Genomic DNA, 288,358 nt, shown 5'->3' on the forward strand with positions numbered 1-288,358 from the left:
AATAAAGGACCTGTACTAAAATAGTTGGCAAAATGTACATAACTGTTCTTTCCTACATTAGGAAGAGTTGGCAGAACATAGACAACATGATTAAGATGAAAAGTATTTAGGTGGGGTTGGAGATGTGGCTCAGCGGTAGCGCGCTCGCCTGGCATGTGTGCGGCCCGGGTTCGATCCTCAGCACCACATACCAACAAAGATGTTGTGTCCGCGGAGAACTAAAAAATAAATATTAAAAATTCTCTCTCTCTCTCTCTCTCTCTCTCCTTTCTCACTCTCTCTTTAAAAAAAAGTATTTAGGTAATGAAAAGCAAAGCAATGATTTGGGGACAAGTATCTCTACTAGACTAACAACAAAAAGGTAAAGAACAAGAGAAAATTAAAACTCAAGTTGTAACAAAATACTGTTTCCTAAGATTGATGCATATTTCCAGGCCTCTTGGAAGTTAGTAATTGCTAGTTTCATCCCTATAAATTTTATGTATTCTTTTTATATTCATCCAATTTAATCTACATCCCAGAGAGTGACATTTTCTAGTTTCACAACTACCACTTATTGAATAGCTATGCCCTCCTGCATTTTCTTTTAAACACATAAAAAGGGATATCATGTACATATTTTTACATAAGTTTGTAAAACTTCAAAATCTTACATAAATTTTTTATGTTGTGGATTACTAGTAATTAAGAGATGTGAACATTGACATCAGTTATGTTTAATTCCATAGGGTTGAAGGTTGATTTATATTATTACTGTTTCATTAGAGAGAATAGAAACCAAATGGTGTATGGCAATAAATCAAGATTATGTAATTTCAGGTAGGATGATAACGAAGACCAAATGAAATACCAATAATAGTAAATTTTCACAAACTATAGCAAAGCACAGAAAATCGGCCATACTCTCAATTATAGTGCATTATTATAGCAGTACTACTTCTAACATGTACCCTTGTCCAATTCTTATTTTTCTAAGCAACTATGTTCCCATACTAATTTTACTAATATTAATATACATGCTATACATGTAAAAGGAATATATTGTTTTGTTTTTTATTTTTAAAATGCAAGAAAGGTCTTGTGTAAGATAAAGGGCCTTTGAAAGTTTTAGAAGCAAGTATTGATTACATAAGGACTGTCTAGTTTCTAAAAGAGTTTAACAGCTTGTGTAAATCTTTAGAGTCAGGATACAAACTATCCTTCATTTATTTTAGAGAGAGAGAGAGAGAGAGAGAGAGAGAGAGAGAGAGTTTTTTAATATTTTTTTTTTTTTTTTTAGTTTTTGGCGGACACAACATCTTTGTTTGTATGTGGTGCTGAGGCTCTAACCCGGGCAGAACACATGCCAGGCAAGCGTGCTACCACTTGAGCCACATCCCCAGCCCCTATCCTTCATTTTTAAATTATTAAATGAACTCTTTGATTCACTTACTACATCTGAAATTGAGTTTCATCCTTCCCTTTACACCCCACATCCAATTGGTCACTGCATCATACAGTATTTATTACATGTCTTTCATGTAAATCTGACCTCTGCATATGCAATGCCACTGGATGAAATCCTATCCTTATAATCTCTTGAGTTAGTATAATGAAGCTCCTCTTGGCATCTCCTTTATAGCCTTTCTATTAACAATTTTCCACATTGCTGAAAGTAGCTCTTATTTCCTTCCTTAATTCTTCAGTGGTCACTGTTCTCAAGAAAATGGTGGAAACATTACTTAGCATGATATGCAACGCCATTCATTGCCTCTCACTAATAGCGTTCTCCATTCCCAGAATAACCATTTTTCTCAAATTAAAACAAATCTAACAGGGTTGGGACTGTAGCTCACTGGTGGAGCACTTTGTCTTGCACATGTGAGGCATTGGGTTCAATCCTCAGCACCATATGAAAATGAACAAATAAAATAAAGGCATGCTGTCCATCTACAACTACAAAAAAAATCGAGTCTAACAGAATAACTCCTTGCCGTCCATTAGGATTCAATTTGTGACACTTATCCTATGAGAGCTTTGCAAACACTTATTCTTCTATTTAGGAAAAACTGAAAACTCTTCATGTCATATCAACATAACAGATTAATATTTTTATTTTTCTCATAAACCATGAATTCCAGATATGCATGTAACACACACTGTAACACACAGAGCTTAGAAAATTAAATGCAATATACGATGCATGCATAACATATGTTGAGGTGATATTTGTTAAAAGATTAAAAAAGAGTTTGAATTTTCCATTTTTTTACAGTAGAAAGATCCAGTGAGTGTATAGGTTTTGATAATGATTCATATAGTATCCCTAGTGAATATTGTATCCTAAACCTACCAAACTCTCATTCTTCAAACACAGATACAAAATATTATATTCTACTTATTTTTTGAGATTTTGAAATTATAAAAATGAATCATGCATATTAAAATATATATATGATGATAAATGTGATTATAAAATGAATAAATTACTTTGTCAACATATTATTCCACAATGCTGATGTGCACATAGAACATTGTGTAATCTGATAAACTCTAACTTTCCTTTAATCATGGAACCCAAAGAACTTTTAATTAAATAAGTCTGTATGCATTTGATTTCATATCCTTTTAAGATTTAAAGCTTAAAAATGATTTGATTGTAATTATGAGCTTCATGGTAAAAGAAATCAAGATTAGTTGAGTACCAAGGAAATCTGAATTTGAGAGTCAGAATTAAAATACAAACTTATTTATTTTTCTGCTATGAGGTTCTACTTATGAATGAGGTATTTCACTTCATATGATATACAAACATAAATAAGTACATACATATATAAATACATATGTGTGCATGAGTGCACATACACATACTGAGTTTTACAAGTTTACTTACTGAAATCAAGCAAGTAGACAGTTTCAAAGTTTGTATTCAAATTTCTGTCTACCTAACTCTAAATTCTAAGGTCATTCTATTACATAAATTTGCTTCTAAATATGCCTTCTAAATCAACCACTTTAAAACTATTTCTATCCCTGCAGCCAATATAGTTCAATAGATTTATAAATTTTTGCTCACAGCACTCATTTAGAGCTTTAGAAGCCTCAATAATAAAGAGTACACAATATGAGGTATCACCTGTCCTCTAGAAGCTTACTTTCTGGTGGATTGTTGAAACAAGCTTGAAAATGATCTCCTTCTCTGTCCCAAGGTCAATTAAATATGCATGAAAATATTCTTCCTAAAATGTATCCTTGATCCTGTAGCTGCTTGAAGAGGTAATGCCATGAGTTGTTATGGAGACATGAGCTCTATAGTCTGATGAAGATATTTTGCACAGCATCTTCATAATTTACCTGTTGGTGTAAATTATGCATGCTATGTATTTTGTGCTTCCTTAGCATCACATGTTAAATGAGGACAATATTACAACCTAATTTATAGGAAGTTTCTGGAAATTTCAGCAGAAGAGAGAACGCACAGTTTCTGTTCAATATGTATTACCTATTATTTTATTACTGAGATCCTTGCCCCTGGAGCTCCAGTTTCTGTCTTTTCCTTCCTTAGTTTTCACAACATTCAGCTGGATGTCCTTTCCTTACTTAATCTGTTTCATCCTTGTATCTAAATTCTTATTTCTGTCCGATACTGAAAGAAAATATCTACAGCTTTGTGCCTTTCCAGCCACACATGTGTCACCTGGTTGAACTTGGAAATGAAATTGAGTCTGGAATTCTCAAACTGGACTCCAATGAGACAATCACATAAGTCAATTTCTTTTACTGTCAGTATAGATGATTTCCTGTGTTGTGTGGGCAAATTCTGAGAATTCCTGACTTCTCATACACATACTTCTTTGATAGCTTAGTTCTGTGAATTGGAAATTGTGCCTTAATTCATCAATTGCAAATCTGCCCCAGTTACCTTTAAGGACCACTGACTTCCTGATGTCTGAGATCTTTCTCAATTAGCTTTCCTCTATTCAACAGGATCCTGCTTTCTGCAACCATTGATAAGTCTATTGTTTTGTACACATGCATATTTCTCAAGGTAAATCTGAAATAGCTAATGCCCAGCACCCACTCATAGGCTGGATTTGAATGACATTTGAGCTTTATATGGTTTCAGATATTAGATTGGCCCACATTTTTGTGACAGATTCTTTTCCTAGAGAAAGGTTTCAGTTAGTACAAATGATATATTAGTCTCTTTTAAAGATTAAATAAGAGAATATTAAAATAACTTCATCTGGATTACATACTGCACTTTAAAAAATATCTTTATTTATTTTTATGTGGTGCTGAGGATTGAACCCAGTGCCTCACATGTGCAAGGCAAGCGATCTACCACTAAGCTATAACCCCAGCCTTATATTGCACTTTTTATATAGAAAAAATTCACAGACTTAAAAAAGCAAGAAGAAATTAAATTATCACTATTTGCAGATGACATGATTCTATACCTAGAAGACCCAAAAGGGTCTACAAAGAAACTCCTAGAACTAATAAATGAATTCAGCAAAGTGGCAGGATATAAAATCAACACACATAAATCAAAGGCATTTCTGTATATCAGCGACAAAACTTCTGAAATGGAAATGAGGAAAAACACTCCATTCACAATATCCTCCAAAAAATAAAATACTTGGGAATCAACCTAACAAAAGAGGTGAAAGATTTATACAATGAAAACTACAGAACCCTAAAGAGAGAAGTAGAAGAAGATCTTAGAAGATAGGCATGGATAGGCAGAACTAACATTATCAAAATGGCGATATTACCAAAAGTTCTCTATAGGTTTAATGCAATGCCAATCAAAATCCCAACGGCATTTCTTGTAGAAATAGATAAAGCAATCATGAAATTCATATGGAAAAATAAAAGACCCAGAATAGCAAAAGAAATTCTAAGCAGGAAGTGTGAATCAGGCGGTATAGCGATACCAGATTTCAAACTATATTACAGAGCAATAGTGACAAAAACAGCATGGTACTGGTACCAAAACAGGTGGGTGGACCAATGGTATAGAATAGAGGACACAGAGACTAATCCACAAAGTTACAACTATCTTATATTTGATAAAGGGGCCAAAAGCATGCAATGGAGAATGGATAGCATCTTCAACAAATGGTGTTGGGAAAACTGGAAATCCATATGCAACAAAATGAAACTGAATCCCTTTCTCTCGCCATGCACAAAAGTTAACTCAAAATGGATCAAGGAGCTTGATATCAAATCAGAGACTCTGCATCTGATAGAAGAAAAAGTTGGCTCCCATCTACATATTGTGGGGTCAGGCTCCAAATTCCTTAATAGGACACCCATAGCACAAGAGTTAATAACAAGAATCAACAAATGGGACTTACTTAAACTAAAAAGTTTTTTCTCAGCAAGAGAAACAATAAGAGAGGTAAATAGGGAGCCTACATCCTGGGAACAAATTTTTACTCCTCACACTTCAGATAGAGCCCTAATATCCAGAGTATACAAAGAACTCAAAAAATTAGACAATAAGATAACAAATAACCCAATCAACAAATGGGCCAAGGACCTGAACAGACACTTCTCAGAGGAGGATATACAATCAATCAACAAGTACATGAAAAAATGCTCATCATCTCTAGCAGTCAGAGAAATGCAAATCAAAACCATCCTAAGATACCATCTCACTCCAGTAAGATTGGCAGCCACTATGAAGTCAAACAACAACAAGTGCTGGCGAGGATGTGGAGAAAAGGGTACTCTTATACATTGCTGGTGGGACTGCAAATTGGTGCGGCCAATTTGGAAAGCAGTTTGGAGATTCCTGGGAAACATGGGAATGGAACCACCATTTGACCCTGCTATTGCCCTTCTCGGACTATTCCCTGAAGACCTTAAAAGAGCATGCTACAGGGATGCTGCCACATCGATGTTCATAGAAGCACAATTCACAATAGCTAGACTGTGGAACCAACCCAGATGCCCTTCAATAGATGAATGGATAAAAAAAAATGTGGTATCTATACACAATGGAGTACTATGCAGCAATAAAAAATGTCAAAATCATTGAATTTGCAGGGAAATGGATGGCACTAGAGCAGATTATGCTTAGTGAAGCTAGTCAATCCCTAAAAAACAAATACCAAATGTCTTCTTTGATATAATGAGAGCAACTATGAACAGAGCAAGGAGGAAGAGCAGGAAGAAAAGATTAACATTAAACAGAGACATGAGATGGGAGGGAAAGGGAGAGAAAAGGGAAATTGCATGGAAATGAAGGGAGACCCTCATTGCTATACAAAATTACATATAAGTGGTTGTGAGGGGAATGGGAAAATAAACAAGGAGAGAAATGAATTACAGTAGATGGAGTAGAGAGAGAAGATGGGAAGGGAGGGGGGATAGTAGGGGATAGGAAAGGTAGCAGAATACAACAATTACTAATTGGGCATTATGTAAAATTGTGGATGTGTAACTGACGTGATTCTGCAATCTGCATTTGGGGTAAAATTGGGAGTTTATAACCCACTTTAATCTAATGTATGAAACATGATATGTCAAGAGCTTTGTAATGTTGTGAACAACCAATAAAAAAATAAAATTTAAAAAAATGGATTACATAAAGAGTTCAAAATTTATACTGGCTATAAAACTGTAGAATATTACAAATAATAAAAATATTTTGATTTAAGAATAGATGAAAATGATTAATATGTAAATTTTAAATGATAATTTAGTCTTTCTTCTGACTATTTTACATTGCTTCTCCAAGTTCCATGTGTTCTTCTTGCTTTTCACATGGAGACTTCATTTCTGTAGACTGCTCTGTTTTCAGTTTATTCATTACACTTTGCTTTCTTTCATTTCTCTCATTTACTAAGAACTTCCCATTGACATTTAATTCTTTGGAAAGAGGTGACTTACTTTTCATTTTTCTCTCCTATTATATTCTTTCCTGAAAAATTCACTGGGCAAATGTATTCTCATATGAATATACTGTCACAAGAGAGAGCTACAAGGATGGTGATATCTGTCATTTTCAATGGCTTATTTCTTCCCTCCTGCTGGCTCTGGGGCTCCCTAATGTTTCATGTGCTCCTGCCCACAGATTGGTAGCTTAAAAATATTCATCCGGGAACCACTTGATCCTCTGTGAATTTTTCACTATAAATTTAAATTAAGGCAGTTGTCATAAGTCACAACTGAAAATAAATAGCTTATACACTTGGGATCCAAAAAACTAAAGGTAAAATAGCAAATCATTTTCCCCATTTCACCTGCTTTTAATTATAAGCAATTTACAAGTTCCAAATTCTTTCAGCTGGGAGCAATGATAGATAAACCATTTTTTTAAATTTAATTTTACTTTGGTTTCCTTTCAAAATGCCTATTTAAAGCTATACAAAACAATATTAAAATAGGAAAGTTAAGAAATGAGTTAATGTAATACTAAAAGAAAGATTGCATTAGATTAACTAGTAAATCCTGTCTTTGCATGGTCAAACTTAATGAAATATCTTAAATTCATCTTGATATTTATGAAACATAATCAACAATTTCAATTGTCTTAACAAAATGCTCTAAATCAGTAAATTATTTGCCCATTTTGACTCTTTCTGATTTCTCTAGAACTATTTCTCACTTTTGTTCATTCACATTGTACTGTCTTTCATGCTGTCATTTCAAGCTCCTTCTGGCTTCATACTCTTTGAAAACATGCAGTTGGCACTCCCTTAAATTGCCTGCATGCCCTCTCCAAAGAATATACAGACCATGGGGCTGGGTTTGTGGCTTAGTGGTAGAGTGCTTGCCTAACTCATGAGGCACTGGGTTCAATCCTAAGCACAACATAAAATTATAAATACATAAAATAAAGTTATTATAAATAAAAGAATATTCAGACCTACATCTCCTCAATTACAATGGCTCTTTACAGAACCAGCCACCCTTGACCTACAGATGGGTAGGTCTATGTTTTCAGAACTCCTTTTATTTTGTGTTTGTAGCATTTATCATCACTGGATCCAAGTTCATGATGGTATAATGAATTACCCGTGTCTTCTGTTTTTGAATGCCAAGTTCCATATAAATTCTGTTGTTCATTGATATCATCCCAGTTTTTAGCACTTAGAATAGCCCCATTTGGGCACATATTCAGTGATAGATGAGTACTTTACGAGTTAATTAATACATGAATAAATAATAGGCAGGTTAAAGTATAAATAATAACAAACTGATAATTTATAGTTCTTCATCTGTATATGTAATCATGTGTTTATTTTGCAAATTTAAAGATAATGTATAAAAATTATGTTTATGATGACAATATCACATAAGAAATTTAATATATGGTTAACCTTATTAAATGTTTCTCAGTGATCCTTCTTTCTCCACTGGTGGTCAGCTTCTAAGACTTTTAATAACCTGGACCTCTTGACTGTTTTGAGCTGCTTCCCAAGGGATAGGAGGTGCTATTTATTCTTTTCTTTTTATCCAGCTGCAGTGGCTCTATATAAGTTTCTTCCTCAGCAATTTAAGACTTTATTCCTTAGAGGATAAGGTCTGGGTCATATTGTGCCATAGTCACTTCTGTCCTGCCTGATAAGAGAGGCTTTGTGTGGTCCCATCACATCATTACAGTTTTTATTTTTTTATCTTTTGATGGAGGCCCACAGATAACCTCTGGGTGCATCCTCTCCTGTGCCTGAGGTTCCCATGGATTCCATGGTCTATGTTAGTCAGCTTTGGCTGACATAATAAAACACCTTGGTATGGATAGTCTAATTGACAGAAATTGATCTCACAGTCCTGGAGGCAGGAAGCCAAAGAGGAATGCAGTGCTTGTGTGGTTTCTTCTCAGGCTGCTCTCCTTGGTTGAAGATGGCTGCCTTTTTGCTGTGTATTGTGTTGTTGGCTCAGGGCATACACATGTCTGAGTCTCTTTCTGTGTTTAGTGTGTTCAAGTTTCCTCTTCATATAAGGACACCAGCTATATCAGCTTAGGACTTACTTTAAAGTCTATACTTTACCATAAACACCTATTTACAAACCTTATTTCCAAATCTGATTTTGAAAGACACAGTTCAGCCCATTACACTCTCAAACTGAGAGGCAGCTTTTAGCAACTGATGAAATGTTTTCCTTGAATAATCACTATCTTCTTGCAGGAGCAATACTCACATATACTTTCCCCTTGCAGGTGCTATATTAGATTTCAGGCTTGCTGTTATCCTTCACTATCAGTTTTTTATAGTTTCAAGAGAAGTCAGTCTTTGAAGATTATCACTTTTTGTCAGTCAGATAATGATAATAACTTTTAATATCCTGGAAAACAAGAAAATACACTGTTTAAAATTTAAAAATCTGTGAGCTCTTGTTCCATTTATCTCATTTTGTTTACTTCTGAATGTGAATACTTTCATGAATAAGTCATATAGACTGCATTTGTACACTAGCCACCAAATAATCTGATTCATTATCGTGATTCAAACCATCTAAACCTGGATAGATCCCCACATCTCTCCTCTGAACTCCATATGTGTATATGCCCACTAGATATCTCTACTTGATTACCTAAGGAGCACTGCAAAACTTAGCATGTTTAAGTATGAGGTCACTCAAGAAAGCAGTTTAGTTAGTCTTTCCCTTACCACCACATTTAAACTTCCTATAACTCTATCACCTTTCTCTTTTGCATTTTTCTTATTCACATTTGTCATTATCTGACCTATCTTGTTCATTTCTCATCTTCCTTTCAGGATGTCAGTTCCATTAATGTGGGAATTTTTGTCATTATTGTTAAATCTTCAGCACACAAAAAGAGAGAGACACCTGGTAGGCACTAAACTAAGAACAGCAAAGAAAGAAAATTGTGAAGATAAAGGGTAAGACTCTCCTAAGTGCATCATAAAAACACTGAGGTCATAACAGAGAAAAGAAAAAACAATAATTTTCTTTTCAAAAATTGGGTGCTTCAGAAAAAGAAACAAAAGAGAAAATAAATGAGGAAAATAAAGTACTAAAGAAACATAAAGTAAATATCCAAAAACCTTTGGATATAACTTATAAAATAGAAAAGGCATATTAATTTGTAAAGAAGCTGAGAAAAATGGATTAAAAATTCACACAGGGCATTTATTCATAATATTAGTATTTAAAATATTTAATATTTAATTTTAGAATATTAAAATGTTTATCCAATGATTTTAAACCAAAAAATTTAATCAGCCAAATCTCAATCATGTGTGAGAATAGAGAGAATTCTTCATGTATGCAATACTGTATTTGCTTATTTATATATGTCCTTTATTAGGAAGGTGTTAGATGATCAAAACAGATAAATAGGGAGAAACCAAAAAATTAATGAAGACACATCCAGGAACTAGGATCTTTAACTCAAAGGAATGGCAAACAAATGTAGCTAGGAAACAGCACTGCACCAACCCTAGAGAGAAGGAGCATGGAGAATTGTGGAAGAAGTCTTCAGAGAAATAAAGTGAGCATGTGTAATAATTAGAACGTTTGGAAGTCTGTAGCAGGCAGATGTGTTGCTTATTGCCATGTAAAGAGTCTGTTAGGGAACTTGTAAAATGTATATTAGATATTCAAAGACATTTTGGTTAAAAAAAGAAATAAACATAGATACTAAATGAAGCATTGAAAAAATGGAAGAAAGTGTTTGAGAAAATGTGTTAAAGATATTAAATGACACAAATGGAAACTAAACACAATAGCAACATGATTAGATAAGATGCTATTGGAAAATTATTTGGAAATACTGAAATACATGTCACAAGAGATAAATTTGTTCATTGTTTCCCTTAATGTGTAAAGAAAGGTTAAGTCAGGAGTCTTCTACTTTCATATGGTAATTTCAGTGTTGTTTAATACACACACACACACACACACACACACACACACGTGTGTATATCAGTAGATTGGAGGATGGCATGTATAGAAATACGCTACCTTGAATCTCCTCAAGAAAGTAGTTCTGCAGCAGTTTTTTTTTCTTCCCAGTCTTCCTGGGCTGCAGAGAGCTGCCTTGCTCAAGGATGTGCCCATCTTGATGTAGCCTGCATCTGGTGACAGGGCAAGATGGGGTGGGACAGTTGGGCACTTTTTTTCTGACAGGAAACAGCTTCTATAGACACTACATGCTCTGAGCTCCCTGCCTGATGAAGGCTTTTGAGGACCTCTGCACTTTGCCTAGACCCACTTTCTGCCTTCCTTGCACTGATAATGATTTCTAGTAAATGTTTTGCTCTCTGCTCTTGTCTTTGTTTGTTCAGCTGGTTCCTGAGTAGTCTGAGACAAGAAAGATAGGGGATTTTTTTTTCAGTGGATCACTCAGTTGCCTGCTGTCCATGAAGACACTACTGGTGGTTGTGGGACATTTAGTGCACGCCATACTGTTAAAGCACTGAGCCCACATAGGTAATTTAATTTCCATAGCCATTTTATAAGTTCTTATAATATTTGTATTCCCATTTTGCTGGTGTTGAAACTGAGATAAAGAATGCTATGATTGGGGATGTGGTTGTAGCTCATTGGTAGAGCAATTGCCTAGCATGTGTGAGGCACTGGATTTGATCCTCAGCACCATATAAAAGTAAATAAAGATCTAAAATAAAAATAATAACTAAAAATAAAATAAATAAAGATATAAAAATAACATTATAAAATATTTTTAAATATTATGATCCTTTTTCAAGGTCATGCATACAGTAAGGATTAGAAAGAGTATTCAAACCACAGAAGTTTATTTACCCTATTCAGAGTCAGTGGTTTGAATGACTAGAGTATAAAACTATAGATATATAAATGATGGTGCTCAACCATTGCTAAATATATATATCTGGAGAAAAGATCAAATGACTTTCAGAAAAAAAGGTATTTTTATGAATAAGCCAAGCAATACATTGAAAAGGGAAACATTTTTATTTTTTTCTCTGTGCCATTGCTCATGCCTACTAAGGTTGACATCTATATTTCTGGTCCTCGGTTAATTTTACTTCAGTGCAATAAATGTGCAAATTGTAACTTTGACTTTCCAAATGACATTGTGTGATATTTTGTTTTCAATTATGTTTTCAATTATGAACACAGTCTACCTCCTGAGGTTTCCAGTTAAGATAAAAGGATATGTCACAGGAGTATTCTACTTTCATATGGTAATTTCAGTGTTGTTTAATACACACACACACACACACACACACACACGTGTGTATATCAGTAGATATACACAGTCAATTCATCAAGAGTCATGGTGTGAAGTGGTTCCTATGAATCCCTGCCAGATGGAATTATTTGTAATGATGAATGATCTCAATTTATGTATAAGTAATTTAAAACTCTCAGTTGTGAGTGAATTTTGTATCATATAACCAAGAATTAATTGTATAAGATTTTTTAAAAATAAAACACTTTGGCATTTGTTACACACACACACACACCTGTGCTAAAATATTTAATCTAACAAAAACATAATCTCTAGTAGATAGAGAGTAACAAATGTGAGCCATTTGAGTATCACCACTGAACGTATTATTTGGAATGTCAGCATTTCTATGAAGGAACTTTATTTTTTAGATAACTAGGTTATGTATGATGGAAAAATGATTTATGGAGGATACACAAAGCAAGATCAGTTAAGACTATATTGTTCTCCTTTTCTGTCCTTATATCTTATATAGTATCAAAGATCTTCAAGCCAAAATGGCTTTTGAGACATTTTTATTGTCCAATTACCTGTACTAAGTAAGGGAAAGTTTTAAAAGCTTTTATTTTATTCTTTTAGGAGAATGTCCTTTAGAGTCTAAAGGAAGTTACACAAAAAGGAAAATGACTGGAATGTAAATAGAAAGAGAGAGGTATCAGCAGATGCTCTGAGAGTAAACAGGAGAAAGAAATGATTCTCTTGTAGTAAATAGGAGGAAGAAAAGAATTTCATGTGCATAGGGGAGAGGATACTAATTATCATGGTTGGAAAAAAAAGTTTTTCATAATAGAAGTGGCTTTTAACATAACAGAAGTGGCTTTTAAAATTTGGACTTAAAGAAAAGACAGTATTGCCTCTTAAAATCTTAATTTATTAGTTTTTTTTTAAAGAGAGAGTGAGAGAGGAGAGAGAGAGAGAGAATTTTTTTTTTAATATTTATTTTTTAGTTCTCGGCAGACACAACATCTTTGTTGGTATGTGGTGCTGAGGATCGAACCCGGGCCGCACGCATGCCAGGTGAGCGCGCTACCGCTTGAGCCACAACCCCAGCCCAATTTTATTAGCTTTAATTAAAGAATCTCTAATTAAAGAAGTTATTTGTATTAGATTTGATTAAGTACTTTCTTTGGCAACTGATAGAGCTTTTCGTGAGAAGAATTCTTTTATTTCTACAGTTAACAAAACAGTAGTTCTAAAAGTAATTTTTAAAAAAGCGATTATTTGATTAAGTGCATGAATTGGAAATCACTCAATAGAGAATTGGCCAGAAATTATGTGAATCCTAAGAAAGTGTTCAAAACGGAGAAGACCTTGTTTTCCACAGCCCTGATGCCAGTTTTCCATCTAAGTGCAAGAAAGTTCCAGCTCTGCTGCAGTCCCCTAGAGTTGAGGAGCTGTGAGGAGGCAGCTTAGAGCTGTTCCTGCTGTGCAAACGTTTCCTCTACCCACCTCTTTCTTCAAGGTGTTCTTTATTACCATCAAAAATACACTAAAATGAGTAAGTAAAAATAGGAAATAATGAAAAGAAAGTAAAATTGGTGTAGGAAGATGCAATTCCTTAATTCATGAATACTAGAAGGTTATGATCAGAAAAATAATTTTTAAATTATGCACAGGGAGAAGATAACTCAAAAGACATGAATGATGATTAATGTTTACATTCATTATTGACATGCAAAGTAGTCTCCTCATTACATAGACATCAAAATGAAGAAAATACAGCATATTATAAAATCAAAATGCAATACTTTGGTTCTGGATCATTCCCCCAAAAGCCCATGTTAATTTAAAATTTTGATGCCTGGCTTGGGAGATGATGGAAATTTAAGAGGTAGGGCCCATTGAGAAGTGTTCAGGTCATTGGTAGCATGTTCCCCAAAGGGGATTGTGGGACTCCCAGTCTCTTCCTCTTTTATTACTTCATGATTATGAGATGAGCAGTTTTGCTCTACTATATGCTTCTGCCATAATGTGTCACAACAGGACCAAAGCAACTGGGTCAATCGGACATAGACTGAAACCTCCAAAATTATAAGTCCAATTTTTTTTAATTTGATTACCTCGGGTATTTGTTATAGTGATGCAAAATTGATTAGAACACAAAGTAAATAAGAAAAATGGTAACTAAAACCTGTTAAATTAAAAAAAAAAACAACAGTTGGACATATTAACAAGTATCTGTAATCACAGCTACTGAGGGAGGATGAGGCAGGAGGATTGCAAGTGCAGAGCCAGTCTCAGAAACTTAGCAAGACCCTATTTCAAAACAAAAATTGTAAAAGGGAAATGCAGATGAAGCTCAAAGAAAGAGCACCCATGATTTCAATCCCCAGTACTGAAAAAAATCAAAATGGGTTTTAGGCCTTTCTTATATTCATTGTAAAAAAATTTAATGTTCTACTTTAGCTGAATTTCATAGATTTGATGGGTCATTTTAAATTTTATTCAATTCAGTGTGGTTTAAATTTGTTATGTAGTTTTTTTTTTTTTTTAATTTAGAAACATGTACCATAGTTTGCAAGCACTTGGAACATTTCTAGCTATCTTTCCACAACTTCTACTTTCGCTTTTTTAAAGAAAGATAATATAATTGCTATGATTATAATTCTTTAAAATTTGCATAATTATTTCCCTAATTACTTTTTACTATCCATTTAATGCCTGTGGGGTCCATGGCCAGGTCTCTTTTTTCCAAATAAGCTTGTATTTTTCTTTTTTCTTAATCAGTTTTACAGATTTGCTTAATTTTATTAATTTCCTCAAAGGGCATATATTAGGCTTTGTTGATTTCCTCATACTTACTTTTGGTAATAATTTTACTGCTGTGCATTATTTTCTTTTATGTACCTTCCTTGAATTTAATTTTCTACCTACTTGATTTTGAAGATTATATATGCCACTATTCTTCAGTTAAAGCTATCCATTTTTCTCTTAAGAACAGCTTTAGCTAAAAGTTTTGCTATGGCATACCTTTATTATTATTATTCTACTAAACTTTTATAAATTTTATGACGGGGGAGCAGACAAAACTACAAATAAGATTCTACAGTTATTAAATGAATGATAATAATTTTATGTTCATGTATTTGATAACTTAATTGAATTGGAAATATTCTTTGCAAGATGAAAACTACAAAGTTTACTTCATATGGATAATTGGATTTCTCCACAGTTGTTCAAGAAATTCAGCCTTTCTTATTAAAAAAAACCTTCCAGTTTGGAAAACTATGGGGTCAAACAATTTCAATGGTAAATTCTAATATGTGTTCAATGAAAAAGAAGTACCAAGTTTTTAAACTCTTCCAGAAAATATCGGAGGAGGAAGCAATTACCCACTTACTTTACAAGTTCAGAATTGTCCTGCTGAAGGATGTACACAGGGGTATTATAAGAAAAAGAAAACCAACAAAAATATTACCAAAATTATTTTCATCTACGTATTATAGTGGTAAAATCATTTTTAAAGTCTTATCAAATTAAATTAGCAATATATAAAACGAATAATGCATTATAACCAAAGGGAAGTTGTCCCAAGAATGCTGGTTTGACTTCATTTTGAAAATCATCAATGTGAGTCACCACTTTGAGCATCTTAGTAGATGTAGTCAATAGCATTGACAAAATTCAACATAATTTATGATAAAAATGTAAAAAATTAGTAGGAATAGAAGCAACCACACTCAACATGATAGAAAACATTGTGTAACATATTCTTCATGTCTTTGTTCATGATGAGAGTCTGAATGTTTGTGTCCAAGATAAGAAAGGCACATGGATTCCCAGCTCACATGTATATCTAATGCAGTGCTAAAATCTTAGCAGATTTAATGCACTTGAGAAATGTGAGAATGCATTTGAACTGGAAAAGTAAAAAAGTAAAGTTTTGAATTAAGAGTTTCAAGTCACTTGTCTTTAATGAAACAGGATAACAACATAGTCATTTCCATTTTCTCATTAAGTAATTTCTTCTTTACATAATATCGAAGTCTTTGACACTGGGTTTAGGTGTAATTAAACATACATCTATTTTCTGGTTCTCTCTTCATCTATTCCTTCTTCTATTATTTACTCCATATTCTAAGTATTTTCATGCTACTCTCAAAGTTGGTTTTCAATTCTGATGAATCTTATGGGCCCAACAAACTTCCACTGAGCTACTCTGTTTCAATTCTAGTGTATCTCAGACTTGTCTTTATTTTCATGCTGAAAACTTATCTGTTCCTCAAAGCTCTTCAAAATCCCATTTCTATCTAATATTTTCATATAAAACTCTAGCTTTTAAGGAAATAATATCATGTTGCAAAATTTTAAGACCATTAATGGGCATTTCAGTTAATTTGAAATCTCTGTACAAGAAACATTTGGAATTAGTCAGGCATCTGAGGGCATATTGCTTAAAATTAGCCATACTTGAAGCCTATATTTTTTAATACTTGGGGTATAGTTTTGAGCTTCACTTGGAAACAGAAAGGTGAAGAACAGGCCTGAAATTGTATCATGAAGCAAAACCAAGAAAAGAATTTACTTAACATTTGTTTCAAGAGCATTATCCCTATGATAGAGTTGACTATGTTAATATTTTAGACTTATCTATTGTATAAGTGTTGTCTTACAGAGAAAAGTTGTATTAGATATCTAATATTAAGTATTGAAAATAACCAACTTATTATCTGCCAGGGAAAGTTAACAGGACAGGAAAATGTATTTAATTAACGTATCTATCCATTTTTCAGAAGTGGCATCTCATATCATCTCTTTCACATTCATTTCATAAGGAAATTATGAATATTTGTAAAATGGAAAGTTCTTCTTTTCTACTTACAAATTTATTAAAGTCAAATTTTATTGAAGCTGATTAGAGCACTAGAGGATTTAGAGAGGGAAAAGCAGAACTGAGTTCTTTCAATAAGCCTTCCTGAGTTTCTAATAAAAAAAGTTTTGATAATTATAATAGTAATGATTCCAGTAAAAGTAACTACTATTAATTAAGCACACAGTGTGACTTGTGTGACTTGAGTGTTTTAAATTTTATGGTTAAATTTACAATTATCTTAAGAGATTAGTAAATTATTATGCTTATTTTTTATATAGGCATTAAAAAGATACTTTGCTCATTTACATAGTTCCTATGGGCCATATCTGTTTGCCTGAATTTAAAATCAAATTTTTAAAATTTGTTTTAATTATTTATACATGATAGCAGAATGTATTTTGACATATTGTACATATAGGGAGTATAATTTCTCATTCTTTTGGTTGTACATGATGTAGAATTACATTGGTTGTATAATCATATATGCATATAGGACAGTATGTCTGATTCATTCTACTATCTTTCTTATTCCTATTTCCCTTCTCTTCCCTTCATTCCCCTTTGTCTAATCCAAAGTACTTCTATCTTCCCTCACCCGACCCTTATTGTGAATTAACATCCACATATCAGAGAAAACATTTGGCCTCTCATTTGGAGGGGGATTGGCTTATTGCACTTAGCATGATAGTCTTCAATTCCATTCATTTACTGGCAAATGCCATAATTTCGTTCTTTTTTAGATAAGTAATATTTCATTGTGTATATATACTACATTTTCCTTATGCATTCATATCTTAAAGGGCACCTACTTTGGTTCCATAGCTTAGCTATTGTGAATTGTGCTGCTATAAACACTGATGTGGCTGTGTCACTGTTAGTATGCTCATATTAGGTTCTCTAGGCATAAAGTGAGGAGTGGGATAACTGGGTCAAATAGTGATTCCATTTCTTTCAAGTTTCATGAAGAATCTCCATACTGTTTTCCAGAGTGGCTGCACTAATTTTCAGTCCTACCAGCAAAGGATGTGTGTACCTTTTCCCCCACATCCTCACCAACATTTATTGTTACTTGTATTCTTTTTTTTATTGGTTGTTCAAAACATTACATAGTTCTTGATATATCATATTTCACACTTTGATTCAAGTGGGTTATGAACTCCCATTTTTTACCCCGTATACTTGATAATTACCATTTTTGATTGAAGTGAGCTGAAACCTCAGTGAAGGTTTAATTTCCATTTCTCTAATTGCTAGTGATGTTGAACAATTTTTCATGTATTTGTTGTCTGATGTTATTTCTTTTTCTGCGAAGTGTCTGTTCAGTTTCTTAGTCCAGTTATTGATTGGGTTATTTGTGGGTTTTTTTTTTTTGTTATTTGTTTTTTTGTGTGTGTTAAGTTTTTTGAGTTCTTTATATATTCTGGAGATTAATGCTTTATCTGAGATGCAGGTGGCAAAGATTTTCTCCCATTCTGCAGGATCTCTCTTCACATTATTAGTTGTTTCCTTTGCTGTGAAGAAGCTTTTTAGTTTGATTTCATGCCATTTATTGTTACCTGATTTTATTTCTTGTGCTTTAGGAGCTCTTGTTAAGGAAGCCAGCTCCTAAGCTTACATGATGTAGATTTGGGCCTCATTTTTCTTCTATTAAGTGCAGGATCTCTGGTCTAATGCCTAAATCCTTGATCCACTTTGAGTGGAGTTTTGTGCAGGGTTAGAGATTGGGGCTTAATTCAATTTTGCCTCATATGGATTTCCATTGTTACCAGCAACATTTGTTGAAGAGGTTATTTTTTTCTCCAATGCATGTTTTTGGAGTCTTTGTCTAGTATGAGATAACTATATTTATGTGGGTTTGTCTCTGTCTTATATTCTGTACCATCAGTTTATATATCTGTTTTGGTGCCAATACTATGCTGTTATTGTTACAATAGTATAGTTTACGTTTTCTTTAATATAGTTTAAGTTCTGGTATGGTGATGCCTCCTGCTTCACTCTTCTTACTCAGGATTGCTTTGGCTATTCTGGGTCTCTTATTTTTCCAAATGAATTTCACGGCTGTTTTTACTACTTCTATGAAAAATGTTATTGGAATTTTAGTAAGAATTACATTAAATCTGTATAGTACTTTTGGTAGTATGGCCAAAAGTTTTGACAATGTTAATTTTGTCAATCCAAGAGCATGGGAGATCTTTCCATTTTCTAAGGTCTTCTTCAGTTTCTTTCTTTAGTGTTCTGTAGATTTCATTGTAGAGATCTTTCACATCTTTTGTTAAGTTGATTCCCAAATATTTTATTTTTATTTTTGGGGGTAGTTTTACGATTTATCTTTTGGTAGATTCATCACTGATGTATAGAAATGCATTGGATTTATGAATGTTAATTTTATATTCCGCTACTTGCTGAATTCATTAATTAATTCTAGAAGTTTTCTGGTGGAATTTTTTGGCTCTTCTAAATACAGAATCTTGTCATCAGCAAATAGGCATAGTTTGAATTCTTCTTTTCCTATTTGTATCACTTTAATTTCTTTTGTCTTTCTGATTGCTCTAGCTAGAATTTCAAGGACTATATTGAATAGAAATGGTGAAAGAGGGGATCTTTGTCTTGTTCTAGTTCTTAGAGAGAATGCTTTCAATTGTTCTTCATTTAGAATGATGTTGGCCTTGGGTTTAGCATACATAGGTTTTACAATGTTGAGGTATGTTCCTACTATCCCTGGTTCAAAACCAATTTAATAAAAATAACATACACTTGTCATTATTTCCATTCCAATTGAGAGCATTAAGTTGTAAGTTTCACAAAGAGGATTGGATGCAATGTGTGCTATCTGTTTCAAACCTGGCTACAACACAAAAGCATCTGAGAGATTAAGAAATGCATGCTTTTATCTCTATTTTGTAGCATAAGTCTTTTGAAAGAAACCTCTGTTCTTTTTATATTTGGGGAGAGGGAAGGGTACTGGGGATTGAACTCAGAGGCATTTGAATACTAAGCCACATCCCCAGCCCTATTTCTATTTTATTTACTTGCAATCCTCCTGCCTCAGCCTCCTCAGCCACTGGGATTAAGTCAGATTTAATATTATTAGATTTTTTAAAAGTGTCAAACTTTTGTAAAATCCAAAAACTGGGTCCAACTTGCACAATTGACTGAAATTATGTGTGTTAAAAAAGATAGGGTAGGGACTTAGAAATATGCAGAATAACCTCACCAAACATGCACTATCAGGAAATGAAATTTCAGTACTTATACACTCATAAACCAAAATAATTCATAGAAGGCTGTTGAATATTCTAGTTTATCAGAAACCTTATCTTTGGCTTAAAATTGGTAAGAGCTGAAAGACTTCAAAATTCATCTAATTTAGCAGATAGTAAGATGATGGGTTAAACTACTTATGCAAATCTCCCAAGAAAGTTGTTGACCCAGCATTAGAAACTGTGCTCTATGACAATGACTGCTGTCTTGCTTAGTGTTTAGAAACCGCACTCTCACTGTAGCAGAATTGGTTTATGCCCAGCTCCCATCCTCCCCCCTCCACTGAAAGCCATTATTCTTGCACATCTTTTACTTGGGAAGGCTCCATATCATCACTGATAGGAAATAATTGTTATTCTCAGCAGAAACACAGAGGAGTGCACAGGGTTGATATTCTTGTCCTCAAAAGAATTTTTTTTTTCCTGAAATCAGAGTTAAGTCACATTGATTAACAGGCATGAGCTTCAATGTGATATTGCCATTGATTGCCCTGCACTTGCCTGTGCTTTAGTAAAGGATTTCAATTTCCAGAATCTGTGCTTCACTTTTCACAAGTTGAAAACTTACTCCAACTGGAGAAATAAAAATGACAACAATGACTTTCCTCATTTCAATCCCCCGATGTGACCCTGCATCTACCACTTGCTTTCTTAAATATTCAGTTACCTCATCTCAATTTTAATGGCCATCTAGTCCTCCTGAAAGTCTCACTCGATCCTTATGCAAATCTCCCATACTTCCAATCTGAAAGTATTGCAGTTCTCCACTGTGGTTTTGCCTTATTCATTCTAACATTTCTTAAATAATATTTTTCTTTTGCTTAAGCATGAGTCCAAGAAAAACTGTATGCCTCAACTATTCCCATAGAATCAACAACCATTTATTGAATAACAGAAAATTATGGGCATATAAGGTGATCAGAAATTAAAATTTTATGTGTGCTTATGAGTCAAAGTTTTTTTTCATATTATTATCTAGCTTATGTACCTACTTGAGATCATGATGCTTCAGTTAAACAAAAGGTAAAAGTTATTTTGAGTTTTCTTAGGCTGTTAGTCAAACATTTATCCAGTCCCCACTGAAAGCAAGATAACCAGTTAATTTATATTTTTGTTCCATTTCAAATCTCCTTTTAGAAGAGTAGACAGACATAGCAAATAAAATGTAAGGCAAGTAAATTAAATTTGAATTTCAGATAAACAACAAGTATCATTTCTTAATAAAAATATGTCCCAAACATTGCACAGGATACACTTATTTCAAGTAATTTATGGAATATACTTACATTAAAACTTATTTGTTGTAGAGTAATTTAAAGTTGTTAAAATTATTTTAAGCATACAATTTATGGTATGATGAAAATTCAATACATTTATAGTGTGTAATGGTCAAATCAGGATATTGCAATTTTCCATCTCCTCAAACACTCCTGGGTGTTAATAAAAAATTTGCAATTCAAATTTAGCTGGGGTCCTGCATTTATCTCTAGCAACCCTGCTTTCTAGGTAAATATTAATGAAAAACATGCCAACGGTGAAGTTACTACTTTTCATTCTACCCTTTGATCATCATCTATAATAGTGATCTAAGTTAATTCACAAACCTGAATTCTCTTTAATTCAGAATACATTTTCTCTTGGGACTTTTGGAAGTTCATCTTTTTTTGGGGGGGACAGGTATTGGAGATTGAACTCAGGGCCACTTGACCACTGAACCACATACCCAGCCCTATTTTGTATTGTATTTAGAGACAAGGTCTCATTGAGTTGCTTAGTGCCTCAATTTTGCTGAGGCTGGCCTTAAGCTCAGGATCCTCCTGCCTCAGGCTCCCAAGCTTCGGGGATTGCAGGCATGTACCACCATGCTAGGCTTGGAAGTTAATCTAACTGGACCCTTGCTTACATATTTTTGTGTGGATTCCTGAGGAGATTGGTTGCAGTACTATCTTTCAAAAGACTCAGAAGACAGGCAGTACTGTTGCTGTCTCCTAGAATGCAAAATGCCCAAATTAAAAAAAAAATGTGAGCATTTTTTATAAAAGGAGTGTCTATAAACTTGGATTTTATATCTATGTCCTTGACTATTCAGGAAGATTACCAAATTAAGTTTCTAAAAAGTAGAAAAGATTATCTTCAGTAATTTTCAAGGCCTAATAGTGGTGTTCTCTTGTTTCTGACAGGGAGACTTCATTTTAAAATTATTGAGAGAAAAGCATTGTATGAAAAAAGAAAAGCCTTGAAATTTGCAGTTGCTAAGCTACTGTGTAGAAAAGAAGTGTGAATGACATTTGCCTGAGCATGTAGGAGAGAATTAAAGCAATCAAAAGGCTTTTAAAACAGCAGGATAAAATTCTTAATTTGCATCCGCAAGAACTAGCATTAATAATGATTTTTATGAATTAAGAAAACAGACATATCTATGAAAGCTAGGTTTTTATCATTTTTATGGACATAGGCACTTTAAGAAATTTGCAAATTAGTATTGATTTTAGACCAGAATGAGCATAAGATGAAACCACAAGACATTTTTTTTCTTCTAATTTTTCTATCTCCCTCTAAAATGGTATAATACACAAACTTCATTGGCTCTTGTTACAACTGAATTGCAACATATTTTAAGTGCAGCAAGCTAAAAGTAAGATGTGTTAGAGAACAAAATGTATCTTTCATGGAAAAAAAGGTGGGGATAAGTCAAAGTATAATCTTTTAACCTTATTTTCTGCTACATTTTTTGATGACTCAAGTTTGTTTATATGTTCCAATCCCTTACTAATGTTTTATTGCTACCTTCATAAGGCTGCATTGAACACTATTTCCCTAGACATTTATCTGCCATTCTGATAAATCTGGCAATTCCCTTCAACAATCCATGGTTCAAGTTTTCAATTACATTCCTTGGCAATAATGTTGTCTTAAAGCAATTCTAAATTTGGAGATATTGATGGCTTGGACCATGTTCTTGGTCACATTATTTTTTCATCTAAAGCACAGTCACTGTTAAAAATTTAGATGTTATACCATTTTTAACAGAGTTAAATTATCTGTACAAATTACATCAAAGTACTCAGTCCATCATTAGAATTTCTACTTCTGATCTTTCTTCAAATATGTACAGTCACATAACTAATTTGATACTTTTTCCATGAGTGGTCTATAATAGTTTAGTTCCTGGTGAAAGGCGAGTGACTCACCTGAGACTCAACCAAGAGATTTTATTGGGGGACTGCCTGAAGGAGAGGCAGAGGGCAGAGAGAGGAGAGGAGGAGGGCAGAGAGAAAGAGAAAGAGAGAGAGAGAGCAGAGAGAAAGAGAAGAGAAAGAGGGCAGAGAGGAAGAGAGGAAGAGGGCAGAGAGAGGAGACTGAAGAGAGCATGTGCTTACAAGCTTCAGCTTAATAAGGGTTGTGTAGGGGACTTGGTGGGTGCTGATTGGCAGGGTGACTCAGGAACAGTGAGCAGACTCTGTGTACTATGGGGATTGGTTGAGAAAACCTTTGAATTTGGCGCTTTTCCTTGGATGCCCTTTGGAGAGGAGGGGGGGGGGGTGTAAGGGATTCCCTGATGTTCTCCCAAGAAGGGAGAATCTCCCACACACCCAACACCTGGGATCCATTAATCCTGATGGAACTTTGTGGCCTTTTATATGTTGTTGTAGGATGAATGTTTGTGTCCCCCTCCCCAAAATCTTGTGTTGAAACTCTAAACCTCAATGTGACTACCTCTGGAGAGAGGACCTTGGAAGAGGAGATAAAGGTTAAAGGAAGTCATACAAGTGGGACACTAATCCAATAAAGCTGGAGTATTATAAGAAGTAGAGGAGATAACAGAGCTGCCAGTCTTTTCACCATGTGAGAAGACAGCCATCTATAAGTCATTGACATCTGTCACCAGAAACTTACTTTGGTGATACACTGACTTTGGTGGGAAATGATTTTCTCTTATTTAAAACACCCAGTCTTTGGTAGTTTGTCATGCCAACCTGAGCTAACTAAAACTGATTAGAACTTTAATTTTCTAATTGGAATTGTAATAAATATCTTCTGAGAGATTTTCTAAAATATTCTAAGATTGCTATTGTGATATGCTTCTCCTGGTATATTACAAAGAGTTCTGCTATTGTTCTCCAAACCTCATATTCTTCCCATTCATCCCCCTACACATATTCTTATGATGAGTATGTTTGAAATATAATTGAACTCTGATTTTTTGAACATTAAGCACCCTGCCTGAGAAATTTCAACTATAAAAGAATTACTGGAATTACTAGATTCAGATGCCATTTAGTATAAGTACAGTCTAAATGTTTTAACAGAAACAATTGTTCTTGCTTAATTCTTAGAAAAGTTTGTTATTGGCAGAAAGAAAAAAATGGATTGGTATACAGAAATTGGTGACTCTAGGGCCATTTGTGCACAGAACTTGATTGTGGCAGTTTGAGGCAAGACGTGGTCAGATAAGAAGTGCTCTTGAGTGTGGGATCTTGAGAGAAGCACATGTCTTTTATTCTTCAAAGCATCTAGCTCAACACCTCACACAGAATAGGTGGTCAATTTAATTCTTTCTGAATTATATTAAGTGAATCAATGTGCCAAATTAGGCCCATAATAGAAAACAGGACTCCCAGTGAAATTTTTATTACAATGGTAACTGGAATATCTGCTGCTTTGTTTTCACACACCTGTGTCTTCTCCACTGAGTCAATCCTGTTCAAAAAGTAGGGAGTATTATGCCTGGAGCATTGGGTTAAAGACAGTGTTTCCATCTGTCCAGGAAACAACCAAAGATGTTCTGCTTTTATTGTTGACCATGGTAATTTATGCTTTAATTAAGGATTGTTGGTTATTTCAGTTGTAGAAAAATCCTTTAATGTACCTGGCACTGTTATATTGAGAAGTGCCTTCTACTGGATCTGCCTCTATCTTTAGCAGAAATGAAAATAGCCCTATGATTGGGGACCTTTTCAGTGGGTCACTGAATAGCTTGTTTAAACATGTAAGCCCTGTTAATTGCAATGCCAGCATTTGTCCATGAGTATTAAAACAAGGCCAAGTATAATCACAAGAAGACCAATCAGGTTACCTCAAATCATATTCATTTCAATTTCAGATTGGCACCAATGATTATAGATGCTAAATATGGCAGTGCCCAAACAATTGAAACAAAAAATGGTGAGGAGTAGCATGTTTATAGCTAGGTTCATGGGTTGAATCCACCAAATTTGAGTTCTATGATATTACACAAGTTTTTGAATAGCTGTGCCTTGTTTTCTGTATATGCAAAAAGTGATAATTTTAGTATCAAGGATTGTGATTAAGTTATATGAGGTAATATCTACATAATGTTTTTAATTGGGTATAAACAAGAAATGAATTTGAAGTATTTGTTATATAAATTCTGTGTGTATAGCCTTAACCTAAATGGAATATAAAGGGCACTTAACTTCTGAGTGATATCTACAACATATCTATCTATCTATCTATCTATCTATCTATATATATATATATATATATATATATATGCCAAATGCCAATGTCTCGGCTTGGCACAAGATCACGAGCCACCACACAGCTTTGCAGGTTCAAACAGCAATTCTTTATTCCCGATCTCACACCAGCCTCTACACACGCTCAGGGGAAATTCTCAATCTCCCCCACAATACACGTCCTAAATACTTTTTCTCCACGAGAACTCAGCGGGAACTCAGGCAGCAGGCACGCCCTACTCCCAGCAGCAATAATCTTCAACCTCCCACTTCCCTTAAACTCCTTTTGTCTTAAACCAGGAACACCATAAGGAGCGGGATACTTCCTCAAACCTGATCAGCTCTAAACCCGGATCCGCCTTGGTCCTTGAGCAAGGTCACCTTACATGCAATGTCAACAGCGAAATCCATTTAACATGGGGTACGCTGGCAAGGAAATTTTGAAGCGTCATTCCTACTTGACAATGGCCGTCAGTATATATATATATTTCAAGACAGCTATCACTTAGTTACTTTCTAAGTTGTTGAGGCTGGATTTGAACTTGTGATCATTCTGCCTCAGCCTTTTCAGTTGTTGGGATTACAGGCATGCACCATGTACCACTAAACCTTAAGTGCATTTCCTTAATTTTAAATTTTAAAATATAAAAAATTATTATACATTGATTGCAATTTTTTAAAAAATAGAGTTTTTATGCTTTACAAAACAACAATAAGTAAATTGTTTTCTCTTCTTGGGTGAATGTATAATAATGACTGCTATTTATCATTTGATATACTTGAGATATCACAATGCTTTTCTAGAAAAGTAAAAACATCCAGGATAGTATGTAGAATAGGAAACTACTGTATTGGATCTACTATTTCCACTGAAAAGAAAATTTCTGGTCATATGATGTTCCCTAGGAGGGTTATATAACTTAAAAATTGTGTACAATATATACTGAGTCTGAGAGAATAGGACTATTTTTATTCTCCCTACTGTAGAATTTTAAGAGATTTGATCACATATAAACTGGAAAATATTTACTGAATGCATTAGTGGTAGCACTTATTTAAACTAAATTAATAATCCTTTGAACTTAAAATGTTTCGAGATTGCTAAAGTATGAAGTCAATTTCAAAGCTGAAAAGGGTCATTGTTTTATGTTTTTAAGATATGATATCATATTTTATGAAAGTAACTATTTGTGAAGAATGAATATTTATGATTTTTAAATATAAAATAGATCTCATGTTCCAAGCTCATATTATAATTGCTAAATTTTTTTAAATGAGAAAACATTTTAGAACTAGTTAAAGCACCAGTGTTGTCACATGCTTTTCTTCCCTAATTAAGCCTGTTTTTTCTCTCTATTTTTTTACATTTTTTTAGTTGTAGATGGACACAATACCTTTATTTATTTATTTATTTTTATGTGGTGCTTAGGATTGAATACAGTGCCTCACACATGCTACACAAGCATTCTACCACTGAGCCACAACCCAGCCCCTCTCTCTAAAATTTTGGTTGTATATATTTTGATCAATGTACCCTAAAATATATAAAATCATTCTGTGTGTTTATGAAATTTACACATTGCTATTATACTGCAAATTTATTTTGCAGTTTTCTGTTTTTACTCAACATGTTTTTGAGATTACCTATCTTAATGTTTTTAGATTGAGCGCATTCTTAACTGCTTTACACAGTGCTACTATCTGAATATATCAGAGTTTATGACTTTACTGAAAGATATCTAAGGTTTTCTCCAAGTTTTTTCCATTAGAAACAGTACAATGAAAGATGTGTACCCAGGGCCAGAGCTGTAGCTCAGTGGTAGAACACTTGCCTTGCATGTGTGAGGCACTGGGTTCAATCCTCAGGACCACATAAAAAATAAATTAATAAACAAAGATATTGAATGTCCATCAACAACTTTAAAAAAAGATGTGTACCTGCATGTTGTATACCTGTGTGAAAGTTTCTCTAATATGTAGGACTAAAATCTTTTGGATAACCAAAACATTTAACTCTTTTGAATACTGATTTTCCAAATGGAATTCTCTTTTCTTACAGCTTCCCTTATGGCTAATATAAATGAACTTCTAGGTTTGTCTGTCAGATGTGAAGTGAAATGGCAACTCCTTGGCTAAATTCTGTATTTACATGTATTGATTATATTTACTTATTATATTAATTGGTCATTATAGCTTCTGCTTTTATAAATTATTCCACTTTCCACTGATTGTTTGTCTTTACCCATTGAGTTGTGGGAATTTTGTTTAATATTTGATAGATGAATTTAAACAAATACTACATAGACATCCATTACAAAACATTCTCTTTATTACAAAATGTTAATTTTAATATTTTGAAATACATGAGTGTTTTTCTTTCTTATTTACAAGTTTAGTCCTTGGTTAAGAAATTCTTCCTTCCTAAAGATCAAAAATATCTTGTAATATTATATTGTGAGTTTTTAAAGTGTTATTTTTCACATTTTCATCTTTAGCCCATTTGGACATTATTTTTAGATCAAGATAGGAAATCCATTTTCTTTTTCCAGATGGTATCTACTTTTACCAAGTACCATTTAGTGAGGGGTCAATCTTTCTCATTGATTTTCTGTAATATCCCTGTTGCACTGCACTTAATGTTCATTCCAAACAAAGAGGTCTAGTCTTATGCTGGCCAGAATCATTCTGACCTATTATAGTGTGTGGTCTACATGGTATTGATTCTTTGCTTTTATTGAAATGTGACCTAACATAGAATGTGGTGAAGTATTAATACTACTTCATTTTAACTTGAAATAATATTTATTATATAAATATTTTATACAAGATTTTATAGCCAGGGATGGTGGAACATGTCTATAATCCCAACTACTCAGGAGGCTGAGGTAGGAGGATTACAAATTCAAACAAACAGCCTCAACAACTTAGTGAACACAAAATAAAAACATAAAATGTGCTGGAAGATGGCTCAGTGGCATACCAGGTTCAATCCCTGGTACCAAAAATAAATAAATAAATAAAAAGATTTTCACATGCATCTATAAATCTAAGATACAGTTAGATATTGTTTATTATATTTCTTTTTTTCTCTTTTTTTGGGGAGTATCAAGAATTGAACTCAGGGGCATTCAACCACTGAACCACATATGCATATGCAGCCTTAATTATTTGTTGATATTTTATTTTGAGACAGGTCTCACTACACTGCTTAGGGCATCACTAAGTTGCAGAGGCTGAGTTTGAGCATGTGATTCTCCTGCCTCAGCCTTCCAAACTGGGATCATAATAGTATGCCAATGCACCCAGATTATTTCTTTTTTTAAAAAAGTGAAGATTTAGAGACATTGTTACAATATTTTTCATTTTTTCCTTATTTTATAATCCGAATCCTGTTAAAGTCTATTTAAGTCATATTTATTAAATCTTACACTAATTACAATATTCAAGGAATTTTTTTTTCACCTGAGCTTGATTAGTCATACAATGGCCCTTGAGAACCTGAAGGCATAAAATTTGGAGCATCTAAAATAAAATGGTCATTGTGATTCTTTAAAAACTCTTGAAATATAAGGCTTTGTAGCAGATGTTAAGTACACAATATGAAGAATAGACCTTAAGCTCAAAATGATGTCAACTCACTACTCAGAAAAAGAAAATCTATATACAAATATAAAATATGTATGGAAACTGTGGAAAGAAGAAGAAATGTATAGCAAATACTTGGTGAAACATGAACACACAACTAGTTTGTGTTAATCTCAGTGTTTTATGTATACTGTAGATTAGTATAAAGGCATATTTTCATAAGGCAGCTTATGTAAAGCCTTACAGTCAAAGTTTTTTGTGGCAGGAGCAAAAATTATTGAATATGAAGATGACAAGCAAGGTTTTTTCTTCACAAATATAAATCTGGAGGTTGAGCACAGGATTGAGACAGGAAAAAAAAAATGTACATTTTAATTAATTTTACTTAAACACTTCATAGTGATTGCCAGCTCTTCAACACTGCTATAAGTACTATACACATGTTAGCTCACTAAACATTTGTCATATGAACCCATGAGATAAAATTACTCTTCCAGTTTATTAGATGAGAAAATAAAGATTATAAAATTGATTACTAGATTCACATTTGTACCCTGATAAATACTGTTTTCTTGTAGTGTTCATCATCAACCCAGGAATATGTCAACATCTTAGTCTTTGAATTTTCATTTTTCAAACAGTATGAGATACAGAGGTATAATACCAACTTGTGAATTTGAAAATAATTTTAAATCATAAGATCAATTAGTAGTGTTCAAGCGGTAGAACCAAAACTATTTTTCTACCTATAATATTAGCATCTTATGTAAAAAGGGAACAGGAAATTTCAGAAGGAAATGTATGTCTTGCTGAGATTTTTTAAAATTATATTTAGTGGCAGTGTTCATTAAACGTCAATGATGCATATACAATCCATGATTTTTTCTATTGCTGTTTTCCATCATTACTACCATGTACCTGATATTTATTTTTATATTTAAATTTAAAATATAAATTTAAATAACAAACTTTATTTTAGTAAAAAAATAGAAAAATAGTATATTTTGTCCTTAGCAAAGAGCTCTTCAAAGGTCAGTAGGTTATCTATTCTATACTATCTCCTGCTGTTTTCACCCATATCAGCTTTTTCCACTTCATGGCAGGGTCCTCACCGGCTCTTCTCCAATCACACCATGAAGCAATGCAGTGAAGAATTTGCAGTACTTCAGGTTGTCACTTACCAACAGGGTTGAGACTCCCGTGTACAGGGGAGGGTACAAGTATTATGACCAGATGCTGAGGTTGTGTATTAGAAGACAATCAGTCATGTCCTCCTACAGAAGATCTTCAGCCATATCTCTTCTCTTCACAGCAGTAGTAGAGCCTGTTGTCATCCTTCTGGAAGCTGGGGAACAGTGACATAAATGACTCTGCAGTCTGGATTCAGATTTCAAACAATTCCATGAGGAATTTGTCTCTTTGCTGAATTTTTCTGCTAATCTCCTCTATGTGATTGCTTCATTCTCATGTGGATTCTTCCTGATTTTTGCATGTTGTGGGAAGGTCAGATAGCGCTTGATTAGGGGTAGGGAATGTATACCCCATACTTCTTCTCTCTGCATAGGATAAAAAATGCTTCCCAACTCCAGTGAGGTGCCACCTAGGAGGAACACCCCCTGGTTATCTCCATGCCCCATTAAATTTTTTCCCAGGCGAGTAGAATTTTGTTTAATGAATGTCTCAGGAAGTAGGAATTGCACATGCCAAACTCAGTAACCTTTCTTTGACATCTGTCTACCACAGGAAATTTCATTATATTTTGCTTTTCTGTATCGTTATTATCTCACAGTTGTCAGTCTCTGCTCTTTTATGGGAGACCTGCTGTTTATTTGTACAGAAGTGCCAATGTATAGACAGCTAAATCTATCTAATTGTAGGACAGTACCAGCAAGTCCATTTGGCTATAGTGCAAACATCACATTTTCTAAGTACATTTATCAGTAATAAATTTGGAATATTGATCGGTACTTATGTGTCCTCTTTGTCTTGTTGCTCATTTAGTTCTGCAATATAAACTAAGAAAATATATTTTATTTATTTGTTCTTAACATTCTCACAGTTCAAGAGTTTGATTACCCTATTTACTGGTGATCCTTATCACAAAAACCTGTTTGAATAGGTTTTAACCATTTTAATAAAAATAATCTGTTTTGAATAGTTTCCCTGAAACAGGGAAGATGTGGTAAACATTTACATTTACATAACAAGAACCAAATTATTTATCCAATTTGATAAAGTATTATGGTAGGCGCTGTCTAAATCTGATTAGCAGTGAGTGGAGTATCACCTTCTATCCTAGCTGGTGACCTATGCTGGGTTCACAAATCTGACTATTCCAATAACTTAAGAAAATGGCAAAGAAAGCATGCAAACACACAGAAATACCTTTTCAAAATCCTAGATTTAGGGTTTGTGGAAAGAGAGAGAGCTACTGAAATTCTTTATTTTTATATAGGGGACACAAAAGGGGAGGTTCCATGGAACATTCTATCCCAAAAAGGGCAAATGGGGTAGGATTACAAAGGAACAGGTAAATGGAACCCAACCCCAGTGGGTGACTCCTACTCCTGGAGCCACGCCTTGTTATCCCAGCAGGGGTAAAGCCCAAGTTACTGCCACCTGGCACTACAAAGCCAGATTGAATGCAATAATCATTCAGAATCCTATGCATCAGGAATTAAAGGCAGCTACATCCAAGGCAGCTCCCAACAGTAGAGGTCAATTTTATATGAACCAACTGAGTGGGTCACAGTATTATTAGAAGAAAAAAATGAAGATAGAATTTGACACATCTGGAAAATAGATGGTATAGATGTAATGGTTTAACAATTGCACATGAATTGAAAGCAAGAATAGAGTTAGAGCTTATTGCAGACAAAATATTTATATCTTCACAAAATTCACATATTGGAATCTTACAGAATTGAGTCCATATAAAAAAAAAAGACATAGGCTCATTGCAGTGGCACATGCTTGTAATCCCAGCGGCTCAAGAGGCTGAGGGAGGAGGATGGTGAGTTCAAAACCAGCCTCAGCAAAAGTGAGTTGCTAAGCATCTCAGGGAGACCCTGTCTCTAAATAAAATACAAAGTAGGACTGGGAATGACGCTCAGTAATTGAGGGCCCTGGAGTTTAATCCCAGATGCCCCCCCCAAAAAAAAGACATAGAAGCTTATTCTCTCTCTTGTTTATGCAACATGAGTGTACAAAAGAAGATGGACATGTGCAAAAGAGCAGCCCCTCACCCGTTAATGAATGTTCCAGCACCTTTACTTTGGGTTTCTCAACTTCCTTAACTGGGGTAAATAAATATTTGTTGTTTTTGCCAAAATCCATGGTATATCTGTTATAGTAGTCTGAACTAATTAAGACTGTGATAAATGAACTACAGGCTATACAGTAGGTCACAAGAGATTGTGGGCTCCTTGTCAGATTAGTACAGAAAAATAAAAATACTTTGATGAAAGAGAAGCAGAGACAGGACAGATAAAATGCCAATTAGTTAAATTCTGGTCACCTTCATTGATATATAATAACATGCAATGACAGTTAATTATTTTAAAAGCAGCATCAAAGGTAGTTCAACATTAACATGCAGCCATGTAACTAACACCACAATTGAAGTATAGAATATTTATTTGTGTCCATTTACTCAATTTCACCAGGTGTCCAGCTTTGCATAATCACTAAACTGAACTCCATTCTGTCATTATAAAATTTCTAATAAATAGAATATGCAGTATGTATTACTTGTGTCTACCTTTTTTCTTAACATAATATCTTTAACATTTTATCATAATTTCTGATGTATCAATTGCATATTTATTTTTTAGTACTGAGAAGTATTCCATAGTATAGTTACATCATAAATTGATTATGCACTTACCTATTGATGTTTTTATTGAGTTGCTTTAAGCTCTTATTTATTGAAAGTAAAGCTACTTTGGACACTCATGTATAAAACTTTGAGTGGAAATGTGCAATAGGATAAATAGAAGAGAAATTTCCAAGTCATTTTATTAGTATGTTTATATTTTTTATATACTTCCAAAAGTTTTCCAAAATGGTGGTGGCATTTTATATTTCCGCCAGCAGACTATGAAAGTCACAGCTGCTCATCATCTACCAAAGCATAATGCTATTAATGTTTTTAATTTTTTAATGCATTGTATTAAAATCAATGCATTTGAAGAACACATAAGATAGAGCTAGATACCCAATTATAGAGAGAAGTATGTTCCGAGATCATAAATTTAGAAATAAAATGTGTATGAAAAAAACTAAATTTATAAGACTATATGAAGAGATTCCTGCTATGGATTTAGAATAGACATATGGAAAATATGTCTTTTATTCAACAGAAAATCAGACGTCCAACAGAAAAGTAAAGAACATAATTATTGCAAGGAAATCCAAGAGTACACAGAAAAATCAATAGCATATATGACAGTGTGATTCAATAAATAACCAAAATGTCCCCCATTTAATTTGACAACTAGGAAGTTGTTTAATCTTCAACAAAATTAATCATGTTTGTTTTATGCTTAAGTTGGCAGTCAGATCACAGTGAATTAAGTGTGACTGGCTGAGATGAAGAGGTTCAAAGGAAGGTGATTCCATTTGGAATTTTGTTGAGAAGTGGAAGACAGTAACAAAATAAGTTACCCCACTGAATACCCATTCAATATAATGACTGGTGTGTAGAAGGAAATCAACAACTATCATATTATAAATTTTTACAGTGGAAACAAAAGAGTTTGATATTTTCTTTAAAGATCTCTCCAGATGTCAGAAACTAAGTTGCCACTACAATTTGAAGAGTCTGTGCCATCCAGACTCTCAACTTTGTTGCCTTGAATATGTTCCAGAGCTCACAGATTTTATGAAGGTAAACTTATCTGAATATTTGCAGCAAGAAGAGTCATTAAGGAGAAAATGGGAATGGAAGCACATAAATTTTTATAGGTGCATGTAACAATCTGGAAACATCTCTTTGGTGACAATGCGGAAGACTGGAAGGCTCATGAATTAATAGTTCAACAGGAACGTAGGTCTCTAGGGTATTGGGTTTTGTGGTTTGGGGAATTTATTTTGGTTTATAAAGTTTGCTTTTCAGAAACTACTTGCAGAAACTTCTCCTTCTAGAACACATAGTGACTATTTGCATATTTTTTTTCCAGTTCAGACTCAAAAAAAAAAACTTTTCAGGTTAAAATATTCATCAGTAAGCTCATGATGAACCCAAATGTTATGAGTCTGATAAAAATATTTGGCATTGAAAGAAAAATTAGTTCAAGGATTTTTGCAAACTCTTTGCTACTTTCTTTCATAGTCTTTTATTATAAAGCTAGGAAAATGAACAAAAAATGCAAGTTCTAAATTTACAAAAGAATAAAATTCAAAGATACCTTTCAAAGTATTTTTCACATGAGATTATTTAAACATTAATCTCAAATGTTTAAAATATATTTCTTTTTCTAAATTTTAGTGTGTACTAGCGTTCAATCTGCTAATGTTATTTATTTGCACTGTGAAGCTCACATATGTTTATAATTGTCATCATTAAGAATTAAGATACTCTTCAGATATGATGACTAGGGTACTTATTTCTTTTTTAAAAATATTTATTTTTTAGTTGTACACAATAACTTTATTTTGTTTATTTATTTTTATGTGGTGCTGAGGATTGAACCCAGGGCCTTGCACATGCTCTACTGCTGAGCCACAACCCCAGCCCAGGGTACTTATTTCTAAAACCATATCAAAAACTTCAAAAATACTTTAAAGGTGTAAGCAAGGAATTATGTTGATAGAATAAATCTCATTAAATTATATATTTAAAAATTTTTAATTTAATGACAATATCTGGATAACATTGAATCTGATCATAGTATTAATATTCATGTTTTCAATATATATTCTAGCTTAAAAATGTTGATGGAAATTTTATACATGGAAAAGAGAGATAGCTAAATATTTTAACATCTTACCTAATCTTCAAAAATAAGTAAAATATGATTATAATCAAATGTATGTGCATACACATGTATAAGTAAAAAAAATAACAAAGTGAGATTGAATGTATGGTCTATTTAATTAAGGTACTTCCTTTTTTGTTTTCTTTGTTAGCAATGTGTCAATAAAATTCTTAATTTGATTATTCTTTTCCAGGAATAATTTAGTCCATTATCTGCAATGGTTGTATTAAAACCAGTACTACACATTTTTCAGGATGGGAGATAGATTTGAAAGTGTCCTTATTTTATTTTATTTTATTTTAGACAGGCTCTTACATTTTTTTCCTAAAACCTAGTCTTGATTTCCTAAACTCAAAGGATCTGCTCACCTCAGCCTCCTGAGTTCTGTGACTATGGGCACATACTACCATATTCAGTTTGAAAAAGTCTTACATAAAGAACAGAAGAGAAGAAAACATACACATAAGAAAGATGTGAATTTATTTAGACAGACATGCATGAACACACACTTTTAGTAATTGACAATGAAGAAGATGGCTGTTAAAATATCCTGTATTGGATTGTTCGTTTGTGAACAGATGCTATGCTAAGTTATTCTTAAGTTTTTCCCATTTTTTATTCATGCCAATGTCATCAAGTTCATTGTGGTAGCCCAACATTTAGGCTTTCTTCCTCCATATTAATATCCTAATAATTGGTTGTAAAGATGGTTTACCATGGTGCAAAAACTTCATTTTTCAACCTCATTTACAGCTAAGGTATGAACAAGTGAAAAAATTTGGAACAATGTAATGAAACAGAAATATTGTGTGAATCTTCCTCATATAATAGCCAGCATAGGTTTTGTGCCTTCCTCTTTGTCTCTTCCCATCTCCATTGGAAGAATATGTTTATGATGGTTTGATTTGTAGGTTCAGACCATAAAGTGATATTGGGACTAAAAGTCCAGCATGGTATAAGAATGCACAGTTATAAATAAGCAAAGTGAAATGCATTACTACTAAATATTAAAAATACTTATGCCAAAAAAGATGAAGAAAAGGGAAAGTCAACTGAAAATCAAATGAATTAAAGGTAAACTACATTTTGGATTATAGTTACATGGTTCATATGCATTAAATAATGAACAGAATGTTAAACAACTCTGGGCTTTGTCGTAAAAAGTAATAATCTTTATTTGCACCTAATCTATAATTACTAGTTCATTTTGTACAAAATGACTACTGGATTTTGAAAGAAGAGTATTTTTTTCTCCTTGTTGAAAACCTACATTTACTTTCAAAAATGATAGTCATCATGTATGTATTTCATTATCACTAAAAAAAATTAACTTCAACTGTGAAATTGGTTCTTAGCAATGTGATTCTGCTGAAGTGCCCCACATACCACTTATATTTGAATTGAATTCACAGCATGAGGCCTATTCTTATAAGGATGGAAAATAGAAATTCATTGTGACACAATTTATTTATAGTCTGCTTTTTATGTCATATGAGGAATTCTGGAACTTGTGAAACATTTTACTTTGGGGAGAATATTGTATTAATCCTCCACTTATGCCCACTCCAAACAAACAGAAGAGAAGGTTGAGAATTTCTGGTTTTTATTTTAACTCATTCACTTATACTTTGAAGGACATAGAATGTCATTAAATTACTGAAATGTATCATTTTATTTCATCTGATTATACAACTCAACAAATAGTTTAACTTTTTGAAGGTATTTTTTTACCCTATGAATATATGTCAGGAACCTTGAAAAGGAAAATGATTCACTTTGGTGATAGAAGTAGCACATGTACTCTGAACATCAAATAAATCTGATAAAACATGTCCCTAAGGAGGGAGCATAGAGTACCAACCAGGCCCCACACACAAAAGGGTTACTTTTGTTTTGTATTTCCATATTCTCACCTCCTGTGCTTTCGTTTTGTTCTGTCTTTGCATGTTCTTTCTTCTTACATGTTGGTTGGACAATTCTCCATGGGCTTTTTGTTTTACTGTGTATTTTGGAACAGAGGCATTGAGTGTCTTTGTTTGATATTATCTTTCCACAGACCGTAGGGAATAAATTTCAAAAACATGAATAGTGTCTGTCTCTAGAACAAAGAGACAGGATGCTTATTGCCCATTACAAATGATGTGGGTTTCCTAAGCTTAAGGTTCCTTTCCTATATCCTTACTGGGTATGCAGGTATCCCTCTGGTCCTCATGCCTAATCTTAGTTGGACATGGAAATTTACAAAGAACTGAATCAAATACGCTAGAGCTCATAATGGTGGCTGTCCTGTGAATAATATGGTCTTTGTCTCTTATTTTGGAATTTCATTTTTTTTCTAGTAGCATACATGAAATTGAGGCTTTTTTAAATTCTGTAAATATTTTTTCTTTTAAAATTAAATTGTTATTTCTATACCTTAATTATTAAATGCTTACTGTCATTTACAATCTACTATTGAGTTATGTATTAGCATTTTTAAAACATTTCAAATATTGTAGTTTTTCTAATGCTAAAATTGATGTTTCTTGTCTTATTTCTTTATTCATTTCAAGCATGTATATTGTTATTTCATGGAACATATCAAAATAGTTGCTCTGAAATCTCAGATAATCCCAAAGTCTGAGTTATTCCAGAAAAATAAATATTGATTGATTATCTTCTCCTCTTCAGAATTGGTCACATTTTTATTGTTTTTAATATGTGAACTAATTTTGAATTGTATTCAAAGCATTTTGAATACGAGGTTGCATATACTTTGAGTCATGTGTAAATATTCAGAGGAATGTTTTACTTTACAGACAGTAAAACTGGTATGGTTCACACTATCAGGATGGTATACATTTGTAAGTGTCTTGATTCTAAGAGGACAGATTAGCTTTTAGAAGCCTTGCCATGATTCTTTGAGTCTGCCCTAAGTTTATGCCACAGAGGAACAGCTTTGGATCTTGAGTTAAGTTGTAATTATTTTATTGAAGTATTAGTTAAATTGCTACTACTTAAGCAAACCCTTAGAGATTACCTGGAAATTAGTCAAAGGTGAACAATATTGAAGAATGTCATGACAAAGAATGATCTCTGTGATGCTCATGGGAAATGTTCCTGTTGAAGTGGATTTTCTAATTTCAAACAGTTGTGATAAGATCTAATCAAGTAAGGGCTTATCTATCAGAAATTACATATAGGTAACTGTTTAACAGGTGAATAGGCTCAGAATTGTAATAAAAATGGGCTGTCCATAAATGTCTTATTTGAGTTCCATAACCAAAAAGGGAATAATTACTGTTTGGGAGCAAGAGCTGCTTAATTTGATTTATCAAAATGGAAAGTTCTGGTCTTCTCAACTGGTTCCAGAATGAATTCAGTTTATACATCTGAATATTGTAGAAACCATAAAGCTTTACCAGAGTAATTTCTAATTCTTCTTATTGCTTTCTCAAGAGATGTAAACAGCTATTTATTAAAATTATTATCTCCCATGGATAGGCAAATCCACAGATATATGAAAGTTGTATCTGCATTCAATTATTTACTGGTATTTAGAATACCACTGAAGAAACTGCATGGGCAGAGATTCAAAAGAGGGTAGAATTTTGACAAAGATATCTCTGAACAAACATGTACATATGACACTTATTCCTGTAGTATGTCTGTAGTATGCCCAGAATCAGAAAATAGTAGGTTTTCATAAAAAATAACAAAAGTTCAGTGTTATATAAGGATAATTAATAATCAGATGGAAATGATGTCCCACTTTGCATATAATTGAAATTATACCACATTCATTAAGGGACTGAGTCAATGGTTTTTTGTGTATTTATGACTACGATAGTACCTATGGAGGCAAATTCTGGGTTCATCAATATGAACTTCACAGAGACTAATATGGTTATCATTACTGTAAAATGCCTAATATCATTAACAACGATCAATCTGAATCACCTCATATAGCAATATGCATACAAGTGACTATGTAATATAATAGCTTAGAAGGCAGGGTTTTATTTTTGCTCAAAGTCTAGGTTAAATTTGTTTTCTTTTACTAATATTTCTACACAAACCATAAAGTGTTATTAATAAGTTCATCATATGAATATCTGTGCCATAGGAAAAAAGCTTTTGTTTCTGTAAAAAGGAAACTAACTTGAAGCAATAGGAAAGAAACAAAAGATGAATATGGAATTCACTGTGTATTAACACACACTGCATTGTCTCAGATCACCAAGCTGGTATTACAGAAGAAAATAACTGCTTATAAAAGTTATCTTTTTTTACATAATGTGGTCAATTAAGTATTTTAATATGATCTCTGATATAAAACAGGATAAGTACAAAATTCTCTTATATGTATAGCTGAACTCACAAGAAATTAAGGCATATACCCAGTAGCTTCCCCATCCCTTCAACAAAGGTAATTCTAAACCAAAATGATTAGCTGAAATCACTATATAGCAGCTCTGAGTAGAGTTGACACTCTTGGTAATCAAGATACTTGTGTTTCAATTGCATTAACAAACAAGTCCCTAGAAATGTGAAAAATGAAAAGTTAAAATTGAGAAATCATACAAGGTTACAGACCCTGGTAGGACTGTCTCAGTGAAACGTGGACAACAAAGAAACTCTCACTCCTCCAACAACAGATCACAATAGAACAACAGATTCCAAAGACTGGAATTCCCCCCCACACACACACTTCTCAAAATTACCCAGCATACTGAAAAGTGTACACATAGCTTGGAGACATAAGGCCTTATTCAGCCTTAAGTTGGCATAAGAGAAGAGAGGTTGGGGACATAAAACAATGTATGACTGTGCTTCAATAAGCAAAGCGGCTTGTGCTTCAATCAAACAAACTCTAGCATTTTAAGTTTTCCTGCTGCCTATCTTAGGTGTGAAGCACATTTATTTTAGCCTTGAGAGCCCCTTACCTTGGCAGCCACAGCCACAACTGCTTTCTGGTGGAGATAAGGGCATGTGACATCTGGTTGATTCCAGCTTGACTCTTAGAGCAGCAATGTTTTTCGTGAGTGAATTTTAAAATAAGACATTTGCTGCCACATTGTCTTAAAATCTTAAGTACTCAACAATTTTTTTCTTTTTCTTTGTTTTCAGTTATTTTTTAAAATTAATACACTATAATTATACATAAAATCAGGTTTCATTTTGATGTAATCGTACAAGCATGAAATATAATTTGCTCCACTCCAGTCTCAGTACTTTTCTTTTTCTCCTCTGCTCCCTCCCCCTGTTCCCTTTCTCTATTCTACATGTCTTCTATTTATTTATAGTTTGGTTTTAAAATTGATGACTTATGGATATGCATAAATGTGAAATTCACTTTGATATGTACATTACTGTACATAGCATAGTTTGGTCAATTTCATACCCCAGATTCTGCCTCTTCCTGTCCTCCTTTAACCCCTTCTTCCACTCCAGGAATCCCCCTTCAATTCTCATTAACTTCTCACCTCCCATACCTTGTTTTTCTTATTTTTGTATAGCTTCCAATTTGATCCTTGACATTCTGAGTCTGGCTTATTTCACTCAGCATGATGGTCTCCTGTTCCAACCATTTACCAGCAAAAGACATAATTTCATTTTTTAAGTCTGAGTAAAACGGTGGTGGGTATATATACCACATTTTCTTTATATTTTCATCTGTTGACAGGAGACAGAGCTGGTTCCATAACTTGGCCACTGTGAATTGTGTTGCTATAAACATTGATATTTCTGTGCCATGATGGTGTGCTGATATTAGTTTTTTGTAGTCTTGAAGTCAATTTCTCATGTTTAAATACAGAAGTGAATAATGTATAGCCTGTAGTCTGGCCAATTGATCACTTGTACATAAAGTTTCATTGAAACACGTCCTTGAGCATTAATTTATGTATTGTCTGTGCTTGCTTTTGCAATATAAAAGTAGAGTTGAGTAATTGTCTTGGACAATAAGTAGTCTAAAACATACACTTTATACACCTCTCAAAAACATTTGCTATACATGGCTCTAGGTAAGTTACCTTCACTGGCATTGTAAACTCAATCTAGATATAAGAACCTGAAAACTACTGAAAGTATCAGCTATGGTTTGTCAGAGGAGTCTATCTCAGGAAAACATCAACAGAGCTAAGTATTTCTCATTGAAATTAATACCCATTGCAAAATGCTCAGAATGGATCTAAGGTTAACATTATTGATTACAAATCAAGTGTGATCTTAAGATTTTAACTGTGTGTGTGTGTGTGTGTGTGTGTGTACACACACCAGGGATTGGACCCAGGGATGATTAACCACTGAAAACAACCCAGCCCTTTTTTATATTTTAAGGAAATAGGTTCTCATTGAGTTTCTTAGGGCCTTGCTAAGTTGCTGAGGCTGGCTTTGAACTCATGATCTTCCTTCCTTGGTCTCCCAAGTCATTGGGATCACAGGCGCCCAGCCGATTTTATCATTCTATTTAGTAAGCAATTCATGCTATTCCCTCTCATCTTCCAAGGAAACCAGTCAAAATTCTAATGATTCAACTTGCTGCTAGCTATAATCAGGACTTTCCTTTAGTTCAGCATAGGTACATGTTACTATAGATACTGTCTGAAAGTTGACTGAAACTTCTATAGGCCCATGTTTTACTCAGCGTTTTTTTTTTTGTTTTTTTTTTTGTTTTTTTTTTTTGCTTCTGTTACTAAAAGAACCCAACCAGAACAACTGTAGAGGAGGAAAAGTTTATTTGTGGGCTCATGGTTTCAGAGGTCTTAATTCATAGACAGCACGCTCCATTCTTCGGGGCTCAAGGTGAGGCAGGACATAACAGAAGAGGGAGGGAAGCAAGCAGAGGAAGGAAATGGCTTATGCCATGGTCAGGAAAGGAGAGAGAGAGAGAGAGAGAGAGAGAGAGAGAAGAAGAAGAAGAAGAAGAAGAAGAAGAAGAAGAAGAAGAAGAGAAGAGAAGAAAGTGAGAGAACTCTCTAGATACGAAATGCACAACCCATAGCCATACACCAACTCCCACTCCTCCAGCCATACCCTACCACTTCAAATACCACTCAGTGAATTCCTATCAAGGGATTAATTCACTGATTGGATTAAGACTCTTACAATCCAATCATTTTCCTCTGAACCTTCTTTCATTGTCTCACATGCAAGATTTTGGGGAACACCTCACCTCCAAACCATTGACAAAAAAGCCCTCCCGGGATAGTTATCAACTTCTAATGCACAATTTAGACATTGTTCAAATTATTTTCAATTAAGTAGTGTACAAGTCAATCCATAGTTTCTCATTACATGTAAGACAATGGAGATACTCTCATTATCCTGTTGATGAAAAATTTGGTGAGAACATCTTCTACCAATTGTATCAACTTCTCTCTAAACACATTAATCAGCTAATGAGATCATCATATTTATTTTTCCCTATTACGGTTTCAATATTGGTAGCCCCCACAAAAGCTCATGTGTTCAACAATGCAAGAAACTTTAGATGATTGGATCAGGAGTGCCTTGATCTAATATGTGCGTTAATCCCCTGATAAGGATTACTGGGTGGTAACTGTAAACAAATAGGGTGTGGCTGGAGGAGGTGGGTCGCTGAAAGCATGACATAGGGTTTCTATTTTGTCCATTGTGAGAGATGTCCTGAGCTGCTTTCCTCTGACATGGCTTTCTACCATGATGTTCATCCTCATCTCTGGCCCAGAACAATGGATTTGGTCATCTATGGACTGAGAGCTCTGAAACTGTGAACACCCAATAAACTTTTCCTCCTCTAAATTTTTTCTTCTCAGGTCTTTTGGTCATAGTAGCAAAAAGAATGACTATAATATTCTTAAAACCAAGACTCCTTCGCCTTATAACTCTTATCACCACTGTTAGGAACTGTGAAAGTTCTGAGATTTTTATCATACTTTCAAGTTACCCTGTCACATTCATGGATGAAACAGAAAATGAGAGACTTCAAGATGAGAAACAAAGGATTATATTATTCATGATATAGCTAGCAGCTGTCATTTTGTACTTTATCTTGAGGGAATACATTAAATATGGCCCATACATCATCAGGGAAGAACGGGAAGTGACAAAATGCCTCATTCTTATGTATCTCCATCTTTCTTCCCCAGTTCTATCAGATCTCTCTCAGCCTCTGTATCTTTATAACATGAGGGGTAAAGGGATGTTTGAAAAGGAATGTTTTATTTTCATAGTCACTCCATTGTTTTTCCATAGCATCACAAAACCTATGATAGTGAGTAAGAGAGTATCAAAAATGCTGATTTTTTTTCATTAGATTCTCAGAAACAAAAATCAAATAGTTTGATTCAGGAAAACATTTGAAGAAACGTTGGCCAAAACATCCAAAATTTGGTAAATGACACAATAAAGTAGTAAACATAAATGAAATAATTTGTCAAAAAAAATTTAAATGAGTGTTTATTTGCAATATCCTTTAGACAAACACATGAAGAAATTATTAGAAACATATTTTCTTTGTTTAAGAAGGTTATGAACGATTGAGGTGTTAAGGGAAGATGTAAACTAATAGATACTTAAATGTAAGTTTACAATAAAATATGCAATCTATTTTAATAGACTAAGAAAATGTTAGTACAATTTAATAAGGAATAATACATTTATAAAAATGAAACAGAAATAGTTTTGAAAACAAAGATTGCAACGGAGCAGGTGGTGCATACTTATAAACCCAGCTGCTTAGGAGGCTGAGGCAGGAGAATTGCAAGTTCAAAACCAGCCTCAGTAACTCAGCGAGGCCATAAAGCAACTCAATGGGGACCTCTCTTTAAATAAAACAGAAATTGGTTGGCAATGTGACTCTGGTAAATTGCCCATGGTACAAAATCATCATCATCATCATCATCATTATTTCAGCAGTGAGTTGTGAAACTACTTCAATGTTGAGAGCCACAACCAAGTCAAGATAGCACCTGGCACTTTGCTAGGAGGAGTGGTTTGAGAAGTAATGCCAGCGAGCCATTAAGATGATGGAGATTCCTTAATGACTGACTGCTGTATCTAGATGATAATTAAGTTAAGCTGTGTGTAATTATTAAGATGATGAGGATTCCTTAATGACTAATTGATGTATCAGATGATGTTAATTGAAACAAGCTGTGTATAATGAGTTAGGTATAAATACCTCTGCTGTCCTACAATAAAGCGGCTCCCACTGTATCAATCTTCACAAGTTGCTTGTCAGCCCCTGGTTATTTTGCCCAGCCAGACTGCAGCACTTCAAAAACCCTAATATATGTGTAATTGGAGCTTCCAAATAAAGAAGAGGATTTTAGGGCAAACTTTTGAAGATATAAACCAAGATATCTAAGTTCAAATTAATTCCTAGCACAAGAAACATGGACAAAGCTACACCAAGGCATATCTTGGTCAAATTACTTAAGTTTGCTGATAAAGAGATAATCTTAAAAGTATCAGTAGAGAAACAAAAGAGAGAAGAACAAAAATGACATTATACCTCAACAGAAACAATTTAAGTCAAAGGACAATAAGTGGCTCACCCCCTCCAGTCACACCCTATACAGTCACCACCCAGTTGATCCTTATAGGATATTCATTCAGTGATTAGGTTCAGGCTCCCAGAACCCAATCATTTCACCTCTAAACTTCCTTGTATTGTCTCAGGCATGGAGCTTTTGGGGGACACCTCCCATCTAAACCCTGGCAATCATGATTCTGAGTTCCTGGCTCCTGCAATCAAGGAGGGGAACAGAGGATCGATCAGGGCTGCAGAAGAGTCCATGGGACATGGTGCATTCTAGGCCCTCTGAGTTGTTCTGTTTCCGTGTCTGGAAGATGCCTCCATAACGTTAGGAACTGTTTGGGCTCTTCTTCTGATGCTGCCCCATAAGGACAGGGTCTTGTATGGGACGTGGCTGTTTCAATTGCAGTGAAGCAATGTGCACTAGAGCCAGCTATGGAAAGGAACGGGAGGAAGCCACTGAAGGGTGCAGCAATGGCCGACAGAAATCCAGCACCAGTGACTGAACAGGGGCAGGCTTCACATGAACCAGTGTAAGAAAGATGCCAGGAATTGAGAGCACTCTGTCCCTCCTGCTCCAGAATTTAGGGTTTTCTGCAGTTCCAACACCCTACAAGAAATTTAGTGAGCGGCCTAACAATGAAAATCTCTAGTGCTCCGTAGTTTAGTTGCAACCCAGGACACGAGTATTGCTCATCAGCTCTCTGGCCTCTTTCTCCCTGTCTCTCTGGCCAGGGAAACAGCCCTGCTTGGGCCCATGCAGGTCACGCCCTACACAACCCCAGAGGGCTGCATTCCCACAGAGATTTAGTCTTGCCTATTAGGACATTTTCTTCATTCTTTCTTATTATTGAAAGTTGAAAAGGTGGCACACGCCTGTAATCCCAGCGGCTGGGGAGACTGAGGCAGGAGGATCGTGAGTTCAAAACCAGCCTCAACTAAAGTGAGGTGCTAAGCAACTCAGTGAAACCCTGTCTCTAAATAAAATACAGAATAGGCATGGGGATGGGGCTCAGTGGTCGAGTGCCCCTGAGTTCAATCCCCAGTACCCCTCCAAAAGTCAGAAACTTACCAAAATTATATAATAAATACTACTGAAATAACAATATTTGTTTGCTTTTTTAAAAGCTTCTTTAAAAATATGTGAAAAAGAAATAGGATAGTACTGATAAAGTTGAAATCCTCCTTGTTTTCCTCTTCAGTCTTATTCTCCTCCCTCTGTGTCTTGAGTTCATCAAAACTCATTAATTTGGTCAATTTCCTTCCTGTTCATGGGTTTTTAACTTTTACTGCACATATCCAAGTCCATAAACATAACATAGCCTTGTTTTGTGTGTTTTTATTTAACATAAATAGCATCATTCAGGTTGTGATGGTTTGCAATTTGCTTTATTTTTCACTTGATTTTGTTTTCAAGATCCAATTCTATACATTCACATAGATCTGGTCTCTTTAATTGGTGTATAATATTCCACTTTAGGAATATATGCCACCATTTACTTATCAGTTCTCCTACTGAAAGGCATTTGCATTGCTTCCAAATTTTGTCATTACACGCAATGAACACTTGCAATGAATATCCTTTTAGAAGCTTTATTGCATGCATTTACCTAAGTTTCTCCAGGGTGAATTAAGTATGTATTAAGTGTGTAGGTAGAGATGGCATTGCTGTGAATTGGGAATTGAGTGAGAGAGTCCGTTTAAAATTGTTGAAGATATTTCCAGACATCCTCGGGTGGGAGGAGGGGTGAAGGAGCCCATGGAAAAATTACATTCAAATACGTCACCCACCCAGAAATTTGTACGTATTTTGTAGAGCAGGCACTTCTCCCCTCTAGGAAGATGTGGGTCCCCCACCCCATGAGAACCACTGCGTAAGTGAGACATAACTGTTTTCAGGGAATGTGTCCCTGGTTCAGATATATTTAAGGAGAAAAGGAATGGAGAATAACTGACTTTAAGATTAAAACAAACAAACAAAAAAAAACAAAAAAAAAATAAAAAGACATAACTGATTTGCTTGGATGTCTTTACCTTAGTTACCAAATCTCCCAAAGTCTTGTTTGGGAGAAATATTGTCCAGAAATATTGTGCAGATCTCAAGGGATTACAGAGGACCAAAGTGTAAAGTGCTTTGCTCCTAATAATCCCTTGATCAAGTTTTGGGGTGAGGATGCTCCTGTAGCTGGTCTACTTAGAGGCACCAGGGAGCAAGTAACCCAGATCCTTCTGGTGCCAAGTTCGGGCTTAGGAACAATAAGGGTCAAAAGGGGAGTACAAATACGTCCAGAGCCAGGGAACGGAAGGAAGAGAATGAGAAGCTGTGTTAGGCAGCTGTCCTAGGTTAGAGAGTGTCCTCCCCATACCTGAATCCATGTCCACCTGGAACCTGTGGCAAGGGGTCCTATTTGGAAATAGTGTCTGCAGGTGTGATCAGGTAAGGAATCAAACGGGACCAGGGTAGGTCCTAGATCCATTGTTACCGGTGTCCTGATGAGAGGAGAGAAATTTGGACAGAGACACACACACCAAGGAGAACATCATGTAAAGATGGACTCAGAGGAGGAGAAGACTGTGTGGTGGTGACGGAGAGGTTGGACCCCTATCACTGCAAGCTCAGAAATGCCAGGGGTTGCTGGGAGTCACCAGATGGTAAGAAGAACCCAAGAAGCATCCTACCTGGGAGCTTGCAGAGAGAGCATGGACCTGCTGAAACTGGGAAACTGACAGAGCCGCCTTCCAAGGTGGTCCCCAGCGACCAGCCTCCTGGTATTCACAGCGCCATGCAGTCCCCTCCCATCTCATGTGGACTGGACCTTGTGACCTGCTCCTAGCTAGTTCAGCAAACGCAATGGGGTGTCACTTTCAAATCATATCGGAACCACAGTTCCTTTGCTTCTGCTGATGGGAGGGGTCTGTGTAAGCTGCAGGCCTTTGGCATCAACTCTGAGGGTCACAGCAGGCAAAGCCTGATTCTTCTCTACTAGTATCCAGAGGCATGTTGTAGCTCTCAAAGTTGGGCTATGCCTGCCAGTGTGGCAGCAGATCCCAGAAGCTCACTGCCAATTTCTTTCTGGGTTCTTGTCTCACAAATCTGAAGAATGAAATCTGTGGACATGGAAGGTAAGAGTGAAAGAAGGAGGGTGTATTCAATTGTGAAGAATAGAGGTAGGGCAATTGGGAGACACTGCAAAGGTTGCTGCCTCGGTATGCTAGTCTCGGGATTTATATAGCTCTTGGGTCAATGGATATTGGTCCAGATTTATGCTGATCAGTTTTCAGAAAAGTAGCCACACTATTGGTGCAAATGTATGATAATCACATCTTGGAAAATATCAAGGTGACTGTTCAGCCCGTAAGTAACTTTCCTGCAATCTCCATTCATTCCTGCCCCCACTTCCATTTTTTCCAATGCTCATCAGGCAGGCAGAGCCACTGGCAGGAGAGGCGACAGGTTGGGTGACCTAGGTCGCCTTGACCCTGTCTTGCCTTGGCCCTGGCTGGCTGTGCCTCAGGCCCACATTACATGGCAGGCTCCATGTGGCTGTGGCCCATGCACATCACCTAGGCTGGCCTCCCGGGCTTCAGCCAACCATGCCACCACACTGGTGCTCAGGGACTTGGCTTCATGGCTTGGCTTCAATATTATACAAGACAATCAAATTCTTTTTGGTTTTTCTTACCATTTTTCTTGCTCTCTGATAACTGGTAAAAAGGCATCACACTATGACTTAATGGACAGGTCCATATGATAAGAACTGAGGAAGGGCTTCAGCCAAGGAGGAACTGAATCCTTCCAACAATGACGTGACTTGTGATGATCACAGTCCTAGTTGTCACCCTATGTACTGTGTGAGATCCAAGAGGCTGAGAACCTGCCAAACCATGCCTGGATTCTTCACTGGCAAGACACTATGAAATAACACGTTTTTTTACTTTAAGCCACCAAGTTTTGAGAGTGATATGTTTGCACAGCTGGTATAGAAGCACATTATAGACCAACGTGGGTGGCATATGTGGCCAGATGGTTCAGAAGGGAGAGGGGTGGGCTCAGGGTGCATCGCGCTCCTGAGAGCTCAGGCTGGACTTCAGATGCCGCAGAGGTGCACCTGCCCCAAGGGACCTTGAAATCCTTGCCCAAGCTCAACACGACTCTCCCAGTTCAAAGAAGCCTCATGCCTAGCTTGAAACCAATGCTTAAAAAAAAAAAGCATGTTACATATAATCCAGGGTCCATAGTCGGCAACTAATTTGGAGAACAATTTGGTGAACTGAGAGGGGGGGAAGGCTCATCATTTTTGCTAGAAACACCAAAATCATTCAAGTAGGATTTCCCCAAATATTCCTACCAATATGCTTAACCAGTTCATAATCTTCCTTCTGCCTCGGTTTCCATATTTGCAAAATCAAGAGATTAGCTTTTTTATCATCCTTACAGGCTTCTTCAGCATTTATATGTAATCATTCCTTATAAAATAATCAGAAGACCTGGAAATAATGTAGAAGCAAATGGACATTCATGTGAATCACTTCTCATTCTTCAAAACTTAGACCTGACCTCCTCTGGGAAGCAGTCCATAACCTCACCAGATAAAAAAACCCAACTGGGTTCTCCTGTTGGTGACACCACTCAGGGACACATCTGCCAATCATGATGTACATGGTGCTTGCTGACTTTTCCAGATCTTCTTCCTCCACTAGCCAGGCAACGACTTGGGACATTTTGAGACTGATTTATGTCAAATTCTTCTTTGTATGCACAGGACCTGGCAGGCTGCTTGGTACATAATATCTATCCAGTAACTATTTGCTGAGTGAGTGAGTGACTAGACAGATTCATGGAGCTCCTTGGCCCATGGTGAGAACTTTGATTCCTGGGGAAGCAGCCTAGGAAGCTGTGTGTGTCTCTCTTGCCACATGGCTTGCTGGTGATTGTGGCACAAGGTGGTGAGCCAAGGGCACACACGTTTGTGCAGAAAGTCTAATCCCAGGATCCAGCAGACTCAAGAAGTTGGGTAGAAATTCCTCTCCTTTCTGCTCCAACCATGTATGGAGCTTGGAGCAGAGATAATTAATTCACAGCATATGGGGAGACAGATGTTAGGGAAATGTGACAAAGATAACAAGGTCAATACAAGAGAAAGAGGGGGTACAGATGCTGCAGTGATGGAGTGAGTTGTCTCATCGAGTCCTGAGCACCCATGTAATGAGATTTCCTAACAGAGGAGCCACACCAAACAGAAATAAATAGCTGTTTGGAAAGTTACGTAGTTTGTCCAAGGGCACAGAGAAGGTGACTTGAACTTATTCTGTCTCTTTGCATATCCAGGGTACTTTATTACCCCGGATCTACCCATGAGAACATCAGTTTCCCCCCAGTGCAGAGGCTATTTCAAAAGCAATCCCTTAGTGGGGAATCCTGGGTTCTAAGCCATTGTTCAGACCAGAAGTAAAGACATGACCTCACCAGTCCTGCTCTCTTCAAAAGGTTATGACAAAGTACCAGGGACTGGGTGACGTATACACAACAAAAACTTATTTTTCAGTGTCTGGAGACTGGAAGTCCAAGGTCAGGGCATCATGGTTGGGTTCTGGTAAGGACTCTTTTCAGGGTCGCAGACTGCTGACTTTCACTATCTTCCCATGGTGGAGGAATGAGCTAGCTCTCTGACTTCATCTCTTTGAAGAGAGCTCCGTCCCCATGACCTAATTACCTCCCAAAGGCTCCTTCTACAAAATGCCATCATATTGGGGATGAGATTCCAACATGAATTTTGGAGGAGACACAGACATTCAGTCCATAACAACAACCAAGGTAGGTCAGGCAATGGGCTTTGGTGGTGGTAAAACTGCCAAGGTTCGGAAAAGTCAAGAGTAGTAAATACTGAGTGTGGATGAAAAGAATCTCATGCATTTGTATCCTGTGTATATATATACCACTGATTTGGGCTTATCTGCTGACCACAGAATATGGATGCATCACCTTTGACAGTCCGTTTCTTTATCCATGACATGGTGAAAATAACCCCTACCCTATAGAACTGCCACCAAATATTTTTTAAAAAGTGTGTGTGTAGAAGCATCTAGTAAATGAATGGGGTCCAAGTTCTGTTTACAGGGCTGGATCAGTCAGGTGAAATGCCTCAGCCACAGAAGCTGATCCAGGTAGGAGATTTCAGAAGAGCTGGAGCAAGGTCGACACAGGAGGAGGTCTGAGGGAGAAGGGGCAGGTGTCAACTTCTTCTCATGAATATTTTTCTGCTGTGGAAAGTCCCCCCTGAAGCCCCAGCTGACTTCGCTCCTGATCTCATTGGCCAGGTTTACCTCTCATGCCCCTGGGTCATCCCTAGCAAGGAAGAAGGGACTCCAGTGACTGCTTTACACGATGAGACCACTGTGACTTGCCGCAGTCTGGCTGGGCACAATTCAGGAGCCACTTGTCAAAAGAAACGAACTTTATTTTTAGAACACACACACCGCACCACACAGCTCCTCAGGAAAAACCTTCAGAGCCCAACTGCCACCACCGGCTTCCCACAAGCCTCTCAACCTTCCACACTCCTCCTGCTCTTGAGACCGATTGGCTGGGTCATGTGGGTGGAGCCAAAAGAGTCCCCCATTGAGCAGCTCCGTGGTCTGAAAGGGCGGGGAAACAGCCCAATGAGCATCACCGCAGAGGAGCCAATCAGTTGGCAGCTAGAAGTTTGCTGGGGCCGCTGTGAACCAATCGTCAGCTGGCACTGGAAGTTTGCTGGCAGCTGGAAGTTTGCTAGGGCCCCTTCGGCTGTGGCTCTCAACAGTGACTGGGATGGGGCACTGCCTCCCATGGGTGCAGGCCTCATTTGCCAAATACCAAGATCTGATAGCTAGCCAGTCAGGGAGGAATGACCTGGGTGGACAGATAGAACCAAAGTCACACAGAGATCCATGAGTTTCCGGTTGCTGTTCTATAACTAACGCATCACCACAAGCACCGTCTTCAAACAGCACTCCTTTATTGACTTACGGTTCTGGAGACCTGAAGTCCAAAGGGCGTCCCATGGGGCTAACATCAAGGCCTTGACGGGGCTGGTTCCTTCCGGAGGCTCTGAAGGGAGAATATTTTCTTGACTTTCATCTTCAGGAGGCGACCTGCCTTTGTTGAATGGTGGGATCTTCTTATCACATAACTCCAGCATTTTGATTCCCTATTATTCTTTCATCTCTGACCCACCAGCCTCCCTCTTATAAGTACCCTCACGATTACATCGGGTCTACCTGGATAATCCAGGATCACCTTCCCTTTCAAGGTACTTGACAATCGAAAAGTCCCATCAATTCCTGGGAATTGGAGGTTTAAAACTTGCAGGGGGACGGGGGCTGTTATTTTTAGCTTACATGAAAGACACATGGAACTTCATCTTCCAATTCAAGATGGTGAGGCAAAAGTGGAAGTAAGAGAACCTGGCAGTGGGAGTAGATACTGGGAAGATGAAGGTCTGGGAAAGCTATGGTTTAAGGCATGATTCCATGAAGAGCCAGAAGGATGTGGTGTCTACCTTTCAGAAGGTATGGAATTATGTTGTTTTTATCCATGCTGGATACCTCCCCCGCACCCCACCCACCCTCACATACAAAGAGAAGTCGGTCATGAGGCTTAAATTTTTTTTTCTCATTTCAAAAGCTGAGGCATCAGGCAGGAAGCCAAAAATTGGACGTCAGACATTGTAATTATGGAATGATGGAGAATTGGCCCAACTAGATATATCTAAAACAGGTCTCCTGCTTGGTCCAGGAAGGAAGCTGGGGGCATATGTAAAAGATCATTAACTAGAATCTTGAAGATGTGGGGGAAAGGAGTTTCTCTGACCAAAATCACCAAGGAGACTGTGAGCCAGGAGGAGGAGAGGGAAGGGTGGGATGCAGAATGGCAGGATGGGGCGGTGCAGAATAATGAGACGTTTCTTTGCTGCACAGCCAATAGGGAACAGAAGTGGGAGCCACCTACCTGCACTTGGAAAGAAGTTTGGGGGCCACCAATTCAAACAAGGAGATACTGGCTTCGGCGTTAGAATAGTGGAAGAAAGAAAGAGTCAGATTCTTTTAAAATGTGGGCCATAGGCATCAGTTGTTTCCTCTGCTCTGATCCAAGACCCCAGTAAAATAAGTGTCATGAGATTTTTAAAAAGACACACACTCATGAAAACAAAGACCAAGTATGCAAAAAAAAAACACACAGAGGAATATCAAGAGAACTTCAGATGTTAGTAAACAGATGGATAATTAAATTTTAACTTTGCGTGCCAGATAAATATAATGCCCATAAGGTTGCTGAGTAGAACAAGAAGCCAACCAATTTCTATTATGGAATTCTGTAAACACTCTGGAATTTAAAGCAATAGATGTCTTAAAAGGAAGGTATCCTTGAAGCTGAGAAGTCAAGGATTGGTTGAAACTCTGTGAGAGAAGCAGTCAGACGCGGTGCATTCCCCACTCCATCCAGAGCAACCAGCATTCCCACTCCCCTCCCTAACGGGAGGCTGGAGGTGTGCTAAGCCTTGGAAGAGCTATACCGGAGGAACTTAGGAGTCAAGAACACCAAGATCAGCTTGGGAAGAGTGGGAGGTGCAGTTAGTAACTATTGGGATTTAGGGAGTAGAAAGATGTTAGCCCTTTGACAGGAGATTGGAAGGAGTCACACTGGCCCATAGGAGCAGAGTCTTACAGATACCAAGAGAGGAGCCTTGGTTAACAAAATATCTTGATGCTTCCAGGAGCATCCCACTGGAAGTCACTAATGCACAAAAACATCACATGTGCATGGAGCTTCTGTTCCTCCCTTTGGAATGTGAGAGGAGACCAGACTCTGAAACATTTGAATGATGCCTCTAACTGAAAAGAGAAGAATAAAGAAAACTGACACCAGGCAGAAAGAAAAGAAGGAAAAATCTATGAGTGGAAACTTCCAATTTATATGCTCAGAGAGATAAGAAAATACATTAATGTCGCGACCCCTTGCCCGCAAGGAAGACGCAACTCAGGAATCTTCTTCCAGCAGTTTATTCAGGCCTTTGATATTTCTTCTACTACTCCTCTTGCATGCCCCTCCCAGCCTTAATAAAGCATCTCAAGCCCCAATGCAAAGCCGCCACGTGGAACTTTCTCATAGGGTGTTGAAAAACCATGTGCCAACTCTCCCAAATAAGGAGTTGTTTATCACAAACCACAGCAGAGCCAGCGCCATCTTGTAATGGCGACCATAGTCTGCAAAAGCGGCAGAAGCGGCTCACCACACATTAAATCCATGAAACCAGCATTGCCTGATTTTTTAAATGGAGCTTTAAAATAACAAAATTTGTCTTGAAAATTAAAATCATGAGAGACAAATTACAAAGATAGAGGGATCTATAGATACAAATATAAATGTAGATATATAGATTATCAAGACAGAATGGAAACATAATGAAAAAGAACAGGGAAAGATAAGTGTCTTAGAAAGTTAATTCATTCAGAAGGTTAAAAATTGAACTGAGAAAAGTTTCAGAAAATGAATATATTAGAGTAGAAAAAATGTTCCATGATTAAAGACTGTCGGTGTTCAGATTCAAAAGACTCACTTTGTGCCAGCACAATAGATACATCATTATGAATTTCAGAGTAATGATGTTAAATGAAAATCTCAAAAACTCTCAGGAAAAAAAGATATCTATCACATACACACAGATGATCAGAAATCAAGCAATCATTAAAATTATTAGCTGCAATATCAGTAGCTGGAAGACAATAGAAATACCTTCAAAACTTGGAGGAAAATATTTGCCTAGATTTCTTTGTATAGCTAAGATAGAGATATGCAATAAATCAAAGTATTCTACATCATGCATCTTTTCTTTGGAAGCTACTATAACTTCAAATCTTCATTTTGATGAGGTAAAAAGAAGAGAGAGATAAAAATGCACAAAATGGCAATTCAAAAAGAAAGAGAAGGATGTCAAGAATGACAGACAGGTTACAAATCTAGAAACCAACCACTTTTTATTGGATCAGGAAAATGGAGAGGTCTAGGAAGGGTGTTTTCAAGATGGAGGTGGGATGAAAATCATAGATTTTCTCCTATGTTTGAACATATTGAGAGCCACTTTTTATTTCTGGAATAGAGTTTGGGGATGCAGGTGATTATGTATATGAAGGGAGTGGAAAATTTTTGAAATATTGAGGCAATTATTAACTCCAGGAAAAAAAAAGGTAGTTCAAGAAGGGAAATATAAACATTATAGTGCTGTGCACTGAACAGCTGGGAATACAATTTGAACATAACAAATCATACAAAATTATTTAGCCAAGAATTACATTACAGTTATTTGGGAAGATAAGTTCATGATAAAGAAAAGGGTACTTGTGTGCATACATATGTGAATATCACATATTAAGAAGGCATAAGAATTTAAAATTCTTTTTTTAAGGGGGGACTGGGGACTGAGCTCAGGAGCACTTGGCCACTGAGCCACATCTTCAGCACTATTTTGTATTTTATTTAGAGAAAGGGACTCACTGAGTTGCTGCTGACTTTTGCTGAGGCTGACTTTGCACTCAAGATCCTCCTGCCTCAGCCTCCTGAGCTGCTGGGATTATAGGTGTGTGCCACTGTGCCTGACTTAAATCCTTTTTTAAAACAAAAATATCAACTCAGCAATTAGGCATAAAAAGAAAAGTTTTCACAGAAACTACTCCAAGATTTAAAATATTCACCTCTGGGGAGCAAAACGAAGGGTTTGTAAGGAGTGGGATAGTGAATCTCTGTTTTCCATTTCAACCCTTGAACACTTATTAGTTTTCTGTGACTTCTGTAATAAATTACCATAAAGCTGCTGGTTTTAAACAGCAGAACGTTATTCTCCCACAGTCCTGTGGTTAGAATGCCAAAATGGATTTCCCTGGGCCAAACCCAAGGTGTTGGGAGGGCTGTGGTCTGTCTGGAGGTCCTAGGGGAGAATTTGTTCCCTGCCTCTTCTGAGTTCAGGTGGCTACTGGCACTACCTGGTTTGTGGCTATGTCACTCCAATCTTTAAATCTCTCTCCACTCCATCATCACAAGGCTTTCTCTCTGGGTATAAAATCTCCCTCTCCCTTCATCTTATAAAGATACATTTAGAGCTCACCTGGACACCTCTTTAATCATGATCCTTAATTTAATCACGTCTGCAAAGACCCCTATCCCAAGTAAGATGACATGCACAGGTTCCATAGATGGGGCTGTGGGGATTATTCCTTAGCTAACTATGAACATTTTAGAAACATGTCAGTACATCTCTATATGATATATTAATTAATTAAAGGAAAGAAGGTATTTCAACATTTTTACTGTGATTATCCTTGGAAAGTTCTGAGAGGTTTTCCGTGGCCTCTCTAACGTGGTCTTGCATTTCCAGCATACATGAGTCGTGTAAAATGTTAATTTGTGAGTGGGGAAAAAAAGAGGCAAGGAGAAATATTTCATGCTTTGGCCAATCTGCATTTGCAGCTAACTGGTTCCAAGTTTTCCGTTTCAAATACAAACCCCAGGCAATTCTCCAGTGAAGTGACACTGACATTCACGTTGTTCTCTGGAAGACATATGTGTGTTGCAAACACACGCCTCCTGGAAGCCAAGACCTCAGGGGCTAGAGGGAGATTTTGTGGGGTTTCAAAACTGAAAAGAGTACTTTTAAACCCAATCTAGAGAGTCCTTTGCTCTCAGACGCACAGCCTATCTGCTTCCCAGCATTTAGCTTTTATCTATTTTTCTCCGACTGGCTGAACCCCCACATGAGAACGTGAAAGTTGAAAGGGACTTGAAAGATGGTTGGGTCTAACAGGATACAGCTGAGTCCAGAGGATTCCAGCGACGAACGGATGATTTCCCAGGCAATGGAGACAGGACGTGGACCTGGGGCTCCTGATTCTGGATGCCCAGAGCACCTAGGCTCTTCTTTAGTCCATGAATCTCTACCCTTTGCTTCTCTGTAATTTAGGAAGTCCTGGCACCTGCAAAGAACAGGAAGATGAGAAGACGGAGTGACTTGGGCTCAGGGGAAAAATAGAAAAGTGTGCTGGAGAGTTGGTAGTACTAAAAAGCCAGGTCTGGATGAAATCTAGGATTTTTATCCAAGTCAAAAACCTGAGGCCAAGAGGACCAATGGAGCTGTGGGGTGAAGATCTGAGCCTAGAGCTTTGACCTGGCCCCTCTAGCTCGGGAGAAGAACAGAAGCAGGACTTCCCAGGAATCGTGGGCTCTGAGGGGCACCCTGAGTCTAAAACAGAACAGTGAATAACACTGAGGGGTAGGCTCAAGGCTCAGATCCCTATCATGCCCTCCCCTGCCTAAAGCCTTCCATAAGTTTTCATTTCAGTTAATTAAAGTCAACACACATTGTCATGATGCACCAAATGGCTCCCGTCTCTCCAGCCTCAGCTCCTCTCACTCTGGGAGGCATCTGGCTCCCGCTGTCCCTCAGCGGTCAGCCCCCACCTCCACCCATACTTCCCCGCTGTCCCTCAGCGGCCAGCCCCCAACTCCTCCCATAGTTCCCGGCTGTCCCTCAACTGCCAGCCCCCACCTCAATCCATAGTGCCCTGCTGTCCCTCAGCGGTCAGCCCCACCTCCACCCATAGTTCCCCGCTGTCCCTCAACAATCAGCCCCACCTCCATCCATAGTTCCCCGCTGTCCCTCAGCGGTCAGCCTCCACCTCCATCCATAGTTCCCCCCTGTCCCTCAGCGGTCAGCCTCACCTCCATGCATAGTTCCCTGCTGTCCCTCAACGGTCAGCCCCACCTCGACCCATAGTTCCCCGCTGTCCCTCAACAATCAGTCCCCACCTCCACCCATACTTCCCCGCGGTCCCCCAGCCCTCAGCCCCACCTCCAACCATAGTTCCCCTCTGTCCCTTGGTGCTCAGTCCCCACCTCCACCCATAGTTCCCCGCTGTCCCTCAGCGGTCATCCCCACCTCCACCTATAGTTCCCGCTGTCCCTCAGCTGCCAGCCCCCACATCCACCCATAGTTCCCCGCTGTCACTCAGCGCTCAGCCCCACCTCCACCTAAAGTTCCCCGCTGTCCCTCAGCGACCAGCCCCCACCTCCACCCATAGTTCCCAGCTGACCCTCAGCGGTCAGCCCCAGATCCCCCCATAGTTCCCCCCATAGTTCACCCCTGTCCCTCGGTGCTCAGCCCCCACCTCCACCCATAGTTGCCCTCTGTTCCTCAGCGGCCAGCCCCCACCACCTCCCATAGTTCCCCGCTGTCCCTCAGCGGCCAGCCCCCACCTCCACCCATAGTTCCCCGCTGTCCCTCAGCGGCCAGCCCCACCTCCACCCATAGTTCCCCGCTGTCCCTCGTCGCTCAGCCCCCACTTCCAACCATAGTTCTCTGCTGTCCCTCAGGCGCCAGCCCCCACCTCACCCATAGTTCCCTGCTGTCTCTCAGCGGTCAGCCTCACCTCCACCCATAGTTCCCCGCTGTCCCTTGGTACTCAGCTCCAACCTCCTCCCATAGTTCCCCGCTGTCCCTCAGCTGCCAGCCACCACCTACACCCATAGTTCCCAGCTGTCCCTCAGAGGTCAGCCCCACCTCCACCCATACTTTCCCGCTGTCCCTCGGCGCTCAGCCCCCACTTCAACCCATAGTTCTCCACTGTCCTTCGGCCTCAGCCCCCACCTCCACCCATAGTTCCCCGCTGTCCCTCAGCGCTCAGCCCCACCTCCATCCATAGTTCCCCGCTCTCCCTCAGTTGTCAGCCCCACCTCCAAACATAGTTCCCCGCTGTCACTCAGCCATCACCCCCACCTCCACCCATAGTTCCCGCTGTCCCTCAGCAGCCAGCCTCACCTCCACCCATAGTTCCCCGCTGTCCCTCAGCAGCCAGCACCCACCTCGAAACATAGTTCCCCGCTGTCCCTCAGTGGTCAGCCCCACCTCCACCTAATGTTCCCCGCTGTCCCTCAGCGGTCAACCCCCACTTTCTCCATAGTTCTCCGCTGTCCCTCAGCACTCATCCCCCACTTCCTCAATAGTTCCCCGCTGTCCCTCAGCGCTCATCCCCCACCTGCACACATAGTTCCCCGCTGTCCCTCAACGGTCAGACTCACCTCCACCCATAGTTCCCCGCTGTCCCTCAGCGGTCATACACACCTGCACCCACAGTTCCCCGCTGTCCTTTGATGCTCAGTCCTCACCTCAACCCATAGTTCCCCGCTGTCCCTCAGCGGTCAGCCCCACCTCCACCTATAGTTCCCGCTGTCCCTCAGCGATCAGCACCACGTCCAACTATAGTTCCCCGCTGTCCCTCAGCTGCCAGCCCCCACCTCCACCCATAGTTCCCTGCTGTCCCTCAGTGGTCAGCCCCACTTCCACCCATAGTTCCCCACTGGCCCTCGGTGCTCAGCCCCCACATCCACCCATAGTTCCCCGCTGTCCCTCAGCTGCCAGCCGCCACCTCCACCCATAGGTCCCCGCTGTCCCTCAGCGGTCAGCCTCACCTCCACCCATAGTTCCCCGCTGTCCCTCGGTGCTTAACCCCCACCTCCACCCATAGTTGCCGGCTGTCCCTCAGCGGCGAGCCCCTACCTCCTCCCATAGTTCCGAGCTGTCCCGCAGCTGCTAGCCCCCACCTAAACCCATAGTTCCCCGCTGCCCCTCATTGACCTGCCCCCACCTCCACCCATAGTTCCCCGCTGTCCCTCAGCGGTCACCCTGCACCTACTACCATATTTCCCCGCTGTCCTCAGCGGTCAGCACCCATCTCCACCCATAGTTCCCCGCTGTTCATCAAGGCCAGCCCCCACATCCACACTTAGTTCCCCGCTGTCCCTCAGCGGCCAGCCACCACCTCCACCCATACTTCCCCACTGTCCCTCAGCTGCCAGCCCCCACCTCCACCCATAGTTCCCTGCTGTCCCTCGGCAGTCATCACCACCTCCACCCATAGTTCCCCGCTGTCCCTCAGCAGTCAGCACCTCCTCCACCTATAGTTCCCCACTATCCCTCAACAACCAGCCCCACCTCCACACATAGTTCCCCGCAGTCCCTCAGCGGCCAGCCTCCACCTCCAACCATAGTTCCCCACTGTTGCTCAGCGGTCAGCCTGAACTCCACGCATAGTTCCCCACTGTCTCTCAGCGGTCAGCCCCACCTCCACCCATCCTTCCCCGCTGTCCCTCAGCAGCCAGTCCCTACCTCCACCCATAGTTCCCCACTATCCCTCAGCGGTCAGCCCCACCTCCACCCATAGTTCCCCGCTGTCCCTCGGTGCTTAACCCCCACCTCCACCAATAGTTCCCCACTGTCCCTCAGCGGTCAGCACATCCTCCACCTATAGTTCCCCCGCAGTCCCTCAGCGATCAGCCCCACCTCCACTGAATGTTCCCCGCTGTCCCTCAGCTGTCAGCCCCCACCTACACCCATAGTTCCCGCTGTCCCTCAGCGACCAGCCCCCACCTCCACCCATAGTTCCCAGCTGTCCCTCAGCGGTGAGCCCCACCTCCACCCATAGTTCCCCTCTGTCCCTCGGTGTTCAGCCCACACTTCCTCCCATAGTTCTCCGCTGTCCTTCAGCGCTCAGCCCCACCTCCACACATAGTTCCCCACTGACCCTCAGCCATCACCCCCACCTCCACCCATAGTTCCCGCTGTCCCTCAGCAGCCAGCCTCACCTCCACCCATAGTTCCCTGCTGTCCCTCAGCAGTTAGAACCCACTTCCTCCCATAGTTCTCCGCTGTCCCTCAGCGTTCAGCCCCAACTCCACCCATAGTTTCCCGCTGTCCCTCAGCGTTCAGCCCCACCTCCACCTAAGGGTCCCTGCTGTCCCTCAGCGGCCAGCCCCCACTTCCACCCATAATTCGCCGCTGTCCCTCTGTGCTCAGCCCACACCTCCACCCATAGTTGCCCGCTCTCCCTCAGGCGCCAGCCCCCACCTCCACCCATAGTTCCCCGCTGTGTCTCAGCGGTCAGCCTCACCTCCACCCATAGTTCCCCGCTCTCCCTCAGCCGTCACCCCCACCTCCACCCATAGTTCCCGCTGTCCCTCAGCGGCCAGCCTCACCTCCACCCATAGTTACACGCTGTCCCTCAACAGCCAGCCCCCACTTCCGTACATAGTTTCCCGCTGTCCCTCAGCGTTCAGCCCCATCTCCACCTAATGTTCCTTGCTGTCCCTCAGCGGTCATCCCCCCCACTTCCTCCCATAGTTCCCCGCTGTCCCTCAGCGCTCATCCTCCACCTGCACCCATACTTTCTCGCTGTCCCTCCGTAGTCAGCCTCACCTCCACCTATAGTTCCCCCTGTCCCTCAGCTTTCAGCCCCAGCTCCACCCTTAGCTCCCCGCTGTCCCTCAGCGGCCAGCCCCCACCTCCACCCATAGTTCCCGGTGGTCCCTCAGCGGTCAGCCTCACCTCCACCAATGGTTCCCCGCTGTCCCTCAGCAGTCAGCTCCACCTCCACCCATAGTTCCCGGCTGTCGCTCAGCTGCCAGGCACCACCTCCACTCATAGTTCGCCGCTGTCCCTCAGCGGTCACCCTCACCTCCACCCATAGTTCCCCGCTGTCCCCCGGTGCTCAGCCCACAACTCCACCAATAGTTCCCCGCTGTCCCTCAGCGGGCAGGCCCCACCTCCTCCCATAATTCCCTGCTATCCCTCAGCGACCAGCCCCAACCTCCACCCATAGTTCCCCGCTGTCCCTCAGGGGTCAGCCCCACCTCCACCTACAGTTTCCCGCTGTCTGTCGGCGCTCAGCCCCACTTCCACACATAGTTCCCCGCTGTCCCTCGGCGCTCAGCCCCCACCTCCACTCATAGTTTCCCGATGTCCCTCAGAGCACAGCCCAACTCCACACAAAGTTCGCTGTCCCTCAGTGACCAGACCCCACCTCCACCAATACTTCCCGGCTATCCCTCATCGGTCACCCCGCACCTCTTCCCATATTTCCCCGCTGTCCCTCAGCAGTCAGCTTCACCTCCACCCATAGTTCCCGGCTGTCCCTCAACGGCCAGCCCATACCTCCTCCCATAGTTCTCCCCTGTCCCTCAGCTGCCAGCCCCCACCTCCACCATAGTTCCCCGCTGTCCCACGGTGCTCAGTCCCCAGCTCCACCCATAGTTCCCCGTTGTCCGTCAGCAGTCATCCCCACCTCCACCTATACTTCCCCGCTGTCCCTCAGCGGCCAGCCCCCACCTCCTCCTATAGTTCCCCGCTGTCCCTCAGCGGCCAGCCCCCACCTCCTCCTATAGTTCCCCGCTGTCCCTCAGCGGCCAGCCCCCACCTCCTCCTATAGTTCCCCGCTGTCCCTCAGCGGCCAGCCCCCACCACCTCCCATAGTTCCCCGCTGTCCCTCATCAGTCAGCCCCACCTCCACCCATAGTTCCCCACTGTCTCTCGGTGCTTAGCCCCCACATTCACCCATAGTTCCCTGATGTCCCTTAGCTGCCAGCCCCCACCTCCACCAATAGTTCCCCGCTGTCCCTCAGCAGTCAGCCTCACGTCCACCTATAGTTCCCCGATGTCCCTCAGCGGTCAGCCTCACCTCCACCCATAGTTCCCCGCTGTCCCTCAGCGGTGAGCCCCATCTCCACCCATAGTTTCCCGCTGTCCCTCAGCCATCTCCCCCACCACCACCCATAGATCCCGCTGTCCCTCAGCGGCCAGCCCCCACGTCCACCCATAGTGCCCCACTGTCCCTCTGTGCTCAGCCCGCACATCCACACATCGTTCTCCGGTGTCCATCAGCAGCCAGCCCCCACATCCACCCATAGATCCCCGCTGTCCCTCAGCGGTCAGCCTCACCTCCAAACATGGTTCTCCGCTGTCCCTCAGTGGACAGCCCCCACCTCCACCCATAGATCCCCGCTGTCCCTCAGAGGTCAGCCCCACCTCCACCCATAGTACCCGCTGTCCCTCAGCGGCCATCCCCCACCTCCACCCATAGTACCCGCTGTCCGTCAGCGGTCAGTCTCACCTCCAACCATAGTTCCCTGCTATCCCTCAGCGACCAACCCCCACTTCCAACCATAGTCCCCCACTGTCCCTGGGTACTCAGCCCCCACATACACCCATAGTTCTCCGCTGTCCCTCAGCTGCCAGCCCCCACCACCAACCAGAGTTCCCCGCAGTCCCTCAGCGGTCAGCCTCACCTCCACACATAGTTCCCCACTGTCCCTCAGCGGTCAGCCCCACCTCCACCCATAGTTCCCCTCTGTCCCTCGGTGCACAGCTCCCACGTCCACCCATAGTTCCCCGCTGTCCCTCAGCTGCCAGCACCCACCTCCACGCATAGTTCCCCGCTGTCCCTCAGCGGTGAGCCTCACCTCCACCCATAGTTCCCCCCTGTCCCTCAGCGGTCATCCCCACCTCCAACTATAGTTCCTCGGTATCCCTCAGTGGTCATCCCCACCTCCACCTATAGTTCCCCGCTGTCGCTCAGCGTTCAACCACACCTCCACCCATAGTTCCACACTGTCCCTGGGTACACAGCCCCCACCTCCACCCATGGTACCCCGCTGTCCCTCAGCGACCAGCCCCCACCTCAACGCTTAGTTCCCCCCTGTCCCTCAGCATCCAGCCCCACCTACACCCATAGTTCCCCGCTGTCCCTCAGCGACCAGCCCCCACCTCAACCCATAGTTCCCCGCTGTCCCTCAGCAGTCACCACCCAACTCCTCCCATTTTTCCCCGCTGTCCCTCAGCTGTCAGGCTCACCTCCACCCATAGTTACCCGCTGTCCCTCATTGGTCAGGCCCACCTCCACCCATACTTTCCCGCCGTCCCTCAGCAGTCAGCCTCACCTCCACCCATAGTTCTCCGCTGTCCCTCAGGTGCCAGCCCCCACCTCCAGCCATAGTTCTCCGCTGTCCCTCAGGTGCCAGCCCCCACCTCCAGCCATAGTTCTCCGCTGTCCCTCAGGTGCCAGCCCCCACCTCCAGCCATAGTTCTCCGCTGTCCCTCAGGTGCCAGCCCCCACCTCCAGCCATAGTTCCCCGCTGTCCCTCAGTGGCCAGCCCCACCTCCACTCATACTTCCCCGGTGTCCCTCAGCGGTCAGCCCCAGATCCCCCCATAGTTCCGCACTATCCCTCGGTGCTCAGTCCACACATCCACCCATAATTCTCCGCTTTCCCTCAGCTGCCAGCCCCAACCTCCACCCATAGTTCCCCGCTGTCCCTCAGCCATCACCCCCAGCTCCACCCATAGTTCCCGCTCTCCCTCAGAGGCCATCCCCCACCTCCACCCATAGTACCCCGCTGTCCCTCAGGGGTCAGCCTAACCTCCACCCATAGTTCCCCGCTGTCCCTTGGTGCTCAGCCCCCACCTTCACCCATAGTTCCATGCTGTCCCTCAGCGGTCAGCCACACCTCCACCCATAGTTCCCCGCTGTCCATCGGTGCTCAGTCCCCACCTCCACCCATAGTTCCCCGCTGTCCCTCAGTGGTCATCCCCACCTCCAACTATAGTTCCCCGCTGTCCCTCAGTGGTCATCCCCACCTCCACCTATAGTTCCCCTCTGTCCCTCAGCGGTCAGCCCCAACTCCACCCATAGTTCCCCACTGTCCCTCGGTGCACAGCACCCACCTCCACCCATAGTTCCCCGCTGTACCTCGGTGCTCAGCCCCCACCTCCACCCATAGTTCCCCCCTGTCCCTCAGCGGTCATCCCCTCCTCCAACTATAGTTCCCCGCTATCCCTCAGTGGTCATCCCCACCACCACCTATAATTCCCCGCTGTCCCTCAGCGTTCAACCACACCTCCACCCATAGTTCCCCACTGTCCCTGGGTACACAGCCCCCACCTCCACCTATAGTACCCCGCTGTTTCTCAGGTGCCAGCCCCCACCTCCACCATAGTTCCCCGCTGTCCCTTGGTGCTCAGCCCCCACATCCACCCATAGTTCCCCGCTGTCCCTCGGTGCTCAGCCCCAACTCCACCCATAGTTCCCCGCTGTCCCTCAGCAGCCAGCCCCCACCTCCACCCTTAGTTCCCCCCTGTCCCTCAGCGGCCAGCCCCCAACTCTTCCCATAGTTCCCCGCTGTCCCTCAGCTTCCAGCACCCGCCTACACCTATAGTTCCCCGCTGTCCCTCAGCAGTCATCACCCATCTCCTCCCATTGTTCCCCGCTGTCCCTCAGAGGTCAGGCTCATCTCCACCCATAGTTACCCGCTGTCCCTGAGCGGTCAGTCCCACCTCCACCGATAGTTCGCCTATGAACCTCAGCGGTCAGCCTCACCTCCACCCATACTTCCCCGCTATCCCTCAATGGTCAGGCCCACCTCCACCCCTACTTTACCGCTGTCCCTCAGCAGTCAGCCTCACCTCCACCCATAGTTCCCTGCTGTCCCGCAGCGCCCAGCCCCCACCTCCACCCATAGTCCCCCACTGTTCCTCGGTGCTCAGCCCCCACATCCACCCATAGTTCTCCGCTGTCCCTCAGCTGCCAGCCCCCACCTCCAGCCATAGTTCCCCGCTGTCCCTCAGCGGCCAGCCCCCACCACCACACATACTTCCCCGGTGTCCCTCAGCGGTCAGCCACAGATCCCCCCATAGTTCCCCACTGTCCTTCAGTGCTCAGCCCCCACCTCCACCCATAGTTCCCCGCTGTCCCTCGGTGCTCAGTCCCCACCTCCACCCATAATTCCCCGCTGTCCCTCAGCGGTGAGCCCCAGCTCCACCTATAGTTCCCCGCTGTCCCTCAGCTGCCAGCCCCCACCTACACCCATAGTTCCCCGCTGTCCCTCGGCGGTCAGCCTCACTTCCACGCATAGTTCGCCGCTGTCCCTTGGTGCTCAGCCCCCACCTTCACCCATAGTTCCCCGCTGTCCCTCAGCTGCCAGCCCCCACCACCACACATACTTCCCCGGTGTCCCTCAGCGGTCAGCCGCAGATCCCCCCATAGTTCCCCACTGTCCTTCGGTGCTCAGTCCCCACATCTACCCATAATTCTCCGCTGTCCCTCAGCTGCCAGCCCCAACCTCTACCCATAGTTCCCCGCTGTCCCTCAGCCATCACCCCCAGCTCCACCCATAGTTCCCGCTCTCCCTCAGAGGCCATCCCACACCTCCACCCATAGTTCCCCGCTGTCCCTCAGCGGTCAGCCTAACCTCCACCCATAGTTCCCCGCTGTCCATTGGTGCTCAGTCCCCACCTCCACCCATAGTTCCCGGCTGTCCCTAAGCGGTCAACCCCCCAATTCCTCCCATAGTCCCCCGCTGTCCCTCAGCGCTCAGCCCCCACCTCCACCCATAGTTCCCTGCTGTCCCAAAGCGCTCAGCCCCCACCTCCACCCATAGTTCCCCACTGTCCCTTAGCGGTCGGCCTCACCTCCACCCATAGTTCCCCGCTGTCCCTCGGTGCTCAGTTCCCACCTCCACCCATAATTCCCCGCTGTCCCTCAGCGGTGAGCCCCAGCTCCACCTATAGTTCCCCCCTGTCCCTCAGCTGCCAGCCCCCACCTACACCCATAGTTCCCCGCTGTCCCTCGGCGGTCAGCCTCACTTCCACGCATAGTTCGCCGCTGTCCCTTGGTGCTCAGCCCCCACCTTCACCCATAGTTCCCCGCTTTCCCTCAGCTGCCAACCCTCTCCTCCACCCATAGTTCCCCGCTGTTCCTCAGCGGTCAGCCTCACCTCCACCCATAGTTCCCCACTGTCCCTCGTGCTCAGCCCCCACATCCACCCATAGTCACCCGCTGTCCCTCAGCTGCCAGACCCACCTCCACACATAGTTACCCGCTGTGCCTCAGTGGTCAGCCTCATCTCCACTCATAGTTCCCCGCTGTCCCTCCATGCTCAGCCCCCACCTCCACCCATAGTTCCCCGCTGTCCCTCAGCGGCCAACCCCCTCCTCCACCCATAGTTCCTCGCTGTCCCTCAGCGGCCAGCCCCCATGTCCTCCTATAGTTCCCCGCTGTCCCTCAGCTGCCAGCCCCCACCTCCACCCATAGTTTCCCGCTGTCCCTCTGAGGTCAGCCTCACCTCCACCCATCGTTCCCTGCTGTCTCTCATAGGTCAGCCCCACCTCCACCCATAGTTCCCCACTGTTTCTATGTGCTTAGCCCCCACCTCCACCCATAGTTCCACGCTGTCCCTCAGCGGTCAGCCTCACATCCACCCTTAGTTCCCCGCTGTCCCTCAGTGGTCAGCCTCACCTCCACCCATAGTTCCCCGCTGTCGCTCGGTGCTCTGTCCCAACCTCCACTCATAGTTCAGTTAACATTTATCAAGTGACTACTTAGGTCAGCCTTGCATTGATTTGTCACTTTGGCCCTGCTAAGAACACACTGATGTCAGGATTACTAAACTCATTTTACATGTGGAAACTGAGGCACATAAATTTTAAGTAACTTACCTAAGGATGTACAGTGAGTGTAAGAACAAGGATTTGGCCCCAGGCCTAACTGACTTCAAAGTCTGCACTCAACTCATGGGAATAGAAAAGTAGCCAACCTGGAAAAACTATTCTAATGAGCCAACAACAGGAAGACATGTACACCAAGGGTCAAGTTTAAACAAAATCAAGTATATTATCTAACTTTTGTCAACCAAAATCATAATTGCATGATGGTTGCCTGAGGAAGCATGTAGCGTGGTCACAAAATGGAATTTTTCTCTAGATGAATAAACTGGCCCAATCAGGAACACAAGTACTCATCCCTTTGCTGGAAATAGAAGATATGAGTTTGGGGAATGGATGGGGAGGAAAGAGAAAAGTTCTCTATTCTGTCTTCTTTTTCATTAAAACTTTGCAGAGAAAGTACATCAAATCATTTCCTCCCTCCTCAGTAACAAACATGGGGCAGAGACCACAAAATAATCAAATCCATCCAGAAAATACTTTCCAAGGGAAATAATAATCTCAAATCACAGAACTTTGGCAGGCAAGAGAGATTTGGAGGAACATCAAGATAATGATATTGGTCAGCAAATTAGATACAGCACTGCAATCCAATAAGAAAGCAAAATCCAATGCTAATGTGACTGGCAAAGTTTCCCAAGCCAAGGTATCTGCTGCACTGTAGGTCGGGAGGCAGGGAAATTCCTGCTCACAACCCAGGTGGGTCCCACATGTAACACAGCACTTGGTTTAAACCTCAGTGCTGCCGAGTCCTCAACCTCAAAGACCCTGGGAGGAAGAGAGATGCAGTGGGGAACAACTTGAGGAGAAGAGATGAGATCAGAGAGTCAGCCACCCTGAACATGGCCATGAACAGGGGTAGACAGGTCCTGGGTGAGGTGGACCAAGGAAAGGAGGCTGAACATTAAGGACACAATAGAAACGGCGACACGATTCTCTGAACTATAGAAAGGATAAGGCAAATAGGCGACGAATGGCCAAGATGCACTGGGAGCTTGCAATGTCACTCTGCCCAATCCCTGCTCCTGTTTCGAGGTTGTACCCATGTCCTCCTAGACAGAGGAATACCATTTCACTTCCTTAAAGGTTTTCTTTGAAAGCAATTTTGTACCTTTGCTCAGGGACTTAAATGAATTTCTTATCATGCTTAAATACAGAGAAAAGCTTTCTTGGATCAAACTCAAATCCTTCCTTCTCAACTTAAACTTTTCTACAGACTTGCAAAGAGAATTGTAGATCCTTAGCATCTTTCATGTAAAACAAACAAACAAACAAACAAACAAAAACTCCATTCTTGGGCTGGGAATGTGGCTCAAGCGGTAGCGCGCTCGCCTGGCATGCGTGCGGCCCGGGTTCGATCCTCAGCACCACATACCAACAAAGATGTTGTGTCCGCCGAGAAATAAATATTAAAAATTCTCTCTCTCTCTCTCTCTCTCTCCTCTCTCACTCTCTCTTAAAAAAAAAACTCCATTCTTAATTAAGCGACCATTTCATTTGTGCTCTCTCAAATGAAACAATCTTTGTTTCTCAACTTTCTTTCATGCCCCTGGCTTTCCAACTCTCTGAATATTTTTTTTTTGCTTTGTTGAAGAAGAAAAAAAAAATTTTTGAAAACTTCAAAAAAATAAAGAAATAAAGGAACTTAAAAAGTTGTATAGCTCTGCCATTAAGGACCAAAACATGTGTCCAAAAAATGAACCATGACATCCTTCTATACCACAGTTTCTTAGCCTACATACTGTTTACACTTTGGACCAGATAACTCTTGAGTGTGTGGGGGATAGAGGATCATTGTAGAATGTGTAGCACCTCAAGCCACCAGGTGCCAAGGGCACTCCACCCAGTTGTTACAACCAAACAGATCTTGAGATAATGTTAAATACCTCCTGAGGTGGGTGGGGGGTAAAGTCAGAGTCAAGACTATCTAGTGCAATCTGACTCTTTCCCCTGATGGTGAAGCCTCCGGTATGTCCCAGGGCCTAGCAGGGCAAGATCCAGAGGGACTTGTCCTCCAATTCCAGCACAGAGCACTTCCAAGAGAGGTGGAAAGAGCCACACTCCTTCCATTCACAAGCCTGGCTGGAGGCTGACTGGGCAGGCCAGTGCTCTGCAAAGTGCAGATGAGAGAACCAACGGAGCTCTTCTTCTTTCCTGCCTCTGTAACAATATGGGGCCAGATTGACCTTTCTCTTTCAGGGGGCTTGTATTCTCTAGCAAGCTCACTTGGGGAGTATGGATGTCAACGTCAGGAGGAAAACCCTCCCCACCAGGCCTGGGGCTTGGCCCCTCAGTCCCTGCAGCACCTCACTGCCATCACTGGTCCAGCCCGGCTCCTCAGGCAATTACTAATGAAGGTGATGCTGGTGCCATGGAGCACTCCTGTAATCCCAGTGGTTCAGGAGGCTGAGGCAGGAGGATGGCAAGTTCAAAACCAGCCTCAGCAAAAATGAGGTGCTAAGCAACTCAGTGAGACCCTATCTCTAAATAAGGGTCTGAAGGTGCTAAGCATCCAACACTTGCCACAATTAAATTGTTCAAAATAGCATGCGGGCATTCTCAATGCCATAAATTAATTTCCATCAGTGTCCACAGGCTGTGTGGCACTAAACTCACTACAAAAAGCTCTGGCGCTGGTGGCTCTGCCTGAGCTGTCACAGGACCAGTTTCTTGCTCTAGAAAGGCTCAGAGTCTTGCTAGATGGCACACCAAGAAAACAACAAAAACCAATCAGTCGGGCACGGCAGAACCACACGGGGACTGTCATCACCGACGCCAGGAGTGGAAAAGGGAACTCTGGCCTCTGCCTCTCACTCACTAGGTCACCTACAAGCCTGACAGTTAAGAACACCACATCTCAGCAGAAACCTAAGACTTGACATTCAAATGCAGCCAAGTACCACCAACCCCCGTCAAATACGAAGAAAATTCACATTTTACTGTTGCTATTAATAATGATGTATCTGATTAGTAAGGTGCTTTTTACTCTCAATAACCTTTTCAATTTCCCACCCAGGTTATTCATCTAAACAGAGTAGAGAAAACCTGGGTTAATCATCATTTCATAATTTGAGGCAATTACTAATGAAGGTGATGCAGGTACCATGGTCACGCCTGTAATCCCAGTGGCTCAGGAGGCTGAGGCAGGAGGATCGAAAGTTCAAAGCCAGCCTCAGCAAAAGTGAGGTGCTAAGCAACTCAGTGAGACCCTGTCTCTGAAGAAAATACAGGGCTGTGGATGTGGCTCAATTGGTGGAGTACTTGCCTTGCCTGCATAAGGCCCTAGGTTCAATCCCCAGCACCACCAAAAACAAAAAAAAAAAAAGAAAAGAAAAGAAAAGAAAATACAAAATAGGGCTGGGGATGTGGCTTAGTGGTCAAGTGCCCCTGAGTTCAATCCCCAGTACACTCCCCTAGGAAAAAAAAAAAGAAAAGAAAGAAGAAAGAAGGTAGTTACCTCTTCAGGATTATAAGTGAGTCTTTGGTCTGGATGTCTCACATTTGGTTACTCCAGTGAGGACCTACTGTTTGTAGTACATGTTCACACACAGTAAATGAACACACCCTTGTGATTTCCAGCGAGAAATCATTATCAGACATGAACACACAACACAGCAAGGTCAAGAGCAAACCCTAGTTTTAGATGAATTCCTTTACAGTCCCAGATCTTTCAGCACTGTATTTAAGAAGCTTTTATTCAGTGTGTAGGAAATAATTTCTACAGACACATTATTTTCACCAAAATATAAAATGGATTTCAAGTCACTTTCCTGGTGGGAAAAATTAATCCATATGTCTTTGCTTCATTGACAATTTAATCACTGGCGAGTGTTTTATAAACCATCATTTGGAGATGATGAGCCTGTTCAGTCTTAAAGAGCTTGGGGAAAACTTAAGGCTTTCCTTTTTTAATATGGTAATTTCTGTTTGGAAGTAATGTAACCACCATTTATTAAGGTTTAGAAAAAAAGAGAAAAACACACATAATCCCATAATCCTAACAAAACATTTGGGGTTATCCCCTTCCAGTAGTGGATGGGCATTTTTAATAAGAAATGCTTAGTAGAAGCTGAAGAAAGTTAATCTAATCAGAATTTCAGGAAAAGGACTAAGTGCTTAAGTCGCCACAGAAAATCAAAGCATGAAATAGCCCAATTTGGAAGGAACATTTTGAAATTTAGGAAAACCCCACTGGCATCCCATCTTTTCTGCCCATAGCATAGTAAAGAAAGTCTCCCCCACCTCTGTTACGTACTCTAGCTCCCTCTTCTCTCTTCTTTGGCCTGACTTTTTCTTCCTTTTCCTCCAACCTGTCCCATTTTGACTGTATACAATCACAAGACCCACAGTAGGTGTTTGAGCACACCCAGGGGTCCCTCTACCCTGCCTTCTGCTGCCACCACCATTGCTAATATTGAGAAAGTGCAAGTTCCCGGGCCCTGCCAGGGTTTAGCTTTCCCCCAAGGCAGGATGCAGAATAAGCCTTGCAGAAGTCTCTTCTACACAGTACAAAAATTAAGTCACCAGTTGGCCACTGAATTCACTATAAACAACTATTATAATAACTGAATCATCTGGAATGAAAGCCCAAAAGATAAGGATGAGCTAGGGATAATCCATCAAAACAATCCAAACCTGTCCTTCCGCACAAAACCAACACTGATGTCCCCCAAGTCCCTTTTCAATCCTGTATGCCAACATGAACTGGCTGAGTAATGCCCCCATGTCCATCCAGGTCTCCACCCTCCATCTTAGCAAAAAACAACCTCAGACATGAATTTCCTTTCTTCTTCATTCCAGGATCTTCTGTGCACCATGCTTCATTCCACAAAACAAGAAGATAATAATATATGGCAGAAGAAATTAGAACAGTCAGACCTTTCTAGAATGTGTTTTAGATCCAAGAATGTCTTGTTACACATGCTACCATTATTCCAGCCACTGCTACAAACGAAGTCTGAATCCCCAGATATGTTGGGGGTGATTGTGTCAGGCTGATTGCCTGTCTAGACTTAATCTACTTCTCTCCCTCTCCTCTCCTCTCCTTTCCTCTCCTCACCTGTCTCCCTCTTTCCAAAACCCCTCCAAACATATTTTTTTTAAAATAGAGTGGAAATGCCAATGTGTAAATAAGTACAACATATGCCTAAAAATACTCAGGGATTTAAATTACAGAAAGGAGTATGTAATCTGATATTCCAATAAGTGAAATACCACAATTCAGCTCTCTGAAAAGAACAAACATCACATTGTATTGAGGTTTTCATGACCTTAATTCTTCAAAAAATGTTATCAGATATATCTCCCTTGACTCTGTCATCTCTGAGTATATTCCCCAAGCCCTTCTATCTGTACACTCTTCCTCCAAAAATATCGCAGACCCTATATTCTTGGAGTGCCCATAAATTGCCTCTTCTGGTTCCTGACTAATCACTCAATCACAATATTCTCACTTGCGGCAGGTGTTGGGTGCGGGGAGACAGAGGGAGGGAACCACAGAGAGTTTTACACTTTTCTACAGTTTTATATCATTTCTATTAATCTTTTAATCTTGTGGCTACGAGGCAGTGTGCACAGACCAAGAATCTCTAAGAGGTCCAGTCTCATGCTCCATTTTCAGATGAGAAAACATTCTACAGAGCAAGTGCCCTGTCCACGGTCACATCTACACGTCCCTCCTAACTTTCATTCTCCCCAGCCCCAATGTACCCTCACCTTGCTTAATTAATCAGCCATAAAAAAAAACCATGAAAGAAATCTGATCACTCACAGAGACATGGATGAACCTGAAGGACATTACATTAAAGTGAAACAAGCCGGATACAGAAAGGTTAGTGCCACGTGATCTCCCTCATGTGAAATCTCACTCACAGCTGATCTTGTGGAAGTAGAGAGTAGAAGGTGGGGAAGGGTGGGGAGAGGGCATGGAAGAGGGTAGTCAACAAGCACAAAGTCACAGGTAGGAAGAACAAGATACTGTGGTTTTTTGCATAGGAGGATGAGTTACAATAATGTATAGAATATTTCAAAATAGCTAGAAGAAAGGATTTTAGATGTTCTTATCACAAAGGAATTATAAATATTTAAGGCAATAGGTATGCTAATTACCCTGATTCAGTCATTACACAATATATATGTGAATTGAAACATCACCTTGTATCCCAGAAATATATACCATTATTATGTGTCAATCATAAATAAGAAACTGGAAAAATGAATTCAAACCCCACAGCTGCAGAGCTGAGATGCTTAGATTGTATTTGCAGGACTGTCAGTCCTAAGGAGAACTGGACAGGAGGTCCCCTGGTTCATTAACCCAGAAGTCTCAGCTGAAAAAAGGAGAAAATAAATAGCAACCAGAGCAGATTTTCAAAACCTTTCCCTGTGCACAGGATTTGCAGTAAGTAGGCAGCTGGGCTCATCCACTTGGAGAGTCCCACAGCAGGTGCGCTGGGTGCTTTTTCTCAGGAATCTGAATCAGCAGACTTTTGGGGAAATATACATTAAATGGAATCAATGTACCCCGTCACTCTGACAGTTCAGAGATCAGGGAAACCCAGGTCCTGGAAGCAGGGACTAGCACTCCACAGGCTGGTCCTCCACTTTAAAGGCTGAGTTATTGATCCTTAATTTTAAAAAAAAGACAACTCTGCAGTCCAGAGCTGTGACAGCAGAGCTGCAGAAGGGCCGAGCTGCCTTTCTTTCTGCTGTGTTTGCATTAAGCATGGCGAGGAGTTTTTCCCAAAGGCCTGGTTGATAGGAACAAGGATGAGGAGACGCTCTGGTTAGGAAGTGATGTTAAAAACTATGAGCTGAGGAACTCAAAAGAATCAATGGCTGGCAGAAAACTCTTCCCAGTGAAGAACCTGGAAGAGAAGCAGCTGAGGGCCCGGCTCTGTGCATTTCAGCGTGAGAATATTCCCAGGTGATCACAGTTCCCATTTCCGGCCCCAGTCCCATTCTTTTTCCAGTTCATGCCTGCACTGGAGCATCTATGGCAGGTCACTCTGGAAGGTCATGTGTCCTGCATTGGTACATCTATGGCAGGTCACTTCCTCACCCACAAAACACTCCCCCAGGTACAAATAAGGGACCTTAAACCCTGGGAAGATAAGGGGTTCCAGAGTCCTCTGAACTTCCAGGCCTCCTTAGTGTAGTCACTCTCTTCCCAGTCCTCTCAGGTCAGGCAACAGGAAACTGCCCCTACCGAAGGGACCACTACCAAACCAAAGCTTCCTTCTCTATGGGAACCCCAGATGCAGGGGAAAATTTCATCAGAAGCCACAGTAATAGTGGCTCCCACCCACTGAGGACTGACAATGGACCTAAAGTGTGTTAAGTGCTGTGTATCTTTTTGCTCATTCCATCCACACAAGGGCCCCCCAAGAAGTGGGAATTAGCCCTCGTTGGGGGAATGAGGGGAAAGATGTTCATAACAATTAAATAATGGATCCAAGCTCAAATGCAAAATAAAACTTGAAGGAAAATAAGTGTTGGCAAGGATACACAGAAGATTGAACTATGTCACCAACAATGCAGCTACTTTGGAAATCAGTTTAGCATTTCCTCAAAAAATCAAACATGAAGTTATCATATAATTCAGCAATTCCACTTCTATGTACATACAGAAACAGAAAAAGTTCATTCACACAAAAATATATACACAAATGCTCATAGCATGGTCATTGATAATACCAAAATGTGGGACCAACCTGAAAGCCCAATCTTCCATTGAGGAATGGATAAGCAAAATTATATATATATAATCCCTACAATGGAATATTATTCAAATTTGAAAAGGAATGAAGAAGTATTGATACACACACCAAGTTACCAAATACAAACTCTGGAGAAGTCATGCTAAGTCAAAGATGTCACACACAAAAGGCCACATATCAGATGATGCTATTTATATGGAAACTCCAGAATAGGCAAAGACATAGAAACAGAAAGTAGGTTAGTGTTTGCTTAGGCCTGAGGGAAGGGGGAATAGGAAGTGCCTGCTAGTAGACACAGGATTTGTTTGGCGGGTAATCAAAATGTTTGGGAATTAAACAGTAGGGATAGTTGTACAACCTTGTTAATTTACTGAATACCACCAGCTGGATGCCTTAAAGAGTGAACTTTATATTATGTGAATTTCATTTTTGTTATGATTTGGATGTGAGATGTCCTCCCAAAACTCAAGTGTGAGATATTGCAAGAAAGTTCAGAGGGGAAATGATTAGGCTGTGAAAGCCTTAACCTAATCAGTGAATTAATACCCTGATAGAAATTAGCTGAGTGGTAGGGTGTGGCAGGAGGAGGTAAAAATTGGGGGCGTGGCTTTGGGGTATACATTTGTATCTGGTGAGTAGAGACCTCTTTGCTTCCTGATCAACATGTGAGCCACTTCCCTTTGCCACACTCCTTCTCCATGTTGTTCTGCCTCACCTTGAGCTCCGAGCAACAGAGCCAGCTGTCTGTGGATTGAGACCTCTGAAACCGTCAGCCCTTAAGTAAACTTTTCCTCCTCTGCAGTTGTGCTGGTCAGGTCCTTAGTCACAGCAGCAAAAAAAAAAGCTGGCTAAAATAATTTTGGTAGACAACATTTAAATGAAAAAGAGTAAGGTGGTACCAAAAAAAGTGTGGGCAGGAGTTATGTCCAGGTCCCTCTCAATCTAAAAACATAAAAAAGCAATGTAAAACAACACTCTAATAGGCTGTGAAATCACTTTCTGAGTCAATAACTATTCAATGAGTGTCTACTGTGTGCCAAACTAAGAGCTCGGGTGACAGACATGATCTAAACAGACGTGATCCCGAAGCTCTCAGCACTTAGGGTCTGGTGATGAGTGCAAAGAGAACTGTTTGAAAGTGCAAAGAGAATAGACCCTTAGAGTGCTATAAGAATGCAAACAGGGGCATCAACCCTCGTGGGGAAGGGGATCAAGAAAGGTTTGGGTAGAAGGTGATGATCTCTGTGTCTCCTCAGGATGAATCCTAGGTAACTGGGCCAAGATGCCAGAGGAGTAGAGTTAGACTGATCCCTGGTACGTAGCAGGAGCTCAGCGGAATGTCTCAACCAGGTGAAAGCCCAGCCGGGCACACACTATCTGGTAAGAGCAGAACACAGAAGAACGTCCAAGTAGAGTTTCTGTGACTGAATCCAAAGATGTCGGGTCCTAGGTAAGTAGACAAGTTGAGGCTCCTGGGGTAAGGGGCATTGGTAAGCCTGTCAAAAGGAGTTTGGACTTCACCATAAGGCTATGGGGAATCACCAAAGGGTCTTGGCTGCTTGTTTCTGTTAGGGGTTTCTGAAAGACCAGATATAATCAAAGAAGATCAAATAAAGTCTCTTTGGAACATTCAGGTGGGCTCAGGAACAATCCGGAGCTGGCTGAAAAAAGGAAGTGACAAATACTTATGGCTTCTAAGATGAGCAGCCTATCCTTTCCCTAGGCGGGGAGCAAGGGTGTATAATCCAGAATACCAGGCTACAGACAACCCAGGGCATTTCCCAGGACCTAGGGAAACTAGCACTGCTTTACCCACTCTAATCTGACCGATCATGGAAGCCCAGCCTTGCAATGTGTCTCTTCTGGTGTCTGACTCAGGACAGCATATGTCCTTCCAACAGGCTGGCTCAGTGATGGGCAGCTGTGCCCACTGACGGACATGGTCACAGAGTGTCAACTGGTAGGATCTGTGGACCCATCAAGAAGAGAGATCCTAGCCAGGCGCAGTGGTGCATGCCTGTAACCCCAGTGACTCAGGAGGCTGAGGCAGGAGGATCGAAAGTTCAAAGCCAGCCTTAGCAAAGCGAGGCGCTAAGCAACTCAGTGAGACCCTGTCTCTAAACAAATACAGAATAGGGCTGGGGATGTGGCTTACTGGTACCCCTGAGTACCCCTGAGTTCAATCCTTGGTCCCCCCACTAAAAAAAAAGAAGAGAGATCTGGGGGCACAGAGCTCTGGGCAGGAAGAAGGAACCTGGTGTCTCCTGTGCAGCTACTGAGGGCCAGGCATGCTGCTTCCATCTTCTCAGCCACTTTCTGGAAAGCTATTTATTGTTCTCTGGAAAGCTATTTATTATTTTCATTTCACAAATGAAAAGGCTGAGACTTGACAATAAGTCATTGTGTCAGAGTCAGGGACCAGGCTCAGATGGAAACTGTCAGCCCGCTGACTTTGACTCTTGGGGCTCTCATGGCTTGCCTTTCTTTTTCTGTTTTCAGATTTGGGGTCCGAAGAGTAGAATACATATAACACATGTCTCCATTCAATGCATTCTACTGTCAAAAGTCACTGCAAGACAATTCTATTGTACTGTTATGTGTGTGTGTGTGTGTGTGTTCTCATCTTCATCCTTGATCTGACTTCCATTTCTCTATTTTTACCTCCCCGATAGAACCCATTCTAATGTGATGGATATATTTGCTTGGATAACTAGAGGTCCTGACTGGTGTGGAGGGCTGGGGTTACTTACTTTACATTAATAAGCAGCACATATAGAGCTTGTGTTTAAGGCAAGGGGGTGCTGTTAAGAACCACGTGCACTACTGCAGGACAAGTGGGATACCCGGATTCCTGCTTGGGGGAATAAGCTAGGTGACACTGCTCATTGCTCCACAACTACTGGGAGTCAAATTGGCAGGACAGTAGGTTTTGTTCAAAGCCAGCTTTGAAGGAAGATAGAGGAAATTTTTTGTTTCTAAATTTCCATCTTCCTGGCTTTGAGGTGAGGAAAGCTTTAAAAAGAGAAGAGAAGGAAAAATGGGACAAAAGGCAGAAAATACACACATGCAGATTTCTTTAGCCTGAGCTAGACAGGCCAGCAGGAGGTGATCTCCACTCAGCTCCCTTGGCATCTGTCAGGGCAGGGTGGGAAGAGGGCGTCATGGTTAAAGCCTCTATCTCAGCAGGAGGAAGTTGTCCTGGATTTCAGAGGGGCCCTTAATTTCAGTCTGTTTCACATGCACCAAGTGCCACTTGTTTGTTCCCACAGCAGTGACATCTAGGCAGCAAACTATCACAAACAACACTGCGATGGACATCTTCATCCACATCTCCAGACGGACCTATGCAAGAACTCTTCTGGGGTGGGAACACAGGTGTGAGACCGCTGGTTGTGGTGAGTCTACTGTACTTAAATTATTACTCAAGCAGCCTGCACCCATTAAGCATGCGTGTTCCTACTTCCCTTCATCCTTACAAACACTAAATACTCTCTAAAAAGATAGGTCTAAAGCAACCTGTCATTTAAATTTTCTTTTCACTTTCCACATTTTTATTAGTGCTTTATAGTTGTTCATATTGATGGGATTTGTTGTTATATATTCACACATGCACACAATGTGGCAACATAGTTTGAACATTATCACTCCCCAGCACATCCCCCTCCCTCCCCTTCCCTTACCCCTTGGTCCCTTTCCTCAACTGACCTCCGTTTGATTTTCATGAGATCCCCACCCTTTCACACACACCTTTCTTTTCCTTTTTCCTCCCTAAGCTTCCACATAGGAGACAAGACATATGGCCCTTGACCTTCTGACTTTGGCTTATTTTGCTTAATGTAATGGTCTCAAGGCCCATCTATTTTCCTGCAATTGCCATCATTTTATTTTTCTTTATGGCTGAATAAAACTTCATTGTGTATGTTGATGGGCACCCAGGCTGGCCCCATAATTTGGCTATTGTGAATGGTGCTGCTAACATCATGGCTATGCACATATCACTGTAGTATAATGAGCTGAATTTTTTAGGATAAATACCCAGAAGTGGGCCATACACAGTTCCATGCCTAGTCTTTTGAGGAACCTCCATACTGATTTCCATAGTGGTTGGGCTGATTTACAATCCCACCCACAGTGGAGAAGTGTTCCTTTTTTCTCCATACCCCTTTGGAATTCTCTCATTTTTAAAATCTGCATTTCTTTGATTACAATTAGTAGATTTTGACAAACATTTGCTAGCCGTTAACCTGTTTTCCACTTGCTATTTCTTCCTCTTGACTTTGTGTGTGTGTGTGTGTGTGTGTGTGTGTGGTGCTGGATGGAACATGCTAGGCCAGTGCTTCACCACTGAGCTACATCCCCAGTTCCCTCTTGAGTTCTTAACTTTTTTTCTGGATCAATCCCCTCCTTGATTTTTGCTGTTCAAAATATCGTCTCCCTATCTTTCAGTGGCCTGTTAACTAGTCCGTGGAGTACGCTGATCTTGTTCTTTCCCTGTAAGCCATAAAACAATTTAGTTCAGAAGCCAGTTATCACAAGTCTTGATCCTTTGGATTTTGAGAATAAAGTGAGAAGTTAGGCAAATGTTGGCCTGTGGGTCTTCTGTTGCCTTCAGCAGGTCAGTGTCAATAGCCTGGCTGTCTTTATGTTCCCACAACCCCTTTCAGTAGAGAACCAGGACATGAAGAGCAAGTGTGGACACAGGCTGCAGTGCTGAGCTCTGGATTCAGTCTCTGCAATCCAGGATGTTCCCCGCCCTGCTCAGCATACACCCAGCAGGGCAGCAGGCCGGCTGGACAAATGACCAGGTGATGTGGTACTTGAATGGAAGGCTTTCCTGAAAAGTTACCATCAAAAACTGGGTCAGGTGGACAAGTGCTGAGGGAATATTGGCAATGACCACCTGTGAGTAACGAATGTCATGACCTAAGATTGCTCCACACAGAGGGGACCTTGAGACAGAATGTTTAGACACAATCCTGTTGCTCAAAACATTTGCATACCCTTAGTGTCAAACATTCCTTACAATGTCCTGGGAACATCCTACTTATTCTCACCATCCTACTTATTCTCACCTTTCTTCCTCCCAGGAGTCTGCTCATCCTGCCATTGGCCTCATCATCAACACCTGACCTGATGGATACTCAAATCAACTGTCCTTTCCTGTCCACTCACACAGTCCATGTTCTATGACTGGCCCTCACATTCATTGTCTGGGGATGAGCAATTCCATGAAACTAATTCAGAGGAACCATGACAACCTGGAGAGAGGTGGCATCATTGAGAGACTGTTAAGTATTAATATTAATGAGGTCTATAAAGACCTCATACCAATGTGGCCCTCTTGAATGGGTGCTCATGACTTTATGCCCCAGGAATTTTTATCACCTGGCTTAATTTCACCATGAGGCCTCTTTTAGGGGGCTGGGAACACAAAACTTGTCACATTCCTTTATTTGCTTAAGAAAAACAGCACAGTCCTGCTGTCATCTCAAAGTTCAAGTATCAGCAGCCACCTTTTCATAACTTAATAATCAATGATAGTTGTGTGTGGGGATGTGTGTGGGGAGTGGTTCTGAGTAGTTTAAGATCTTCACATTTTGAGGTTTTGGGGTTTTTTTTCAAAAACACATTCTGGTATCTCTGTATTTGACCCAGGGCAGCAAGAAAAAAAAAAAAAAAACATGGTTTGTTCAATTCAGTAGTATTCACTGAAAATTTTCCATGAGCCTGGCACTGTTGGGTGTGTTTTAGTCAGCTATTTTGCTGCTGTGACTAAAAGGACCCAACTAGAACAATTATAGAGAAGGAAAAGTTTATTTGAGGGCTCATGGTTTCAGAGATCTCTGTCCATAGAAGGCTGGCTCCATTCCTCGTGGCTCAGGGTGAGGCAGAACATCATGGCAGAAGAGTGTGGCAGAGGGAAGCAGCTCACATGGTGATCAGGAAGCAGAGAGGAGACTCCATTCACCAGATACAAATATATACCCCAAAGCCACACCCCGATTCCCACCTCCTCCAGCCACACCTTATCACTTCAGTTACTGCTCCATGAATCCCTATTAGGGGATTAAATCACTGATTGGGTTAAGACTCTGATAACCCAGTCATTTCTCCTTTGAACCTTCCTGTACTGTCTTACACGTAAGTCTTGGGGGGACACCACATCTAAACCATAACAGGGTGCTGGGAATTTAAAGTAACAAAGACAAGATCATGGTGTTTGATGAACTTACAATCCAGTGGTGGAGAGAAGCATGTAAATAAGTCACCAAACAGGGAAGGGACTGATGCTATCTAGGGGGAATGAACAATTATATCTTCTGCAAAGAGTGATGATTAGGGAAGGGTTCCCAGGGAAAGAGATGTTTCAAGCTGGCATAAAAGCACACTGGAGTCCTGCAGGTAGAGAAGAGAAGGAAGTTGCTCTAGGCAATGGCAGCCACACAGACAAAGACAAAGAGGTGTGAGAATGTAAAGTATGTTCTTTGAGGACACAGATGAGCTGAGGCCACCTCCCACTGCTGCACCAGCTGTGCACTGCCCAACTGCAGGGGAGGACAGTAAGGCAGGACGGGGATATGAACGATGCAGCCAGGAGTCAGACAACATGGTGGCCTGAGAGAAGGGTGGGATAGAAGTGGAGAGACAAATCATCAGAAATTCCTCATTCATTTCATTTGTTGCTATAGTCATCAATGTGCAATTGCTCAGCAAATATTGACTGAACAACCATTGGGAATTTGGGGGTTTACCTTACTTCTGCCATTTTTGCCTTCTTCACACACAAAGACCTATTGAGGACCCTCTAGCAAAAAGGTCAGCACTCTTCAAACCTGAGAGACACCACTCACCTACATTTCATTGCCATGTGGATTAGTCAGTGGAACGGAGCCAGCCCCCTGGCTCATCTTCATGCATGGCCAGTTCAACACTCTTATCCTATAAATTAGGAACTGAGGGTCCAAATAAGACTCCCTCAAAATTAACAGCTGGTAAGTTCTAGAGCCTGAACTAGGAGCTAAGTCTCTCAACTTAGATCTCAGTACTCTTTGCACTAAAAGGATAAAGAGTAGTAACTGAGGACTCTGTATTTATTCTTCCAAGAAGGGAGGGTTGTGCCTATACCAGCCAGCTAAGTAACCCCAGTTGCTATTGATAGGTAACTTTGAAATCCTGGTGTCAAGAAAAATTCAGGTCTGACCCTCATCACAACCCAATGTGGGCTGGGGAGCACAGAGGTCTAGCAGTTACACAGGGGAGCAGTGGGATTTTTCTTGTGATAGGAAGGATGGAGAACAGACACCCACTCTTAGGTGCTTCACCTGGAAGGACTCACATCATTGCTGCTCCCGTCCCAGTGGCGACAACAACCATAGAGTGCACTTAGAAGCAAGGGTGCTGAGAAAAGCAGTTTAGCTTCATACTAGGAAGTTGAGATGGGCTCAGTGAGCATCCAACCAACCCATGCCACAGTTAACGTAGGGCAAGTCCACGTCGTGGCTGTTATCCCAATGAGAGCAGCCTAACAGCAGTCAACTGAATGCCTACTTGGTGTCTACCCCAGAGCCATCGCTTCCTTCCCCTGGGCCTTCCCCATTGCCCATTGCACAGGTAGGAACTGAGACCCAGAGACCTGTCCAGGGTCTTAGCCAACCATGCAGCTCCAGAACCTAGGAGGTCTAGACTCCAAGAAGCACTGTGGATAGCAGAAGGTGTTGACAGCAGCACACCTCAGCACTAGTTGTTCGCAGTGGCAAAAGATGGCAGACAGGCCTCTGGGGAGGAGAAGGGACAGGAGAGGGGGAGAGTCCCAGCTGTCTTTTCTCTGTTGCTCCCCTGCCTGCCAGTCATGCTTTCCTCTGACTCCGTCATGGAATTGTTTATTTTTATTGGCACAAGCACCACCACTCAGAATATTTGTCTGCAAGGAGAGAGCAGCAGGGGCGGATTCTGGAGCCCGGGGGTGAGTGGGCCTGTGTGTGCGCTGCCTTAGGTACGCATCTGCTCTTTGGTTTAAACTTAGCTTTCTCCAAAGTGGAGAACACAAACCAGTGCTTCTTTCCACCTCCAAGCACTGTGGATCTCCAGCTGGAGAGGCACGATTGGGAAAGAGATTCAAACATTCAGCTTCTCCCCCAGGTCCAAGCTCCTAAGGCCCCTGAAACAACCTGATGCCTTCAAGCCCTTCCCTGGTGTCAGGTTGGGCTCTCCTGGGGTTGCTCTGTCCCCACAGCAAATCTCCCAAAGCTCTTTCATGTCACCACCATATCCTCCAAACATTCCTATAGTATGTCTGCCTCTTCATCAATCTACCTTTAGTGTTTCTTTTCTTTTTTCTTTTTTTTTTTTTTTGCGAGGGGGAGGGAACCGCTGAGCCACATCCCCAGCCCTATTTTGAATTTTATTTAGAAACGGTCTCTGAGTTGCTTAGCGCTTTGCTTTTGCTGAGGCTGGCTTTAAACTGGTGATCCTCCTGCCTCAGCCTCCCAAGCCACTGGGATTAATGGGCATGTGCCACCATGCTCAGCTACATTTAGTGTTTCTGTAGGTGACATGAACTCCTAGCTATGGAGGATTTGATTCAAATCAGAAAACTATAGCTATACAGCTGGGATTGACTCAATCAATCAACCCACTGTTTATAAAGTTAATGCCTCTTTAGAAATCACATTAGTTCCTGGGATTCCCCAACCCCTAAACTTTAAGCATTTTTAAACTAGTATCCTTGATTTAGGTTGTTGAACTACAGTTCAATGGAGATAGGCAGGCAGGCAGAGAGGAAGGCAGATAGATTGACGGATGATTTTTTTGAGAAAAAAGAGTAAATTTCATAGCTCCTTGGTGAGAGCTAAATAGCACAGTGGGGGGAGCATTGTGCTAGCTGCTTTCATTTACCTTATTATCTCATTTAATCTTCATAGTATGATGTTGTCACTTACTATAAGAAAGGCATCTCATTAGACACTGCAAGGGTCAAAGTGATTTAAAAATGTTTCTGTCCCTCCTGGAGCTCAGACTGGTGGCCATCATGGTTTATCACCATTACAGTCACTAACATTAGTAGCAACATGGCGGGATGGTCCTCGTGATTGGCTGAGCTCACGTTTATGCCAGTACACAAAGTACTTGGCAGACATCATCTCATTTATTTCTCTACCACATCTAAGGGACAGGCATTATTACTGTTAAACCCATTTTCTGGTCAAATAACTCAAGTCTCAGAGAGATTAAGTCACCTGCTGAGGCATCACACTTGTAAGGAATGAGCTCAGGAGTAATAATAACTGGGACAAAGAATGCAAACAGAGGCCAGAACCCTGGAAAGGGCTACACCAGAGTCACGAATGAAGTTCCCAGGAAGGCAAAGTGTCATTCTTATGGAAGAGCCTGGGAGAGTTATCTGGATGAGTCTGAAGATGAGCTGGTCCCTAAAACTATAGCAAGGCCCCCACAGGTAGATGCAGGAGGGAGGAACTCTGGAGAATGTGACTTTGTGAAGGTGAAGACTCTGCTTGAGATGGAACCTTAAGCAGCCCACCTGGGCTGTGGGAGGAACCCATTCATGTTTCCCCTCACTGATCTTGTCAGCTCTTTTAGGTAGGGTTTCCCCAAAGATATTCATGTTATTATAAAGAGCAGAGTTATTTCTTCCCATTTTGCCGATGGGAATTATTAAGCCCTGCTCAGAATTGGTAAGGTCTAGAGAAAACTCCCAGGCATGGAGCCCAGAGCCCACAGGAGAACTTAGCCACATGTCCTCAGAGGGATTTGCCTGCAACAAACTGGAGAACCCTGGAGCATCCTGTGTCTGCTCACTCCCTGGAGGGAGGGGAAAAGGGGGCATGTCCAGGAAAAGATTCCAGAGCTTTCTCCTGCCAGCTTACTTTCCGTCCACCCTCCATTTCTCCTTGAGCTGTTGGCTCCTCCATATGACACAGAATCTTCATATTGTAATCTCAAATGCACTTGAACCACTGTTCTAGATTCCAAAGTGTCTTCTCTGAAAGCAGGTATAGGACCAGATGTGGAGATGCAAGGTCCTGGCATCCTGTCCCTCACCTTTTCTACAAATCGACTTTGATTCTCTGACAGCTCTGTGCCTGGTTGTGTGCCTAGGACCAGCCTCCTGCCATCCTACAGCAAAGCGGCTCAGGGCTCCTCTCTGAATATGACCAGAAATGAGCCATAAAACAGCCAGTGAACTCACTGTCATTAAGCAGATGAAGTGTTTTTGAAGTAGTGAGGCACTGAGGATGAAGCAAGCATAATTTAGCAGAAATTATTTGTAGGAGAGATGGAGGGTGGGCCACAGGGAGGCCTACCTGGCCGGTGGGACTATGAGGCTGTTGGTACAAGCTGACACGGCGGTAGAGATATCTTCTCCAGTGACCATTTATGACCAGGACAGACAGACTTGTCAGGTTACAGGAGGTGAGGGTGGTAAATCCAGAAGGCATATTCTTCATGGTCCAGTGTCTTGGGGACACTATTCTGGGCTTCTAGGGACATACCCTCAGGTCTCACTGGGCACCCAGTCACTGGGGATCTTGTTCAAATGCAGACTGTGGTTCAGATACTCTGTGAGGCCTAAGGTTGCAGGATTGTGTCTAACCAACCCTCAGGAATGGTGGTGGCTGCTTCTGGGCTGAAGGCTATACATGGGGGATGAGGTGACAGGGAGGCCTCCTCAGGGTTCCCTTGGAAGCAGGAAGGTTTACTTCTCAGGTGTGACTTTTCAAATTTGTATTTCATACAAATATCTTGAGGTGTCTCTCTGGGAGTAGAAGAGGTGAGGACCAGGCCTGGAAGTGTAGATTCTGCCTGTGTGAGGGGATTCCAGGGTTGCCTAAGGGCTTGGTTCAACAGATGAGCCCTGGTGACCAGCCATTCCCCAGCAGGAACCCTCTGACTGTTGGTCAGTCACGGCTGTCCATAAGGAGTCAGGTTGGCCTCAACTCCAGAGGACCCAAGGCATGACCTCATGGAGTGGGGCCAGGGGCAAATAGTTCTTGTTTTACTTCCTGGGGACATGAATTTCCTGCTTCACTTACAAAGGTCAGTGGGGTCTGGGAAGAGCTGGTATTCGGAACTCATGAGAAATTAGATTACAGAGCTTGTCAATAACTCTCCTTTGGAGACATCCAAGAGGTGTGTTCCTGATAGCCCCCAAGACATCTGTTCTCATAGATATCATTCATCTGCAGCCAGCAGACAAGTGAGCCAAGGAAGTACATGTGTCAAGTGCTTGGCGGCAGGGTGAAGATCACTCCTGGGGCCATCTTGTTTATTTCTAACACTCATCACAAAGCTAGCCCCCTTCAGCTGAGGAAAAGAGTAAATTTCACCCCAGCTGGGCCTGTTTGTCAACCAGTGCCAAATCATGAGGGCCCAAACAACAAAACACCCAGAAAATGGAAAAGGTCCACTCCATTGATTTCCAACCCATTTCTCAGGGTGGGGGGCTGGAAAGTTATTCTGGGAAGATGGCACTCAGGCTGAAGGGCTGGGAATCGGTCACTGACCTGGCTCCTTGAAATCCCCTTACAGTCGGTATGCTTCTCTGGGCCAAACCATGTGCCCTGCAATAGTGATCTAGCAACCTCCATGGACCCTTGACAGCCTCTGCTTATGGACTCCCATGCTCTGTGGTGTTCCCCCATGCCCTGGACTGGTGGTTCTCAACCTGGTGGATTTCTCAAGGTCTACAGACATCTTTGGCTGTCACAGCTGGGGCAGGCGTGGTTGGCATCTAGTGGGCTTTGGCCAGAGATCCTGACCAATATCCTACACTGCACAGGACAGCCCCTAAAAGAAAGGAAGATCCAGCAAATGCTGGAGAAAGCCTGCTCTAGGCAAATACTCAGGGGTCTGGAGCTGTCCTGGGAGAGCCAGAGAGGCAGGAAGCCAGGATGAGACTTATTGAAGTCCTTGCCTTAGGGCGAGACACGCCGGCTTCATTCTTCCCCTTAAATCCAGGATGCTCCACACCAGGCTCTCTCAGCCACCTGTCTCTGTTATTTGCCTTTCAAGTTATCATCAGGTGCTCTTTCTGGTACTGCGGCGCGAGGAACCATGAGCAGCAAAGTCTCTCGCGACACCCTGTACGAGGCGGTGCGGGAAGTCCTGCACGGGAACCAGCGCAAGTGCCGCAAGTTTCTGGAAACGGTGGAGCTGCAGATCAGCTTGAAGAACTATGATCCCCAGAAGGACAAGCGCTTCTCGGGCACCGTCAGGCTTAAGTCCACTCCCCGCCCTAAGTTCTCTGTGTGCGTCCTGGGGGACCAGCAACACTGTGACGAGGCCAAGGCTGTGGATATCCCCCACATGGACATCGAGGCATTGAAGAAGCTCAACAAGAATAAGAAGTTGGTCAAGAAGCTAGCCAAGAAGTATGATGCCTTTTTGGCCTCAGAGTCCTTGATAAAGCAGATTCCACGAATCCTGGGTCCAGGCTTATATAAGGCTGGCAAATTCCCTTCCCTGCTGACACACAATGAAAACATGGTGGCCAAAGTTGATGAGGTGAAATCCACAATCAAGTTTCAGATGAAGAAGGTGCTATATCTGGCTGTTGCTGTTGGTCATGTGAAGATGACAGATGATGAGCTTGTGTATAACATCCACCTGGCTGTCAACTTCCTGGTGTCATTGCTCAAGAAGAATTGGCAGAATGTCCGGGCTTTATACATCAAGTGCACCATGGGCAAGCCCCAGCGCCTGTATTAAGGCACATCCTAATAAATCCTAGTGCTACCATCCCTTAAAAAAAAAAAAAAAAGTTATCATCAGGTCTTTCTTCCCACATCTACATGTTTTTGGCGGGTACTGGTAATTGAAATCAGGGGCACTCGACCACTGAGCCACATCCCCAGCCCTATTTTGAATTTTATTTAGAGACAGGGTCTCACTGAATTACTTAGTGTCTTGCTTTTGCTGAGGCTGGCTTTGAATCCGCCATCCTCCTGCCTTAGCCTCCCAAGCTGCTGGGATTACTGGCATGCACTACCACACCAGGCTCAAGATGGTTTTAAAATGTGGATGCGGTACAGCAGGAGAAGCAGGGGAAAGCCAGGGTCTTCCTTGTGATACTTTCCATACTCACTGAAGATGGCAATAATCACAGGTAGAGAGAGAGAGTCAGGATTGAAACTAAACAGAACCAGTTAGATCTTGACTGCATGTAGGTAAATCATCTGCTCATCTACCTACATGCTGGGTCTTGGATTAAGGTCTGAGCCAGAGAATGTTGAGTGAGGATGAGGGTGCAGTGCGGGTGAGTGGGCTCACAGTGAGTGTGCCTCACTGGATAGTATGGGCACCATGGTGGATGCACGTGTTCATGGCTGGGTGTGCAAGACCAATCAGTCAAATGAATTTGATTCCCAGAGCCTACACAAGTGCTTTGAAGATAAGTCTTGTTTTGTTTTTCATTCATCTTAGTCTGCATTAGAAATAAACATGCTGGGGGCTGGTGATGTGGCTCAAGTGGTAGCGCGCTCACCTGGCATGCGTGCGGCCCGGGTTCGATCCTCAACACCACATACAAAGATGTTGTGTCCGCCGAAAACTAAAAAATAAACATTAAAAAATAAAAGAAAAGAAATAAACATGCTGGCATTACATAAACACTATATTTTTATTCATTTATTTTTCTTATCTGAGACAGGCAAAACTAAGGTTTTACATGATGTAGTTAAAGGTATAGGCCTAAGTAAGAGTAAATATATTTGTTTATTGGGACTGAAAGTTGTGTATTGCTGTAGGCCAATCTATTCACTATGATTGATCATCTTGTTTGACACTGAGCTTCTTACCAGCCAAGATAAAACAGGAAAGAGGATAAAAGTTACATAACAAAAATGTTCATAGCTGTCTTTGAATAACAAAGTGGACAATTTTCTCAACCATAATTTTACAGCACGTGCAGAACTAACTTTGTCACACAACAAATCTTGATTAAAGCTGAAGTCTAGCATTAAGACACAGTTTAGGGTGACAGTTCTGTGAAGATCCTGAAGGGCCATTGGTTTTAACATTCACTTGGATATGGCATCATAACATCCAGAGGAGTACATATGTCCCTGTTCCTTATGTTCTCTTCCCTAAGTACAATTTCTTTGGCTAGGTTTTTCAGCAGGAGTTCTTTAACAAGTCATCTAAGATAATACTTCCATACAAGGGCCCAGATGCTGGTCTTCGATACCATAAGCAGATGGATAGCTTGAGAGAAGTGCTCATTCATGCTCCATGTTTATATGCACATTTCTTTATTTACTCATTTATTTTTTCCCATTTGTTCTTCTTTCCATCCACCCATTTGTAAAACCCTCTCCTAATTTGGGGAAGCAGAATGAGAGGACATAGTAGTTGACAAATTACTTGTTTAGAAGGGTTTAGATGACTGCTAGTTAGAGTCTTCCATCCTCCATCCCCATAAATGTCAGTGTCCAAACCTGGAGGTGAGTGGACGGGCCTCATTGTTCAGCAGGAAAGGTGTCAGTGACACATGGACAGGTGAGGTGTGGGAAAGAAATCGGAAAGGCCACCTAGGGTGTGCCCAATTAGCTAAATGGGTTTACAAACTGAGAGCCATGCTGAAAAAAAAAAGAAAGGTGTATGGAGCCCCTTTCATAAAGGACAACAATCCACCCCATGTTTCATTCTCAGTTACCCATTTGTATTCATGACCATGCCTGTTTGCACAACCAGTAAATGGGCACAAGTCAATTTATTTTTGTTTTTGGCACCATGCTTTTCAGTTGCCAAAATAGTTTTTGATTTGGGGCAAGGGTTGTAACTCAGTGGTAGAGCACTTGCCTGGCATGCTTGAGGCCCTGGGTTTGATCCTCATCACTACATAAAAATAAATAAATTGAATAAAGGTATTGTGTCCAACTACAACTAAAAAATAAATATTTTTTAAAACTATTTTTTTTTAGTTGTAGATGGACACAATGTTTTTATTTATTTTTATGTGGTGCTCAGGATTGAACTCAGAGCCTTGCACATGCTAGGTGAGCACTCTACTACTGAGCTACAACCCCAGCGCCCCAGAAATAGTTTTGATTTAAGAAAGTTTGCAAAAATATTAGAGTTCTTGAATACACTCACCTGGTTTTCCTTACTGTTGACAAATTATTATGTCCATTTGTCACAATCAGAAACCAACATTGACTTGTTATTATGGACCATAATGCTACTTTACTTACTCCCCAAGTTTTACTTACTACCCTCTCTTCATTCCAGAACACTCCATTCCATTTAGATGACAGGCCTCCTTAGGCTCCTCTATACTGTGCTCAAAACTGTCTTGTTTTTGATGAGCTTGACAGTTTTGAGGTGGTCAGGAAGTATGTAGAATTTTCTCAACTTGAGATTGTTGGTACTTTTCTCATGGTTAAGCTGGGCTATGGTTTAGGGGTGAGTGCCACAGAGGTAAGGGACCTTTCCGTCCTATCACAAGGGTACCTATGGTCAGTAGGACTTATGGCTGTCGATGTTGACCTTGGTCACCTGGCTGAAGTGGTACCTGTTGAATTTTTCCACTGCAGTCACTCTCCCCCCTTTCCATGCTGTAAATTTTGAAAGGAAGTCGATCTATACCACCCACTTAGACAGTCGTGCTCTGTCTCCTTGAGAATAGAGTGTCTGTATGAATTATTTGGAATTCTTTTGTAGAGGAGAGTTCTGTTCCATCTCATTTATTAATTTATTCAATCATTTGTTTATATCACTATGGACTTGTGATTTTTTATGTCTTTTGTTCTAATAGTAGGTTATTTATTTTATTGCTCAAATTTGTCCACTATTTGATGGCTCCTGTGTCCCCTTGACACATGCTTATTCAGAGAGCACTTCCTTACTCTCTGGAATTACAAGAATGCATTTTTATTTGGTAACCAGATTTAATATAATTGGAGAATTTTTATATAAATATATATACACATATACATGATCTTAATACAAAGAGCAAAATATATAAGTAGAATATATAAATAGAATATTAGCAAATATTCATCAATACTAAAGATTTGCATCTTGAGTTGTTTTGAGTGCAATATCCTATTCACATCTTGCATTCAGCTTGGTTTAGAATTCAAGCGATGATTTTTTTTTGGTTACCTTACATATTATATGTAGAATGAGAGAATCAAATCAATTTAAAAATACACACTTTAAAGAGGAAACTGGGGTGTTATTAGTGATAATTAGGGGATTATTAATTCAATACATTTACATCCTAAAAGAGGCAAGTTTATATTATAAAAGGAGAAAACTTAAGAAGCAAGAGACCTTCAATTTACCTTTTAAAAAATAACTTTATTTTATTTATTTAATTTAATGTGCTGTTGAGAATGGAACCCAGGGCCTCATTCACCTAAGACAGCATTCCACCACTGAGCCACAACCACAGCCTTCAATTTACTTGTTTTTTTTTGGGGGGGGTTGGGTACAGGGGATTGAACTCAGGGTCACTCAACCACTGAGCCACCCCCAGCCCTATTTTGTATTTTATTTAGAGACAGGCTCTCACTGAGTTGCTTAGTGTCTTACTGTTGCTGGGCTGGTTTTGAACTCGTGATCCTCCTGTCTCAGCCTCCCTAGCCACTGGATTATAGGCATGTACCACTATGCCCAGCTTCAATTTACTTTTGAACAAGAATAATCTGTAGATTAAAAAATTCTAGATCTGGGGCTGGGGCTGGGGCTCAGTGGTAATGCACTTGCCTGGCATGTGTGAGGCACTGGGTTTGATTCTCAGCACTGTGTATAAATAAATAAAATAAAGGTATATCAATAACTAAGAAAAGATTTTAAAAGTACTAGATCTACTTTAATAGATAACAAATCCCCTAAATCCTAAGGATTAGAGAAGGAAAAGACATAATACCAACTTTCAGTTCTCTAGTTCCGGAAAAGTAAATTAGGTGAAATGATAGGCAGCTGTCCAAATAGCTATGTGATCAAGGAGTTTTAACTCTCAAATTTCTAATTCTCTTATGTGTATTTATATTAGTTGGATGTGCTTTTACTTGTTCAAATTTATCCTGTAGTTAACAAATTGGCAGCAATCCAAACTTAAAACCATTGCACAGCAGCTATTTGTGACTATACCCTTGACTGTTACTCCAGTACCTTTCCCCACTGGAGTTCAGGGTGCTAGACAGTGACAGTTTCTCATGAAACAAGAATAGCAAAACTTCAGCAGATGAGAAGACAGAATCGCCAGCAGCTCTGGGATGTAAACCCAAGTTCCTGCTTTCTATTTCTTTGCTCTGTTTTTCAGAACTACATAAGAAAAAGTGGTATTAGAATATTCCTACATTTTAGACAAAACCTCTTTGAATTCTTACTACTAGATTCTACTTGAAGAAATGGGAGAAAGAGTAAGAGGAGACAAAACACATTACACTTGTAGACTTCACTACCATAGTTGGCAGCTACTTTTTTCCTAAACTAAAAATCTGATTAGATCCAATCTAGGAACTAAGAGATCAAAATAGATAGGACAGCTTCTTTAAAAAAATCCCAGTTTTCTCAACCAAGTAGAACCCATGGGTAGATGTTAAATTATTAAAACAACCTATGAGCTTAGAAAATTGAAAGTAACTTCTTTATTAAGAAAATAAAGACATGTTGCTTAGGGTAAGGAGCAAAAATGACCAGTTATTAGGATAGTGAGTAAAAAAAGATGTCTTATGTATCTGTATGTCTATCACAGACAAACGACTATTTCTCTTCTCTCTCAGAAAATGTATAGTTTTAACATTAAAAACAAAAATTGAGCTTGTTAAATAGAAAATCAAATCCTATCAGAAGAATTACATGAAGTCAGTCATTTTTTAAACTTTTTTTTTAGTTGTAGGTGGACCGGAGACCTTTATTTATTTATTTTTATTTGGTGCTGAGGATTGCACCCAGTGCCTCACATGTGCCAGGTGAGCGCTGTTCCACTGAGCCACAACCTCAGCCTGAAGTCAGCCATTTTTTTAGATGCTGATTTAGGATCCCCACCATAATATTTGATGATCAACAAGGCCACATGTCTGCTAAGGACATCATATAAAGATGACTAAAGAGTGCCTGAGCTCACAGTCCAGGAATTATTGGAAGGAAAGAGTGACAGATTACAAGAGGAAGGAGCATGAACCAACACAAATGAGAAGTCAGGATTTCATTGTAGGAAAAGGTGAAAAGAGGATCAATGCTTCTGAAAGAGAAATAAAGGTAGGTTTCTGAGCAACAGGGGAGTGAGAGTGCTCAGTTTTGTTAGGTCTGGAAGCCATCTCTACCTGGAGCTTCCCAGCGGAAGCCAGGGCACTGACAATGGGACATCTAAAAATAAGCCATGATCACCACAAAGAGAATGACGGCCAGCATGAACCTGTCCACAGTCACTGCCGAAGCTGCGGAATAACTCTTCTCCATCACCCTTGTCTTCATGGGCTTCCTGATATGGTAATCTGTGGAAAGGATGGTTTTTCGAGCCCCATCCCACTTTCCAGGGCCCTGTAGATGAAACTGGGCTGGAGTACAAGGTCCCAAAAGTAACTGTAATGCTAGCTTGGAGTCAGTGAAGGCCAGAGACAGTAGACTAGGCCTGACTCCCACCAAATCAGCAATCTCTTCCATGCTATCAATGTAGTCTCCCTGAATGGTATGGCGTTGGCTTTCCATGTACCTAAATCAGAGAAGACAGAAGCCATGGCCTATCAAAAAGGCGATTAACTAGTCAATCAATCAACATACATATTGTATTGATTTTATACTGGGCACATTGTACTGATTTAAAAAAATTTGTTTTACTTGTTGATGAACCTTTATTCATTTATTTATATGTGGTGCTGAGATTTGAACCCAGTGCCTCATACATGCTTGGCAAGTGCTGTACCACTGAGCCACAGCCTCAGCTTGTATTGATTTTAAATTAGGCTACAAACTGTAGTAAATAGTGAAAAAAGATATTTGTCACCATTCTTAGAGATCTGATAATACACCAGAAGAGATAAGATTGTTGTATACATAACAGAACATACAAGGGTTTTGCTAAATATTGTGGGTTTGACTGTTAAATAGAAATTTTAAAAAGGGTAGTTAAAAAAGGGCTACAGGGCTGGGGATGTGGTTCAAGCAGTAGCACACTCGCCTGGCATGCGTGTGGCCCGGGTTTGATCCTCAGCACCACATACAAACAAAGATGTTGTGTCTGCCGAAAACTAAAAAAAATAAATAAATATTTTCAAAAAATTCTTAAAAAAAAGAGGGCTATAATAGGTCATTGAAGATTTGAAAGATATAGATGAGAAAACAGCCAGGTGAAGGAATAAAGCAGGAATGGGCATAAACGTCTGTGGTTGTTGCCTAAGTCAGCAGAAAACAAGAATGGACCACAGCACTCCAGACACAGAGGACTCTGACGAGAAGGAGGGAGTTCACCCCAAATCCTCAAGCATGGGGTTCTCTATTTTGTGAGGCCAGGGTGGTGAGATGGGTAGGGGTTGTCCACAGATCAGGGCTTCCCAGCGAAAATGTTAATTTGGATCCTGAAAGGACCAGGGAGGGTGACTTATCTCACAAGAAGAAGTGGCCCTCCCAGTGGAGCCAGATGGAGTGATGGTACCAAGTGCAGATTTGGAGAGATAAAAAGACTTCTTAGTGAAAAAATAGTTGACAGTAAAATATGTGGAAGAAGTGTGACTAGGAGACTTTCACTTTTTATTTTCTATAATGAAAAGAAAGAAAAATGGAACACAAAGCAAATAAGAGGAAAGTCTTTAAGCTAATTGAGGAATCAAAAAACCAAGACAGGAAACAAGGATTAGAAAATGAATTTTTGGTAGAATTCTTGAGGTGGAATTCTGGAGGAACTGATAGGTGGTCAAGTAGTACCTTATCAAAATGGAGCTGGAATTTTGAGGAGATGAAATAGGAAAGAACCTGAGAGCTCTCCTTCCTGGAGATTATATTAACTCGGGCGTCAGCACATGTGCATTTACATATCTTATAATAGTAGGTCAAGTATTGGAGTTTTCATGAGGTTTCATAGCCTGTGGGATGGTTAAGAGGATTAAATAGACCCCATGCCCATGAAATGCTGAATGTGAGCAAACTGTCAACCCTCAGGAAAGTTCAGACTATGTCCTGGGGGACTACTCACAATCAGAAGGTGGTTGGACAAGCTTAAGTGAAAAGAAAGAGAGCAGGAAAGTCCAAATAAGAGAGTTTGGTGCCAGAAAAGAAGGGAAAGAAAGCCTTCAGGAAGGGAAGATGCTTAGAAGTGCCAGCTCAGGAGTGAGAGCAAGGCACCTGGTCATGGATGACCTTCAGGGGAATGATGTGGAGAGTAAGGAGGAAGTTGGGAACACAGGGACTCGGGGAAGCAGAGGAGAGGCCTAGAGCAGAGGATGTAGGAACTTTGCCATAGACGTGCAACAATGAAAGGGGAGGAAAATAGGAGAGCACCGGTAAGGACAAGAAGATGGAATGAAAAGTCACCTTCTCTCCTCCAAGACAGGCCAGAGCCATGCTTTATAGTCAGTGGCTGAAACCACCATTTGGGGCCTGCAACAATCGATTTCCACATAAAAACAACCTGGGATTTGAGCTCAAGTTCTGAGATCCAGACTGCCACATCATTGTATCCACAGAAGCAAAGCAGCCAGGGGATGTTACTGCTTTACCAGATCATACTGTGACCTGCGTGTGCGGTGCACCTGATGACAGCCAGCAAAGCAGCCACGTCAGGTCTGTAAGTCTACTTAGAACTTGAAATCACCATTGATTCACCACACCCCTCCTTCCTTTGCAGACCTGTTAATACTTCAAGTAACCCTCCCCCAAATAACATACCTGATTGTTTTCTCAAGGAGCTTTTTCCTGACTTTTAAGTCCTAAACATAGCCTTTATAGCGCCTTTATACACTTCCTTGAGTTTTCTCTCCTTTCCCATCCACATTAAACTGCTAGTGCTATTTCCCCATTCTGTTGTCACCACTATCATTCCCCTCCTATCACAATATAACCAGGATTCTCAAATTAACAAGATGAAACTAAATGTAGGATAATATTGTTCTTATCAAGAATAAGTAGAAAAAGTTACATACATCTTCTTGGGAGAATTTCTTACCTTTTTGCCATTTCCTCTTGAGTCCTAGATATATCTGCCATCATTTCACTTTGTGAGGGCAATTTCTTTAGCCCTAAAGAGAAAAATTTTAAATTTAAGTGTAAATTACCTCAATAGAAACAATGATCCTATTAACAATTACTGTGCTATGGAGAATTCAAAGAAATATAGGATGATTTTCTATACTCAAAGAGATAACAGTTTGCTTGATCATTTGATCTTGCCATGACCAAAATATAAGTTGAGCATACCTCATCACAAAAACAGATATCTTAAATGCTCCAACATTTTGTCCATGTTCAACACTCTTTGAACATGGACAAAATGCCCCAAGTAGAAAATTCTACACATGACCTCATGATAGGTCATATCAAAACACAGGCACAATTTTATTGTATAAAATTACCCTCTGGCTGTATTGTGTAAGGTGTATATAAAAACTAAGTGAATTTCCTTTTTATACTTGGGTTTCATCTCCAAGATAGGTCATTATGTATATGCAGATATTCCAAAAATCTAAAAATATATTAAGTTCAAAATACCTCTAGTCCTAAGGAATATTCACCGGTATCAGTACATGTAGTTTATTCTGTTTTGTCTTTGGAACATATTTACTGTACTCTGCCTTCCAACAAATACCTGCCTCCTCCCTAACATAGTCTTTGAATTGGTAAATTAAATTTGGACACAAGGAAATGACAAATGGCCTTAAAAGCAAATGAAAAGTGAGGTACAAGGTCAAAAGGCAAGTCAGGTGTAGTGATGCATGCCTGTAATTCCAGCACTTGGGAGGCTGAAATTGGAGGATAACGTGGATCTAAAAGTTCAATCAGCTTGAGTGATATAGTAAAACCCCAACTCAAAAAAGGGAGGGGTCTAGAGGAACACCTGCACAGGTATCTTAATAACAAAGGTATTTTATACAAGAGAGAATAAAGGAAGTAAACATAAACTCTAATCACATTTTATGCTAAAATCCTATGGAAAATAACCTTCACCTTATAACCTCTTTTATTTGATAAGAGTTTTGTGTGTCTGTGTGTGCGGGGGAGGTAAGGCCAAAGGAACTCATATACCCAATCTTGACAAATAAAATTTAAGTATTAATATAAAACAGTTTCTGTACTATGATTTAAAACCAAGGACATGACTAGACAAAGGCAGAATCACATTTAAGTCCATATAAACAACTCTAGCTCAAACAATTAGCCTTTTGCCCAGATATATAGCCTTATGCCCAACCAGATATGTAGGCACTGTGCCATGTACAAAATTGAGCCACAATTCTAAAATGTTACTCTATAAAATTCTGGAATATAGAATTTCAGAATGGGAATGTGTCTTAGTACAATCCTTCTCTTTACAATACAATATCAAGTGGTCATCTAATTCTTCCTTAAAAGTATCTGGCCTTGCAGCTATTATGAAGACAAGCACAATAAGTGTTGGCAAGGATGTGGGAGAAAAGGCACACTCACACACTGCTGGTGGACTGCAAATTGGTGCAGCCAGTATATAAAGCAGTATGAAATTCCTTGGAAAACTTGGAATGGAACCACCATTTGAACCAGCTATCCCACTCCTCATTTTATACTCAAAGGACTTAAAAACAGCATACTACAGGGACATAACCACATCGATGTTTATAGCAGCACAATTCACAATAGCTAAACTGTGGAGCCAACCTAGAAGACCTTCAGTGGATGAATGGATTAAAAAATGTGGCACATACACACAATGGAATATTACTCAGAAATAAAAGAGAATAAAATTATGGCATTTGCAGGTAAATGGATGCAATTGGAGAAGATAATGCTAAGTGAAGTTAGCCAATCCCAAAAACACAAATGCCAAATGTTTTCTCTGATATAATGAGGCTGATTCATAGTGGGGTAGGGAGAGGGAGCATGGGAGGAACAGACAAACTTTAGACAGGGCAGAGGGATGGGAGGGGAAGGGAGGGGACAGGGGATTAGCAAGGACAGTGGAATGTGATAGACATCATTATCCAAAGTACATGTATGAAGACATGAATTGCTGTGAACATACTTTATATACAGAGATATGAAATATTGTTCTATATGTGTAATAAGAATTGTGATGCATTCCGCTGTCATGTATTTTAAAAGAAAAAAAGATCTCTGGCCTTAGAGATCTCACTACCTGCTAAGGAGATGATATAACTGACTGATGTGGTTGTTGGAACATTATTTTTTGAACTGACCCCCAAATATACTTCTATGCAACTTTTATCATTGGAACTAGTTCTTCCTTCTGGAGCCACACAACTAAGTTAAAATGTGAAAAGCACCTGTCATGACTACTTTAAGTCTTCTCATTATCAGGCTGACCAGCACGGGGTCCTACTATAACAGGTGTCATGTTCTCTGCCATTCTGGTGGCCCTTTTCTGTGCACACCTGATACGCCTCTGAAACACAGAAGTCAGAAATTCAACACTCAGAGCCTACTATGTTTTTTTAATGTGTTTTCTTAATTTATGGGAATTATGACTTACAAATCAACAAGGAAGCATGGGAATGTTTCCTTTGAAATTAATCACAGGTCTTTAGGATGCTCAAGAAGTACATTTGAAAGCTGATTTCCAATGACTTCTTACAGGGTACAGCCACCAGTCTGCAGTTATTAGCTGAAACTGTATGGAGGAGGAGGAGGCGGAGGTCTATTTCTTGGTGGTTAGAGGCAGTCAGTTCATGAACTATTAAATTTGATGGGCAGATACAGATATTTACAACATTCTGTGATGAAGTTCTCTTTGAATTTATTAGATTTCAGCGTTACCTTGTTTAGACACATATTGTATCAGATTTCTTATCTCCCTCCTTCAAATCATGCTCCCTTTATATGGACCAAAAAAAAAAGTCTTGTCTTTTTTTTTTTTAATGTTAAGCTGATATTATGCAACCTTCAAGATTTCATTCCTTGGTTCTAGTTTGACTCTTTGCTCTAGTAAGTAAGTCTAATTCTTATCCCATATGTATCTCTTCAAATATTTGAAGGGAACTCTTAGATCTCCCCCAGATCTTAACTTCTTTAGCCTAAACTTCTCCAGTAACTTCATTTGTATTTCAAATGATATGTTTTCACGTTCCTTAAACCATTTTCTCTCTCCTTATTCAGTGAATTCCAGGTTAACTCTATAATGTCTTTAGGTGGTAGTCTGACCATTTAGAGAACTGTCACGAGGTTCTGAGATGGTGCTGGATTGAATGAAGCCTTTTGGAACCCTCCTCACCCGCTGGCTCCTACTGAGCCTACTATCCCAAAGCTCAAAGTTGTTTTCCCTCAGGTGCTCCTGGTCAAAACTCTAAGGGGGGACATGCAGGGACGCAGAATAGTAGGGATGTGAGGATTTGAAAGTTGAATATTTTATATTCTGGATTATCTCCTACCAGGTGTTAACTTATTGTATGAATTAAGTCGCACCATTTCTATATTTGACATTCTCTGTAATGAAAGATGAAATTCTTTTACTTCACAAATACATACCAGTTGCCTAAAATTCAGATGAGTGGATTGTAATCTGAAGTACACACTGGAATCTTCTGGGGAACAATTTTGTGCCTGCCCCTCCCAGATTTACTGAATAAGTATCACCATGAATGAGATCAAAGCATGCCTAAACTGGGAAATACCCAGGTGATTCTAAGGTATGTCCATGGTTATATTACTACTTAGATTCACTTAAAAATAAGTTTTCTGGTACTAAGTCTGTGCCAGATATTATGCAACCCTCAAGATTTTGGTCAAACATACTGCTATTTAAAAGCAAGCACAGAAACATAGTCAAACATCACCAAGTAATTAAGGAGTGAATTTTTATTGTCACTTACCTTTAAATACTTGAGAGGCCCAGCATCCTTGGAGCTCTGCAATCGGCATAATGGCTCCTAAGGGCTGAATCAAGCCTCTGATTGCAAGAGTTGGCTTTTCTAGGTTGGGAGGGAAGACCTTTTTATATAGGGATATCATATTTTTGACCACTTTGATAGAATCTTCCAGAAAAGGAAAGGCAAAGCTGTAGCCTGTGGCAAAGATAACAGCATCAATGTCATCCTCCCTAGAGCCATCCTCAAATATGGCAGCTGTCTCTGAGAATTCCTTCACGTTTCCCTTCACCTTCACGTTTCCCTTCACCTTCACCAAACCAGAGATTATGCGATTGGGCAGATCGTCATTTACTGTTGGATGCTGGCTCAGAGCTCTGTGAGTGGCCATGAAGATTAAGAGAAGGAGAAATGAGAGGGACCGAGAGAGGCAAAGAAGGGGAGAGAGAAATAAACCCTGTAAGTAAATTTTTACTTTGGTGGAGGTGGTTAGACAATAATATGTCAACGGTGTCCCCTCGGTTTACCCATGAAATTTGGAAAGTCCCACTTTACACCAGTTTTACTTTATATCAGCTTTTCAGGGCTCAAGGCTGAATGGGCTGGACCCTGCAAGTCACTGAAGGGGAAGGTATTGGAGAAGTGAAGGATAAGAGTTTTTTGGAGGAGTGCATATGTGGTTGTTCATGTGATAGTAATGCTCCGTGGTGTCACAAGGCCACAGGACAGTCGTTCCTGTCCACATATCAATCAGTCTGACAAAACTTGACTATTAATGTCCTGATCCATTTCTAATTCCAAAGAGGTAGACTTAGACTTTCATTTTCCAAACTGTGGAATAAATTACACATGTACAGCAAGTTAGAGTTCAAATTACATTTCCATGCATTAAGTTATTTGGCAGTCACATAATCTCTATGAAGGGTAGGTGTCATTATCCAGGTTGTATAGATGAAGAAACTGAGGTCTAGAGAAGATAAGTGACTTGACCAATGTTCTACAGCCTAGGATTTTAGAATTTCTGTAAAAATAGTTTTCTATACTCTCTTGGGATACTTTGGACCTAGAGACGGCATGGAATAAGGGTATCAAAATAAATAAGTCAGGTTTCCAGTATCTTGGGTCTGTAAAAACAAGTCTTGATTCCTGAACCTTGGGTCAGCAGGCTCCGAGACCCCTCTCCCCACATCTTCCTGGCCTAGCCTCAGGAGTGTCATGTGTCTTACGACTACACCCAACTACACCCGAGCTGTGGAAGTCAATTTGCTTGGATTTGAACCTTCAGGAAGACGGTATTCTGCATTCCAGCCGCATGGCTTCATCTTTCTCTCTAACCTACTGCTTTTCACTAGCGCGCCTCCATCCACACAGTTGCCTAAGCCACAGAATTGTCTCCTGTCTGCTCACCAAGCCTGTGTTCTTCCTCTCTTAAAAAAGAAGTCTGCCTAGAATAGTTTTGTCTACTAACTGTCTCACCTGAACAACACAGTTGTCTTTAGGGCTCCCCCATCTCCCCTCTATACCATTTGCCTTACAATAAGAAGGGCAAATAAACATGATTTTAGGATCCTTGATTTAGAAAAGAAAAAAAAAGGTATAAAGAATATTGTTGGGTCAGTTGCAGTGACACATGCCTGGTCATTCTAAAATAGAATTATTATAGACTTATTATTACACCACTCACTTGCTTAAATTTAACAAGTCATTCACTTGAATGGATTTGCTGTCTTCATTCCAAACTTTTTGGTTTTCCCCCTGCCAGGGCTGAGGGCCGAACTCAGGGCCTCGTGCATTCTAGGCAAGCACTCTGCCACCGAGCTAAATCCTCAGCCCCCTATACTTTTTATTTAGCAGAGCATACAAAAGGTTTCATGCCTGATAGACCTAGAGATGTATTCAACTACTCTTCTAGCTTTGCCATATAGTCTAGCTATACCAGGCTATATGCAGGTCTTGGGGCATAATGTGCCTTTTGCTATTCTAACATATTACAATTAGAATGCTACATGCTGACCCGATTTGCCTACCTTTTATTATTCAATAAAACCTCAATTTGTTTTGCAACTACAAAACATATTCATGCTTAAATAATTCAATGAAAAGTTGTTGGGGAACACGGTGTCCAGGTACCATCCCACTAATTAATTTCAAGGGGAAAACTATCTTTGTACTGGAGAAACCTGGTACATGCCACTTTTTACCCACAATCAAATTTAGCATCATTAATATGAAATAAACTGACATCATGTGGGTCCTGATGGGATTCTCCAAGAAGATAACATCCCTTAATGTAGTATATATGCCAAGATACAATGCAACTCAAAATTTAGAGATAGTCTACAAAAACCATGCCTTAGAAAGAAGAAAGAGGAGGAGGAAGAGGAAATAGGGAGAGGAGAGGAGGAGGAAGAAAGGAGGAGAAAGAGGAGGAGGAGAATAAAAGTCCATGTTTAAAAAAAATGAATGGCCAGGCATGGTGGTGCATGTCTATAATCCCAGTGACTCTAGAGGCTGAGGCAGAAGGGCCACAAGTTAGAGGACGCCTCAGCAACTTACTGAGACCTGTCTCAAAAAAATTAAAAGAATTAGGGATGTAGCTGAATAGTAAAGCACTCCTGGGTTCAATTCCTAGTATGCAAAAAAAAAGGGAATAGAGAATTAGTATTTCAGATTAAAAAAGACATGACAACTAATGAAATGATGTGATTAACATTTTTTAGAATAGAAAAAAACTTATTATAAAGAAGACTATTAGGTTGGTTGCAGTGATGTACACCTGTAATCCCTTGGGAGGCTGAGACAGGAGGATTTCAAGATCTAGGCCAGCCTCAGCAATTTAGCAAGGCCCTAGGCAACTTAGTGAGACCCTGTATCAAAATAATAATAATAATAATAATAATAATAATAATAATAATAATAAAAAGGGCTGGGAAAAACTCAGTGATAAAGTGACCCTGGGTTCAATTAAAAATTAAAAAAGAAAATATTATTGGGATATATGTAGAAATTTGAATATGCCAACATTTTAGAAAATTATTTTATCAATGTTAAATTTCCCAAATGTGATCATTGTATTATGGCATGTAGGGGAATACCCTTTTCTTGGGTATGTTTTAATGATTTTTACTTACTTTCAGAAAAAAAGATATGTCCTTAAGTATGTGTATATACTACATATTGTTTGGATCTATCTTCCATGAGGGAAGAGATAAAAAGCAAATATAGCAAACTCAATGACAGGTGAATCTAGGTAAAAGATATGACTTTTCTGTAGATGTGAACATTTTCAAAAATAAAAGGCTGGAGAGAAAAGTCACATAGAGTCAGTACACAGGAGGCTTTCACATGCCCTCCTCTGTACGAGAGCCCACCCTCTTCTCCCACTACATCTGTGCATCTCTCTGTCATGTTCTCTTGTCTGTCTTCTGACTAACCATTTTACAATGTTAACACAACAACCCCTTGAGGAAGCCAATATCATCCTCATTTTATGGGTGAGGGACATCAGGAAGATGAAAAATTTGCCGAAGATCATATAGCTATTAACAGGCAAACTGACGTTTCAATGCACATCTGACCAATTATAAATCCTGTTAAGAGATGTTCTATTGATTATTGAATAGGAGAAAATAAAGATTGCTAGTAGAACTACAGGAGATTGTTCAGTACTTCTTTGTTCTTTCCTGGCTAAATGTACATATTCAGAATGGATTAAGGCTGATATTCAGTTACCTGGCAGAGGTATCAGGACATTTTCAACTTTACACAACCCTGGAAGAAGTTTCTGGTAAATAAGTTTTTACGGTAAATAAGTATATTGTTTCATAGTCTTTATCTAAGCTCTCATGTAAAAAGACGCCTGTCTACAAAGTGTGATTCTTTACTTCACACATATATCCTCATAGAGAGGAACCTTCAGCACTATCAGAGTTAGGTGCTTTTACCTGTCACAGTGAAACTACCTACATGGTCTTGGGATCCACATGATTAAGGTGAAGCTTATAGCCTTGATTAAAAGGTTCCCTATCGATGAGATAGTTACAACACATCTATCCCAAGACCGCTGTGATGATTTTTATAGAAAAGTGTGGCATACCATTAACACTGAATAAATGCTTAATGGCTGTCATATTTATTTTAGCTTTTCCATCGATGCCTCACACATACTAGGCAAGCACTCTACCACTTATTTTAAGCAAACAATATATTTATAAATCTGGCTTATAAGAAAAACATAAGAAAAATGGTTAGTCAATATAATCGTGTATGAAATCAACCTGACAAGAAAGGGATGCTTTCACAAAATCATCCTACCACAAGGGTCATACCAAAATTTCCTTATGCACTGAGATCAATAGATCCACTTGCAAATTTTGACTCCCAAATTTTCTCTTTAATACGTAAAGCAAAAAGCTAGAACTCAGCAATTAAATCTCTTCAGTTTGCATTAGTGCTGTGAGGGTCACCCCCCTATGCAGATGTGATTTTGCTGTTTTCCCAGGGCTTTCTCACAAACATGGCTGCCTTATCTCCACACCCTGAATATTTTGTTCCTGTCAGTGTTGCATTCTCATCAATGGCATGACAAGTTTTTTTTTTTTTTTTTTTTTTTTTTTTTTTTTTAAGATGGACACAACACAATGCCTTTATTTATTTATTTATTTATTTAATGTGGTGCTGAGAATCGAACCCTGGTCCTGCCGGTGCAAAGCGGGCGCTCTACCTCTGAGACACAATCCTAGCCCCACATGACAAGTTTTAATCCTTATCTTTTTTGTGCAATCAAAAATTTAATAAGAGGGATGTGGATGTTGCTTTGTGGAACAGTGCTTGCCTGGCATGCATGAAACCGTGGGTTCAATCCCTGCTTAAAAAAGAAAAATTACTAGCAAAAATACTATTTTTTTAAAATGTGTACTGTAGATGGATCCTAGCGGTGCTTTACCACTGAGCCACATCCCCAGCTCTTTTTATTTATAATTTATTTATTTATTTATTAAAATAAATGATACAGGCTTTGTGCCACCTGAGTTTTTTTTTTAATATTTATTTTTTAGTTTTTCGGCGGACACAACATCTCTGTTTGTATGTGGTGCTGAGGATAGAACCTGGGCCGCACCCATGCCAGGGGAGTGCGCTACCGCTTGAGCCACATCCCCAGCCCTCTTTTTATTTTTTATTTTGAGACAGGGTCTCACTAACTTGCCCAGGCTGGCCTTGAACCTGCTATCCTCCTGGCTCAGCCTCCCAAATTGCTGGGATGATAGGCTTGTGCCACTGTGCCAGACCAGCAAACTACTCTTTTTACTATTTTTTACTATTTACTTATTTTAACTAGATTAACTTCTTGCTTCATGAAGCCCCATAGTATGGAAGAAAACTAAGTCCAGTATTTAAAATAGTTTCACTTGATTCTAGATGTAAAGATAATTTAAAATTAAAAAGAATTTCTGAAAAATCAGTCTGTTTCGAATCATAAAAAATTGAACACATGTATATGGAACACATTTAAATGAGCATGTAAATAATTAAATTATTATTAAGTTTAATTTTTTTTTTCTTTTGGGTACTAGGGATTGAACTCAGGGGCACTCGACCACTGAGCCACATCCCCAGTCCTGTTTTGTATTTTATTAGAGACAGGGTCTTACTGAGTTGTTTAGTGCTAAATTGCTGAGGCTGGCTTTGAACTTGCATTCTTCCAGAATGCTAGGCAAGCATTCTAGAACTGAGCCACACCCCGGGTCCACCTCCCTGTCTGTACCTGTGTTTTGGGGACTGTGATTGGCCCTCTCCCAGCCCATTTCTTGAGGAGAATTCCCATTTTAAGCTGCCCTCCTTTGTGAATGGTGCTCAGAGGATAGGGGAAAATTTTTTATTTCTCACTTATTTCTCGATTTCTCTTTTTCTTTCTTTTTTTGGTGATTCTGGGGGTTGAATCCAGCACCTTCAGCATGCTAGGCAGGTGCTCTATCACTGAGCTGCACCCCGTTCCCTGTGGTACCTTGGTTTATAAAAGAATGAAATTTCGGTATTGCCAAATGTGTTTATCTTCTAATCTTTTTGTGGTTTTTAAAAGGTGGCTTTGCTGGTATGAGGTTGTGGCTCAGTGGTACAGCGCTTGCCTAGCTCATGTGAGGCTCTGGGTTCCATCCTCAGCACCACATGAAAGAAATAAAGGGGAACTGGTGTTGTGGCTCAGGGGTGGAGCACTCGCCTAGCATGTGCAAGGCCCGGGTTCAATTCTCAGCACCATATAAAAATTAAAAAAAATTAAAAATAAAGGTATTTTAATTAAAAAAAGAAAAAGAAATACAGGTATTGTGTGTCCAATTACAGTAAAAATAAATGCTAAAAAAAGGTGGCTTTGCTAATCCAAAGTTATAAACAGATTGTTATATTTTATCTAATACATTTATAATTTTAGTCTGTTTAGGTTTCTAATGCATAGAGAACTTACTGATGTACACAGTAGGAAGGAATTCCATCTAAATTCAGTTTTTCTCAAATGGATCCCCCAACACCATTTATTAAATGGTTCATTTCTCCACTCACGAAGTGCTTCCTCTATCTTCCACTAATTCCTATATATGTGCAGGGTTGTCTCTGGCTTCTGTTCTATTCCAGTTTGGTACCTGTTCCTAACCTACAGCAGCTCTCATTTACCATTGCTTTATAAATATTTACATATGGAATATAGCTCCTTCGTTGTTTCAATTTTTTTTTTTCAGAATTGTCCTGATTGTGCTTTTTCCCTTTCATGTGAAGCAGCTCGGCAAATTCTATGCAAAATGATCTTGGGGTTTTGGCTGAGAGTATGTTGAAATCACACATTAATTTGGGGAGAGCTGGCATTGAATGTTACACTGGACTTTTCCGCCCACCGCCCACCGGCAGGGTGCTCAAGGGCATTCTCTGACGGTATTTGGTAAAGTTTCTCAGTTTTCTCTTCTGAGATTTTTCAAGTTCTGGTTGGGCTCTTCAGTGGGCCAAACTCTTTACAAGTTTAAAGTCTGTCCTAACCCCCTGCTCCCTCACCCTTTCAGAGGCCTCTGCAGGCCCTTCTGCTTACACGATTGTTACAGATTGCTTACTTTTTCCAGCTGTTCCCAAGTTACATCCTGTGTGTTTCCACATGTGTCGGGTGAAGTCTGAAGGGCCAGGCTGGGGTTTCAAGTCCTGTTTGGGGGGAGAACAAGGTTGGGTGAGGGTCTAGGAAGATGGGGACGGCAAGGGGCACTGGGACCCCAGCAGGGGGAGGAAGGAGCCTGTCCTTAGTCCCTGGGAGGTGGCCTGTCTGGAGGGAGGGCATCTGCAGGCCCAGGGCTGGGGGAAGGGTGGCTAAAAGCTCCCTTCTTGGGAAAAGGGTGGGCAGCAGCCAGCTCCTCCATCCTGTGCCTTCATGAGTGTGTGTGTGTGTGTGTGTGTGTGTGTGTGTGTACGCACATGCGTGTTCTGCACACGTGGCATCCCTGGGGCATTCTGTTTCTAGCGGCTTCTCACATTTTCCAAGTGGGCGGCCTGGGTTCAGAACCCAGCTCAGCCACTTCCTGCCCTGCAACCCAGTGTCCCCGAATGACACCTCCTCTGAGCATCAGGGCTGAGAAATTCTCTGTCCCACAGACTGTGAGCTCCAGGGGAGGCGGGTGAGAACTCTTGCACATGGCTGCACTCCAATAGGCATGTGACTCATGGCAGGTCTAAACAGAATTCACGCATCCATCCTGCTGGGGAGGGGTGTGCCCTCTGTGCAGAGAACATTCCAGCCTGAAGGATAAAAGGGACCCAGAGCCTCAGTAGGAAAGGGCTTGGCCTGTTTGGGCTCCAGAAAGAAGCTGGAGGCCTGGGGTGTGGCTCAGTGGGGCACTTGCAGCCTGAGGCCTGGTTAATCCCGGCACTGCCCCAGACAAAACAGGACACAACAGGGTCAAACACAAGAGGTGGGAGCCAGTGACAGAGAGGGACCTGCTCTTTTAACAGGCTGCTCTCCTGAGGACAAGAGGTGGAGGGGAGGGGGCTCTCCCAGCTGCCCTGAAGAGAGACACTGGGGCCTATGGGCCTCGCAGGCCCCTTCGCACCTCATGGGGACAATCTGAGCTCAAAGCATATCACTGTCTCTGGCATCCTCACTGTCGCCCATACCTGATGGTTACCAAGACAGAAGAAGAGAGAGTACATTGTAGGTCTTATAGACAGAGAAACAGAGAAATGACCTACTCCTTTTAAAGACAGGTAGAGTCAGGCTGGGCTTGGTGACCCACACCCCAGAGACTTGGGAGGCCAACACCTCAATTGTCGTGTAGGCCACCGTGTTTGTGGTACCTAGTTACAACAGTCCTAGTAAACTAATACCCTCTGGAAGGAGAGGAAAGCCTGTGTGAGCACCCCCATGCAGACCTGAAGCTTCCTAGAGGAGGTGATGGTGAGTGGAGCACTGAAAGATGGTAGGAGTTCACCAGGTGGGGAAGTCAGAACATTCTAGGCAGCAGGAAGAACGCATGTAAAAGCCAGGGGAGGCTGTTTTTCGGACCTCTTTGAATTTCCTGCCTGCCCTGCCCAAGCATCGGAGATCCAGAAACTCTTTTGCTCTGAGATAATGGAAAGATGACGTTGACCAGGGAGCCCCTTGGGCCCAGGCCATGAGATGCATCATTCTCACGGGTAGGGGGTGCACACAAGCCTGTCCATGAAGCCCGGCTGGCTGGGGGGGGGGTGCCGGCTGGGTGGGTGCAGGCAGGAGGAAGCTCCAGCTGTTCCTCAGGGTCCAAAGCCTCTTCCTAGTGAGGCTAGGGTGGGCCGCTCTGGGCTGGCTGGGGCTTTCTTGTGGTTCCAAAGGATGCACAGCACCCTGGAAGGACACTCAGACACAAGTGGCTCTCGATACAAGTACTTTATTTTAATTACAATAGTGCCACACAAAACTACAGTAGCACGAAACATAATACAAAAAATAGATTCCCACCTCCAAACCCCACATCCATGTGCCCACATAGAAGCAAGCCCGAGGCTCCCCTGGTCTTGGGAGTGCAGCTGCCCATCTCCCCTTGGCCTTGACACTGTGGAGGGGCAATGGGAGTGGGGACGCTGCCTCTGCGTGGGCCTGGACTTCTCCCCCTGTCCCGCACATCCTGACTGGGAGTGCCATCTCCATTCCCTCTGGCTAGACTCCAGGCCAAGACACTTGTGTCTGGCTGGTAGTGCTGACAGTTTCCTGGACCACCCTTCCCTGGGGAAGGCAGGAGGGTGGGGCAGCGGAGGCACAGGGATGGAAAAGGCCCAACTCCCAGGTGGCTGGCTCTAGCTCCTTCCCTGGTTCCTTCTTCTCTTTCTCCCAAAGAGCTCCCAGGCCTTGAACTTGTTTGTGAGGAACAGGGGCCTCACCTGGAGCCCACTCACAAGCCTCCTGCTGACCCAAGCTGTCTGTGCCTCTTGGACAAGGCTTCCTAGGTAAGGGGCGCGCCATGGGCAGGGCCTGGTCTCTCACAGGAGCTGCTGTGCAGCTGCAGTTGGTTCCACCTACCTGGTGGAGCCTGAGCATCCACTGTTGGGAGGAGCTGTGGCCTCTAGGAAGGGGTGACCTTCTTGGTCTCTTGACTCCACGGGCCAGACTGCGCTGAGGAACCCTTCCCTTAGCCTCCTGTCTAAGGAGGGGAGCCTGTCCAGCTGCAGGGGACGTCCTGATCTAAACCAGTGGGCCTTGATGGCTGGAGCCCAGGGCGAGGGCAGCAGCATCTACCTTCTACTACCCAGAGCACAGCCCTGCAGGCCAGAGCTCCTGGGGGCTGAGACATGGCCCTGTGAGCATCAGGAGTGGGAGTATGGCCTTGGGTTCCAATCAGGGCACTTGGGGGCTCCACTGAGGAGGCCAGGGGCCACTGGGGCAGGGGTCATCTCCTCAGCACGGCCCAGGCCGCAGCCTCAGATAAGGCACTAGAGAACTGGTCTGGAAGCTGACCAGGCTGGGGGCTGAGGACGGAGCTCAGGGGAGGATCTGGACCCTTCTGCAGACAAGAACGACAGTCTCTTTCTTCCTTCCCTTGGGGGAGAGAGATCCTGCAAGGCAGAGCCCAGAATGGCTGGGGTGGGGAGTTGCTACAGAGAAGCAACAGGTCCCGCGGGGTGACCCGAAGAGGAAGGGCCAAAAGAGAAGGTCTATGGGCAGCTGCATGTATCTGGTGCTGGAGGGCCCTGTGCTCCAGATCCAGGGCCCTCAGAATATGCTGGGGACCCTGACCTGGCTTCATCTGCCATAGCCATCAGTCCTCTGCTGTGACTGTGGGGATGAGATCTTCCTTGCTGGGGTTTCCATGGTTGAACTCTGGGGGCAGGGGCAGCAAGCTGAGAGCAGCAGGCCATGAACTGGGCCTCTGCCTGGCTCCCACATTTCCTGTCTGTGGGTGGCCATGCAGTAGTCACCACAGTCAGAGGATTTGCTTAGTGGCCTGGCGCAGGTGTGTGTGTGTCCCTGCCTCAGCCCAGCCTTGCAGTGAGGGGGTAAATCAGTGGGGTTTCCTTGTCCACATGTTATTTAGGAAAAAAGAAGAAAACATAATAAATATAACAATCCTTCCCACAAAAAAAAAGTGTTTTAAATGCATTTTTCCCTGAAGATTTCCAGTGTATTCCACAATGTTTAAAAAATAGTTTCCCCCCAAAATATATCTTAAAGCATTTGACACGGTGGTAATTGTGGTCTATGTGGTGCTGGATGTGGGCGAGGGGGCTGTGTCCCCCGGCCCTTGTCGCTGTGGGGCCCAGGCCTGGTGAGCCACCAGCCTGATACCCGAATGCCCGCTGGAGCTGGTGCACGCTGGGATGCCGGTCTGCACAGGGGAGCAACTCGGGTATGTGGAGGACCCCCACCTGGCCCAGTGCCGGCTGCAAACCCTCCAGTTCGGGGAAGGGGCCCTGGGCGGCCAAGGGGCTGGAAGGAGGGGCGGACTCGGCAGCCTCCCCTCGGGGCTCGTCCTCAGCCCCTTCCTCTCCTCCGTCTTGGCTCTCTGTGCTCTGCCCTTTACCAGATTTCACATTTGTGACGAGGGTTCATGGGTGACCCAAGGGGGCAGTGGAAGTGTTCTGAGAACTCTTTGGAATTGGAGAGGGAGCCGATGACCCTGAAGCGGGAGGGGCTGTGGGGGTCGGTGATGAGGCCTTCGTGGGAGCTCTCGGGCATACGGACAGAGTACCAGACCTTTGAGGGAACAAGGGGGAGAAGCTGGGGTCACTGTGCAGGGGTAGAATGAGCCCTCGCCTGGTGCTCACACCCCAAGGAGTCAGGAAGGCCCGTGGGTGGGTCGGAGGGGAGGCTGGTGTGCGCCTGTGCACCTCTCTGACGCAGGTGTCACCGAGCTGTGTCTCTTCAGCCAGAGCCGGGTCTCTGTCTGATGCCAACGTACCAGGCTGGGATTCTGCCCAAACTCTACTTTACAAATCTTGGATTTAGTCCAGATCTCATCTTTACTGGGCAGGACACTCTCTCGTGAAGCAGCTCTGGGAATCAACTGAAGGCCAACTCAAGTGCCGACCTGGTGGGTCTTGATTTCTTTCTCCCCCGGTTCTGGGGACTGAACCCAGGGCTGCTCTCTCACTGAGCTACATCCCAACCCTTTTCATTTTCTATTTTGAGACAGGGTCTTGCTAAGTTGCTGAGGCTGACCTCGAACTTGTGATCCTCCTGTCTCAGCTTCCCAAGGAGCTGGGATTACAGGCGTGCATTACCATGTCTGGCTATGTTAAGAAGTTTCTAGAACCCCAGAACCAGGAGGGGCCTACTCCACCACATACAGGATACTAGTATTCTTTCTTGGCCCTTTCTTGAATCTCTCTAATGACAGGAAGCTCACCTCCTCACAGGGTAATGACCTGAAGATGGTCTGATGAGTTAGGGAGCTGGTGATCGGAGGGGACCTGTACCTGTTCCCCTAAAGAACTCACCTGTGCAAACCCCAGGAAGAAGAGCTGGTCATTGGTGAGACCCAGCGTGGGCAAGGTCTGCTCCTCCCCATTCTTCTTTACCCAGTTCTGGTAAGCCTGGGAGGAGAGAAGGCCAGAGGTTGAGGGCAGCCAAGACATAGGGGCGAGGTGCTAGTGTGCAGGCCGGGGCTGGTTTCTGGGGTCTGGGCCTCGGCTCAGCCTGGAGGATCCCTCTTCTTTCTCTGCTCCCTCCCTAAAGGGGAGTGCAATCAACCCCAAGGCCTAAAACGCCATACAATGCCAATGGCTCTCCAATGTGCACTTTGGCGCCAGCCTCTTCCCTGATCTGGATATTCAACTGCCTTAGCTGGACACCCAAGGTCACATCCAACTCAGCATGGCACAGAGGAATAAGTCACACACACACGTACCCTCACCAAACCTGCCACCATACGATGGCACCACCACCTTCCTAGTTACTCAGGCTCAAATCCCAGAGTGCCCCCCAACTCTTCCAGCCAAGCCAAACACCCCAAATCTGACCCTCCTCACCCTTCCCTCTGTTCCACACGGCCTCTTGCCTGGGTAACCACACAACAGCTTCCAACGGGTCGCCCTGACTCAGAGGAACGGAGGACACAAGCCTGGTCCCCTCCTCATGTGGCAAACTGTCTAGGGCGGGTGTTGGCAGACCTCCTCTGTGAGGGCCGGAGTAGATGTTCCAGCTTTGGGGCTACCGGTCCCTGTTGAACTATCCTCCTCTGTATTCAGAGTGCAAAAGTAGCCACAGGCAACCTGTGGACACAGTGTGGCCAGGTCCCCCAAACCTACAGGGACAGGCTGGGGCTGGATTTGCCCACGGGCTGTGGGCTTGCAGACCTGCCTTAAAGAAGGATTTAGATAATGTCTCCTGTTTGACCCTGTAGTGGCTCCCACTGTCACCAGAATAGAACCAAGCTCCTTTCTCAGTGACAGAGGCCCTTGCTTCCCACTCCTTCCACCACCCCCTGCCCCTGGCCCTTTTTCCTTGGTGAGTTGCCAGGCTGCCTCTCGGGCCGGGACCTGTGTCTGAGTCACTTGCTTTCACCTCTGGCCACCTGAGGGTGTAGGTCAGGGGCTCAGAGCCAAGCCAATGAGCTCAGATGGTAGCCACTTACTCTAGACTAGGATCAGAACCCAGAACTGGCTCTGTGCTCAGTGTCCTCCTGGGCCCTGCTGCCCTACCTGGCAGTGGGTTCCCCCTCAAAGGTAAGAAGGGGCCGGCTCTGCAGGTGGACCCCACCCTGGCTCTCTCCCGGGTCTCTCAGGCAGGTGGTCTCTGAGCACAGGGCCTTGGGCACCCGGCTCAGGCTCTGCATCCACAGTCAGTGCTCATATCCTCCCCACCCCCACCGACAGATGAGGAAACTGAGGCACAGCACTCCTGCAGTTTGCCAGGCGTCTCTACGCTGACCTACTGATGAGGCATCTGGACAGATGTGGACCTGGACAGGTGCACAGGGGGAGCAGACCCACCCGATAGGTCGCCTTGAGGCCCCCATTGTCTGCGATGTTCTCCCCAAGGGTGTGGCGGCCGTTCACGGGCTCCCCATTCACGCTGTAGCTGCTATACTGCTCCACCATGGACTCCCTCTGCTGCTTGAGGAGTTCTTCCACCAGGGCTGGAGGTTCCTGTCCTTGTCATACTCCCGCCCTGTGGTCGGAGCGCAGGAGTGGCACCGTGGGACCTGTCCCTGCTATCGCTCTTCTCTCCCAGTGACAAGTGGGTTCCTCTGTCTGACCCCCACCCTCCAGCCTGCACAGGGACAGGATGCCCATCAGAGGGCCAGACCGAGTGGGAGAGGGTGGGGGAAAGTGGCCAGGCAGGCGGCTGAGCGGCTGTACAAAGGCTCGAGGCGTGGGGTGGATCTCCACTGGCCAAGGGCCTCGGATCCCAAGGAATGGAGGCCAGCAAGGGGCCAGTGGAGTTGACAGAATCAGGAGCACATGCCAGGCCTGGTCTCCAGGGTCTCTGCCACTTCCTTCTTGTCCCCAAGCAGGGGGCAGTTGAGGAAGACCCTGGACATTAGCTGCTGAGGAGGGTGTGACTTCCACGTCTCTGATTCCCACTGAGCACCGAGCACCCAGCACCCTCTAGAAGGTGCTAGCTATAGTCTTCACACGATCCTCTCCACCCCCACCTGGATCTGTTGCACCCATTTTGCAGATAAGGAGGCTTGGGGAATGACGTAACTTGCCGAGTTGTGAGCATTTGGCAAGCAGCTGAGCCAGGGTTTAGACTCTGGTCCTTCTCTCCAAAGGTAAGTCCCAGGGAGCAGAGGCAACGGGGCTAAGAAGCTGATGGGCTCTGTCTGGAGGGACCCCAAGGAACCTGTACCTTGATCATCAAAAGCGTGAGTCAGCTCATGGCCCACGACGACACCAATGCCACCAAAGTTTAAGGCCCTGGAGGGAGAAACGCAAAGTGAGAGCAAGGCCTCTGGCTCCTACCCTGTCATGTGGCCCTCACTTCTTGGGCCTGAGATTTAGCAGAGTCTCTCGGGGCTTTGTGGGACACAGCCCTAGAGACAGTGGGAGGCTGGGCAGTCTAAGGGAGCCAGCTGTGCCCTGTGGGTGACATGCTCGTGCTGGACACTCTAGAGGATCACTGTCCCCTCCCACAGACTAGCAGTTAAGCTTTAAAGCAAACGGAGCCTGGGAATGGGCCAGCACCTCTTCCCAAGCTCCACACGGTCATCCCAGGAGTCCAGCTTCTAGTACACTGCCCTCACCCACCAACTCCCTGGCTGTGACTGCTCTAAGCCACCGGCACAGCAGTATTTCCCACATGGGGCTCTTGACTGCACAACTGTGCCACGTTCCCCGGTTGCAGGAGCTTTCGGCCCCAGAGACCCCTGGAGGGAAGGCAGGAGACAGGGGCTGCTGCCCTCTGCACCCACGACGCTGCAATCCTAGGCCACCTGGCCACCGGGGCGCAGATGGCTCAGTAAGATGGCTGTCAGGGTCAGCTGCAGACACAGGGCTGGCTGAGGGGCAGGGGACCCATCGGGGCACCAGCACCAGAGATGGCCTACTTGGGCGAGGAGCGGGTGTAGAAGGGTGCCTGCAGGATCCCAGCCAGAAACACGATCTCATTCTTGGTGGGCGAGTAGTAAGCATTCACCATGGGCGGGGTCATGCTCCACCTGCAAGCAACAGGTGCAAGAGAGCCCAGGCTGTGGGCGGAGTGGAACTCCAGTGGGTTCTCCATGACCCAGGCCCAAGTCAGCACAAGGACATCGGGCAGCACTGTTTCTGAGGGGGAAACTAGAAAACACCTGAATGTCTATAAATCAGAGATGTCACCTCAGAGGGTGCCACACCAAGGCACTCACAGACAGCAAGAGGGACCATCAGATATTGAATTGAGGTTATTTTTGAGGCTTGAAATGTGTCTAGAAACTGTTCTAAGGTGTGGTCTGTGGACAGTCCCCAAGATCCTCTGGTTTATGATGTCAAAACTATCTTCATTATAACATTGAGACACTTTGCCTCTGCCACTTGTTGAGATGTGCATCAAGGTACAAAAGCAACCGTGGATGACACTGCTGCCGCCTGGGCAGGGAGCCAGGCAAGTCCTAGCAGCCACCTCTCCTTCCCCAGAAGGTGCTCCAACCAAAACAAACCAGCCAGTCATTTTCATTGACAACACCCAGGAAAAAGTAGCCTAACTATTAATTCCATTAAATCTCGGCCCCCAAGTACCAGTCTTTAATATCCCGTGTGACCAATGGGGAAATACCCACGTGGTGCTTCAGGCCTCTCTCATCCTCTTCGGATGACTGACCAGCCATGGAATTTTGGACTTGGGCAACTAGGCAGACATGTTCTTGAAAATGAAAAGGGAAGCTTAGCACCTCAGGGTAAATAATTCACATTTTGTCATTTATTACCAATGATAAAAATGTGAGGTTTCAAAAAAAACTAAAGTTTTAAAGAAAAATTAAAATTTTGGAAAACTTGTATTGACCATCATGAATTTGATAGTACTTTAAGACTTTTCTCAGGAGGTCAACTATGATGTTAACTAATGTGAAAAAAAATTTTTTTTGGCTGCAGTATATGAAAGTGGAAAATCTGTAAATCTTAGTGGAACCACAATTTTTTTTCTTTTCTGTTTTTTTTTTTTTCATACTGGGGACTGAACCCAGGGTGTGTAACCACTGAGCCACATCCTCAGCCCTTTTTAATATAGTATTTAGAGACAGGGTCTTGCTGAGTTGCTTAGGGCCTTGCTAAGTTGCTGAGGCTGGCTTTGGACTCATGATCCCTCTGACTCAGCCTCCTTAGCTGCTGTGATTGCAGGCATGTGCTACCATGCCTGGCAAAACGCTATTTTCCAAAGGACCAATGCATGAGGCCATGATTATGTAAAAAATCCAAAAAGTGCAAGACAGATCAATGATTTTAGTGTACAGGGTATGAAAAGTTCATGGATAAGTTTTCAGATTTTTCATATTGTATTTTTTGGGGGGCGCAAGGAGGCTAATGGGGATTGAACTCAGGGCACATGACCACTGAGCCCCAGCCCAGCTCTATATTGTATTGTATTTAGAGACAGGGTCTCACTGAGTTGCTTAGTACCTCACTTTTGCTGAGGCTGGCTTTGAACTTCTGCCCATGCCTCCTGAGCCACTGGGATTACAGGTGTGCACCACCACGACTGGTTCAGATTTTCCACACTGCATTAATCTTTCCTTCCTTGGGGACTGAACCCAGGGGTGCTCTATCACTGGGCTTCATCCCTTGCCCTTATTTTTTACTTTGCTAAATTGCCTAGGTTGGCCTTGAACTTTGGCTCCTTCTGCCTCAGCCACCTGCGTAGCTTGGGTTGTAGATGAATACTGCTGTGTCTGGCTAGAAGACAAGTTTAAGTGAAAAATTTTAATCTAAAATTTAAAAAGCCAGGTAAATTGGCAGTAGTGTCTGTGCCATATTCTGAAGGTGAAGGCCCACCTACCTTCTTGTTTATTAGGGGGACCCTGGTTGACAATGGAAAACTTGGAGGAAAAGGATGTTTGAACCTCCATTGCCCACAAGAGGGCGCCAGAGGCAAAGAGGACTCGTTCTGACTTTTGGTAAGATTTATCCTGTTTCAGGAGTGGAGGGACTAGTACTGGGCTGACTACATCTAAATTTCCTGGGGAGACCATTTTAAAAAGAAGGGTCTTTCTCCAGATTATTCTGACTTAAGATCTGGGGTAGAAGTTAGGCTATGGCCAGGTGCAGTGGTGCCCAACTGTAATCCCAGCAATTTGGGAGGTAGAGGCAGGAGGATCACATGTTCAAGGCCAGCTTCAGCAACCTAGTGAGGCTCTCAGCAACTTAGTCAAACCCTGTCTTAAGATAAAAAATAAAAAAAGGCTGGGAATTTAGCCCAGTGATAAAGCACTCCTGGGTTCAATCCCCAGGAACTCCCTACCCCCGCTGCAAAAGCCCCCACAACCAAACACCACCATAACAACAACAACAAAAAAAAACTTCAGGAGGCAACCCCCACACCCTCACCCACATTTTTGGCAGTGCTGGGGAGGGAACCCAGGGTCTCAAGTACTAGGCTGTACTCTACCACTGAGCTACACCCTCATCCTAGGGAAATATCTTTGAAACTGCTCCCTAAGGGACACTGATGCACAGTGGGATTTGCAGTGTTTTCATGTGCTTGGTTATCAGCGCCCATCTAGAACCTTCCCCAGCTCTCAGGGAGACAGTGGGAGAAACCACCGCTCCTGTTTGTGAGGAGTTATGGGACATTCACCCATGCGGAGGGCCTCCTCTCAGGGCCTGGCTCTCCCCAGTTCCCACACTGGATTGCTTCAATGACCCCAGAACCAGTTCCCTTCCCTTCTACTTCGAAGATAATGAAATGAAGGCTCTGAATGCGAAGGCCATGAAGCTGGGATGTGGCGCCAGGCCTCCTCGGCCTCAGAGGCCAGGTTCACTCTGCCAACAGGCTGGGCACTGCGGCACACAGACTGGGGCCAGGATGGGCTCTACTCTGGCTTTTTTTGCAGAGGGTTCTGGGGATTGAACTCAGGGGCACTCGACCACTGGGCCACATCCCCAGTCCTCTTTTGTATTTTATTTAGAAACAGGGTCTCACTGAGTTGCTTAGCGCCTCGCCGTTGCTGAGGCTGGCTTTGAACTTGCGATCCCCTTGCCTCAGCCTCTTGAGCTGCTGGGATTACAGACATGTGCCACCGCACCCAGTGGCTTTTGATTTCTTAATTTGAAAAGAGGGCCAATGTGACAGTCACACCTGGCACCTGACAGTGGGTGGGGAAGGCAAGCTCAGTGGGGTGCATCCCCATGGTGGGGAACCAAGGCCTTCCTGGCCGGGCCTGGGGGACTCACTCGTCTCTGTTGGGGGCTTTCCTGAGCTGGTCAGCGGTGACCCTCCATGAGAAGTTGAAAAATCGCATGGCGTTCTCGAAGTAGAGGTCTGGAACTGCCGTGTATTGAAGAAAGAAGCAGAGACACAGGATGAGAGCACGCCCAGAGGAAACTCAGAAACTCAGACCCCTTGAGGTGAAGGGATGGGTCGGCAGGACCAGGGCCAGAGTGTGGGCTGGAGCTGCAGGCTCCACCCCTCCGGAGGCCTCTAACCTGCTGGGCCCAGCAACAACTGTCTCCTTCAGGCGCCTGACAGTGTCACAGTGCTGCAGGATGCCCCGGCAGTGGTTCCCTTGGGCAAGAAGTATCTCCATCACTGTCCTGCAGGACTGTGACGATGGGTGTGTTCTCCCTGTGTTCTATACCCACACTGGCCAATATGGTAGACTCTGGTGACAGGTGGCTACCGAGCATCTCAAATGTGCTAGTGTAATTAAATTTTAATTAACTTAAGTTTTGATGAATTAAATAGCCCCCCATGGCTGGTAGCTAACAAATTGGACAGCACAGATTTAATGAACCATGCTGGAGTCTAGCTCTGAAATGTCAGGGGACAGGTGTTATCACACCCCCACCCCTGGGCAAGGCCTCTCAGCTCCTGACAGGTGCAAAGCCCTCCCCCAGGTCCACTCCAGATCTTTACGGTGTACCCAAGGGCTGCTATAAAACACTGGGCCCTTAGGGGCAGGTCCCTGTCCTGTGGGCCCTTCCTGAGCTATCTCCAGGAGACTCTGGGTCTCGCATCATGATGACCCTGGGGTGTCTGAAATTATTCTTAAGAAACATGGCTGCGGAATGAGTCTCCTATTCTCAGAAGTAATTTTAATAGTCTTAGGTTTTAAATAGAACCATGATGAGAGGTTATTATAATTTCAAAAATGCCTGAATTTCAGAAATTTCACTCATGAGAAGATAGGAAACTATTATTTGGGGCAAAATCACAACCCACTTAAAGGGGTGATGTGCCGAAGGTTCTGGCAGCAAGCAGGGAGGCAGCAATCCCCCTCCACCTCAGCGGAGCGTCACCGTGCATTTGGGATGGCTGCCTCCTCGTTCCCATTCCCATCTCAAGGTCAAAATTTGAGGTCCGAGTTTTCTCTGAGGAGGTCGGGGTACAACCCTGAAGACAGGTGGCCGCTCTGGGGCAGGAGCGGGGGTGTGAGGGGCTTCACTTTCTACCCACCCCGTGGTGTTTTAGGGCCGTGATGCTGGCCAGCTGACCCCAGCCCTGTGGGCTCTGGGCTCAGGGTCAGGTGGTGCTGCACCTTTTAGGATCTGCTTCCCCAAAACCTTTTTTTTTTTTAAATTTTTTAGTTGTAGATGGACATAATATCTTTATTTTTTTATTTATTTAATGTGGTTCTGAGGATCGAACCCAGGCCTCACGTGTGTGAGGCAAGCACTCTGCCACTGAGCCAGCCCCAGCCCCCCTGACCCCCATTTTATGTAGTGCTTGGGTTGAACCAGTTGGAGTCATGATGCGAGGCCAGCGTTCTCCCACTGAGCTAATCCCCTGATGGCTGTCATGATGCCAGGTCAGCCTCCCTGCCTCCAGAAGCCCTGGGTGTCCCGCCCACCTTGGCCCCTCCCCAAGTGGGCACTTGGGATGGCAGGGCGTAAACCACTCACGTCGTTGAACACTTTGTCCAGTTCCTTGGGGTCCATAATGAAGTTGGGGTAGCCTATCACATTGTAGATGGCGTCCGCCTAGATGGGAGGGACACAGAACTGAGCACCCGCGATGCTGGCCAGCTGGCCCCAGCTCTGCGGGCTCTGGGCTCAGGGTCAGGTCAAGGGGCGGGGGATCAGGCACCTCCCCACTTAGGACTTTCACATCTCTTTTTGGAAACATTCCCTCCTTGCCTAACTTATCTTTTTTAAAAAAATATTTATTTTTTAGTTATAGGTGGATACAGTATCTTTTTTTTCTTTACTTTTATGTGGTGCTGAGGATCGAACCCAGTGCCTGACACAGGTGAGGCAAGTGCTCTACCGCTGAGCCACCACCCCAGCCCCCAGTTAATCTTTTGGGTTTCTGATTAAATGTTGCTTCCCCAAGGGAAGCTGCTATAGTCCAAATGTGTCCCCAAAGTTCAAGTGTTGGAACCTTTGGCAGGTGATGAGGTTCTGAGGCTCCGTCCCCCACCACTGGGGAACTGGGAGCTGTGGAGGGAGTGGGCACCACAGTGGCTTGGTCCACCTCTCTTGCGCGTGCTCTCCTGCCTGTCCACCTTCGGCCAAGAGATGTGTGACACTGGGCTTCAGGCTGTCCCCCCAGCCTGCTAGACTGGTCACAAGGCAGGACAGCATCCATGCGTGCCCAGGGGACAGGCTGGCCTCTCCTAGCCCTGCACTCTCTCTGCTGCTCTCGCCCGGTGCAGGAAGCCTGGGTGCCCGAGCTCCCGGGCAGCCTCACCTTCTCCTTGGCTGACTTCCGGGTGTCCTCATCCATCCACTTCAGCATGCTCAGGCTCTCCTCAAAGGCCTTCTTGATCTCCAGGATTATCTTGCTGGCCTGAGGAGACAGATGTTGCACCCTCAGCTCTGGGCACTGGCCCCCTGGATGCAACCAGTGGCCCAGGCATCATTTCAAAAGGTTAAAGACAGCAGCACAAAGTATTTATTACAAAGGAGGAATGAATATGTCATGCAGCATGGATGAGCTGGCAAAAAATTATATGAAGTGGAAGAAGCCCAATGTGAAAGTTTACGTGCGGTACGGTTCCGCTGTGAGAGCTATGCACAGCAGGCAAGCAGCAGGAATGGAACTCAAGTGGGGGTGCCTGGCTGGGGAGGGAGGCAGAGGACAGGAGTGACTGCTGATGGGCACAGGGGTGATGAGAATCAAGTTGATTGTGATTCCTGCACAAGTGAGAACATCCTAAAACCTCTGAAATGACGTGTGCACACTTTCAATTCCCGAGTTGTACGTGAGGTGAATCACATCTCAAAAAAACTGTTTCTAAAGTGCCTGGGTATAATGTGGCTGAAGACCACTCAGCCTGCTCACAGAGAGGATGTGGGGGAGAGCAGAGGGCGGCTTGGTGGGAGGCCTGTGTGCTCAACAGCTGGCTGGGCTGGAGGGTGTGGCAGCTCTGGTTTTAAAGGACATATAAATGGCAATAGCAAAGGTGAGACTTTCAAAAGTAGAACATGTCTCAGATTTCAAATAAAAACGTTGGCTTCTAACCCGCCCACCTGACTCTCGCCGACGCAGAAGACGCGGTCGCCAGGGCTCAGGCACACGTGTGAGCCACCGCAGAAGGTGAAGGAGCAGCGCGAGGAGCTCAACGGTGCGCACGACGGACAGCCTCCTGCCGCGCTCACGTCCCCCAGAGGCCGCCCACCGCGCATGGCTCTGCGGGGAGGCCGGGGTTCTCAGCCCTCGCACCCCGCCGCAGCCCAAGGCGCTTCCGGCCCCGCCCGCAAGCCCCGCCGCTCCCCCGCAGCCGCAGCCGAAGGCGCTTCCAGCCCGGCCCCGCGCGCGCTTCCGGCCCCGCCACCCGCCCACCTGACTCTCGCCGCGCCGCCGCCTGCCCACCTGACTCCCCGACGCAGAAGACGCGGCCGCCAGGGCTCAGGAACACGTGCGCGCCGCCGCACCGCAGAAGGTGAAGGAGCAGCGGGACGCGCGCAGCCGCTGCACCGAGGTGCGCAGGAGGAACAGCCTCCTGCCGCGCTCAGGTCCCCCAGAGGCCGCCCACCGCGCATGGCTCTGCGGGGAGGCCGGTTTCTCAGCCCGCGCGCCCCGCCGCTCCCGCGCAGCCGAAGGCGCTTCCGGCCCCGCCCCGCGCGCTTCCGGCCCCGCCCCCCGCCCACCTGACTCTCGCCGCGCCGCCGCCCGCCACCTGACTCTCGCCTTGCCGCCGCCACCCGCCACCTGACTCTCGCCGCGCCGCCGCCGCCCGCCACCTGACTCGCCGCGCCGCCGCCACCCGCCACCTGACTCTCGCCGCGCCGCCGCCGCCTGCCCACCTGACTCCCCGACGCAGAAGACGCGGCCGCCGGGGCTCAGGAAAACGTGCGCGCCGCTGCACCTTGGTGCGCAGGAGGAACAGCCTCCTGCCGCGCTCAGGTCCCCCAGAGGCCGCCCACTGCGCATGGCGCTGCGGGGAGGCCGGGGTTCTCAGCCCGCGCGCCCCGCCGCTCCCGCACAGCCGAAGGCGCTTCCGGCCCCGCCCCGCGCGCTTCCGGCCCCGCCCCCCGCCCACCTGACTCTCCCCGCGCCGCCGCCCGCCACCTGACTCTCGCCGCGCCGCCGCCGCCTGCCCACCTGACTCTCGCCGCGCCGCCGCCGCCTGCCCACCTGACTCCCCGACGCAGAAGACGCGGCCGCCGGGGCTCAGGAACACGTGCGCGCCGCTGCACCGTGGTGCGCAGGAGGAACAGCCTCCTGCCGCGCTCAGGTCCCCAGAGGCCGCCCACCGCGCATGGCGCTGCGGGGAGGCCAGGGTTCTCGGCCCGCGCGCCCCGCCTCTCCCGCGCAGCCGAAGGCGCTTCCGGCCCCGCCCCGCGCGCTTCCGGCCCTGACTCTCGCCGCTCAGCCGCTCGCCCACCTGACTCTCGCCGTCACAGAAGACGTGGCAGCCGCGCCGCAGAAGGTGAAGGAGCAGCGCGACCGGGCGCAGCCCGCCCACAGGTACAGGTAGCACACGTGATGAGCATGGCCGGCGCCCGCTGCCGGGGAGGCCCGGCCGCCGCGCCGCGCCGCGCCGCGCCGCGCCCCGCCCCGCCGCGCCGCGCCCCGCCCCGCCGCGCCGCGCCCCGCCCCGCCGCGCCCCGCCGCGCCCCGCCCCGCCCCGCCGCGCCGCGCTCAATAATTAATTGAATTTTAAATGACCCATAAATTTTGAAGCAATTATCCTATAGGATAATTGCTTCAAAAATAGGATAATTGCTTCAAATAGGATAATTGCTTCAAAATTTATGGGTCATTTAAAATTCAATTAATTATTAGGTCTATAACATCTTACAAAGGACTGAAACAGATTTCTAATTATTTGAATAAAAGCAGTTTTAGAATTTGTTAACAGTTGGGAGATTTTTTAATTATATGTTTTTATATTTTTACTGACTCTAAAAACCCTGAAGGACTTTTTAAAAAGCCTGTGAAGGTAAAAAGATTATTTATGATAGTTGTTTGTGAACCCATTGTTTATTCAATGCGTTTTTATTGGGCCCCTCCCAGATGTTGCAGACAGAGGGAGTCTGCATTGACAGTGTCCAACCTGGTCTGATGAAACTTACAGTACAGATATCCTATGTTAAGTTATGTTAAGGGAAATAATTTCCAAGGCTATGTGGATCCGTTCCTAGAATAAGAAAGGAGAATAAAACAGCATATTTGGGCTGGGGTGGAAGCTCAATGGAAGAGTGCTTGCCTAGCATGTGTGAGGCACTAGGTTCAATTCTCAGCACCACATATAAATAAATGAAATAAAGATCCATTGACAACTAAAAATATTTTTTAAAAAGGTGAATAACTAGTGATTGACAGGACAGCACTTCATGGTCTGTAATCTCAAATTCACATCTTAAAACAAATGTGGCTCTCATGTGTGTTTTAAATACTATAGTGGATAACCAGGTTAATATGAGAATTGTTCTTTTCCATCATATTTTGGGGGAAAGTTGTCCTATATTTTGGTTCATTGGCTAGAAACCATCAGGAATCTTTTGTTAATCTGTGACTAAACTCTACAGTTTACCTTTTGAGTCTTTATTGTTAGGAACAGTGAGGAGTATATTGTTTAGATTAGTATTTTCTGTTCTCTGAATGGTGTACACATGTATGGCAAGGATGACGAGACTTTATCTTAATGTCTTACCTCTGTCATCTTTGTGGAACTTTTGTAACTTAAGGCTATTGCCATGTAACTAAAATCTGAATTCACATTATAATGTTTGTGTACATATGTTTTCAACTTGCAAAAAGTTTATCACTTTATTTGAGTATATTATGTCAATTTTGTTTTTATTTTTTATGTTTTTCCTTTTATTTAATATTGTACTCTGTCAATAATTTTTTTCTGGTTATATTTAAGTACATGTGAAGTAGGAGTAGTTAACGATTGAAATATGTATTTCTTGCTTAAAATTAATGTTTGTTTCAGCACAGGATGACAGTTGTTAAAATCTGATTGTTTGAGTACATAGGTCCTGTATTATTATGTGTCTAATTGTTGTAGTCCCAGACAATTTACTTATTTAGTGATGTTTACTATTCTTCTTACATTGTTAAAACTCCAAAATATTATTGGTATAGACTGAAAAAGTAAGCAAAGCTTTGCACTGTATAGAATAAAATGAATCAAACTTTTCTCTCATGGGCAGTGGCAGAGGAATGAAGATAATGAGGCAGTGCTGTGCTGAGAAAGGAATATGATGAATAAAGCATAGTTTGAGTATTTATTTAAATACTTATTTTCATTTATAAAGTGTTAATGCGAATTTAACATCATAAGTTTTAAACTAAAAAGCTGTAGATTTGCACTAGTGAAATAAAATTTCTTTTTCTTTTTTTTCTTTTTGCAGGATTTTGCTAATATAATGAAAATGCTAAGAAGCTTAATTCAAGATGGTTACATAGCCTTATTGGAGCAGCGTTGCCGAAGTGCTGCGCAGGCCTTTACAGAGTTGCTAAATGGTTTAGAACCTCAAAAAATAAAGGTAAAATTGCCAAATCATAGCTTGTTTATCAATACCAGTGCACCTCAGATGAATTTAGAAAAAATCAAGGCTTTAACTCGAATTTATATACCTTATACCTGGGCTGGGAGCAGGTGAATCTCCTCCAGGTTGTGGGGCACAGGTGATGATCCCAATTCAGAGTTTGTGATTACATTCAATGTATGATCCATGCTTATGTTCTCTTTTTGACCATTGTTGGGGTTATCAGAACCTTCTGGCCTTTCCTTTTATGAAAAGGAGTCTTTTAATAAAGCAAGAATTTGGACTCGCTTTTAGGTTGCATTTTTTTATCCAGCAAGAAGGAATTAATTAGATAAATGAGTAGCTTAAGCAAGATTGTGAAAGCAGATATCTTACTTAATCTGTTACTAACACATGCAAAAACACATGATTTTAATTAAAAATTATTCTAATTTATTATGAACTATGCCTTAAACAACTGACACATCGATTCTGTGTTTTATTTTTTTTAATTTTTTTTTAGTTGTAGTTGGACACAATACCTTTATTTTATTTATTTATTTTATGTGGTGCTGAGGATGGAAGCCAGGGCCTCGCTCATGCTAGGCGAGCACTCTACCGCTGAGCCACAACCCCAGCACTGATTTTGTGTTTTAAATACTTGATATGAATATAACAGTTTTGTATTTGCAAAATATATTTTCTAATTCTATTTGATCATTAATTCAATCATACTGATGAATGATGTTATTACACTTGTTTAGTGATGTTATTACACTGTTGTGGCTAGAAGGTTAATGTGATGTAAACTGGCAGATTTATGTTTAGATTTTTAACTAAAGCCTTTTTATTGACAGCAATTGAACCTGGCCATGATTAAATATGTATTAGTAGTATATGGACTTGCCATTTCTCTGCTTGGAATAGGACAGCCTGAGGTAAGATTGTAACACAGAGAACAAACAATTAAAATAGGATATTGGTTTTGTAAGATATATAAAAACTGTTTTTCCATTTTGGCTCATTTCCTTCTGTGTAATTTCTTGAAAGGCTGAAATAGCTAAATTTAAATAGTTTGTGCTTTTTTTTCTTTTTTTTTAAAGAAAACTTTGTATTCCTATTAGAAAAAAGTAATGCTTGCAGTACTGGGCTTCTACATCTTACTTACATAAAAAATAAAGAATCTAATGTATCATGGTAGGCAAATTGCAAAAACATAAAGTTGAAGGAAAAGAGCAGGTTGGAGAACACAAACATTGTGATAACACTAGTGTATAATTTCGTATAGAACAATACTAAATATTGTTTATGGATACCTCTGCATTTTGTAAAACTGAAAAAAAATCATGGACTACCCGTTTATCATATTTAAGATAATGACAACATTTATTGATAAAAGAGGGAATGGGCCTGAGGAAGTTAGAAAGGAGATGTCAACTTTGTGTTATGCTGTTTTATTAGAAAACTGAAGTAAACATGATCATGCTTAATAGCTCTTAGTTCTGGGTGATGAGTAGTTTGGTGTTTGGTTAATTCTTAAGTGGAGGATTCAGGTAATAGCATATGGTCTGCATGTAGGTGTGAGCTCTAGTGGTCCCCATTACTCATGCTCTTCTTTAACTTTCCTGGGATGCTTACTTACCTGTGCTTTTCAGTGTTATAACATTGTTTGAGGTTCTCTAGAATGATTTCAAGTATTATAACATATCCTTTCTGCCAACTTGGATGCTAAACTTCCCTGTTAAAATGAAAGTTCAACTCTAAATTGCTACCTAGTTAAGATCAAACTTGACGTTTATGTTTTACTCACTTCTGAGAATCTACAGTGCCTGAGGTTCATTTTCCTTGTTCTTGATGTGACAGATGGAATGCCTTCTATTAATTCCTGTCTAATTCTGTTTTATAATATATCAATGGAAACAGGACTTCATGATTTTAATTCTATCTTGACAGAATAATAAATTTCATGCTTTCCCTTATTGGAATTGAAGAAATAGTTTCTTATACTCATGATTTACTATAAAATAGACAAATTTTTTTAAAAAACTATGAATATGGTAGAATTTATGCATTTAAAAGATTTTCATCAGCATAGACCCTTAAGGAAGTCATGTGTTGACCACAGTCCAGCCCTTGTTTCAGACATTCTTGGGATGCCTCTAAAGGGCTATTTTTTTTTGGGGGGGGGCTATTTTTAAGATAGCTTTTGTCTAAGAGAGCAGTACTTAATAGGATGTAGATTACAATGTGTGTGCATGTGTGTATTTGTATTTGTGTGTTTTTTATCATGAATTTACATCTTATAGTATTAGCCAGCATGGGCCATCACTTTGTGTGTACAAAGAAACGTTTATATAGTTGGCTGTCTTATATTTTTGGCAAGGTTGGATTTGTTGAATTCCTGGGTTTCCATATGTTCATCTGATTAGCTACAGGAAATTTGTATAACTTCTAAGAAAATGAAATGCAGAGAATATAATTTTTCCATAAGAATTTTTTAATATACAGTTTTTTTAATATTACACGAAATAAATCAACTTTGGGGTGAAGTCTGTTTTAACATTTTTCTTCTTGCATAAGTGATTATTGTTCTCACCTTTATTAAAGGAATTATCTGAAGCTGAAAAACCAGTTTAAAAGGATTATTGAACACTACCCCAATGAGGGACTTGATTGCTTGGCCTATTGTGAAATTGGAAAAAGTATATTTAAAAAAAACCAGGTTAGTAGAAATGACATTAATTTCCAGGCTGATAAATTTGAAGTCTTAATGTGATGATGATCCTTTTTCTGGAATTATTTTGTTACCTTATGTGTGGCACACTATTATGATTGTGATTTACTTTGAGGAGCTGACATCTTAGTATCGATATTAAGTATTAAAGCAAGATCAATCAGTGCAATTCTTGATGCTTCTTAATTTTGTAATTCATAAGAAAGTCAGTAATAGAGTATTTAACATGAAGAATTTAATATCCATTTGTACATTTCATGTATAAATGGTGACTGAATTGATATAAATTAGTACTTTAAAATATGGTTTATACATTTTGATGTTAAGCACCTATTTCCAAAACAATTGTATGAAAGTGTTTTAAATAAAAGGTACATGTTAACATGATGTTAAATACATCATAAGTTAAGCATAAAAACCTTTCTGAATTTCTATTATAGTAGAAATCCTTATTCCAAGTTCAAAATACAACTTTTCTCTAAATGTTTTATTGCTCTTAGTCTTGTCTCCCCAGATTGCCTGTATGACCCTTACAGAACAGGATTGTGTCTTGGGCTTTAAAAAAAGAAATCTGTGTTTCCAACCACTTGCATTCAATATACATAGGTTACAGTATAAAGAAATAATTGTTCACTGATTGAAATATCTCTTATAATTTTTAATTTTCCTCATATTTTCATCTAACTTTTTAGGGAAAGTTTTTTATGAGATTCTTGGGAACCCAATCTTAGAGTGTGCCTGGAACCTCTTTGTAGATTTTTAAAGATTAAAGAAAATTCTTTTACTTCATGAAGTTAATTTTGAATTGGTCTGTAAGGATCAAGTAGTTACAAGGGAAATAGGATTTAGCAATCACCTTTATAGTAATAGCAAATGAAATTAATTTCAAAGTGTAGTGTAAATTGTTAGGACATACTTGTTTAATGCAACGGTGATATGCTGGTATTCACAAGGTCCAGGAAAGAAACATAAATGTGTAAAATCATGGAAATGTGGTAAACTGAAAAGTCTTTGCCATGTTGAAAGGCATTTACATTTTAATTCCTAAGTAATATGATGTGGGTAAAAGTCTAATAGCTGCTTTTTGGCATTGTAATGTACCATTTGTATCCTGCTATTGATAATTGTCTTATGGTGGATGGTAGTCTAGCTTTTCTACATATAAATCTTTTTTTTTTTCAATTTTTTGTCAGTGAGTTATTGGCTATTTTTTAAACTTTATTTTTATTTGTTTACTTTTATATGGTGCTGAGGATCGAACCTAGTGCCTCACGTGTGCAAGGCAAGCACTCTACTACCACTGAGCTACAACCCCAGCCCTACATATGAATCTTTACATATGTATAGGCAAAAATAAGTTTTTAAATTAGAAAATAGTTTCAAGATTGGAGAAAGCAGGGAATCTCTTTTTTTAGTCTAAAGAGAATAAAGCCCTCATTAACTTCATAATCTAATACTTCAGTATCTTTTTTTTTATTGTTGATTCCTAGGAATTGATGACTCTGGTATCTCTCTCTGTCTTTCCTTTTCAGCCTCTACACATACTTCATATGTGTGCAAATGTTTTCTTTTTTTTATTGGTTATTCACAACATTACAAAGCTCTTCACATATCATATTTCATACATTAGAATCAAGTGGGTTATGAACTCCTATTTTTACCCCAAATACAGATTGCAGAATCACATTGGTTACACATCCACATTTTTTTACATACTGCCATATTAGTGACTGTTGTATTCTGCTACCTTTCCTATCCTCTACTATCCCCCCTCCCCTCCCATCTTCTCTCTCTACCCCATCTACTGTAATTCATTTACCTCCATGTTTATTATTCCATTCCCCTCACAACCTCTTATTTTTTGAATGGAACAAAGTTGCATTTTAAAAGGAATAGTACGCACCTTACCATGATAAAGCCAAAGGCCAGGACACAGTTATATTTAGTTTATATTACTGTAATAGCAAGCAGCAATAAACCTTAGTTTTATTTAAAGGAAATTTAGTGTTCATTGAATACTTCCATCTGATGTTTTATTGAAGGTACTCCTACCAAGAAGCTCTAGGTCTTGTGAACTCTTGTAGTAAATGAAAATATCACATCACATCTTTTTCTTTTTTTTTTTCCTAATTCTGATTTTAGATTCCTAGAAGCTCTCAATCACTTTGAGAAAGCAAAAACCTTGACTTATCGTCTTCCAGGAGTGTTAACTTGGCCCACCAGTAATATGATTATTGAAGAGTCTTAGCCAGAGAAAATAAAGGTAACAGTTTGTTTTTGAGAATGTTCCCTGCTAGCTATATTAAGTGATGCAGGTGTTGAAAGACAGACAGTAGTACTCTCCTCACAGTCCCTGACATGCATTCTCCCTTGAAAGAGAAACAATGACTTTTAATGCACTTTTCCTAGGTACTAGTGACACACCTTCCATTCATCATTACATTTTCCTTACAGCAGCCTTGAGAATTGTGTAGTATGATCATTTCCATTTTACAGTTTAGATAGGTGAAGTGATGAGCTCATGGTTAAGCATCAAGGAAGTGGTAGAGCTGGAACTTGAGTTCAGGCATTCTGACATTAGTGCATGTGTTATTAAGCAGGATGCTGTACTGGTTGTACTTAGAGGAAGGTACAGTATTACTGTTTTATTATATTAATATCATTATTGAGATGGTACCTGAGTTTATGAATTGAATTATGAATTTAGTGTCATTTCTGGAGCCATATGGATGCTTTACCAATTCTAGAAAAACTAATAAATTTTGTCTCATATACCAGAACTTGCTTTTGTATGAAGCTTTTAAAAGTACAGGGGCCAACTTTTACAACTTAATAGTAAAAAGAGAAATAATCGAATTTACAAGTATATAATAGACATATCTGCAAAGAAAATAGTGATAACCCATTAGTACAATATTGTTAACCATTAAGGAAATGCAAATAAAAACACAGTGAGATACTGGTTCACACTCTGAGGATATGCATAGATATTAAGTGTTGGCAAGGGGATGGAAATATTATAACATTCATACTTTGCTGGTTGTAATGTAAAATGGTGCAGCTGCTTTGGGACAACAAGACTGGCAATTCCTCAAATAGTTAAACATAGGGTTACCATGTGACACAGCATTTCCACTACTAGATTTGTACAAAAAAAGGAAAACATGTTCTCCCCAAAACTTGTACATGAATGTTTATAGCAGCACAATTCATAATAGCCCCAAAGGGGGAACAACCCAAGTATCCACTGATGAATAGATAAACAATAAGTACTGATATATGATACAACATGCATGAATCTTGCGAACACTGTACAAAATAAAAGAAGCCAGACACAAAGGTCACATGCTGTATGATTCTGTATATATGAAATATCCAGAATAGGCAAATCTGTATACAGAGACAGAAAATAGATTGTCTAGGTCTGGGCATTAGGGGAAAAAGATGAGGAACTGCTAATGGTATTGAGTTCCTTGTTGGACGATGAAAATATCTAAATTTAGATTGGTGATGGTTGTACAACATTTTGGATATATTAAAAGCCACTGAACTGTACTCTTATGTAAGTTTTATTATATTTATATCAACAAAGCTGTTACAGAAAAATAAAGCACAGAGATTATTAGATTTTCCTCTCATTATACCATATTGGGATGGAGATATACAAGTTATTGACAACAAAATCCAGTACTGAAAGCATGGTGTTAGTCTCTTGGGGGCTTCTAATTCTCTAGAGCATTAACAAATACATGTGACAGAGATAGATGAATGGGAGTGTTAGGATTTTAGATCAAGTTACATTGAGAAAGAGATGAATCATAGGATTTTCAGGCTTGCCGTAAGGCTTATTTTATCTTAATTGTTCGATTTCTCTTAATTCTTTCCTTTTTTTTTTTCCTGCTTTCTGGGCAGTTCCTCCAAGACCTATTCTGAAACAGAAATGTTCTAGGTAAGATTTTTAACAATCAATCAGTAGTTTTTATATTGTCTCTTAGTATATAACTCTGTTAAATGCAGATTTCTAAATTGTGCTATTTTTTAAAATTGGCTGTGTAAACATATATAAATAAGTATTTTAAAAATTATTTTTATGGATATTTAAAACAGAACTAGCTTTAGAATGATTAAATACTGAAAATTTGAAAAAGTCACTATTTAGTGGTTGAACTTGTAAGTAAAATTATAACATTTCATGTTATGAAATTACTTATCAACAGATTTGGCATTTAACAAAAATTATATAGTTAGCTTTTGGCTTTCAATTTCAAAAGCATTTTTGCTTTTTTATTTTTCTCCACTTTAAACATTTTGAACCAATGACTATTTCTTACCTTGAAATACTTAGTGTATTGTCAAAATTATTCACCTCTGTATCTTTCTGTTCAGATCAAATAATTCCAATCCTTTTTTCTTTTCTTTTCGGTCCTGCTTCTTGTTTTTCATCCTAAAAAGTGATTTTTTTCTTATAATTTGTGACCAAGAAAAACCAAAAGAAAAGATGTATAGAATTATTTGTTGAAAAGGAATCAGTGTAACCAAATCAACCAAATTCCCATGTTGTTATTGGGGTGAAAATAATATTTTATTATGGGATCTTGCTTGCAGAGTACATGTACTATTCTTATTTACCCTACACAGTAATTTATATACATTATGTACATGGAAATAACATCTATACAAATTATACATAGCTTTCTTAATTAAAAGTCACAGCCTATTGCTTGGAGAATGTTTTCTATAGTAGGCAACAGAAAGTAGTTCATTGAGCAATTAACAAAGGTAAATTATCACTAATTGTAAATGTTTATCAGCCTAGAGAAGCTAAGACTGAAAGAAGACAGAAAATTGAAAAGAAAGATCCAAAAACAAGAAGCAAAAAAATTAGCACAAGAAAGAATGGAAGAGGACTTAAGAGAAAGTCATCCACCCAAAAACGAAGAACAGAAAGGTATGCAGAAGTCCAAACATGATAAGAATAGTATGCATTTGCTTAAACGTACAAATACAGAATTATAAGGCTCATATTATTATTTAATTGAAGTATAGATTTCAATTAGTATTTTCATACTATCACTAAAATATAGAATTCAGTTAGCGCGGCACTCCTACAGCCCTGAGTCCAGGGTCCTCTGCGGCTCACAGGAAAGGCTGAGCACGCACAGCGTGGGGGGGAGCCTCTTGCAGCCAGATGGAGGGCCAAGTGCCAGGCTTCTTAGTAGCCTTCCAGGCAAAGGGCCCACCAGAGGCGATGAGGACACGGGTGCTGGAGCAGGACTTATGGCAGTGCAGCCTGACAGGTAAGTGGGCTGCAGGAGAAGGGCCGCCCAGACGCACCACCTGGTGCACACCAGCTTTTCGCAAGCCAGGTCTCAAAGGAGGTTTTCCCGGGCGGGGCTTCCCCTCCACTGGTAGGGGGTGGGTGGAGCTCAGTGCAGGGCACTTCGTGGTAGCCTGGCGGTGGGCGAGGTGGGCGGGCACTCCAGCTGTGCGGGTGGTGCCCCTTGACACTTATAGCGGGCGGGTGTGGGGGGCGGGCGGCGGCGGGCCTGGGGGCGGCGGGGGGCGGGGCGGCGGTCCGGGAGGCGGGGCCAGGCGCCGGTGGGGCCTGGCGGCGTCTAGGGGCCAGACGGCCGCGGGCCAGGCGGCGGCGGGCCCTGCAGCGGCGGCGGGCCCTGCGGCGGCGGCGGGGGTGGGGGGGCGGGGCCCGGCGGCGGGGGGGGCGGGGCCGGTCGGGTGTGGGGGCCTGCGAGCCCGGCCAGGCGGCGCGAGGTCACAGGTGGGCGGTTGGCGGCAGTTGGCGGCGGCTAGCAGTTGGGCGGGCTGCTTTGGATGCTGCTCCCCAGCTGGGGTCCTCCACACAGTGTAGCAGGTGAGCAGGCCGGGGCTGCCTTCGGGGCAGAGGTCCCGGAGGCGGCGGGGGGGGGGGGGGCGGGCGGCGGTCCATGAGGCGGGGCCGGCGCCGGTGGGGCCTGGCGGCGGCTAGGGGCCAGACGGCCGTGGGCCAGGCGGCGGCGGGGGGCCGGGCGGGTGTGGGGGCCGGCGCGCCCTGACCGGTCTGCGCATGCGCGAGCCCGGCCAGGCAGCGCGAGGTCACAGGTGGGCGGTTGGCGGCGGCTAGCAGTTGGGCGGGCTGCTTTGGATGCTGCTCCCCAGCTGGGGTCCTCCACACAGTGTAGCAGGTGAGCAGGCCGGGGCTGCCTTCGGGGCAGAGGTCCAGGAGGCGGCGCGGGGGGGGGGGGGGGGGGGCGCGGGCGGCAGGGTGCGCTGCCATCAGGGCGGCGGTCCATGAGGCGGGGCCGGGCGGCGGTGGGGCCTGGCGGCAGCTTGGGGCCTGTCGGTGGCTTGGGGCCAGGCGGCGGGGGGCCCAGCAGCGGCGTGGCCCGGGCGGCGGGGGGGGGGGGTTGCCGTCGGGGCGTCAGTCCCGGAGGCGGGGCCGGGCGGCGGCTTGGGGCCTGGCGGCGGCTTGGGGCCTGGCGGCGGCTTGGGGCCTGGCGGCGGCTTGGGGCCTGGCGGCGGCTTGGGGCCTGGCGGCGACGGGCCGGCGGCGGAGGCAGGGGGCCGAGCTGCGGGGGGGCGGGGGCCGGGCGGCGGAGGGACCGGTGGCGGCGGGGGGCGGGGCGGCGCGGCAGGGGGCGGGGCGGCGGGGGGCGCTGGCTTCGGAGCGGGGCTCTGGGAGGCTGGGCCGGGCGGCGGTGGGGGGGCGGATATTTATATACAGTATATTAAGAGATTTAGTTTTATTCTTATACTAAGAATTTCCTGTTTTTTCCTGTCAGATGTTTTTGATTTATGTGTGAAAAAATTCAAAAAAGACAGTTTTAAAATGTGTAATGTTAAATTACTGATCTTCAGTATTTTCTGATTATAAGTGTTGCATTTGTACTTAAAAAAAACTCCATAAATGAATATTTTCAAGCACACATTTGTCTTGAAAATATTCATGTATCAAATTTGTGCATGTCATTTGGGTTGTATAAATGTAGAAGCATATTAAGCATATACTGGTAATGTGACATATATTTTAAATATGTAGAAATTATATTCTTTTTCTGTTTTCCACAATTTCAGAGCCACTTCTATAGATATTGAAGAAACCAACAGAATGGTATACTTAAATGTGTTGTGTACTAATGGCATTGATTTAGCTGTGAGTGTGCAGTGGGAGACGATATCTGAAACAGCCCTTGGCATGAGTATGTTTAGTTTTTTATGAGAAAAAAATGCTGTAACTCAGAAATGTTGCATGTATAAGATTTACATTATTTCCATGAATTATAATTTATGGGTTTATTAAAAATGGGAAACAGATATTTAATTTTATTACTATATCCAAGAATATTTGAGTGCCTAGGAATGTTACTGAGCTCATGGAGCTTAGAATTTAAAGTGTACCAAAATAATAAGTAAAAATCAATGTGGAGGAATCAATTATGCAAAGAACTGGGTTGGAGGAACCTGGGAGACACGAGGGGGAAGCTTTAGAGGCAGGAAACTCAGGCATAAAAGGACATGTCATAATTGAAGAACCTCAGTGAATAGGGAGTACAGAAATAGGGGAGATGCAGAGATCATTGAAGAACTTGAGAAATATTTTATGGATGTCAATCTTTTATCCCAGAGTTAATGGAAAACCTTTGAGTGGTTTAGGCATGGGGAAGATGGTATGGTATGATCATGTTTGCATTTTTAAGTGTTATTCATAGGACCGTGTAAAGAATTGGTTGGTATAGCAGAGAAGAGAGGATGCATGGAGATGAGCAAAAGGGCAACAGATGATGGAAGTTTAGAGCAGGTGATGAACTGGGTGCAAGGGTGAGGGTGAGACCCAGATGACTCCTAGCTTGTGTGGTAGGATAGAGTGTCTTGCCACTGACTAAGAGATGTGTGAAAGAAGGCTAGGTGTTGTTTTGGTGAGGGAATTAAAATAAATCTGTTTTAGCACATTTTAAGTTTGAGTTCCTTTTGAGAAGGCGTTTATACTCAAAGGAAGGTCTCTGCTGCAAGATAGACTTAGGGATCTGACATGTGTTACTGTTTTTAAAGTCATGGACATTGATTTAACAATCTGAGAAGAGGAGCTCTAGACAGAGAAGGGAAGAAGACCCAGCCTGAAAATTGAAAAGCATCAGATTGAATGGCTAGGGATAGCAGAGTGATCTCACGAAGGGGATTTGGAGACCTGGTGAGAAATACAGGAGAAAACAGTAGATTGCAGATACTAGAAGAGTGTGTTAAAGGGTGGGAGACGGGCTGGGGCTATTGCTCAATGTCAGAGTGCTTGCCTAGCATGCCCAGGGTCCTGAGTCCAAACCCCAGTGCTGGAAAAAAGAAAAGAAAGAAATAAAACATGTTTTAGCATATTTCCCTTTAAAATTACAGTTAGCAAGTATTTATATTTAAATAGACCTTGGGAAAGTTCATATGGCTATAGAGTGAAGTATTAGTACTCCTTTTGTTATCCATAATTGTTATTTTAAGTTACTATTTTTAAGTTTTCTAGCCTCTTTCTCTCTCTCTCTCTCTGTCCCTGTCTCTCTCTCTCTCTGTCCCTGTCTCTCTCTCTCTCTCTCTCTCTCTCTCTCTCTCTCTCACACACACACACACACACACACACACACACACACACACACCATGGGGAATTCATTTGTATTGAAGTCATTAGTCTCAATGTTTAAATAACAAATTAGAGCAGATAAGTTTGAGAAGGAATTATGCACTGGTAAATAATGATTTATGTTTTTTAGGGGGAATGGATGTTGTCTTTTCCATATTTCAAAGTTTTTTTGGACAAGCCAGTTTCTGGCTGGTGTTTCTTTACTTTGGAAGATTCAGTATATGGTATAATGTTAAGAAAATCATCATTTACTATTTACCGATGGCAAGGGATTTTTATTCCAGTAAAGGTAAACATTGCTTATTTTTTTCCACAGTGCACAAAATAATATATACAAGTAAATGTGAGATACATTATGAGTTAACTGTTTTTTGTAATTCTCATTTTCTAGGATTTAATGATACAAAATCCTAAAACTTGTGAGGCCTTTAATATTGGTCTTTCCCCCTACTTTGTAATTACTCATAAAGAAAGAAATGAAGAGAAGTCTTCTGTTAACAGTGTGTATACCTTCACATCTGGATTCCAGTTATTCCTGGTAAAAACAAAATCTTCATTTTATATTGCTTTACCTAAAAGAAATTCAGATTTGTAAGACTGATCTAAATGGATGACAATGTATATTCTATGTTAATGAGTAACAGAACTTTTTGCAAGTTGATACAAATTGTAGCATGTATCTTAAACGGGGGCTATTTTTGTTGGCTTGAAATGATGTATGCTTATGATATATGCATACCTAGTGATCAGAATAGTTTTAAACATCGAGTCTTAAACATCAAATACTAACTCATTAGTATAATATTTAGTGCCTTAATGAGTTAAACTCTTTAAATTTTTATTCCCACTTTTCTGTCTTCCTTGCAGGTGCAAACAATCATTATTTCTGAGAGTTCCCAAGTAAGATATTTTACTTCAGACAGTCAAGATTATTTAATTGTTGCAAGTCAAAGAGAGGATTCCGAATTAACTCAGGTTTGAATCTTTGAAAATGAAGATCTCCCCAACTTTTAAAAAAATACTGTAATTGAAAGTTATGAGGTAGGGTCTAGAGATTTGGTATAAAAGAAAACCATAGTTTGTGGTAAAGTAGTAAAGGAGAATATGAATATTTATTGGTCCCAATTAACTTTTAAACAACAGTTATGAATATTATATGTTCTTCAAGAGCCAAAGCAAATGTAATCATAAACATGAACATTTAATAAGAATTTAATTGAGTTGGAAAACATTATGGAGGAAAATCACACAGCTAGATAGATGGTATCACTAAAAATTCATGATTAACATTACCAATTGGGCACTCAGCATCACCCCAGAAATTTCACATTTTTCTAGCACACTACATCTTATAATCTCCTTAATGCTTAATTGATAATTTTTGTCTCTGGTGCTTCTGTACATGCTTCTTATCGCCTCATTTTCAACTAATGACCTCAGTGAAATGAAAGTCACTAGAGGGAGATTACTTATTTTCCCAACACCAAATTCAAAATTCCACTTAAAAGCCAGTGTTGCCCCTCCCTCCTGCTGCAGCGGAGGAGTGTCCTTCTGGAGAAGCCCTTCCTTTCACATGGCTGCCCCTCAGCCTTCATAAGGTTTAGTTATTCCCTCCATAGCTGGCATTTCTTTCTCCACGAAATTATTACAGTTGGCATAAGTAGTTGAGAATTGTTCAGTTTACAACGAAATCCCTTGATCTCTTCCCTTTCTGATTTCTTTTTTTTCATTTATTTTCTCTCCTTTTCGATAGGACGTTGTGAGAGAAGTGTCAGCTAGCTTTGTCTACTTCTCATGCTCACCCATGGCGACTGGGTTGCCAAATCTAGTGGATATGTTTATCACTGTCATATACAACTTCCCACCAGCATGAGACTTAGTCATACCCAAATCTCATCCTCCTCTACTCTTGCTTTGTGATACCACAAGGCTTTCCTTCTTAAGAACTCTGTCTGCTCAGTCTCCATTGCTGGATCCTCCTCCCTTTTCTGAATCAATATGTCTTAGAGTATTCCATAATTCAGTTTTGGTTCATATTTCTTCTTTCTTTTCACCTACTATGGGAAATTTCATCAGTTCTGTAGCTCTTCATAGGAACATTAGGCTAGCTTTACATATCAGCTGTAGGCTAATGTCTTTCAAATCATATCTGCAACCTTTCCTCTGTAGTCCAGACTTGAATGTCTAACTGCCTATTGATGCATCCACTTAAATATATTTTAGGAGTGTGTTATAATGTATATCAAGCTGAACTGTAATTAATTTTCTCTATGAAACTGTGCTTGAGTATTTGCTTTTATCTCAGGAAGTAGTAACCTCAGAAATGCAAGTGCTCAAGGGAGAATTCTGTGATATATTTTGTTGAATTACCCCCTTTTTTTTCTTTCACATCTAATTGATCATTAAGTGTTTTTGAATCTGTGTCTCCATAATATTTTTGAGTGTAGACATTTCTTTCCACCTCAGCTCATCTCCATCTAAGCGTAGTTCTTATCTTTTCTTACCTGAACTGCTAGTCTCCAAGCAAGTCTCTGAAGTTCTCTGATCTCCTCAGATTCATTCTCTATTGGTAGCGAGAGTAATCTTTTAAAAATATTGATTCATGTTACTCATTTAAAAAATTTAGTGATTCCCAATGATAATAAATTTAGCATTAGTTAGTATACTATATATGTAGGATAACCATATTTCTTCTAGCCCAGGATAGCACTGGATCATGCCATGTCCTTGTATAATTATTATTAATATTTCAATCTCTAAAGAACCCCTACATGAATGGTAATTGTATGGTCACCCAAGAAAGGATACTTCATGACCTCCCCTTTCCTGTCTTGACTGTTCAACCCCTTAGCACTGTCAGCTTTCTGGGCTAGTTTTTATTCAGAGCACCATAACCATCTGTATCTTAGAAACTGTCATGTCATTCCTTCTAACTTCATTCCCCTAATACATACATTTCTTTCATCATATCATCCTGACTTTTGGCTTCAGTACCAGTTTTAATTTATGGTCATCATTTGTTCAGTTATTGCTATGTGAGTTTTTGCCTTTTCCTCATCGTTAATAAGAGTGATAAAGGAGGAGGTCAGTGTACCCAGGCTCCTAGCTTAATGCTTGTCTCAAAAGTCCTAACTGTTGACTGCATAATTATTAATTTTTCTTTTTTAAATTAGAGCTTTATAGTTATACATAGTAGTTGCATTCATCCTGAAAAACTCATACATGCATGGAAATCTATTTTAGTTCATGATATCCATTTTTCCCTCCTCTTTTTCCCTTCCATCCTCCTTCCCCTCTCCATCCCTTTCCTCCACTCTGCTAGACTTCCTTTCACTTGTCTATTATTTAATATTTGATTCATTTGTATTATCCTTTCCTTACCTCCTCCTTTCCTTATTTTACTCTAGCTTCTGCATATAAACTTTGAGTTTCTGAGTTTGGCTAATTTCACTTAACATGATATTTTCCATTTTCATCCATTTACCAGCAAGTACCATCATTTCATTCTTTTTTATGGCTGAGTAAAACTCCATTGTGTGTGTGTATGTATCATAATTGTGATACATATTAAGAATATATATATGTATATGTATATGTGTGTGTGTGTGTGTGTGTGTATATATATATATATATATATATATATATATATATATATATATATATTTCATTCTATTCCAGTCATCTATTTATTGGCATCTGGGTTGATTCCATAAGTTACCTATTGAAATTTTGCTGCTATACACTTTGAGGTGGCTATATCCCTGCAGTGTGTCAATCTTATGTCTCTCTGGAAAAATACCAAGGAGTGGGATAGCTAGGTCATAGGGTGGTTCCATCTCTAGGTTTTTGAGGAATCTCCATACTGCTCTTCAGAGTGGTTTAGTAGTCACACCAACCATGTTCAAGTGTACCTTTCCCCCCCCAACATCGCCAGCAATTATTATTCATATTCTTGAGCAGTGCCATTCTGACTGGGTTGAGATTACATTGTATTGTAATTTTGATTTATATTTTCCTGATTGCTGTTGAACATTTCTTTCGTATATTTGTTGGCCATTTGTGTTACATCTTTTGAGAAGTTTCTGTTTAGATCTTTTGCCCATTTATTGATTGCATCATTATTATTATTATTATATTATATTTGGTGCTAAGCTTTTTTTAATCTTCTGGATATTAATCCCCTATCAGAAGAATAGGTGGCCAAGATTCTTTCCCTTTCTGTCATCTCTCTCTTCATGTTCTTAATTGTTTCCTTTGCTGTAGACAAGCTTTTTAGTTTTATGGCATTCATTTATTCTTCATTTTATTTCTTGCACTTTGGGGGTCTTGTCAGTATCTATATGATGGACTATGGAGCCTATGTTTTCTTCTAGTAGTTGTAAAGTTTTTGGTCTAATTCCCGAGTCTTTGATCCATGTTGATTGGGATTTGTATAGGGTGAAATAGAGGGGTCTGTTTTATTTTTGTATACATAGCTATCCAGTTTCCTAGCACCATTTGTTAAAAAGGCTGTCTTTTGTCTGTCTAAAATATAGTTTTGACAGATTTTTCAAATGTCAGATGGCTGTAAGTATGTGGATTTGTCTCTGCATCTTCTCGCTGTGGCTGCTGCTTCCTTCTTGCTGTGAGGTAAGGAAGAGGGAGGGTGTGGGTCTTCGTGGGGGTGGCAGCCAGGGGGGCGGGGGCGACTTCAGTGGCCTGCCGCCGCCGCCTCTGCCGCCTGGGTCTCAGTCCTGCCAGGACCACCACCGCCTCGGGGTCTCGGTCCTGCCGCCTCCTCCTGCCGCCGCCTCGCTGCGGCGGCGGCTGCTTCCTTCTTTCCTCGGAGGTAAGGAAGAGGGAGGGTGGGGGTCAGCCTGGGGGGTCAGCTTGGGGGTGGCAGCCAGGGGGGCGGGGAGGGGACGACTTCAGTGGCCTCGCCTTCCAGCCACCTCCGCCTCCTTCCTGCCGCCGCCGCAGCCTCCTTCCTGCCGCCTCCTCCACCTCGTTCCCGTTCCTGCCGGCGCCGCCGCCTCGTTCTCCTTCCTGCCGCCACGATTGAGGTCGGCTTTGGGGGCAGCTAGGGCTGTGGTAGCGGCGGCGGCAGCTTCCTTCCCGCCAGGAAGTAGGGCAGCGGGGATGGGAACCTTGTTAACTTTAGCCAGGGCGGTGGCGGCGGCAGCTTCTTTCCCGCTGCAGGTAAGGCGGCGGGGCTGGGGTCCACGTGCGGGGCAGTAGGGGCGGCGGCAGCTTCCTTCCAGCGGCAAGGTAGGGCGATGGGGCTGGGGTCCTGGGGGGTGGGCAGTTAGGGCGGCGGTGGCGGCAGTTACCTTGACGCCAGGAAGTAGAGCAGCGGGGATGGTGTCCCCGTGGGCTTTGGCTGGGGCGGTGGCGGCGGCAGCTATTCCCGCTGCAGGTAAGGCGGCGGGGCTGGGGTCCACGTGGGGGGCAGTAGGGGCGGCGGCAGCTTCCTTCAGGCAGCAAGGTAGGGCGGCGGGGCTGGGGTCCTGGGGGGTGGGCAGTTAGGGCAGCGGCGGCCATAGTTACATTCACGCCAGGAAGTAGGGCAGCGGGGATGGTGTCCCCATGGGCTTAGGCTGGGGAGGTGGCGGCGGCAGCTTCATTCCCGCCGCGAGGTAAGGCAGGGTCCTGGGGTCCCTGGGGCGGCGGCAACTTCCTTCAGGCGGCAAGGTAGGGCGGCGGGGCGGGGGTCCTGGGGGGTGGGCAGTTAGGGCGGCGGCAGCAGCTAGGTTCACGCCAGGCGTCCACGCTGGCTGCTCCTATTACTTGCCCGCTGGGGCTGCGAGCTGTCGGTGGGTGACCTTCCCCACAAAGGGCCGCGGAGCTGCGTGGACGCCGGCAGCAGCAGCGACAGCGGCAGTGGCTCGCCTATGAGGGCGCAGACATTTGTTGCAGTTCTTGGGGCTTTGTTGTTTTCCTTGGGCTTTTACCCTTCTTTTGGTTAATTTTGGATAAAATGTCCCCCGTGATGTAAATATTGAGCAAGGAACCTTGGTGACGTGGGGAGCTTTGCCGAAAGTGCAGTGTGGATTCTGCTTTTCCCATGGTGGCGGCTGGATGAATCTTCACTGCTGGCTGTGGAAAAGGCTAGGGAAGCTTGTTAGTTGAGTTTTAAATTTCCCAGTGTTGTGTTTAAAGGTTTTACGTGCATAGAAGAGGAATGTTCACCTTAAATAAGCATATGAGCGGTTGACAGGGAATGTTTTCCTCTGGGAAAGGGAATTTGGTAGCTCTGACCCATGTCAGTCTGTGAATATTTAGACGTGTAGTGACTTTTTAACATTTTTCATAAAAACCTGTTATTTACAGTTATGTTGTTAATACTCCTTGCCTTAAGTTCCCCGGCAAATCTTTTTCATGCCTTCTGAGAAAGTAGACAATTCATAGATTATCCAAGGAATGGAAAAAAATGTGAGTGGGTGATTTCGGACAATCCCTGAGAGCTGGCATTGTAAGATTCATCCTATCCCCAGTAACATTTTCATACAATAAATGTGAACACTTTTGAAGCCTTTTTATAAAGATACAATTTGGGAATGATATTAAGATAAGGAAAAGCTGTTGATTGATTTCTTAGATTAACATTTCTTCCCTCTTCTCTTTCCTCTTTAAAAAAGTTTTTCAAGTGATAACTTCATCAAATGGCCAGTGATAAGCAAATGTCCGATGATGACAGCCCCAGCACCAGCAGTGGCAGTTCAGATTCGACCAGCAACACCCTGCTGCTCCAGAGCCTGAAGATCATGAAGAAAGAACCTTCTGCCACCCAGGGGAAGAAGAGCACCAAACTCTCTCGCAAAACCACTGCTAAGTTATCCACTAGTGCTAAAAGGTAACATTGTCAGGTTGTCTTTCAAGCAATTGGATGCTTTTATTTTTACATCAAGAACAATACTCCAGAAATACTTCATGACCAATTTTATTTGTACTTGAATGAATTGTCATCCTTTAGGGAGCATGAAAATATCCTCACTAAAATTATGCTTCTAAGCAAACTTATTCTGTACTTTGGTAATTTCAGCAAGAGTCCTAGAGACTGAATTCTCATCCTGACAGTTTAAGGAGTTGGCAAGGAAAATTTGTGAAACTGAATTAGATGGTACATTGGGGATGTTTCCTTTTGTGAGTTATACTCTTGAGTGAAATTAGCGTGTGTCCATGTGGGTGTCAGTCCAGGCATCTGTGGTGGCAACTTCATAAAAGGAAATATGTCACTTTTCATGAAAGGAAATGATCAAAAAAGTTTATATTTGCTAAAAAATGTTGAATGTCAGGCCTTGGCTTTTTTTGAAAGCAGATTTTAAATTTGCTTAGTTTTACAAACAAGTCTTTAAATCCTGCATAATAGGTATAATTTTTTTTGTAGTTATAGTTATCCCCGTTTGTTCTTGTGAGAACAAATAAAATGGAAAAGTAGCCATTAACAATCTCAGGTGTCACTTTGCTGTTAAAACTTTGCACATCTTTAAAACTCCTGGATGTTCTTGACATAGTAGTGAAAATCAACAGCAGGAAAAAAAAAAACATTTTGTTGGTTATAAGTGAAAGATTATTTGTTTCCTGCTGACTTTAATTTTCTATTATGGCAAAAAAAATCCATCAATGGGACTCCATCAGTGATAGTGGTTGTGTTGAGTAGAACTCTTGTATCAAACATAAAGTGTACCTATAGCATTACCTAATGTTGATGTTTTGTGGTTTTTCATTGATCACAACTAAAAGAAAAAGGAAATATAAAAACTGATCAATTATTGCATTTTATAGTGATTCATGTTCTTATTTTTCTATACATTTTCACAGTCATTGCACCATTAATCAAACACTAATGAACTTGAGAATATTGTATTGAATAGCAGCAGTCTTTGAAATAATTTAAAATTCTTCTCAGTATGTTGTAATCTTGTGGAGAGAACATTAAACAACTTTTGAAAACATTTTAAATTTCAAGAAAATCAGAGAAATGCTCTTTTTCCCCTTACCTTAAGGCCCTCTTTCCTCCAAGAGTATGAAATTTAAATTTGCGTGCTGTACCTAAGATCAGAGAAAAGAAATGGTTAAGTAAGATTGCTAAAATAGTCCTTGGAAGTTTTTCATTGGTAAAGGTATTTGTAAATTTTAAACTTTTTTTAAACAGATAAAATATTGACAAAACTATTAATGTGCTCTTGCAATAGCTTTCTAATTTTTACCACAGTAAAAGTGGATTGAAGTCATTGTCAAAAATATTCTAGTGCTTTTCCTCCTTCTGTTTTGTCTCATTTGCATATAAGCTTGAAAAGAGAATTTCTTTGGTAAAAAGAGTTTTAAAATAGATTTTACATCGTTTTGTTGAGTAGTAGTGGAGGACTTTCTCAAATCAGGTGTAAATGACTTACCTATTTACAGTACCAAGTGAGAAAAAAGCTGCAATTTTCTGTTAAGGAGTTTGGGTTATGCCTCTGAGAACAAAGAGGAAGCAGCCATGTTAGCATTACTGAAGGCAAAACCAGCCTTGCAGTTACCTGCATGATGGTAGAGGGCATTCTGATTTTCTGGTTATTCTGTAGACTGTCTCAAATCCTTTTTGTCTGTTCCCATTTCACTAATAGAATTCAGAAGGAGCTAGCTGAAATAACCCTTAACCCTCTCCTAACTACAGGTAAGAAACAAATTTTGTTATTTTGATTTCTAAATTGTGGAATGATATCAGGAGATGAATGTATTATCCTTGTATGTATGTGCAGCAGAAGAGGCTAGCTAGCTATGTTTGCTTCCTTAAAACTTTGCAAGTGCTTTAAACAAAAATTTCCTAGGTGAATTAAATTAAATTAGGGGAAAAACACTGTTTAGCATGTATCATATATTCTGTACTTATGAATATACTGATCTTGTGCTTCTTGCTGAGATTTGTTTGAGTGGTGTTGATTTTTCTGTTGTTTTTCTGTGGAATACATTTATTCACAAGTATTTTGTAGAAACCTGTAAGGTTTTAAGTTTTAAAGTTAATGTTTGAGTGCAATCTGAACTGATTTTCCAAATTTAGAAATTGTTGAATATGGTGTTACAAAATGTGAAAGCATTAAACAGGAGTATAGTTGTTTTTGTTTGATTTATTCAGTAACTTGCCTAAAGGACAAATTTTATGTGCTAAGCTATGGTTGTAGTTGTTATTTTCTAGAAAACACATTGTTGGAATTATTTACATTTTAAACAAATATCCTAATGACTTGGGAAAATTCTTAGAAGTAAATTAATTGGAATTGTGAGAAGAATCAAATTCAGTGGAACTCAGACTTTAAGATTGGTTGACAAATTGTATTAAAAGTAGCTGGTTGATTTTTTTCATTTGTGTCTTATATAGTGTTCTGTTTATTTTTGAATGGTGACTGTATGGTTTACAAAATTTATCAAATTTAGAGAGCAATATTATAAATAAATTGCATAGAAATATGTGCTCAAGAATGAGAGGGGAAGGGATGCTAGAATTAAGGCAGTGTTATGATTTGATATAAAAATGTTTTGGTGTTTAACCTGTGTTTTTGCTACAAATTGTGTTTGCTCATATTGATCAGCACCATCTCTGAAGTCTACTTGAGACATAATAAAGAAAAATCCATTTGCTACTTATTGTGTGTGTTAACCAGATTCCCAGATAAGGGGGATCTGATCCTGATTTATCCAGTGAATTAACAGTTTTGCTTATATTTGTAGTCACAGCCATTTCAGTTTAAAAAGCAGACATGAATGTGAACTAATTATAAACAGAGTGGTATGTCAGATCTCAAAATATTACTTAAAAAGTATACTCCTCAATAGTGTAGCCACTAGCCACATTCTGATTATGGACCAGGTTGTTGTGGTTAGTTGAAAATGTGATATGCTGTAAGTGTGAAATGCATACTGGATTTTTACATCTTGAAATAATATTTGGCATGTTTAGTAAGTGTTTTAAAAATTTTATTTTTATCATCTTCGCATAGTTATTAGAAAATTCAAAATTACATGTGTAACTTGTATTATAATTTTGTTGAACAGTATTGCTTTAGAGAAGAAGTAAATCAGTATTTCTTTTACCCTTCTAAATGGTGTGTCAAATCTGTACCATTTAGGAGGTCAAGTTAAATTTGCTCTGTGGAAGAATCACTTAACTTTCAGAATATATTCTGATAATTTCTGTTGATTTTCTGCAAATGGCTTAAACCAGTGTATGAATTTACATCTAGAGAACATAGTAGACATATTGAATACTTTCAGAGCAGTAATTTACTAGTACATTTGGTAAAGGAATGTACTTTAAGTGTTTAACCCAGGACTGTTTCCACAAGGTCACAGGATTATTTTAGATGAAGTAAAATAATCTAAAATAATAATAATATTTCTGTGAAATAGAAAGTAAGTTTCACTTATCGCATATTTTTTTCTCTTTATATACCAGATTTCATTTAGGTTCATGAAATAATGCTTAACATTTAGTGATTTAACTATTGAAGCAGTAAAACTTTGGGCTTGCTTGTGCACAGTAACATGGAATACTTATATCTATTTTCTTTTGTCACAGTCTTTGGTGACTGTTGGCTATTGAAAAGGACATCTTTTAACTTCTCTAGTTCTTTAATATCTGAGTTTCTTTGTGGCTGTGTAAGTGATTCAGGAAAAAAAAACAAATGTAAAATACAAGTTTCTTAGGAAATTAGAAGTTGTTTCTTACTACTTTGGGGAGAGACTTTTTTCCATACACCTCATATGTAAAATAATGCAGATACTTTTGTGTGTCTTTGGATTCTTCTGGGTAGAAGGTTAGTTCTTGTAATTTTGATAGAAAAGCCTACATTTGTATTGTGTTTTTGCTTTCATGCCAGAAAATGCAATAGATTGTGGTATTATATTTCTTTTAACTCATAGCTGCATAAATGAGAATTTTAGCTTTATGGTAATTGTATTATTTAGATTTGTTAATTTATGTTGTAATTAAAAATGGGATTCCACAGTCATAAGTATATTTAGAATTTGTGTGTTAATATTGCATGAGACCTTTGAAACCTTATGCTTGCTACTTCCAGGTGCAATTATTTAATTATGGCTTTTGGTAAGGTGTGTGTGTGTGTGTGTGTGTGTGTGTGTGTGTGTGTGTGTGTGTGTAAACTTGTCAAAGTATGTGGCAGTTAATTATCCCTCAGGGAAGAAATGTTAAGTGTATCTGGGTACATTCAGGAAAATGTTGAATGAGATATAGGAAAACCAGAATTACTTGTACTAGGGAGATTTGTCTTAAATCCCATCTTTTGTTTTAATTAATAAGTTATTATTTAGTTACATAATTAGGTCTAATATACACATCCAGGATGGCCTTTGAAAGATATCATTGTCAAATTAAATGCATGACTTTAAAAGTGTTTGATTATATGTCAATAGGAATACTTCTTTTTCTTTTAGTAAACAAGGTTGATAAAGATTTAATTTCTAATGATTTGATGGTATTTTAGGTTTTAAGTATTGAAGGCCTGTGGGCCAATGCATTTTAAACACAGGGAAATAATATATGTTTTTTGGTTTACTTTTATACTTTTTACATTCTATATTTTAGATTACGGTATAAAAATCAATTCACCAGTGAGCATGAAGGGAAATTATTATGAACATCCCTTTGTTTTACAGAAAGTTATGGACGAGAGTTGTTTAGTAATGTGTTGACATTTACGTTCTGTTTATCAAAGGATGTGCTTCCTTTTCCACTTAGAGTTAGCACTTGTGTAAACAGCAAAAGTTTGGAAAGGTGCTGGATTTCTAAGTTAACCTTGAATTTCTTTTCCTGTATAGAGGGTACAAACATGTACTCCTAAATATTAATGGGTTTGGACTGAATCTATGTTAAAGAAGATATTTAAGAGTAATTGTAAATCCTTTTTGGATGAATGGAAGGCCTTATGGGGGGTAGATATTACAGTTTCAAGTTTATATTAATCATATGTTGACTATCAAAACCTGAAATTAGCTACTATAATACTTGTAAATACTATAATACTTGCAAATTTTGTTAACTTCCCTTTTTTAAAGAGAGAGAGAGAGAAAGAGAGAGAGAATTTTTTAATATTTATTTTTTAGTTATCGGCGGACACAACATCTTTGTTTGTATGTGGTGCTGAGGATCGAACCGGGGCGCACGCATGCCAGGCGAGCGCACTACCACTTGAGCCACATCCCCAGCCCTTAACTTCCCTTTTTAAAAGAAAGAAAAAGAAGTAGCATAAGTTCTAAATCAGAAGTTGGCAATTTGCACGTAAGAGTAATTTTCTGAGTATAAACTGTGTTTCTGATGGTTGCCATATCTCTCACTATTGTCCAGTGTAGATTAGAACTTTGCTAATTAAAGGGTGATCTTCAGACTAGCAACATCTGTATCACAGGTGTGATTGTTAAAAATCAGAATATTGTTTTCCCCTAACCAGAAGTACTGAGTCCGAATCTGAATTTAATAAGATTGCTAACTGAATTGTGTGTCTATTGAGGTTGGAAAAATCCTGCTACTGAAGCCAGACTGTTCAGATCCATGCTGTGCCACTATTGGCATGCCACTTTATATAAGTTACGGGATATTTTTGTTCTTCAGTTTTCCAAGTTGTAAAATGAAGATTAAGTTGATCTCCCCATTGTATAATTATTGTGAGGATGAAATGAATTTGTTGAAAGTTTTGTTTACCACATAAATTGGATCCCTAAAGTGGATACAGCATGATAAAAGTAGGTGAGACAGTTTAGCAGCATGCCCTCACTCTTGCTGGTGTTTGCTCCAGTGCATCCACATCCTACTTATTGGAAAAATTACATCTTAATTCATCATCTAATTATTGAGTACATATCAAGCAGTTTGTTTTTAATGTGAATAAAAGCAGGTTTTTTTTTTAAAACTTGAGTTAAAACAGAAAATTAGCCTAAAAGTGTTGATCATAGATGAACAAATACTCAATCCCTTCCAAAAAATATGTGTAAACTTAATGATACTTTAAAAGAATGCCTGGGATTGGGGCTGAAGCTACTGGCAGAATGCTTGCCTAACATGTGTGAGGCACTGGGTTTGATCCTGAGCACCATATAAAAAAAACATAAAATATATGCATTCTGTCCATCTACAACTACAAAAAAATGTTTTAAAAAATATTTATAAGAATGCCATGACTATGACTGCCCAGTAAAGTATAATAAATTTTTTAGATAGTTGTATTAGTTACTATTTTCCCCTCTTTAAATATCCCATTTTAAGAGTTTGTGATTTTATTCAGAATGCAGTAATTTCAATATTTGTAAAATTTACACTCATAATAGTATAGTTTACCAATTACTTCAACATAATGTAGTGTAATTCCAGGCAAAACAGTGAGTTGGAATTTGAAAGAAAATATTAAATAACTCATATTCTTTACTTTTTTCATAATTGTGATATTTAATATTATTCACTTAAAGATTATTTAGCTATCATTTCTATTTGCTTATAGAAAGTAGTTGATAATTACAGTAATTCTAATTGTGTCCAACTACAACTAAAAATTAAATTTTAAAAAAAGAATTCTGTTTGGGCATTTCATTAGAATTTAAAAGATGAAATATCTTTAAACATTTAATGTTTCTTTTGCATCTGGATCACGGAAGTTTTTGCCTCTTCCCCATATTCATAGTCTAGGAGATAGTTGACAATACCTGGAGACATTTTGCTTTTCAAAACTTGGGGAAAAAGGCTCTAGCATACAACAAAGAATTGTCTCCCTTCAGGAGATCTTAATGAAATAAAACATATATATGTTTCTGTTATGTTTTACTAGGAATATTGAAGTAACTTGTGACTACAGAATGGGAGTCACCTTTGTATTGTCTTAGTGATGAAAATAAAAACCAAATGAAGAGCATGGCTTTCTCACCAGTGTGTAATTTAGTGTCAAAATCTAATATAATGTAATCATAACTTTCTGCAATCATAGAAAGTAATGTAATTGCCTCTTCGGAAAAATGTGAGAAGAGAGTATCAATATCAAATTTTGAGAAATGTTAAGAATAAGGGAAGCATCTGGAAGAGATGGGAAGGATCAGTCTCTAACCACAAATTTTGCACACCTCTAGTTCTCCCACCTCCTACCACATATCTGGCTTTGTAAAACTTTACTTTTTATTTTTTGCCTTAGATAACTTAGCTAAAAATTATTCCAAAATTATGTAAAATAAATGTAATTTTCCATTATTAAACTTTTGTTTTCCATAACACATTAAAAGGAAAATTAAATAATAAAAACAGACATAATAAATTCTTGTTTGATATAATCATTTAAATATCTTTTTTAGACAGCAGTAATTCAAACAAAAAATACTTCCCTTACTTAAAATGTAACATTTTATATTAATGAATCAGGAGGCTAAAACACTAAAATTGTCAGACTCAGTAAATCCTTCAAATATTTCATCTATAGAGGCACAGTAAACACTTAGTGTAAATTATAAAAGGTTTTTTAAAATATATAAATTCCAGGTCAAAATATATCAAATCAAACATATATCAACTTTACTTCTCAATTTACTTCTCTATGTAATCATATTTTGTTGACTCTAAATAACATTGTCTGGTAACTGATAATGACATTAAAATTTGTATCATCTCTCTGCTAAAATATAGTAAACTCTACTCTGAGCCCCTCATTCATAGGTCTTACATCTGTTATCCCATCGTCAGCAATAAAGCCAATGAGATTATTCTAAAATATAAATGTCCCCATGTTATTCTTGTCTTTGCTTTTTAAAGGACCAAGCAATGTACTCTCTAATTTCTCTTTTGCCTATTTTCCCTTTGTTGTAGAATTATATTGTGCATTTCAATCAAATTAAAGTCTTTCAGTTCCCTTAACTGTCTAATATATTTCTAGTTAGGCAGATGATGATGCACCTCCTGAAATCCTATTTTCTTTTCACAGACCTCTCAGTCTCACTCTGCTCCATCTGGAAATATCCAACTCCTCTTTGGGATCCTTATAAAATCTCCCTTTTGTGAACATACACTTTATACAGTCTCCTTGATGACTTGCTGCTTCCCGTCAGTTCTATTTTGGAAATATTTGCAAAACTGCATTTATTACCTCATATCACAGTTATTCATTCACATCACTATTTCCATTTGCTGACTATGAAAGAAAACCTTTCTGGTTTTGGCATCTGCCTTGGCAGCAGCAGTCGGAGAAGACAGCCTGGAAGACCTCCTCTTAGGCTTCTTCTTAGCCTCACTTTCTTCAGAGCTGACCTTCCTCTGGAGCTTCCTGGCTGAGAGCACAAGGCTCATGCAGGTGCTGCAGGCAGTGGCTCTCAGGAACCTTCTGAAACTGTGCTGCCTGGCCACTGCTGCTGTTCCCACCACATGAGTTGCTGTGACACACCAAGTATTCAATTATTTTAATTCAGTTTTTACCATAATTGAGACATAACTATAGGCAATTTTAAATCTCTAAATTTTGTGATTTTAGCTACAACAAACCAAATAAAAATCAAATCCTTACTATTATGTTTTGTTTATTCTGCTTTCTAAATAAGTTCTCATTTTGTCATTATTGCCAGTGCTTACAACCCTCCTTTCTCTTATCTCTGGCCTAGAGAACAGTGACCTGCCCCTGGTTACTCTTCCTGTCATGAGCCTCTCTCAAGTGTGCCATTCTCCCCTCTCACAAGCATTAGTTTCTAAAATAAACATTTAACCATGCCATACCCACAAAAGTAAGAAAGTATTCTATTATTTATGCAATAAACTCAATATTTATTCATATGTCCCCCAGCTCTTCCAAGCATGATCACAAATAGTCTTCCAAATTCCCTGTAGGAACAAACTCAGCCCCACTAATACTTGTTCACATCATTCCTTCGCTTCACACAATTCCTACCTCTTCTGATTTTTATTGCTTCTCTGTCTCTATTTATGCTTAACATTTGCCAACATAGCCTCCATTGCCTCTAGCTCCTTAAGTTCCACATTGAATTCTCTTTTTTTCATGCCCCAAAGAATTTCTGCTGCACCATCATTACTTTCCCATCCTAATAGAAGTGAGAGCTTATTAATCTAATTTCCATATACTTTTTCAAAAGCTTTAATCATAACATTAAGTGTGCTTTGTCTGTTTTTACAAATAAATATCTTCTCCATTATGATGCAAATTCTTTCAGGATTGATATTATATTGTATCATTTTTTATATCATCAACATCTAGTATATAAAAGGAAGAATGAAAGAATAATCTAAATAGAAAATATATCTAAAGTTTCTAGTTACTGTGTATTATATCCAATATTCAGAGCTATAATATTAATTCTATATTTTGTGACAAGGAACTTCTTGTAATAATTCTACAGTGCAGGTGGACATAAACTTTAAAGCCCAAATGAAAGCCCCACACCACTTACTTTCCCCAGTAATAAATGCTACTTTTGGATTATGCTAATAAAATCTAACCTTCCATTAGATAGATGATTTCTGAATATTCTTGAATAAATTACCTCTTAAACAGAATAAAATTAGAATGGCATTCACTTTATTAATTAGCAATTTTTAAGACAGGCAGAGATACAATTTACATACTTAAATATGCCCATCTATTATACATATATATTATATATACATATATTTTTGTCAGGCCTACTATTTCTCTATCCTCTAATAGATAATGAAACAAAGGTACTTGTGTTTATCAAGTGTAAAATAATGCTTCTGTGGATGTGGGGAGTAGTTTTTAATTGCCTGCTATTACCTATGGAATAAATTTAAGAGTTAAGTTTGATCACTTAGAAATGCTTGGTTTTAATGCTTATAAAAATTGAACTTACACATATTCTGAAAAATACATTTTTTAAATCAAACTTAAGCTCATTTCACTTTCTCTCTTTAATATGTCATCAACACAAAAGCTTTTATCTCTTCCAATCTAAAAAAGAGTATGTTATTGTGGATAAGTGAAGGAAACAGCAAAAATATAAAAATTAAATATTTTGTGTCACAAGTCTTTTATGAGGAATAACATTTGTTTGATTTTTATTTTTTGAAAGCTAAATATGTAAATGCTAATTCTTTAAAATTGGAATGGAACTTATTGATGTCTATTACCAGTATCCTTTTTTTCACTGTGTCACAAAGGGGAAATTGGGCGCATCAGGCCAAGAAACTACTCCAACATATTACACAGGAGAACTTTAAAAATCTAAGGGAAATTGGACAGTGGCATTTGCAAAATCAAGCAGCATGATACAAAAATTTGAGATCTATCTAAGTCAATAGGATGATTTTATTCAAAGAGAAAAAGTCTCCACTGTCTCTCAGATTGGCAAAATCAGTTTCCTTTGTCATAAAATTGCTTAAAATTCCAAAAGGTAACATTTCATATGTCAGTGACTTGTTCAAATGGCTATCCCCTACCTTACCTAAGCCAATTAACATCACTATAAATTTTGTTCATATTGATTTGCCTTTCTTAAAGTATAAGCAGGAAAAATTCCTCACTGTCTCAAAACCTGCTATTTTTTCTCAATTATTTTGTGACTTCCTGGCTATTAAGTAGATGGAATAATATTTAATGCTCACACAACTGGGGCATCTGAAAATGAAGGGAAGTCCATCTTCCTTAGCCACTCTGTCCTGGGGGATGACTCCAGGTTCCAGTGCCAAAACAAATCAGGAGAAAAACTTTGTCTCAGAAGTATTTTATTGTGTGTTAAAATGGCAAAAATAACAAACTGAGGTGGGTGTTTGTTTTTTAGAATCCAACTCAATTATAAAATGTACTAAATTAATTTTCCAAAATAGTCTAATAATCTCTCTCAGAAATTACAGTGATGCAGTGGTTATTTGCATTTTCCTGATTATATTCTATTTTTTCCTCAGAGGGGGACCTATGTCCAAAGGGAACAAGTCCTATCAATTGAGTGTCATAGCAATCATGCAGAAGCTTCAGCATATCAAAATGTCAGAAATCAGACAACAGAGAGAGAAGATGAACGTTTAAATAATAGAAAACTCTTCAGTAGCGCTGAAGTTTGGTAAAGAAAGAAAAAGGGAGGTGGGAAGAAACTAAAGAGTTAATGAGGAAATAATTTATGAAGAATTTTATAATGCTTTCCATCCCTTGTACTAAGTAATTGAAGTTTTAAGTATAAAATACAGGCTCTTTTTACATTTTGGACAGACTGGCTCTGCTATAGTGTGGAAATTTGTCTTGGATGGGAGCCAGAGCAACAGTGAGAGATCATTCATTCATCCTGTTGTTTCAGGTATCTACTTACCAGTTAATGATGTCTTGATCTCAGGCAGTTTCTGGACCTCAGCATTATGATGGTTCTGCATTGCAGAATTCTGTGCTGTTGGGGGTTTTGCTGTAAAAATGTAGTAGTTTATCAGTAACCAAGGCTTCTACTCACTAGATGTCAGTAATATTTCCCTCACCTCCAGTATAACAATATCTCAATATCTTTAGGCATTTTCAGATGTTCTCAGGGGAGTCTCCCACCCCAGAACACTGATTTGTGGTAATAACAAAGAGGATAGAAGAAGGAGAATTGGAGAATATTTAACTTGTTAACAACAAAATGATGATGTATTGAAAGTAACATTTGAGGGAAAGGGGTAAATTGTAGATGCAAAATTTAAAGTGTGTCTGCTTTTGCTTTTTACTGGGAACAGTTACGGTGCTTATATAGGGAGGTGCTGATATCAGACATATGAGCTTAAAGAGTAAATTGAAAAATACACACACACACACACACACACACACACAGGAGAGTCAGAATATTATTATAGTATTCCAACATAAAATTAAGGGGAACTCAACTAAAAATGATAATTAAAGTAGAAGAAACCAAGGCGAACAATTTTCAACCCCTACTCAATCTCTCCAGTTTGAACACCTATGCCCATCATATTAGCCATTTTAGAATATGAAAATACAAAGAAGTAATAGTAGCTATTTTAGAATATGAGAATATAAAGAAGTACCAGATTTTAACATTCAGAGTTCAGAAAATATTTATCTTAGCTACTTATTATTTGGAATGTTCATAAAACACAATGTAATGTCTTTTCGAAGTGTCTGTGATTTTAGGGATATAATATGGAAAATCAAAGACAACAATATTCTATTACAAAAATGTGTTTCATATTTGATGTTAGAATACAACACATTTGTTTTCTAAGTTAGATTCAATAAAGATGAGGAGCTTAAAGTTATCTGGACAGAAGAAGAGAAAGGAATCAGTCATCAGTTAGAATGAAAGAAACCCATGATTGCACTTGAAAGGGTGTTAGCAGAAGCTGTCCAATAAATTCACAGAAGATGCTTCTGCTTTAATAAATTGTTGTGCTATCAGCCAGGCACGGTGGTGCACAACTGTAATCCCAGTGGCTTAGAGGCGCATGAGTTCAAAGGCAGCCTTAGCAACAGCAAGGCGCTAGGCAACTCAGTGAGACCATCTCTAAATAAGAATACAAAATATGAGGGCTGGGGTTGTGGCTCATAATATAGTGTTTGCCTAGCATGTGTGAGGCCCTGTGTTTTATTCTCAGCACCACATATAAATAAATAATAAATAAAGGTCCATCAACAACTAAAAAATATCTAAAAAATGCAAAATAGAGCTGGGATGTGGCTCAGTAGTCCAGGGCCTCTGAGTTCAATCACTGGTACCAAAACAAACAAAGAAACAAACTGTTGTACTATCAAATCCTTTTGTAGCACTTGAGCTTCACTTTCTCTACTTGTACTGACGGATCAAGGTTTTGTTTGTCCCAAATCTATAATTTGGTGCCAATTGTCTGTTTATCTTCTGAGCATGAAAGGGAAATCTCAGCCTTGAAAAATTTTTTATTATTAGTGTTATTATTATTGGCCTGGTAAGAACCACAATAGTGCTTTTATGAAGCATAAGAAAATTTAGGGGTTCTAAAACTTTATTCTGAAAAAAAGTAATTTTATAAATATTATTTCATGTTCAAAGTATATTCATATACAGCCTTACATTTTCAAATGACCAAAGAATGAGGAACACTTAAAAATAATGTGTTTCATTATTCACATAGGTGGAAATAAAGTTGTAGGTTAAATTTTAGCATTAGTACTCATTCTCTGATTTTGTGTTATTTCTACCTATTGTCAAACATCTAACAATACTTTAGGAATAGGATGTCAATTTTTTATGTTCATAAAGTTCAGTGTAAAATAAAAAAAGAATTATCTTGATTATGGCTAATATTTTCTGTATAATCTTATGAATCATTACTACTGGATTAGCATTTTTCAAAACCAGGATCAAACATGTGTTTTTCAACTTTATTACCTTTTTATACCTATTATTAGAGTAAATAAATTGGCATCATAATTTTAAGTTAATAATTTTTTTTCACATAATGGATATGCTAAAATTAAATCCATTCCTTTATATAGACTTGTAGAATCTACACCCAATTTTCAGATGCTATAAAAAATGTCACAGTAATCTTCATATATAAGTAGATATATATATATATATATATATATATATATATATATATATATATATATGATACTTGTTATATTTTGGAAGAATATTCATGAGCTAAAAGGTGTTCATATTTTTTAGTATTTTTTAAAATCAGAAAATACATTAATTTGCTCTTTGATTAGTCCAAATGCAGCTTAAACTTTTCCCATTGTCCTCCATCTTTTACAACACAGTTGTTTTCAGCTATTTAATTGTGGAAACAATAAAGACATTACTCTGAAACAACTCTTAGTAGGCAAAAAATTTTAAAAAAATGTTATCACTAAGAGATAATCTATTAATCTCTTTGTGACACTTGGTTTAATTCTCAGCTTCAAACTCAATAAAATTCCAGGCATTTGCATAAGTTGTATATTATCTAATAAAGTAACACTGTTCTTCATTTTTCTAATCTAAGGTAATATATTACCTTTGTAATATATGGTGGTAATAAATTTATCTTTTTTCACCATAAGTAGTGGACTTTAAATCCAGTAAATTTGATCATTCTGTTGCACATTGGTGTTTTTTATTTGGGTTTTTTTTTTTTTTTTTTTGGTTTTTCATTGCATTGACTGATTTGAGTGATTTTCATATTGATTACTCTTCCTTTTCCTTTTTTTCTCTCTTCCTTTCAACATATTTAAAACCTGGAATTCCCTTTTCTTTCTTTCAAAGCAATTTTTTTCTTTTACAAATATTTTTAGATTTTTTAGAAAAATCTTGCCCATCTCCAAATTCTAAAATGATTTTTCACCTTAAAAATTTTACATATTATTTAGTATGTATTTCAGCATTTCTTATATGTTAATGCTGCCTCTGTATTTCTTATTTAGTAAGGTATGTGCCCTGTCTCTTCCTAATTGTAGAAGCATTATTTTTTTTTCAATTGATAATATCACTTTTTCATGTAAATTTTTACTATTTGATAGATATAATACTAATTTTATCTGCAATTTATGGATTCTTTTTTTGTGAAGTCATTTAAAATAATTTTGCAGTCAAATCTCTCATTACCTTTTCTTACGTTAGCCTTTTCTACATAAAGCCAATTCAATGTAAAATTAAAAATTGTCTCATTAAATTTTTCACACAGTTATGATTTTGTATTTAATATTTTAAACAATAATATATTTGGTTTTCAGCCTGAGAAGAACTGGGTTAAAATGCCCATTTTCTCCATTAATATTTCAAAACTTGGAAAAGTCAGGGATCTTTGAGCATCTTTAAATGGAGCCTATTAGGAACCATAGGGGTTAAATTAGATAATGTGTGTAAACTCTTAACAGATGTCTTGCTGGTAGTAAATAATAAATGATGCAGAAAGTTATTTATGGCTTTATACATAATGAGGTGTTTTAATTTATTATTTACCAAATACATATTTATCGTAGAAGTTTAGGCTAAATATGTCTTTGGTAAATAATAAATTATTTTTATTAGTTTTGACTTATCTCTTGAAGTTGGGACATTCAAAAGATAAGTCAAAACTTAATGAATATAGACCTGAAAGTAATATGAGAGTTTTTCCAATTATAGTTGAAATATAATGAAAAATTAAAAAGTAGTCATGGATATAGGACACATAGAGAAACTTCCTGTTCAGGAACATCACTTTGGTCTTTGGAGATTTATGTCTTCATTCTCTGACTCTTTAAATGGAACAGTACAATAAATAGTTAATGTCTTAAGAGTGATTGCAGATCAACAAGCAAAGATAAATACAAAAATGTTACAGGACACAGTGTTCCTATTCAATATCCTTGAAGTAGTTTCAGATTTAGATTGATTCTAGGCACCCAGGCCTCTTAGACATCATCAGGAACATCTAAATTGCTTTCTCACAACTTCTACAATGTTGGGGACCACAAATCAAGTCAAGATGGCATCTGGCAGTTTGCCAGGAGGAGTGGTTTGTGAGGCAAGGCCACTGAGCCATTAAGATGATAAGGATTCCTTATTGGCTGACTGCTGTATCTAGATAATGCTAATTGAGTCAAGCTGTGTGTAATCAGTTAGGTATATATTCCTCTGCTGTTCCGCAATAAAGTGGTGCCTGCTACCTTGGGTACCCACTACCTTGAGTTCGTGCTCAGTTCCCTCTGAGTTTCTCCTCAATAAAGCAGTTCCTGCTTCAACCTTCAAGTTGTTTATCACCTCCCGGTTATTTTACCCAGCCGGACTGCAGCACTACAAAGCCTTCTTATCACCTCAATTTAGAAGGTACCTCATTAAATTGCTTTTAGCCAATTCGCTTTCTAAAATACTCACATTTCACATACAATAAAAAAATTTCTTTAGCTCTACTCTTTTAACTTGCACTTGATAGCATACAGGCATTCATTAAGTTTTACTGTCAGCAGAACAGCACAAATTTAACAGTTTTGTGATCCATTTTTACTAAATAACAGAAGAGAAAGTGTTATGTTAAGGGCAGTGTGAGTTTAATTTTCTGTATCATTTAAAATTACTTAAGTGCATCCCCAAAGAAAACTAATATATTGATCAGATATAATTCACTTCAATGTTAATAAAACCTTAGCATGAATTGTTTGCATATACTAGCAAAAGATATATAAGTGAAAATAATCTACGAAGGTTCATAATGCTTATATAGCACACAAGAAATCTATGGGATAATAATAACAAGAGACAAAATTTGATGTGTATAAGAAGAAATATATTTTAGTGAAAAAAGTTTGATATTTAATTGTGGCTTTAAAATACTCTTCTATATTAGATTATATAAATACACAAAGAGAAATATTGCATCCTGGTCACTCTCCAGTAATCTGCCCATGTCACAGACGGGTGGACGGACAGCACTCTGACTCACCCTGTGCAGGCAAGCAAGGAGCTTCCTGTCCCAGCCACATCAGAGGAAGATACAAGACAAGCACCAGTTCACCTGCCATGGTATGAGGGAGGATCTAGGGACCAATGCCCAGAGACACATTATTTTTAACAAATGCAACACTCACTTTCTCAGCCACTGGAAGTGGAGCATAGGTCTACAGGGGGGAGTGGCCATTCTGACCTATGGCCTCTCACCCACCTACCAGCACCACTCACCAGGGTGCTAGGAGGTGCTGTCATTGGCTGACTGCACCAGGCATGCTGGGTCACAGTGATTACTACATCCTTCTTTCAGCACTCAGGGACCCCTCAGTTCCACTGGACCTGGGAGAGACTGGAGGGGGATGGGAGGATTTGAGGATATACTTTAATATGTGTATATATAAGTATTTACTTATTATATCTTTATATGTATATATGTATATATTTTACATATTTATCGTGTCTTTATATGTGTGTATATATTTTATGTGTGTATATACATACATGCTTATGAACTTTATACTTCCATGTGTATATTGATACTTAATTGAGAGTAGAGCTTCTATTTATCATCTTTATTTTTTTGCATACTGTTTCTTCCATATTGATAACTCTGGTTTGGAAGCATAGAGGGAATAATTTAATTTTCATGTCTCATAAATGCTCATTTCTTTTGTCCCATAATACATATCAGTCAAAGAATAAAACTGCAATACTTCTACAGTATGATTACTGGAAGCATTCTGGGGTTTTATTGTTAGTTTTGGTTTTGGTTTTTAGCATATACTCTCTCATTTCTTTTTTTCTTTCTTTCATTTTTATTTTTTGCATTTTCTGTTTCTTTTTTGCCAGTGTTTTTTAAATTGATTTTTAAAAAAATTAATGACAGCAGAATGCATTACAATTTTTATGACACATATACAGCACATATTTTCATATCTCTGGTTGTATATAAATTATGTTGACACCAGTTCGTGTCTTCATATATTTACTTTGGATAATGTCTATCACATTCCAACATCCTTGCTAGTCCCCTTACCCTTCTTTTTCCTCCCACCCCTCTGCCCTATCTAGATTTCATCTATTCCTCCCATGTTTCCCATCCCTACCCCTCTATCAGTTAGCCTCCTTATATCAGAGAGAATATTCAGCATTTGTTGTTTTGGGATTTGCTAACTTCACTTAGCATTATGTTCTCCAACGCCATACATTTACCTGCAAATGCCATGATTTTATTCTCTTTTATTGATGAGTAAAATTCCATTGTGTATACGTGACACATTTCTTTTACCCATTCATCCACTGAAGAGCATCTAGATTGGCTTCATAGTTCAGTTATTGTGAATTGTGCTTGAGCCACATCCCCAGCCCAAGAAAGATAATTCTTATGGAACACAAACACATTTTCAAATGAGATGACTGCCTCGATAGTTAGCACACAGTGGATAAAAAGGTTGTGGAGCCTGGCACAGTAGTGCATGCCTACAGTCCCAGCTACTCAGGAGGCTGAAGCAGGAGGATGGCTTGAGCCCAGGAGTTCAAGGCCGGCCTGGGCAACACTGTGAGACCCTGTCTCTGTCCCAGGAGTAATGACCTCAGATTCTGGAATATGGGATGGAATCCTGACTGTTTTATCTTCTAGTGGTGCAACTTCAAATAAATCCCTTAATCTAGCTGTTTCCATTTCAGCATCTGCAAAATGAGAATAGTGCTAGCAAGGACATAGGGTTGTTGTGATAGTTAAAAGAGTCAATGCATGTAAAGTGCCATGAGCAGTGCTTGGCAGTAGTAAAGTAGAAGTGTAGCTCTTATTATTGGGTATAACTTAGCCTTTCTCCGTATTCAGTCATTAGTATTTCTTTATTCCAACTTTGATTTTATAGGAAGACTTCAATGAGAATGTTCCTGCCTGGCTTGTCTTACATCCAGCCGGGAGTTAGTAGTCCTTGTGGAAAGGAACCCTTCATTCAGTTCTTGGAACAAGCCCTTTTAGGCCTGTTTTAGCAATGAGCTCCAACGACCGTGGCTAGAGTGTGTTCTGTACAGTTTCCACATTTATCAAAGAGAAGCCTGTAGTTTGCTTCTTAGTACTCTAAATTCCTGAACCCAAAGTGCTCTTTTGGCCTTTTCCTGCACCATTGGAGAAAGAGCAGAGAGTTGTTGCATTGAGTGTTCTTGTCTTGAACTGATTTTATGACATCTTCTTTGATCAGTGTGGAAACCAGTACAGGAAGACACTCTCAGGTTTTCTCCACTCAGAGGCAGGTATCATCTGCTCTAATCATAGCTAGCGTCAGGTCTTCCTACCTTGTTGAAGCTGCAAGTGTGGTCATGTGTGTTTCTTACTGCCCACTGCAGACCTCTCATTGTTTTAAGATACATTTTTAGTTGTAGATGGGCACTGTTTTAGTCAGCTTTTTCACCTCTGTGACCAGAACCAACTGTGGAGGAGGAATGTTTATTGGAGGGCTCATGGTTTCAGAGGTCTTAGTCCATAGAAGGCCGACTCCATTCCTTGGAGCTCCAGGGGAGGCAGCATCATGGCAGGAGTGTGTGACTGAGGGTAGCAGCTCACATCATGATCAGAAAGCAGAGAGAGAGAGACTCCACTGTCCAGATACAAAATATATACCCCTTAGCCATGTGCCTGATGAACCCGTTCCTCCAGCCACACCCACCTGCCCCAGTTACCACTCAGTTAATCCCATTAGGGATTCATTCACTGATTAGGTTAAAGCCATATCCCAGTCATTTCTCCTCCAAACCTTCTTGCATTGTCTCAGATGTGAGCTTTTGGAGGACACCACATCTAAACCATAACAGATGATACCTTTATTTTATTTATTTTTATGTGGTGATGAGGAAGGAACCCAGTGCCTCACGTGTTCTATCACTTGTGTTCTATCACTGAGCTACAACTGCAGCCCCCAGACCTCTTATTTTTGGAGCTGTTTTCTGAAAGAACTTGTGTCCTTATTCACAGACTGTTTGAAGCAAAATCCAATCAAGGTTTTCAAACAAATATTAAATGTCTTCACGCAATTAACTTAAGCATCCTTTTCTTCTGCTTACCTCTCATTCTGTTATATTTGATAATTAAATTTTCCCAGTTCATGCAATGGAAGGTGAGGTAGCACTTTTGACCACTGTAGGGTGGTCAAACCTGAAGTCTGGGGCAGAAATGTCAGTTTGAAGGATGAAACCAGTCAGTTGGACTGATTTCTGATTTTCACTAGGACCTAGTCCTGCCTTGTGTATTTTCTAGTTCCCTATTTGTGTGTTGCTCATCATGTTCCTTTTTTTTATGGTTTTCAGGTGGAGTTGGCATGAACTTAAAAGCAGCAGATACTGTTATTTTTTTTGACAGTGATTTTAATCCTCAAAATGACTTGCGGGCAGCTGCCAGAGCTCACCAAATTGGCCAGAACAAGTGAGTGAGTTAGACATTGGCACCTTTCTGCTCTGTTGGCTTGCAGCTGTGGATTGGGGAGGAAGGTGGACCGTGTAGTCCTGACAACAGTGCCACGTTGGAGTTAGAGACCACTGGGTTTGAACCCCGTTGTGCTACTGGCTTGTAGAGTCATGTTGGGGGATCAGTGGTCACATGATCAGTTCAGACTCACTTTGTTGAAAAGAACAGTTAAATTCCAAAATGATTAGAAGAAACTTAGAATTTATTTAGTTCATGTTTCTCACATTAGATCCTAATTCAGTTTAAAAATGAAGTTAAAGCCAGTGGGTGCACATGCCTGTAATCATTATCAGCATGGGAGACAAGCAGGAAGATCAAGTTTAAAGCCAACCTTGCAACTTACCTAAACCCTGTCTCAAAACTTTTTTTTTTTTTTAAGGCTAGGATTATAACTTCATGGTAAAGCTCCCCTGGGTTGGGTTCCCAGTACCACAAAGAGGAAACAAAGTTGTGTTCAGCTACCCTTTGACTTGAGGTAACATGCCTGCCAGGGGTTATCCTGGCTACAGATGAAGGCCCAATAGTGGTCACTTCGTCTTCCTTCCTCTTCCTCTTTTGGGGAAAAGTTCAGGAAGAAGTTGAGGCCAGATTTCTCTAACAAATGCTCAGGTCCCAATGAGCAGTGTCTTTTTCCTTTTTCCCTCAATGTGGCATTTGGTTCTGCTTCCTTTTGGGTGTATTTTCCTGGCATGCTTTTTTCCCCAGCTTTGCAGACTCCTAACACTGCTCTCATTTGACTCCAGTACAGGGCTGGGAAAGTGATCCGGCTGATTGGCCGAGACACTGTGGAAGAAATAGTTTATAGGAAAGCAGCCTCCAAACTGCAGCTCACCAACACAATCATAGAAAGAGACCATTTTACTCTGGGAGCCCAGAAACCTTTGGCTGATCCTGACCTCCAGGTAAAATGTATTCTTTTTAGAGTCTCATGATTTATAACTAGTACTCTCTGTGGATGAGAATGCAAATAAAAAGGACCAGCATTAACCACCCATTGTTGCAAATTACCCATTTTTTCATTGGCCTAATTCTTACCCTCTCAGTACCTAACTACATGCAAGGTGCCATACAAGCTAAAAATGAGGGTGGCATTTAAAGGCAGAGAAAATAGAATAAAGAAAATGAGCTTTGAACCATCTAACTTGGATTGAAATTCACATCTTATCCCTTATTGGATGGATGACTTTGAGCATGTAACTGAACATCATGGATCTAATCTCTTCATGGCTTCTAAAGATGAGTGTGCCACGAGTTACCTCAGAATTTGTTTAAGTTCTTTTTTTTTCTTTAAATCAGTGATGATTAGTTTCATACCTCCTCCTTAATCCCAGACCCTTTGAGTAGTGACTCACAGTACTCATTCCATACTCAGAGATGAGTGAACAAGATTAGGAATTCAAAATTATGCCATAGGATATAGGGATGAAAGCACTAGAGTTAATTTGTTGAAGAAGGAAAAATTAGATGGGAGTCAAATGCTGTCTTAGAATATCCTAGAGAGCTCTCTTTTGGTAAGAGGTTTGGAGTTATTCCTTAGCAGCAGCCTTTGAGATAAAATTGAACCTATATTATAATATACCCCAGGTCGTTTTGAGGGATTAGATGCAGAGAGATCAACCCCTAGTATCTAGTATGATTCAGGCATGAAGAGAGTAATAAATGTCTGAGAAAAGGTAGTAGCTGTGGGAAGATCTGCTGTAGGAAACTGCAGAGAAATGACAGGAGTTGGCTCTTGTTTTGAGGCAGGCAGTGAGAGAGAGCAAGTTCAAAGATGGCTTTAAGCCTGAAAGATGAGAGTAGAAAGTAGGAGATAGGGATAGAAATTAGAAGGATGAAGATAATGTAGGCTTTAGTCAACAGAGTTTGTAGTAAAAATCAATATACATTATTGTTAGAAGGAGACTCAGAAAAGAAAGGAATTAGAAAAGTTTGCAAGAAAAACCAGGCTTTAAAAGGATCAGCTTATCAAACAAAAAATTCAAGAGGTATGTGAAAGGGAAAAAATTACACAGTATTACAAGCAGAATCATCAAATTTACAACTAGCCCAAGCATGAGTTTAAAAATGGCAGTTTTCTCACATCTGTATCTTTACACATCAGCATTGCAGACAGGGAAGGTGCTGTTTTTGTTAGGGAGTCACTGACCTGCAGGAAAGGTTCACAGATTTGGGGGTACTAGAACCTGAAAGAAGAACTCTAGGTTTTGTTTGTTTGCTTGACGTTTGTATATCTTAGAGAGTAACTGGAGTCTTTGGCCTTTTGTGTTTTGAGTCTTCTGCATGCTCATCTGTCATGGTGGCTGGGCAGGCTGTGCATTTTATTTTCACACTATTGAAGAGGCAATTTCAAATGGAAGGTGAAAGCTTGAGAGAGAGGTGCATGTACACTGTAGGTGTCTAAATACACTTCTTCACAGGATCTTGGGAGAGGAGCTCATCATGGGCTGTTGTGAAGGCACAGGTGTCAGGAGTTAGAGGAGACAAATTCTCAGATGCTCGATGCTTCCCCAGTGGAGGGAGCTCCAGGCATTCAGTCAGGGGTTTCTCTATGACATTGGCTGCTAGCACATCATTGTGAAATGCACAGGCACAAACTCTGCCATGGGACCAGATCTTGGGGCCAGTACAAACTATGGGCTGGTGGAGAGGACCTCGGTGGGACTTCCTGCACAAGCCATGGCAAGAAATCACACTCTGGTTCTGTCTTGATTCTTTCCTCCCCACCAGACTGTGAGTTATTTATCGTTGCCAGGAACAAGGGTGATAACTCACTGCCTGGTCTCAAAATACAGCAGGACATTTTTTTTAAGTTATTAAAAGAATCTAATAGTAAAAGACGTGGTTCTGGTTTGATAAATCTAAGCAGTATAGAGCAGTGAAGTCCTGAAAAAGGAGAGCAGGTTCCTTGTCTTAGAAGGAGAACACAACAGAAACAGAGAACAGATAAAGATGCGGTGAACACTTATTGAATGCTTACTGTGTGCTAAGCATTGTGTGACGTGCACTTTTTCCAGTTGTTTCAGAAGAAGAATAACAAAAAAATGAGATAGACGTTGTCTTTACCTCCATCTTAAGAAATTTTCCAAACATCAGATTCATGACTCTAATCCGAGCACTCTTTAACTTCCAACTACATGCTCTTAGTTACTATAATAAAGTGGTTTTCATTTAAAAAATGGGTAGTTCCTTAAAGACACGTTGTGAGTGAGCAGTAGCGAGGGAAGCCAGGAGACATAGTCCAAGGAGTGGACGAGTGAAGGGTCCCAGTATGGACTGAGCCTCATCATAAATACTTGGCTTTCTTCTGTTTTGGGTACTAAATGCCAAAGCCATTTGGCTTGGTTTTATATATATATACACATACATATATATATATATGTACACCAAGGTTAAATATAAATATAACAGTTATGGTTTTGTTTAGTTTTTGTCATAGTTTTTATCTTGGATATTTTCAAGCTAAAGTTTCCAAGTTACAGAATAGGCAATATAGAGATAACTAACCAAATCTAAAAGGGCAAAATGAAAATGAAGTCCCATGATGTGGATCCCAATTGGTTCAGAATTCCTAAGAGATAGTACTTAGGGAGGTGGAGAGTTGCAAGTAGCAAATGAAAGCCAGGTAACACTATCTAAGATTCTGGTTCCAATAGCCGTAGGAAATAGGCTGAGTATATCCCCTAGGTGGAGCAAGAGGGCAGGATGGGGAGTACCGCAGGACTATCCAGGGAGATTGAAATTGAGAAAGGGCTTTTGGGTCTGGTGATCAGGGTGGTTATGGTTTTGCCAAAGTGGGTCCCATAAAGCACTGTAGTAGCAAAGCGGCTTGGCAAGGACAGGTGGCAGCTCATGGTGAGATGAGGTATTCAGTGGCACCTTTTCTTTATAAGAGTTTGGCAGTGGGAGAGGTAAGAAGGTAGCCAACAGGGTCTCTGACTTCTCTGGGGACTGCTGGAAGTGCCTGTAAAAATTGCTGGTGAGAAGTGCTATAGAAGATGCTGGGAATCATTTTATCTGCCCCCACTCCTCAAAAAAATTGGAGGCCAAAAAATTTTTTTGGTATTGTAAATAATTGTCAAAGTCAACATCTCTGATCATCATTTATCACCTCTCTGCTTATTCCTCATCCAACTCCAAAACAGCCTGGCAGGTGTCATTTGTGATGGAAGAGAAGAAAGTCCATCAGGGAAAGAATTACCTGGTGTCATTTAGACACTTAGCAAGTCACACATCCTCATCTGTGTTTTCATGAGAACTAACTGGATCTCTCATTTTCTTCATTCAAGTTGAGTGACATACTGAAATTTGGCTTGGATAAACTGCTGTCTTCTGAGGGGAGCATCCTGGAGGACGTAGACCTAGAGTCCATCCTGGGAGAGACAGAGAACAGCCAGTGGGCCTCTGATGCCCTGCCTGCAGCTGGAGGAGGGATCAGAGAGCGGGAGGAAGGAAGTGAGTTGGGGTTAGGTGAGCCAGTGACTCCATCACCTCAAGCTAGGGTGTGAGTGAGATGCGTCCCCACGGGTAGTCCTGTGTCCTGCTCTGGCACCTCTCTTTCCTACCCAGCCCTATAGTCATCTGTTGACATTCTTAAGGCTTCCTGGTCCAAGAACTGCCAGAGTAATCCTTGTTCCCTTGAAGCTGGACTTTGAATCCAAGTGATGATATTAATGTTTATGGTCCTGTCAGTCTCAAGGATTAAATTTGAACCTTTTCTCTCTTGACACAGACTTCTTCTCTGGAGTTTATTTGGTAAACCTGCTATCTTTATGATGGTGCTTTGCACAGTGATACCTCTTCTCAATAGTAGAATGTTTTTTAAATTGCAAATGATATTTATGGACATTTATTGTGTTCATCAACAGTGCTGACTATGTCATGTGCTTTAGGTCTTTTAAGACCCATGAGGTGGGGGGCTGGGGTGGTGGGTCAGCGGTAGAGCACTCACCTCACACGTGCAAGGGCCTGGGTTCAATCCTCAGCACCACATAAAAACAGAAGTAAAAATGAAGGCATTGTGTCCAACTTCAACTAAAAAAATACATATTAAAAAAAAAGACCCATGAGGTGTAGGAGATCATTTTGTCTTCCTTTTTCTTTTTTCCCAGATTTGGTGTCTGTCTGTCTCTCTCTCTCTCTCTCTCTCTCTCTCTCTCTCTCTCTCTCTTTATATATATATATATATATATATATATATATATATATATATATTTATATATTTATATATTTTTTTTTTTTTTTAGTTGTAGATAGACAGCATGCCCTTATTTTATTTTTTTAATGTGGTGGCTAAGGATCGAGCCCAGTGCCTCACACATGCTGAGCAAGCACTCTGCCACTGAACTACAGCCCTAGCCCCACTATTTATCTTTTTGTCCGTTTTCTGTTCTGAAATATTTGAATTTCAGACTTGAAAGGAGTTTTGTTTTGTTTTGTTTTTTTCCTCATGATTATTTTTAAAATGACTGTTTTCCTGTATCAGCAATAGGGAGTCAATCTGGGCTGGTGTGAGAGGGTTTTACTGACCTTTTTTAGAATTTTTTATTCATATATGACAGCAGAATGCATTGTAATTCTTATTATACATATAGAGCACAATTTTTCATATCTCTGATTGTATACACAGTATATTCACACCCAGTTCCTGTATTCATACCTGTACTTTGGATAATAATTATCACATTCCACCATCTTTAATAACCTCATGCCTCCTCCCTTCCCCTCCAACCCCTCTGCCCTATCTAGAGCTTGTTGTTCCTCCCATCTCCCACTCTCTATCCCACTATGAATCAGCCTCCTTATATCAAAGAAAACATTCAGCATTTGGTTTTTTGGGATTGGCTAACTTAGCATTATCTTTTCTAATTCCATCCATTTACCTACAAATGCTATGATTTTATTTTCTTTTATTGCTGAATAATATTCCATTGTATGTGTGTGTGTACACACACACACACCACAGTTTTTAATCCATTCATCTATTGAAGGGCATCTAGGTTGGTCCCACAGTTTAGCTATTGTGAATTGTGCTGCTGTAAACATTGATGCAGCTGTGTCCTGTAGTATGCTGTTTTTAAGTCCTTTGGGTATAGATTGAGGAGAGGGACAGCTGGGTCAGATGGTGGTTCCACTCCCAATTTTCCAAGTAATCTCCATACTGCTTTCCATATTGGCTGCACCAATTTGCAGTCCTATCAGCAGTGTATGAGTGTGCCTTTTTCTCCCACATCCTCGCCAACACTTATTGTGGTTTGTATCCATAATAGCTGCCATTCTGATGAGTGAGATGAAATCTTAGAGTGGTTTTGATTTGCATTTCTCTAATTGCTAGTAATGATGAACATTTTTTCATGTATTTGTTGACTGATTGTATATTATTTTCTGAGAAGTGTCTGTTCAGGTCCTTGGCCTATTTATTGATTGGGTTATTTGTTTTTTTTTTTTTTTTGGTGTTTAGCTTTTGAGGTTCTTTATATACCTAGAGATTAGTGCTATATCTGATGTGTGAGGGGTAAAGATTTGCTCCCAAGATGTAGGCTTGCTATTCACCTCACAGATTTGCTTCTTTTGCAGAGAAGAAAGAAACTTTTTAGTTTGAGTCCATCCCATTTATTGATTCTTGATTTTAATTCTGGCACCAAAAGAGTCTTATTAAGGAAGTTGGAGCCTAATCCCACATGATGGAGATTAGGGTCTACTTTTTCTTCTATTAAACGCAGAGTCTCTGGTTTTATTCCCAGGTCCTTGATCCATTTTGAGTTGAGTTTTGTGCATGGTGAGAGATAGGGATTTAATTTCATTTTGTTGCATATGGATTTCCAGTTCTCCCAGCACCATTTGTTGAAGATGCTATCTTTTCTCTAGTGCATGTTTTTGGTACCTTTGTCTAACATAAGATAATTGTAGTTTTGTGGGTTAGTCTCTGTATCCTCTCTCTGTTCTGTACCATTGGTCTACCAGTCTGTTTTGGTGCCAATACCATGCTGTTTTTGTTACTGTTGCTCTGTAGTATAGTTTAAGGTCTGGTATAGTGATGCCACCTGCTTCACTCTTCCTGATAAGGATTGCTTTAGCTATTCTGGGTCTCTTATTTTTCCAGATGAATTTCATGATTGTTTTTCTATTTATATGAGGAATGTCATTGGGATTTTGATTGGAATTGCATTAAATCTGTATAGCGCTTTTAGAAGTGTGGTCATTTTGATAATATTAATTCTGCCTATCCAAGAGCAAGGTAAATCTTTCTATCTTCTAAGGTCTTTTTTTGATTTCTTTCTTTAAGGTTCTGTAATTTTCACTATATAGATCTTTCACCCTTACTGAGCTTCTTAATTCAAGAGTTCTTTCTAGCCTGGCACAGTGGTGCACACCTGTAATCCTGGTGACTCCAGAAGCTGAGGATCATGAGTTCAAAGCCAGCCTCAGCAAAAGCGAGGCACTCAGTGAGAACCTGTCTCTATTAAATACAAAATAGGGCTGAGGTGGCTCAGTGGTTCATGCCTCTGAGTTCAATTCCCAGTACTAAAAAATAAATATTTAAAAATCTCTCTCCTCTCTCCTCTCCTCTCTCTCTCTCTCTCTCTCTCTCTCTCTCTCTCTCTCTCTCTTAAAAAAAAGACACAACTGATGTGACTATGTGTACAACCAGAGATATGAAAAATTGTGTACCATATGTGTAATATGAATTATAATGCATTATCCTGTCATATATAACAAGTTAGGATTAAAAATAAATAAATTTTTTAAAAAGATAAAAAAAGTGGGAAAATCAGAAAGTAATATCGTTCCATGCTGTACATATCACTTCCCTTTCTCAAGTACAATCTGGCACAAAATGTGTTGAGAAGAGATTCCCCTCCAAAAAAACAAATCCACTGGGGCTGGGGATATAGCTTAGTTGGAAGAGTACTTGCCTCACACGCACAAGGCTCTGGGTTCAATCCCCAGCACCACCAGAAAAAAAAATCTGATATTATATCCAATGGCATGAACAAGATTTAAAAAGCCACATAACCATAATGAGAGCACAAAGCACACAAAAGGCTTTCTAGATTCCAATCTAGAAAAAAAAAACAAACATATCCCAAGGGAGGAGAACAATGTTCTTGCAATTACTTTTCTCTAAGGAGTATCTTAGTATGGTGATGAATGACCTTTTTCCCCCCCAGCACTGAGGATTGAACTGAGGAGTGCTCTACCACTGAGCTACATCTGCAGTCATTTAATGTTTGTTTTGTTTTTGTTTTCCTTGAGACAGAGTCTCACCAAGTTGCCCAGGCTCTCCTGAAACTTACCATTCTCCTACTTGTCAACCTCCTGAGTAGCTAGGATTATAGGCATGCACTATTGTACTGGCTACAAATTATATGTTTTTAAATCAGGAAATTGTCATTTAGAGAATATTATTCCCATGAGTCCTTTCTATATAAATTATTATAGAGCAAGCTTCACACAACCAATTGAAGAGACATTATCGTTAATAGATTATCCTATATTGTAGTTAATTGTATGGAAAAGAAACAATGTAGCAAAAATGAAATCATAAAAACAAAGACATTTCACATAGTAATGTAGATTAAAATGTCATCCAACTATAAATTCCCTCAAAATGCATGGACCAAGATCCTACCCAAGATTGAGACTTGAGGAAGGACTGACTGTATCCTTTAAAGGCACAAACTCGTTTTTTCTTCTCTTTGGTACCCTGTGCCACACTGTAAAGAAGCCCAGGCTATCTTGCTAGAGGGAGAGTCCATTTGAAGAAAGCCCCTGACATTTGAAAGACCACATGGAAAGGGAGACTACATAAAGCCAACAGTCAGCACCTTAGTTCCAGACATACAAAGCCATCTCAGACCTTGTAGTCTAAATCAGGCGTTTGCTGTATGGGTGAGCCTAGGTGACACTGGAGCAGAACCTTGGTTAAAGTCTTGACTTACAAAATTATGAGAAATAAAATGGTTGTTTGTTTGGTAGTGGGGATTGAATTCAGAGGCTCTCGGCCACTGAGCCACATCCCGAGCCCTATTTTGTGTTTTATTTAGAGACAGGGTGTCACTGAGTTGCTTAGTGCCTCGCCATTACTGAGGCTGGCTTTGAACTCTCGATCCTCCTACCTCAGCCTCCTGAGCCACTGGAATTACAGGTGTGCACCACCACTCCTGGCAAATGGTTATTTTTTAAAGCCACTAAATTTTGGAATTTTAAAAAATATAGCAATAGATAACTAAAACACTGTTTATTGATGATTTGCAGGGCTTTTATTTAATGACCAGTTTTATTAAAGAATACCCCATTTATTTCTACTGTGATCAGCAAACAAACTGATATTCAATATTTAAAATTTTTTGAAACTGATTAGTTTGCCAAGAATATAACCTATCTTGCAAATTTTCATGAGGACTAGAAAAGAATATATATTCTGGAGTTGTTGGGCATTGTCAGTCAATGTCAATAAGGTTAAGGTGGTTGATAGTTTTGTTCAGACTCTTGTGTATCATTAGTGATTTTTTATACTGTTACTATCAGTTGTTAAAAGGCTGTTAAAAATTCAAAGTATGGATTTATCTCTTCAGTTTTGTCAGCTTTCATATATTTGGGGCATATAAATGTTTGGTTGTATGGTGTCATGTTTCTGTGTTCTTAAAAAACACATTATAGTATTATGAAATGTCTTTCTTATCTCTTATAAAACTCTTTATCTTGAATTTAAATTCATCTGATGTTAGTATAGCCTCTGCATTCTTCTTGGCTTACTATTAATGATGTATTTTTATTTAATGTAATTAAATAAAATTACATTAAATAAAAATTAAATTTTATTTAATTTATCCACTAGCTTTTAGCTGTATTGCTTTACATTATTGTTTTAGCAATGTTTCCAGGAATTATGAAATGCATTCTTTAATTTATCACAGTTTTCATAGTTTAAATTGTGATACTTTCTCACATTTCCCCAAGTCTTTTGTGCTTTGTCGTCATACATATTACAGCTGTATACCCTATGTTTTTTACCTTAGTCATGTTTCCAAGAAATTAAAAGAATAAATATGTATACATATTGCCTTTTATATTTACCTACATTTTACTATTTCTAGTACTTTTCATTTCTGTTTATGGTGCATTGTCTTTAAAAATATCTACCCCAAATTCTCCACATTCCTGTATCATGTTGCTTCTCTCATTATGAAGTAATATCTATTTTCCCACCCACTGAGTCTGGGCTGGTCTTTTGTCTTGTTTTAATGAACAAAATATATTTTTGGTGAAAGTGATTCCATGCCAATCCTAGACATAACACCCTGGGAAGGTGTATACATTCTACTATTATCCTCTAGAAATCTAATCAACAAATAAAAAATTTTAGAATGACTGAATGACTAAAAGCATTTGAAGAGATAAGCCTGACCCAACCAGTTGAGCTAGCAGACATGTAAACGAAGCTATTTTGTCAGTTCTACCTTTGGTTAAACAATTCCTGCTAAAGGAAACCACGTAAGCAGTAATAAATACCTAGAGCAAAGGACCCATCAGGTTATGTAAAGCCAAATCATAGAATAAGGAGAAATAACAAAGAATTTTTATATTAAACCATTAAGTTTATTACACAGTGAACTAAAGCACACAGTGCATCTGTTTCTACCTGATGGATCATCTCCTTTTATCCTGAAGAGGTTCTTTTAGCATTAATAGTAGAGATCTATTGGTATTGAATTTTCTTTTTATTTATTTGAAAAAGTCTATTCTGCTTTCAGTTTTGAAGAGTATTTATCCTGGATTAGCAGTTTTTGTCTTCTAGCACCTTAAACCTTTCCATTAACTTTAACCTCTCATTTCTGATAAGAAGTCAGCTATCATTTTAGTCATTTTTACCAATGTAAAACACACCACTTTTTTCTAATTGCCTTCAAGACCTTTTTCCTCCTAATTGATTATTTACAGTTGACTCTGATGCATCTAGGTGTGATTTGCTTTGTAACTAACCTTAGTATTCACTGAGTTTCCTAAATCTGTTAACATCTTTTTTGTTAATTTGGGATAATTTTAGCCATCGTTGTCTTAAATATTTTTTTCTGTACAATTTATGCGTCTATTCTTCTAGAAATCTAATTATATGTATGTTAGGTCACTTTGTACTGATAGTAACCAAGTCTCTATTTTTTTCTTTCTGATTTTTAGAACAGATAATTTTTATTGGTCTATCTCCAAGTTAACTTTTTGCTGTTTTTGCACTATACAATCTGATGATAGATTTGTTTCATGAATTTTTCATTTCAAATACTATACTTTTTATTTCTTTTAAAAGAATTTTTTCATTTATATGTTGACACCCATATCTACTTATTCATTATGATTAAGCTTTTCTTTAACTCCTTGAAATTAGTTATTAAAACTATTTAAATTTTTTTTCGGCTAATCCTAACATCTGGGTCAGCTCATGGAACTTTTTTTATATGTGATATTTTCTCTTGTGGTTCTCATTTTTCTATCTTCTTTGCATTCTGGCAAAATTTAATGATATTCTACATGCCTATAATCCCAGCGACTCAGGAGGCTAAGGCGGGAGGATCAAAGCTAGCCTCTGCAACTAAGGGATGCACTTAGCAACTCAGTGAGACCCTGTATCTAAATAAAATGCAAAAAAGTGCTGAGGTTGTGGCTCAATGGTTAAGCACCCCTGGGTTCAATCCCTGGTACCAAAAAAAATTTTTTTAATTATATTCTGGTCATTTATAGATGATACATCATAGGAAGTCTGGATTATGTTGTCTTCCTATAAAGGATATTCTGTTTTATTTGTCATGCAGGCTAATTACTGGTGAATTGTTTTGATCATATTAGATTTGGTATTACTATTATTATTATTATTTGGTTCCAGAGATTGAACTCAGGGTACTCAATTACTGAGCCACATCCCCAGACCTATTTTGTATTTTATTGAGAGACAGGGTCTTGCTGAGCTGCTTTAGCACCTCGATTTACTAAGGCTGGCTTTGAGCTCGTGATCCTCTTGCTTCATGCACCTGAGTCACTGGGATTATAGGCATATTCCACCGCGCCTCACTAGGTTTGGTATTTTTCTTTATTTCCATATTTCATGGTGCATTATACTTGTACATAATGGTGGGATTTGTTGTTATGTTTGCATGCATATGTACAATACAGTGATAAAACTTGGCCAATATCGTTCTCGAGTATTTCTCTTTTACCTGCTTTCCTCTCTCCCCTGATCCCTTTCCTCTACTGATCTCCCTTTGATTGTCGTCAGATTCCTTTCACACACACACACCTTTCTTTTTCTTTTTCCTTTCTGGCTGCCACATACATTTTCAGCATGAATCAATTTTGGTTTCAAATTTAGGTCTACCTTTTTCCCTTTACTCTTTTGTGTGTGGTTCTTTTTGCTAAGGCTTATTTCTGAACTCTTAATTAAGTACCTGATATATTAGTGAAGCTGCTGCAACCTGACTCTGCTGGAAACCTAATTTCTTCCAACATTGCCATTTAGCATCATCTTCAGTCTCCTTTATAGCAGTCAAACTCTGCTAAGCCTTAAAGAGTCTCATCTGGTACATTCATATGAAAAATGAATTTCCTCCAGGCTTTTAGTATTCTCTCTCTAACACACACACACAATCACATTGCACCCACCATAAATAGCTCAGACATTCTTGTCCACAAAATTCCAACCACTATGATAATCTTGCACTTTGATAATTTTCTCCTTAACTCAGTATGACCTCCATCTTACTTGAGCTTCATCTCCCTAATTGTGTTTTGTGCACCAGGCCTACAGTCATGTCTGAAATTAATACCTGAAAATGTTTAGTTTTCCTAGTTTTATACACTTTTGTGTCAGGAAAACAAATCCAGTACAGTAGATCTATAACAGTTTCAAGTAAAAGTACTAAATTACTTATATCCTTGCCCATCAATAGTGGTAGAGGCACTTAGGTGAACTTACATAGAAACTGCAACATCTTACATACTCAACAACAATTTCATTGCCCATGGAACCCAAAATTAATTGAAAGAGTAAACCCCAAAATGGATATCTGAAAAATAAACTGGTCAAAATTAGTAAGGCAATCAGACTTAAATAATCATATATTTTACCAATAGCACTAGCTTAAAAGTATGGGTCTACAATAACTAGAAAAATACAAGTTAATGGCTAGAGTCATAAAAGTTTCTATTATGATAGGCAGTCTCTTATGATGCTTTAATATTATATGATAGTTGTGAAATGATTACAAACTAATAATGAACATAATCTATTTGCAGATTACAATATTCTTCCCTGTATTATCTACAAAGTTTAGATACACCTCAAAATGCCCTGGAAAAGAAATTTCTTAAGTCTCATCAAAATGAACTGCCAGGTTTTTTTCCTACATTTGACATGACACAGTGCCAAGATTTCTAGTCCTGAATACACACTTTCTATAGGGAAGGGACATTTATCTTGGCAATTAATAGATCATTTATCTCATTTCATACAGCCAATTTTAGTCGTAAGAAAAGAAATGTTTATGTATTTATTCTGCTGACTTTAATCTATAATCTAATCAGGGATCAACAAACTTTTCCTGAAAAGAGACTGATAATAAATATATTAGACTTTGTAGGCAAGTCTTCATTACCACTCAAGTGCCAATGTAGCACAAAAACAGCCTAGACTGTGGGTAAATAATATAAGCTTCTGTATTCTAATAAAACTTTGTTTACAAACGCAAGTGTTATTGTTGGACACCGTGAAAGAAAGAAAGAAAGGAGGAAGGGAGGGAGAGAGAAGGTGTGGGGAAAGAATGAAAGAAAGAAAGAAAGAGAAAAAAGGAATAAAGAGAACAATTTAAAAAAAAACAGTGTCAGGCTGACAGGTATGATTTGCTCATCACTGTTCCAGAGTATTAATGTTTATGCTCACAATAGATGTTTGGCTAGGCTGTATACATACATACATACATATATACATGAAAGCAATTTTGTTCTTTTGTTTGCTTTTATTTTTTCCATTTTTTTGTTGATACATTATAGTCGTAAATCATGGCAGTATTTGTCGTAACATATTTCCACATGCACAATATAACACTATAGTTTGGCCAATATCATTCCCCAGTATTTTCCATTCACTCCTCCCTCTCCTGGTCCCTTTCCTACACTCTACTGATCTCCTTTTGATTTTCACTTTTCTTTCCCTTTTTCCTCTCTTGCTTCCACATCCGAGAGAAAACATATGCTCCCTTGATTTTATGAGTTTAGCTTATTTTGTGTAACAGAATGTTCTAAAGTTTCATCCGTTTTCCAGCAAATGACATAATTCACATTTATGGCTGAATAAAGCTCCATTGTGTGTATATGCCACATTTTCTTTATTTATTCATCCTTGATAAGCACCTAGTTTGGTTCCAAAGTTTGGCAACTGTGAATTGTGCTGCTATAAACATGGGTATGCATATACTACTCTAGTATTATGACTTTAATTCTTTAGGATAAACATTGAGTAGTTGTATACCTGGGTTATATGGTGGTTTCCTGCCTAGTCATTTGAGGAACCTCCATACTGATTTCAATAGTGGTTATATTCATTTACAATCCTATCAACAGAGAAAAAAGTGTCCCTTCTCCACATTCTCTCTAGCATTTATTATTGTTCATATTCTTTTTTTAAGTAGTTGGACACAATACCTTTATTTTTATTTATTTATTTTTAATGTGGTGCTGAGGATCGAACCCAGGGCCTTGCACGTGCTAGACAAGCAATCTGCTGTTGAGCCACAACCCCAGCCCCATATCATTCATATTTTTGATGGCTGCTATTCTGACTAGAGTGAGATGAAAGCTCACTGTAGTTTTGATTTGCATTTCCCTAATTGCTATTGATGTTGAACATTTTCATAGATTTGTTGTCCATTTTTATTTCTTCTTTTGAGAAGTATCTGTTTAATTCATTTGCCCAATTAAGCTAGGATATTTGAGGTTTTGGTGTTAAGTTTTTTAAAGTTTCTTATATAGTCTGGATATTAATCCTGTGTCAAAAGAGTAGTTAGCAGGGCTGGGGATGTGGCTCAAGCGGTAGCACGCTCGCCTTGCATGCATGCAGTCCAGGTTCGATCCTCAGTACCACATTACAAACAAAGATGTTGTGTCCACCGAAAACTAAAAAATAAATATTAAAAAATTCTCTCTCGCTTTCTTTAAAAAAAGAAAAAAAGAGTAGTTAGCAAATATATTTTCTCCCATTCCATAGGTTCTTTCTTCATGTTACCAATTGTTTCCTTTGTGTGCAGAAGCTTTTTAATTTGATGCCATTCTGTTTATTAACTTTTGTCATTATTTTCTGAGCTTTAGGAGTTCTAATAAGAAAGTCATTGCCTGTACCTATATGCTGGAGTCTCAAACCTATATTTTCTTCCAAGGATTTGCATAGTTTCTGGTCTAATTCCTGGGCTTTTGATCTCTTTCAAGTTTGTACAGGGTCTAGTCTTATTTGTCTACATATGGGTAATCAATTTTTCTGGCACCATTTGTTTAAAGCCTGTCTTTTCTCCCAATGTGTTTTTGGCATCTTTGTCAAGAATCAGATGACTGTTAACTGTGTTGGATCTTTTTCCGTGTCTTCTCTTCTTTCCCATTGGTCTATGTATCTGGTTTTATGACAGAGCCATGCAGTGGTTATTTCAATAGCTTTGTAGTATAATTTGAAGTCAGGTATTGTGATGATGCCTCCAGCTTGCTTTATTGACTTAGAATTGTTTTGGCTATTCTGAATATTTCATTCTTCCAAATGGATTTCAGGACTGTTTTTTCTACTTCTGGAAAAATGATATTTATTATTATTATTATTATTATTATTATTATTATTATTATTATTATTTTAAATTTATATGACAACAGAATGCATTACAATTCATATTACATATATAGAGCACAATTTTTCATATCTCTCGTTGTATACAAAGTATATTCACACCAATTTGTGGGTATTTTGATGGGAATTGCATCAAATCTGTATGTTGCTCATAAAACCAATTTCAAACATATACAATCATATTAGTAGTGATTTTAGTGTCCAAAAAGAGATCTACTAAACAGTAATTACTGGGCTGGTTTGGTGACTTGTAGTCCTAACTACTCAGAAGGCCAAGCCAGGAGGATTGCTTGAGTCCAGGAGTTGGAGATCAGGTTAGGCGACATAGCAAGACCCCCATCTTAAAAATAATAATAATTACTGATGTCAAAACACATCTCAATCATTATGATAGTCACTAACTCTTCATTGTTTTCCTTGAAACTCTAATATACAATTAGTGAATGTCAATTTAGGACTAATTGGGCTGTTTTATAGAGGAGAAAGCTGATTATAATAGTAAATGAAATCAGCTATCATGAACTGATTTGTGTTTATTTAATTACAATTATCATGCTGATGACTCTAATATGTAAAGTCTCCACCTATAGTTCCCTAGGTGCTAATTTTAAAAACGTGAGTTTTCACTAAAAATAAGAAAAGAAACCCCTCCATATGCATTTCAATAATTCAAATTGTATCATAATTTGACTATTAACACAATGCAACTAGTTCAGATTTAAATTCAAGATTACACAGTGCAAAAGAGGGAATAGTCTTGGAAAGGAAAGTAGAAAAATGTAAGATCCCTCTTAGAGGTCAGAAAAAATAAATTCAAAAATGTGATTTTTTTAAAGGTAGTGTTAACTTGAAGTGGAAAACAAAAAGCAAAAAAACCTTTGAAGCAAATTCAGTTGTGTTTACAAGGGCCTTTGAGTTTCTTTGATGTTTTAGTGATTCTGGTTTTTAAAATGTTGATTTGTGGAGGATGGGCACAGGGGATTGAATCTAGGTGCTTAACCACTGATCCACATCACCAGCCCTTTTTTACATTTTTTTTTATTTTGAGATAGGAAATCCATAAATTACTTAAGGCCTTGCTAAATTGCTGATGGTGAGTTTGAACTCAAGATCCTCCTGCCTCAGCCTCCAGAGCCACTGGGATTACAGTGTGCATCATGAAGCCCAGCCTTAAATGTTGATTTTATAATCCTTTCTTTTTAGCTGAAAAGAGAAATTACAAAATACAGAATACTTGCAAACTACAAAATATAGGATACTTACAACTAAAGGTGCTTTGTTAAATGATCAGAGTTTAACTAACATTTCAAGCAGTGACTCTCAAACTGGGAGAGTGATACTAGTCTTTTCAAGAGAAGTTTAGAAATGCCTGGGGGCATTTTGTTGTTGTTTCACCATGACTGAGGAAACTACTAACATTTTTTGGCCAGGCCCATAGATAGTATATAACCTTCAGCTAGTAGGAATAGTCCAAACCAAAGTACCAATAGAGTTCTATCAAGAAACCCTGGTGCAAAGAAGTAATCTAACAAGGAAAACACAGTTGCAGTTAAGTAAGAGAACAGAGCAGGTGCCGGGTGCAGTGCTTCATGCCTGTAATCCCAGTGGCTCTGGAGGCTGAGGCAGGAGGATCGTGAGTTCAAAGCCAGCCTCAGCAAAAGTAAGGCCCTAAACAATTCAGTGAGACCTTATCTCTAAATAAAATACAAAATAGGGCTGGAGATGTGATTCAGTGGTCTAGAGCCCTTGAGTTCAATCCCTGTTACCAAAGAAAAATAGACCACCCAAGTGATTTGTTTGTACCAGTAGGTCTACCTAAAACGAAAAGGGATTTTATGCAGTCAAATTGTTTTATTATCCATTTAAATATAATTCTTTATTTCTTTATGTTTGTCAAGAAGTAAATATATTTAAGATAACAATGAAAAATAATAAAAGAATGACAAGTGTAGGAACCTAATGATGACTTACACTTTTTGATTACAGACTTGACATTCATCTGAAATGACAATGCAATCCCTAGCTACTGCAACAGAAATCCTAACCTCTGAGTGAAAAAAAAGAGGGATGTTGAGATACCTTCAATCATCTTTTCTCACTTCTGAGTAAGTACCAAGAGAGGTTGGCCAAAAATATTTTAAAACCTAAAACATGCTATTAAACTTGGCTTTTCTTTAAAATAAGTGCAAGTATATGATATGGCCTAGTGTTAATTTACAATCCCTACTTTCTTATGCTTTGACTGTCTTTAAATGTGCCCAGTTTGAACTGAGATGTGCCATAAGTCAGATATCAAAGACTTATTATGAAGAATGTAAAATAACAGTTATATTTTTATTATGATTACAAGTTAAAAGGATGTCATTTTGAATATATTGAATTATGTAAAATGTATTATTAAATGAAGCTCATCTGTCTTACTTTTTAAAATATGACTTCTAGAAAATTTAATTTACATGTAGAGTTAATATTATATTTCTATTGGTGGTTCTAAGGGATCAGTGAGAAATAAGAGAAAGATCATGTTCAGATTCTCTATTTCATCATTTGCGTTTGATGTCATTCACTGATCCTCCTTATGTATTCCAAACCATTTCAAATTTCATTTGGATTTGGGTAAGACTGAGCTTTCATGCTAATCACAGAGAACTTACTTTCCCATATATATTTGTTCAGTGTCCCCCACTGAGTATAGTCTTCATAATAGTGTTTATGGTCCTGTTTCTAATTTTATACTGCATGCATCAGTTAAAATGCTGAAGATTCAGGAGGGTTTGCTTTGCTTCAGTGTATGCTCTGGTAGACTATATGTTATCCCGAAGAACATATTTTCTCCTCCACTCTCCCTGTCTCCTCCAAGAGGTGCTTGTGATCTTCCAAGCACACTTTTGGAGGATGTTATCAGCCTTACTTTGTTTCAGTGAGAAGAGAACAGTTTCCAGAGTATGCACTATCTAAAAATGTCTTCTTAGTGATGAAAGCATTTATTGCCAAGACTTTTGTTGCTTTGTCAATTGTCTATATTGGCTGTAACCGCCAGGATTTTGCTGTTTAATTATTTAAACCACATAAATGGGCAATCTTTCATATATTATCTCATTTTCTTCTTAAAAAGTGAATTATAAAATTTTAACTTTGACCCCATATTTGTATAGATGAAATATCTGAGACTCAGAAAAGTTAATGATTTCCCTATAGTCACACAATTAGACTTCTGACTCTTACTACAATCTTTTTGGCTATATTCCTTACTTCTGCTGCTGTTCTAGTAAGGAAGTAATTTATATTTCTGAAAACTAAATGTATAAAGCCCAACAGTGCACTGTGGAAATTGAGATGTGCAGGCCACAAGTCCCCAACATCTGTTCTGCATTTATTTCAACACACCAAATATTTGACCTCCGTGAAAAGAATGCCAAGGTAAATTAGGCAGAACCAGAAACAGGAACTCATATATGCCATATATTAGTGGCAATTTCAGATGTTTGAGTTTCTTTCTTTGTACAGTTGAAAGTGGAATAATATTTCAGGGCTAGACAAACAGTAGATGCTGGCAGAAGACCTTGCCTTGTATATGACTCACTTCCATTAGTACAGTACACTTCAACATGACTTTTTAATTGTGGGGAGTGCCTCAGCCCTACTGGTCATGCCCAGCCTAAACCTCCATCTTCCCTGGATTTAAGGGCAAGATACTTGTTTAAATTCCACTTAAGTTATATGATCCCTTTACTTAAAGTCTAATATTTTCTGCATTTTTATTCTATTAAGTCTAAATCCTTATGCTTTATTTTCAAGGAATTTCATAATCTGACCTAAGCACACAAATATGTCATCCTTTATAGAATCCTTTCCTCTTAGCAAAATGAGGTGTCCTTACTGTCCTTTAAACATACTTCTTTCTGCTGAGTCTTTCTTATGCTGTTTAATTCACTTGCCTTTTATTCTCTTTTTAGAATCTGAATCCTATGTACTTATCCAGGTCTAGCTCAAATCCCAAGACTCATCTCTTACTTTTAACTCTTTAGTGTTTACAATTTGTACCAAAATACATTTTAGCATTTATTTTGTGGCAGGGTAGTGCCCTTTCCACCCCCCCACTACACTAACTTTTACCAAGGAGGAAACTGGTGTTACCAAGAAAGACCTGTTTATTTTTTTAGGAGTTCCCACTCTCGGGATTATAATGAGGATCTAGAGTCACCTCCACCCTTGGAGATAGATCCCAGATTGGGGTCCTTCGGCACAGGTGTAAAGGTTGATCCATTGCCTAAACCTCTTACACTGGCACAGAAGATGATGTACACACACACACACATACACACACGCGCCAAAACTCGAAGGAAGGAAGGGAGGGAGGGAGGGAGACCCTTTGAAATCCATTGAGAAATGATACTGTTCTGGTCAACCTGACAGAAAATGGGTATTTGTTGTCATTTTCTGACTTACCATATTGTGACCAAGCATAGTGCTTTTATTTTTATTATTTTTTTTTTACTAAGACCTTTACTAGGATTCACCTGGTTTATAACTTTCTACCTTTAAATATAACTGAATCTGCTGGAAGGTGGTGGCAGAGTCTGTAATCCCAGATATTCAGGAGGCTGAGGCTGGAGGATCACAAGTTTGAGGTAAATGTGGGGAACTGAGCCAGACTCTGTTTCAAAATAAAAACTAAACTGGTGGCACACACCTGTAATCCCATCAGCTCAGAATGGTGAAACAGGAGAATTGGGATTTCAAAGCCAACCTTAGCAACTTAACGAGGCCCTGAGTAACTCAGTGGGACCTATCTCTAAATAAAATACAAAAGAGGGCTGGGGATGTGGCTCAGTGGTTGAGTTCCCAAGAGTTCCATCTCTGATAGCAAAAAAAAAAATTAATAATAAATGAATAAATAAAATGGGCTAGGGAGTAGCTCAGCAGTAGAGCACCCCTGGATATTTGTACTAGGGAGTACCAAAAAAAAAAAGAATTTTCAATGCATATTACTTTTTGTCTAGTTTATTTCATTCAGAATCTCCCTGTTTTTGCTATTATCAATAGTTCTTTATTCTTGCTAAGTATGTTTCCAAAATTTATTATCTATTTTCCTATTGATATACATTGGGGATTTTTTTTAAGTAAACCAGGTTATATTTATACAGTGGAAAATTATTAAGCAATGAAAATAAGAAGTACATTCACATTCAACAACTTGGATAAATCTTATAAAAATACATATGGAGCTAAAAAAAGCCACATACCAAAGATCACATGTGTATGATTACAGTGTATAAAGTAACAAAACAGGCAAAACTAACCCTTGTTATTAGAAGTTAAAATAGTGCCTAACTCTGGGGGAGCGTAGGGAATAATTAGGGGAGCAATAAGAAAGGGCTCATGAAGGTGCATTTGATGTCCAGTTTCTTGACCTGGGTTAGGGTTCAGTGGATATGTTTACTTTGTGATAATTCATTGTGCTATACGTGATTTTCTTTTGTCTGTTATATTTAATAAAAGAGAAGCTCTATTAACAGTAAAAAAAATCAGTCTCTACATTCATGTAAAAGTTAGTAATCAAATGCCTACTATATGGTTAATATGAGTATAAGGGTTCTGAGGCATGTAAGACAGACATGTTCCCACAGTCCAACATTGGGGATTTTTTGACTATTACAAATAAAACCACCATGAATAGTTGTGCACAAGTCTCAGTGTGGATGTATGCTTTTATTTCTCTGGAGTAAATATCTCGACAGATGTGATTTAACTTTTAAAGCAACTGCCAAACAGTTTTCTAACAGTTTGTGCCATTGTTTGTACTACATGTTATAGTCTGCAGTTCTAAGAGAGATACCATAGTCTTCATCTTTGTCAACATTTGTTATGATCAGTCTTAAATTTTGTCCATCCTACTGTATGTGTAATAACATTGCAGTTTTGATTTACATTTCAACTTACGTTGGATATCCTTTCATGTGCACATTCACCATATTTGTATCTACTTTGGTGAAGAAAAAAAAATCTTCTGCCCATCTTTTCAAATTGGGTGATTTTTCTTATTAATAAGTTGTAAGAATCATTTGTATATCCTAGATATCATTCCCTTGAGAGAGATATGTTTTGCCAATACTGTGTCCTAGTCTGTCAGCTTACCTTTCCATTTCCATAACAATGAATATAGAATAGACAAAGTTTGTTGTTGTTGTTTTTGGTACTGGGGATTGAACTCAGGGGCATACCACCACTGAGCCACATCCCCAGTCCTATTTAGTATTTTATTTAGAGACAGGGTCTCACTGAGTTGCTTAGTGCCTCACTTTTGCTGAGGCTGGCTTTGAACTTGCAATCCCCCTGTCTCAGCCTCTTGAGCAACTGGTATTACAGGTATGTACCACCACGCCCAGCATGAGACAAAGTTTTTAAGTCTGATTTATTTCTGAGAGGAGAGAGAAAAAAGAGAGCATGAGGCAGAGAGAGCTAGTTAATTTTAAAAGTCTCTGCCAAGCAGCTTTTTATATTTTCTTCCAGAAGTTGTATAGGTTTAGCTGTTACATTTAGGTCTGTAGTCTATTCCTACCAGTAGTGTGTGAGGGCTCCTATTGATCCACATCCTTGCCAACTTATTATTATCTTCTTGATTATAACCATCTTAATAGATGTGAAGTAGTATCTCACTGAGGTTGTACATTTCCCTAATGGTGCTGGGTATCCTTTCATTTGCTTATTTGCTTTTGCATATTTTCTTTGGAAAAATGTCTATTCTAATTTCTTGCCATTTTTTTTCATATTGAACAATAAGAATTGCTTGTATATTCTAGGTAGTTATATTCTAACTACATGAATTGTAAATATTTTCTTCTATGATTGTGTTTTCACTTTCTTCGATGGTAGCCTTTAAAAGTTTTAAATTTGATGAAGTTCATTACTTTATTATTTTTTTCTTTTCGTGCTTGGGCCTTTGGTGTCTTAACTACAAAGTCATTGTCTACTCCAAGATTTACCTATGCTTTCTTACATTTAGTTTTGGTATATATATATATATATATATATATATATATATATGTGTGTGTGTGTGTGTGTGTGTGTGTGTGTGTGTGTGGTCCATTTTGAGTTCTTACATTTATGTCTGTGGTCCATTTTCAGGTAATTTTTATGTGGGGTAGGGTTTAACTTAATTCTTTTGCATTAAAGACTACATCATTTTGAAATATATTTTCATTTGGAATGCAATTCTAGGATGTCAGTGTTTTTTTCTTTCAGAACTTGAAAATGTTGATGTACTGTTTTCTGCATGGTTCTTGAATGAATTTTGACATTTTACTTTCACTCCTTTGTACATAATGGTGTCTGTTTTCTGTAGATGCTTTTCAATTTTTAGCACTGGTTTTAAGCATTTAGTGTATATTTGTGTCATCTTTATCATTTTTCTTATTCATTGAGCTTTTTGAATCTGAGTGTTCATCAGATATAGAACATTTTTATTTATTATTTATTCAAATGTGTTTTTCTCACCTCTTTTAGGAACTACCATAACATACATATATATATGTTGGACTGGTTGAAGCTGTGCATACTGATGCTCTGTTCAGTTCAGTCTCTTTCTCCATGTTTGATTTTGGAGTCTTTATCACTGCATATTCAGTTTGCTGATATTGACTTCTTCAATGTCGAATTTGCTGTTAATCTCATTCAGTGTAATTTCCACCTTAGCCATTGTTTTATCTGATTTTATCTAATTTTATCTGTTTTATCTAATTCAGACATTTTTATATCTTCTTTTTCTCCTTTACATGCTTATTCTTTTCCATAGCATCTTGAACATATGGTATACAACTGTATTAATGTCCTTGTATAATAACTCTATCACAGTGTAATTAATGATCATTTCTATTAATTTTCTTTTCAACATGGGTTATATTTTCCTACCTCTTTGCATGCCTCATACATTTTTATTGGATTCCAAACATTGTGAATTTACCTTGTTGAGTACTGGATATTTTGTATTCGTTTAAATATTCTTGAGCTGTGTATAGCTTTTTTTTTCTAAACTATCTTGGAAGCATTTTTATCTTTTTAAGATTCTGCTAGACTGGAGTTACCTTCAATCTTGGGCTAATTTTTCCCTTTTACTGACTATGTTACTTGATGCCCTTTTATTATAGATTTTCCATTCTAGCTGGTGATTACAAAAATTGATCTCCATGCCAACAATCACCACCACCTTCCATTCTGTTCTTTTCTGAAGGTTCTTTCTCTGGCCTTACATGTGTGCCCATTGTTACATAGCCACAGACTTCAGGGGAACCGTCCATAGATGTCTAGAGAGCTAGTGCATGTACACACTCTCCCTCCCTCTGCAATTCCCTACTCTCCCCTTTATTCTGCTCTGGGACTTCTAGCTGCATCTGTCTCTTCAGACTTTAAAATCCATCTCTTCAACTCAGGAGATTTTCTATTTGAGTTTCCCTTCTCTGGATGTGGCCTGAAAAAATTCTTTCCAGGGAGTAAATTGGGATAATCCTAGCACTCATCTCTCATGCTTAACTTTATCTTAGAGGTCACTCTTACGCTGCTTATTATCTAATATCTGAGAACTGTTGTTTGTATTTTGTCCACTTTTTTCCAATGTTTTATATGTGAGGGTAAATCTGTTGCCCCTCTTGGAGAGATTTAGTCTTCCATAAATGTTTAACACTATTTTCTGACTCATCATTTACAATAGATGAGGTTCTTCCTGGTAACAGCAGCGTTAGGCCTACTGAATGCTCCTAGGCAAGTGCCTTCACAAGTTTCCAATGGTATATGTTATTATGCTGCCAATTATTTGTTTCAGATATGTTTTTCTTGTCTCATTTAGATTGTACTCTGACATTAGGAACCCTTCATATCTTAGAATTTTATGTCCCCTCCACCCAAACTGGTCACATTTACCTTTAACCATTACTCATCCCTTACCCCGTAAGATTTCCCTTTGAGGTATTAAAGAATAATGCACTTGAGATTATTTATCTCCATGCCAACAATCACCACCACATTCTATCCTGTTCCTTTTCTGAAGGTTTTTAATATAACCTTATATTAAACATCATGTTAAACATCAATGCCACAAATTTAAATGCCATGAGTAAAAGTGAATGCTGATTCATCCACTAATTGTATGTATCCTGATAGAAAGAACTACCACTACCTTATTGTGGCCAGTTGAGAAATTTTCTTCTCATTATCCACCAGACTAGTTAATATGTCTTTAAGGCAATAAGTTTAAAAAATAATACTGATAAATCAAAGTATTGAAAACTCTACAAAATAAGAAGCTAGTTCTTCAGTAACTGGAAGCACTGACTATGCATATAAAAGTATATCTGATTATGAGTCAAGGTAAATATCAAGAAGATAATATGCAATTAGATCATTTTGCTATTCTGATTTTTCCACCAATGAATTATCATTAATTTCTATTCTACAATAAGAAAAATTCTACAACATACCATATTCTATAATAAGAAAAATAAGAAAAAATTAAAGCTAGTTTTAAAAGATCTACTTAAATATTCCAGTATCATGTAACCAAACAACTACTCTCCACACAAGTATGTTTTCATTCAACAACAAACACATTCAGGGGTACATTCCTGGAGCTGAGGATGCATGCTGCTGAGAGGTAGACCTTAAATGCCTTGTTCTCATAGCTTATTTCCTCTCAGTACTATTTATATATGGGGGCTTAATAGTTAATATAGGTGTTTAGGTTAATAGTGTAGTATATTTATAATATCATTGGAACCATGAGTTTACCCAACAAATCATTTGTTAACTCTCTCATACATTCTAGGCATTTCCCTAGTCACTGATGTAACAGTAGTGAACAAAACAACTAATTTCCTGCTCCTGTTGGAAATTGTGTTTGAGGTTGGCTCAGAGCAGTGAAGTAGATAAACAAATGTAAGGAAAGTGGTAAGAGAAGTCGAAAGTGGAAAGGCAAGTCTGAAGAGAAAGAAAGGCAGGGTAATGGGCTTGATAGTCATGGCAAGAGGCTCTATTTTGTGTAGGATGGCCAGGGAAGGCCTTTATCACATGAAATGCCACTGTTACAGAGACATGATAAAGTGAAGGGGTAGTTAGCTAGTCAGATGATTTGGGGAGTTAAGGTTGAGGCAAAGTTACAAGTGTAAATGCTCTGAAGCAGGGGTGGGCTTGGTGTATTTAAATGGAACTAACAGACAAGAGAAGAATGTTAGGAAATGGGGAGAAAAGGATGAGGGGAGTCACATTGAATAAGAGCAGTCCATAATAAGCCAGGGCAGTCCATAATAAAGTCATGGCTTTTTTTCCTGATACCAGAGATTGAACCCCCAGGGGCACTTAAACACTGAGCAACACCCACAGTCCTTTTTAAAATACTTTATTTAGAGATAACTCTCACTGAGTTACTTAGGGACTCACTGCATTTCTGAGGCTGGCTTTGAACTCAGGATCCTCCTGACAGCCTCCTGAGCTGCTGGGATTACAGATGAATACAACCAGGCCTGGCTAAAGTCATTGCCTTTTATTTGGAAATGGGAAGCTATAGGAAGATTTTGAGCAGAGAGACACAATCAAATTTATATTTAAGAATATCACTCTAGTTGCCATCAGTACAATAGATATTGGGGGAAATGAGGGCAGAAGCAAGGACAGAAGAAGGCTAAGGGAATCATTCAGGTGACTTATGATGTGGGTTTGGCCTGTATATTGGCTTAGCAGATGCAGAGGAGTGGTCAGATTGGGGGCATGTTTCAAATGCTTATTTGGAAAGAAGGAAGTCAGAAAAATAAATAAATAAAATGTTGTATAATTTATATCAAATTCTAGAAAATGCAAAACAATCTATAATGACAGGAGATGTTTGGAGACAGCCCAGAAAAGGAGAGGGGAGGGATTACAAAGAACGATGAAAGACTCTTTTGATTTTGGTGATAGTCTCATGGGTATACTCATGTCAAAACTTATCAAATCGTACACCTTAAACGTGCAATTTATTGTAGGTCAACCATATCTCAATAAAATTATAAAAATAAAGACATAATATTGTCTAATGGACTGGAGTTGGAATGTGAGAGAAAAGAGATCAAAGATGGTTTGTAAGTTTTGGGCTTTGAGCACCTGGAAAATGGGAATTAAATTGTCATTCTTATTTCTGAGATAGGGAAGACTGAAAGGAGCAGATTTTGAGAGAAAAATGAGTTCAGTTTTTTCAACATGTTGTTAGAGATGCCTACTAGATACATTTTATAATAAATACATGGTAGAAAAGAAATGAAGAATGACTCAGACAGTTTCTCTCTATGATCCACTGGTTCTCCAGAAAGCGCAGAAGTACACTGGACCAACCGGGACCTCTCATGGCCCCTGTAGACAAATGTTTGTGCACACCTTTTTTCCATCGTTTTCTTTATTTAACATTATGAGCATGGTGGACTACATTCTTTTCTCTAAGTTTTAAAGATTCAGTTAATTTGGGGAAACAACTGATGGGTTCATTGTTGGAGGTTGATGAATAACCTTAGCAGAGACTATAGTGACAAGCCCTTGGTCACAGACAAACGAGAATGGCTCCACCCAGGACGGGAGCATTGCAGACACTCTTCCTTGGGCTGGCTAGCTTGTGCCTTCCCCCTGTTAACTGTACATATCAATAATTCAGCTATATTATGATTTAAATCAGATTTTGCTCCTCTTGTCAGAAAGTACAACAATTGCTTGTTAGTTGATAGGTTGTGATGAAAAGGAGTCTACTCCTTTGGCTTGAAACTTAGCTTCATTACTCACTGGATGTGTGACTGCCTCAATTTACTCTAAAATAAGGATTTGAATAGGACCTACTACTACTGTAAGGTACTATTGTTATGAAGATTAAATGAATTGATATATATAAAACCTTCAGAATAACAACTGGACATAAAGCGTTCAAGAAACGTTAGCTAGTAGCTTTCTTCTCTGACAATCGGTTTTGTCAGTTGGTTCCCACTAAGTTGTGGACTTTTTCCGACCAGGACCAGATATCTTGTCTTTTGATTTTCATCCACTCCAACACCATTCTAGGGCCTTGTCCAGCGTCTGGCATGAATGGTAGCACAAAATGAGAGTTAAAAATATGCTTTTGAATTAAATAATTTCTTCCCTTATGGATAAAGATAAGAATCTCAAGATCTTAGCTGGAAGACTAATGTCCATCTCTCTGCCCCCACCTGTCCCCGCCTTAAAAAAAAGCAGGCCACTGTCTCCAGTTTACACCCTCACTCACAGTTCCATTCACCTTCCCCTTTCCTAATCAGAGGGATCTTGGGGTGGGGCTTCAAGGATCCTCAAGGAGTTTGAAGGGGAGGGAGCCTGGAACCCTAGACTAGCTGTGACAAGTCATGGGTGGGATTTGGTAGTTCAGAAAAGGAGGTACCAGACCAGGAATGGGGGATGGGAGTCATGGTGGAGTGGAGTGGGCTAGTTCAGGATGGACCAGAAAGGAGACATTGAGGAAAGCCAGAAAGGACCGGTTGGCGGAGTGGGGGGGGGATGGGTGGGTGATGACTTGTGAGGGCATAGAAGCAAAGGCAGGTGATTGGACGAGAAGGAGAGTTCTAGTTGCCAAGGCAGCGACTAGAGGAGAAGGTCTTCAGTTGAGGAGAAGGTCTTGACTAGAGAAGGACAGAGCTCTGGCTCTGTGAGTTCTCCAGTAGAGTCTGTGCATCTACCCCCAGATATCCCTGCTGACGTGTCACCCGGGAAAGGCTTAAGCCTTCCCGGGCGCCACCCCTCCCCGCCTTGCTACCCACCACCCCTCCCTGCCTCGCTACCCACCCGCCCCCTGAGCCCCCTCCAGCGCCGCCTGCCACTGCCTGCCTCAGCCTACTCCACCGCATCACGGGCTCACTGAGGTGACCACAACATGGCTGCGGTGCCTGGGCTGCTCTTCTGGCTGTTCGTGCTCTGTCCCACCTGGCGAGTGCCGGGCCACCCGGACCCAAGCACCGGCAGGCGCTGCTCGAAGCACAAACTCTGTGCAGACTACGAATGCACCAGTGAGTGAGCAGGCGGGTGGGCGGCCCGGGGTCTCTGCGGTGGCTCTTTGGGGCTGCATGGGGCTCCGATCCCCTGGTCCCCAGCCCTGTGGTCTGGGCTAGGGGTTCGAAGGACAACGGGTGGGGTGCAGGAGTGACAGAGCCTCGGGACCCTGTGTGTGTCCCCTCCGTCTCTGCCGGCGCCCTCCTACTTGTTGCCAGCGTTTTATTTTTCTCTACTGACTGAGGCGGGGGTTGGGAAAAACTCAGAGCGCATTGAAAGTGCATTCTCAGAAAACACTATGGATGGTAGGAACAATTTTTGGCTCAGAAGAACCATCCTCATGCAGATAGTCAAACAGATAATGCTCAGGGTGAACAAACTTCATTTGAACTTTTTGAAGAAATACTACCAGATAAATTGAAAGTGCCAGAAAGTGAAAGCAACAAAACCAGCAACATTTCTCAGGTCTCAAACGAACAGGAGAAGACTGATGCTTATAAACTTTTGAAAAAAGAAATGACATTCGACTTGAAAACCAAATTTGGCTCTACTGCTGATGCACTTGTGTCTGATGGTGAGACGACCAGACTGGTGACTTCATTAGAAGATGATTTTGATGATGAGGAATTGAATGCTGATTATTATGCATTTGATAAGGAAGAAGAGGAGAATGAGGAAAGCTTTGGGGAGCCCCCGTTACTAACCTTTATAAATGAAGAAGACATGAAATTCACAGTGGAGTTTGGAGTGGAGAAATATTCAATAGGTGAAGAGCAGAATTCAAATGGAGAAGATAAGGCTGAGGTAACTCTGCCCCCGGGCATCAAGGATGATGATAAAAATATACTGACAACCTTGGAGGATACTTTATTTATTGGCACAGGTGGTGATGAGAAAACAGATATGATGGATTTGGAGAATTCTTATTCAGAAGAAGAAGAAGAAGATGAGGAAGATTTAGTCCCAGATAGAAAAAAGAAGAAACCACAAGCAGCAACAGATTATATTTATCCTGAAAGTGCAGAATATGGTCTTTTTGTGGAAACCTCTAAGACAGATAATGATGAAGAGCCAAAAGTGGACATCGAACTTCATATTAAAGGAAAAGAGACAGATGTTCAGGAGATGTTTAGGTTCCACCACAAAGTGATGTCAATGACCTCTATAGGTAAAATCTTCCCAAATGTCATTTAATGTGTCTCAGGTGCTGAGATGCTGAGGCAATGGGGCAGACTTCACCAGCAGTCAAATTCATAGACCAATAGTGAATGGAGGGCCTGGGGTTATAGCTCAGTGGTAGAGCACTTGTCTAACATGTGAGGCACTGGGTTTGATTCTCAGCACTGCATACAAATAAATAAAATAAACGTCCATCAAAAACTAAAAAAAATGGCTGGGGATGTGGCTAAAGCTGTAGTGCGCTCGCCTGGCAAGCGTGCGGCCCGGGTTCGATCCTCAACACCACATACAAACAAAGATGTTGTGTCCGCCGAAAACTAAAAAATAAATATGAAAAAAATTCTCTCTCTCTCTCTCTCTCTCTCTCTCTCTCTCTCTCTCTCTCTCCTCTCTCAAAAAAAAAAACTAAAAAAAAAATTAGGCAAAAGCTTAAAAGAATAGTAGTGAATGGAATCTCAGGGTTGAGAAAGACCTTAGAAGCAACTGGTCCAACTTCTTAATAACTGCATGTTGGACTCCTGCTGTTTAATCAAACGTACCCCAGGCTCATGTAACTCATACTGAAATTCCACCCCTACAAGCTCTCAGTTCTAACTGGAATTCTACCTCATTCACAGAGCCTCAATGCAGGTCTGTACCCAATTCCCTTTAGTCTCTCTTGGTATTACTGTGTTCTTTTTAAATAGCTGTCATCTGTCCATTCAATACATAATTGTTGAGTATCTCTGCCAGGTGCCAGATGCTGTGTTAAGCCTTGGCTCATTCCACCTGCAAATCTGCAAACCAAGACTCCCTCTCTTTCAGCTTTCCTAAAATTTTAAACACAAAGTTTCACCAGCACTAAATCCATGTTTGTTGAATGTGACCCTGTCTACATATCTCTGGTTTTAAAATTTTTCCTTGAGTTAATATTGTTCTGGTAGCAGTTGTATGGCCATGGAAGTAGTGGAGAGTAGACTTGAGATTGTTCATTTTATAATTGAAGGGTCTGACAGCTCTAATTAGGATTTTGAAGTTTTCTTCTCTGTGTTAATTGTCTTTAGGAGAGCCACATATTCCAGGCACTGTGACTCATATATTTAGTGAAACACTCGATGAATATTGAAACTGAAGAGAGACAATTCTTATTCTATAACATAAAATAAAATAGCCATTTCCCCTTTCAATTTTAGAGCTACTTATAACAGAAGGTACTCCTGTTGATGCTGCTGATACAGAAAACCAACTAGCGATAAAGGTAGAAGAGCCAGCAGATGCCACCCTTTTGGACAGCATACTTTTCTTGTTACATTCATTCTTGCTTTATTTGTCTAAGATGGTAAGTTTGACATAGTTTCTTCATTTAGAATGTTGATTATTTATTAGTTTGTAAGTGGCTTCTGGTCATGAAGTGAAGAACTTAAAATGTCTTTATGAAAATGACTCCTGACCCTTTGAGTAGATAGCTCCAGAAACAAAAGCCATAGGGGTGTGGCTTAAATGGCTACTTGGTTTAGCACATGAGGAAGATTTGCTGTCTACCAAGGCTGGTCATTTGCATACCTGTAAAAACTTGGTTCTTCCCCTCAGAACCTTTCTTTCTGGCAGGGAGATAACAGCATTCACTTGAAACACAGTAAGATAATGGCAGAAAGAGAGGTATTTATTTGATGGTAGAACATTATTGTCCATAAATGCATTTATTATGGTTGGAAGGGTGATCAATAAGGTCATAAAGTAGTTGAGATGTGTTTGAAGCACTGGCAAAGGGCAAACAGGAGTCTGACATGTAGTTTGTTGTTGATTAGACAGGCTGGGGAGGAAGACGGAGGGGGAAGCTGGTAGTCAGAAGAAATGTGTTCAGAGAAATGGAAACATCAAGAAAAGGATATTTGGGGAGGGCAGGAGAATGTGAATAATTGGTGTTGTAAAGTGTGAAGTTGGAAGGGGATGGTCTGTTGGAGAGGCCAGCAAATCTTAAAGGAAGTCATGAGCCAAAGTAGCATTAGACCATTAATAGTGGGGATCCTTAGAAAGTTTTAAGAATGAAAGGAATTAGGTTAGATCTGTTTCTTAGAGTCACTTAAGGCTGATCTTTCTAAAGAAAATCATGATCCAAACAAGACATTTAATCTGTCTAGAAGCTTATCTAAGCATTTTAGGGCTTACCTCCCCCCCATTGGTATTTGTTGATATTGGACTTTTAGAATTTAATTATAGGAATGAGAAAGCTTTTAGAGGTTGGAGGATAAGATGGTCCTAGGGCCATTGTGACAGTAATCCTCCTAAACTGAAGTTGTTTCCTGTAGATTGTGTTATTTCAAGGCTTGAGTAAGAAAGATGATGATGTTGTTTTCCTTGTAAAATGTATAAATTTTGTAGCCAGGTAGATCTGGTTTCAAATCCCAAGGTTATCATTTAGAAGTTTGGGCAAATAACTAAACTTTTGAAAAAAGTTTTCCTCATCTGAAAAATGTAGATAATGCTTACTCCAATCATAAGAATTTAATGATTTGACAAGGTAAAGTGTCTGGTGAGGTGTCTGGCATTTTGAAGGGTTTTACCCCCACGTACCCCCTAATTCTCATGTAGGCAGTCAGAAGGTGGTATAAAGACAATGAATATACCTGGGGAGGAAAGACCACCAGGGTGGAAAAGATGTGGTGGGGAGAAACAAATCATTTTTCAGTTGGCTCCATGTTTGTTCATGATGGTGGCAGCCACCTGAGTAAGAGGTATATAGAAGCCAGGCAGTTAGAATAGTGATATTTCCAGTGATTAAAGCAGTCTTCCACAGTCATAATTTGATTATCAGAATGAATCAGCATCACTTGGAAAGTTAACAGCCTCACGATATGGGAAGGATTACTTTATTCATATTTTTAGGTATGCACAGAGCCCTCCTCTAGTTCTAGGTCGGGGGACACAAATGTGGTGCAGGTATGGTCAGTGATTGTACGGTGATAGGTAAGACATAGATGTGAGTGGTAAAGGAGAGGCACAATGTTAGGAGACTGATTTGAAAGGAGATTTCAAAAAGGCATTTTGATGGCCCAGTATGTACAGGACATTGTGCGAGGACTAAAAGAGTCTAACAGGTATAAGGCACGATTGTGATTTTTGAAAGCCTTAAGAAAAGGACTTAACAAATATATGCAAAAATTATGAACAAGTCAATGTAAAATCTTAAACAAGTAGTATGATATCTGATAGGACTGGAGAGTAATAGGCTCTGATGTGTTTGGGAGATGTGCACCAATCAGATTCATTGATCAATGGAATCTTAGTAGAATCTTAGTGTTAGAAGAAACCTTGGAAGTCAGCTAGTCTAGTTTCTCATTCATTGCTGTAATTTTCTTTACTGTGGCCCTGACGAGTAGTTATGAGGCCTGTACACCAGTATTTCCTAGCATGAGTCACTCTCTTACAAGGCTATATGTTCTTCTGTTGTCTAGTTCATCCTTGTATTGACTCCAAATTTTCCTTCACATGATTTTCTCTATAAAATTGAATTCTTTTCTACATAGAAATCCTTTAAATATTTGAAGTTATATCTTAATTTAAAAATTATTTTTAGTATTTTTATCATGGAAACTTTCAAATAAGAGCAGAGAGAATAGTAGGGGACTATAGGTAACCATAACATACTGTCCATTTCAGAATACTAGAAGAAAAGATTGTGAAAGTTTTACCATAGAGAAATGATGTTTGAGGAGGTAGATATATATTTAACCTGATTTAAACGTTACATAGTGTATACATGCATCAAAATGTCATGTTACCTACTTCAATAATTGTAGTGTTTGTTTCTATGTACTAGTTAAAGAATAAATTTAATTAGAAAAGCTTTAAAGAAAAGCATAGAGAATAGTATAATGAACCCACGGGCCATCACCCAACTTAACAGTAATTCCTTGATAGCCAATATCAGTGAGGTTTTTTTTTAATTTGTTCTAATTGGTTATACATGACAGCAGAATGCATTTCAATTCATTGAATATAAATGGAACAAAACTTTTCCTAGTTGTACACAACACATGTGTAGTCCTACATGTACCTCGGGTAATCAGGTTCATCTCATTCTACCATCTTTCCTATCCCTATGCCCCCTCACCTGTCCTACCTCCCCTCTGCCCAGTCAAAGTTCCTCCATTCTTTCCATGCCCCTTACCACACACCTCACCCCCATTATGGGTCAGCATCCACTTTCAGAGAGAACATACAGCTTTTGGTTTTTGGGATTGGCTTACTTCCCTTAACCTGATATTCCCATTCACCCACAGATGCCATAATTTTTTCTCTTTTAATGCTATAAGTAATATTCCATTTCATATATGTACCACAGTTTCTTTATCCATTCATCTGTTGAAGGGTTGGTTCCACAAAACTATGGAATGCTTCACAAATGTGGGTGTCATCCTTGCTCAGGGACCATGCTAATTTTTTCTGTATTGTTCCAATTTTAGAATATGTGCTGCCAAAGCAAGCACACTCTGAGTTTTAACAAATGTAGATACCCATATAAAAACTACCATAATCAAGATATAGAACAGTTTTTTCACTAGAAAAGGGGTTTCCTTGGGATCCTTCCCAGTGAGTTCCTTCACCACCTGTTTCAGGCAACCACTGATAAGTTTTTTTTTTTTAACTATAGATTCATTTTTCCTACAGTACTATTTTATATATATGCCACTATAAGTGGACTCATATCTAGGAGTGCAATTGCCTCCTACGTTTAATGTATGTTTTTATCTTGTGTGATACTGTCAAGCCATGCTAAAAATGACTACAATCATTTTATACTTCCACCAGCAATTTAGGAGACTTCCACTTGACTTCATCTTCACTAGCACTTGGGCCATTCTAGTGGGTATGTCTTTGTGAGTTTATTTCCTGATAATTAATGATACTGAGTGAACTTTTTTTTCTTTTGAGATAGGGTCTCACTAACTTGCTTAGGTCCTTGATAAGTTGCCAGCCTCAAACTTGGGATCCTCCTGCCTCAACCTTCTTTTTTTTTTTTGTTTTTGTTTTAAAGAGAGAGTGAGAGAGGAGAGAGAGAGAGAGAGAGAATTTTTAATATTTATTTTTTAGTTCTCGGCGGACACAACATCTTTGGTATGTGGTGCTGAGGATCGAACCCGGGCCGCACGCATGCCAGGCGAGCGCGCTACCGCTTGAGCCACATCCCCAGCCCCTGCCTCAACCTTCTGAGTTGCTGGGATTACAGACATGTGCCATGATGCCTGGATCAAATACTTCTTCATGAGCTTGTTGACCATACTGTTTTTGTATGTCAACTCTCTCTGGCTAGCTGGAATCCAGACTTCTCTCAGCTCAGTGCCAACTGTGGGATTGGTTAGCTTATAGTTGTTCTTGGCCCTCACAGGTACTGCTTAGAATGTAGCCCCAAACTGAAGACCACCTCCATGCAGATTTCTGGAACTCTTTTTCTTGTGGCTCCCATCTTTCTGGTAGTTTTCTCTACATATTTTTGGCTGCTTAATCTCCTGGAACTCTGGTCTCTCTCTGCACAGTGAGACTGTTATGCCCCATTTGGGTTCTCCTTCCCAAACTGAGGTCTAGAGGGTGCCTCCAGGTAGAATGCTCACCTATTTGTTCTCCTGCTCTTAGGGGTGACAGTTGCATGTCCCTTGTGGCTTTCTATCTGAAAAATAGCTCTTTAAAAATATATTTTGACTGGGCATGGTGGCACATGCCTTAATCCTAGCGGCTCGGGAGGCTGAGACAGGAGGATCACGAGTTCAAAGCCAAAAGTGAGGTGCTAAGTAACTCAGTGAGACCCTGTCTCTAAATAAAATACACAATGGGGTTGAGACTAGGGATGTGGCTCAGTGATCAAGTGCTCCTGAGTTCAATCCCTGGTACCAAATATATATATATGTAACTTTTTGCAATAATTGAAAAAATATGTTTGTGGGACTTCTAGGATATATTATAGTTTTGGTGAATAAATGACATCCCCTGGTACAACAATTTAACCTGTTTTCTCTATTGCTTTTTTTTTTTTTTTGGTGGTGCTGGGGATTGAACCTCGGGCTCCATGCATTCTAGGCAAGTGCTGAGCTAACAACCTCAGCCTCTGTCTGTTGCTTTATATTTCTTGCAAATTGGTAGTCAGGTTTAGGTTCAATTCAGAATAGTAAGGTATTCTTCTAGCATTATCAAATGATACACAAAGGGGCTTGAAATCTTTTTAACTTTTATTTGTCAATATGATTATCATGCATTTAAAAATATTTGGTGTGTTTAATCCAATTAGGAATAGTAATTGTTCTTACCTGATGCTCCATTCCCCCCCCCCCCTTTTGCCTTGTAGAAGCCTCTTTATCTTGGCTCCTGGGACCCTTTGCCACCACCTAGTGGTCATTGTTACCTATTTCCCTTGCTTTTGAAGTATGAGATGTTCCACGTTCATCTTAAACATTTCCTGTCCAGACCTTGAAGGAACTACTTCTCTAAAATAACTTTGGTTCCTTTCAATAAGAAGTCATATTTAGAGGCTACATTCCAAGTACTAGGATTGCTTATTGCTCAAATTGACTGTCATTTGTAGGCCTTTTTAGTGAACAAAGCTCAGAAATATGTGGGGGTTTTTCATCATGTCATTTAGATAATTCCCATGAAAATTCAGGATGCTAGAGATTTTACTTCACTTCATCTATCTTAGATTTGTGTTTTCTTTCTCTGATGTTGGAGTTCCAGTTTTCAATGACATCAATATAATTGTTTACAGTATTGTGCCACTTAATGACATTTTGGTCATTAGTGCATAATAATGGAGCTAAAAAATTCTTGTCACCTAGTATTTTTAATATCTTTTCTGTGTTTGATATGTTTAGATATATAAACATTTACAATGTTACAATTGTCTACAGTATTCAGTATAATAATATCTTATAGGTTTTTATCCTCAAAGCAATAATATACCATATATGAATACCTAAGTGTGGAAATGGCTATATTTTCTAGGTTTGTATAAGTATACTCAATGATGTTTGCACACTGAAATTGCCTACGATGTGTTTTTCAGAATTTATTCCCATCATTAAGCAACATACGACTATATTTATATTATTTAAAATACTTTCAGAAATGTATTCCTGAAATGAAATGAAATTCTCTTGTCTTTAAGCTATATCCCACTAAGGTGTGTTTGAAATAACTCATTTCTGTGGTTTGTCACCAAGTTGATATCACAGGTTGTTTCATTTTTGCTTTCAATATTTAGGTATTACTTTTTAAGATTTTTTAATTTATTTTACAATTATTTAAATATTTAGAAGAGCCAAAGTTAATTTGTAAAAATAAGTTGTTTCTGTTTTTTTGTACTGGTGATTGAACCCAGGGCTCCTATCCACTGAGCCACATACCTTGCCTTTTTATATTTATTTAGAGATAGTTCTCACTAAGTTGCATAGGGACTTGCTAAGTTGCTGAGGCTAGCTTTGAACTTGTGATTCTCCTGCCTGATTTTGAAAGAACTCTAGCTTTTGTCCCAGTTCTGTCTATCCTGATGTTACTCTCTTTTATAGTTAACTTTAAAAATTTATTTCATTATGTATTCTGCTATTAAAAAAATAAGCAAATGAGAAAAGGGATATGTAACTCAGTGGTAGAGCACTTGCCTACCATATAAGAGGCCATGTGTTCAATCCCCAGCACCATAAAAAGAAAAAGAAAAGCAAATGATTTTTACATCTAGCTATGATAGGTTTATATAGGTACTGGCTTCACCTTCCCAACTGAAACAACTAAAATAAATATGAAAAAACCCCACAAACATAAAATTTGAAGATCAAGCAACATTGAAGATCAAGCAACAAAGAATGGTTCTGGAAACATAAGGAACAAATGCTATGAGCTCTATAGTTGTCCCAGCTTTTACTATGTTAAGAGATTCCCAAGCCATGACAAAGAAGGGGAAGTCGGGCAGAACCAGAGGATACCATGAATTGAGAGATGGTGCTGAGATTCCAGGAAAACCAAAGTGACTAGAATTCACAGGGTGGAGTAACAAAAGAAGGTTTCTACATTGAGAGACAATTCTGGAAATTTGTGAACGGCTCCCTGAGTGTTCAGCAGAGTATTGATCAGCACATAAGTGTGATGAAACTGCTTAGCAAGTCAGAGAAACAATCTTAAGTGATTAGAAGGAATAGGTCCTAACACAGGGACCAGAATAGCACCTGGAAAAAACTATCTAAGGAAGTTGGGTAGAATAATCAGAAGGGTGTTACCTCGGACTGACTATTACAATTTATGTCATACCTAACAAATATTCAGACCCAAGAGACTCAAATTGTTTCCAGTAATTTAACTGTATACAAAATATTAAGAACAGTAATTCGTAATGTATGGCATCGAATCAAAGCTTACCAGGCATGCAAAGAAGCAAGAAAAATACAATCCACAATGATGAGGAGAAGAATCATCCAATCAAAGCCAACTGAGAACTGGCGGAGATGTTAGAATGAGGTAATGGCATTTTTTTTAAAGTTATCACTATTATATTTCGTGTGTTAAAAAGGTAAAAAGAGATATAGAAGATATATTTTAAGAAAATCAGACTTCTAGAGTTGAAAATATATGATAAATACAGTGGATGGGATTAATGCCAGAATAAGCATTGCAATGAAATTGTTAGTGAACTTGAAGACATAGCAAGAGAAGTACCCCGAATGAAACACAGAATATAGTGGAGTGATACCTTTAATATATTTGAAGAGCAATAATGTTGGCCGATAATATCGTGCCCAGTGAAATATCTTTCTAAAATGAAGACTTGTACTTACATACAAGCTGAAAGAATTCACCCTACACTTGCACCAAGACAGCAGATGGAAATAATGGAATAAAGGAGTAAAGAAAATGGTTACTGTGTGCATAAATGTTTAAAATAATTTTTCTTATTTGAACATTTTAAAAAGTCATTGACTGTTTAAAGACAAATATCAGTGTAGTATGGGACTTAGAAAACATGTAAAGTAAAATACATGACAACAGTATAAATCTCAGAAGGGTAGTAACTATTGTAACGTTCTTATTGAATATGTGAAGTAATATAGTATCATCTGAAGGTAGATTGTGACAAATTAAAGATGTATATTCTAAACTCTGAAGCACTAAGATTAGAAAACAGAGTTATAGCCAATAGAGGAATAATAAGCCAATAGAGGAATCACTAAAAATACCGATAGTGGTATTTCTGCAAAAGAAGACAGAAAGAAAGAAAAGAAAAAGAACAAAGAACAGAAGGAACAAATAGAAGATTATATTAAGATTACACCTATGTACAGCAGTAATCCAGGGACAGGTAAGTGTCTTTCCTTCTGGAGTCCTTTCATTTGGACTCTTCCGCTTGGCTCTCCTTGAGCTGTCCCCCGCTGGGCTCTGCAGTTGGTTCTTTCCGCTCCCAGCCCCGCCCCTCGGCATCCTCCATCTGCTCACTGCAGTCCACCCAGTGGCTTTCTCTGATGACGCATTTTACGTGCTTTGGGCAAAAAGCGCCTGTGGAGGAAGGCAAAGTTCACTCCCAGTACCCGCCCCCTGCGCTGGGTCCTCCCAAAGTAGGAAACAGTGAAAGACAGGGTCCTGTGCTGTTCTGCAGGGAAGCATCACTTCTGCTCACCTGTCCCTACACCATGGACTCACAGTACCTGCCACTGTGCTTCCCCGGGGGACCCGGAGCTCCTGGGACCCCTGTCCATGCTCTACGCAGCCCTCATAGCCAAGCTACTGGAGGTGACGGTCCCATTCCCAGGGAGGGACCCCAGCTCTGGCAGGCGGGTGGCTGAGTTCTGGCAGAGTGGGTGCACTGACTGTCATGGCGACGGAGAAATGGAGTGTGTCAGGCCCAAGGCAGGCAGGATGTGACTGTATTGTTAAGCGAGGCCGGTGAGAGTGGACTTGAGCTTTCCCCACTTGCACTTTTTTTTTTTTTTTGACGGAATAGAGGTGACAACCTCATGGTATGTTCCGAAATGCAGCCAACAATCCAAACAGCTAACGTTACTACAGGTCTTTTCCCTACGGAGACTGCTGGGGAATTGGGCCCAGATGACAGTTATCTGGTATTACCTGTAGAGGGCGGTGAAAACAGGGAAGAGTAGGCAGGTGTTTACTACACTGCCTTTGAGCAACCATTTAAAATTAGGCTTTGAATTTTATAGAAGGATGTTAAATTCAGAGAAGTTTATCTAAGCCAGTTTTCAAGAGTTGTCTGAAATTACATGTCACTTATCTGTTTATATAAGAGTGGAATGGAAGTAAGATATAAAATCTTATACATACATCATCATTGTTTTTATTTGTTGCCATAAAATTAATTAGTTCTTTCATATATTTAAGTTTTTGTCTTAAATGAATTTTTTAAATTCTAAAAACCAGGTTATCAGAGAAAAGAATGATCCAGAGGGATTCTAGCCAGGTGTTAGACAATGTGATGATATAGGGCCTGTTACAAACTGGAAATGTATGCTCAATTTAAAGTATTTAGATTCGGGCTGGGGTTGTGGTTCAGTGGTAGAGCGCTTGCCTAGCATACATGAGGCACTGGGTTCAATCCTCAGCACCATATAAAAAACAAAACAATGTGTCCACCCTAAAACTAAAGATACATAAATATTTTTAAAAAAGTATTTAGATTCATTATACTTGAAAACACTGCAAGAGAACAAAAAATATGAGACTGCCAGTATCCTCTCTCTTGAAGACGCTATTGGAAAATATTGAGGAGGTGGATTTCTGATGAGGAGGTTGGTTTAGAATTGCCATGATTCTTTGTGACTGTTTTGTTATAAATTTAAGGTTTCCCATTTTTTCTAATTTGTCTGTTTCAGCTGTTTACTACATTGCCTGATGATACTCAACCTGGGCCTGATTTTTATGGACTACCATGGAAGCCTGTAGTTTTCACTGTTTTCTTTGGGATTGTATCCTTTCTCATTTTCTTTTGGAGAACTGTTGTTGTTGTGAGTAAATTGACTTACTTATACCTTAGCACATAAGCACAAGGATTATTTTATATAGTCACTGCCCCCCCTTTTTTTTTCTTTTTCAGTTGCTAAAACACAAATTAGTGGTTTAAGTCAAACTAACCTTATAAAATAATTTAGTGTGGGTGCAGTTGGTATAACTGGTAATTCTTACAGCCATCCTAACCAGTAGTTTCATATGTATCAGAAGTCTTAAAAGTGGGATAAAAGATGGGATAGGTTAGATAAATATCCTTTTATGTAGCATATATGTCTAGTAGTCTATCTTAAAGAAATAACTATGCTTTGAAGATTTTGGTAATGTTTTTCAATGGAACAGTGTATTAGATTGAAGACTTAGCACAACATTATTTAGGGGTTATTGTATGTTTGATTAATGGAATAGTAGGCAGATTTATTTATTTCAAAGCTTTGAGGTACAGAAAATGCTCACAATTAAATGTGAAGTGGGGAAAAAAGCAGAAACTAAGATTTAAATGTTGATGAACTGTATGTTAATATAAACACATATAAACAGGGGGAAATGCTGCAAAGAAATACAGTAAAATGAGAAAAAGGAGATGAGATAATTTTTCCAGTCTTTTATATAAATTTTCCCAGATTTTATGATTTGATCATATGTTCAGAAAATACCTTTTTATTTGGAAGTATAGATTATGTGTTGTCCAAAAATCCATTAAATGTTTTGTTCATTAAGTTTTTTTTTTTCCTGAGCAGAATTAGTCTATGTCTGTGTATGTGTGTACATATATGTATAAGTGTGTGTGTGTGTGTGTGTGTGTGTGTAGGCTTATACATACTTATGTTTGTACTGTAGGTTATTCTGTTTCATAGTTATTTAACATAATTGGAAGAAAATTATTTTAGGTAAATGGACTTTGCATATGAAAATCCTAACATTTAAAGAGGCCAAAAGCATTGGATACAAATCTTTTCAAATCTGAGTGTTCTTTTTCTGATTTCTTAATTATTTCAGACATATCATTGTTAAGATAAGTTTCCTCTCCTTGTACAATTGAGAGTAAAATCTCTTAAAAAGTATTCCCTTCTTAAATAGAAGAATCGTTTGCCTGGATTCCTGTGAGGAATTTTCTAATCTCATTGAACTTTGTCTCAGCTAAAAGGAAAAAGGAAATAGAAGGATAAAGAGAAGGGAAAAACATGAAACCATTTTATATTTCTCCCTCTTGTTTCTTTCATTTCAAGAACTGCGGTACCTGTTTCTCTTTTCACTAGGTTATGTGGGATCTGGTTCCTAACTTGTTGCTCCTCAGTTTCAGCATTTGACTTTGGAACTTTAGTCCCTACCTTAGATGACTGCTTTTATGCTACTTCCCATTTTCCTCTGTTGCCATTTTGAGTAAAAGGTTAGCAAGGCTATGACATTAAAGAAATGTTCATTTATTTCTGTGTTGGAGTTTTCTGAATGCAATTTCCTATTACGAAGATCCCATGGATGATCCATGGACACATCTGAGTATCCCATCACCATTAATAACATAAGTTTGAAAGGACAAGTAATATGCTAAGTTACAAAGAAATTTAGTGATGTTTTAAAAAAAATTCTGCTTAGGTTTTATTATCAGGCAGTTTATTGCTGTCTTTTGGAAATGATTGTTTTTGTCCTTTCCAGAATATGTTAATTGTCATTTCTCTTGTTGCTTGTGCATTTTCTTCTAGCAGTCTTCCCTTTCAGATTTCTTGCTATATATTTAGTGGTTTGCAGAAATAAGATGATGTAGCCTCTTAGTTTCTAAATTCAGCCAATAGCCAAATTTAAATTGGAGTTCTAAGATGTTTTCTGGTGAGTGAAAGTGGCATATCTTAGTACAAAGATTATGCCTTTAATATTGTTTCCTCAGATTCCTTTTGAATAGTCATTGTTTCTAGACTTTATCCTGGTTATTTAGAATTGTCAAGTAAATGATTTTGAAGACACACACACACACACACACACACACACACATATACACACACACACATCTTTACTGTGAAATAAGGTACATATCTTAGTGTTTTTATGTCAGAGGCTATTTATGAAATCTCACTACCAATTAAATTTAAAAGGCTTGTTAACCTTTACTTATTTTTAATCCTATAAATTATTATCCTGAACCAGAATGTTATTAAATTCTCACTTGGTTATGATTCTGACTGTTGTTTTACTGTTTCTATTGAGCATATGTTTGACATCAAATTTAATCTTTTTTCTCTCTCCTAGGTAAAAGATAGAGTATATCAAGGTAAATTTTTAGGTTTCTTAAACTTGTAATAACCCTTTGTATTGGTGTTTGATGTGTGTTTTATGTATGTTAGAAATAGATACAGTGACTTTTAATGTCTATTATCTTTTTTACCTCCTGAAAATTTTACTATTCCTAGGTTGCTAGCATGGATAATAGAGTAGATGATGATGGTTCCAACTCTGAGATAGGAGATAAAGAGGAGGAACAAATTGTGGATAGGGAGATGATGATAAGTTTTAATTTGGGGCAGATTAACTTTGAATATTGATGTAATGCAGATGTATTACATTTGAAGAGTATTTCTATGCTAATTATTTAATCATGCATTAAGTAATTGAGTAGATAATTTAAAGAATGGTAATGTGAATCAGTATGTTTTCATTTCTGTTTTTCTTTGCAAAGAATGAAATGATTCCATTTTCTGAAAAGAAAGTGTTTTGAGAAGGGAGGAATATCAAGCTACAACACTTTACTGTATTTCCCATCTGTGAAATAAGCTTAAATTGAAATATCATTTTGGATGGGAGGGGTACCTGTGATTGAACTCTGGGGCACTCTACTGAGCCACATCCCCAACCCCCTATATTTAGAGACCAAGTCTCACTTAGTTGCTTAGTGTCTCGCTCTTGCTGAGGCTGGCTTTGAACTTGGGATCCTTCTAGCTCAGCCTCCTGAGCCACTGGGATTACAGGTGTGCACCACTGCACCCAGCAAAATATCATTGTTCTTATATTTTTCTTAAATTTTAATAATTTTTATACTCTTATTGCTAATAAGCATAGATTGCTTTTTAAAAGCATAATAGTTATGCTAAGAAGTATTTCCTCATAGTACCATATAACATGTCTTTGCTTTTAGTAGATTGAGTAATTGAATTTCATTTAGTGATTGTAATAATCTTGTGTATTTCCCCCTTTTAGTCAATGAACAGCAAATTTCCAAAAAGGTGAACAATTTCATGAAAGAAAATGAGGAACTAATGCAGAAATTGTCAAATTATGAACAGAAGGTATAATTATTCTTTTTCTTTCTCCCTTGGTTCTAGCTTGAATCATTTCTACCTGTTTTAATTTAAAATCGTATTTTAAAATTTTTGTTTCATTATTTCCTACAAATCATCCAAATTCTAAGCAGTCATATGTATTAAGTACTGCTTTCTTCTGGAAAGGGTCACTTGTCTGGAAGTAACTTGTATAGTAGCACTATAATTTGTGTATCTTAATTCTGAATGCTTTATTTACATAGATGAAGGAATCAAAGAAACAGCAGGTCCAAGAGACCATGAAACAAAATATGATTCTTTCTGATGAAGTAACTAAATATAAGGTAAAAATCCCTTCTTTGGGGGGAATTACATTCTAAACTCAAAAGTAAATGTAATGAGTGAGTGATCTTGACACCTTTTTTTTCCAGGATGAAATGAAGCTTCTTGAAAAAGCTAATGAACTTCTGGATGAGAGAGCTAAAAGTCTTCTTGTTATGTTAGAATCTGAGAGAGAACAGAATGCTAAGAATCAGGACTTGGTATGAGTTTTGCTGCTAAGTGTTACTGCAATTTGGCTTTTGAAATATTTTGTAAAATTGGTTAAGTTGAACTTAGTCCAGCTGTTAACTAAAGTAAGATTAGGAGTCAAGGAAGTTGAACACACTTCTGCCCATTTTGTGGAACTTTTAAGTACTGATACAACAAATTATTTTTATGGGCCTAGGAAATATTTTTATTCTCAACCTTGGATAATTTTCATATTGCTTTGCTCTGCCCTTGGAAACATGCAGAACAACTAAAAAACTATTGTCCAGTTGAATAGTATTTGTTTACTTTTTACTTGAAAGTGTAATGAATTAATGAATTTTCTGCACTTAAAAAAATTTTACTTACATATTTCATTTTCAATTTCTATAAGTTTCTGTAATTACATAAAAGTTGCAAAAGATAGTAGAGTGTGTTCTGAAATATCCTACCCCCAAGTAAGCTTGATCACCTAGCTGAGGTAGTATTTATCAGATTTCTCCACTGTAAAAATTCTTTCCAATCCTTGTCATATTGCATTCTTTGGAAGTTACCATGCACAGCCCACAGTTAAAGTATGAAGAGTTACAAGCTCAGGATGCAGCTCATGGTAGAGCACTTGCCTAGCATGCATGAGGCCCAGGATTCAATCCCAGGCATTGCAAACAAAGATTGCAGAGTTATGTCCACTTCCTTAAGGAGCGAGTATCTTTATAATTTTTTTGGAATTCTTCTGTATGTGAGATTAGTCTATTCTTCCTTAAATTTTATCATTTTTTACTTCAGATAAGAAAATTTTAAAAATGATCTTGGGAAATTTTTTTCTCTATCACTCGAAAAAAATTACTAATTTGAACTGGTTTATTTGAAACAGTAATTAATTAGTTAATTTTCTATGCTTTAAAACATTTTATTTACTTATTGCATTATGGTTTTCTATACTTTGTCCTTTTTTTCTGGTTATCTCATAAACAGTAATGTTGTGGATGCCATGAAATATTTATGACTTCATTTTCCCTCATCTCTTTCATTTCTTGATTTTTTGCTTAGTCCAAGCTGGATCCCCTGCATTTACCTGAAATTTAATGGGATGGCTTGACAAATATTTTGTTGTGTTTATCTTTTTTAGTATATATATATATATATGTGTGTGTACACACACACACACACACACACACATATGTATCAGTATTTCTACTGAAATCCTAATGCATATTTTGTGTTCTGTTTTTACCTGGCAGATAATGGAAAATAAGAAATCTATAGAGAAGCTTAAAGATGTCATTTCAGTGAATACTTCTGAGCTTTCAGAGGTAAAGCTGCCAACTCTTGCTAACGGATATTAATACTACATCTTAGTTTTGTTGCGAACCAAAAATTTGAGGTGTGCTAAAATGTGCAAAAAATAAGAACTATATGATGTCTGGTTTGGGAAAGTATAACTTTGTTTTTTCTTTGGAACTAATTCACTAACTGTAGTGTTTTGCATTAGCTTCAAATTATCCTCAATGAAACTAAGCTTCGTGAAGAGAAGGTGAAGTTGGAATGCTGTCAGCTTCAGAAAGAAAATACCATGCTTAAGAAGGAGAAAGAGCAGGTAAAGAAAATTTGATGTCATACATAATGTAAACTAGAGAAGTGAATCTTTCTTGGATCTGTTTCTGAGGTAAGGAATATTCATGTAGGACCTTTTCTAGATATGCAAAGTTTAAACAATGCTCCCCAAATTGAGTGCATATATATGTTCTCCATCTGTTTTGGATTTTTGGATTATTGCTTTTCTTATCAAATATCAATCAGTTATTAACTTGCATAGCCTCAAAGAAACTTTTTAAAACAGAAAATTAAGTATTTTATGATCCTGTTTTGAGTAGTTACTGATTCACCGGCCAAGGGAAGATTACATGATAAGGAATCTAAATTTAGGAGACAGTCATATGTGCCCAGCCATTCCTGCTGGAGGTAAATTATTTGAATTGACAGCAATTTTCTGGGGAATGCAATAAAACAGGGTCAACTTCCTGATAGCTCTGATGTTCTTACTGCAGCTGTGAGAGTTGGGGCCACTCTGCCCTCTTCCTTAACCAAGGTCTCAACCCCCTCGTTTGAGGCAGGCCACCGAGGAGTATGGCTCTCTATTTCTTTGTCTAAGTCTTGTAGTCCTAATGTATCCAGTGCAGAAACCCCTACCTAACCCATAGGAATTCATGTGTTTTGACTTTTCAGTTGCAGCAGGAAGTCAAAGACTGGAGTACATCACATGCTGAGCTCAGTGAACAAATCAAATCATTTGAGAAGTCCCAGAAAGATTTACAAGTAGCTCTTAGTTACGAAGATAATACTAATAAAGTAAGTTTATACTCCAAATACATGTTTCATCTCATGAATTCTCCTGAAATCTTCTGAATTAAAATCGAAAGTCTTCCAACCTTTTGCTTCTTTTCTAGGCTTTGACTAATTATATCACACTGTTGAATCGGTTACAATGTGAATCTAAATCTGAGGATCAAAATGGAGAAGATGAGTCAGATGAATTAACCAATGGAGAGAGAGCAGGTAAGATCAGTCTCAGGGAGGTTGAATCCTTTTTTGCTTTCCTGTCTTTAAGTATACAGATGCCACTTTTCAGCTGGATGAATTTCTTCTTAAGCTTCAGGGTTGTAGACACATATCACTGGATCTATAGATATGTCTGTTGCATTGGCAGAGGTGGGTTGCTGCGGTATAATGTAGCAATAGGCATGTGAAGAACACTGACTTTTTCTATCCCATTGAAAACTAGTAAGTACACTGCAGCTACAATAGTCACATCCTATACCTCTAAGTATTGAACATTGTACAGTAAGAGAAATTTATTTCTTAACTTATGCAGATGATACTTGATTTTGATACTCATCATCTCTATGGCTCTGTGGTTTTAAGGTCCACAGTCAGTCTTAAGAGTCCAGAGGCAGTTGGAACCATAAACTAAGGCTGTGAGAACAGAGGCTAGAGACTATCAGAAAGCTAGAGAGGGAGTGTAACAGTGTTTACTGATGAGGAAAATATTTCCAGATGTTTTCTCCCAAGTTGGATATTGCTTACATAGCAAGTATTTCAAACCACACCTGGTAGTAGATTCAGGGAGAAAATATAGGATTGAATCTTTCTAAATAAGACACTTACTTGCCCAGGTGAAGATAGATCTGAGAGAGAAGAAAAGCTTTTATCTTACAAGAATAGCAGAGATAACATTTTAGTTGTGCAAACTAGAAATTCACCTTTTTTTGGTTTCTACTTCTATTTATTTTTATGCTGAAGATCAAACTCAGTGCCTCACACATGCTAGGTGAGCACTCTACCACTGAGCCACAACCCCAACCTGAAATTCACCTCTCTCTCTCTTTTTTTAAATCTAAGCTTGCAATTCTCTTAAAAGTCATTAGTCTAATCAGTTTAATTATTTAATTGATTTTTTTTTCTTCCGGTGTTTGAACACGATCATTCTTTAGTTTGGGGAAGTTAGGAGAATATAGAGTTAAAAGTAAGGAAAGAAAAAGCTAAAGTCTTTTGTTTTTTAGGTGATCGGAACGAGAAGATCAAAGATCAAATTAAGCAGATGATGGATGTCTCTCGGGTATAGTTCTTTGTAAGAGTCCCATAGTGCCTGTGAATTCTTCCTGTGCCTCACTTTTAAGAATACCTCTCTTTTCTGCAATTTTTAGACACAAACTACAATATCAGTAGTTGAAGAGGATCTAAAACTTTCACAACTTGAGCTAAGAGCCTCGAAGTCCACAAAATGTAATCTAGAAGGTGGGTTCTTCTTGAGAAGAAATTGCCATGTTGGAAAGACTTAAAATTTTATTGGAAAGATAAAGCTTCTTGCTTTCATGCTTCTTACTTTTCTTGGCACTACTCCCTCAAACAAGTTCTTAAGTCCTTGTACACATATAGAGATAAACTGTTTTATCCTTTACAGACCAAATAAAGAAATTAGAAAGTGACTGCAATTCACTACGGTCTTCTAAAGTTGGACTGGAAGAGGAATGCAAAACTCTTAGGCAGAAAGTGGAGATTTTAAATGAACTCTACCAGCAAAATGAGATGGCATTACAAAAGTAAGATTTTCATTGTTTGTTATTGTTATCACTGTGTGAACTAACAGATAATTTTATCTTTTCTTAAGATTATTTACAATTTCTTCTAGTTGTAATAAGTAGAGATTTGTCTTTTTTCCTTTGTGTTTTGTTTCCTATAAGTTGCATTTTTCTTTCCATCGTCAGTCTTAAGAGTCCTGAGGTAGTTGGAACCATAAACTAAGGCTGTGAGGACATCGTAATCAATTGTCAAATTCATATGAAGGCAGGAAGTGGTAAACTGGTATTAACAGTCACTTATGTGGAAATACCTCTCAAAGATCTAGACCCTTTCTATGATCCCACTACTTATTTTAATTACCTTTCATTGTGATCAGTTATGTAATTCTAATGTTTTGAACTTGTATCTCTAACTCTGGACCTTTAAAAATACTGAGTGATTTGGAATGACATGTTTTAGTAGAATAAAAACTTCAAAAAGGAATAATATTTACTTATTGATGGTACAAGTTTTGGACTTGAATATCTCAGATGTTCACACTAAAAATTGAACTGTGGCAAGGACCTTAGGAGTTATGATTACAGAAGTACTTGTTTGTAGTATATATTTATATATTAATCTTCTCAGTGTGGAGCTAGTTATTTTTTGAAAGTTCATTTGAAGTTTTTAATCCACAAAAATACTTGAATTCTCTAAAAATAGTTTGTGTCAGATTTTATTTATTTGCACCTGATTTTACTCTTCAGCATTTATATATATATATATTCTTTTATATAATATATATATAATTAATATATAATATATATAATATATATTACTTTATATAATATATAATATATATAATATATATTACTTTATATAATATATATATTCTTTTATATAATATATTCTTATTAATTTTCTCTATAGCCGCTTGAGTGGACTTTCTAAAATATAAGTCTGTCCATGTCAATATGTGCCTGTGGTTTATGAAGAATTTGCTTTCTATTTGATGACCTGTTCTTTTTTTTCTTCCTTGTATCTTTTTTTTTTTTTTTAAAGAGAGAGTGAGAGAGGAGAGAGAGAGAGAGAATTTTTAATATTTATTTTTTAGTTCTCGGCGGACACAACATCTTTGTTGGTATGTGGTGCTGAGGATCGAACCCGGGCCGCACGCATGCCAGGCGAGCGCGCTACCGCTGAGCCACATCTCCAGCCCCCCTTGTATCTTTTTAATAGTTTAAATATTTTTAATTATTTTCCTCATCCCCTGTATAAGCTTGATGTAATCCTAAATTATAATGGAATTATAATTATATAATTATAATTATAATTTTATTCATCTTCTCATAATTTAAAGGCCATGGTATATATTCTGGATTTAATAACAACCTGACATAGATTAATAGGTTTATTATCTTTTTATGGGCTTTAAGTAGCTCCTGAATCAGATAACTGTTGTGGCATTGTATGTTAGTTCTTCATATACTGTGAACTCCACAAAACATTCATTCAATTTATACACATATTTAAAGTTTCTGTAGTTCTGCATTCTACACTGTTGGTTTCTTATTTGAAATTATTTTCATTCTATTTGAACATTGTCCTTTAATGATAGATTTGATTAGTGTATCAAAGTAGTACAAGGATAAATAGAGAATAGTATTTTATCCACTAAATATTGCTACCTTTATAATCTGTGTTAGGTTGACATGAACTTCATGATTAGAGTTAAAACCAGTTTCCATTTTTTAAAGGTTCTTTCTTTTGGCTACTGAATTTTGACTGTTACTTAGTTTTAGCAATTTAAAAATATCCAATTAATTACCATCTGTTTTAAATTTTTTCATTAAGGAATCCATTATCATTGTTGTTTGGTCTTATCCCTCCCCTAGTTCCTGTAGTCATTTCTCTGTTTTTTTAACAGTTGTATTGGGAAGTGCCTAGGTGTAGTTTTCCCCACCCCACCCACTTTTTCTCTTGCAGTTATGTTGCTTGGGACCATTAAACATTTCTTGAATTTTCGAGTCTTTTTCTAAATGTTGATTTTACCTCATTCTCTCTTCTGATTATAATAATGCATATTAGAATTTGATTTCCCATGCCTCCTACATTCTGGATTTACTTCTTCTGGATATTTTCTTCTGACCTATCTTAAAAGTGCTAGGATTTATTTTACTTCCCAAATCTGCTGCTAAAATCATTCATTGAGTTTAGGATTTTAAAAAGTTCAGGGTTTAAAATATTATTTTAGTTGTAGAGGGACATAATATTTTATTTTATTTTTTATAGGATTTTTTAAGAGAGAAAGAGAGAATTTTAATATTTATTTTTTAGTTTTTGGTGGACACAACATCTTTGTTTGTATGTGGTACTGAGGATTGAACCCGGGCTGCACGCATGCCAGGCGAGCGCACTACCGCTTGAGCCACATCCCCAGCCCAACACAATATTTTATTTATTTTATGTGGTGTTGAGGACTGATCCCAATGCCCCACACATGTGGGGCACGTGCTTCACCACTGAGCCACAACCCCAGTCCTATTTCAGTACTACAGCTCAAACCCAGGACATTGAGCCATGTGCTCTACTATTGAGCTACCTCCCCAGACTCCTTGCTCTTTCTCATAAGGGACTAGTGTCTTACTGCTTTCCAAGCTATCTTTAATCTCATCATTCTGCCTCTGCCTCTTGAGTATCTTCTACTGTAGGTAGGTCACCACACCCAACCTTTTCTTGGTTTTATAGTTTCTAATCCTTTGACAAAATTCATAATCTTTTTTTTTCCTCTTTTGTGGTGGTGGGTTTGAACTCAGAGTCTTGTGCATGCAAGGCAGCATTCTACCAACTAAGCTATATTCCCAGCCCTGAAATTCATAATCTTGACTTTACTTTTTTGACTGTATAAAGCACAGTGATTTTAAAACATGTGCAGATAACCCCATTAGGTGGTTTTCTTTTCTGTGGGATTTTTTCTCACAGAATTTTGTCTTATGGAGTGCCTGGTCAGTTTTGATTGGCTAACATTGTTGTGATAATTATAGATGAAATTTGAGGACTAAGATGAAGTTATCTTCTTATAGAAAAGTGTTGAGGTTACTTGAGTAAGATTGTCACTTTAAACTTAGTCAGCAATTAAGATAATTCAAAAATGACTTGTCTTTTCAATGTTTCAGTATTATTCCTTTTGGATTTTTTGCCTGTTCATCACTTAAGTGTGCAGTATTTTCTAATCTAAACTCAAAGGCTAGGGCTTTTATTAAGGGTCCCTTTATTTGTAGCCCCAAACACTTCTTTTTTTCTTCTAAGCCCAAGAATTGGATGAAGGCTTAGTTCAGACTCATTATATCTTTGTGTTATGTTCAATATGTGGGTAAACCTAGGAGAAAAGTACCTTAAAGTGCCAACCTTACTTGTAATTCTGAGATTCCTTTTTCTAATGGATCTTGGCCACATCCATATATCTCCACTGCCTTTTTAGCTTGGATCCCTTCAAACACAATTTTATATTCTTATAAAGATATTTTGATTTTTCTTAGTGCTCCTCAGACTAACTCTTTGATAATTGGAAACAAAATTCTCTCTGTCCTTCAAGATTTAGTTTTCTCCATATTCCTTCTTAAGCCAGTGGGGAAAATTATTATATTCCTTTAGGCATCATTTATACCTGAAACAGTGAACTCTTTTATTCTTTAGCATCTTACAAGGTAACTAGTATATTATAGCCACTCATAAAATACTTGCTGAAGAATTAAATGAGAAGCTATATAAGAATATATAATCCCCTTTTTCTATTTGGTATCAATAATCCTTTTTTACTATAGTTCTTCTGATTTATGGAAAATTAAGTTTCAAGTTAATTATCTTTTGAATTGGAACTATGGCTAAAGAGGGTAGTACAAGGATAGCAGAAAATAGTATTTTTTAAATCATTAAATGTGTCTACCTTTGTCTCAGTAGATGAACATCTTGAGTTTCATGATCAGAGTTAAAACTTGTCAGTAGATAATACTCTGATTGTAGGTCAGTTTGGCTTCTTTTTCTGGTTGACAGGCATTATCAAAACTCAGATTGGTCTTTTTGCTTAATTACAATTCTTTTGAAATAGATATCTAAAGTGTGAAAAATGTTCTGTGGTAAATTGCATAGCTAAAAGACATATTCTAGAAGATTTTTTCTTTGACTGACTATATCTTTATTATGGTACCAGTCTTGGATTGAGAAGAGTTCCCCCATGACAAAGATATACTTAATGTCCTACCCATGGCAGAAACGAGAAAAGAATTATCCCCTGCTTTATCCTAATATGTTTAATTATGTTAGGTTGATCAGTCCTGATCTTCCACATTGAAGTAAAGTGAGTTTTTATTATCTTACACACAGGAGACTTGCCCTTGGGGCACATGTTGTTTTCACATTTATTTTATTTACTGGTAAGTAGAGAATTAAGAGGAGAAGTTAGAAAATGTAAGTGATTTGCCAGAGTTTGATTTACGAAATTGCAGGTTTGAATTTCTATTTTATGTGCCTAAGCATTTTATAGAATTGTGGGAAGTGATATTCACAAAGAAAAACTTTTGATTTGATAACTGGCTTTATTTTAGGAAACTGAGCCAAGAAGAATACGAGAGACTAGAAAAAGAGCAGCAGCTGTCAGCTGCAGATGAAAAGGTGGTTTCCGCTGTACAGGAAGTTAAAAATTACAAGTGAGTTCAGTTTCTAAAGGAGGGTGTCAGTGTCTAATGAACTAGTGTTAGCTTTCTTTTTAATCTTTTTTTACATTGTGTAGATAGAAGAAAATAGCTTGGAAGTATAAATAACGAGAGGATATGAATACATTCAATTCACACAGGAGAAAAAATAAATTTCAACTTAACAAATGAAAAATGTTAACAAAGATTTACTTATACCTAATGGGCAAGACCATAGGGAACTTGGTCAATGCAAACAGTTCTGGGGGTTTTGTATGTTGTAGTAATTCTTTAAGAAATCAGTTTGCTGTGTGATGTATCAAGACCCACAAAAGTGTGGCATTTGATAGACCTTGGAAATCTTCTATGGATATAATTTGAAAAAAACAAAAAAAGTTTTAAGGAGGAAGATATTTCTAGCAGAATTACTTGAGAACACACTCATGAACAGTTAAGGAAACTATAATTTATCATTCAGAATCTCTAGCAATTAAATGATAAAGAAGTTATTAGTATTAGCTTTTTATTTAATTAATTAATTAATTTATTTATTTATTTATTTATTTTTGGTGCTTTACTACTAAGCTACATCCTTAGACCTTTTTTTTACTTTGAGCCAGGGTCTCAGTTGCATAGGTTCCCACGTAATTGCTGAGACTGACCTCGAACTTGTGATCCTCCTGCCTCAGCTTCCCAATCATTGGGATTACTGGCATGTGGCATTGCACCTGGCCTGTAGTATTAGTTTTGATCACACTGGATTCATATAACCATAGAAATGTTTTTCTTATGTATGATAACGTCTTTAAAAGTATAGCTGATGGAATAAAGGGAAAATGGTCAGAATGTTTCAAATGTTATTCAATTGTTGTAATTCTTAGGCGGAGAATTGAAGAGATGGAAAAAGAACTACAGAAAACTGAGCGCTCATTTAAAAACCAGGTAGTAATTAATACTGTCCTGTAGTTGCAGAATTCTTTGATATCTAATACAGACAATTATAGGCTATTATAATGAGTCCCTAAAAACATATTTTTTTAATGTGTTGTCTTTTTCAGATTGCTATGCATGAGAAGAAAGCTCATGATAATTGGGTAAGATTTTTTCCCCCTTTTCTTTATTTTGTGCATAGCCTACCGCAACTGAATTTGAATATTTTCTCTTTAATAGCTCAAAGCTCGTTCTGCAGAAAGAGCTATAGCTGAAGAGAAAAGGGAAGCTGCTGATTTGAGACAGAAGTATGTGATTTTGGTATCTTACTATATGTTTTATAGTGTTTTAAGGTTATCCTAGATATTATCTATGAAGGAATAGATTGCTGTTTCATAATTCAGCCCATTCTTTCTCAATATTCAAGACTATTGGAAATGACCCAAAAGATGGCAGTGCGGCAAGATGAACCCGTGATTGTAAAACCTATGCCGGGAAGACCAAATTTACAAAATCCTCCTCGGAGAGGTAGGGGGCACTTTGTAAAAGGAGCTATTTTATTTCTTGGTGCATAATGTATGTAAATTACTTTTTATTTCTGTGTGTAATGGTTATGAAATAATCTGAATGATTTGCTAAAGCGGGAGGTGAGGGTTGGTGTCAGGGAGAAGGCTGCCTTAAAGTAGTAGCACGGCATTGTTGTCTTTAGGTCCACTGAGCCATAATGGCTCTTTTGGTCCATCCCCCTTGAGTGGTGGAGAATGTTCCCCTCCACTGACAGCAGAGCCAGCTGGGAGACCTCCTTCTGCTACTCTTAATCGAAAAGATATGCCTAGAAACGGATTTGGTTAGCATTCACATGTTGCTTCAAGGTTTTGGTTTTTTTTTTCCCTTTTGAATATTTTAATGAAAACATATAATTTGGGCCTGTACAATATATAGAAGATAATTTCTTACTTTATCTTAGTGAATGTTTTCTGTAAAATCTGTTCTAGAATAGAAAACATTTTTTTTTTCCTGGAGGTCTCTGTATTGTTTTTTTCTTTTAAATTTTACTCTGTGAAGTGTAAACCTTTATCTTTAAATTAAATCTCTATGGTGTTCCTTTCCCAAATATTATAAAAGTAGCCTTAAACTTTATGTAGCATACTTTATTTCCTACATGAAAATACTGAGTCTTATTTCCAATTCTAAATAGGACTGTAGTCTTGGTAAGATTGGAAGTCAGGTTATACAGACTAAAGAAAAGCCAGCCTACACATACTTCAAGTCTATAGCTTAAAGTTTAGGACCAATACTTATTAATCTGCTGTTCTATCAACCCAAGGCAGTTCTTTATTTTACTTAAGTCTCTTCATAAATTGTGATTTACGTATTGGGCAGCCCATTTTTTTAAAAAAAATATTTTTAATTGTAGATGGACATGATATCTTTATTTATTTTTTAAATGTGTGCTGAGAATCAAACCCAGTGCCTCACACATGCTAGGCAAACACTCTACAACTGAGGTATGACCCCAACCTCTGGGCAACCCATTTTTCATTTTGCTTTCTAGGTATTGTTGAATCCTGACCTGTCCACCAGTGGTTTATTTCTTCTGAAAAATACATACAAGGGCTCTGATCTTTCTTTCCCAAGGGTCAATGGATGGACCTTTACCTCGTACTGGTCTTCTGAGGCATCTGGGAAACCTGTTGCCTCTGGTAAAGGGACCAAGTAATTTCAAAGAATCTGTAATTGTGGATGGATGATTTTTATTCTTTTCATGTTAGAATAAGTCTGAATCCATTCTTTGATCTCTAACAGACCCAGGATGTGTTCCACCTCACATGAACAGCAGCTCCAGAAGTTCTTCTCCAGCTAAGGTTACGAATGAGGGCAAGGTAAGTTCTGTAGTTACTGTGAATCATGTGGTCATGCAGGAACATGTAGCTTTCCTACAGTACTTGCTCTTTGCTTTATCCTTCTTTGTGTTCTATTTGTACAATCCCATTTGTTTTTTAAAAAGCAAACTGTTCCCCAAGAACCTGAGACCCCCTCAGTCTCCACCATTACTTCTTTGACTGAGCATCCAGTTGGATGCTTAGAGGTTGAGAACTGAATTGGGTTTTATTCTGTGCATTTCTGGGAAGGATATTCAGAGCATGACACTGATCTTGTTTGCTGTAAACTGCATGCAATATTGAGCTTACTTTTCTCCTTAACTTGGGAATGTTGCTTAAGTGTGTACAACTGTAATGAACTACAGAATGTGAAAAGTTATCACTCTAACTTTATATGGTGTTTTGTGTTGAATGTTCTAAGGCAAAGTAAATTCATTATAAATTATATAATTCATATATTTTTTTATTTTTTTGGAAGAATGTTATTTAAGAATTCCTCCATTTGTGCAAACCCTATTTTGAGTGATTTGAATTAGATTGGTATCAGATTTTCTGAAATTGAAATACTGTTTCAATGAAACAATGATCATCTAAAATGACCTCTTGAGCCAGTCCCAAGAAATGGTCTCATTTGTTCACATAAGTGTATTCTCTTGTAACTGTGTTGCTATTATATCTGGTAGGTCTTCTGCAGCTCTATAACAAAATAAATTTTAATTGTTTAGTTTCAAACCCACTACTCATAGGAAATGATAAATCAATATCTCAAATGGTGTACAGTAAATGAATGTAAATATTAACGCTTTGTCTTCCTAATTTGTGTATATAGCACTGTGATGGAAAATACTTCTCAAGTTCCAGTGTATATATATTCCAGGAATATACATCTCTAGAGAAATCTAAGGGCACCTTAGATAAGACCCCAAATCCCTTTGTAGTAGAAGATTTAAAAGAGAGAAAAGACCCATTGTTAGAGAGGAGTAGAGGTGGGAAAAGCATGGCTTGGAGGCAAACCTGGGATTGAGTTCCTTTAATATGCAGTGTGGCCTTCAACAAATTATGATATTCCATTTGCTTTTGTTCCCTCTTATTTAAAATAAGACAGTCTACTTAAAGATCTCAGAGGTTGAATAATATATGAAAGACTTACTGAAGATACTCTGAATAGTAGCTATTATTACATGGGTAGAGAATGGATTTTTCATTTTATTCTGTTCATTCTTAATATGGAAGTAATGAGCTATTGTGATGAAAGGGAAGTGATGGGGAGGGGGGGGACTCCCTTTGAAATAGATTGTAGTGAATACAGCATGACATACTGGTCAGAAATCACCTCTGTTAATAACCTCTGCCAGTCCTCTTGCCTTTCCCTTTCCTGTGCAGATATAATCAGTAACAAACTGCTCCCTCTTGTGGCATCCTTCCAACTTCTGTAAGCTGTCGGTGGGAATACACAGGAGGGGTGGGTAGTTTTGTTGCACTGATGGTGTTCTCTGGACAGGTGCCTGTTTTGGGTTTTAGCTTTTATCGGTGTTGGTACTTTGTCTTAATACATAGGAATTTTAAAACTTTTAACTGCTTTCAAATCTTAAATTGCAGGTTCATATGGCTATGAAAGGGCCCCCTCCTTTCTCAGGGGTACCCTTCATGGGACCCCCGATGGGACGGCCTCCACCACCTCCCATTTGGTATGGACCGCCACGTCAGCTTGGTGGGCCTTTTGGGCCTCGGCCAATTCCTCCACCGTTTGGTATGATGATCTGAACAGTAGTGATTGACTTATAAATCACATTCATCTTTCATTTCTATTGCTTGCTAAAACAGTTGGTTGCTATCTCAGGTCTTAACAATGGAAGGATAAAGCTGAGTACATTTTAACTTTTCCTCCAGTTTTCTGGGACATATGGGACACTACATAATCTTATACTGAGATAGGCAATAGCTATCTCTCATAGACAAGGATAAGGGGCTATATACAGAAAAGCCAGAAATATTACTTCTGCAGATGTTTGTTGAAAATCTGTTGATATGCACTGCAATAGATGGAAAGGTGGATGAGACACATGCCATAACTTAAAATTTTGTCACAGATATGAAAATCCTATAACATAAAGTTTGTAATCACCCATAATGGAAGCATAAGCAGTAGGTTATAGAATATAGAAAAGTCAAACCCTCCTTACCTTGAGAAAAGTCAGAGGGAAGTGTTAAAGAGGAGGATTTAACAGTGACCTAATAAATATTGCTGATTTAATTAGGTGGCTTTGGAAGGCCTTTTTCAGGAGGGCATGCACCTTGATTCTGATGGCATGTGTAAAGTCCATGCTGAAATACTTCATGAATTTTTAATGGATACAGTAATTATAGTGGAATTTCCTTTTATCAATATTTCTTTGATGTAGTGAAGTTCTTATTTCATGATCTATCATCTTGTCATGGTAATATAGTACTTCCAAATATAAATGGAGCTCTTGTGAGATAGAAATAATTCTGCAATTATATAGTAGGGAAAGAAAAAAGACAAGCCTGGAGCTAGGTAGAGCCATGTTTAAATCCTTAATATGTTGCTTCATGGCTGGTTGGTCAAAGGCTATAACTAAACTTGTTCCATCTCAGTTTGCCTCATCTGGCAAGTCAGGATGTTCACCAGTTGATGTTCTAGGCTTGGGAGAAATTAAAGACTATATTAACATACTTGAAATCACCCTAGTTCAGAAATTTCTGGGTATTTACATAACTTCCTTTTTATTTTCCAGGTCCTGGTATGTGTCCACCAATAGGCTTCAGAGAATATGCACCAGGTGTTCCACCTGGAAAATGGGATTTGCCTTTTGACCCTCGTGATTTTTTTCCAGGACCCGCACCAGCACCATTTAGACCTTTAGGCTCATTTGGCCCAAGAGAGTACTTCATTCCTGGTGCCCCATTACCACCTCCAACTCATGGTCCCCAAGACTATGGGCCACCACCTGCTGCAAAAGACTTAATGCCTTCAGGCTTTAAAGATGAACCTCCACCTACACCTAATTCTCAGATTAGTGAGGGCTGTTCACAGGCCTTAAAACAGGGCCCATAAAATTAACCTTTGACACTTAGTCAGAAAATGGACTATAAACTATTCATCAAGTTAAAGGATTATTGGCTTCAAAATATAAAAGTTTATTTTAAATGGTTTATGTTTTTAGAATGAAGCTGCCTTGGTGCAGTATACATTTTGAGCCAAAATATTTTCCCCCTAAATATCCCCCACTTAAGCTAGAGTATCCTTCCAATTTTAAAATGTGCAATAAGGAATACATTTGTTTTAGTTAATGTAGCATATACAATTGCTAAATGATTTAGAATGTCATAATTATGGACATTTCCTGTGGAAATGCTTTAAGAACATGTATTTCCATTATCCTATTTTTAGTGTATTCCAGTTGATAACAGAGAAATGGTGTTTTATAAGCTTGATTTTTTTTTCTCTTTCAATATCTGGTCGCAGAGACTGCTACACTAAAAATTTTTACTCAAAGATCATAAACTTCATTTTCCTTCTTGCTGAAGTTCTTTGTTGTAATAGTTCATAAAAAATGTTTATTAATATTTCCCAAGTGTCTGTTGATTCATTGGATCGTCATGAGACTTTGTGCCAATGGGGAAGCATGCCAACTCACTCTCAGAACTGAAGATGGTGACTTGTCAGCATATTCCCTGTTGCTCACTGTTAAGGAGGCTGGACCTTGGTCAACTGTGGACTTCTACAAAGGATTTCTTTTACTTGTGAGAAGTCTTGTGGCTCTATTTTTGTAGCACATTCATGTACTTTTTTCTAACCACTGTCCATGTGAGAATGGTTTTCTGAGAATGAGTTTACATTGGTAGCAAGAGTTGTTTGACCTGAAGTTCTACTGCTTTTGCCATTATTGCATTATAACAGTAAAATATAAGGTGGTATGTTGTGTCTATAAAAAATTAGGAAATTTCTTTTTAAAAATGTACACAACACACTCTTCTCTTTCCCATACCTTGCCACTGATTTTCAAGGAATATGATAAAAAAATTAGAAAAGTATAATCCTCTAAGAATGAATGAAACTCTAAGGCTTATAATGTCTTTAATCAGCAACTATGGGCTGAATTAAATTCTTTTTTTTGATAGATACTCAAATATATTTTATTTAAAAATCAATTAAAGCAAGTCCTGAATCTGTAACTACTGTCTTTAAAACAATGTTTCTAAGAACTAGCTCTCCAGAACTGTAATTTTAATTACGGCAATTTTAACAGTACATTTTAAAGAGGTTTAAGATTTAAATAAAATTATAAAAGCCTGGTACTTTTGCTTACTGCTAGACCAGATTCTTCCATTCTTTTAAATTCTAGAAAGTAATAGGATTGTTGAAACCTAGAACATAACATATCATTGTTCTTTTTATGTCCCCTAAGTATTCTCAAAATAGGGGCAAAAGCTTCAGTGTGAAACAAAATCTCTGTGAAACAAAATCTCTAAACTACTGAAGATAACTCAGAATCAAAAAGAATTTGAGTCCTTTAGGAAGAATTCAATCTACATAACCTCCATTTAATAGTAGAAGCAGCAGCTGTGTGTAAGAGGAAAACCATATAATAGCTTATGCCATTTTTAACCATGTAAAATAAAATTTAAGTCACAAACACATTTTGAATGTATCTTTCAACCTCTACAGGACACAAGGCAATGCTGAAGTTACTATAACTCCTAATTTTAAAATAGCATTTAAATAAAGGTGATGTCAGCTAGGAAGATAGATTTTCAAGGAAAGGCAGATTTATTATTTTATTCAAAGCAACAGTAGTTTTCCCTCTAAAGCCTTTTTTGTATTTATTCTATTAGTAAGTTATAATGTGTTCTATGTAGTTTATCTGAGCAGTTCTGAACCCACCCATAGTTGCCTCTCCTTACATCCATCTGATTGTACCACTTCTGTAGCAAAGCCCAAGGTAGCTGCCCACGTACAGGTTGTGTAGAGAATACTGTCCCTTGATTCAATTATACTTTTGTATCAAAAGTTTTAGAAGTCCTCTCCAGCAAATTGTGTTTGAATTTAGTTACTAAAATCATTTCATTTGTGAAGCAGTAGTGTTTCAACCTGAAAGTATTACTGCTATAGTTGTAATTATTGTCCAGTGACTCATCCCCTCCCACACTAGAAAGTAAATTTAAACAACTAATTTGTGAGATACAGATTGCTTTGTGTTAATTGCTTCAAGATAAAATCACCTTTTTTGGGGGGGGAGGTTTGGTCATTCATATCTTAATTAAAGCTAAGCTGATGACAATGTTCAATTTAAGTTTGTTTAATGCTGATGAAACAGACATTCATACAAAGCATCCTTTTTTTCCATATAACCCCATTCTTTGGTGGCAGCTGGGGTTGTGGCTCAGTGGTAGAGTACTTGCCTAGCACAGGCAAGGCCCTGGGTTTAATCCTCAGCGCCACATAAATAAATAGAGGTTAAAAAAGCATTCTTATGTGAAGGATGCTAAATGTTTCTTCATATAAATTATCACTTTGAGGGGCTGGGGTTGCATGTGAGGCACTGGGTTTGATCCTCAGCACCACATATAAATATAAAGGTACTGTGTCCATTTACAACCAAAAAAAAAGGTTTTTTTTAAATTATCACTTTGATATACATGTTTTATAGTATGAGAAAACAGAAAGAACAATGTATCAGTTTTGCTACATTTTAATAGTAGATTGTAAGGGAGCAACATCAAACATCAGTAACATCAAACAAAAAGGTACTGAGTATTCCACAGGGTACAGAGTGCTGCCAAGCACCTTGGAAAGTTTACATGACATGGAGAACATGAGGCCCTTCTCTTGAGAAGTTTAGAGTCTGGAAATTTTGACTACTCAGAGTTTCAGTTGAGTGAACATTTTATTAAGGCAAATTCTTCATTTCCTAGAACTACTGTAGACTGAACTACTTTTGTACTTGTGAAATTAACCCAATCCAGATGAAAGAAAAGACTAAATTTGGTTGATAATTCTTTCAGGCTCATATAGTTTTGTTAACATTCATCTAGTAAACAAAACTGACCTAACAGACAACTGAAAAATTAAAGACTAGATCTCTTGAAGTGCAAGGGCTAAAATAACTGTTATTCGTTTTAAAAAGCAAACGGATGGTATCATTAGGTTTTACACTAGTTTAAAAATAGGCCAAGTATTGCATTCCCTTCATGCATTGTTCATTTAAAATAGTGAATATTAAAATACGTGGGTTCTACATGTAACCCACAAAAAAGCTCCTCACAAATCTTTATGTTCTGTGTATCAAATATCCACCTTGTGTACTATGAAAGTTTTATTTATGTCTCATCAAGTTAAAAGTAATATAAATAGTGAAATTATAATAGGCTAATGACCTGCATATTTTCATATGAATGTCAATATATCTAAATAGGAAATAAATGGCAGTCATATCTACCTATATTTAAAAAATAGAATATCTTTCCAGATTTTGCATACTCATCACTTTATAAAGACAAGGTATGCAGGTTTTAAGGTTTCACAATCAGTTGTCAGAAAAACAGCAGTTGTTCCTGCAGTATCTCATTAGCATCTCACTCAATTATTTTTAGATGACATGATTTAGAAGACGTAAACCACCCAAAAATTTGTAATTATTCTGAGAGAGATGGTTTTAATGTTAACCCTAGAATCATTAATGTTAACCCTAGAAACAATAGCAATGTGATGTAGAACAACTAATCAACATGACTAAAAATGTGCTCACTTTCAGAAAAACAATCTGGTCATCTGGAAAAAAATCACAGCTACAATCTGGGGAACACTCCCATATAAGATATTGATCTGATTAAGGCACACTATTTCTAAGTAGAACTATCAGATGAGGGTGAATTTAGGCCAGCTCTAAGGAACAGCCTATAAGACAGATCATAACTGATCCAATCTCCCTTCAAAGCAATCTGGTACTATCCTACCCACTTCAATTCAAAAGTTTGAAGTTAATTCAAATCAAAATATTATCAAAATGACCATACTACCAAAAGCACTATATAGATTTAATGCAATTCCAATCAGAATCTCAATGGCATTCCTCATAGAAATAGAAAAAGCAATCATGAAATTCATCTGGAAAAATAAGAGACCAAGAATAGCTAAAGAAATCCTTAGCAGGAAGAGTGAAGTAGGTGGTATCGCTATATGAGACCTTAAACTATACTACAGAGCAACAGTAACAAAAACAGCATGGTATTGTCACTAAAACAGACTGGTAGACCAGTGGTACAAAATAGAGGACACAGAGACTAACCCACAAAATTACAATTATCTTATTTTAGACAAAGGTGCCAAAAACATGCACTGGAGTAAAGATAGCATTTTCAACAAATGGTGCTGGGAAAACTGGAAATCTATATGCAACAAAATGAAATTAAACTCATAACTCTCACCATGCACAAAACTTAACTCAAAATGGATCAAGGACCTAGGAATTAAGCCAGAGACTCTGCATCTAACAGAAGAAAAAAGTAGGCCCTAATCTTCATCATGTGTGTTAGGCCCCAACTTACTTAATAAGACTCCTATGGCACAAGAATTTAAACCAGGAAGCAATTAATGGGATGGATTCAAACTAAAAAGTTTTTTCTCAGCAAAAGAAACAATCCGTGAGGTGAACAGGGAGCCTACATCCTGGGAGAAAATCTTTACCCCTCACACATCAGATAGAGCACTACTCTCTAGGGTTTATAAAGAACTCAAAAAGCTAAGCCCTGACAAAAAACAAGTAACCCAATCAAAAAATGGGTCAAGGACTTGAACAAACACTTCTCAGAAGAGGATATACAATCAATCAACAAATATATGAAAAAATTTTCAACATCTCTAGCAATCAGAGAAATGTAAATCAAAACTAAGATACAACTATAGTCAGAATGGCAGCTATTATGAAGACAAACAACAATAAGTGTTGGCAAGGATGTGGGGAAAAAGGCACACTCATACATTGCTGGTGGGACTGCAAATTGGTGCAGCCAATCTGGAAAGCAGTATGGAGATTCTTTGGTAATCTGGGAATGGAACCACCATTTGACTGAGCTATTCCTCTCCTTGGACTATACCCAAAGGACTTAAAAACAACATACTACAGGGACACAGCCACATCAATGTTTATAGCAGCACAATTCACAATAGCTAAACTGGAGCCAACCTACATGCCCTTCAGTGGATGAATGGATTTTAAAAAATGTGATATATTACACTCAATGAACTTTTTTAAAAGAGAATAAAATCATGGCATTTACAGGTAAATGGATGGAGTTGGAGAAGATAATGCTAAGTGAAGTTAGCCAATCCCCAAAAAACAAATGCCAAATGTTTTCTCTGATATAAGGAGGCTGACTCATAATAGGGTAAGGAGGAGGAACATGGGATGAATAGTTGGATTCTAGATAGGGAAGAGGGGAGTGAGGGAAAGGGAGGAGGCAGGGGATTAGCCTCCTAATGAATGTGGAATGAATGTGATTGATGGACATCATTATCCAAAGTACATGTCTGAAGACACAAATTGGGTGTCAACCTACTTTATATACAAACAGAGATATGAAAAATTGTGGTATATATGTGTAATAAGAATTGTAATGCAAAAAAACAAGTACATGTATAACGTGAATTGGCATGAACATACTTTATACAAAGATATAAAAAATTGTGCTCTATATGTGTAATAAAAATTGTAATAGACTCCATTGTCGTGTATTTAAAAAAAATAAAATCAGTAAAAGAAAAAGAAGGGAATGGGGAGTGGGTAGGGAAAAACTGTGGAATAAACCCAAACTAACTTTCCAATGCACATATGTGAATATACTATAATGAAACTCATCATTTTGAATATCTATAAGATACTAATTTTAAAAAATGTAAATAGATCAGTAAAGTGGATGAAAGGGAACAGTGGGAGGGAGGATGGGGAGGGTGAAGGGACTGAATTGGAGCAAATTATATTCCATGCATTTATAATTAGTCCAAATAAATCTAATGTCAAGAATACCTATTATGAACAAATGAAAAAAAAGAATAATGACTTCACTGTTTTTATAAAATGCATTCTCATAAACAATTCAATTGAGAGAAATGAAAAAAGTAAAAGAGAATGTACAATTTAACATCTCACCAACCATAACAATTATTAAGTCACTCTTCCATCTTTTTCCCTAATTTCAAGATTGTTCCAGTTTCCTTTTCCTTTTGATATTCTTTTATTTCTTTCAACAAAGGTTTATTTTCTACATAAAATTCTTATATTTCTTTTGTTGAATTTATAATAAGGTCCTTGATATTATTTAATACTACTATAAATATTATAATAGTTCATTTTCTAAGCAACTATTACTTGTTTGAGATAGAATTGATTTGTCTGTACAAATTTTATATCCAGGAACTGCATTATCTTATTAATGAGTTATGAATAGGTTTTTTTGCATATTCTCTATATATTCATAAATATGCAAATAAAGAACATCCCCCCTTTTATATTTCATTTTTCTTGTCCTAGTGCAGTAGCTAGGGCTTCCAAAACAATGCTGATGAAAAGAAGTAATAGACACTCTTGTTTTGTTCAAATTCATCATTAAATGATTTTGGGCTGTAAATGTCATGTAGCCATGTTTTATCAAGTTAAGAATGTTTTTCTGTCCTTTGCCAAGAATTGTTTAAAATCAAGGCTGTATTTCAAACTTAACTGAAAACTTTTTCTGCATTGTTGACAACATTATGAAATCTTTCCCCTTAATCTGCTAATGTGAACTATCTTGATAAATTCTGCTAATAATATATTTTGAAAAATCACTCATTAGTTCATGGAGATTTTCTGAATTATTTTCTACAGTATCCTATTTATCATAGTTTATTCAGTCAATCTTCATATGGCAATTACATTATTTCTAACTTTTTATCATTATAAAAAACACCTCAACAGAGAATCTGGTGTATATGCAAGTGTTTCCCCCTCTTTTTCCTGTATTTTATGGGTGCATCTTCAGAGTAAATTCTCAGGAATGGGATTGCTAAGGAAAAATAAAAATATGTACTTATATGTTAGAGAATGCTCAATTCCCCTCCAAAGAAACTGCACCATTTTTCTATTCCCACCAGTGATTAATAAGTACCTATTTCTCCTAAGACTCACCAACAGTAGCTTTAATTTATGTTTTTTATTAAAAATAAAGTTTAGTATCTTTTTATATGTTTAACGGGTATTTTTAAATGTGTGTGTGTGTATGTGTGTGTGTGTGTGTGTGTGTGTGTGTGCACGAGTGCGCACTCGCTCATGTTGTCTGTTCCTCTCATGTATTCTGCTTTGGTTATTACAATTAAATTTTTTCTTTATATATTAAGAATGTTGGGGGGCTGGGGATGTGGCTCAAGCGGTAGCGCGCTCGCCTAGCGTGCGTGCGGCCCAGGTTCGATCCTCAGCACCACATACAAAACGAAGATGTTGTGTCCGCCGAAAACTAAGAAAAATAAATAAATAAATGCTAAAATTCTCTCTCTCTCTCTGTCTCTCTCTCTCACTCTCTCTTTAAAAAAAAAAAAAAAAAAGAATGTTGGGTTGGGATGTAGCTCAGTGGCAAAGTGTCTGCCTTGCATTTGCAAAATCCTGGATTCGGCCTCCAGTTCCCAAAAAGACAAAAAAAGAACCCACCCCACCCCACCCTAAGAAACCCCCAAGAATGTTACCTCTTTTATGTCTTACCTCTTTACTACTTTTTTTGACAGTCAAAAGATGATTGCTTTACAACTTTCAAAGTCTTTTTGATGTTAAGATTATTTTTTCTAAGTTGATATTAAACTTGTTACTTTGGGGTAAGTCAATTTTATAACCTATCATCATCTAGATCTTTCAGTTGAAATGGTAGGGCTGATGCTACATTCCTTACCAACAATCTTTTTGCCTGAGACTACACAGTAAGGTTTAATGTAATCATTATGCTTCAAATAATTTAATATGGAGGCAGTGATTTCAAGTCTGAATTTCTTTTTTAATTCAAGGTAGAATGTCAAACCTTGTGCTTCATGATGAAGGAAGCTGACTGTAATTAAGATCATAGATTACATAGAAAGGTGCCTAGGTGTTTCAGAATGGTCTATGATGTGCTCTCTCTCTGCATGGTCAACTCCTATATACTCAGTGAGTCCTAAATCTGTCTAGATTTACTGAACTCCCTCAGTCCTTCTTTTTGCCAACCTATGACATTGGTACACATCTCTAATCATAATCATGTGCTTTTGGCTCTGTCTTGCTGACTACACAATAAGCATCCTGAAAGGTGTGGGAACTGTTCCTTTTGTAGTATGCACAAGGATTAAACAGATCTTTGTTGAAGAAATATTTTATTGAATGAATGACTGAATTTCCAGTTCTAGAGGTTATCATTGTCTAGTAAAAAAAAATGGCTAGAAAATCTATATCAATGAGTGAAGAAATAATAAACATAAAAGAAGATCAAATACTAAAATAATACCATACCATCAATAGCTCCCAGGTTAGATGAAAAAGGGTGCATGTTTCTGCATCAAAGATAAAACCATGATAGTTGTAAATTGAGCCAATGCATTAAAAGGAAGATTTCTAAGTGAAGAATTAACATATCCAATTACATAGTGTAATATGAGAACAAGTCAACTACATTCATAAAATTCAAAGACTAACAAGGATAAGAAAGAAATCCCTACACACAATCCAGTGTAACCTGTGCTATTCCAGCTAGATCATCTGCTCTCAGATCTAGAGCAAAGATCAGAAGAAATGTTCTTCCACATGGAATTGCTATGTAAATAAGAAATAGCTAACACTTGTGAGTATTTGTGATGTGCCACATACTATCCTAATCCTCTCATCTAATCCTCACAACAATAGTTTAGTTCTATTTTTCAGAGGTGAAAATTGAGACATAGAAAAACAAATTATCCATAATCACACAGCAGTTTGGCTACAGAGTCCATGCTTTTAACCATCATGTTCCATTTTAACATCTTTATTTTAATTGTCCCTAAAGCCTTAAAAGGAACTGCAGCAGAACCTCCCCATCTCAAGCTTCTGCAAAGTTCTTTTTGCCATGTAACATAACAGTCACAGGTTCCCAGGATTAGAATATAGACATTTTTGTGAGGCCACTATTTATGCCTCATACTTTTAAATATGGAAAACTCTAAATGGCTACTGCTGTCCAAACCAAGTTTTCAATAACATCCCAGGGATGTTATTGAGCTGTCACTAAGAACTCCAAGTAAGGGAGTGATTAAAAAAGAGTAACATTTGAACTTTGTACACTGGGCAATGCACATTCACAGGAATGGACAGAGACTGAGTAGCCCAGATAGCAATATGATAGGTCTTTAACACTCATATAGCAGTGAGCAGCAGGACTGTGTTCATTTGGTTAATTCCACTTTCAGTTTTTACTGCAAGACAAAGGAAGCCATTGGTAGCTGGTGAGCCCCAAGTTGTACTGAACACAGAAAGCACGTCTTTTTCTGACTTATCTGCCCCAACCACCTCTTATGCACCAACCAGAGCAGGCATGCTCTCACTGGTGTCAAAAAGAGTTGGAAGGAATTACTCAATTCAGTGTGATTTTTCTGCGAGAGTAAGATTCTAAGCCTAAACCTAAAGACAACTCTGATAAAGTAATGACAATGAATTAGAAGGTTTGGAACCATTTCACCACACTACTGTAATAGGGGACACCAAAAAGTCCATCTTGTTGATGGAAACTGTTTATTAACAGGTGGTACTTGGGTAAAAACTCAAGTTGCTCTATTTCATTGTGCTTCATCTGTGGAAAACAATTTATGAAGGTAGCTATGGATCCCCCAAATGGCTGTTTGTTAAACATAGACAAGTTCGCTCAAGAATGTTTTAAAAACTGTGTAAAAGCGTCTGACCTAGCCAAGAATGTTACAGCCACTGCCACTGTGGAGAGGAAAGGGAATTGTGCAAGTAAGGCCTCTGCCTCTGCTGGGCACCCCACAGCACTGACACAGACCAAGAAATGAAGCACCACTCTACCTGCAACAGGTACAGAAAAACAATGGGAGAGCATCTGAAGCCCCCCACCCCCCGCCCATCGCCCACAACTTCTTTGTTACAAGAGGATGCTGAGAAAAAATGAAGGTCTGAGTATCAAGTAGGATGGCCTCACATTCAATAGTCTCTGTGTAGCCATAGAGATCATGGAGAATCAGACAATGAAAGGACCACCAGCCTGAGAATGAGTCTGGAGTGACATGGATATGAAGGTCAGTGGGATCCTTAAGACCCTGTCCTCACATGCAGAAGAGGAAGTCATTCTTTTCTTTCAACTTTTTATTTTTGCTTTTTAAAATTGCTATTGTTTATATCTCATATCATACCATAAGGACAATTTCTAGTCCAAAATTGGAAATGGCATGACAGTCTTTGTTCCAAAATAGTACATTATTGTCTAGGTCAGAACATTAAAAGAGGAAAATTACCAAAGATTATATTTTTTCAAAACACTGATTTGAATTTATTTGCTTTTTACATGATATCGTACAAATGTTTGTCACAGGCATTTACTTCAATAAGAGGTGAGTCAGTCTTCATTTTGCCTTGGTGCTTGGTGAATTAAATGTCATGAATAAGGAGTACAAAATTTGTTGTCCATACTTTTAGGACAGAGATGAACCTAATATCTAAAATGTAAACTCAGCATTATCATATGTGTGTGATTATATATTTATGTCTTCTTTGTTTTAGATTTATCATACTTGCAATTAAATTCAGATGGTTGATACTACCAATTCAAAGTCTGTCACACACATTTTTTAAGTGCACATTTCTTTGTAATTTTAAAATCCAATAAAAAGGATATATATAAAATAATATTTTCTATTATTTTGGGATAATTTTAACATAATTTAAAATAATGGTATTGTCAAATCATTATTTGGTCATAACATTTTGTAGATGGCACAAAACATGAAATGGGTCTTAAAAATCTAGCAAGAGAAAAATTTTGCAATTTGCACTGCACATCTGCAATTTGTACACACATACAAATTGTGTGAAAATATGAAAACACATGCACAATTTCTTTTGGTTGGTAACTGATTAGTAGTTGAGAAACTGGTCCAACCTTTCAAGATAAAGAGTAAAATCATAAGAAGTTTGTTCAATTTGAAATTATATTAAAAGTTTGATAAAAATCTTAGGGTTCATTAGCATTCAAATAATAATATTTCTAGGTCTGTTAAAAATTATACCTGATTAAAGTTGCTTGTATATAAGTTATATGAATATATTCTTGTTTTTATTTTCTTTATTGACTGGTACTAGAAATATGTATTTTTCTGTGTTCAGAAATATGTGTTTTAGATAATGGCTGAATTCTTAATTGTCACCATCATATCTGGAAAAAAATAATAAATACTCTCACAAAACCTAAGATGAATCAGTGGGTATATGCTTCATACGCAGTTGCCATTTAGCATGCAAGGAAGAGTTACTACAGGTGTTGGGTTAAAAATTTGAGTGGCCAGAGGACTTTCAAGAAAAAGCAGGCCAGATGTTGCTTAGAGCCTTGATGAAGAGCCTACTCAATAGACATTTCCTATGAACCAATATCTGCAAAGCTCTGGAGAAAACCTTTTGACTTCAAGTGACAAGATTCATGGATTAAAAAAAAAAAAAAACTGAGCCAGACATAGTGGTGCATGCCTGTAATCCCAGGAACTTGGCAAGTTAAGGCAGAAGAGGCCAGCCTGGGCAACTTAGCAAAACTCTGTTTCAAAATAAAAAAAAAAATAAGTCAAAGAGCTGGGGATGTAGCTAGGTGGCAGAGCACCCCCGAATTCAATCCCCAGTACTACAAACAAACAAGAAACAAATTATAAAAAAGAAATCTTAAAATGTTTCCAAAACTGCTTGAGAGTAATAGAATATTAGCAAGCCTTAAAACTATTGAAAAACAGCTAGGAGAACTACCAGATAACATTGAATGGTATTTTCCTTTCCTTTCAATATAAGTACATGACTGGGGCTGGGGATGTGGCTCAAGTGGTAGCGCGCTCGCCTGGCATGCGTGTGGCCCGGGTTCGATCCTCAGCACCACATACAAACAAAGATGTTGTGTCCGCCAAAAACTAAAAAATAAATATTAAAAAAAAAAGAAACTGTTCCTTTAAAAAAAAATAAGTACATGACTGGATGAGGGACTCTGGCTCTGACTGTTCGGCTCAGTCTGAGAATTTGAGACTTTGAGAGAAAGGAAGTGCACGGAGAGCCAGAGTCTAACTGCACACTTTGAGGGTATTTACTGCTTAACCCTAAATATATTCTAAAATTCTGTGAAATAAGGATGCCCTAATATTCATGGAACAGCAATGAATATTTTGTTGCAGTTTTCAACTTCCTATATGCATGGGTAAGAAAAAAACTGCACTTTAGCTGAAAATGAAATCCATATTTGCTTAACTCTCAAGTTCAACTCAGAATTGAATATTTATGCAGGAAAGAAACAAGTACAGGTTTGATATTAAAGAAGTAAGATTCACTCTTCATTTTGAGTTTCAAAAAAACATTTTTGGTACATATCTAAGACTATATAAAAGATGAATAACCAATACAAATCTAGAATAATGTTGAGATTGCTAGGCTTATGTTTAGGTCACTCAGAAATGTTTTTTTTTTTTTGATTTTGTCTAAAATTATGTCATGGCTATTTCTGCATGTGGTACTAGGAAACGAATGTAGGGCTTCACACAGGTGAGGCAAGCACCCTACCACTGAGCTACATCCCTAGTTCTTTCTATTTTGAGACAATGTCTCTCTAAATTGCCCCCACTGGCCTCAAACTTGCAATCCTCCTGCCTCAATTTCTTAAGTAGCTAGGATTATAAGCATATAATCCTGGCCAGCTATTTTTTTTTAATTTGTATTACTTTGGTTTATCATTTAGAAGCTTTAATATTCAACATGATAAATAAGTTTTCAGGTAATAAATAATAGGTTATAAATTTATATCCTCTATTTAAATGAAATCTACTGAGATTACCTTAAGAAAATTAAACTACTATATGTACTTAAGCCAGTTAGTGTTTAAAGCAGTACACAAAAGTTACTGTTTGTCTTATGAGAATTGAAGGCTTTGAAAATGATATTAATGTCAAAGAAAGGTTTAACAATTTTTTATTCTTTTCAAGAAAGGTTGGATAAAAATCCATTTTTAATTTTAAATGGGAATAAACTACTCTTGGTCATACCATAGTCATATATTATACTTCATCTCATTAGCTTAACAGTAGTAGTGTTTAGCATGTGTGTTTGTCAAAACTCATAAAGCTGCACACTAAAAAAGATGCCTTTTATATATGCAAGGGACACCTTAATAAATATTTTTTTTCAAAAGATCATAATAAGCTAGATGCTATGGCACAAGCCTGGAATCCAGGTGACTTGGGAGGATGAGGCAGGAGGATCCCAAGTTTAAGACTAATCTCAGCAACTCAGTGAGGCCCTAAGCAACTAAGTGAAATCCTGTCTCAAAATAAAAAGTAAAAAGGGCTGAGGATGTGGCTCACTGGTAAAGTACCCCTGTGTTAAATCCTCAGTACCAAAAAAAAAAGTACAACAAACTTACAATTATATAAATTACATAAAATAAAGGTAATAAAAATGTTATAATTCTTAGAAGCACCCTTCCATGATAATATAGACACAACAGCCTTATCACGACTGAAATCTTGGATGTCCACAGTATAACAATTTTTTCCCATTCTACAATTAAGTTAAAGGTTAAATTGTCCTTCAATGACATTTTCAATTTTATAATGACATAGGCCCTGGAAAATATGATTACAAATCAAATATTGCCAATTGAACTATATGTACTCTTTCTTACTTTGAGGAAAATAATTCAGGGAATAGAAGGGTTTAGTGAGCTTTCTGTATCTCTGAAATAAAATACCAAAATGCTATATCAGAATACAAAAATCTAATTACTTTGGGATTAATCTTTCATAGCAAATAGACTTAATTTACAGAGTTTCTTTTCAACTCAGCAACCTGAAACCCATAAAGACCTTAATCTGTCCATTTCATGACTTACATCATCTGCTTCAAGGATCTTGTTTGCTACAGAAGTATAGCTAGTGAACAAATAATCAAACCAGAAATTTATAGAACTGGAATCTATTTCAAGTACAGCATGTGGTTTGAAAAGGAAATAAAAAATACAGAAAAATTTTAGCAAATTTATTTACCTCATCATCTCAGCAATCTTGAAATTTCCTACAAATATGACAAGTAAAATATAGCTCTTTCTTCATAAGGACAAGCAGATTGAAAATAATTACCTTGTATCAAAGAAACACTAACAATAACATATTATAGTGATTGTAATTTTTCCAATAATCCTATGGTGTAGGACTGTTAGCACCATTTAGAAGTGATAATGAAAATACAGTAGCCACCACTACTCCAGCAAATGAAAAGTATCATGCCAAATGCTTTGTATGTGGTGCCTTAATTTTCATTGTAACCCTATGAATTAGGCATTGTCAACATCTCCTTTTATAAAGAATTAAGTACAGTCACTTAACTACTGATTGGCAGATGATAGACTCAAAAGTGCAGGTATCTTGTTTGTCTAAGCCTATACTGTTTATATTTCAAACGTCTTCTACCAAAGAGTATTTAAATTACTGGAATATGACTTTAATTATGAAGTTTTCTGGATGATATGTATATTATATCTAATTATACCATAAAGCATAAAAAATGCATCACAATAGTACAGTGTTATATCCACACTTCCAAAAAATGAACTAGTTCATCAGAAGTAAAAACTGTGCACTGTATAAGAACAGAAGAAAGTATAGAAGTGGAAGAGGCAAAAAATTTACTCAGGGTGCTTGACCAGGGTATTTTACAACCTTGTCAAGATCTTCCACAAATAAAAAGGACTTGCTATGTATTCTTTATTTCCCCGTTAAGGGCAACTGTTTAGTATCCTTTCCTCCAGGTCCAGGTTTCACAATCATATATGATTATTTAAAGAACAGCTAGATATATAAAGAAAAAAATTAACATAGCAAACAGTTACTCTAGAAAGCCTACTTACAATGTTGGCCCATGGCTAGCATCTGGGAACCTGGATTTCAGCAGGATTCCTATCATGCCCTGTTAAGAAGATCACTGTGCCTAAACCATCCATGCAAACAATATGGTTTCTGCTGAACACTTGCTTTCTTCCTGGAGTCTGTAGTTTTGGTTCATGCTAACCCCAATAAGTGTCTTGTGCACTGAATCTCTACAGTGTTTCCCCAATAGACAATATTTTTCATTTCACAGGTGTGAAAGAATGTTGAGAGAATCAAGTACATATTTGACTCTGCTGGGAGAGGACTCTTAGAAGTTTGGTTTCCTCTGGAATTTGCCTGTGTGCCTTTACCCTTTGCTGATTTTGTTCTTGTGTTTTCTTGTTGTAATGACTCAGAATACAACTGTGAGTACAGCTATATGCTGAGTCCTGTGGTTCTTCCTAGCCAATCACTAAACACGGGATGTTTTGAGGATCCCTGACACAAATAGTAAGATACTTTCACAATAAACCGATAGCTACCGCTAACAGAATGGCCATGATAATTTGCTTAAGATTGGCAAAACTGGAGATGTTTTACCTGCCACTAACAAGTACAAAAGTAAGTTCCAAACACCTGACCTTTAATTATATAATGTACATTTTTTGTACCCACCAGGCACTCTAGCAGGAAAAGAATCAGGAGACCCTGCTCCAGCGCCACCTTCTTCTTCATCTTCTTCAAATTCCAAATGCTCTTCCTCACCAGGGGCTGAAATTCTCCTATATAAAAAAGGATAGAAAAAATAGTGAGCTACTCCACTTAATATACCAGCTAACCCTCAGAGCCACTAACTTCCCAGATAAGATGCTGATTATTAGGTTAATGTTGATATCAATGTCAATGTCAATCATCTCATTGCTACCAATGGTATCAGCCATATCACCAATACCAAATTTGATAGGGAAAAAATCCAGAAATATTTGAAAAACAGGCATAAAATAGATAATAAAATCAGAAGACAAAATATGGATGCTTATTTATTTACCTTAATGGGACAGGCCGAACATCAAATGGAAATTCTTTATTATATGTGAGAATATTCTTTAGGACTAGAATAAAGACATAGACCAACATTAGTCTTATATCTTAATCTTACATGTTATGTAAGACTTATATATTAGTTAGTCTTATATGTTATATCTTAAACTGATACTTTTAATCATATTTTATAGTGTATTAACCACACATTAATATATGTATTTTAAATTCCGAGCTTCACTATCATTTCAAGACTCTGCAATTGACTACTGAGTGTCATAGCAAAATAAAAATGTCCATTGTGGACTGCAGGTACTGTAAGATCTCCAAGGAAAGTCTCAGAGCCCTCATAGAAAATGAACCATAAAATAGTTCTCCAATGTACAAGTTCCTAGGTGATATGGGGTACCAGTGAAAGAGAATACCTCTTCTCCTGAAGTATTTTAATTAAAAGATTGATACTGAAGATGACTAATTAAAGAGAAATAGATAATCACATCTTATTCTTTATCCTAAGTAGATTTCCCTCAATACTTATCACACTGGTAAGGTTTGTAGCAGCAAGGTTATAATTCTAATATTCCTTTTATGATGAAATTTATTGTATATGTGTACACACATATATACATGCATATATGTGTGTGCATATATATATATATATATATATATATATATATATATATATTTACACTTGTGTACACACACATACACACACACACACACACAGCAGACTTTCTCCTCAGGGAAGTCATCAAACAACATAATGCTATCACCTCTTGTGTCCTGGTTGATCTACAATTCTATCTGTATCTGGAAAAGTATTTTATGAAATTTATTGTTTCATTCCCCAATTTATGGGTTCTAGTGACTACCTGCAATTATTTCAAGGTGAATATTTAGCATTATTAATTGTGCAACCCATGGTTTTTACTCTAATTACTCAGACTTTAATTTTGGAGTCTTGCAGATTTGAGTTAAAAGGAGTATGGCATATTGGATTCCTAAATAAGGAAATTCAAAAAGAACAGGTTGTAATTACATAACTTATTCCAATAGGAGTCAATCATCCAGTGAGAAAGAAGTTGGAAACTTGTACCTAGATTCTCATTACTCACTCTTATTCTCTCTCCCTTTAGCTCTTCCTCATCCTTTATCTCTTTCTTCTTCTCAATAAATGCATACCGAGTACTCACAATGTTCCAATCACTGTTTTAGGTGCTAAAGATACACAGTAATCAAGAACTCATATTTGGACCTTAGACCTTACTAAGGAAAAGTAGACAATAAATATGCCAACAAATAAACAAGATAATGTAAGATGTGATTAGTGGTATGAAGGATACAAACAGGATGCTGTGTAAAAGCAGAGAGAACTTGGTAGAGTAGCTAAGGTAGACAGGGTGCCTTTCAAAACTAAACTGTAAGAAGACATTTGAGCCAAGACCTGAGATGAGAGGAATCATCCACAAGTGGCTCTAGCATAAGGGCTTCCCAGGTATTAGAGAACAGGCTGGAGCAACAACAAAGTTTCCAAGTAGGAAACAGTTTGCCTTATTCGAGGCACAGAAAGGACTGTGGGAACTTAAGTCTGACAAGCAAAGGGGAAGCAGCAGAAGATCAAAGTAGAAGGTTTAAATCAAAACCTAGCCCTACAATTACAACAATAACTTGAACATTTACATAAATACTCTAATCTCCCCAGTTCTAAAATGAAAATGCTACTTCCTTTACAGGCTATTGAGAGAATTACAGCCTAAATAAATTTATACAAAATGGCAAGGGAAAATCTAAAATGGACATTCACTCTCTCCATGACCTTCTTGATCTAGTTGACTAGAATCCTAATATTTCTTATCTCACTAAGAAGTACTATTTATTTTTTAATACAAGAACATCTTTTCTATACTTCTGCATGATCATTGTTACTAAACTATTAAATCAACTCAATATTAATAAGTAATATTAATAAATATTTATCACTTACACAACAATGGAATAGATACCAAGAATGGGGAGCAGGTAACAAAAAGATCATGTCTCACCCATATCAGAAACAAAAACACAGAAATGATCATATTGTAATAAGAGTTTAATGAAATGGGCAAAAAAATCAACCATTAAAAATGTATATAACAATAATTTTTAAAAGTTGATCCTGTTATGGTGGCATGTGTCTGTAATCCCAGGTACCAAAACCCTGAGTCAGGAGGACTAGAAGTTCATCTGCCTAAGCAACATAGGGAGACCCTGTCTCAAGATGCATCATGATGGCCCCCTGGTTCTGACAAGGTTCACATGGGGCCAGGAACAAGGAATAAATGGACCTGTCCCAGGTTCTTCTCCTAGAGGTCTGGGGCCACAGATCCATTCAATGGTTATTTCAAATTCTCTGAATTTGTAACTGAAATGAATCATCCATGGACTTAGTGAGTCACCTGTGGGGTCAGGGATACCCTGGTAGAGAAGGTCAAGTACAATCTTCTGACACTACTTTCCCCAGACCAATGCTTAAAATAGTATCTCATCCTGGAGAACACACATTTGTCCTCTACTAAGTGTATCACTTCACCTTGAGCTCACACCTGTGGCTTTAGAAAGTGTACCCTATAATCAACATGAACCGAAGAATCCACTGGGCAGCAAAGGGTGTGAGTGTGGGTGGGGGTACAGTAGGCCTCAATCTACAGGAACCCCTCCTAAAAACCAGACCATCTGAAGCCACAGGAGCATAAGACCTGCTGCTCACTCTAAAATATGCATCTGCAGAATCACTTGGGAAAGACAGCATAAGGATGGGCACCAACACTGGAGACACAGGAGATACCCTAATCTAGGGTCAGAAAACTAGGGCATAGAAAACTATGCCAGTGCCCCATTCATTGGCATGTGGTCTTCAGTTGCTCTCATGAGTACTTGATATAGAGACAGTTATAGTGTGGCCTGCAGAGGCCTGCCACCCCTTACTATCTGCCTTTACGGAGAAAGTAAACAACTTGTGCCTACTTTATACCCTTATATGATGCTGGATCCTCAAGAGTTAGATGAGCCTAGGATCCAAGATCAGAAGTCTATAGATGCTACTACAGAAATGTATAGATGTACCATTGCTGTTAGGGGACAGACAGATGAGGAGGGTGGGAACACACATTAAGAGAATAATTCTATGAAATGTCCCACTGTGCTTACTCCCACATGCTTTCTTCACCCCCACATGCTTTCTTTGCCAAAAAACAATTTACCTGCAGCTCTGCCTAACCAAAGTGGAAAGGATATGTCTTATTCTTCAGCAAATTATTATCTACAAGGAAATTCAGGCAGGAAGTAACATTGACAAGAAGAACCCAAGTTATGTGTCCCTTCACAGACCAGATTCTGGAAGATAAAGATAATTCCTCCTAACCATAAAACCTGTAAAAATGATTAAGAATCCAGATAGAACCAGTCAGCATGGGCCAAGGTGACAGAGTTGTCATGGCAGAGCAGACTTGAAATTCTGATGTCACCCTGCTGTCAGTCAAAAGCCAAGAGGTGGGCCTGGTGGGACTCTCTGGAAACTATTGATAACAAGGAACTTCAGCAAGGCAAAAATACATTCTACATGAAATTGCTCTCAATATTACCAAATAAATAAAGGCTAAAATCACTATATAAAACTAAGAATAGCTTGAAAATAGAAAAAAAAATTCAGCAACTTTGCTGATATCTTTCAACTGCTAATCTGACAATGGGAACCCTTTTGGTGTCTATCTTCTGGAACTGGCTCTAATCAGAAGACCATTTTTTCCTATATTTCCTTATTGCTTGGAAATGACTTAATAATGGTATCCAAATTTTAAGGCTTGGTAAACAGATTTCACCAGTATCTGGGTCTTTTTTTTATGAATCACTTTAATCTGTGTCCTTCTTTTGAATGATCAAGTATGATTTTACTTATCTTTGGAGGTGGTATAAGGTCATCAATTTAGATTCTCCTTTCCCCCATTATATACATACATCAACGGCTTGGTACTTGCTATCCTGTCATGTTCAAATTTCCAGGTTTAATTACCTCCTAAGCAAGATGACCAACACCAGGGTGTCTGGCAATAGAATAGGGTTCTAAGAAAATGAAACCAAAAGTCAAGTGGTATTTGCTCCCTAGTCACACCTGCAGTGTTAGCAGTTAGCAAGGTGAAAAACAGAACTTATTACATAAACTATCTTCTTTTATCCCAGTTAAATCCTATTTATGATATTTCACATTTCCTAAAGGGAAAAGAAATGAACACTTACTAAGTACCTGATCCAGGTCAAGAACTAACTTGATCTTATTTAATTCATCAATGACAACATTATTGAGTAGCAATTACCCCCATTATACAGACTAGGAAATCCTGCCAGTAAGTTTAAGGACCAGATTTTGAACTAAGACATACCAGATTTCAAAGCTAATATTGTTAGTACTCAGAATTTTAAGGCTAGATCTTTGAGAACCAAGTGGAACATTTTAATATAATCCCTTTATGTTACAAATGAGGATGAATCCTGAAAAGGATGAGATTTGCCAAAGACACAATGTTTGTGGTGAAATGGGGATCTGAATTTAAATGTCCCAATTTCCTGTGCAGTACTGTGTCTAATAACACTTCTTGTGTTTGGCTGTGTGCATTTGTGCCTGGAGTAGAGTGTCACTCTTGATATAATTTATAACATCTCAAATGTCTCCAAATGAAATTCAAGTGTGTGACAATTTGAAGCTATACATTTTAGTGACTAAAAATATTAAATGTATTTGATAAGAATAAATATTTAATTGATGCTTATGAATTATCACATATTGTAGAGAGAAATCTTGTCTCCAAAATATTTATTTATTTAACCAAAAGCCTATAATTTACTGACATGATTGGCTATAAAAATACAGCCACATATAAGATAGAAAGGAGTCCCTGTCATGGAATTTACAGCTTAGTGAAGGATACAGACAAATAAATGGGCAATTATAATGCAGTGAGGTCAATGATATGACACTGAGAGTATAAGACGCCATGGGAACAGGAAGCAGGAACACTTAACCCAGGCTGGATTTTTCAGAGTAGATATGAAAGATGAATAAAAGTCAGATAGTTAAGGGAGGATAATTGAGTGCACAAATATTTCAGGAAATTTGTACATGACAAACATGTACATGACAAACATTTGTACACGACAACATGCAAAGGCCAGGGGTGCCATGGGAGTAGCAAGGTCCTGCTGGCACACCCTGGTGTTCAGCACAGCTACCTGAACGTTGGACAGGTCACAGAGGAGGCTGGCAAGCACTTAAGAGGCCTCTAACTAATGACCTCAGACCCTGACTCTACCAAATGCTGTCAACAGCCTTTTTCAACTTTTCTCATTTTCTGGGACCTGTTTTTAACCTACCCCCAACCAAAACAAAATGTCAGAGGCCACAGTGCTCTGAACACGACTTGAACACAGAGGTGAGAAGCTCCTTCTAGTGCCACTGAAGTATATTTAAACAATGAAGCCAAGTCCTTGTCCTGGAGCTGTGGCCCTGGAGGGCCACAGAACCACCATCACAGTGTGGGTCTCAGGAGCTGGGAGCCAGAGGGTGCAGACCTGTCACCTCACAGGGGCAGGCTGGCCTGGTGTGGACACCTGCTCTACATACACCCACACCCTGCAACATCCCCAATTTCACGAACCTCTCGCTTCCCAACAAATGGGTATAAAACAAGTGAGGCAGAGCTGAATGGGATTGTAGGGCTAGCCAATAGCATGGCACTTTCCCAAGCCCTGATGAGCATGAATTTGGACCAATGGTGTTAACCCAAGTGTAGAAAAGCCCCCTAGACTAGCACATTCAGGCGGCAACCTCTATTAGGCTCACCTGTTGTCCCTGTGAGAGTTCTGTTTCTATTTTCTAATTTTATTTGTTCATTTTAGATATACTTTCTGTTCTTTTTCACACTTGAATAAATCCTGCTCTTTCCACCCTTGGATTCTGTTGTCGTGTTTGTAAGACAAGAACCCAGGGAAAAGTTGGTGATGAGCAATGGTGTCCATGGCAACAGTGGTGGGCATGGCCCACCATCTTGAGCTCCCACCCTGAGAGCCGTAACACACTCTCAATACCAGAGGAAGAAGCTGGCTCTTCCAGGTGCCACACTTTGAGCTGATTCCACCTGCCAGGAGAAGAGGAGAATGGAGTTTGCTCTCAAAGTCTGGCTTCACTAGTACATTGAGTGGTAGAGCACCTGCTGGTATGGTGAGGTTCTGAATTCAGTCTCAGTACCTTAAAAAAATAGAGAAATAGACATACATAAAAACATAAGTTCTCACTCCTGCATAATGATTCTCCAGCCCAGCCCAGGACAATTGTCCCTATCACCACAAGTAGCTGAAAAAACACTAGTAGTTTCTAGTGACCAGGAAACCCATGGGCGTGAGAATGTCCTTGTCCACATGTCAGGTAGACTTGTGAGGACAGGTGCAGTCTCAGTCCTGTGTTTGTCTGGGGTAACAGATAGTATGAGAAGGGCTGAGAAGGAGCTCAAAGCCACACAGACCCTAAATGGAGACATGACTTCATGCCTTTCCTTTCCAGAGGGAAGCTGTGCATAATCATAAACACCTAGTGGGAAGGGGAGGAAAGGGCTTCCCATTGTACACCACAGCCCTATCCCCTGAGCCAGGCTTACCCTCCAGAAGTGGCTCATCTGGAGAGTGTGAGAGAATTGCTGTGCATGTGTATGGTGGGTGGGCTTAAAGACAGTCTTAGAGAGTAGTGTGAAATGGCTTCCCTGGATTTAGAGGCGCTGGGAGGGGATCTGAGGTTAGGGTGGGAATAATGGGATGGGGCCTTTGATTCACATTTGCCTTTCTTTCATTCCTGTGTCACAAATTCAGTTAAACCTCTTTATATAGGATTTCAACAGGAGAACATGAGCGACCCTTCTTCCTGCCCTATCTCCAAAGATCCTCAGAGGATCTTCTTCACTGAGTGTAATAGGCCCCTGTCAAGTCCTGATGGGATCCTTTGATTTCCCCTCTCAAGACCCTGTGGTTTGTTGCTATATGTGACAAAAATCCTGACAAGAACAAATTGTGGAGGAAACTCTTCTCCACCACTCTTTGAGAGAGAACAGTGCTCAGACACAGTGTGTATGCAAACATTATTAGTTGAATTGATTAGTTAATTATGTGAATTAAAATACCCAAGAAATCCAATATTCCTTATTACACTCTAGAGTCCCATGCCACCTTCCACTGTATTTCACAGGAGCTGAGGTCTCTTGGACAGAGTATTTTTGCTAGGATTTGATACTGTTTACAGAAAGGTAATAATTCAAAATAAAAAGAAAAGCTTCATCAAGGATATGAACAGGCAATGCACAGAAAATAAGTGAAAGTGACTGTTAGCCCTTTGAAAAGGTGCCCAATATCACTTTCTCTTATCACAAGATGAATGTAAATTGAAACTACAGTAAGATACCATTGCTTGCCGGTTAGGTTGGCAAACAACTAAAATGTGGCACGTGCTCTACTGGTGAGGCAACCGTGATGCAGGAGGGCCCTTTGGCACTGCTGGAGGGAGGGGAGAATGGCACAATTCAGATGAAGAGGAACTTGGCCAAACCTAGCAGAAAGATACCATTTGACAAAGCAGTCACCCTGGAAGTTAGTCTTTTGGGAATCGAAATTCTACAACACTATCCCAAAAACATACTAGCAAGAATAGCACAAGACAAGATGTGCAGGTACCATTGCAACACTATTGGTGATAAAGACTAGCAGCAGCTGGAACCGATGGGTCAATAGTTAAATAGGCAGAGCTTCCACCACACAGCAAAATACACTGTAGAAACACCAAGGAGGGTTTCTCACTACAGTGATTGCCAGGGGACAGTGTTGAGGGAAGCAAAGTGAAGAAAAACATGCATGATATGCTACCTTTTCTATAAGAAAGAAAAAATAGCTGTCTATGGACTAAGACCTCCAAGACTATGAGCTCCCAAATAAATATTTCCTTTAAAATTGTTCTTGTCTGGTCTTTTAGTCACAGCAGTGAGAAATCTGACTAAAACACAGGTCATGAGACCTTCCTATAGGAAGTGCCCTCCTGGCTACCTGGAGGAAAGAGCATCCTCCCTCCAGGACTATGAGCCAAGAAGAATCCGAACAGGCCTTCCTAAGTCCCTTGTTGATCACTGGTACCTCATATCCTTTTGCCTTCAATCATATTTCTCCATGACTGACCGTTCCTCATCAAGTCCACTATAAAAATCACTTTAATTTAACTGAGTTCCCATTTTGTTATAAAGGCTCTCAAGTCATGCGGAAGTTATAATTTGTATGCTTTTCTGTTTTCTGTTTTGATTTTTGGTTATAAGATCTTAATCATGAACCCAAGATGAGTAGAAAACATTTTCCTCCTCCACATTAGCATTTCTGCTTTTTGATAGAGGGAATAAATAATACATGGCATGATGAGTACGGTTCTGCTATGGACTGAGGTTGAAGAAGCTGCATCTGTGTACCAAAGACCCTACAGACATGTGACCCTGGCTAAGTGGAACATCAGAGGTGTGGTGTAGATTGGAAGTCAAAGTTATCTTGGGCTACTTTTGTCCCTTTTAACAGTCACTTCTTATCAACCTCTGTATCTGACACCCTTGTGACTTACAGAAAAAACTCTCAGAATGTATTGCTAAGCTTGAAACACCTCTAGCCTCCACCAACCTCAAAGCTGAGACACCTGAACCCTGTGGAGGAGACTGCGCCATCTCACTGGGGTTCACGTGCTGGAGGACCTCACCCATGTATTTAGTAAGTACACTGACTCATGACTTTTTATTCTGTGACTATGAAAGTTCATGTAACCTCTTTCACAGTGGAACGTCATCCAAACTAACTTGAATCTGTGTTTCAAGGCCATGGTCACACTGATATTTGGCTCAAAGTAAACTATTTTCTTATTTCCTTTAAAGTTGAGTTATTATTTTACATCAACAATTTCGAAGAAACTGGTCCCATTGGTAGTCTGGGGGGAAAAGGAATTGGGTACTATGGTGTCATGCTTAAGAGTTTCTGTTTACCCTTTTTAACTTCTGAATTTGAACTACAGAAATACCTATCCTACACTTCCATAAATATCTTTTGTCCCTATACTGGGGAGACAAAATATACATACACAGCTTTACTACAAGATGGAAAATGTGACATGCTCTGAGGCAGAGGACAATTAAGTTACTGATGGACAGAAACCACAAGTCAACTCTGCTAACTCACTAGATATTATGACACAAATGATTAAGGCCATAGAGTGAAGTGACATGTGGATATATTAACAATAGGAATTAGCTAGGTGGTAACTAAATCCACAGGTAGGATGTGACTAGGTCACTGGAGTATGCCTCTGTCCCTGCTCAGTGAGAGCACTCTCTGCTTCCTGATGGTCACCTCCTGAGCTGTTTCTCCTCCTCTACACCCTTCTGCCATGATGTTCTGCTTTACTTCCAGTTCAGAGCAATGGAGTCGTCTGTCGATGGACTGAGACCTCTGAAACTTAATTATATACAAAAATAAATATGAATACATAGATAAACCTCATTAAACCAAGATAAATATCCTTTTAAATCATCTTCCTCTATAAATAAGGGAAATGTCTACAGGCTTTCCAATTCCACTCAAATGGAGGAAAGTTTATTTTAGGTACTGGAGTGTAATAGAAGGAAAAACAAATCAGGAACTTGGCCTTCAGAAATTCAATAGGCAAAATGTAACATCCACAGATAGCAATATTAGAGTAGCTAGTGCTGAACTAAAAGTTAAAAGGACTAGAGGATTATTTGGGAGAGAGAAACTCATACCAAAGGAGTCTCGCTAAAAACATTGAGCAAGTAGTTGAAGAAAGCTGATTGTCTAGTGTTCTGATGACCTTCTAAAAAGGTAGTTCAAAGGGGAAAATATCTCTATTACATGAGAACTCTGATGATTTTCTTTGGGGGTTCATTGCTTTGCAATTGTTAGCCCAGACCAGTATAATTCTGCCAAATGGACCAAGAGGAAATTTGTTTTCTTTGAAGGTTTGTTGGTCCAGTCTCTAATAGGTGGCCTAAATGCCCAGGCTTTAAAACCACAGGAATGCTAAGAAGAAGTTGGCATTATAATGATTTCCTTTTAGAAATGCCAAAAAAAGTATTAGAGGGTTTTGTAAGATCCTCTCTGAAGATCAAGGAGAACAAGAGACACCAGTCTCTCTGAGGCAGGCTAGAGGAGGAGGAGGAGGCAGATGCCACTGGGGACCCCTCCCAAGCCCCAGATTTCAAGGCACACGGAGGGTAAAGTCCTGGGGGGGGTGTTAGTAACTCCTCTGAAGATGGGCATAATTGTCCTCACCAACAGCCTGCCAGTCTGCAAGCCCTGCTGCTCTCTGGCTTCCTGAAGATGGAATTGTTCCATCAGAGAATGGTCTTTATAAACAAGCCTCCAAGAAACCCAACTGAATGTTCTGCTCTGAGTCAGCTCAGTCTTTATTAGCTGGAAGAACTGTTCTTCTGCAGCTCAGGTCACAATGGAGATTCTCCATTTAGATGTTGGAGCCAGAGCCCCATATCAGAAACATTACTAGCCAGAGGAGGAGTTTTTGCTAATAAAGTCTAATAGTGTTAACAAGATGTTAATATATCCACATGTCACTTCACTCTATGGCCTTAATCATTTGTGTCATAATATCTAGTGAGTTAGCAGAGTTGACTTGTGGTTTCTGTCCATCAGTAACTTAATTATATACAAAAATAAGTGTGAATACATAGATAAACCTCATTAAACCAAGATAAATATCCTTTTAAATCATCTTCCTCTATAAATAAGGGAAATGTCTGCAGGCTTTCCAATTCCACTCAAATGGAGGAAAGTTTGTTGGAAAGAGTGGCAGAGTAGAGACAGTCATCTAAGGACACTTCTTGCCACCAAGGGTGGTCTGATGATGTTGCCTTCCTGTGGTCCACAGAAGACATAGTAGATGATGGAACAGCTTCTACAACATTAAGGAAAATTATTAACCTGTGTTATATTATCCCAGAGAGCAAATAACTCCTCAACCAAAGATCTGGAGCCAACACCCACCAGATTCTCCAGATCTGAGGCACTGCCCCACTCAGGAGGAGACTCCTGTGTGTCCCTCCTCTCACTGCACTGCTGTGCTACCTACAGTGGCCTCCTCTACTCAGCAGCAGTCATTCCAGCACTACTGTGGAGTGGGTAGTGCTCAAGGCTAAGGAAGGGCATTACTTCTGTGGAGAGATATCAGTGGCCAGGGGCTTGGGTGAAACTGGTGGGACACCTGTCCTAAGGCCCTACCAGACTGAGACAGCGCCACCCAAAGGCCAGAGGACAGACTATTCCTCACCTTTCATGGTGTCTGTTTATTTCCTGTAGAACTTGTTGGCCATGGAGATGATGATGATGACTGATGACTAAAATTAAGACAATGATGATCCCTAAGCTGGTCACTGAAACAGATGAGGTACGTGGAGATCTGCTGGTAACTGGGACTGTTGATGTTGGTGCTAAAACAAACAAAAGAGCAAAATCCCTGTCAAAATTAAAAATATCCATTGTTCAGCACCCGTTTTCCCCATACAGTGCATTCAACTCATATATACTGACTCATTATGGGACAATTATTCTACCAGGTCCTGGGAGTACAGAGATGAACAGAGGTTGTGCTATGTCCTTATAGAGCTCACATTACAACTGAAGGGGACAGCAAAAGTTCATCCAATTTGTTGTAACAAGAGAAGGCCTGGAAGTTTACAGAAATGTATATAGACCTGGGAACTAGTTGGCCGACCATTAATGACTGCATCATTGATTAATGGACAATGGGGGCTCCTGTAAAGAAGAGACCTTGGGAGGTGAGATGAGAAAGGAGGCTAGTGACAAATCCACATGGCTATCACTGATTGTCCAGTCAAGAAGCTGATAAAGAAGTCAGTCATTCAGCCCATCAAATTTTCCATTATATGCACATGCTCACATCCCACAGGGAAGTCATCAGACCTTTAAAGAGAATTCCTACATCTTTCACATCCTGCTGAGTTTCATAGTAACTCAGCTCTCTACCTGGCATTTCCTCCAAGTGCTCTGAGAATTCCCCGAGCCAGTGATTGCAATCTCCCATGGAGACCTTCCTTAAAAATTCTGTCAGTTCTTTCTCATTCTCCCACTTCTCCTTGATCCCTCTGGCTCTAGGATTAATCACTGTCCACTCCATGTGCATCACGTTTAAGTAGAGAGATGGCTGTCCATCAATGCTGAAATTCCAGAATGAACCAATGTGATTTTTTCCTTCAAACTGACAAGACATCTTGGCCTGCAGGGTGAGATGACCTGCAATACACAACAAAACTATCATCTTCCACTCTTGATAGATTCATCACCTCCCAATAAGTTGAGAATTTCTCTGCACATTTAGAGGCCTGTATTCTTTTCTCCCAGATTTGCCCTTTCTTGCCCATTAAGCCCCACATCCCTCTAAGGCTGGGCCAATGTTAATCTCTTTTACACAAATACATCCAGAGCCTCCTCCACATGTGCACTCCACCCCTTCCTCTCTCCTGCTCTATCTCTTCACCCCATTCCATACTTACCCATGGTCTTATTTTTTTTCCAAGTCCATGTCAAGCAGGATCATCCTGAGATCTTGCCCCAGTTCTCTCAGCATTTCGGTCAATTGTGTCCATGTTTTGGTGGCATTCACCTCCCTTCCCAGGTGACCCAAAGGTTTGATCTTGTTGCTCTCACAGTCATACTGAAGGAAAGTGGTCTTATCCACTGAGCCCTGCACTTCACACCAGGACTCCCCAGGTCTGGACTGAGATTTGACTGTGAAGTCGAGGCAAAGAGAGTGGGTACCTGTGAGAGAAACGTGGATGTGAGATTCAGGACAGGGAGAAGACAGCCATTAGTTCCCATCATTTTGTGACTCTCAGACTCCCTCTGAAGGGCCAGGCTGGCAGATAGAGGACTCTTCATCCTAGACCCCCTCAATCTTCTAGATCCTTATTTTGGTGTCACATTTAACTGATATTGTAGGATGCTCTCATGCTATCAGGGACCCCTCACAGGCACAGTGTTACCAGGAGAAAATCTGAAAGCACTTTCAGTGACCTCTACCAACTTCTGGGTACAAAAAATACAAGATGATATCTGTTCTCCTTAAACTTAAAACCTAGCTGAACAGTCAGTATTTCCAATAGAGAGAAAAAGGAGGCATCAGGGATCACAGGTCAATTCATCATGGTCTTGGTGTTCAGGGAGGTCATCATGGAGTAGATACAGGAACATGGCAGCAGAGGGGAGCTGCCACACAGGAGCACAGAACCTAGTCTGGTGTCCTAGGCTGGGGCCCTAGGAGCTGATCATCAGATTCCAGGGAACCTCTCTAGCCAAACCACACCCTTTCCCCATTCTTTAGAAGAGGTATCCACTTATCTGTGCCCAGCATGGAGCCCCAATCTCTTCTCCCTGTTTCCAACCAGTTCTTTTTTTTATTTTTATTTTATTTTTAGTTTAGGTGGACACAAAACCTTTATTTTATTTATTTATGTGGTGCTGAGGATCAAACCCAGTACCTCACACATGCAAGGCAGGTGCTCTACCATTGAGCTACAAACCCAACCCCTAACCAGTTCTTGCTAACGCTCATGACTCACAGTCTTCCAAGCTTCTACTAGCAGCATAAGTAGCAAAAGAAGATAGCTATTGGAATATACCGGAGACATTCTATTGAGAATAAGTCTCAGAGAAACACGCAAAATTAGCCTCTAGGGTGTGGGCATGCCCCAAACCTACCATTGGAGGACTAAGGACCAGTCTATTGAAATTCAATGAAGAAAAAGGTTGTTTAAGGCATGTTTAGCAGGTAATGCAAAACAGAATTACTTATTAATAGAATTCTAAAAATTAGAAATGCAGATGTTAAAAAACAAAATTCACTGTGAATACCCAGTCTCTGTAGGGGAAGCAGAGCTTGCTGGAGGTTATATGAGTTCCTTCCTTCTACATACTGCTTCTCCTCTTTTCCCTGCCTCTTTTGCTATCTGCTTTCTTCCCATGTCTGTATTTTCTCCCAACCTCACTCTCCTCTGTCCCATTACCTCTAACCTTTCAAACCCTTCCTCTTAAAGACTGAGATCCATTTGCATTCAATACCCCACAATGAGAGATTCAGTCAATACAGACACGAGCCCTAGAGCCCCAGAATTACCTTTTTGGTTGAGAAATAGAGGCTGACAAAGATGATCACTTTCAGGTGGATAATGATGAAAATGAACACAAGTAATTTTTAAGAATGGTCTTTTGATGGGTGGTGCAAAGAATGAACTGCACCTTGCTGAAACAGAGGCAATAGATTATGAAGGCAGTCCCAGTAAGGCAATGGTGGCAGTTTTGAAAAATATCTGTGCAGTAAATAATTTCCCTTGGGGACTTGAAAATTACACCATGTATGGTCTTGATATGAAGTGTGGTTCCTGGTCTGTGCACACTGTGGAGGAATATCCCAGGGATGTCAAGCTCTTTAGTGAATCTGAAAAGCTGTTGGACCCTAGAAGCAGTAGCAAGGTTCAACAGAAAGCAGTAAAACTTGTTTCTGCTAAAGGTGATGATTTTGTTGATGAAGAAACTAAATAAAAGCACTAGTGAGGAAACCTCTTTGTGACTCTCCAGCTAAAATTGCACAACAATGACATAAGAACAGGGAAGATGAAAAACCACTGACACCTAGATCAAGAGGTCAAGAATCCTCCAGAACACAGAGAAAAACTCCTGAAAAACCAAAGACCCACTTCTGCCAAAGCAAAAAAAAAAAAAACCCAAAAAAACAAAAACAACAACAACAAAAAAAAAAAACAGAAATGAAAGAAAGTACAAAAGGGTCCTTCTCTTCCCAAAATGGAAGCCAAGTTCTTCAATTATGTGGAGAGATGTTTCTGGATTATTGATCTGGAGGCTATTCAAGATCTCTGGTATTGGAGAAAGTTTCTTTAAGAAAACAGTTTACCAGTTTGTCAAAAGTTTCTGTCTTAAATCTCTAGAAACATATGATCTACTAAATTGAATCAGGAGGGCATAGAAAATTTGAATGTACCAATTTCAAACAATGATATTGAAGACACCGTCAAAATGCTATCAACAAAGAAAAGCCTAGGACCAGATAGCCTCTCAGCCAAGATATACCAGAACTTCAAAGAAGAACTTACACCAAATTATTTCATGAAGTAAGAAAGAAGAGGGACCTTCCAAACTCATTCTATGAATCTAATATCATCTTGATACCAAAACCAGACAAAGACACTTCAAGGGAAGAAAATTTCAGATCAATATACCTGATGAACATAGATACAAAAATTCTTAATAAAATAATTGCAAGTAGCATATCAAAACACATTAAAAAGATACTGCATCATGATCAAATGGGGTTAATTCTAGTGCTGCAAGGTTGTTTCAACAGATGAAAATTAATAAATGTAATTCAATAGACCTAAAGACTAGAATCGTATGATTCTGTGAGTACATGCAGAAAAAGCATTTGACAAAAATCAGCATCCATTTGTGCTCAAAACAGGATAAAAATAGGGATAATAGGAACATACCTTACCATTGTAAAAACTATCCATGCTAAACCCAAGCCAACATCATTCTAAATGGGGAAAAAATTAAAGCATTCACTCTAAAAACTGAAACAATACAGGGATGCCCTCTTTTTCCTACTCCTATTCAACATAGTTCTTGAAACCCTAGCCAAAGCAATTAGACAAAAGAAAGAAATTAAAGGAACATAAATAGGAAAAGAAGAGCTCAAACTATTCCTATTTGCCAAGACATGATTCTACATTTAGAAGACCCAAAAACTCCACCAAAAAGCATCTAAAAGTCATAAATGAATTCAGCAAAGTAAGAGGGTTTAACATTAACACCCATAAATCAATTGCATTCCTACACACCAATGATGAATCAGCTGAAAGAGAATTTAGGAAAACTATTCCATTCACAATAACCTAAAAAAAAGAACAAACAAAAACTTGGGAATCAATCTAACAAAGAGATAAAAGTCCTCCACAATGAAAACCATAGAATACTAAAGAAAGAAACTGAAGACGACCTTAGAAAATGGAAAAAAATCTTACATGTTCTTGGATAGGCAGAATTAATATTGTCAAAACAGCCATGCTAGCAAAAGTCCTATACAGATTTAATGCAAGTCCTATTAAAATTCCAATGACATTCTTCATAGATATAGAAGAAGCAGTCATAAAGTTCAGTTGGAAAAATAAGAGGCCCAGAATAGCCAAAGCAATCCTTAGTGAGAAAAGTGAAGCAGGAGGCATCACAGTACCAGACCTTGTATTGTACTACAAAGCTGTAGTAATGAAAACAGCATGGTATTAGCATAAAAACATTTATGAAGAACAGTCCAGTATGAAGGGAATATATAGAACAGAATAGAAGAGACAAACAAATAGAAGAGACAAACCCACATATATACAGTTATCTCATACAAGATAGAGGCACCATGAACATAAATTAGAGAAAAGACAGCCTCTTCAACAAAGGGTGCTGGGAAAACTAGAAATCCATACATAGCAGAATGAAATTGACCGCCTATCTCACACTTTGCACAAAACGCAACTCAAAGTGGATCAAGGACCTTGATAGTAGAGCAGAGACAATGTGCCTAGTAGAAAAAATGTAGGCCCAACTCTCATCATGTCAGCTTAGGAACAAAATTCTTCAAGAAGACTCCTAAAGCACAAGAAATAAAATCAAGAATCAATAAATGGGATGGCATTAAACTATAAAGCCTTTTCTCAGCAAAGGCAACAATTAAGAACATGAAGAGAGAGCTTATAGAATGGGAGAAAATATTTGCAACTTGTACCTCAGAGCATCATATTCCAGGATATACAAAGAACTCAAAAAACTAAACAAACAAAATTTATAAATGGGCAAAGGAAATGAACAGGCACTTCACAGAAGAAGAAATCCAAATGGTCAAAAGCTATATGAAAAAATGTCCAACATCTCTAGCAATTAGAGAAGTGTAAATTAAAACTAAACTTAAAACAAAAAATGATGTCCAGTGTTCCATTTAGATTTTTGGAATTCATCACATCAATAGACTTAAAGAATAGAATCAGGAAAAGGCCAGGAAATATATTCTTTCTTAGAGTTTTCTGAAGGAATACAGCCTTACAAAGAAATGATTATTGATTATAACCCTGTGAGTTTGGTGTTTACATCTTCAGAACAATGAAAGAATATATATATGTAATTTATTACAGTAGCAATCAAAATCTGGCACAGTGTGTTTAAATAGGTCACAGAATGAGGGGGGGGGAAACTCAGGTTGAGAAGGTTCAGGACTGTTCCAGCAGGTGGAGGTATTATAATTTTAAATAGATACCTTTACAAACAAAATGGTTAAAGAAATATATATCTCTATTATATGACAATTTTAAAAATTAAATAAAGAATAAATGAATAAAGGATTCAAAAGGGGGAGGCATGGAAGGGTGTGTCACCTGAGAACTAGATGTGAGAATGACACAAGTAGATTCCTCAGGGAAGAACAGTCCAGTCTGAAGGGATGGCAGTGCAAAGGCTCTGAGGCTGGAGAATTCTGCAATATGCTGAAGACCAGCGAGTAAACACTGGGTTAGGGACTAAGTGAGCAGGGGACAGAGTAGGGAATGGTTGGCCTGACTATAGAGATACCTAGGCCTTTGGTTTTTACTCTGATCATATTCAAGTGACAAATACAAGGGCTATGTGCCTTATTCAAGTTTCTTCATCTATATGGTGAGACAATTCAGCAGAAGGATTATTATAGCCTGAATATTTGAGTTGTCCTCAAATTTATATGTTGAAACCTAATCAACAATGTGTATTAGGGATTTAGGATAAAGAGAGAGAAATATGGAATCTTAAGGGAAACACCCTCAAGCCACTGAAGTGCAGAATCATGCCACCGAGATGCAGAAGACACAGTTGCAAACCTTGGCCCATGCCCTTGTAAAATGAGGGAAATACACAAGTGCAGAAAAACTTGGGAGAAATTTTGCAGCCCCACCTTGGATCCATCTCCACTCCAGCTTCTAGTACAGCTCATCTCTAAATATTGGGCCCCCAGCCCAAGTCAGGGCTGCTCCTCACTCAAGTCAGCTGCATTCTCCCTTGGATGTGTATCTACCTTCCTAAATAAAGCCCAGTCTATGTCTTTGTCTGGCTCATGCTGAAATTCTTCTCTGATGCATATGCCAAGGACCCAGCTAGTCCTGAGCCGAGTCAGCCTGCTTCTGGGAATCCTCAGACCCCTTCTCCAGAAACTTCTTCTCCTGTGACAAAGTCATTGGTTGGTAGTTAGGTTGTTGGGAGTGGTGACTGAAGTATGGGTCTTGAACTGTCCTGTGACAGAGGCGATGCCTCTCTTGGGAACTCTCAGGGAGAAGGTGCTATTAAGATAGCCCAGTTGCTGTGGTGACACCCTGCTCAATAGGAGGTTGTTAGCCACAGAGTTATCCAGTTCTTGACCTTGAGGTTCAGATGCCAGCTGTTCAGGGGTAGAAAGTTATGGGTGCAAGCTAATTATCATAATTGGGCTGCTTATAGCTATGATCTTGATTCTGCTTGCTTTAAAGAAACTTTCTCACAAAACCCTTTTAGTGATAAAACATATAATAAATGTGCTGAGCTGACTCATGGTCACTGCACTCCACCAGAGTGTAATATCTACCAGGTCCCAGCTTTTTCTCTTCCTCTGTGTCTGTCTTTTTTATTATGGTGCTAAGTATGAAATCCAGGACCTGTGCATGCAATGCAAGCACTCTGCCATCTATTTATCTTTTCTAATCCCCTATTGCCCCTCGTCTGGTTTCCTGAATTAACTGCAGTTCAGGTAGCAGCATTAGGCCATGAAGATGGAGTCCCTTAAGAATAAAATTAGTTTGCTTTTAAACGAGAAGGTAGGGGTTGGGGTTGTGGCTCAGTGGTAAAATGCTTGCCTTGCACATGTGAAGCACTGGGTTTGATCCTCAGCACCACATAAAAATAAATAATTAAATTAAAGTTATTATATCCATCTACAAGTAAAAAAAAATATATATATATATATATATATATATATATATATATATATATATATATATATATATATAAAGACAAAGTTGCTGTCAGGATTCCCCTTGCCCACTTTTGCCAAGAATGAGTTCTGTGTAGTCAAATAATGATGAGACCTATGAATGGGGCAACTCCAGAGTGCACCAAGGCCAGAGTGCACCTTCTGGGCTGGGATGCTAGTTTTCCTAGAAGATTGTGCACTCGCTCCATTTCCAGGCCACTTCCAAGATGGGTGTGGGGAATGGGAATGGGTCATGTTAACATGCCATAAATCTCACAGTTCTTATTGAAATTTGGCATTTTTCTTGAATAAATGCTCCTCACGTTGGTGTAAGTTTTGATTGATCTTCAGAGGCCTGACAAAGCTGATTGTTGAAAACATTTGTACCTGTTCTCAATAGTTCTATGAGGAACAGATTTTTAGGCATCCTCACTATACCATTCCAGAAGGCATGGACTTAGACCAGGATAAAAAGCTTCTGCACAGCAAAGGAAACAATTTTCAGTGTGAAGAGACACTGTACTGAATGGAAGAAGATGTGTGTAAATGGCACATCTGATGAGAGGTTAATATCCAGACTACATAAGGAACTAAAAAAAAATAACAACCCAACAACCTGATTAAAAAATGGAGAAAAATCTGAACAGACATTTCTCAGAAGAGACACACAAATAGCCAACAGGCATATCCAAAAGTACTCAGTACCAAAAATTGTCTTTGAAATGCAGATCATAACTACAATGAGATATCATTTCCCTCCACTAAGAATGGTCATTATTAAATACACAAAAGATAATAAGTGCTGGCTTGGAACCCTTATATACTATTGGTGGGAATGTCAATTTATAGAGCCACTAGGAATAGCAGTATGGAGTGTCCTCAAAAAATTAAGAAATAACACCAGGATATGATCCAGGAATTCCTCTACTGGGTATTAGCCAAAGGAAATAAATATAGTCTATCAAAGACACCTGCACTCCCATGTTTATTGTAGCACTATTCACAAAGGCCAAAGACACCTGCACTCCCATGTTTATTGTAGCACTATTCACAAAGGCTAAAGGACAGAAACAATCTACTGATGAACAGATAATGACCATGTGATACAAAACACACACTGGAATACTATTCATCCATAAAATGGACAAAATCCTGTCATCTTCAACACAATTGATGGAAATGGAGATCATTATGTTAAGGAAGTAAGTCAGGAACAGGAAGACTAGTACCATATGATCTCACTTGGAGATAGAATCCGAAAAAGTTGATCCCAAAAGTTGAGAATTGAGAATGGTTCCAGAGGCTGTATGTGGTAATTGAAAAAGGAGGGCTGGGGAAAGGTTGACTGATGGGTCCTAAGTTACAGTTACAGTTATGTAGGAGTAAGAAGTTCTGGTGTGCTATGGCACAGTGGGGGTGACTATAGACAACAACAAAGTCCTGTGTATCTCAAGTAGCTAAAAGAAAGGATTTTGAAAGTTTTCACCATAAAGAAATTATAAATGCTTGTAGCGACAGACACATTTAACATGATTTAAATCTCACACAGTATTAAAACTTCACATGGCACCTCCTTTAATATATATAATTTTATGTTTATATGTAGCAATTAAAAATAAAACAAAATAAAAAACCTGGCAAGAAGGGCACCAACATTGTCTAGGAGGTCACTGATGATGACTGCTAAGGGCCAAAGTGCTTGCTGGGTGACAGAATTCCAGAACTGGACTCTCAGCAAGTAATGGAGAAGAAAAATTCTGGTAACACAGAACCCAAATGGACGTGATGAACAGGTGGAAGGAAAGAGTCTGCACATTCTTAGAAGCAGAAAGGCAGCCTGGGCTGAGAGATCACAGGGTACCTCATGGCAAAGCACCTGGGCAGGCAACCCAGATTCTGTCTGAGTTCCAAGAAGTGAAGCAAAACCCAAGGATGGCTGATGCCCGCCAAAGTCTGGCTGTTGGCTCAGTTTCCAGACCTCAGCCATGTCTCAGAGCCTGAACTCATTCCTAGGAGGAGAGGCCAGGGTCCTATCAGGAGGGACCCTTCAACCACAGAGCCAGTCAGTGTCCCCTTTCAGCCTGTCCCACAGGGCCATCCACCCACTCAGTTGGGTCTGTGTGCATAGAGACAGAGAAAACATGCCGACATTCATCCTGGAGGCAGTGTGAGCTGCCCTCATGCCCAGGCATCTGAAGTATCACATGGCCCCCTGGTACTGACAAGGTAGGTGCATGTGGGGCCAGGAATGAATGGACCTGACTCAGGTCCTGCTCACAGAGGTCTGCGACCACAGACCAACCTCAATGGTCATTTCAAATTCCTTCAATTTATAACCAAAATGAATCATCCACGGACTTAGTAAGTCACTTGTGAGATCAGGACAACTCTTAGTGAAGGCCAAGTACAATCTTCTGACAATGCCTTGCGCAGACAGTTTGTTTAAAATAGTATGTCATCCTGGAGGACACACATTTGTCCTCTACTTAGTGCAACACCTCACCCTCAGCTCACACCTGTGACTTCAGAAAGGAGCCTACTGCCCAGTGAACCAAGGAATCCACTGGGTAGCAAATGGTGTGTTTTGGGTGATAGTCAGCCCCAATCTACAGGAACCCCTCCTAAAAACCAGTCCAACCTGAAGCCACAGGAACATAGGACCTGCGTCTCCCTATGAAATATGCATCTGAAGAACTATTTGGGGAAGACAACCTGGGAATGGGCACCAACATTGGAGACACTCTAATCTAGGGTCAGATGACTAGGACAGTGGGCAAATCTAGTGCCCCATTCATTTTCATGTTGTCTTTAGTTCCTCTCACAGTAAAGCAGAATTGAGTACTTGATATAGAGACAGGTATAGTGTGTCCTGCAGAGTTGAAAGTGCTTACTGTCTGCCTTTACTGTCTGCAACTTGTGCCTACTTTATACCACTATAAGATGTTGGCTCCCCAAGAGATAGACTACATAGGCTTAGGATCCAAGGTCAGGAGTCTATAGATGCTCCCACAACAGAAACATATAGATGGCACCTTTGCTGTTAGACAGACAGTTGACAATGGTGGGAACATGATGTCAAGAGAATAATTGAATAATAATTATAAAATGTCCCAATGTGCTGACCCCCATATGCTTTCTTTGCTAAAAAGCAATTTATCTAACTCTACTAGACAGGATATGTCACATTCCTCAGCAAAGTACCTGTTATCTGGAAGAAATTTAGGCAGAAAATAATGTTGATAAGAGGAACCCAAGTTACTTTGAAGGGAGAGCTATGTGAAGGGTGTTTCACAGAACAGATTTTGGAATATAAAGATAATTCCTCCTAACCATAAAACCTATAAAAATGATTAAAATTCCTTTTAGAACCAGTCAGCATGGGCCAAGGAGAGAGAGTTGTCATGGCAATGCTAACTTGAAATCTGATGTCACCCTGATGTCAGTCAAAAGTCAAGAGGTGGGCTGGGGTTGTGACTCAGAGGTAGAGCGCTCGCCTAGCATATGCAGGGCCCTGGGTTCGATTCTCAGCACCACATAAAAATAAATAAAATAAAGGTATTGTGTCCCACTACACCTAAAATATATATATATATATAAAAGCCAAGAGATGGGCCTGGGCAGGATTCTCTGGAAACTTTCCTGGGATCCCCAATACAACTGGAGCACAGGAGAGGCAGGTTGTCTCTTTCCTCTCTGAGAGAACCCACTCTCTCCCTTGAGAGTGCTGCCTTTCCCTTTTCCTCTCTCTTCAATAAACTCATTTTTGTTATTCTGGTAAAATGTCTGAAATCTTTAGGACTTGATCAAAAGAACTGGGGTTTGAAGAGGAGGTCTTTGCACTATCTGTTTCTTAGATGACCCCAGCTCTATACCATTACCAAGGTCATACTTGGAAAAATGGGGCCCCCTCCTCTTGTGTTAGGATCTGTGGGTGAGGCGGGGATGTTTGCAGGGTATGTCCTCAGGCATGGGTATATGGTGCCAGGTGGTCCTGGTGGAGGTTAGGGTCCCCTAGGTGGATGGGAAGGTAGGGAGGCCCTGGATGGGGCGTGGCTAGATGAGAAAAGCTGTGAAGGGAGGTGAGCTGGGTGGTGGCTCACTGAATCACAAAAAAGTGATTGTGGCTGGTGGCAGTTGAGGCTCTGTGGGCGCAGGTGCTGAGATTCCCAAAGTGTGGTGGGAAGTTCAAGGGTCAACAGCCTTGGGATGAGAGTCTGTAGAGCAGAGATGGGCCTAGGGATATCTGTTGTCCTAACCTTGTGGGGTCACGCCTCTGTGCACCTGGCCCTGGTGGCTGTGGCTCAGGCATGCTTTGGGGAGACAGCGGTGAGGCTGGGAGACATCAGCAGGGATTGCCAGCTTGCATTCTCCTTTCCTCTTGCCCCTCCCACCTCCTGCCCTTACTTTTTTCTTTCCAGCTCCTCTCAATGGCCTGAGGATGAGAACCAGACAAGATACAACTTAAGGGGTGGCAGAAAGTCATGTGACAGGCGTCACATATGTACACCTGATGGCAGGACTGAGCCTGGGTCCCCTCCTCAGGCCCCTCCACCGCCCCCACAGGCTCAGTCCCACCTGGTCCAAGTCCTCTATAGTTGAACTCACCGGTCCCCGCCGACCAGAAACAGTCGGGCAGTAGAAGCAGAGCTAGGGTGACCGAAAAGAGCAGCCAGGTGAGGGTATCCAGAGCCATGTGTGGATTACACTGGAGCGCGAGGGGGTGCCCGTGTGTGCCGGCCGCTTTTTAAAAGATCCGCGGGCGCGGGGCAGAGAGCGGAGCTGGGCGTGGAGACTTCTATACATAGGGCTAAGACCGGTTTTGACTCAGGAGGCAGGAGGCAGGATGAGGCGAGAAGCTGGATGCTGGGCGGGTGGCCCGTAGCACAGACCTTCTGTGGGCGCAGCTTGATGAGGGGTGCCGGGCGGTCCCGAGGAGCTGGGGCCAGGGGGCGGAGCTGGGGCCTGGGGGCGGGGCTGGGGCCCGGGAGTGGGGCTCTGGGATCCACCCGGAGCAGGGGGGAGCGGGTTTCGGGCGGAGTGGGGAGCAGGGAGCAGGGAATTTGTGCATGCTGGTAAGGGCGAGCAGGGGGTGCTGGGAATTTCTGGGTGCGGGGGAGGCGCGGGGGTGTGGGCCGGGCTAGGCACGGTGGTGGGGATGCATCCTGGAGACTTTCTAGGCCTCCGCTTTAGTACTTTACTGATTTCTCTTTTCCTCTTGCCCGAGACTTTTCACTGAAGGGAGTGAGGCCGCTTTCCCTTGATTTCTGCATCATCGTTTCTAGTCTCCGCCCTTTTCTTTTCCATAAAAATGGTTTTATCAAAGTAGAATCACACCATTCGTGCCTTCATACATCTTCATGTACTTCATCATCATTCTAAGTACATGTATGAAGACACGAATGGTGTGATTCTACTTTGCATACAACCAGAGATAAGAAAAAAGTGCTCTATATGTGTAGTATGCATTGTAATGTATTCTGCTGTCACATATAACAAAATAAAAATAAATAAACTAAAAAAAATTTTTAAATGGTTTTTTCAAAAACATGTTTTGCAAGTCTTTTCTTCCCAAACGAGTTGTGCTGTTTTTTCTTTCTTTCTTTCTTTCTTTCTTTCTTTCTTTCTTTCTTTCTTTCTTTCTTTCTTTCTTTCTTTCTTTCCTTCTTTCTTTCTTTCTTTCTGTTTTTCTTACACGTGTGTTTAAAAAAGCACAGCACTTTTTTGTCTAGTGGTAATGTCCTGTCAGGCAGCTGTTGCTGTACTTGGTGGGGAGGTGGGTGAGGAGCAGGCGCCCACTCAGATCCTGGAACCTGGCCCAGGGAAGCTAGGGCAGAGAAGTGGGCCCAGCTTAGTCATGTCCAGCACACTCTGCTTTTCTTTGCTACCAAAGCAAGCAACACCTTTAAGCTTCTGAGCTGGGTCCATGTTCTTGTTCTAATTTGACAATAAACTAGGTTGATTGTCGGACCCTGCAAAATCAGGGGAGTTGATAACTAATGCTAGTGGCTTTTCAAATACATTTATTTTTCGACATCAGACAGGAAAACCTGGAATGAGTTTGGGAACACTTCTCGTTAGGGAAAGGAGAGCTGTGTCTAGTATTAATGTTTATTTTCAAAGCAAATATGGAGCCCATATACGTTCAGCTGTTCTCAGTATATATCTTAAAATATTACATCTTAAAGATCCTCCCAGACTAGCTCATTTTATAAGGACTTTTCTTTTTCCTTCTGCATGGCAATCTATGGACTGTCCATCAGATTTATATGCAGCCAGCTCTTTGATGAAGATGAGGATGGTCTCCCATTAGTTACTTTAGCAAAAAGAGAACATTGCAATAATCATACATGTTTAAACCTGTATACAATTTCCTAGAATAAAATGCTGTGCAAATTGATTCAATTTAAAAGTGCATCATTTCATCGAGGGCAACTTTTTTGTAAAAACTTGTAATTGTTAAGACCCAGCGTTGACAAGGGAAGTGAAATTGTTACTATGGTAGGAATGCAAAGCGGTCCAATTTTTCTCAACAAGAATGTGACAGTATTCATAGTGAGCCTAACAGTAACAAAATTTCCAGTGGAGAATAGATTCCCATGAGTTGAGTTAAGACTCCCTGGGAGGATAACAAATAATCCCATAAAATTTTTTATCTTGAGTGTGTGGCTAATGTCAGGGTGCAAGCTTGCATGGGAGAGAAATTTATGTAGTCTATAGGTATATTTTACTCTATTTAAAAAATTTTGGGGGGCTGAGGATGTGGCTCAAGTGGTAGGCTCTCATCTGGCATGCTTGAGGCACTGGGTTCGAGCCTCAGCATCACATAAAAATACAATAAAGATATTGTGTCCGCCTAGAGCTAAAAAAATAATTATTTAAAAACATTTTTAGTTGTGTATGGATTCAATGCCTTTATTTGTTTTTATGTGGTCCTAGGATTGAACCCAGTGCCTCACACTTGCAAGGAAAGTGCTCTACCACTGAGCTACAACTCCAGATCCTATAGGCTATATTTTAATTGATTGTGAAATGTGAAAACATATATATATATATATATATATATATATATATATATATATATATATTGGGGGGGTAACAGGGATTGAACCCAGGGGCACTTAAACGAGTGAGCCACATCCCCAGCCCTTTTATATTTTATTTAGAGACACAGTCTCACTAAGTTGCTTACTTAGGGCCTCACTAAATTGGTGAAGCTGGCTTTGAAATTGCAATCTTCCTGCCTCAGCCTCCTGAGCTGCTACAGGCATGAGCCACCATACCTAGCTCTCTTTTATTTTTAATTGGCTGAAACTTCAATTTTTATTATTTTAAAAAATGGACAGATAATATTGTGTATATTTGTCATGTACACTATAAAGCTTGAAGTATGTATACTTACTCCATTCTTCCTAGTTAACTTTGTCCTGTGAGGTTTTCCAAGAGGCATCCTATTCAGAAAGTCCCATCAGACTATCTGGATTGGTCTCTCTGCAGAACCTGTTGGACCACTAGTTATCACTATATGACCAGGATTGCCACAACTGCCCAGCCAGGTCAGAATTTTGCAGTGTGCCCTGGCCCAGAGCATAGGGCAACCACCAAGATCTACACATCTGTTGCTGTGAGCTCTCTTCTGTCTTTGTTTATAGTTGCTACAGTTGATCCAATTTTGAAAGGTTTCTCAATGTTTTTAGTGGGGAGAGACAGGGGCCTGCCTCTTGTGAAGGGCTCCAGAATGGTGGTGAAGCTGAATGTCCATCTTCACCTCACATTTTCCACTGTAGAAACCCTGGTGTGTAGGGGGATGGGCTGTGTGTGGTTTCATTCCAGCTGGGGAAGGGAGAACATGGGAAAAAATGGTCTCTCTTACCACTTGAACCCTGCTTTTCTGGATTTAAATGTTTGTCTCTGGTCACTCTTGTCTGTGGATATTTGTGGGGTGAATTTGTATGGGAGGGGCAGGATGAAGCTGAAGCACTCCTACATGGCTATCTTCCTAATGTCACTCACACTAATTATCTTTGGGTTGTTAATGTACATGTAAGTTAATTTTGTTATTTATGTATTCTTACATTTCAAATGGTGTGTGATCCGTATGAATCAATTTTACAGTCAGAAATTACAATAATTGGTTATAAACCTCCCTTCAATGTCTGGTCCTTTCCATGTTTTTCTGATCACCATCCCTTGCTTCAGACTGGGTGCCACTCTTGTATTGCCATTCATGTTTGGCAGCTTCAAGCACTGAATGATTTTCTGCCTAACTTTAATAGAGACAAGAATTCTAGTGTTCAGCCAAGTGGAGTGAATCTTGGACTTAGAGGAAGAGAATAGACCTGGTAACAGGAAAATGGGAGTGCTGGGTCGGGGCAGAGAGCCAGGATAAAGACAGTCCTCAGTGTTCTCAGTGAGTTCTAATTTCCCGTTCAAGTAAGTTCCATTCCTGGGCTATGATGAATGTGCACACAGTAAGACTGAACAGTATTCATGTTTCAGATGAACTTGAATAGAGGACTAACCTTATGGAAAATATTAGGTAATACCATTTTCATAGTTTTACTTTTTAAAATTATTTTATTTTTATGTGATGCTAAGTATGAAAACCGGTGCCTTGCACATGCTAGGCAAGTGCTCTGCCACCAAATTACAGCCCCAGTCCGTGGTTTTACATTTTTTAAAATAAGTTTTTATAGTTCTAGATGGACACAATACCTTTATCTTATTTAGTATTATGTGGTGCTAAGTGTCAAACCCAGTGCCTTCCACATATAAGGAAGTACTGTTAGTTGCGGATCAGGCTGAACAAATGTTAGCTGTGGGGCAGGCTGAACACCCGACCCTCACCTGTCTGCTTCCCACCCTTCATTAGCCCTTTCTTTTGGGATGATTATTTGGCACCTTTTCCCTTTACTTCCTCTTGTTGTTTTTTAGTTTGAAACCCACACCTAGCCCATGCCCAATCTGCTTGAAGGCAGAAGATGACACCCTTATCAATTACAGTGTGACCCAATCACTGTACACCAACAAGGCAGCTAGCACAGTAAAGGGCTATTAAAAACCTTCTCCTGCTGGGCCCTCTCTCTCTCCTCTTTTTCTCCGAGTCAATCAGACACCGCTGCAATAAAGATCCCTTGATTGCTCCGAGTGTAGTGATTACTTTCCTTTCACCATGAATAGGTATAAACCTAAGAGAAAGACAGTTTACTGTAACACCGTCTTACCTTTGAATGGTTTTTCTGGATTATTATACAATTCAGAAGTTGAAGTAGGCCTGTCAGGGGTAAAGTATATGAAGGATCCTGTATGGGCGGGCACTTAGGAAGATCAGGGTTCTCAACCATCAGGAACTAAGTGGAAGGTGCCAAAGGCATTGCTGCTGGTGTGCAAGAATAGCAAGACACCAGAGGAAAGGGTCAAAAGATTTCAGTCTTTAAACCCAGAGCTGGCACTCCTAGCACTGTTCCTCATCCTGGCCCCTGTCAGCTGCAGGTCATCTCACTGTGGGTCATGGACACCAGCCCTAAACCTGGGGGAAAATCACAGAAAACTGCCTGGGCTCTAGAACAATAGCCAAAGAGAGCCTGGCCTCTGTCCTGCCTTTCTGCCCCTTTTGTTCTGGTGTGTGTGGGGGGTGGAGGCCGCTGGCTACAAAGGATGTGATAGTCGGTCCCAGAACTGTCAGTTTATGACCTGGGGACAGGAATAGTCTCCACTGTTAAGATCTGACAGGACACTCCATTTGGCCAGGGCAAGTTCATCACTGGGACAAAGCGGTGTTGTTGCTACAACACTATCCCATAAACTAAAAGCCTGGGGAGTCTGGCAGGACAAATAACTGCACCCAGAAAAGAAAAAGACAGAAACTAAGGACAACCTGTGTTTCATAGGCAGCCTCTGCAAAGGGATCTTCAAGAACCCCTAAAGAGAAAAATGGAAAGGGCTTTTTGCATTGCATATCAGTCTGCTAGTATAAGAAAAGGCCCAAAAGGAGCCTCTGGGTACAAGTGACAGTGGGGAACTCACTTAAAGTTGATGGCATTGTGATAGTGTTCATGGAGACAGGTCAGGCTCAAAAATGTCATTGAAAGCAACATAGGAGAAAAAAGATTAAATCATAATTATTGTATATGTTGCATTGTCCAACCCTCTCCTGGAATGAAATTTGTTGTGTAAATTAAATGCACAGATAACATCCATAAGGATTGTTTCAAAATATGAATTTCAAAAAAGTTCCCAAACTAGTAAAGATAAAAGAAAATTACAGGTATAGAAATATATTTTAGTATGGAAAATTAGAAAGTAAGAGAAATGTTTCTGAATGAGAAAATATTTTGTCTGGTAAAGTAATATTCTTGTGCTAACGTCCCAGATTAAAGATGACAAAACTAAGGATTTAAAGTTGTGAATGTCTAAGTAAGTTGCAGAAAGTTTGAAGAAGATGAATCTCAAAAATTTAGTGTGTTTGTTTAATTTGGCTATAATTTATCTATCAAGATAATTTTATTCTATTTGTTCGGCTTGTGGAAACTAAGTCTTAAAGTCATTAGGGTTTGTATCTGTTTGAAAGTCTGAAACAATTACTTTGTAACTGGTTAATCAAACAACTGTTACTTAAACCTACCAATATAGATGTCACCCTAAGTATATGTGACTAGGTATAATGTATTCATTATGCCTAGTCACATATACTGAGAACTATGGCTATCTAAGCCTTGTATAAGTATTATGTAAAAATTTATAAAACGAGGGGCTGGGGTTGTAGCTTAGCAGTAGAGCAGAGACCCTGGGTTCTTTCCTGAGCACCATATAAAAACAAACAAACAAATAAATAAACAAACAAAATAAAGGTATTGTGTCTAACTACAACTGAAAATTAATATTTTTTAAAAAGTTAATAAAATGAAAGTATATGCAAGTTTACTGGCAAGATAACCACTAAGTGCTCTCTTTTATACATTGTATCTGACATTGAAGGACCATGCTCTCAATTGAAGACCTGTCTTATATATGTTTGCTTTGAGTAAGTCAATTTCTTATCATTAACCCTGTTTCCTAAATTTATAAGAAACTTAAGGCTATTGATTTTGTTAATCCATACAGACCTGTGATTAGTGTTACCATACACTCTGGATTCTAAATTGCACTTTAAAGTTAAACTTAGTTGAATGCAAAGCTTTGCCAAGTTGGTGTTCTCCAAACTAAAATTATGTGTAGCAAAATCTCTTATTTGTATAAAAATAACAAATTTGGTTGGTATTTATTCATGTCATTTGAGGTTTTATAGCTGTATCAAGTAACATGTTGAATAAGTTATATATATAATTTGGTGTTAATCTTCACATTGGAATTGGAATTTAAATACATTTTTGGAAGCTAATAATGAGAGTCTGATCTGTTTAAAGGTGAAGTTGTAAAACAAGGAAGCATTTTGCTGCTTTTTTTCACAAAAAGAAAGTTAAAATTTCTCTTAGTCTTTGTTTAATTTATGTTTCAGATGTAATGTTGTATTGTGTTTTTTTTTTTGTCAGGATCCCCACCTTACCTGAAATAAGAGTCTGCATCCCACCTTACTACATGTTAGAATGGCTGCAAAATAGGCTAGACTTGAGATCATTTAGAGTTGTGATAGGTGGGATTATCTAGAGTTTGATGATAGCTCCAGTCTGGTGGGTGCCAGACTGGTTGGCTGGGCAAGTTGATAGCAAGATGCCCTCACACCCTCTTACAACCTTCTGACCAGCTCCATCTGTCCCCAGACACTTCAGGACTAGTGGTGCTGGGAAACTTGGCTCTCTCCAGCATTTCCAACCAATGCTTCCCCCAGGCAAAATGCCCCTCGTCTGTGAAGTTTCACAGGATTGCCTGGACATGAATGACCCATGCAGACCCACTCACTATCTGACAGATAAGGATGTAAGATACCCCAGGCTCAGCCATGTTGCAGTCTTAGGATCTGAACACCATTTCACCTTGCAGAAAGACCATGAGGGATGTGCTCAAAGGAGGGACCCTGCAAAGAATTGGCAAGATGGTGGCCACCAGCACTCCCAGCAGGAGGACCTTAGGGCAGCCAAACCCTAGGCACCCTGGCACAGGACCTCCAGGTCTTGGCTGGTGTCCCCAGACAGAGTTGGCTGCACCACGAGGTGAGGTGGTGGTGGCAGCAAACCTGCAAGCATCCTTCCCCCCATCCCCCAGGCACTGGACAGTGTCTCAAGATGGAGATGGCTGTGTGCAATCAAACCTGCAGGCAACTTGGCAATGGACCTCTGGGTGCGGGTGGAAGCAGCAGGACTACTAATTGAAAGTGAGGTCAGGTTGAGGTTATTGTGGTTAAAACAACAACAACAAAAAATCACTATCAAGGGTGAAGTTCACTGGGGTAAAATTTCATACCTTAAGCACAAGAACATTTGTTTTGAGCCAGCAAAATGTTTGAGATTGCAATCTAGACTACCTGTTAAGAGTGATCGTTACATTCTACTTATATGAACCAACTAAGCAGAATCACTGGTTTTTGTTTTGTTTTGTTTTTACTCTATAATATGAAGAAAGTATAAAATATCATTCATTCTCTACCAAGACTTTTTGGTCAGAGTTCTGCAGGGAATCAGAAACAAGAGACTTATTGTAGAAATTGGCTGATGGGTTATGGAGCCAAGAAATTTTAGTGTTTGTCTGCAGGCAGGAGAATCAGGAAAGCAAGGGGTATAATTCGGTTTGAACCAAAGACCTGGGACTGAGGGCTGATAGTTTAAGTCCTGATCTGAGTCATGGAGACTGAGAAATAGTGAAGGTTTGTCATATCCCAGAACCAGAAAAGATGGACATCTCAGATCATGCAGAGGAATTTGCCCTTCCTTTGACTTTTGGTTTTGTTGAGCCCCTAAAAGGACTGGATGATGCTTGCTTTACTAAGAAGGGAGACTTTGCTCAGTCTACTTCTTTGAGAGCAAATCTTTGCCAGAATCACTCTCAGAACACCACCCAGAAATAATGTTTTACCAGCTATCAGGGTATTCCTTAGGCAGTGTGTTGACACATAAAATTAACCATCACATTCACTGCATTAAAAAATTATCAATTCATTAAAAATTGCTTAAAAACAGAGATGTTTATTTAAGTACAACAAATCATATAAAGAGAGTCCCTGAAGTTAAAAATAAAGTCTGCCATGGTATTTTACAAACAATATTGCTTGCACCATCAAGGTTGTTAGATTTCCATCACTGTGAGGAAACTACTGAAGACAGTAAACTAAAGGAGGAAAGATTAATTTCTGCCTCACTGTTTCAGAATTTTTAGTCCAAGTTTGGCTGACTGCATTGCTTTAGGGTCTGAGGTAGGGAAGAATATCCTGACAGTAGGATCTGTGGCAAAAGAGACTGCTCCCTTTATGGTAGCAATGGTAAACAATTTATTCTTTTTGAAAGTAGAGAAGGCGGGGGGGGGGGGAGACAGAGAAGAGAGGAAATAGAGGGAGGAAGGGGCCTGGGACACAAAGAGCCCTTCAGGGAGTGACCCAGCTCCTGTCCTCATAAAGTTTTCCTCACTTCTCAATAGCACCATAGTCAATACATGGATCTTTGGGGGATACCCCAGTTCTAAACGATAACAAAGGTCAACTCAAGGTGCAGAGAAATATTTGGTTACACAAACCAAGATGGAAACTATTGTTATTTCTTGTTCCAATAGCCAGAGGCTAAGTGTATATTTCCACAGGTTAGCAAAGGACATTGCTTATCACGTTAATGAAAAGTGCAGAATTGAACTATCACAAAACACAATAAAAAAGCTCAAAGTTGGCTTTTCTGCCCATGGATGAGCATAGAAAGCATCGTCAAAGTCTCTCTTCCTGCTGCCATCATGTCTAAATCAGTGTCCCCTAAAGAGCCCGAACAGCTGTGGAAGCTATTCATTGGAGGGCTGAGCTTTGAAACAACTGATGAAAGTCTGAGAAGCCATTTTGAGCAATGGGGAGCACTCACGGACTGTGTGATTGTGAGACACCCAAACACCAAGCGCTCCAGAGGCTTTGGGTTTGTCACTTGTGCCACTGTGGAGGAAGTGGATGCAGCCATGAATGCAAGACCACACAAGGTAGATAAAAAAGTTGTGGAACCAAAGAGAGCTGTCTCAAGAGAAGATTCTCAAAGACCGGGGGCCCACTGACCTGTGAAAAAGATCTTTGTTGGTGGCATTAAAGAAGTCACCGAAGAACATCACCTACGAGATTATTTTGAACAATATGGGAAAATCTAAGTTATTGAAAACATGACTGACCAAGGCAGTGGAAAAAAAGGGGGCTTTGCTTTTGTAACTTTGATGACCATGACTCTGTGGATAAGATTGTCATTCAAAAATACCATACTGTGAATGGCCACAACTGTGAAGTGAGGAAAACCCTGTCAAAGCAAGAGGTGACTAGTGCCTCATCTAGCCAGAGGTCGAAGTGGTTCTGGAAACTGGTGGTGGTCATAGAGGTGGTCTTGGTGGAAATGACAATTTTGGTCATGGAGGGAACTTCAGTGGTCATGGTGGCTTTGGTGGCAGCCATGATGGTGGTGGATATGGTGGCAGTGGGGATGGCTAAAATGCATTTGGTAATGATGGAAGCAATTTTGGAGATGGTGGAAGCTACAATGATTCTGGGAGTTATAACAATCAGTCATCAAATTTTGGACCCATGAAGGGTGGAAACTTTGGAGGCAGAAGCTCTGGACCTGATGGTGGTAGAGGCCAATATTTGCCAAATTATGAAACCATGATGGTAATGGTGGTTCCAGCAGCAGCAGCAGTAGCCATGGCAGTGGCAGAAGGTTTTAATACTGCCAGGAAACAAAGCTTAGCAGGAGAGGAGAGCCAGAGAAGTGACAGGGAAGCTAAAGGTTACAATAGATTTGTGAACTCAGCCAAGCAGTATTGGCAGGGCCTAGCTGCTACAAAGAAGACATGGTTTAGACAATACTCATATGTATGGGCAAAAAACTCAAGGGCTACACTTGTGACTAATTGTATAACAGGCTATTTTTAGTTTCTGTTCTGTGAAAAGTTCAAAGCATTCCACAAAGGGTATTAATCTACTTTGTTTTTGGCACCTGGGCTGTTGATTGCTAAATGTAATAGTCTGATCATGACGCTGAATAAATGTCTTTTAAAAAAAAGTTCAAAGTTGAAGTTACAGGATCTTCATGAGGGTCATCATATCCTGGGGTAGCAGGAATCAATGGGTGGCAAAGAAAAGGTGGGTGTGGCTGCTGCAATAGACAGGAGAGTGAAAGCAGCTATCAGAATAGTCCACCCCATTGTGTCCCTAAAAGTGAAATACCTGAGGGTCTTCTAAATCCTGACTGGATGTGAATAAGCAAAAGAACCATATATAAATTAGGGGTTTGTTTGAGCCATTAAGGCACAGAAGCCACTTTTCTGGGAACTCCTGGGTGAAATTCCCCAGTTCAAGAAAGCCCAGATCATGCTGGCCCTTGTCTTGGCTCACAGCTTTAGGACCAAACAACCTATTTCCTTCAAGATCCCTGCAACACCAAGAAACAAGCACCAAAACAAGCCTCCTACCACATTGAAAACTATCTACTGACCCCCTTGATAAATACAGATATTAAAATAATAATAATAATAAAGTTGTTAATCCCTATGATATTTAAAATTTATATCTATTTGTTTCTAACAATTTTCTTTAACAGGAAAAAGATAATTAATACTGTTATCTAAATTTGTTTGATGTCTTGTATCTTACAGTTAAGAATAAATACATTTAAGGTAAAGGGGAGTAATTATATGTCTTTATTAAAAGAGGTACTTATTGATTTGCAAGGTTAGAGTGCTAGAATGTCATCCATTGGGTGCTAAAATATCATCTACTAAATATAAAAACATCAGACCCTATTAACTAAAATATACTTAAACTTTAGATGTGTTTGTAATTTGGTTAATATAAAATAAGATCTAAAATTCCTTTATTCTCTATGTCCTCATGAGAACCAAGGGGCTGGGAGTTAAACTTCTATCAGGTGTGATTTATATAGAAAGGTTTAAGAAAAATTTAACCTAGTAAAGTGAAAGGCTATAAATGTCTCAGTAAATTAAAACAAAATATGTACAAAATAATTTTCAAAATGTTTACATATAGCTAAATTGGTTACATGAAATTAACACAATCAGCTGAAGTTATTGAAAGATTTTTACTCTTTAAATCCTGCTAAGGTTCTGACATGAGGCTTATTTACCAATATAGATAAGATCTTTTCACAGACTTTTATTACTTGGGCATTCTAACTAAAGGATAAAAGAAATAAGAAATACTGAAAATATTAATCTACTCTCATTCCAATAAAATAATTTTTTATGTCTGTTGAGTTTTATTATTTTAAAAAAAACACTAGTTTTAAAGGATTTAAGGTATATAACATTTTGATTAAACAATAACTGTTATTTTAAAAGTACCACATTACATTCCATATTTCAAATTTTTCTTTAAAAGCTAAACTTGGTTAATATAAAAAATCAGTGTAATTATGATAATTATTAATAACATATTAATTGTATCTTTATTTCCAAAATACACACGTCATTAAAGTACAAGATTTAAAAGAACATTTTACTAAGCTGATGTTCTTCAAACAAAAGTTTCTACAACAATAGCTCTTAAACTATATAATAATAACAAATTAATTGGAAATTAATGGTGTCATTTAATATTTTATATTTAAATAAATACGTTATAAAATTTTATGTTACTCTCTACACTGCAAAGTAAACTATATTTCTAAAAGACAATTAAGACACACTGGCTTATTTAAAAGTTAACAATATGATGCATATAATTTTTTTTTTTTTTTGTGGTGCTAGGGATTGAACCCGGGGCCTTGTGCAAGGCAAGCACTTTACCAACAGGTCATGCCCTGCTTTGAAAATATGATTCTTGCCGTTTTGTATTTATTTCTTGATAGATTACTTTCACAGTTTTTATTTCACAGCCAGCCCATCTCTCCCATGGGTACCTCACCCATGCTGGATCTGAACGGAGAGCTGTAGGCTAAGTTAGAATACGTGATGATGTGCTGGAGGCCTCTGGATTTGTACTTCAATCTTCATCTGCTCTATGGAGGAAGAGCAGGGAGTAGACTGGCAGAAGACCAGTAAGGCCAGTTATTTAACTGAATCACATTTTCAGAAGTTTCTTGGGAGAACCTTTAGAAAAGAAACAGGTGTTACTTCAACTCTCTGAAGAAATTCTATCTCAATTCTTCTGGGTGCTCAGCTTGGGTCATGTATTTCCCTCCATCCATTACCCAAGGATCCAACAGCCTCTATCCCCTCCTCCCTTCTTTCCCACAGGCCAGAATCAGTTCCTGCCCTGCTATAGGCTTTGGTCTCAGGACTGAAGCCCTAATGACTGGATCTGCTCCCTGACTGGAAGTCTGCTCCTCCCCCGATAGGAGGGTCCATAGGACCTGGGGATGCGGAGAGTCCTGCCAAAGAGAGGGGATATGGAACCTAGTTCCCAGACTTTGGGTGGGGTTGCAGATGACATCTTTCTTCCCCCTTCTCCCTCAACCTCTCCTTACCTGGGAGCAGCACAGCTCTAAAAGTGACTGGCCCTGCCTACTCCCTCCACTCTGGTTAAGTCAGCTGGAGCATCAGGCTCCAGCAGCTGCTCAGCCCCACCAGTCTCTGCAGAGGCCCTGCTCAAGGCAGAGGCTGCTGAGCTGGCTCAGGATCTGGAGTCTGCAGGAGGCTGGGTTCCAGGGCCACAGCCCAATCCTGGAGTTGTAGGAGTCCCCAGAGAGCTGGCATCCTCTGCCTTCATCCTGAACAGACTCCACTCTGTTTTCAACTCAGCTTCTGGAAATGAGCCTCCTGTCGGAATGCAGCCCTGAACTCCAGCCTTCCAGGTTGGGCTGGGAAAGGCCTTCCCTGCGCCTTACCCTGGTGTTAGCCATAGGACCCTCTCTCTCCCTCTCTTTTACATATGAACATAATACCTTGATTTTAAGTTTAAACTCAGTGCCTAACACATGCTAAGCAAGCACTCTACCACTGAGCCAGGACTGAGGTCCCAGGACCCTCTTCTTTGACTGTGGGTATGAAGTCCCTTTCTCTGTACACATTAAATGGAGATACCATGCTGCCATCTTCCAGGATTGGGTATTTCCTTCCTGTGTTCCTTTTATCTCCACACCATGCCCCACTGTGTCCCTCTAATAGAAATCTGGTCTGAATCAGACCTGCATAAGCTAAAACCCTTTAGAGCCCACAGGCTGCCTTGGTATGGCCACTCCTCTTTCCCATGGGCCCTGACAGGGAGGATTTCTCAGAACTCAGGCCTGAGCATGGTCAAGCTATTGCTTCCAGTGACAGGAGGCCTGATTCTTCTGTCTCACCTCAGAATGGGAAGGACCAGTCAAGGTACAGACTAGGATCTTGGGAATTCACTTTCCTGTCCTCATTGCTTCCCCATCTCCCCCATCCCTCTCTTCAATCTGCCTACAATACGTGTGAGAAAAAAATTATGATGCATCCTATGATGAGGATTCTAGTGATTAAAGGTACTGAATTCCAGTGATTAAAGGTACTGGCTGAGGACTTCGCAATTACTGTGTTTGGGGTGGTGGTTGAAGGTCCTGAAATGAAAACATAAGAGTATTAGCCCTTCTTCAGACCAAAATATGAGGACATATCTGCTTAGATCCTGCTGCCCCAAGTCATTCAGGAAGGCAGATAGTTCCTAGATCTCTGCTATGTAGCAGCTGCTGTGACAGGTCCTGAGAAATGAGGGAGACAGGAAACGGGCCATGTCTTTAAGGGGCTCATACAGCTAATGGGAGAAGCCTGGGTGACCATACAACTCATCCTTCCTGGTGGCAGAATATGAGGAGACCCATGAGGATGTTGGTGGAGAAGGGTCTCAGGAGCTGACATGTGAAGTGATTTAGAGGAATTTCCAAAAAGAGACGAGCAAATGTCAGACCAAAAGAATGTGCACTAAAAAAGAGGCATTAGGAGGTGAGAAGGGAAAAAGATAGGAAGACTATACCTATGAATGTTAACCCAGGTCTGACTCATGCTTGATGGATTGTACACACACACACACACACACACACACACACGTAGAAGCATCTCATGTGAATCCCACTTCTTCCCCCTCCTGCCAGTTACCTGTTGGCTCCAACTCTGCCTCCCATTCCTTCAAATTCTGAATCCAGGTTCTACAGTCACCTATCGAGGACCTGTGTAACAACTCAGTCACCTCCTTGTCATTTTCCCACATTTTTTTCATCCAGTTGGACCCAGGATGTATCTCTCTCCACTTTCTGTTGTCTGAGTCAAAAAGGAGCCACATCTGTCCATTGAAGCCAAACTTCCAGGAGCTGTTGGATTTATGCTGACAACACATCCTGCCCTCCAGGGTGTTCAGACCTGCCCCCATCAGAGAGAAATCAGCCTCCTTTCTTAACAAATCCTTTGTCCAACCCAGTACCACCTTCCCTGTTTTCCTTCTAATCTGGCTGTGTTCTGTCCTCCAAAACAGTTATGTCTGGGCTTTTAGAGGGACCAACATCTAACTCTTTTTTTTTATATATGCACACAATCAATTTCCTTCAACCAATATCAGCTCTCTCATATCCCTGGACTATCCTTACATACCTCTGGCCATGTCATTTTCTGCTTTAATGTCAGCCAGTTTCTGTTTTAGCGTATTCACAATATCTCTCAGTGACATTTTGGGCTCTTCCCAGGTGACTGTGGCACTCACTTTCCCTCCCAGGGCACTCAAGGATTTGACCTTGTCCATGCCACAGTCATAGGAGAAAAAATTCTTCTGGTCCACCTGGGCATGGACTGTAAACCATTGCTGTCCAGGTGCTGCCTTAGAATTGATGGTGAAGTCATAGTGAAGGGAGTGAGTGCCTGTGAGGGAAAAGGGCGAGTAAGGGTTGGGCTGGTGAGAAAGGACCCTTTAGGCACCCCCTCCCCATCCCTCTGAAGGGCTGAGCTGGCAGACCAAGAATGACCCTTCCCAAGCTCTCTGCTTCACCTGTTTAAGTTGGGCATGTTCCCCTCCTTTGAAGAGGAGGCCCACTTCCCCTCTGCCCTTTGAAAGATGCCTACACCCAGCAGAACATCACCTGGCAATGGCAGTGCCAGGCCTGCTGTGAGGGAAGGGCCTGCCTGGCAGAGGACGATCAGACGCAGGAGAAGGGACTGTGCATGCTGAGTCATGGTGGGTGCAGTGAGGATGGGATCACAGCTGCATGAGAAAGAGTTCATAATTATGGTTCATAGCTTTTAGCTTGACTGTTAGGAGATGGCACTACTGTCCCAGGAGATTGCCCTTTTTAGGTTGGAAAGTGATATTGTAATCTGAATAAAATGAAAAATTCATAGTTTGAAGAAAGGTAGTAAAGGAAGGAATCAGAAGTATGTGCTTTGTGGTTCATAAAATTGTATATGCCAGGTTAGATATACTAGAAAAGCCAGAAAAATGACCAGTCCACTGTGATTTTTAAGAAAGCCTGGGAGATTATTGTTTATCAAGTGTATTAAAAACATCTGGTATCCAAACCTGAACCAAAATTAGTGGAAAGGAAGAAATAAATAATAAGTTCAGAGCAGAGCACAAATAATGAATCAGAGACTAAAAAGGAGCATGAGAGAGTAATGAAATAAGGAGCTGGTTCTTCAAAGAACTAAACACAGGTGAAAAGTCAGTAGCTAGACAACTAGGCAAAGTAGAGAGAAGACTCAAATTCAGACAAGAAAAGGGAAAGATTGCAACTGACACCACAAAAGTACAAAGGATCATTTGAGATTATTAGGAACAAAGATACCCATGTTTGTTATTATTTGCAAAAATTTGGTAACCTAGAATAAATGGAAAAATTCCTGAACACTTACACATATATATCTTACCCAGGTTGAATCATAAATAAATAAAAAAGCTGAGCAGACCTATAATAAGTAACAAGATTGAATCAGTAGTAATAGCCTTCCAGAAAAGAAAATTCCAATACAAGAGAGCTTTACTGCTAAAAGTTCTACCAAATATTTGAAGAACAGTTCCTAGTTCTCCTTAAGTAATTCCCAAAAATAGAAGAGAAAGAAATTCTTCCAAATACATTTGATGAAGCCAGCAATTCCATGATACCAAAACCTGACAACACACACAAAAACTAATCCACAGCTATTTTTTTAGAATATTTTTTAATTGTTGATAAAACTTTTTATTTATTTATTTATTTATTTATATGTGGTGCTGAGAATCGAACCCAGTGCCTTACACATGCCAGGCAAGTGTGCTACTGCTGAGCCCCAGCCCCAGCCCCCACAGCTAATATTTTTGATGAATAAAGATACAAAAATCTTGAACAAAATACTAGCAAATTAAATTCAATTGCCCACTAGAAAGATTATTTAACATGACCAAGTGGAATGCATCTCAGGGATGCAATAATGGTTCAACACTATCTAATCAATAAATGTAATATCCCACATTAACAGAATGAAGGGCAAAACCGATATAATAGATGTAGAAAATGCACTTGATAAAATCAACATCTCTTCATGATGAAAATGCTGAACAACTAGGTATAGAAGGAATACATCTCAACATGATAAAAGGTGTGTCAAATAAGCCATCAGCAAGCATCATATCAAATGGATAAACACTGAAAGTTTTTTCTCTCAGATCTGAAACAGAAGAATGATGCCCATTTTACCACTTTTAATCAATGGAATTCTGGAAGTGCTTGCTAGAGCAATCAGGCAAGAGAAAAAATGAAGGGCATCCAAACTGGGAAAAAAGGAATAAAATTCTCACTGTTTGCAGATGAGCTGATGTTACATTTAGAAAACTCCAAGGACTTCATCCAAAACTAGTAGTGGTAATAGATGAATTTAGCAAAATTGCAAGATACAAAAAATAAAATTATTAGAGTTGTTATATACAAATAGCAAATCATCTGAAATAGAAATCAAGCAAACAATACTACTTACAATAACTGCAAAAAATATAAAACCTTGGAACAAATTAAAATAAAGAGGTAAAAGATCTCTAAAATGAAAACTATAAAGCAATGAGGAAAGAAATTGAAAATAACACACACACACACACACACACACACACACAAATAAAAAGATAACCAATATTGTTCAAATGTCTATTCTACCCAACAAGATCGGCAGATTCAATGTAATCCCTACCAAAACACCAAGAGCATTCTTCACAGAACTAGAAAAGACAATCCTAAAATTTCTATGGAACCACAAAGCTCCTGAAGAGTCACAGTTATCCTGAATGAAAAGAACCAAGCAAGAGGAGTTCCATGACTTGACTTCAAAATACAGGACAAAGCTGGAGTAATCAGAACAGCATGGTGCTGACTTATAAACAGAAGCATGGACCCATGGAACAGAACAGAGAGCATAGAATTCGACCCACACACCTACAGCAGCCTATTTTTGAAAAAGGTGTAAGAATGTACAGTAGAAAAAGGACAGTTTTGGGGCTGGGATTGTGGCTCAGTGGTAAAGCGCTCGCCTAGCACAGGAGGGACCCGGGTTCGATTCTCAACACCACATAAAAAAATAAGGCATTGTGTTGTGTCCATCTTAAACAAAATTCTCCCTCTCTCTTAAAAAAAAGACATTTTTTTCTATACATGGTGTTGGGAAAACAGGGTAGGGAATCCACAGGAAAAAGAATGAAACTAGAACCCTGTGGCTCTTTACTCAGAAACAATCAACTCAAAGTGGATTAAATGGGCTGGGGGTGTAGCACAGTGGTAAAATGCTTGCTTACCATGCAGGAGAACCAGGGATTAATTGAAAAAAATAAAATTTTATTTTTAAACATTTTAAGGCTATTGTAATGGGAAAAGATTTTTTAGACAAGACCCCTATTTTAGAAAACAAAAGCAAAAACAGATAAACAAGATGAATCAAACTAAAAAATCCTCTGCACAGGTTCTACTCCTGGACATCTACTCGTATCAGAAACAGAGAAAGATACCAACAAAGGGACACATGTAAAAAAAGAGGAAAGAAAATCCATCTCATTTGAAGTGAAAGTCCGTGATCTCAGAAAACATGAGGAAACAGGCACGCGCCCCCCCCCCTTCACAATGCTCCAACAAAGGATCCCACAGTTATGGAAGTACATAAAATCACAGATAAAGATAATGAAAAACTAATTATTAAAATGTCCAATGATCTAAAAGAAGATCTAACAACTGAATAAGAGAATAAATGCAGACTAAAGACCTTAGGCTATTTCTAAAGCTTTCAACTTTTCTAACTTTTCAGAATTTTTGGTGATTTGAAAAAAATATTTATTTTAAGAAATGAATTGTTTGAAATTAATTATTTATCTTTCCTGCATTATTTTTCACTTTCATTGATTTTTTTAGAAGAACTAACAGAACAGAATTCCAAAAGTGTTCCATGTAAATTTAAAGGTATGTTTCTAATGATCAATATAGAAAGTAGAAGCAAAACATCATCTAGTTTGGTGGTTCTGCCTCACACTAGAGAGTTACTTATTTATTTCTGCCATTATTCATTAGGTTCCTGAGGTTGCAGAAATCACCAACCAACAAAAAGAAAAGTCTTTTTAGTTTGTTTCTCACAACCAATTCAAGCTAAAATACACTAGTATCATTGTAGTTTCAGACCAAAGTATGTTTCTAAATTATAAATATATGTATACATAAATATATAAATAAATATAAAATATAATATAATATTAGAGAGAATCATTTTGTTAATATTTCCCTTTAGACACAGTTCTGGGAACAAAGTGTCACAAATAAGACATAAATCCTACATTGCTACACACAGTAATTAAGGCACATACTAAGAGCTTGGTATAAAACATAGAGACATAAATAACTAGAGAACAACATAGAGAATTATACCTAAGTGCTAAGCAGCAAATTCATAGTCTTTAAGTACATGAAGAGACAAGTTATCATAGCAAATTTTATAACTCAGTTGCTGCTAATATACAGAGATAATATTTTTCTGCATTTAGTACCTTTTTTGCAGACATATGAATTACAATTAATTCCAACCAGTAAAATGCAGAAATAGTGTAAAGATTATTCACCATGAGTAAAACTACTTAAAGAGAGAACCAAAACTTCCATTCCTGTCCAAATGTTTATTCCTGACAAAAAGACTGCTTCTTTTGAACCATTTCTGTGGAAACAATTTTTTATAATAAATATTTTGGTGATTTTTTTTGCATATTACTTAATATATTTAGGCTTCACATTTTCTCTTTTGTCCTATTTTACTACCTATATTCTGAAAGAAAAGAATTCTAACTCCTAAACTACCTTGATATTTGAGCTATCTTTTAATTTTTAAGCTTATATCATTTCTATAATGAATACTGTGCTTTCAGTAAAGAATGACTATTTTTATGCACCTGGCTCATTTACAGGAGTTTTGTTGTGTTCTTTGGTTTTATTTACAGTGAAGTTAAAAAAAGGTTAATGTTAAACCAAATCACAAAGAAAAGACCACCAACTCCAATTTTAAATCAAATTAAATCAAGATTGTATTGTGTACACAAAAACTGGCCAGGACTGTCTCTTTCAAGATTCCATGCTAGAGATCATCCCGCTGATCTTCAGGAAAAAGTTTTTAAAGCACAAAAAGTTACAAAGGAGGTGGGTGTATAGGGTGCTTACAGCTAACAAGATTTTGACAATCATAATACAAAGGCAGATAGCAGGTTAAGGATCTACATCACTAACATTTCAGGGGAGGGAATAAATTCAGCTCCAGACATTAGAATTTATGAGCTGCCACTGAGATTTAGAGAGAATTGTTGTTTGGTCAGTGGAAGCCAGAATTTATGAGGCACAAGTAAGGTTTTAGAGAGGGTTGTTATCTGGTAAGGGATAGCCAGGCATAGGTGAATTCAAAACACAGGTAGAAATTACAAGTAAGTTTAAAACATCAAAATATTGTCAGGCCAAAGAGAAATTTTAGTTTTCTTGCACAAAACAGAAATAAACTTTTTACTTCTGAAAGCTCTAAGAGAAGATTTTATTTTTTGTATTTTTTCACATCTAATGGCTTCTGGCTTTCCTTTGTTTTTGAGCATAAATGCTTCCCTTTTGTGTTTATGGGGCTTCCAAAACAATATATATATATATATATATATATATATATATATATATATATATATATATATATATTGGTAAGCCCTTCTCATAGGGAAGATGTTTTTAACATAGCAAGTAATTACCCTTTAACCCACAGGGTCTGACAACCATATTATAGGATATGAAAGACCCTCCAATATGCTTGTTCTTCCAACCATTGTTGGCAAAGATTGACAAAAGTCAATTCATTGCACACAATGAGTGAGGTGGGTCTCTGCTCTGCAGTCCAGAACAGGAGGTAAAAGAGCCCCCAAAGTGAGTTTACACAGGGCTTTACATGACATAGCTGACAAAATCCTAAAAACAAAAGAAAACAAATTCAAAGAGAACCATACCCACATAATCTCGTTTGACAGAATCAAATTCATAAGAGGAACAGAGGACAGAGGCAAATCTAAAGGGATTTAACTATATTTTCTTTTTCTAAATTGCTATTAATTTCTCCTACAATTATAGAGTTCTGGATCTCCTCAGTTCTACTTTCTCATTACTTTCAACCTACAATACATGAGGCACAGTGAATTTACCCTACTCATGTACTTATCACTTATTTTTTTCTATAGAAATGAATATGAATATATTTTTCCCACATTTCCAAGATTCTACCCTGAAAATTTCTGTGATATCACTTCCCTGAAATGCATTTTCATTATTTCATGTCAGTTCATCTAAGTATTCCATATCATGTGTTGGAAAAGATGAGACAACTCTAAGGCCCTTCTTATTTGACTATTTATAAACTATAATGAAATGTCAACCTCAGTACCTCCACAGAACTTAAGTCTCATTCACCTTTCTCATTCATAGTGCTTTATTTTTTAAGTAGGTAGCAAAAATTTTATTTTGAAGAAGAGTAAGTCATTTTTAGCCATTCAGTGTTCTTTAGAGGATCCCAGAAACCTATGGTTGTGGTTCTTAAACAACCTTACCACTGAAAGGTTGGACATTGATACTATGCTTCCATGGGAAATGGTTTCTTGGTTGTGAATATTGTCTTTCCCTTTCTCCTATAGTCTTGGAAAGGTGTGGATTGTGCAAACTTTTAGAATCACTATTTTCAACACACTTAGCATGGACCCATTTGATAATAGAAGACATCTAAATTCTGAAAAAAAAAAAAGACTCTTCACCAAGCCCTAAAGAAGTGATAAAATAATCTCTGGAAAAAATAACAGTCATCCATTAGATTATTTTTAAAAAATACTAAGAATAAGTTTAGTTAGTAATACATTACTATACTAGGAAAAATGATATAAATGCAATTTTAATTTTTAAAGTTGTTTCTGATTACTACAAAGAGAGTATAAAAAGCTGGGTACATGAGCTAGAGTTATGTCTCAGTGGTAGACTACTTTGCTAGCATGTGCAAAGCACTGAATTTGATTCTCAGCAATACATATAAAGATTTTTTTTTAAATTTTTAAAATAAATGACAGCGGAATGCATCACAATTCTTATTACACATATAGAACAATTTTTCATACCTCTGTTTGTATATAAAGTATGTTCACATCAATTCCTGTCTTCATAAATGTACTTTATTTTTTTAAGAGAGAGAGAGAGAGAGAGAGAGAGAGAGAGAGAGAGAGAGAGAATATTTTAATATTTTTATTTTTTAGTGTTCGGCAGACACAACATCTTTGTTTGTATGTGGTGCTGAGGATCAAACCCCAGCCGCATGCATGCCAGGTGAGCACACTACCACTTGAGCCACATCCCCAGCCCCATACATGTACTTTAGATAATAATGTCTATCACATTCCACAATCCTTGATAATCTTTACTCAATACTCCTACACTGGCTACTTCACATAAACTGCCTCAGGGATTTAATGCAGTAATCAAATAGATTTTCTGCAGCCTATGCAGTGCTGTTGGAATAGCTATTATAAAAATATAAAATTGTCATGTATGGTGGCAGATGCCTGAAATTCGAGAAGCTATGGAAAATGACACAGGAGAATTGTTAATTCAAAGACAGCCTCATTAACATAACAAAGCTACAAACAACTTAATGAGAGCCTATCTCAAAATATAACATAAAAAAGAATGTGGATGTATCTCAGTGGTATGCACCCCTGGGTTCAATACTCAGCACCAAACCATACAAAACCAAGCAAATATCTCATAATTAATAGGGATTCCAGGGTACACAAATATGTAAAAATGTTGGTGACATTTTTAAATAAATTTAATAAATATATTTTAAGTAAATTTAATAAATATATTTTATAAAAGGGTTAAGGTTCTTTAAAAGCCCAAAATAAAAATGCCACATAATCCACTAGTAATAATTTGGGGTAGCAGTGCAAGGTTGTACATGCCTGTACTCCCAGTGGCTTAGGAGGATGAGAGGTAGAAAACTATGGGTTTATTCTCAAATTAAAGACCAGCCTCAAGAACTTGGCAAGGTCCTAAGAAACTCAGTAAAACTTTCTCTCAAAAATAAATAAATAAATAAAAGTGTTGGAGACTGGGTATGTAGCACACTGGTAAAGTGCCCTGGGGTTAATTTCCATTATTTAAATAAATAAAAAGATATAAATAATAATTCTTGGTTAAAAAATGCCATACAATCCAGTAATAATAACTCTGGGTATATATGTAAAAAAATTGGAATCGTTTTGCTAAATATATTGCCACACATCTATTTTTATTGTACCTTTATTCACAGTATCTAATTAAAGGAAACAAATGAAGTACCTTTTAGATAGAAAGTATATCAGAAAATGTCTTCCAACTGCAAAGCATCTAATTACTCCATCCCTTCAGATGCTATACACTTAAAATTCAAACTGGTCCCTAGAAGGCAAGACTTAGATAGTGGTGTTTTCTAAATACTCCAAAAAATTTGGAATCTCTGGGAACCTTGTTTCAGATATTCTAAAACTCAGAAATAGGTCATATGGGGGGTCAGAATGAGAACACAACACACAGTAAACTCTTTAATGGGGAATCTGAACTCAGACACTGTCATAACCAAAAGCAGTGTTGGAGATAAAAAAAAAATAGATTCTGTTTCACTGATTTCTGGGTTATGGATTCAAATCAAATATATATTAGAAAAAAAGTTAAAGCTACTGGTTAAAATCTACATAAAACAGTATTAAAATGTACCAGGGGCTGGGTGTGTTGGTGCAAGCCTGTAATCCCAGTTGCTGAAGAGGCTGAGGAAGAAGTATCAAAAGTTCAAAGACAGCCTTAGCAGAAGTGAGGTGCTAAGAAACTCAGTGAGATCCTGTCTCTAAATAAAGTAAAAAAAAAAAAAATCCTGGGGATTTGTCTTAGTAGTCAAGTGTTCGTGAGTTCAATCTCCAATATCCCCCATAAAAAAAGTACCAGGGGCCTAAGGCTGGAGCTCAGTGGAGCTCAATTTTCTGGCACATGTGAGGCACTGGAATCAATTCTCAGCTCCACATATAAGTAAATGAAATATAAGGTCTATCAACAACTTTTATATATAGTACCAAGATATTGACATGGACTTTGATCTAATTTGCTATGTACTTTAGCCCTTAAGATTGAAGTTGGCCAGGCATGGTGGTGCATGCCTGTAATATCAGCTGTTTACAAGACTGAGACATAAGGATCATGAATTCAAAACCAGTCTCATCAATGGCGAGGCACTAAGCAACTCAGTGAAACCCTGTCTCTAAGTAAAATACAAAATAGGGGTAGGGATGTGGCTCAGTGGTAGAGTGCCCCTGACTTCAATCCCTGGTCTCTCCCCCCCCAAAAAAAAAATAAATGGGGCTGAGTAAATAGCTCAGCTTGTAGAGTGCTTGCCTTCTAAGCATGAGGCCCTGGGGTCAATCCCCAGTACAGAGAGAGAGAGAGAGAGAGAGAGAGAGAGAGAGAGAGAGAGAGATTTAACTTGCATGTAATTTAAATTCAAGTTAGTCCCACTTTTATTTTTTCCTGCCACACCAGAATAAAAGAGTTTCCTGAAATGTTTGGAACGTTTCTGTGCGTTATTTATTTATTTATTTATTATTTACTTATTTTTATGTGGTGCTGAGGATCGAACCCAGGACCTTGCACATGCTAGGTGAGTGCTCTGTCACTGAGCCACAACCCCATCCCCTTCTGTGGGTTATTTTAATGAAATGATCTGACCATAAATAAGTAAATAAACAAATTAATTAATAAATGAATAAATCCTCAATTGATGACCCATTAAACTTTTTAAAAATCCTTAAATGGGACACATAAATCTCATTTAGGAGAGATTCATTCTTTTTAATGTCACCTAATTTTATTCTGCTTTTTTCTCATGTGAAAATCTCAGATGATAAATTAAAATCTTTTAAAAATGCCCTCAAGTTCTTGAAGAAAAACATTATAAATGATGCATACATTTGAAATAAAACATGGGAAAATAATGATTAATAATGCTGAAAGTGCAGTTTTGAGATGAACCAAAATTTCTCAGTTTGCCAATTGAATCTGGGTGCTTGTCTCATAAATTTTGAAGAAAAAAATCTATTTAAGCAAAAAGAAATAGAATGACCACCATGTGGTATGAGGAATGATACCAGAAAAAAAATTCATTTTTGTGTACCATCTTACAACTTTACTGATGGTTTTGGGCAGAACAAGGAGCATACTGCATTTAGAATAGGCTTTGGAAAAGGCATCCTGACTACCATATAGGTTCACTTTCTGTGACCCGTCCTTTTTTCTTCAAATTCAATCAGGAATCACCTCTGGGGCAAAGGACTTTGTAGAAGGTGTTCCCACAAGTGGGCTTCAAGGTCTTTTACATGTCAAATAGGCCTTAATGGTGCTCATTAACATATCTTTCAGTTAGCCACCAGGTGTGTTTGAGTGAGGCCCATTATTCGAATTACATGGTCATTATATCATCTATTCTATTTTATACTCATTCTCTGTGAACAGAGAACCCTAGTTTTGGATATGTGAACAGAGAGCTAGAAAACTAGGGGTTTATTCTGAGACCTATGGAGAGCTGAGCTGAAGTTCTGGATTTCAGATTTTTGTTCTGGATTTGAGATACTGCTTCTGCTACATTTAAAAATCTCAGGACTCATGAAGAGAATGAGTTAAAAGCCAGCATCATCAAATTTCTGAGTCCCTAAGAAATTCAAAGGGACCCTGTCTCTAAATAAAAATATTTCTAAAAAAGGGGGTGGGAATGTCAATCAGTGGATGGACACCTCTGGGTTGAATTTCTGGTACCAAGAAGAAAACAACACACACACACACACACACACACACACACACACACACACAGACAAACACTGACACATACAAAATAAATAAATAAATAAACAAACAAACAAAACCCTCATGAGTAACAAGCCCTAAAATCAACAGCCTCTCTCATGCATGAATACAATAAATGGATTTGGAGTTCTTTCCTGGTAATTATCTCAGTCTTCACTATGCAATCTGGAGACATGCTGGACTCATGGCACATGGAAGCCCACAAAGGGCTCTAGAAAGAAGCTGAAA

At 39.6% G+C, this 288,358-nt stretch overlaps 1 protein-coding gene, 1 non-coding gene and 3 pseudogenes across 4 annotated transcripts; 3 read left to right on the forward strand and 2 right to left on the reverse strand.

The window, feature by feature from the left end:
* Window positions 1–53,872: 53,872 nt before the first annotated feature.
* Window positions 53,873–118,234, reverse strand: LOC144252432 (flavin-containing monooxygenase 5-like). 3 transcript variants are annotated; one of them, XM_077794757.1, is made up of 9 exons: window positions 118,146–118,234; window positions 114,130–114,197; window positions 113,268–113,445; window positions 111,774–111,869; window positions 106,934–107,018; window positions 99,846–100,037; window positions 95,993–96,065; window positions 88,367–88,432; window positions 87,573–87,624 (listed from the first exon to the last, which is right to left on the reverse strand). In XM_077794757.1, the coding sequence occupies exons 3-8, from the start codon at window positions 113,373–113,375 to the stop codon at window positions 88,396–88,398; spliced, it is 591 nt and encodes a 196-aa protein (XP_077650883.1). In that variant the 5' UTR covers window positions 113,376–113,445; window positions 114,130–114,197; window positions 118,146–118,234; the 3' UTR covers window positions 87,573–87,624; window positions 88,367–88,395. The 3 variants fall into 3 exon arrangements, with proteins under 3 accessions (XP_077650882.1, XP_077650883.1, XP_077650881.1); XM_077794756.1 differs by lacking the exons at window positions 87,573–87,624; window positions 88,367–88,432 and adding an exon at window positions 53,873–56,799; XM_077794755.1 differs by lacking the exons at window positions 87,573–87,624; window positions 88,367–88,432 and adding an exon at window positions 93,202–93,547.
* Window positions 86,923–87,621, forward strand: LOC144252433 (large ribosomal subunit protein uL1 pseudogene; annotated as a pseudogene).
* A 4,506-nt stretch (window positions 118,235–122,740) lies between the features above and the next one.
* LOC144252431 (transport and Golgi organization protein 1 homolog) lies at window positions 122,741–224,841 on the forward strand (annotated as a pseudogene).
* On the forward strand, window positions 191,771–193,080 carry LOC144252477 (transport and Golgi organization protein 1 homolog; annotated as a pseudogene).
* LOC144252479 (U6 spliceosomal RNA) lies at window positions 197,428–197,534 on the reverse strand. Its single transcript, XR_013343001.1, has one exon. It is a non-coding gene; the product is annotated as a U6 spliceosomal RNA (small nuclear RNA).
* Window positions 224,842–288,358: the final 63,517 nt, after the last annotated feature.

The sequence above is a fragment of the Urocitellus parryii genome, unplaced genomic scaffold (genome assembly GCF_045843805.1).
Source record: "Urocitellus parryii isolate mUroPar1 unplaced genomic scaffold, mUroPar1.hap1 Scaffold_43, whole genome shotgun sequence".
NCBI classification, from domain to species: Eukaryota; Metazoa; Chordata; class Mammalia; order Rodentia; family Sciuridae; genus Urocitellus; species Urocitellus parryii.

Bases quoted from the DNA above. Each gene is read 5' to 3' on its own strand.
- LOC144252432 (XM_077794755.1), bottom strand. From the start codon at position 113,375: ATGGTGGAGCAGTATAGCAGCTACAGCGTGAATGGGGAGCCCGTGAAC. The intron at 111,870-113,267 runs GTGGGTCTGCTC...CTCTCCTCCCAG, and splicing joins GCCTCAAGGCGACCTATCGG to GCTTACCAGAACTGGGTAAA. The intron at 93,548-95,992 runs GTAAGAAATTCT...TCTCTGATTTAG, and splicing joins CAAGAGGAAATGGCAAAAAG to GTACATGGAAAGCCAACGCC.